The 243,793-nt window shown below is 41.9% G+C and overlaps 2 protein-coding genes across 4 annotated transcripts; one reads left to right on the top strand and one right to left on the bottom strand.

Moving 5' to 3' along the window:
- Positions 1–3,095: 3,095 nt before the first annotated feature.
- Positions 3,096–26,258, bottom strand: BOLL (boule homolog, RNA binding protein). 3 transcript variants are annotated; one of them, XM_040070442.2, is made up of 12 exons: positions 26,144–26,257; positions 23,955–24,098; positions 20,987–21,078; positions 18,821–18,875; positions 17,389–17,467; positions 16,340–16,506; positions 15,740–15,811; positions 15,018–15,065; positions 13,858–13,983; positions 12,325–12,399; positions 9,030–9,096; positions 3,096–7,194 (listed from the first exon to the last, which is right to left on the bottom strand). In XM_040070442.2, the coding sequence occupies exons 1-11, from the start codon at positions 26,159–26,161 to the stop codon at positions 9,079–9,081; spliced, it is 894 nt and encodes a 297-aa protein (XP_039926376.1). In that variant the 5' UTR covers positions 26,162–26,257; the 3' UTR covers positions 3,096–7,194; positions 9,030–9,078. The 3 variants fall into 3 exon arrangements, with proteins under 3 accessions (XP_039926376.1, XP_039926375.1, XP_039926374.1); XM_040070441.2 differs by lacking the exon at positions 9,030–9,096 and having other exon boundaries at positions 23,955–24,095; positions 26,144–26,258; XM_040070440.2 differs by lacking the exon at positions 9,030–9,096.
- Positions 26,259–36,844: 10,586 nt separating this feature from the next.
- Positions 36,845–221,049, top strand: PLCL1 (phospholipase C like 1 (inactive)). The gene is made up of 6 exons (XM_040070094.2): positions 36,845–37,328; positions 179,486–181,957; positions 184,125–184,328; positions 193,936–194,011; positions 197,101–197,210; positions 219,305–221,049. The coding sequence occupies exons 1-6, from the start codon at positions 37,056–37,058 to the stop codon at positions 219,485–219,487; spliced, it is 3,318 nt and encodes a 1,105-aa protein (XP_039926028.1). The 5' UTR covers positions 36,845–37,055; the 3' UTR covers positions 219,488–221,049.
- The last annotated feature ends 22,744 nt before the right edge of the window (positions 221,050–243,793 follow it).

Below are 243,793 nucleotides of genomic sequence, written 5' to 3'. Positions count from 1 at the left end.
TGCAAGCCTTCTCACATAGAAACTGCTCCCAAACAGTGCTTTTTTTTTCAGTAAAGGTTATCCCCAAACTGTTGCCATATCAGCCATACATGTAAACTGTCCACTCAACCTTGAGAACCCCGCTGCTTCATTCTACACCCCCCTTAAGAGTCTTTGTAGCTGCTTGTATGAAGCCATGGCATGAGTAAGATAGCTGCAAGTAAAAACTTTTTTTTGCAGCACTAGTCCACTTGTCAGTAAGCTGTGTTTTCATTTTTATTTAACGCAAAATAGCTACATTTTTAGTAGGCCATTTTGAGCATGTATTTTGAATTCTTCATGACAAGGATTGCACAATACCTCAACCCTCGCAGGAAGACAGGATTTTCCATAGTATAAACAAACTCTTACAACACCATGAAGAATCACAGCTACAGATAAAAGCAATGGTCCGTATTTTGTGCAATCCTAGATAAGTATAAGTAGTCACACGCTTCCAAGCTGGAAGTCAGTCAACACTTGTCACTGCAGACTTGACTCAAGTCACTAATGAAACCAAAGATTGCACGGACCAAAATAAAGAGAAAATAGAATCAGCAAGAACGAGCAGCAACCCCCACAGGAGTTCAAAACTGCATCAAAACACTCGAATGACTCAGGAGAGACACTGTATCACAAGATTCTTAAGATTCAAGAGCTGCTTAAAGAGCTGCAATTTCCTGTTGCAAAGTGGATACAAACTACAAAACAATCTACTTCCAGTGACCCAAAATGCAAAGGCTCTGGGAAGGGGTATCAGAGAAGAGCAAATCCCTAAAACTACACTGTGATTCACCAGCATGTTGTATTCACAGCACCCCCTCTGAAAGGGCATGTGACTCCTTCACTGAAGCTTGATATAACTTTTAGACTTGAAAGAAGGCAGAGACAGCCAGCCAAAGGACCAATGAGTCCAAAGGAACTTTGCCTCCATGGAAAGCTTTCAAGATTCCCCACTAGTTCTTATTCTGATTGAATGGCAAAATGATACAAAGACAGCAAGAGCAGCACATCAATAGGAATGTGTGTCCCGTGCTGGATTCCTGACTGCCTATTGGCGACACAGGATGAGAAGCAGCAGCAGCAGCCCTGCACAGCAGCTTTGACCAGACTGTGAGACAAACAAGCCCTGCTGTCTACCCACACCTCAAAGCTTTTCCTCCCCTTACTCATCATCTGCTTTGTTCCCTCTCGTCAGGAGGAGGCTTAAAAACTTTTGTGTGGAAGGCATTTTTGTTTTTCTTGTTACATTACCACACTTATTGAATCCCATGCTTGAAAGTGCAGTTTGGAAATAGATGTCCCCCGTTCCTGACTCTGTGCTAAGCTGCAATCAACATGAGAGCCAGGGCAGGCTCTATGGCCTTGGTGCCAAACAAGTGGTACTGGCATCCCTTTTCAATGAAATCTCTCAATAGAATTGTAAGACAACCCTTCCTGAGGTTTGGAACATCTATGACAAACCCACCTGAACAAAAAGCCTATTTACAGGAATAAAACAGTTCACTTCTCCAACACTCAGTATGATCTGCATAAGCCATTTAATAATGCAGTTTAAACATTTCCTCCATTACCTTTGGAGATCATGCCTGATCAGAGTTCCCTCTTGATTAAAGGCACGAAATGTAAGGAAAATTATGAAAACAATGCAGGTACACAAGAGATGTTCCTTGTCTGTATGAACAACATTTAACCCCAAACTCAGTAATTTAGGAAGATCCTAAATTACTAACTCTGCAGTTCAGTCAGCTACACCAGCATCCATCCCAAACATTACCTTAGAGACAACCCTGTCTCTTTCTGGTTAGGACACTGGCTTGTGAGTTAAAAGCAACAGGAATCATATTGCTTTAATGCTACATTAACTTCAAAAATAAGCAAAAGCAGAAGTACTGTAATTTTACATTTCAAAACATAAGTCACAGGCTTCATGCAAGGGCTATAGAATTTAAGGTTTATCACAACCAGGACACAACTCCTGCTCAGTCAGTCCCTGAGTTAGAACTGGATGATGATTCCAAGAGGAGAACAGCCTGTTAGGCCACCACTGGGACAAAACCATTAGTCTGGGCAGCTTGTATCAGTGAATTTATTCCAGGTAAGCTCATCAGTGAAACATTTTGAGTGAGTGACATTCCCACAGATGTACCACCAGTAAAGATCCATTCCTATTCCCAAGACTGATGTAGTGAGCAGCAGAAATGTAAATACCTTAAACCCCTATCAATTACCTAAAGTATTACTTATTAATAAAGATTTCACTAGGACCAAAACTGACTCAATGAAAAACAGAAGGGATAACTCCCTCTGACAAAGTCAAAATGCAAAATATTTGGACCATGCACATTTCCTATTTAGGCTGGAATGTCCGCATGCTTATAAAGGATACATTGAAAAAACCTCAAGAAATCAGTATTATTATTGGCTATAGATCAGCCATCACTGACAAAATGTAAAAAGGGGACACAGACACTAATAAGATATGAGACAGCAAATGACAAACACAAGAAATTAGTCAGATTTCTTCAGAACCCGAGGGTAGCTGAACAGCTAGTTTGAGGTCTCAAAAATATTTAAAACTCCCTAAATATTAAAAACCTCAAATTGCAACATTTTTGAACTTCAGTTCCTCTTTGAACCTTTTTTCAGGCTTACTTCCTTTGTTTTATGATTTAAAGCAAACGTAAAGTTTTTGCCTGAGAAAGGATAATGGCAGAAAAAGCAAAAAGCTTCCATCAGAAGAATTCAGCAACTCAGTAGTCAAGTATTTTTCACACCCCATTCCCAAGAGCAATTACTCTAACAAAAACACTGACATCGTTTTTCTCTAGAATGACTCAATTTAAAGACACTAACAAAGTAGCAGGGTTCCATTCTGAAGGCTCTGAGGTTTGGAAATTTGCTTTTTTTCTCCACCCCAAGTTTTTTTCCTTCAAAGGAAGAGTTCTGTAAATGTGACAGGAACAGTCTTGTTAAATATGTTAACCACGAAAAGCCAGCTTTTCTGCTGTAAGTTTGAACTTACACGTTCTAAAAATAATGAACAGAGATGACAACAATAGTTTGCTTTTGCAGTTATTAAAACATAGTTTAATGATCAAAGTTTAATTCCATTTTTCAAGTTTTTCTAAATCCACATTAAAACTCTGATACTACAATAAACAAAAGTTACAATCCAAACAGTAAATATAGTCCAGCTGGAATTAAACTTGGAGCTGTAACACTAAACTTCCCTAGAAATCCAAAACTACAGAAGCTCCTTTATAATTGCTGGATTACAAGCAGTTTCAATAGAAAGAGCTCTTCATTTCTAAAATCATTAGCAGTTCTCTAAAATGAGACCTGCAAATTTATTCAACTTTTCTCTGTGCATCCACAGTGTCTCACTTATCAAGGCAGTAGCAAGTGTATCATCTGTATCTCCAATACAGTATCAAACACTACAGCCATATGTTAGTCATCAACTAAACCCATGGATTCTAGAAGGAAACTGGATGGTCTAGATCTGGATTTTCTATATAACAGCTATATAAGGATTAGTGTGCAGGACTGCACACACAGCACTGTATTCTGGATCCTTAAAATAAAGATTTAAGCTCAGTATTTTTAAATTCAATAGGAAACTTAGAAAGCAGGTGAACTGAACCTACTGCAGTACTTTAACATTACAAAGGCACAAACCTATTTTACAACAACAACAAAAGATATCTTGCAGCCATACAACTTTTCACATTTTGTAACTATGTTAAACAGAGAAAAACACTTCAAGAGAGCCACGTGCTCTGCTAGTTTCTGCTCAGTTACTACTGGAATGCAGTTTACTCAATGACTTATTAGGAAAATTTGCTTCAGAATCTAAAGAATTGCCCATTTAAAATGAAAAATGCAAACCATTTTTCTGGGATAATAAATGAACTTCTGATGCATAAGAACTGAAGTAGCAGGAACTGAAAATGCAAGTGAACTAGAGAATTCTACATTTTACAAAAAAACAGCCAACCATCTATATAAAATTACATGAGAGACAACTGCAGTAACATTCTGCCTGTGCAAGGTGTTTATGCAGCATTAATCAAATAGAAAACGCTAGAACTAACCTTCTGCAATAGAAATGTAACATTAAGCAGACAGCAGTTGCTAGAAATTCTGTAACAGCTAGCTCAGGAGAAAACAGAAAATACCAACCGGTTCTCCTAAATTCTAAGGGGGGGAAGCCAGAAAATGAACTTAGTTTGCTAATCTGGGAAGGTGACAGCCAATGCATGAAGATGATTTGCTATCAGCTACTGCACGCCCTCAGGCACATGGGGATCCATTCCCTCCTAGCACGAGTGTGGAGCCTCACAATTATCAGTGGGAAACTGAGGAAGGCCAAAGAGAACATGGCCCTTTCTCCAACCCCCGAAATCCTCATCTGCAGTTAACTAGATGACTTCTGTTTAACAGCATGGGAATCTCCACATTCTGGAGAGCTGAACTAGCAGAAATGGACTGTGCAGAGTAAAGGAACAAGAAGTCATGAGTGCCAGAACATCAAAACAGCACACAGCTGTAGGCACTGAGGAAACGGAGTTTTCCTCAGCACACATTTAACTCAACTACAGGGATTCACAAAGGTAAGTCACTTGCATCTCAACAGTGCCTACAGAGATTCAACTCCTGAAGGGTCAGTTCAGTCACTGCTGTCATGCCATCACTCTTGGCAAGCATTCTGAAGAAAGATGAGCTACAATATAAATGAAAGGGCCTCAGTATTTTAACAGTGACTGCCAGTTCCTGGAGGAAAACCAATATTCAAAGCTACTTGGTTTCTTCTGGGTCTCTCAAATCAAAACAAAGCTTTGTTAAGACCTGAAGATACAATCCTGACCAACAGTACCTTCAGACTGATGCCACACACCCCACGGGGGAACACTGCAGGGATAGTTAAATGCTGACACTGAATATCCTTACAAACAATCAAGTTCACTTGCAAGTAAAAAGAAACTGAGTGATCTCTGAAACAAAGGCCATGGGATCAACTCATTATCAACAATCCAACATCTGCACCAATGAAGTGAAAATAAACTACATTTTGGGAGTGTCTGGAATAGAGCCACAATTTGATATGTGACTGCACAGTATTTGGACACGTTCAAGCAGTTAGTTCAACAGACTTCCCTGTAAGCACTCCTCTTAAGTTAGTACTCACTGTAAAATTTACTTTTTGAATCTCTGAAGCATTATTAAAAACAGGCAAGTCACATTTGGCAAAGTGCAGATTCCAAAAATAAGGGGTTGGGAGTAAATCTCCAGAATCCTGAAGAATCCTGGTGTGTTTCCTGACAAGAAGTAAGGCTCTAACAGAACACAATCTTTCTTTGGTACCTTCAGGGATAAAACTTCATTAAAAAATATATACTATGTAAAAATTTTTTCATGGAAATGAATTATGACTTTGAGCCAAGATTTTTTTGTGATATATTTGTATTGATGAGTTCTAAAATATGAAAATTAAACAGACCTGGACAGATGCTTTTAGTGGTACAGCCTTGCTCAGAAACACACGAACCTAAAACAAATGAATACTTTCCTCTTAAAAAAGCAGGCTGAGCTCTACATGTCTCCAAAAATTGGGTACTTCTTTTGATACTTACTGGTAAAACAATCCACTACAGCTGCTGCAGCAATAAATTGTTAAAAAGAGAAACTATTAAATTTATATTAGTGTAGCTTTTTCTACCTAGCAGAAGGTGCAAAGTCACTTGAGGAAACCAAGACCTAGTACATGGCATCTCCTTTCCTAACCATTTCAAAACAGCAGAAAACCAGAACTGGACTCCAACTCTTTTCCTGGACAACACCAAAAAGCACTACTGAACACCAGAACAATCTTTTAAAGAGATTCACATATCATACATGGATTATTCACTGACTACAATGTCCATTTGGCAAGATCTCTGAACAATTAAAAGGAAAAAAAGTACCAACAAAACAAATCCACACAAAAAGAAAACCCCCAAATCACTACAAAACTGATAAAATTGAACAGCTCAAGGATATTTTACATACAAAAAAATAAAGACTTCAGTGCTACAGAAGCAATAAGCCATACCTTGCACTCCTGTAAATACTGAGGCTCTATTTTCAACCTTTGGGGAACCTGACTTTTGTAATGAATAGAAGGAACCCTTGGAGGTGAGGGGAAGAAACAAAAACCAAACACACAAACAACCCACCACCACCAAAAACCAAAACTACTTTCCTGAAATCCAGGAAAAAAATACTACTTCATCTCAATTTGTGGTATTTCCAGGGAGTTCCTTATTTTCATACGGACAACAGAAAACACCAAAGAAGCAAATAGAAATCTTCAATGTTTTTTTCCAATTCAAGTAGTCAATTCTTGCCTTTTTCTATAGCTAAAAACATACTATAAAACCAAAAGCATATGCAAGAAAAATACTAGGATGAGAACAAATCATTATTAAACTAGGGGTCTGGTTTTTATTTTAAAAAGTTATTACTGCAAACACTAAAATGACACACAAGTAAAACACCTTATAAAAGCAGAGAATACTGATAGCAAGAAAAATTAAGCTAGACAAGTTGTTTTGGAATGGAAATGAAAGTCCCATAGATTGAAATAACCAGATTTTATCCGCAGTTCAAAAATGCTGTATGTGGCAAAATGGCTTCAGCTTTGTAACTAATGCATCTTTAAAGTTCATGTTACCCAGAAATTAAAAGTGACATTACGCCTTTAGCAAAAGTATGCTGGTTAGTAACTGGAACACATACAGCAGGTTGTCTTTCAGAAATCATCCTTTTGTCCTATAACAGGCTTTCTATTAAGAAAGGAAGTGCATGGATAAAAATATTATTTCACATGGTTTTACCTGACCAAATGACAGAATTTCATGTTATTAGTTGACAAAAAGTAGTGGTATTTTAACTGGGGAACCTGTGCAGGGAAATGTCAGAAGATAGGAAGAACATAGTATCCCTGAGTTAGGTACTTTAGCAAAATACACAGCTAAAAAACCCAGTGTTTTACAGCATCTGTAGAAGGTAGTGCAAAATTTTATCTTCTGTAGTCCTTTCAGGATGAAACTGATGACTTCATGCATATTGAGGTTTCAGACTCACAGACGAATGATGCAGAACATTTCTTCTCACAGAATGCGACCTCAATTCCTAAAGAGAGGGAAAAATGCTGTGTTGTTTCTTCCATGCCAAAGTGTGTCCCATTTACTGCATTAATAATGCTTCAATGAATAGTTACAGTCCTCTATTGCATCAGCTGGACACACTTGGTTCAAAAAGGAAAAAGAGATTTTCATTATGCACCTAGGTCATGAAGCCCACAGTGGCAGGAAACACCTTCCTTTATTTACAAGCACGGAATCTTAGAATGAGTTCAGAATTCTTTTACTAAAAAAATAACCCAGTTTTGTTTACTGATCATAGAGTCTTACTAAAGTATGTCAAAGTTATTAAAGCAGTTGTATCCTCTTTATAATTGGATGGGAAAGAATTATTTTTACAAAGTGTACAGTGCAAAACTATGTAACCAATTCTACTTTTTTTTTACTTCAGCATTCTCTGTAATGCAGATTAGAGCAATGCTTTACTATGGGGACTTATAATAATGGTTTACATTAAGTTTTTAGTCGCTGACACAAAACCTGAGCTAAAAACTGAAAGCTGTTTTATTTGTGAACTGAGAGGCAATGGACTGTGCTTACAGAATTTGTCAGTGGATGCCATTAGCTGCTGACAAAAGGATGGCAAGACGCAGAAAACAAGTTACCATTTTAGGTACTGGCACAAACAGATTTTTGAATACTTGTACTATTCTGTTTCTTCTTCCAAGGTTCAAATTCTCTTACAGTCCCCTTAGCTGTTTTATATCCCAAAGGTGCACTGTCCATCTATTTTACTCCTTACTTAACTATGTCATATTGACAGACTCAAACTGTCCTTTTTTTCTAACCTTATTTCTTTATCCCAGGCCTTTTTAGCACTAACTTTGTTTTGTTAAATTTAACTTTTTACCCTCCCTTCTGGCTCTGACACTTTCCTAATAGAACCAGCTGCAGCTCATACACCTCTATCCGGATATCCAACCCACTATAATCTCAAGATATCAGTCTCTTTCCATCATCTACTAACGCCCCCATCACACTGTGCACTGCTTTTCAAAACTTCCAAGGTTCCACACTCTTCAGTTTTCATATCAACTTTACAGGATTTCAACCCCAATGCATTTCTCTTTTTCTTTGGTTAGTTCAACTCCCCTTAGTATGGGTAGGACACAAACACATTCTCTTTGTTTACTGAAAAAATTATGCTCAGTTTTACACTGGTAGGCTTCTAATATTTATTTAAAAGCCACAGCTGGGGAGAAATCATACAGGCACATATGCAGACAACAAACCACAACATACAGCAAGGCCCTGCTATGAATCAGTGAGCCGTTTAAAGGCTATCAGGTAAGAAATTGACTCTAATTTTAAGATGTGCAAAACATGTATTCCTCCCTGAGCCTCCTTGCATCAAAACCCCAATTTTTAAAAAAAATGTAAGCAACAAGAGGCAGCATTTTCACAGTAAAAGCATGCTTAAGGCACCTACCAGAGTTTGGCCCTATAAACACAAGCTACTGTAAATTGCACAAAAATAGAGAGAAAAAGGGAAGAAGTTGTCAAAAGGGAATTAAAACAGTTTTCAGAAACAAAAATCATATATTGGAAGTACTGAAAATTTAATTCTTGTTGAAGGAAAACACTCCAAACCCATATAAAATTCAGGCAGTTAAAAATGATTATGGACTTTACATATACATTACCAGCCCAGGAATGAATGACACTGATATACAGTTTGTTTTATGAAAAGAATTATTAGCAAGTGTCAAACTGCAGGAAGTATTTGACACTTGCTAACTGCAGACTGAGCTAGACCTGAGCACAGATACACATTTTATTATTCACTAATCCATAAATAGCAAGCATTGCAATGAAACAACTGACCCCAAATTCCACAACTGGCAGCTGGTAGCTGTTATGTCAATGATGGAAATCAGCCACACAGGAAGGACTGGACACAAAAAAAAAACAAAAGAAAAAAAAATTAATCAGTAAAGACAGACTAGAGTGGCCCAAATGCTTTAACAGTGAATGCACCATCATCAAGTAAAGAGAAAGCAAAAAGAAAAAACCCCACTCAACTCAAGAGCAAGCTAAAAGAAAAGAAGTTTCTAAAGAGAACACAGAATGAAACAATATGAGAAAAAGCATGCACCCCCTGTACTCTCCATGTTAATATCAAATTAGCAAGTGGAGTTTAAAATAGACATTTTAGAGGCAACAGACCCAGCTGCAGCTGGCGACAAGTCTCTTGGCAATCCTAACTAGAAATTTAGATTCACATTTCTTAGCTAACATATCTATAAACAAAAGGCTTAGCCTCCTTCAATTTCACTTACCTATACAGAAAATATGCAGCAATGCTTTTTGCTGTTTTAGATGGAATATCAGACAATAACATGCAGTACAAGTACAAAACAACTAAACTTTTCCCCAAACGATTACACCAGAACTTAAGACACAATTGACAGAAATCTACACAAACATTTACAAGCACGTGTACATTTTTATGTATTATACACACTGAACACAAATCTCCCCTTAATACTCTTAACTGCAGAGAAAAACAGTGTGCTACGTTCAGTTAAATTTACAGAACACTCACAAACCAAAAGCCATCCTGCACCATTGTGATCTGAACACGAATAACCATGAACTATGGCACAAATGACACTTTACTGTCTGGTACTGTTGATGCCACCCAAAACCACTGCTTGACACAAACCATGGGAAAAGCAGTAACTGTGATAGATGAGACCCATGCCTACTCCTCAAAGGGGACACTACAGCTCAAAAAGGTAGATAAGGAAAAAAAAGCTAAAAGCATTAAATAAAACAAACCCTACCCCATCCACTCCATCCATGTGCCAGAACCTTTTACACTTTGCTCACTCTCTGTAGACTGCAATTGTGTGCTCAGCTCCTCAGGCCTCAGAGGTCCCCCTCATATACACCCAAAATATACAACAAACATTTACCAGGCCAGTGCCTCAGAACTTAAGACAACCACTTAACCAACCCAAAACTTAATTCACAGATATTTGTCCTGGGCCTGAAATCAAAGATGAAAAACTTCAATCCTTCCTCAGGTTTCCAATGTTGCTACAGCCCAGGTAACTTTTACTACCAGACACCTTTTAACATATATCCCTGGAAGCATCCAAACATTTATCTCCATATTAGAAGATGATATAGGATCTGAAACATCCAGTAGAGATGAGAAATCTTCTCACTTAAAAAAAGTGTCACCTGGCAGCCTTTGAGAATGAATGTTAGCCTTATCCATTTGTAAAGATGTAAATACTTGAAGTCACTTCCACATGTTCATCAACAGAACATGCTATTAATTGCCAAAAGAATTAAGCTTAAAGTAAATGTATTCAACATCATTAGCACACATAAACACAAGGAGGAGACTAGTATTTTTGATTCAAACTTGATCTTAAACACCAAATTTGGATCTCAAAATAATTCACAGCTGGAAGTTGGAGAATGTTGTCTAAGTTTCATTTAGCACTATTATAAACTTTGTACTAAAAAATAGCATTTTGTCAATATAACTCAATAGTTACTACTAGTTCTACTGATGGTAGAACAGAGAGAATGATGTGCTGTGAGCTGCACTTCAAAGCTGTAAGAAGTCTCCAACTGTCAAAAATATCGATACCAGCTGAAGCATCCTACTCTCACCACCTGACTTACAGCTCCGAGGACAAAGGCCAGGAATTGCACTAGGAATACACAGTGCAGTAGAGGCAATTAGCAGATTACCTGCAAGCTACAGTCACTACTTCAGGCACCTGCTTTCTCTTATGTGGCCACTGCTTGGCAGTTTTCAAGCAGCAGCTATATTTGTTGGGGTATTTTAAGAAGACTACAGCCACCCGGCAGTCTCCTTCTGCAGCTGGGCAGCAGGTGGTAATACCACAGCCATTTGCCTAACACATAGCAGTGTGCTGACAACATTTGGCTTTTTCAATCACTGATGAGAGCTCAGCCACACTGACGGACACAATACAAGCTGATCATATTCATTACCTGGGAAACATATTCAAACTCCAAGCGCATACGTGAAAAGGTAACACGAAATTTTAAAAGGGAGAGCTATACTTTAGAACTACTAATTGCTAGTAAATGAAGCTAACTAACTAAATAAAACTTAAAACCCAAAGACGATTCAGCATCAAGCTGTAACAAATAAAATTATCAGAATTCACTAAGCCTTTGGAAGGGTTTAACTCTCTGTGAATCTACCTGAGACCTGAACAGAGCAGGCTTCCAATTCTAGGTGACAAGGCTTCTGAGAAAACAGGAAAGAATGAGCAAGAAATACAGGGCACTTTATTCCAAGACAACTCTTGGGTTACAGCCCCCTCTGCTGGAAATACCTAGTACATACTGTAACATAACAGTCCGGGAAAATGCTAAGAAAAGTAAAATAAATTAAATATACGGGGAAAAGAGAGCTTCTAACATGGCTTTTATATTCACTCATGTTTAGTCTTCCACCTGCAGCTGAGTAAGCACCTTCCACAGAAGAGTAACTCCTGTAATATCAAGTATAATTACTGACAACTTTAGATCTCTGTCATCAGGCAAATCAGTTTTGACATTATTTCACGTATGGTGTCAACAGCCTTATTAATTTAGGCAAGAGTACCTTAAACTGGGAATCAAAAAAATTCAACAACTTGCATCAGGTGACATGTAATAATATTCAAACGGCCTTTCTAAACCAGAACTGCACAGGATACACCCAGAGGTGACTTACTGGGCCAGTTTTTCTTCTCCATGTTTCAAAATCTCACCTCTCCACAACATGAGGCGCTTTTCTAAGGCTGAAGGAACGAATACAAGGACCAAGACGCAGTGAAAGAAACAATGATTTGTAACCACCACATCGAAGACCAGAATGAGGTTCACCACTTTCTCTCAAAATGTTTCTTACTTGCAGCTTACTTTGTAGCTCAGTCTTAAAATAACTAGTCATGCTTTGACTTCTTAAGTTTCCCCAAATAGTTCCAAAATAACATTCCTCCCTCTCTAACAAAACTTCAAGATGAAAAAAATTTCAGTTTCTCTCTACCATTTCCCATTTCCTTATTTATAATTTCATTAATAAAAGACTTTCATCTATTCCCTTCTCATCTTGCTGTCACTATCTTGGTTTGATACTCACAGCTGCAGGCATGGCTATGTGACTCTGGACATAGGGCTGGTGATGTAGTGTTTGAACTCCATGATCAGAATACAGCTGGTATAAAAAAAAAGACAAAATTAGCACAAAGGCTTGTTGCACAATGTTAAGCTTTTAAGCCTTTCATATGAATTTAGAATCTGTAAAATTTCAAATTGTGGGCAATACTTATCTGAAGTCCTGACTTATTTAAAAACAGTTTCAATATTTAAATCTATGTTTTCCCCACTGATTAGTAAAGTTGAGTAAACTTTAAATCTTAAACCAGTGCCACAAATCATTTTCTTTGACAGAAGTAGCAGCTTCTCTATTACAAATCCACTTCACTCAGCTCTAATGGGGACAGTGTTTAAGTGTGTAGATTAGCACATTGAAAATGCAATTCCCAGCACTATCAGACTTATAAAATATTTACACACAAGTAATACAGACTGTTCTTGGAATTTTACACAGTTCTGAAATTTGACACACTGCTACCTTTAACATGAACAAACTGCCTACCTGTAAACCAAGAGCACATTATATCCAAATATTCATTAAATAATTTCATCTATTTTCTTAGTGCTCAGATATTTCAGATCTCTGTACACTTTTATGTCAAAATCATGAAATAGTAAAGATAAAATAGTACTGTTAATAAGATTATGATTATAAAATAAATACCAAGACTTATGCAATTTCAAAAAGGAAAAAAAAAAAAAACACAACACCATAACCCAAGGCTTGTATTATTCAGTTTCTTTGTAGGGAAATTAAATTACTTCAACATGTCAGAATTTTCCACTTCAGATGTCTGAAATACCAGTTTTGGGATTTTTTTTGTAGCAATAAAATACCCATTTAACTTTTGGAACAATACTTGATTACTGGTATTAATAATTAGATGTCCTAATTTAACATCTATTTTGGCCTCCTTGTTCATGAGGAATGAATATTAGAAAAGTGACAATTAATACCAAATTTAAAATGTGTAATCCAGTTTTTCTGTAACCATTTAGTATGATTTTTATATCCAGTTATGATGGGACTGGTTGAATGATTAAGTGTTTTTTGCTTACAGTTTTTTGATTCTATATCAGTAACGTTTCTAATGCTTAGGAGATTTTTAAAGTACAATAAAGCACTCCCAATTCAGATTATTAGATTATTTAGAAACAAGCTTCTACTCACAGAATTACTTCAGGACACTATAGTGGTTCAGGGATATTAAACCAAATGTCCCAAAGAATGAACTCCCATTTTATTTCAACATTACTTGCCAACAAAACCTATTGACAAGCCCTTCTACTGCTGTCTGCAATATATTTGTGACTCTCTAAAATATTCCAGATTCAAAGCATTCTCCTAGACAGGAAGAGAAATTCTAACTTGAGGACACATTATTATTTAACATCTACGTAAGTACTGGAACAGTTGACGTGTTTAACAGCCAGTGCTTAATAGAAGAGATTGTATTTTTCAATTACAAATAAGCACTTCAGTTTTCAGTACACTTCTTTATATTTTTAGAAGTACCTCAGGAACTGCAGCTTCCATTAGGAGAGGTGGAGATATACATCCACCTTCTTGGTTAATTCCTATTGGCTGATAAAAGACTTCAGATGGTTGCAGATACAGGAGTGGAGGTGAAGACGTAGGAGACTGAAACAGAACACATTATTCTAATAAATTTTATAATTTAAGCAAGATAAAGAGCTTATTTTACAGTCTTCTTTGCTACATATAAACAAAAAGCTTTAAAATAAAGTGTCAAATTAATCTTTGATAACCTAAAGAAACTAAACGAGAGGGAAGTGGATAGAAAGATCAGGTGGTAGGAGAAGAGTGTCCTTTAACTTTATCTGGTTTAGATTTTATTTACATTTTGGAGAGCACTGCAAAATCCTAAAGCTTGTAAAATTCACACTTAATCTCACGACCACAGAAACATACTACAGTTAAATTTTCCCTTGCTACACTGTTACATTAGCAAAACAAACTTTTTGTTTTAAAATAATTAAAGTATCTCTGTAACTCAGCACTCTGATTTCAGAGCAGTGGACTGATCCATTTGAGTGGAACAGACAAGGCTGGCTGCCATTAAAGTACTGAGGCTGCATTTTAACAGCTCAAGCTTAAGGGACTTGGTCCTCCTTTCAGGTTCAAACTCTGAGTTCCTCGAGTGTCAAGATTTCCACATTAAGCTGCTCTTCCACAAAACAGATCAAGTCTCCCTCCAAAATGCCCAAATTAACATTATCTTCTTCCTACTTCAAGGGTCTGGGCTAATTTCGCCCTGTGTGGGTCCACATGCTTCTGCTAAATCTACTCCTATGAAATGTCCGTTATCATCAGTTAATTTGTAAGTTAACACCCATTTCTTTAATCAGTCAAAATCTGGCAGTTTTCACCTGCTTCTAAAGAATTTGTTAGGTAATTCATATCAAATACTTTGCTGAAAGGGAGGGGAAGATATTTCTTTATGTCAGATTTATTATTTCATGTTTCAACAGATGCTATTTTATGGCTTCCACTGTAGCAGTAAATGTCATAAGTACATTGCTAAAATACAACAATTATTACTAATTACAACCAAGTTGTGAATAGTAGGAGATATCACTCTTAGATAAGCACAGCATATCTCCAAACTAGGTGAAAAGTAATGGTAAAATCCTGCAACTCTGAACTGTACTTACCTGTGGAACAGACCACTGCCACTGACTTGAAAGACACTGTGTTGGTGCCTAAAATTGAACAAGATGTCACTAATGTGGCGAACAACAAATACACATAGAATAGTATTATTCTAAAATCTGTAACTCACAACTAAAACCAGGAAATATGATTTGCATTAAGCCCCAATTCAGGAACATGGTTTTGTCTGTTCCCACTCAGCCTCCAACTTGACCATTTCATAAACTTCTAAAATTACTAAAGTCAGATTTTCAACACAGGTGCTCAGAGCCCAAGAATCAATGGACCCAAGCTGCACCACTGAAAAATGTTGTAGCTTTAAGGGAGAAGTCTTTCATGATGAGAAGGGTCAAGTATAGGAAGAGGCGCTCCAGAAATGTCGTGGGGAATCTTTATCACTGGAGCTATTTAAAACCCAGCTGGACAAGTATCCAAGAAACCTGATCTAACCAGCCCTACTCTGAGCAGACTTTGGCTTAGATAATAAGCCAGTTGTCCTGCTGCACAAAAGAAAATGTAATTTATTAAACTTTCATGTAGTTACACAAGCAAAACAAACTGTATTCTAGTGAAAAGTCTTCAATAAAGTTAAAGGATGTTTCAGACTACTATCATGAACAATCTTTTTGTTTCCTAAGAATAAACAGACCTGGGACAGCGCTGCAAATAGTACTGTATGGCTGGAGAATTAGTGATGGTCTGAAAATCATTTTCAAACAGATACCTGATAATGGTACGTAGGAGACTGATAAACAGGCGGAGCAACCATTACAGGTGAACTGGAAACAGAGCGAGACTTCAAAAGAAAAGAAGTTACAAATCTTAATACAGCAATTTCATAAACTGTCACTCCTATTACACACAGCTCTGGAGTACTGTAACACTGAACCACCCCTCTCATTCTAAAAATGATTCACAAAATTTTAACCTACACTTAAGCTGCTTCAAATCCAGTGTCTCTAACAGCTTATGTTATACCAAACAAGTACCTCTGGCATATTCACTTACTCCTTTCTAGAAAGCACTAGGCCACCATTACTTAGAGATAGTAAAACTTATTCCTGGGGCAAGGCCCAGACTGATTATGAATTATCCTGTTCAACAAGCCACACCAAAGGAAAAGTCCTCTGTAGAAGCAAAATAAACTGAGGTGTTATTTAAAAAACCACACACAATACAGCACAAAATAAATAGTCTAATATAAGGAAGTCATTTAAACACCTGGCATGAGGCATAGCTGAAGAAACTGAAGCAGAAGGGACTTGAAAACATTGCAGTTACCCTGGTCCATAGAAAAGCATAAATACCAAAAAAAATTCCTTACTGGCCATGGCTGCTGAACAGGAGAGACTTCAGATGTATGAAAATAAGCCACTCCATTATGGTAAACATAGGGATATCCACTCGAGGTGGTCAAGTACATTGTACCAGCTTCTGGTGATACAGCAGTAGTTGCATACATTGTACCTGCTTGTGGTGTCACAGCAGAACCTGGAATAAATATTTAAAAGCTTATTTGCAAGTAAATTTTTTCAGATGTGTACACCATGGGGAAAAAAAAAAGATCACTTCTGATCTTCACAGAAAGAAAACATTCAAAGGAAAGAACATAGAGCAGCAAGTCTAATGCCATCTCACCTCCCTCTAAAACACAATCATGAAAGCAGATGGCTACAGGATGTCTCCAGTGCTAGATGGGAAAGGCTGCAGAAGATGACATCCACATAAATTACTAAACACAACACATAATATAGGGAGATTTCCGGAGAGAAAAAGGGAAAATTAATTCTGAAGGTGAAATCACAAAATAGTAACAGTACAGAAAAAAAACCCCAGGAAGAACACAATGTAAACAATAGCACTAATAAGTTTTAGCTTTTCACCTTGCCTTGCAAAGGTAAAAGCCACCATGAAGTGCCATTTTATGAACAGACAGAACACTGCAGAGATCATCAAAATACTCAATGGAAGACCAAGAAGGGGCCCACAGGGACTCAAGAGCTCTTATTGATAGTAAGACATAAATAAATCAATGAATAACGATGCAACTAACCAGCAGAGCCTGCTTTATCCTCTAGAACCTGTGAGGACACACTAAATGTTCAGTTTTAAGGTTCTGCCAGACAACTTGAATTTCCATTCAGTTTGTTGTCTCTCCAATAAAGTAAAAGAAATAAAATATTGAGAGATAAAAGAACCAAGAGACCACAAATCTATTTATTTCAACATTTCCACTTGCATGCATTTGCTCCCACTGCAAACCATTCTGAGCACATGCCACACACAGCATCAGTGCAGTGCAACACCAGGTACATCTCAGTTAAAAACCTCTATTCATATGGACAATACACAAATGCAAGTAAAAATACGTACGAGTATTAGGACTCCGCACTTGTTTTCTTATTGCTGGTCCAATATTCAATTTCTTATCCTTATAGTTGAGTTTTTTAGCCTAGAATTAAAGAAAAAATATATTACTTTCTACACTGATCTAGACATCCGAGAAGTGAAAAATAACTTAGTAGGTTAGACACATTGAGCATGAGAGCAGTTACACTGAAACCAGACGGTAGGATATGTGTCTGGAACCTGGTGGGACCCCTAAAGGACTGTTTTTAATACTGACACATAGTAGACAACATAAAAGGAAGTTCTGGAGACATTACTCAAAACAGACAAGTAGGACAAAAAAAAAAGGATTATCAGGGTTTCATATAACAAAATTCAAGAGTATAAAACAAAAAAAACAATAATTTCATACATAAATTGAAGCCTAGAAACTCAGCTTAAGATGCAGAAAGACCTAGATGCTATGTGAGTATAAGATGAATATGAAATAGCAGAAATGTGCAAAGATGAAAAAGGTGACAGAATTGTAGGACATCTAAATTAAGGAACTTACAGCAAGCAAAGTAAGACATCAGTATGACTCCATATGGAGCAGCCTTTCAGTTACAAAAAAGGGCAAAATGGTATCATTTACAAAATAGTACTCGTACTATTGGTGCTTAGCTCACAGAAATCGAGCAATTTAAAAAAAGCCAGGGCAAGAATGCCAGCTGATTCAAGAAGTCGCTGCTTGCACATTTTTTTAGCTCCACTAACTTCAAACAAAGGTTTGGAACTTCCAACATTTTAACCAGCCTTCTAATTGTGAGAAGTCAATTTGCATGTCTCAGGTCATTTTGTTAGTTTTTTTCCCTGCACCTTGATTCCCTCATGTGAATGGGTAACTCTTGACTGACAGATGACTCCAATACGGTCCAAGCAAAATACAAGAGCACATATTTCATAAAACCAAATGAACTGAAGAGCTGACCACATCTTGAGGGAGGTTCCACAAGGAGCATCAAGACAGTAACAGCTAAGAAAAGGAAAAAGTACATGACTTGAGCTTCATCACTGAAGGCTTCAAGGGAACCCAGTTGTTACTAAAAAGAATTAAATCAGGTCTGACAAACAAACATAACAGAATAAACAGTTATCTTCCTAATTGCCACACAAAAATCCTGACAGCAGTGGAATGTGAAGGATATCATTTTCATAACTCTACATGTACTGTAGGCTAAGAAAATAAAGACCAATGTCAAAGTCAAAAACAGTACTACGAATTAGAACTTCCTTCCTTAGTGCGAGAATAGCTCAATATAAATCTTATCTTAGATCTCTTTAAACCATTTTATTAACTATCAGACCAAGCTTATCTTCAAATACAACTTGGCAAACAGAGGACCAGACTACTCAGGCCAAGCTGGAAATTAATTAATTCATTTAAGAGACAAACACATTGGGGACTGTCACTTACATCTTGTAAAATCTTCTGTGCCTCTTCTTGGGTTTCAAATGTAACAAAGCCATACCTAAACAAAAATGACAGAAGCTAAGCTCTAAAATTTGTATTTACCAACACAGCACATTGTTACTTATGTATTGTACAAGTGACATTACAAGGTAAAATGGGTAAAAAAACAACTGTAGGAGTAAAGACTACATTAACAACTGTATTCTTAGCATCTTCCTTATTACATTCAAGTATGCCATAATATATCACCATGAATGACCAGCTGTTCCTGTTACTCAGCCTATGCCTTAAACTCCTTCATTGCTATTAAACAAGGATTTTGATCCAAACCTTTCACTTGTTACAATAACCAAAGATGAGATACCTTGGATTTTTTTAAAATTAACATTCTACTGTAATTCACAGTACAGCTGCCACCTACATCAGCAACAACTGTGAATGCTCTACACTGCCAGAAGTACTATCCACTACTTTATTTCTGAGTTCTCAGAAAAAGCAGTGATACAGCCCCTATCTGTGAATTCTCATGTAATTCTTCACATGATTAGCATTAAAAAGAGTTCTGTGGAGATCAAGGATGAAGCAATTATCATACTTTGTGACACAACGTCTTTTACCATACCTCTTTTAACTGCTGCAATAAATCAAACAGGCTTTCCACTCAGAACTCCTGTTTTTCCAAACCCTCTCAATTCATTCCCAGAGTAACCTTGGTGGCACTGCCAGTGCAAAGGAAGTATCTGAATGTATACAACACATACATAAGAAAACCAAAAACCCTCCCTACCCCACTAGATCTGACTTTCTAAATTCGTATCTTGAAAACTTTTAGTATTTCCATACACATGCTTTGTTAGGGTCAGATTACAGAAGGCATGAGCCTCTGCCCCTCCTGCCAGCAGATCAGATTTTGCACTACAAGGTATCATCCTCTGTGAGCATTTGTATGCTAATTTAAACAGAGAGGTTCAGTAAATCTCTGATCAGCTGTACTTTCAAATTTATGGGCTTTTCTCGTATTGTCTTCTCCAAACAAACCTGGCAATATTCCCAAGTTCAAAGAAGACAAAGTATCATCTTATTTGGGACCTTACCTCCAGAGATTTTCATTCTGTAGACTGTCTGGACAATAAACTAATAGATGTAATCACAAACTTTTAAGTTTTTAAAATCACTTGTCAAGCAGAAGTAATTAAACCCGTGCTTGGAGTTCAATGGAAAATGTAACATGATAGAAAAGAATTCTTTTCCAACATATCTGCTGTAAGACATATGCCAGCAGTCACAAGTGCATAATTATATGGACACATGCACTGCAATTCTCAAGATACCTCTTGGTATTTACTCAAAGGGCAAGAGGTGACAGATCTGGGACCAAGTTTCTGCCGTCACGCAAGTGCACTCTCTGTGCTAAGAGCTGCAGCTCAGCACAAAACTTGCCGATACAAGTTAAGCTCTGACAGCATTAATATTGTCCTTACTGCTCAGGAGAGAACTTTAGAGGTGAACTCTCATGTACATTTCTTTTTGCTTCAGCGCTCTTCCCCCCTTCTCTGGCAGTGCACTTCCACACCCTATTTACATCACCATCCTTTGGGTTATAGCAATAATTTTACTAGGCAATTTTAATCTTTCACCATATTTGTTCTTTGTCATTTCTCCTACTGGTGACTTCCAGTCTCAGTCTCAATTTTATGTAATCATGATTTAGTATCAGATTTCTCCCCTATGCTGCTGTCCCAAAAATCTTCACACAAAAATCTGTTATTGCCATGCATTCCAGCACAATCAGGTGTATCTCAGCTCTTCCTCCACTTTAAGCTCCTTTCCATACTGGCTTTCAGTAATAGAAATAAATATATTTAATAACTAAATAACCTTGCTAGGATAATCTACTTCAGTAATAGTCACTAAGAAAACCTGAAAAAGGGGGAACTATTGATTTTATCCTAGCTGCACACAGCTTCATCTTATAACAACAATTTGCATTATTTGTGCAAATTGGAGACATCTATATAGAGATATTTAAGGGCAAGAACAGATTTTTGCATACACAGACTAACTGAAACATCAGTGATAAAATATTATGAGCTATAAAAAAAATCAAATTGACTATAGTCAACTTTGTTCTTTTCAATTTCCACAATAAACTTATTCTATTATACCAACCCCTTTGATACTCCAGCTCTGTCATTTATTATCTTCACTTCTGTCACACTGCCATACTGAGCAAAAAACTTCTTCAGGTCATTTTCATTAGTCTAGTAAATAAATCAAGAGGGAGGAAAAAAAGGAAAAAGTTGGTTTACTTAGTTATTCAATACATACGTTGGATGAAATTTGTTACAAACTAATCATAGCCCTGCATACAAAGGCAGAAGAATGAGCAAGAATGAGCATCAGTGCCCATTTAACTACTGCATTAATTATTCAGCCATAATTCTAGAAGCTTCTCATTAGCAGATTTATGTAACAACTGTCCTTTTATAGTTAAAATCACTGAAGCAGGTGTACTAGATCTGAATTTTAGTTTGTTAATTACATGCTAGAGCAGTTTACAGCATGAAAAAATCACTGCCATTCTCAACGGCAAAACAGCAAAGCATATAGATATACACAGGTCACATAAATGAAAAACATCCCCCTAATCCAGTGATTTAGTGGTCAAATCCACTGAATATATCATGAGCCTTCTTTCTGAAGTGGTTTTAACGTGAGAGTCTGCAAAAATATGTACAGGCACACTACAGGGACTCCCCACTGCAAGTAAGAAAATGTTATTTCAATGGAGAGTGGTCTGAGTCAACTTGGAAGGAACTGCCTCTTTCCAAGTATGCAGGGAATAAAACAATTTCCCAATGTAAATGTTCACCTAAGCTTTGTGAGCACCCCTCGGCCTTCTATGAATCTTTTTTTTACAATGTAAGCATGTAACACATGTGATACCCTAAGCACCACATTTGAGTTTAAGTTTTGCCCTTGGTTAATGCTGCACCTGACACTGGGAGAAGCATGGTTACATGCATCATTCATCTATACTCTTCCTTAATTTAAAGTATACCAAGTATAAAGTACTGTTTCACTTCTAAGTGAATGACTTGGATTGTTTGTATACAATTCAGAGAATCCTTTCCAGCACATCAAAGATTTATATGCTTAATACAAGCCTGACATTGATCTGCTGAATCAGAATACTGCTCACTGTATTACCCAAGGACATAAAGATTTAAATTTGGAAAGACAGAGGTTTATGTGCCGAGCAGTGCATTGATGGGGAGTAAGAAGGAAATGTTGTTCTAAGATGCACAGTGAAACGTGCAGGCATCTGTGCAAACATGATATTTAAAAACTTACAAGAAACACATGCAGGACTTGCATTTTCCCGGTTATGATAAAACAAAGGTCAGATTCTTTAAGGAAGGTAAAGGCTTAGCATTAGCCCATGTCAATGACACATGGCCTGCACCACTAAAGAAAGAGCTCTTCAGACCAAGATGAAAATGTTCCCAACTGTAACTTCCCTTCCTGAATAATTTCTCTAAATTTGAGAGACCAGGTGTTTCCTCTTACAAACAAGAATCACTGCCATGGTGATAGACAAAATGGCAAAATCATAAAAGAACTTGTTAGAAAGCAAATTCTTGTTGATTAACCATCTCCCTTTTTCACAAAAATAAAGTCAATAGCTTCTGCATCACCCCAGGTGACCTGAATAAGACCTTTGGCTTAAAAAAAAGTAACCCAAAAAAACCCAATGCTTTTTGCCATGAGATTGCCAACAGAAAGCAATTCAAGACTGACATATAAACCCTACAAGGGTTAGATCAGAAATTTAAGGCAGTATTTGATATAAAGATTCATACCAGATAGAAGAGCAACTAAAATTGCTATAGAGGCTTCATCCCTTCTATTTCCTCTCCCCTCTGCAAAAAAACCTCCATCCTCTTTATGATTACAAACATGCTTAAACTGCTGAAATTGAACACAATTTCATAATAAATTTTGAAATATCAGCAACTGAACCAAATTGAGACCCTTTAAAAAGAACAATAAGTATGATAACTAATAAAAATATTGATGTTAGACAGAAAAGTATTTTAACCTTTGAAATTGCAGTGAAGACAGAAGAGAGCAAGAGATCTTTTTATAGCTCCAGTAATTTGCTTACTATTGGTGCAAAAAGCTACTGTGCACTTTAATAAAGTCCAAATGCACTGAAGGTCTTGGATATTTAAAAATATGAACACCTCTATTTGAATTATCTCAGACAAATAAACTAGAAGATTCTGGAATTGCTTGCATTTGTTATGCAAAATAGCCTGAGTGAATTGTCAATTCTTGTTCCTCTTCCAATGAGTCAGTCCTCAGAAGGTCTCAGCCTAGGAGGATTAAGGCAGGGAAGATACTCTCAGTGGGAACAAAGCAACAGCTAAGCAGACCATGCATGTCTTACAGAAGTCAATGGCTTAATTAATTATCTAAAGCAGGAAAAGGGAAAAAAAACTTAATCTTAATCTTGTCACAAACGTTAAAAGCAACTGAACAAGGTAAGAGTGGTCCAACGTTCACTGCTGTTTAAAGATTTTAGGGAATACACAAAGGCACAAGCATTCTAAGCATTAAGATCAACACTGCAATTACCCAGAGAAGCTTACATACATCTTTTAAAAACAAACTCTTGCCTTTGAGAAGATTATTAGGTCGAGGAATATACAAACTGAAATTCTTTGTGTGAGCCAGAAGTGTCAGAGGAACAAAAGCCACTAATGCTTGCTCCACTGGCCATATGAAACATTGTGACAGTTTATTAAATTACATTAAGTGATATACATAAAACCTTCTACGTGTTTTTCTACCATCAATTCTGCTGATGACAAAAGCTGTCTTAGACAAAAAGAAAACTCTGAAGAATTGGTATGTCAAAAACTTCTAGCAGCTAGGTGTATATAGTCAACTTTGTAGGACAGTTTATGCAAATCAAGGCTTAAAGCTTTATTCTCTACTGTAGGTTTGGCGATTGAAGTGAAGAGGACTTATCAACTAACAAATACACATTCCTGTGTCTCCTTTTTTTCCCCCCTGTTGATTTTTTTACAGTTATAAATTATAATTTAGTAGCAAAAAGAGGGAAGAATACCTTAAAATCAATTCCTCCAACAAAGACACGATTTGGAGTAACTGTTCCAAACCTTGGCGAGCCGATCAGATTATTTAACCTCACCGGTGACACAGCGTTGGGACATGAAGGTAAAGATTCTGTTTGCATCTGATCAGTGGCCTGCTAATTGAAAGGAAACATTTTCAAAATCTTACACGTTATTTGTCAGTAAATGAAACAACTCTCAACAGACTATGCATACAGAATTTTTTGGAAGGCACAGCAGATATTGAACATTAACCATGTATTTTTATTTAGAATGTAGCTCAGCGTTTAAACACAAGCTGAATCTTAATCAATTCAGTAACCTGGTGAATACACACTGGTCTGAAGTCCAACGTTAAACACTCTTCCAAACTGGACACAAACCTTGGTTCAACTTGCAAAGCACCCTGCTGCATAAATTTCAGGTTATGAATTCTACTATACAAAAAATCATCTATCTACTAAAATCCCTTACTTCAAACCTATACAGAATGGACATTTTAAACTCAATCTGTGCTCTCACACACACATCTGCATAACTCTATTTTCTACAACAGCCTCTGGCTCATTTTCCAAATGCCAAGCACCCACAATTCCACCACACAAAATCAACAAGCTCAGCACACCTGATGAGAACACGTCTTGAAGAGTGGTGTTTTAATTCAACACCCTCTTGGCCTACAAACACAGCACACAGTGGTCTGAACAGAAATTCCCTCTGCAGAAGAACAAGCAGACTGCCCTTGCCCTAATAAAGGAGCATAACACAATGGGATATCACAGAAACCATTATCTGGTGACGCCTGCTTGATGTTTTAACTTCCAGCATGCTTACACTTGTGAACCGTGGAACAATTTTATTACAAACTCTTTTCAAAACAAAATAATACTGCCTTACAAAGTCAACCCTAACTGCGACGATGATAGCTGGAAAACAGCCACATAATATTGTCACTAACTTCTCCAACAGGATTATCTGATGCTTCTTTACCTACCAAAGAGTTACTCCTACTAATTCTAAGTAATGGGTTAATGCTATTATTGTGGATAACTTAAAGACAATAAATCCAGTTTAGTTCACACAACTTTAGTTTTAGAGAAGACAGAAGTCCTTTCTGAATGAACTAAACCACACAGACTTGGGACAGAGGAAAACCTGAGGTGGTTAACCCGATCTGTTCAAGAGAATCCAGGATGCATCTCTCCTAGAGGGAATACTACCCTAGAGTACTAACATGAAAAAACCCCACCTCTAGTAGACAAGGAGCCCACAGTAACTACAGGCCCCAAGAGGACTTGTTTTTCCAGCAAAAAAACCCTGAGGGACAAAACAGGTTACATCTCCATCTCTCACACCAAAGACAACACTCCAACTGCACAATCGTCTGGAAACTGCATTCGGCAGGAAAACTTCTGGATTCAGCTGTAACAATTAACAGGCGACAGTGCAGCCAAAATGTATTCCTTACCTCAAAAAGCCCTAATTGCATTTTCTCCAGACACGTTTTAAAAACTGATATATTAAAATTAGCCACAAATGCAAAAACCCCAATGGAAGAAATGAGGAATTAAACACACCACTTAGGAAGTCGCAATAGTAAATGCAGTAAGTCCCGGTGAGTTTTAAGTGTTACACGTTAAAATTTGTATTGTGATAACCACCTCTTTATCATCAGTGTGGTGGTAAGAAAACAGTACAAAAATCCAAATACGTGCCATCAGCACATCATTTGCCTAAATATTTATTTCTCCCATTTTTAAAGCTTCCTTTTTATCAGCTTCCCCAAATAACACGGATATATACATTCACCAATATTTTTATGGACTACTAAGCACCTCTGGCAACCGCTCATTAACGGGAATCGCTATTTTCATTTTTACGCTGAACACACCCACAGTCAGTCAACGTAACTCCACGAAGGCCAGGTGATCGAGCGCGCTTAGCTCCCTCAACACCCGTACTTTCCGCAGTCCGTGTGCCGTGAGGTCCGAGCCAGACCCGGTTGCCCCGGCACCGCGCCCGCCAGCGGCTTCTCCACAGCCTGAGGCCGCCGCAGACAAAATGGCGGCCCCGCGCGGCCGGGCGCGAGCCGGGGCGCCCCAGCGGGACGGCTCCGCTGCCCGCCCGCCCTCCCGCCCTCCGGGCCGGCTGCCCGGCCCCGCGGCCCCGCCGGGCTCCTCACCGCGCCCTCGGGATCCATCGGTCCTCGCAGCCGCCTCGGCCCCGGCACGTTCCCGGCACGCGTCGCGCTCCTCAGCTCCGCCTCGCGCCCAGCTGACGCGCGCCCGCGGGGACGGGCCTGCAACGGGCGGGGCAGGCTCAGCCTGGCGCCGGCGCTTCCTGGCGCCGGCGCTTCCTGGCCCCGGCGCCCTGCCAGGTGCTCTTCTCCCACGCTGCCTCAGCCCGCCTTCCCCGGAGAAATCACCCCTCTCGCAAATCCCTCTCCCCGCAGGCCTCGCGTACTTTCACGGGATCGCTGCGACGGGGCGGCCGGGCGTGCGTCTGCCCCGGCACCTCCCCGCCTCAAGGCCCTGGGGCTGCCGGTCCACCCGCGCCTCCCGGAGCGGGCAGCTCGCGGCGGGTACAGCCGCTTGTGCCGATGCCCTGGTGGGTGTCGGGCGGCCCGGCTGCTCGGCGCTCCCCTCCCCGCGGGTACCGTGGCACCGGCAGCCTCCGCTCAGCAACAACACCGGGGCGGGTGGTCCTGGCCGGCTCTCCGAGGTGTTAACTCTGAGGAGGGAGCCGGTACCACCCTTCGGAACCGTGCTTTGAAGCCCTGAGTCAGCCCAGGAACCTCCCTCCCAATTTCCCTATCACCTGGGGAGGCAGGAAGTAAATCCCAGCCGGGTTTTTGTCCTCCCAACTAGCGTGTGAAACAGGGACGAAAACAGGGTAATGTATTTCACCTGGCCTCTGTGGGAGACATATGAAAATGCCCAGGGAGGCAGTTGCCTGTGTGTGTCTTACCAGGCCATACTTGATGGGGGTCAAAACATAGTTTAGACTTAACAGCTATCAACGTGACGTAAAAGTCCTTATTTCAACTCAATCTTCCGAAGTTTCCCAAAAAACTCTTGAGTAGGCAGGCTATCTTGAGAACAGTGGTGGGTCTGGGATGACCTTAGAGATAAAATTTGGGGTCTGCTTGAGAGAGCTGGTAAATAACATTCATCTTTATGATCACTCCCTGAAACAGTCCAACTCAAAATATTCTTTTTTCTGCCCTTAGTGAACTGGAGGAGAAGCACCAATAGTAATGCTTGTGTTAGGTGTACTTCTGTGGTCATTTACTGAACAGCACTACAACCTGTTCTCCTGTTCCATAATTTCATCTTGTCTGCAAATGCATTTTGCCCTTAGATTATCTCTGGTATTAAACAGGTCTGGCAAAAGAGTGATTCAAATGCTAAACTCATAATCAATGTAGGTACGAAAGCACATCCTGACAAAAATCCTTGATCTGATGACAGCAGGAGCCGGCAAGCAGACAAGCGTGTGCTGAGAGAACCACGCCAGTGGGAAAATTCTTTCAAAGTGATCAAACACGCACAGGCTAAGTCACTGCAGCTCGACTCCGACACCCAATGTCGGTATCACTGCTATCGTTAGTACCTCTCACAGTTTACAGTTTTTTGGTGCTTTAAAATAAAGACTTCAAGGAAGAGTATTTTGACAATGTCTACATTATATTTTAGTTGAATTCAAATATTTTTATTTTGCTTTATGCAAATTATACCCATCCCACCTAAACCAAACAGCCCTTCACACCATTTAATTCTCCCTGAGGCACATCACAGACCTGCAGTCCTTATAGGACCCTACACCGCTCCTTAATTTTTTTGGTGTGCTTCAACACCTGTCAGCATCTGCAATATTACTCTTATCACACAGAATAAAACCCCACAATCTTAGAAAACTTTCTAATAATTCTGTGCCTGTAATATATAACAATATAATGCTTAACTCTTACTATTTTTTTTTTTTTTAGCTGAGAAAACGGTATAAAAGTAAAGGCAATTTTAGCAGAGCTGATAGGATTTTTTAGAAGTACTTATTTTATGAGATTACAGAACTCTGTTGAATTGCATTCATTGACTTTTATGAATATTTATCAGACAGCAACAAAGCTTATGCTGAGAACAGCACTACATTCTAATGGTGTGAAAGGCAGAATAGCCCAAGCCTTTCATGTGCTTCATATATTAATTTGGGGAATTTAAAGTGAGAACAGCTGAAAGAATAAACAAACACTCAGAGACATGAAAGTGTATTTTACATAGTTTTAATTGTTGAATCTTCTACATTATACCTCCTCCTTTAGTTAAGAAACCCAAATCTGGGACATTTACATTTAAAATAAGACAGCTGTGACAAAAATGGGACTTTTGCAAATAAATGAGAAAGATTGAGCTATTTTTTACTGTGATGATTTAAAACCTGAAAATTCAACACACCTGTAAATGTAGGAAGATTACGAGTAGAGCTGGTAAAAAGTACAGCCATGCATAGAAGAATATCACAACAAAGGCTGCTGGGCTGCTCTGGTACTGCATGGCTGCTTCATTAAGGGAATTGTTTCCTGGCTGAGGGAGCCACTCTCAAAGGAAGTCAGGAGTGCCACTGGTTTTCCTGATTCCACATGTCAGCAAGATACACAGCATGAAACGATCTGCCCTGCTGTTCTCTCCCACAAATTAAAAGGCAGTGCTGGACAGTAAAAAGGCAGTAAAAGAGTCTGACTATGTTGGTTCCTGTAGGCTTTTGCCTTTTGTCCTTTTTTTTTTTTTTAGCATCAGAGAAAGTCAGAGGTTAAGTGAGGAAAAATAAAAAGGGAAAAAAAAAACCCCAACAAACCCTAGAGAAAAATAGGGAGTAAAAATGAATTGGGAGGTGGAAAAGAATTATCTAGGCAGAAAAAGAAGTATATTTTATGCGTACTACATGGGCCTTACAACAAATTGCTGTTTCACTGATTCACTGACCTTGAAAAGACATGCTACCTTTTTTGCTTCTATTCTCTGTGAATAACAATGCTAGTTTTCCCACCAGCCTGTTAAGATCCTTTCATGGAAATATAAGCATTAATGTATCCTTGTCAGAAAGTGTACCTGATGAAAGATTACCTACTTCCTGCTCTGAAGTTCATAAAACATCTCTTAGGATGTTACTACAAGATTGGCTTCTGTCTCTGTTGCATTCACAACTGTATTAAAAGAAAGAACAAAAATCTGTATCTTATGAAGATGTGCACACTGATTTATCTTATGAGCTTGTGAATGGATTCTCTACATCCTGAGCCCAGACTGAAAAAGCCAAGAGCTCTTAGGTATTCAAGGACTTGGAGGAGACCCCCTGAGGGAGTTAACAGTGCTTAGAAGCACTGATGGTGGCCTCCTAAGAAGTTTCTCCGTGTGAAAGTTATGGTCAGTGCTGTGTGAAAAAATGCAGAAGGAAGTTACTCATTTCTGGTAAGTTTGCCATTTATTCAAATGGGTGTATTTCTCTAGTATGACGTTTCCATATGCAGGCCCTTTTCCCACAACATTCCCTTTCTTGGGTTGGGCACATCTCTCTTCTTTATGAGCTGCAACTTCTCACTCCATCCCAGTTTCCACCATTCTATCTAACCTTTGTCTCTGGATCCTGCTTTGTTTCTGGTTGCCCTAACAACACTCCTGCTCACCTCCTCTGTCCTCCTGATGTAAAAACGATCATTAGATACATAGGAAAAACAAGAACTCAAAGCATTGATTTTTAAAATGGATTGCTAATATTTCTCTACTTAACACTGAATTTAAAGAGGTTTTTCCATATTAATGTTTCAGTTAAAATCCAGCTTTATGAGCTCTCTTATCTTGCCTGTGTGAGCGATTACAGGATTTTAATGCTTTGTTTCTGTTTTATTTTGCTCAATTTTCAGCTCACTCTTTTTCCTGCATTTTGTAGAATATAGTCTCAGAGCATCTGTGAGCTCTGAAATGTTTTTTTACCTTTTGCTTTCCATTCAGATCAAGAGGGTTTAAGTATTTGGACAAATAGGTAATTTAAATTCAATTTGTTTTATTTGTAGTGGCTCATAGGAAATAACCCAGTGTAAGTTTTGGCCCACACTATGGACCTTGGGATTTATAAAACAAGAGACATCGTTCTTCCATTCTTAGTTTTTTCCTGTCCTCCCGCAAATCACAAGCCTTTGAAAAGTGCTATGTTCAAGTATGGCTCACTGAGGGTCATTGTGTATAATATCTGCTCACATAAAACCATTTTTTGGCATCTTTGAACATCAAACTTGCAGAGTATATATGAGAAAAGCTCTGCTGCCTTTCGACATCTGCATAGCCTGAAGAGTTAATACACCTGAATTTCCCAAATCTTGCTACCAAGTCTGACTGTACGTCTGAGATGAGATGAAAAGAGGGTAACTGGTTAGAATTAGAGGATTCTTCCAAACCACAAAGTAAACAGGTGACTTTCTAAGTTTGCCTAATACATTTTAATATTGATAAGTCTGTAAATCTCTGTATCTGTGAGTAAAACACTCCTGGCCTTGTGTTTGCAGAACGCTTCAGTTTTGCTAATCCTGCTGTAAGGTACAGTGGGAATTAGAATAGAGTATAGATTTTAACCAGCAGCTGATTTAACTCCACTCAGAAAAGACACAGACAAACAGTGGTTAACAATTCTTCCAATTTATGCATGTTATACTCCCACAGTGCCAAATTTCAGGAAAATAAGCTTACTTAGATTAGTCATTAGGTTGTTGGGTTTTTTTTTTTCACATCCTTCTAACTTGACATTAAGGAACATGAGATTTTGCAATAAAAGGTTAAATACACTTCATCCCTGATGGAAAATATTTTTAATCTTCTTAAAATCCTTTTCAATTAATACCAGAGGAATTTAAATTATTTTGAGGATTACATTGTGATCATGATCAGATTACCTTTTTTTTTTTTTTTTTTTCTTTTTAGGTGACTTTTTCTAATGAATTGAGAGAGGGGGGTCAAATTTTACACGCATGAAAAAGAACCAAACATAAATGTTTTTAGCAGTTTTCAAATTCATGTAACCCTGTGCTTGGGAGTGGTATCAAGGACTAGGCCAGCCTGTGTATAATTTTAGTTCCAGTTTAAAAGGAAGGCTTTAGATGGCATCTCTTCTCTATTTGCATATACTACCACTTTAATCAGTGGTCATCTGTCAGAAATATTGCTGAGAAACACTGTCTTAACTTTTTTTCATAGGAAACTGGCTTTTTTTGAAATGAGGCAAACGTGGGTATAGCTCTTTCCACTCTTTCCTTGTGAGGCCAGTCAGGCACAGGCGACCTAAAGAGAACAATCTACTTTTAACACTTGCTTCGGGTGCATCTGGTTTAGCATTTTTGTTTGGCTCCAGGGGCAGTTTTGAAGCAAATCTTATCATCCTAACTTCCCTACTTGGTTCACATCACAGAGTAGTTTCTGAGTGCAAACTTATCTCTCAGTTGAAACCATGAGCTATTGCTCTCTTCTCCAATGTGCATCCCTTCCATCCATGGCACTGGCTCTGTACCTCCAGCAGAACTTCCAATGGAATGGATTTCAGGCTCTCACCACCAACACTCTCCCCACACAGACCCACTCCTATTGGGTTATTTGATGCTTTCCCTCACATCCTTGTCAGGACCCCTCAGAAAAAATTTAAATGAATTCTTTTCTCCTGGTGGTTAGGCTACTGCAGAGCACCTCAGTGGTCCAGGAGGCTCATGATTAACTTCGGTCCAAAACTAGTTAAGCAATGCAAAGATCTTTCAGAAAGCACACGTTAGGAGGAAGGTTGTATGTCTGATTAACAGACCAAAGAATAGCCTAACTTCCATTCTTCATGTACTGAGCAGATTTTCTCCAAACTCTTTAACTACAAAGTAGATATGAATATCTGACTCCTGAGGACATTGGTAGCAATTTCCTTCTGAGGTGGCCATATTAGAGACTGTAAGAGTAGCTTTTGAACTAGAATATTACCACAATGCTTCCTCTCCTCAGTAAGAAAAATTCCTGGCTAATAGGTATAATTTAAAACTAATGCTGCTTCCCCAGAAACTGTGCAGTTTGTGATAAGCCAAATGATCCCAAAAAATGGCAGGTAAGTGTGTGGGAGCCATGGTGCCATGTACATTTCTAACACTTAATATATCCATTGAGCTAGCAAGGTACACGGTACACCTGAACCTACTCCTAAGTAATTACCAAAGAATGGAGGAAATGAAATACATCTATTGGATCATACTCTTCACAGTAGTTAACAAGTTCACATAGCCTGAAGGTTAGCAACAACTACAATTAAATTTCTATGTATGTGTCACACTGAAGAAATACTAAAAGCAATGATCAGAGGAGTTAAAAAGAACTCTGTGAAAGACAGACATTGGTAAATGTTCTCATTAAGTGGAATTACCACCTACCTTACACAAGAGTCATTATCATTAGACTTGGATAAGAATTCATCTTCAAGACTCCTTCAAATCCTCAGGACAATTTCTGTTATAATGTATATGACATGCCTTCCCTTCCTAAAAACTAAGCAGCTAGCAACTAAACACAGGCAACTTGAGAAAGCTTCACTGGTTGCACAAACGAATAAACTCTGTTTTACCTAGATTGTAGCATGACTTCTGGGATTATCTCAGGCTGTCCATTAAAAACTTTATTTTCAGTTACTTGTTAACTTCTCAAATTTCAATCACTTTGGCCAAAAATCTGAAGATGGGTGTGACTTAAGATGTGAATCTTTATGTAAGTGAAATGAATTCTTGGCAAACATCTGCCCTTGAAAATCAGATTGGAAAAAAAAAAAAAAAAAAGCTTAGTTATTTACAAAACTATATAACACTTTTTACCATTCTCCCTTAAAAAATTTCTTATGTCACTTTCTTCTTTATACCTGGTACCAAATTTGGTGGAAGAATCACTTTCTTATCAGGCATCTGCTCTCTCCTGTCTACAAAATTTGGTTCAACTGTTGCTACCTGCTATGACTATTTACTGAATCTATCTCAGATTTTACCCCCCTTTTCATTCCAGGCCTTACCTAACCTGGGCTCCACACAGGCTTGGGCCTGTGTCTATATAGTAAGCAGAGGCTGTGAAATAGGATTAAATATGATCTAATTTGAAGTCCTGATTTTACCCTTTCTCACATTGAATTGGCATCTCTGTTTAGGGAAAACAAGACTCCTAAAATAAAGGAGCTAGGAATTTGCAGGAATCTTCTATAACCACATTTAATTATTAAAAACACAGGATTTGCCTGAAAGTATCAGCAGACAGTGAAAAGAATTCATCGTCTTCAGTTAGAGCAAGAACATCATTAAGATAGAGGCATATCACAAAAGTCCCTCTTGTTAAGTTAGAGAAGACAAAACATTTATACTATCTAGAAAATACAACATGATGTGTAAGTGCAGCGAGGCTCCTTCAAAGACACAGGAGACAAGACAAAAGAAGAATTAAGAAAAAAAATGAGGCATTGAATCAATGTGTGTGTGTAAATATATTTAAAAAATAAAATTTGAAAACATATGCAGTATGTTTTAAAAGCAAGATTGAACTACATTTGCTTTACATGGATTTGAACTTGCATTTTTTTCCCAGCCTAAAAGCTTAATTATAAAGGCAAAATATGACTTGGGGTTGCTTTGCCAAAATGTGAGTGAAGCTTAGCAACAAGTATAATATTTGTACAAATAAAATATATCACTCTTTTTTATTGTTTTATAATATCATGTTCATGATGTAACAGCCCAGGTACAATAACCACTAAGACTTTAAAAAAATTCTTTAAGAATTACCTCACAAAACATTTTCTCATTGATAGCTTTGCCTAAATCTCATCAATGCTAGAATTAGTTATGATTTGTTATCAATGTGAATGCGTACTTGGAGAAATTAGAGCTTTTTTCCCATTGCTTTTCCTGCCTTGCGGATTAGGTGTTCATCACACAGGAAAATATGTCAGTTTTCACATTGCATCAGCCCTGTTCAATTGGTACAGGAGAACCACTTTTGGCTCCCATCAGAACAGTTAATTTTAAGAGCTTCCCAAAATGCAATGTCTAGGTGCCAGTACCGGCTTATTGAAGCTATGCTTCAGCACAGCTCCAAGACAACTGTATTTTCAGCCGGTTTATGATACAAACTACGCCCACTGAGGAACAATTGTGTGCCTTAACGATGGAGATGGAGTAAGATGAGTGTAAAAAAAATCCATATTAAAATAGATACTGCAGGCACTTGCTGACTTACATTCAGACAAGCACATAGATTTCTTAATCTATCTTATCTTTCTTAGTTTGAGTGAACTCCTTGGCTGTTCTCGAAAATCTGTTTCCATCTGAAGTAGGGGTACACAACACAGCATTTTTGTACAGGGGACTGCATCAGACCTTCTTAAAACGGAACAGAGAACCTGTTATATAAACTTATCACCAACCAATTTTGCTTTTTTTAAACTTTCTATGCAAGCACTTTTACTGTAAAGCTTCCTTTTGTCAACTCTTTTATTAGACATCAAGAAGGATCAACACCAATTGCTCTTTTCCTTTGTAATTCATGGTTCTCCACAAAGAAAAGCAGATAGATACAGATGCCTCAGAAACATCTAGAGATGCACAGTCAGAAAAATAGACAATCTTTTATTCTCTTCTAGAGAAGAATTTAACTAAACCCTCACTTAGCTGTACCAGACATAATTTTAGTACCTCTGCATCTTGCGGACAAACAGATCAAAAATAAAATTTGTTCAGTGTTACCTGTAGGTTTGATGTTTATGAGGCTTAAAATCTGTAGATTCCCCATAGACCTTTTCCAGTTAAAGACTTCAGGTGTCAAAGGCTGTAACATAAGAGGAGGATAAAAAAGGTTTTAAACCTTTGATGTCAGAAGACAATTCATTTGACAATAAATCCCTCTCTAATATTAAATGTGTAAAACATATCCTAGAAAGGATAAAGTGCTTTAATATGCTATATGCATCTGTCCGTGCAACACACTACAGAGTTTCTGCAGACTTCAGCTATGATATCGTTGTGTTGTTCCCAAATAATTAAAGTAATGATTAAGATTCATATGATTTCACATAATACAGGAAAGATCTGCAACATATTTCTACATGAAACAATAATTCCCTCTATTAAAACACTGTGTGGTAATTACCTTCTCTGTTGGTTTTAAATTAGTCTTCTAGGTCAGTCCGTGTGGCAGTCTGTGGATATGTAGTAAGTTTATTTAGTTGCTTTGGGGTTTTTTTTTCCCCTGTTTGTTGCAGTGACTTGGTATGATGCTCTGTCTCTTGTAGAATGCAAGCTGACGTTAAGTCCTTCATTCCCTCAGTCTCTTCTCGCCAGTATTGCTTAACATGAATGTTTCTTCATGTGAACATCTATCTTCTTTTAGTGTTACTTATTTTGTGACATTTTTCACTGAAACAAAGCAAAATAACTGTGGTAGACATGTATTTTGGCATTTTTAACGTAAAATTTAGAAGGAAGCTAATGAAAATAGTTCAGCGGTATCTAGATCTGTCCCTCAATTAGCATTTCTTTGTGTTGAATACGTTAAATGTCTCAAGACTCTTGACAGAAGTTCTAGACCTTTTTAAACATGGGATTTTAAAATTATATATTGTGTATGTATATACATATATAAATGTCACATCCTTAAATAGCAGTTATGCCCTGTAGCCAGGCATTTACTAGTACATAATGACAGGTTAAGGTAAGGAGGTTCTTTTATTTTCTTCCTTAATCAGTGACTGCCAACAGGTGCCAAACACATTCATTAGGGAATAGAAACCAGGGAGAAATTAATATTCCCACAGAGTCTGACTGCCTTTAAAGCTAGTAACTGTAATTTTGAAGAGCCTTACACCCCTAGGGACTACCAGTTTGCCCAGCCCTCTTTTCCATCTCACTGAATATAATCTCTTCATCACCTTTCCATTCACCCTTGCTACACTCCACCCCACCTTTCCTGAGGTCTCCACGTGGATAATCTCATTATAACTAAATACCCTCTGAGATATTGCAAGGGACAGCACCGCGCTGGCACGAACTCTTCCGGCGCGGCCGCCCACGGAGTCTGCCGCTGGAGCCCCGCACGGCACCGCCAGGGGGCGGTGTCGGCCCTGGCAGCGCCCGCCGGGACGGGGCTGTGAGGGGCAGGGCGGGAGCGGCAGCGCCCCGGGCCGAGAGCGGAGCGAGCGGGGCAGCCCCGCGCAACCTGCCTCGCTTTGGGCTCGTTTTTAAGGGGCGGAGGAATCTCAGCGTGAGTCTTCGTCGTCTTCTACGAGCTTTCCCTTACGTCTCGCACCCACTCTGCCGGCCCGCCGCCAGCAGCCTTAAGGTGCCCCTTACACCCCCAGCCCTCACGACCGGCGCTGGCAGCGTTCCTGTTCCTTCCACGGTGCGGCCACCTGAGGGCTGCGCGGGCTGCAGGGTGTTTAACCGGAGTCACCTCTTCCGCACGCTGCTTCTACTCTGGCACAGAGGCAGCCCAAACCCGCCTGAAACACGCGCGGGGAAGCATTCCTCGGGCCTCCCCGGCACACGAACGCTCTCGACAGGCGGCACGATCCTCCACGAGCCCGCTTCGTCAAGGTCGTGCGGAGCCGACCAGGTGTTACGAGTCCCCCTACACCGCCCGGCCGCCCCCCGCGCGCCGCCCCGACCGCCCGTCCAGGAGTCCCGCGGGCACGCCCCTCCCCGAGGCCATTGGCTGCCGCGGCGCCGCCGGGGGGCGGCAGCGCCGCCGATTGGCCGAGCGCGCCGTCAGTCAGCGCCGCCCGTCAACACAAGCCCGGCTCCTGTCACAACAGTGTGGGGCTGTGGCCGCACTTCCTGCGCGCTCTCCGCGTCCCCCGCCCCGCTCCTCTGGCACCGCGCAGTCCCGCGCGGGCGCCCTCCGCTCCGCGGGCGGACATGGCTCCTCCGGGGAAAGTTGGCGCTGCCGCCGTGCCGTGAGAGGAGCGCCGCGGGACGCCGTCCGTTCCTCCGTTCGTGTGACTCCCCCCGTCCTCTCAGCGCCCCGGGGAAGTTGACGCCGCTCGGCGGAGCGATGGCAGAGGCTGCCGGCGGCAGAGAGCAGCCGGCGGCGGGCCGTGCTCCTCCCGATGCCACATACCGTGCCGAAGAGGAGCCTGAGCCGGCATCGCTGGACGCTCCGGCGGCAGCCGGGGGCAGGAGGCGGGAGCGTCGCAGCGGCGTTTCGGCCGTGGGTACCGCGGAGCGCTTCCCGGGCGGCAGCCTGGGGCCGGGGGCAGCGCCCGACCCCGACGCCTGCCTGCTGGAGGCGGCCAAGGCCACCCCGCGGAGGAGCAGCATCATCAAGGTGAGGGTGCGCCGCGCCGCCGGGAAGTTTGCGCGGGTCCCGCCGCCGGCTTACCCAGGCTGAAGCCGCCCTCCGGTGCGCCCCTGCCCGCGGGAGGGGGCCGGAATGGGCAGAGGGGTGATGGGAGCCCTCCGGGGACGGGCTGCGCGCACCCTCCGCGCAGGTGGAGCGGCCGCTGCCCTGGCCGCGGCCGGCGAGGACGGCGGGGCCGCGGCGCTGCCTCCCGGAGCCCCCGGGGCGAGGTGCGTGCCCGGAGCCAGCGGCTCTCCGGGCTCTGTGATGGGGCGCTGCTCCCGCCGCCGCTGAGTGGGGTCGCGGTCCCCCCGCGGTCGTGCGTGACCCGTGGGGCCGCTTCCCGCCGAGTTGTAAAGTTTTTGTGTAGCAGCTCGTATCAGTTCTTACTACATATATATGAAACACTTGGAAAGCAGAATAAATAGCTTCTATAGCGCTGGCTTTCTTAGTTCTTGAGCAGCAAAATATGAAGTGTCACAAATTAACAGAAGGTGTGTGTGGAGACGGACTGTAGTACTGGTTGTTGAGGAGCAGCACCGGGTATTTAGCAGCTTTAATGTGAAATTAACAGGTTGGGCGTGATCTTAAAGCCTCCGCCTTTGTTATAGTCTGGTAAGGAAAATGGCTTTATGATTATGTTAATTCTTCTTCTTTTTTTTCCCCGGTTTATTTATTTATTTATTTTTTTTTTTTAATCAGCTCTGTGGTTTTGAATTAAATGCCATTTCCTTGCAAGTATGTAGGCTTAATCGCCAGTTTCTGGGGAACCGATGAATGAAATCTCCTGGGCGAATTTAATTTAGCATACGTTCACACGTGATCCTCTTGTCAGTGATTTGCACTTGGAAGGCATGGGAAGAGCAGCGGAAAATAAGACTTCTCATCTGTAAATGTGTGAAGGCACTGGGTAGAGCTCTACCTCAATGGAGGGAGCTCAGGACGCATGCTTAGCTCTTGCAGCTTAGTACGTCTATTCTAAGAACAGATACGCGAAGTACTTGCTTTTTACATTTTAAAGCATTAAACGTTCAGAGGGGACCGAGGCAGTTAAATGCAAAAGAGAGCCTCGAGGGCCCTTTGTGGGTTTCACGTTGAGATATTAACCCATTAAAGGCGTTAAGGTTGGCTTTAGTTTTCTAAAGACATCCACTGGATGTGATGGGAATGCTTCCAGTCTGAAGTTGCATAAATGTATAAATGCTTTACTAAAGGACCAGAGTTCTGTAACTGTACTGGTATGGAGATGATATTTTCTCTTAGAATTGTGTGAACGTTTCAGAAATTGAAAATATGCACTCTTGGATTTCAGTTAAAATGTATCATTATTTTTACAGACTATACCAGGTCCATGTGGTAGATACGTCATAAACGGTGTATAATTGTTAATGATTGAGTAGCATTTTCACTGCAGGTTCATAGTTAGATATTGATAATTTAGCACATCTGATAATGATCAGCACATTAGCAGACTGTGATAATGACCACTCTTCTAAGTGGAGGAAGTTTCTTGAGATCTATCCTGGGATGGTGTTTATAAGTAGCAAGATTCCTGAGACAGGTAAGAAAGTATTAAGGTTCTTGAACGAAGAACTGGCAAGGACTTATCTGAAATACTGAATAAACTTAGTTTTCTGTGCTTAGAAATGGTGCATTCAAACTGGAGCAGGTGCATGGAAGGATAGCTAGGATGGGCTGATGAAGTCTCTGGGTTGAATACTGTATGAGGGGAAGAATAGATTTCTTGGACAAAGGCAAAGGATTGCTATGTGTAGATCCAATCTGGAAACTAGATAGCTATTCCAGGCCCTGTAAGGGTTTGGAATGGTCTTACAATGGGAGTGGAGTGAAAAAATACCATTGTTAATCTTAAATTTAATTGTTAAATAGATGGATTAAGTTAGTAACATGGCTGTGTGTTATGGCAGGTGTCTGAACTTGAGAATTCACAGGCTGTGCATCTCTAAGGCACAGTGTTGGGACCCCATACAGAGCATTGCATTTCTTCTCCCACAAGGTTGTCTCAGTGGTGTATAAAGTGTTTTAAATCACAGTTTTCCTTTGGCATTATAGTAGGAAATACTATTAACTTGGGGTGGAAATTAAATAACGTATTTGTCTGCGTTTTCAGGTACTTATAATGTCCTAGGACGTATTCATTCTGTGTTAAATGCAAATTTTAATTGGACTTAAGATAAAACCTTTCAACTTACTTTATACTTTTTCTTTTCTCAGGACTTCAACATGCAGGATGAATTTTCTAATGATTTATTATATTTATTTTACTCCAAAAAGTCTGTATGTTCATATAAATCCATAGTCAAAATAGTATTCTATTGCTTCCTCTAAGCTGATCTTATCTCCTGAAAAATGTGACTTCAGAAAGCAAAGGAAGTTGAGCAGTAAGGGCAAGCTCTTACTCTGCAGGAGTTGAACACCCTTGCTCTGTTTTTCCCGTTTCTCTCCCAGCTGTTTAAAGGTGTACTTTAAACATGAGTGGTCTTGCTCAATTAGGCAAAAAGTTACAATTCCATAAGTTTAGATGGTCAAAGTACACTTCTAACAGCATTTTTCCCCCCCAGCTGTCTTTTGGAGCTCTGCAAGTCTGAAGGTTAGCATGGGAGAGTTCAGTTCCAGTGGTAGCCAGACTTGCTTACATTGGAGTGTTCTGGCACCCAGAGTATAACTGGGAAGTACAAAGACTGAACAGGGACTTCCTTTAAAAACCTTCCCTGCAGCAAATTCCACTTGGCATATAGTGCAAAATATGAGCCCTTCTAAATAATCTTCAGTGCGTTCATGTGCTCTGTATTTGGCTTCAGAAACAAGAGAACTCATTTATATAAAAATAATAAAGTGTAGCCACAATATTTTTAGTTCCATTGTGCTTTGCTGATATTCATGGCTTTGTAGATTAAGGTAAATTTAAAATAAGGTTAATGAGAAATAGTTGTAGTTCTTGTGCATTAGGTTGTTTCACTAATGTGCATTCGTTGTTTTTTTTTAAGGTTTTGTGTTTGTTGTTGGTTTTTTTTTTTTCTAATGCAAGGAAGAGGTGAATAGTCTTACTACAAGACTGGGAGTTTGCTGTGAGGAATCTGAAATCAGTGGACAAGAATGCTTGGAGATAAAACTAGAGAAATGGCAAGAGATCATAGAACTTGACCTGTTTTCTAGGAAGCCAAGAGATGGACTATGCAGTGATTGAATTGTTTGCCAAGTGCTTCCTTTTTTTTTTTTTTTTTTTGAGTAATCCAAGGCCAGTTGTTTGCAAACAAAGTAATAATTGCAACCACTTTTAGGCCAGGAAAGCAGAACACAGTGCTTGGAGAACTGGATTTCTGCTTTCTTTACATGTAATGCTTTGCAAGCCTTCCTGTGTGGGGGGCTCTGAACAGAGTTAACTGATGTTGTTTTCCTTCTGGCATGTTCCTTCTGCCACTGCCATGTATGAGCACTTTAATAAATGAGTAGGAAGGCTGTGTAATTTGTTATGTAATGCTACTGAAATACTTAATAACTTTCTACCAAAATATTTCTCTGTCAATTCTTATCAGGCTTCTCTCTCTGCTTTGTTTGCATGCAAGACAAACTTTTGGGATCATGTGTTTGTTTTCTTCCTGGATCTTTGTTTTAAGATACAGTAGCAGATAACGCAGCAGACTGTGCCCATGAAATGAACTTGAAGTAGCAGCTGCGGATTCTTTAGCTCGAGATACTAACTTCAGTCACAGTAGAGCTATGAGACCTTTTACTGAAGTTCTTCCAATTCATGCAGAGGTTTTTTTTTCTTTTAAAAGCCAATTGAGTTGTCCTTGCTCGTAATACACTACTAGCCTAAGAACTGCAAGTTTGAGAGTTTTGCAATTGAATTAATCAGTAGAAATGTATCAATACAGCCAGCTGTCTTATTTCAAGACTTGGATTTATGCTTGTGACATTTTTAGCTTTAAAAAACCAAACCTGCAATGAAAGCAATGAGTCTTAGATTCTTTCAGTTTGTGTTCTGATATGTGGTGACAGAATTTAAGTGTTTTGAATACATGTCACATCTGTCTATACAATGTAACTATTTAAAACTTTGTTTTCAGAAAAAGAGGACTTTTTCAGGACTGTAATGATTCTCCAGTAGCTTTGACATAGCTTTTTGTTGCATAAGCTTGCATTTAGGCACTTGCTGCTTAATCTAAAACTATGACTACGTAAGATTTATTAAAGCTGATTAACTACTTGATAGCCCACTGGTGATTTTATCATGCTTGTGTTCTTTGATATATATGTACCAGAGGAAAAAAGGAGAATATTAAAGGTAGGATTACATTAAATAATGTGGAAGAACCTAAAAAGGTATTTAGAAGGGCAAGAATGACATGTCTAGCCATGCAAAGACTGCCACAAAATGGGAAACTTACCAGATGGATCTGGAAGAAGGTAATTGGAGGGTGATATTTTTATGTATGTAAATTCCCAAACATTGTGGGAAACAGGGAACTGATATTTGCTCTGTTTCACAGGATGTGAAGTCAGGGAACAAACCAGTGGTAGTTCTTTAGCAGCAGGTTGAAAATAAATGACAAAATTTCCTGATGCAGCATGTGAGTAGATCATGCATTTTACAGCCCCAGAAATATGTGCAGTCAGATTGTAAATGGGCTTGAGCAGGTTTGAAATGACGAATTGATGAAGAGAGCTTCACAACACACCAAAAGCACCTGGCTTAGAAGGTTCCTAAACTACAAATGCTTGAATTCTGGGAAACCACAGCAGAGAATTGACCACTTTGTACTTCCTTGCCTCTTATGTGTCTCCCCAGGCATCTCCTTGTCTTGGGATACCAGCTAGGTTGATCCTTCTCTAACCCAGTATCTGTTTGTTAAAAAAACTTAAATGGATTGTTAAGAGAAACTGGTTTCCATTATTGCTAGTATAAAATTTACTGGGACACTGGTTTCCATTATTGCTCATGTAGGAAACACTAAAAGTAAAAAGGATTTTTAGGAACTGAAGAAGTAGACCTCTAACAGAAAAAGCTGAGAACTCAGAATTTGCTGCAACTGAAAAATCTGAAACTAGAGACAAATACAGTAGTATAACAAACGAGGACATGGGAAACAAAGGCTGGGTTTCTAGGTTTGGCTTGAATAAATCGTAACACTGCTGAAAATGTATAGACAAGATAGTAGAAGGTCTTAAGCTTAGTAAGGGTATTGTGTATTGTTAATAAAAAGCACACAAGCGAGTATTGCTTGAAGCAGGTATATGTGTGCTATAATTGATTGGCTAAAATAACTGTCTGGAAGCTTTAGCAGTATACTATTGGCTGGAAAGTTTTTAAGGTGCTCTGTAACAAAGAAATTTGAGGCTGCTGCCGGCAGGCTGTGAGCTGTTGTTTTTTTCTCTAAATTGTCTCTACCCCTGTAGTGAGTGAGACTACTTCATTGAAAAAGATTGAGAGCAGCTACCTTGGCAGGCCTTTCCTGTTCCTGCCCTGTTGTTGATACAAACTGGTGCCCCGTGTCCAACACAGCTAGTATACAATTTCCTTAGAAATTAAACAATCTTTTGTGTTAATTTAGTCATGTAGAATTAATGTTTGCCAGCTTTACAGAAGAGAAGCAGTTTGAAGATATTTTTTGGATTGCTGTGGCATAGCTGTTTGTTTTCCTAACACTGCACCTGTATTCCATACACTGCTGTTTTTCCTTAGGCATCTATTCGAGACAATTTTAGCCAGAACAAATACTGGTTGTAGATCTGCTTTTGTCATGAATTGTATCCAGTAGTTAGTGTCAGTGGAGATGGAGAGTTTTTCTTTGAATTGTTGCATTTATCACTGAGATATGTTCTAAAGGGGGGCAGTAGGCATTTCAGACTGGGGTTTAACTTCCATCTCTTTCCACTTTGTTCTTAAAGCAACATTGGTAGATCCAGTATATCTATTCCAGAGTTGGTAACACTGTAGTGAGAAAGATTTGTGTCTTGTGGTATTTTTTGTCAAGCAATCAATAATAATTATCATAGCAATGGAAACCACTTTATATAAAATGATTTGGGTGCAGGATTTGGGCATATGGGTCTTGTGAACCTGTCCTAAAGGCTCATCTAGCTGAAAGTCTCCTAAAACTTAATGGGTGCCTTTACACTGACTTGTGTAAACTTCACTACTTGAAAAATTTTAAGCAAACACAAACAGCCTACATCCAGGCCAAACTGCTTCTTTTGATGTTTATAACAAACGTGTCTGCTCACCACTCTAGAGTTAGTAGTCAGTATTTCTCATTGTTTGGTGCCACTTGGCACATAGTGTAACACTTGACCAACCAGTGATCTCAGGAAATGTGGGTACAGATGGATAAAGCATTGTGTTTGGGGTGTCTTTCATTGGCACTTCATAATAGTCAAGGTGATTTGAGTGTCTTGCACGGAGATTACTGAAAGGTGACCTTTCTGTAGGATAACAGCAAGTCCAGTGGTCTGCAAACACAAGTTACAGCAGGTCTTTTCAGGAAGTTCTTTGATAGGTTTGCTAGGTAAGAGGTAGGAGCTATTAAGGTTGGGAATAAGAGATGAAGTTGGTGATACTGATTGGTTTGTTTGTGCATAAGACTTTTGTGCAGAAGTATGTAAATAATGATTAAAAATATTCTGACAAAGTAGTGGGGCTGGTGCAGAGCAGTGGCAGAGGAGGAAAGCTTTCTATTGTTTCTACATTTGTTAAGCAGCTGTTAATAAAACAGTTTTCATACCTCTGTGGACATGCAAATCCTTTTTCTCATTCTAATATTTTTTTTCATTTTGTAGTTCCACTGAGATCATCACCATCTGTAACAAAAATGTTTTAGTTGAGTTAATGGTATATATTTTTTTCCTGTTGTTCCCTACAGTAGATGTGAAAATGCAGGCAGTTGCTTTAGAACCAATAATGCATCTGCTATGGTGAAACATTTAGCTGGTTGTTCATGTAAACTTAATAAACATATTTGGTTGGTAGATGTAATTTATGGTAGTACTGGGTGGTTTTTCTAAGATATGAGGAAGGATGATTAGTATTTTAATAACATGTGTATTCTAGTTTTTTTTTTTTTTAAGCTAATATGACTTGGAGCGCATGACAGTTTAGGAACTACTCAGGCTTGATTAAAAAAAATAAGTTCTACAAATGGCTAAATGCCTTTGCTAAACACTAACAAGTTCTGAATACTCATAAAGATCTTTGTATGGATAGGTTTGAAAATAGGTTTGTATTTGTTCTTAAATCTTTAAGTGGAGAGTTAGTCATAAATATTCTGGGGTTTGCAGCCTACTTATGTGGAATACTGTTTTCTGGAAGAGTTTTATGTCCGAAGTTTGCAGTTTTAAATTATTATTAATCCTCTTCCTAAAATGTGTTCAAATTGCTGAGATAATCGTAATATCTTCATTTAGTTGTGGTTCATTGTTTAATGTCTATTTATTAAGTTGAAAGTCTCTGACCCTTGAGACTTTGTATAGGCCCTAACTGAAACAAACTGGAATCAAACTGAGGTAAAATATTCCTTTTCTTTCAGAGCCATTTACATCAACAAAATTAGTCTTAGGATTATTACTTGAGGCAGCATGCATCAGGTAGTGTTATTGTGGCATGCCTATTTAAAGGTGTATCCCCGTCTAAAAGCTAACTGGCACCGAAGTATTACTGCACTGAAGGGATTAAAAAAAATATATGTTCTGGCTGTAAATGTATACTGTGAATATTTGATTCTTCTCCTGAGTTGTTTGCTCAGTAGAGTACTGATACACCATGTCTTAGATAATCCCAGATGAAACAGCTACAGAAAGCATTCATTAGAGTCAGATTGATTTTTCCCCAGAGACTCTCCATCCTGCTGGATCCTGGTTGACCTCCAGGTTGACCTATGTTATGCTGCTTTGGTACTTCTTGAAGGGGTAAAAGGAGCATGTATTTGCTGCCCAGTTCCTTGTTCAGAGATTTTTCAAAGTGGAAGTGTGTTTGAATGCTTCAAAGTTGTCATACATTAATTTGTGTGGGGTGTAAATGGCAGAAGCAGAGTGGTCAGTGATTCGGACTCAAATCATCACTGTTTGCTGGATGCTTGTTTTGGTAACTGGGATACAACTGCTGAATTGTAAGAATAAGAATCTATTGGAAAGGGCAGTAAGAATCTGTTGGAAATCTCGTCAGTATGAAGGTGCCTACTCAATTGCATGCCTTTCAAATAAGTCTAGAATCAGGTAAAGTGCAGTGCTCAGCATTTTATGCACCCAAAACCTAATGTTGAGTGATCATTCTCCCAGAGTAATTTGGACCTAATTACCTGTATTGTACTATAGGTGGACAATGTCTTTAATTCATTAGATGGGTTTGTTAGATTACTAATTTGTTTTAATTGTAGGCAATGAAAACTTTTTATGCTATTTCACTCTTTGAGATGTTTGGAGGCTGAATACAGCAAAAAAGGGGGGCTTCTTAAGTAAAATGCACGGTGCACCTATGGTATGAGGTGCCTGCTGCTCATGGAAATGTGTCAATATCCATCTTGCCTTTGTGTATACTGGAGTTTTCTCCATTTTGTGTTGATACCTCTCCTAGAGAGTGTCTGCTTAAAATCCAAACCAGTAGAACAAGCAGCTAGACAAAGACAAAAACTTCTGCCAGGAGCATTGAGGAAGAAGATTCCATGAATTTAAGAAATTCTGTAATATTAGATCCTGTTGCAGTCAGTGCCTTTTGAGGAATAACTGTACTTTGGAGTCTGCCTGAGAATGACAGCTACACCGTGCTAGCAAGAAAAAAGCAGGAAGTAAATAGCAATAGGAGGTAGAACTCTTTCATCAGGAATCAGATGCTAGTGCTTGAGTACACCAGGAAAGCCACAGGACAGAGCAGGGTGAGAGCATGTCTAGGAGCTCAAGTGAAATTCAGAAAATTTGATTATATGTAATCAGAGTGCTGCTGGGAGCAGAGGCTGTCACAGGGAGCAGGCAAGGATGAAATGAAACCAGGGAGCCTGGCTGGGATGTTGGGCACTGGAGTCAGGAGTCAGCCAAGACTGCACAAGCAGGGCAGGGGTGAGGTAAAGGACCAGGACCTGGGGAAGAATTTTGAGCACAGCCATGGGGATCACATTTGCAGATGCAGCACTGAGCTCCCCTGCAGGGAAAGTCCCCTGCGGGACAGAAAAATAACTTCATTGCCTGAGCTGGTTTGCCCTGGTTTTGTGGTCTTTTGGGTATGCGCCGTGCTAGAGGTGTGTAGGTGTTTAAGGGGTCTGGCAGCTGAATGATGTCACATTTGGGGATGGAGTGGGGAGCCTGGGAAAGGGCACAAGGTGGCTGCCAAAAGGCCAGAGGGGTTTTTTGCCACAAACTTTTATGGCAGCTCTGGTGGAGAGAACAACTGGAGGATAACTGAGGGCTGCCTTGGTCCTGCTCTTGTCAGCTTGGTGATTCCTTGCATCTCTCTTCTTAAGTGAAGATTGCTGCCTGTTTGGGTATCACCCATTAAGCTTTCCATGCCCTGTAGTGTTTAGGCAAGTTTACCATTGTATATTAGTATCACAGTGATGTTTTACTTTGGTTTTCATTGTTGGGATGGTTTTTTGAAAAAGTACATATTCTTGGGGGATTCTGTCAGTTTTAGCCTATTTGCATAGAAGAGTGAAAAGCGTAATTTTTAAAGTTTTCTCTTAGGACACAAAATACATTATGGGCAACACTTAGCATAAATGTAGATAAGTTCTGGGTTCTCATATTTAATTTTCTACAAGCTGTAGTTTTGCCTGGAAGACCCACATGAATTTCTTGTGGTGTTGTTCTTTTAATTTGACTTGATAACAACTTCCATGAATATCTGATTAGAAGTTGAATTTGCTCACCTAGAGGGACTGCTGAACTCTTTAAGTGAGAGCTATCAGGAGAGAGCACTGTGAATGGATTACTGTAAGATCCTTCCTCTTTTTCCAAATGAGATTATGTAGGAGGTTATTACATTGATTTAGCAAATGTAGTAGTTTAATAAAAGTACTGTGTTCCATTGGAGTATGACACACCTCCAGGCTACCTCATGTAAATACTGTAATAAAAAATTCTCTGAGCACTGGCTAAAAAATGGATGTTGGAATTTGTGAAACATAGGAAAAAAGACTTTCTGCAAACATTTTGTGTTCAGTGGTAGATGGAGCCCAGTCCCCCAGACTACCTGGAAGCTGCACAGCCTTCATTGGGAATAAAGCCTTCATCTGCTGGGGCCAGCCTTACTCTGTGGGTGACACCCAAGCCTTGGCATAGGAGTAGGGACAGGCTTGTTCTGGGACAAACGTGGATGTATCCTGAAGGAAGGCTTGTCTTCTAGTGTTATGTAAAATGGGTTGTATTTGTGTGTAATTTGGAAATGCAAGTCATGGTATTCACGTAGCTTGTGAATTTCTTGCTCAGTGTTATGATTCAGACTGGCAGTTGCTCCCTAAAGCAATGCAGATTTTCAGTATAAACAGTTTCTGCAGTCTGAAATCAGTGGCAATTTTCCCATTGCCATCAATGGAGGAGGGATTGGATTGAACACAAATACCCAATCACGAAACCCTGTTATTTACCTCACAATTTTCTTTTTCAGACTCTTAAAATGTGGTTAATTATGTTATGCTGATTCTAGTTAGAGCTAGGCACGGTTTGTTTGGCAAAACTGTATGACTTTAAATATCAGCACTAATACTGCTGAAGAATGAAATTTGGGAGATTATTTCCAGATAAGTTGTTTTTATTAGAAGCATGAAAAATAGTAAGTTCTTATTAGAACTGAGAAAAAATTAGAGATGACTTAACTCACAGCAAGTACATTTGTTTATTGTTTGCTTGGCAGTGCTGCTGTGGCATCTGTGTGCTGAATGCAGATTTATGATTCTGTTCATACCCGATACTTCTTTTTGTTACATCTTTATGGATGAAAGGGAGGCACTCTCATATGTAGTAGTGAGATCCACTACTCTGATGGACAAGGGCTAGTGCTTAGAAGTGAGAGATTTCAATGGACTGATCCAAATCTGTTTGATCTTGAGATCAAATTGGAGCCTATTTGTGGACTTCAGAACATTCTCCTGGTACCCCTGGTTGCCAAAGAGGAGTGTTCCCTGCAGCAATAACTTCCAGCTTTGAAGACTTTTTTGTTTGTTTGTTTTAACCATTATAACTGCTTAAATTATTTTACGTTCTCATGCTGAGCATAGACTACATAGACTGGTCCAAGGACCATGGTATCTTTCTACAGGAGAAGTTGGATTGCAGCAGTAGATGGGGGAGGAAAAGTAAATTGTTTGGCTTAGGAGAGTGAAATGTGAGTTAAGCATGTGCTTTGCCTAGGTTCAGCAGCTCTGCTGTTGTGGGGAGCAGGTAAAGCTTAAGTGATAGGAAAAAAGGTTGATTTAATGAGATGAGGTTAACATCCTCATTTGCATTGACCATTGTAAAGGACTGTAAGGAGGTCTCACGAGCTGTGAAATTCTGACATACAAGCACTTGCGATAAAATCTTGCGACTTTGCCCCAAGAGCTCACCTTCCCAGGGCTAATGGCCAGTATCATGTTTAGATGTGAGCTGGGGCTGGATGGGTGATCCCGTTTACCGAGAAGAGGTGATACCGAGAGGAACAGGGAGCATGTTAAACAGGGCAATGCAGAGCAGAGAACTGACATGTTGGGAAGCTGCGCCTTGTACCTGCCTGTGGCAGTGCCTGTGATATCTGGGGAAGAGAGCAGTTTTGTTCCTTCTGAAGTTATTGAGACTTAAATCCTGACAAATAAAAACCCCTGGAGCTTAAGAGTGCACTCTTACCTTGTATAGCAGTACCTTGCCTTCTAAACATGGAGGACCACACATTTTTCTTAGCTTACTTAAGAAAATTGGCATAAGGCTGGTGCCTGTCTTCCACATAGCCCTGCTCTGCAAAGAGGAAATTGTATCTCACTTCAGACCAGCTTTTTACTTCTCCAATGATCTACGGCTCCCAGCTTGAATAAACAGCCAGCTATATCCTACTGCAAGTGCATTTGGCATAGTTTTTAGAAATTTGAGGATTTGAAAGGAACAGTGTGGGCACAGTGTTCTCTTCACCAGGAGAAGACAGATCAGCTTTCTAACCTAAGAATGTTGCAGCATTTTCTGTCTACTTTGAACAGTTGTGAGGCAAAAGATACAACCCTGCTAAAATCCACCATTGGTGGGGTATGGTCTAGAAGTTTATATTTCATTTGAAATACCGTTTAGTTTATTTATCTGTACACCTACTCAGGGATTGCAGAATGTCTCTAGCTTGTGTTGTGGTGTGTTGCAGCCAGGAGCGCATATTGTGCAGTTCTCCAAATACCGCTCAAGGAAAACACTGAAGTGTTTGTGTCTGGAAATCTGTATTCTAAAGAACATAGTTCCCACTTGCTCAGTTCATCTTCCCCTTCATCTATGTCTATAAGTATTGTATATACTTTGCATGATAATAGAAATTCACAGAGCATGTTAAATTGACTTATTATGTACTACATTTTGTGTTATTGCATAATTTTAGCAGTGGGAAATTATAGTGGTTTTTCCTTGCATGAATCCTAGAGCTGAATGTGGTAGTTATTGGAAGATACAACTTCCTTACAAAAGGAAGAAAAGGCTATTTTAATTCAGTATAGCAGCAGAAGTATGTGAATAAGAAGGTCAAGTATGGTTTATACTGCTAAATGACTTGCATATATTGGAATTATTTCTTTCCATCTCCTGTTCTTTTTGGTATACTGTAAATACAAGTTGGCATGGACAAATTGAAAGGGTTTTTCTTAAAAAATTGTTTATGGATAAGTCTCTCATTTTGAACTGATGGTCATCAGGAGGTAGCTAAAACTAAAGCTAGTACTAGAGTACCTATATAGTGATTTGCATAAGTACTTATTTAAACAAGTTGCTGTGTGGACAAAGGCCACAGGCCCGTTTCTTGTAAGATGGAGATGAAAATAAGAATGAGAGCAACCAGAGAATGTAGAAGAGCAAACATTGCATCCATAGATTGATGTGCATGCTGCAAAACTGATGTGCTCACCTACAGCCTGAGCTGGTGCTTTCTGCAAAAAGCTGCTGTGGGAGGAAGAGAGGTGCAGACTGACTTGTGCTGCTGTGCAGACTGAGACACAAATCACTCCTCATGCCAACAGAATTGCTTGAAGAGGTGTTGCAGGCTGGAGGTTCTGTGTGTTCATCAGGCCCGCTACACCAAAGTGGGATTTGATCTGAACGGTACTTAGGTAGGAAAGACCGACGGGGAGCCTTTGGTAAAGAGCTTGGTATCCCAAGTGGTGAATGTTATCTTGGTGAGTGCTGGATAGTGGGAGTTAGAAATGAATGCCACCTTTCAGGGTAGGACCAATGAAAAATAGCAGTTACTTGTAGTTTGCGCAGGGGAAATTGTTCTTTGATCTTCCTGGCTGTGTATATAAAAGGTCAGCTATACAGTTGATTTAATAGTTTGTGTGGTGGGGTTTTTTTTGTTGTTGGTTGGTTGTTTTGTAGCTGGTTGTCATGCCAGCTGTATTTTAGTCGTTGTTCAAAATGCATTTTCTCTTCATGAACTTCGTATTAGGAGTTGATATATGAATCCATGGAGAGCATTTGGGTATCACCTTGTATTGCCCTGTTGGGTTCATTATGATCCAATAAAGTAATTAATGGATGAAGGCAAATATGAAATTAAATTATATGAAAGAGTAATGTTGTAGAAAAGTTGTAAACTTGCTGTGTGTTTGTATAACTCGATACCATCAGTTGCTTGTCAGGTGACTCGGCTACTCATTAATCTCTACAGCAGATTTTGTTGAGGTACAAAACTTGAAGATTTCCTCTCTTTCATGAAGTTTTTGAAAATACAGTGGGTTTTGTTTTTCATTTGGTTTGGTGCTGTTTTGTTTTGGTTGGTTATGATTTTATTTATTTAATTTTCTAAGCTTAACTTTTTTGGTTTTACTGTTTTACGGCTGCGTATATGATATGTGTTTTGGTTTCTTTATAAAAGATTTCACTACATCAAGAAGGTGTTCGGGGCGACTGTAATGCCTGGCTGTATGGGTAGTGGCAGTTCCATTGCCAATATAACTTTAAATCCCCTTTAGAAAAGGCTGGAGTGGCTAACTTCAGGAACATTCAAAACTCAAGACATCAGGGAGGTATTTAGCATCCTTCTGTAAAGACCTGAGATGGCTGGACACATAACAGCTGTTAAATGAACTTCTAATGGTGTCAGATGAGCCACTAAGAACTAAAGAATGCCAGACTTCTCTCTTTTCTGTGATGATTTAGTGCTCAGCAGCAGTAAAATAATCCAGACAATGCACCGGGGAGAATTGCTGCTTTTCTCAAGTGGTTCTTTAACCTTTAAGATAAGCTTCATGGTGTTTCCACTGATAATAATGATTAATGCTTCCTTTGCTGTTGACTGCTCTAGGGTTTGTTTCTTGGTAGTTTATGTACTATACGAGAAGTTTAGCACTGTCTCTCCCAGCAGGTCACTTCCAGCCATGCCTAACTGCTTAATTAATTGAGTCATTATGATAATGGATTCGTAGTTGGTTTTGCAAATCTGTCTGAGCGCCTTCTTCCCTGAGGACACCACTGTACTTTGTTCTGAGAGGTGTGAAAAGCAAGAAGGAAAGCTCAACTGCCAAGTAAGTGCACGTAGGTGCACTCAGAGACTTGGAAGAGAACAGCTCAGGAAATGATTCCATGCTCCTGCTCACTTTAAAGTATGTTCTGAGTTGTGAAATGGTTGCTTTTAGGGGAAGGACTATTTGGCCAAAAGAGAAAGCAGGGCTTGCAGAATGTTAGCGGCAGCACCTTTTCCATGTAATCTCATTTAAATAATCTGCCAGAGAAATTGTTACTTGCATTAATTACTGTATGCATAGAGCCGAAACTCAGGGATATTCAGGATGGTAATGGAGTATCTATTACTGGTAAAGTACAGGGAGATAGAGGATAGTATGGAAGTATGTGTTCATACAGACAACAAAGACTGTGGTTGACCTACAAAATCCTTCCCTTGCACTGGGGCAGCGAAGGAGGGAAAATGTCTCATGAATCCAGTTAAATTTTTTCTGTAACATTTCTCCTGTGGGTTGTTTTTTTTTTTTTGTTTTGTTTTGTTTTCCTGTAAGAGAGAGTAGTTTGTGTGCAAGCTTCATCCTGGCTAGCTGTACTTTGTCCATCCTTTGAAATCACTGCCTGGTGTTGAAAGTCAGGAACCTTGCATGTCTGAATGTCTGGCAGCTTGGGGGAATAGGCTGCATGTGTAGAACAGGGGAGCAGTGCAGAATGCTTGCACTGGGACCTAATGTGGTCTTGGCTTAAGTATTTCTAGCTGTTGCCAGAAACTGCTAGCTGTTTTTAAATAGCTGCTTTACCTTGTTTTATGGCCAAATACCTCTTTCCTGTATGGTTTTTTCTCCTATCTTATCTTGCCACTTAAAAATAGAACATTCTATTTTACTCCAAAGCAAATTGCCATCAGTTAATGGTGAAGATCATTAATTACATTGTTAAGTTAAAAACTGTACATCTGCAATATTTTTTCCACATAATCATGTTATTTGCTCTGTATGTTGGATTTAAATGTATTCTGCTTTGAAACTATTTGCAGTGTGATCACCGTTTTCCACATGGCTGAAAAAGCTACAACGATGGTGCTCAACCTCTGAATATTTGCTCGGATTTCTGTTTTTGCCTCCAGTCAATCTCCACCATAACCATGTTACTGTTAACTCAAAATCTGCTCCTTGATCTTGGTCTGTGACCTTGCCTATATTGGGAAATGGAAGACTACTTGACTAAAGATGTAAAAACTACACATAGAAGTTCAGATTATCAGAAAAAAAGTGCTTTAGTCCACTGTCATGGTGATTCTCTGCTAAGTGTGGGTTCAGCTCTGAGATGTGTTTTGACTTGATGCATTTATCTAGTCACTTTTGTGTCTGTGCTGTCCTTGAGCAGATCAAAGCTAAATATTGACCCAGTTCTTGCAGTGTGTTTGGGGCTCTGCCCAAGATCACCTTGCAGCACCTTTACAACAGTAGGGTTTGCCAAGACCTGGCAGGAGTGCTGAGCTGTGATGCCAGTGCTGAGCTACTGAGAGTGACAATATTATGTTGTCAGCAGTCTTGTTGATCCCAGTGAGTTTGGGGGGGGGGTGGGGTGGTTTGTGTGTGTTTATAATGCTTTTTAAAGCTTTTGCTATATTTAATAAAAGTGTGATGCTGTGACTATTCCTCTTTTTGTAAGAGACCCTTCCAGTGTCCCAAGACTTCAGAATATGGAATAAGATAGATAGTTTTTGCTTGAAAACTAACTTTGGATCATGTAGGAGTTACTGTGTTTATTTCTTTTACCTCCATAGTAGTGCTGAAAGCTTTATTATTTTTGTTGCCATGATAACATAGCGGTGAGTCTTTAGTTCATGTGCATAACTATAGTTTGAGTTGAAAACCCCATCCTTCACGTGTGTTTAACTTCAAAATTGATGGTAAGAGAAAGAAAGGCAGATACTCCCTAAGGACACCATGCAGCACAATAAAAGGTTGTTTTTTTAAAATAAGTTTCTTCCCCAAAAAGCTTACAATACTGATTAAAAAGAGTATGCTGGAGAGACAGATGAGAAAACACAGCAAAGAGATCATTTTATTGAGTATGAGAGGAGTGTCTGATTGCTCTGTAGAAGGATGAAACTTTTAAACCACTGTATGAGAACAGAAGTGAATTTATTTTCTTCATTGGGCTTTGAGGATGTGATACCTCTTTTGTGTTTGCTGTCAGTGGGGTTGAAGAGCACACGATGTCTCTCGTGCTGGGCTGTTTGCCTGCAGCCCCAGCCTGCACAGCCAGTCTCCCTGCTGACCACAGCTGTACAGGTGGGGAAATCACTGTTCCTTTGGAACAGCTTTTACTAAAGCAGACACCTTTGTCTCAAAGTACAAATAACGCTTTGTGTGACAAGCTGTTGGGTACTCTTCCTGCAGCAGTTGGCTGCTTTAAACCTTAGTGTGTTTGTCATGTTCTCTTTCTGCAAGTGATTCTTCCTTTTTGCATAGAAGGGTGGAGGTTGTGTGCATTATTCTCCCAAGCAATGTGAAAAGCTGAAGATTCTTGGAGGCTGGTCCTAGTTAGTATTCAGCATTCACCTTTTGTTGGAAGGTGTCCTGAAGCTATTTAGGCTTTTTTTTTTTTTTTTTTTTTTTTTTTTTTTTTTTTTTTTTTTTTTTCCCCAGTCTTAGGGAGTCTCTTTAGCCCCAGAGTTTTTCTTTTCAGTGCAGTGATGGACACTCTCTGGGCTTCATTGTTCTCTACCATTTCTCTGAATTTTGCGATGCTCGAGGCAATTTCACCTTGGTATTTGATTGTTCTCTTGGAGCCTTGTGTTCTCACCAGGTTGGATACATTGCCTTTGGACTTGCTCTCCCCTCCTGGAGCTGCTGTGGCAGTGTGGTGGTCTGGTAATTCAGGCAGGTCATAAATAACTCTTGATAGAAGCCTTGCTATAAATTTCTTGACTATTTGGGAATCATTCAGACAGAGAACCAATCCTTGATTGGTTTCTAGTTCCTGAAATCAAGACCTCCTGCTGCAGTGTAGGGTATCAGAACTGTTTGATATTCCATTCTTTCCTGCTCTGCCCTGTAGAGTTATCTTAAAGATGACTTCAGTTTTCTTCCTGCATGGCCTTTTGAATTTGCCAGCACTGGTACAACATTTGGGGGCTTCTTTCCAAAATAATGGAGTTTTTATATTCTATGTGTCCTATAAATGACAAGTTCTTACTATGAGGAAAAATACTGCCTTGAAAATATTTTCAGAATGAAATTATCTGTACTTCAGTGGATGAAGAAAATAACTGAAGGATACAAGTAGTATTATGCTAATCAGGTACATAGGAAACATTGGTAAGTGCTGCAGCAATGGAACAATGTAATGAGTTACTTTAATCATGTGTTTGAGAGGGGATAAAATAATCTCAACCTGGAGTTTTTAGGAGGGGAAATAAACTTTCCTAAGACGTTTATTTTGGATACAAACTGAAAGGTATTTCAGAATGATTGCTTCTGTAGCCAAGCAAAACTAGAGGCTACTGTTACCAGAAGTCAGCAGTTATTATTTTACTTAAGATCTCTGTAGTTCTGCTATATTTTTCAAATATATCTTGCTTTTTAAGGTTACAACCATGCAAATGGAAATTTGCTGTCTATGAAATATCTACTTCTGCTGCTTTTGCAAAATACTTTGACATGTGTTTCTATAGAAAAGGTCAATTGCTTTCTCAAAACTCTTTAGACTTTCAGGGTGGCGAAACCACCTTCTCCCATAAGAGAGACTGCCAGGAGAAATATGCTTGGTGTTAGGCACCAAATAGCTGTTCATCTGGATACTGCACATTATATATTGGATATAAATATATAGATACTGCCAGAATATACAGATTCTGAACTAGTAACCAGCTTATTCTTCAAAGATTCTTTCATCCATGAGAGGGTCTGCTTAACAGAAAAACCTTTATTTTAGTGGGTCAAATCTAAGTAAGGTCTTATTGAAAAATCAGCTCAATAAAAGGTGTAATTGCAAAGTATATGAAAAGCACTGGGAAGAATCTGCGTTACTGTAGCCATGTCTAGAAGGTATCGTTTAGTTATATAGTTTACTGTGGGTATTAGTGGTAGTTGAAAATTCTGCAATTGAGTCTGGTTTATTTTCTTCCTGATGCATGTCCTTCTGAATGTTTTTGCATATAAAAGCTCTGTGTTTTTTTTTTTTTTCCCAAAGATGGAGAAATATCAGCTAAAACACCTCCCTCCACAGAAAAGTCCTTCCAAGTCTATTCTACTAATGACACATAACTAGTAAAAATAAAAATAGAGATCTCAGTTCTTTCTTCCTTTGAAGAGGCAAGTGGTGGAGGTCTGAGTTTTAGAGCATATTAAAAAACCTTTTGACTCTTACTTTGATTTGACTGACAGAAACATAACTATGGTACTTCTTATGAAAATGTGTTATTCATAATTAACTTCCTATTCCTAATTTTTGCTACCAGAATGTTATTTAAGGCCATGAAATTCTCAGGTCCTATCTGCAATTTTTGGTAACCAACTGATTTATTATTATTATATCTTTTTAATTAAGTGGCCATTACAACTATTCAGGTCATCTATGGGGTGCATTTTCTGGAGGAACTGTTTTCTGGTTTCTAATTACTGCACTTGGTTTGTGTAAGGAAAAGCTCTGCAAGATGTATATTGCAAAATATTCTAAGCAATATTTTCTCGCTAAGCTCCAGTTGCTAAGGCTGTTTGTGACCATCCTTTTGAACCTGCTGACAGTGCTGCTAGGGAGGTAGGTGCTGTGGAGTTTGTAACTTCTGGCAGAGTCCCTGCAGCTCCCTGCTTGGGTGGGGAGACTGTCTAGGCTGCGGAGACTGAGGATGTTGCTGTGCAGCTGAGGGGATATGGGACAATGCATATAGATCACTATTCTGCCTCTAATTTTCAGAGGATGTTTGTTCAGTAGTGTAGTTTCTTACCCTTCTCGTGTTAATTTATTTTGCAGTGGCTTATGACGACCATCCCAACTGCCTTGATTTTTCTCCTCTCTGGAGTTGCTATGTTTGGCCTTGCCACAGAGTTCATGTACTGAAGTGTCCTTTTGCTCACTGTTCCTCCAGATGCTTTGTTTTATGATAGCTATTTTCTGATGATCCAAGCCTTGTAATAGTTGAATCTGTAAATATTTTTATTTCGTCTTTGTTGAGCAACATTACTGCAGAGCGTGTTATGACAGTCCTTCAGTTCCAAGGAAAGGAAGCTAACATGCTTTCCTTTTTTTCCCTGGGAGCTACAAAATTTTGGATGTTCCTACGTTAAAGCAGCATGGTAAACCAATGCACTGACTAACGTGACCATTAAACTAACAAAATGATGGTTTAGATCAAACACCTTCCCTTGGGTTAGTTTACTGCTAATTTTTTGTCCTATATAAACAATTGGGTCAAAATAGGTCTAGATGCAATTAACTTAACTGTGTAAGAGCTACATTACATTTATGATTTGTGCAAGATGCATTTTAACTTACTTCATATTGAGATACTTCAAAGATCCAATTAACTGAAAACATGAAGAAAATGTTTTATTTCTTGGTTTCCCTTATAATTATAAATGGAAACTGATTGTTTTGGGGTTTTTAGTTCTGTTTTTAGAGAGTTTGACGAGGCCAGCTTTTCTTGTGCTGGGGTGGGACTTTCTTCTAAATACTGTCTTGGTGATTCTTCCAAGGCCTAGAAAAGTTTCAAAGCTGATGGATGAATTATTATTTCTTCTTCCTGTCTTCATTTTTTTCAATTTTGTTGTGAAAGTAGGAAGTGGAGAACTGCAGACTTGGTTATAAATTAAATCCTTCAGGCTTTTCATGGATTTTTTTTTTTTTTGTACTAATGTGTTCTTATTTAGCAAAACCTTGGGGTTTGGCTGTTAATCCAGGGAAGATCTTTAAATGATTAGTTAGGCCTTGTGAGAGTGTTTTTACAAAATGTTTATGTATGTTGATTGAGACGAATTAGGGATTATGTTTAAAGGATGAGTTTTTCTGGCATCAGTGAGAGATAATTGCTGCTGTGCTGAAGCAACATCAGGAAGCCTCACTGCTTAAACTGCTGCATGTGCTCATTGTGAAATGCTTCTGATTGACTTCTGGTCTGCTTAGCAGCCTCTTGATAATGATAAGGCTGACAGCTTTACAAATGTGTGAAACAAAATAATCCAGGGTAGCAAAGTCCTCATTGCTTTGGCAGATGACTGTAGGACCTACTGCAGTAGCAGTGTCTACCCTTGGAAAGAAAACTAAGCTCGGGCTATTAAATTGTGTTGCTCTTATGTAAGTTCTTATAGAAGTAAATTTAAAAGATTAATTTGTCTCAGACAAACCTTTTTGAGGAGAGAACCATGTTAGAAAAAGGAGGTGATACAATTCTCCCAATTGATACTCTGGTCTGCTGAAAAATGTTGATACTACATAGGTTCAGAATTTGTCACAGCTGTGCATCAGAGATAGGTGAAGAAACAAAAATGGTCACTGAGACAGAGGTGTTAGTCTAAATACTAAAGTAACTTGTAGGTATTTTTATTCCTACCCCAGCAATTCATGCAATGTAAACAGAAGCTTTCTGTGTTGTGCTGCAGAGTGCTACAGTACAAACTAGAGTACTTTGAGAAATGAGAGGTTTATCTCTTGGATTATTCATTTTAATCATGGCAATGGACTTGTAAAGCACCCCTTATATATGCCTGGCTGTGTTCTTTTTTGCCCTCTGCATCAACCAGATGACCTCCCACTGAATTTGTGATGTAAATCACTACAAAAGTAGACTAAGCCAGATAGTGCCTTTTTTAATCCACTGCGTACTTTTGGATGGGGCTTGGTGGATAATGTGAAATAATGGAGGCATTTTTTAAAATAAGGCTAAGGGCATTGGAACAATTTGCCCACGTCCACACTAAATATCACTTTCAGTTTGCTTCCATCTCAAGTGTCTTTGGGCAGTTTTACTGACAATTCTAATGTTGGATTAAAAGCATCTGGTATGCTTGTGGCTCACGAATGATGGTTGATGTTAAGAGTGATTGTCTCAGTGTCCTGGTGAATGTCTGAAGCAGATACGTCTTTGCAGTCTTCACACTCAACATTTGGATACAGATCTTATTCTTGAGTACTGCATCTTCTGTAATATGTGAAAATATCCTGGTTTGGATATGTAAGCTTTGTTAAATCTTGTCATTTACCTCTTGTAGAAGCAAGTAAAATCAGCTCTGATGTTTGTCATGAGCAACATATGAATCTGTGGATTCAGTAAAATCTCTCTGTTGCTGGTCCATAGGGGTGTTCCCTGTGATCTAAAGCCTTTGTATATACAGGCAAGGAGTAAAAGGACACCCAACTTTGTGTGCAGTTCCTTTCAGAATCAGAAAGAAAGCTGAGGTGGAGTAAGGTTTTCTATTTGTCCACAGTTAGAATGATCAATTTATAAAAAAAGCATAAACATTTATATTGTAATGCCAATGTGTTATTTTAGTTTGACTTGATGGTATTTTCCAACCTAAATAACTCTGGTTCTACTCAGATCTCTCTTTCTGACATTCATTTTGAGTTGGCAATTTTCTTAATTGTTGAAAAAAGTCATTGTATGTGGACAAATATATCCAGAGAACACCATGTAGGGTATAAAAATTGTGCACACTTCCTCACCACTTTATAATCTTAATCTTGCATTTATTTGGCCTGTTTTTCTAGAGTTCAGAAGTGAGTGCTCTAGTCCAAACTGATATGAGTAAGTTAATACTGTCAGGATAAACTCCACAACACTGAGTTTAGCTACATGTAGCACATACTCAACAGTAAAGCCGTTCTTATGCATGTGATGACTTTTTGAGATGTGCAAGAAGTAAAGAAAGGCTTTGAGACTGATTTGCCTGACACAGACATTAAATTAAAACTAACTGTATATAGATTTAAAAACAAACAGTTGTATTTGGTTATCCCTTTTCTGATATCAACATGAACAAGGGATTTAGCAGAAACTAGAAATATGAATTGTTGTATAATCTGAAGGGGTCTTTGACATGATGTGGGTCAGGACTTTGCTTGGAACCTGTCCATTGTGAGCCATGTGTAGCAGATCATGTTTATGACTCTTCACACATTCAAAGTCCAGTGGCTCGGGATGAGACTGAATGAGTGTGAAGAGTACAGGCTTCATCAGCAAGGTCCATAAACAGAGTTTACTGGTACTGTGAGTTCACAGGCTGCATAAGCACCTTCTGCCCAGCTCCAAGGTGTACTTTGGCTTCTCACTCTTCTACTGAACAAAAAGATAAGCAAAACATGTTGAATGTCACTTGGGGTGGATCTTCTGTAGGGCGTGTGTGTTGTCCTTAAAATTTTAATGAGGTTTTTTTAACAGACAGAAGTAACTTTTTCTTTACAAATAATAATAAATTGAATATTTGCTTCAGTCTTTGCTGTTTTCCAGTGTCCTAAATGGCTTTAAGTGTCACAGTGGTCTTAAGTGGATTGGAAAGGAAATTTAGGCTTATGCAAAGTTACTTTGGTCTTTTAAAAAAGCCTTCTAAATTTGTTTCACTGTGTTCTGTGGAGCCTGCAGACAAGTGTTAAGCTCACAATTTAGTATTGCATTTGAAAAATTCAGGGTAATTTATGGCAAAGTAGTGTAACTTTTGTGGCTCTGTGGGCAATAACTTGATTTTGTGATTAAGTGGCATAGCTTTTAGGAATAAGCAGCAGGGTAGAATTTGAATTCTAGAAAATCTATTTGGGGACTGAACTATTTGACTTCTCTCCGTACTAACTGCTGTTGCATGTCTTCTTTGTCCAATATTTGTACAAACAGGATAAAAAGGGTGAAGTACTGCAAGAGGAGCAGTTTTGCAGCTCATAAGGAAATGGAGTGCTAGGCAGATGGCAATGTTTTCACAAAGAATATTCTTCAGCCTCAAATCAGAGGGTTCATCACATACAGAAGTTGTACTGGGTTCATGATTCAGCTGATCCTTGACCTGCAATTTTTGAGGTCATTGACTGGTATAGGTATGGAAATTTCCTGAATGGGAAACCACCATAACAGATGCACTGCTAGTAAAGATGTTGGAAATACTTGGAGAAAATAATTTTAATCAATGTAAATTATTAAAGTATAATACTTGAATAACTGAAGTGGAGTTTAGCAGCAGCTGTCAGCAAACAGGATTTGGAGATCCCTCTCCCACATATGTTGTACAGCTAGGGAGGAATGCCCATAAAATTCTTGATTATGGAGCACCCGGTTAATACTAAGAGTTCTGTTCCTCAGGCTGTGCTCCAGCCTTACCAGCAGAGAAGTGAATCATCCTTGTCTTGATGGGCAGGGAGGAAAACAGGCTGTCAGTGAAAAAAATTGCAGCTTTTCTTTCTGTTACTATTCAACTCGGTCTATAGTGCTCTGAAAGAAAAGTCAGTGAAGCCGAAGACTCCCCAAAGAGAGCCATGTCTTGAAGGTAGGAAGAATCCTGGACTTTGCTCATGAAGTTTTTGTCAGCCCCTGTTCCTTTTGCTGGACTTTGCAGTTCAGGTGATCCTTATGCTCTCCTAACGCAGAACTGCTTCTGCCGCAGTACATGCTTGACCTAGAACAGGATCTGAAGGCCTGACCACAGTATTGATATTGAGTAGCTTTGCCTGCCTGCTTCATGTACATTTTCAAATGCACCACTTCTGCAGCAGTATTTGGATAGGCACAAAGGGAGACTGTGTTTTTAAGAATGTAAATACAAGGGGTTTAACGTTTTTTTGCAATTATTGAAGCTTTAAGTCTGCAGTTAATTATTTAGTATTTATTTGCCATTTTTTATCACACTTCCAAAGCAATGACAATTATGTGTACAGTGTATCCTGCTCTATGACAAGCTTGCAGAATTCTACTTTCCTATTCAGCTAGAGTGAATAATGGGTTTTAATGGTGTGCAATGTGTCATTAGGGATTTTCTCCCCCTTTACTAGCTATGTAGAGATGTGTTCTGAGCTTGGATCAGTAAGTTTTCCTACCTTACCAAAATGTTGCTTTACTGATAGTTACAATTCCAACTTCTGAGAACCTGCTTTTTATTCTCTCCCTCTGGTTCTGTCAGTACAGGTGGTGCACAGATGAGAACAATCTACTTAGTGCTTCATCCTGAAGTGTTGGGGAACTGTGTCTTTACCTACCTACGAGATGAAAGGAGTTCATTGACTGCCACACCAGCCTGAACTTCCTGAGGTTTAGTAGAAGCAAATGCCTACCATACTGGATTTTTGCAGGGGTTCTGCTGCAGTGGGTGTGCTTCTATGGCTGTAGGCAGATAGTTACGGTTTGCAGATGTAGGACAAGACTGCAGCAGGCACCCTTGACTACAGTGCTATCTGTTCTTGTGGGAAGCCTTCTGAGGTGGGTACCAGGCTGGCAGGGGCTCAGTTTGGCAAACGCCTTTGCTGTGGTCGTTCACTGGGGACCATATGCCATGAGCTGCCCTCCTTTTTGCTTCTCTCCCGCTCACTTGGGTATGGATATTTTCTCACACTTGACCCCTTTCTCTCTGATTAAACTACTTGTTCCATGTTGCTGAAGTAACCAGGAGTAGGGTGGGTGAGACTCTGCCATGGCAGGGGGCAGAGAGGAGAGGGCTTTTACCAATGCTCTCATTCCTCCTGGGCCTATGGCAGGTGATTTTTCATCTGTCTGTTACAATAAGGAGCCCTTCTTCTGCGTTCTGCATGTTACAATGAAGCTATCTTGAGAACTGCATTTTCATTAATTCTACTGCATTTACAGGGCATCCCAAAGGTTAAATAACTGGAGTGATGGAATGTGGTTATTCCAACACAGTGCTATGCTTTAATGAGGAGCCAGAAGGATATTGTTATGATAGAGGCTACAGTTGTGATTAAGAGCCTACAGAAACCTTTTTAATTACACTCTCAGCAGTCTGCTGCTGGTGTTGGAGGAATGCTTAGTGCAGACTGCATTGTGAAGGAAAGATGGTAGGGGGTTGCTTCTCATTTATCTTTAGCTCCATCCAGCCAAGAAACCTTTTACCATTTTTTAGGTCTGGAAGTAAACGTAGCTGCAACAGATTTCATACAAAGGCCTTTTCTGTCATTATGGTTTTGTGCAATATTTCCTTTTACATGTGTATGTACAGACTGTTTCATTGAACAGCATGGTAAGAGTTTGGAAATCAAAATTTATAGTACAAATTAAATACATTTTGGGAAGCTGACACTTAAAATGGAAATAGTGGAGGAAAATGAGCATATTGAACCACCCACCCGATTGCTTACTCATTCTGTTTTTTGGCACACTCAGCTTCTGCTGCGTTTGCTACAGCACAGACATGACCCTTCATTTCCTTGTCCCTTGCATTGCTGTTCATGCTTGATCTGAAAATTGTTACATGATCCTGATGATCTTGGAAGGCTGCAGGGAAGAGCAGACATCAGAGATGGACTCTGTTTCCTGGTTGAGGGTAGGTATCAGCTGTGTAGTGTAGCTAACTTAGGAGTTCTTTAACTCGTTGGCTATATGTGCAATATTTTTTTTTTTAAATAGCAACAGTTTCCAGAAAGCAAAGACAAGTGTTCCAGGGCCTGATTCTTACAAGCTTTCTACAAGTGATTGCCCTGTCTCTGCCTTCTTGGGAAAACACAACTTCCAACAACAGCGTCGTATGGTTTTCACTACATATGCTTTAAACTATAGGTTGAGGTGAGCTCAACTGGTGCATGACTCCCCATCTAATAGTGCATGACTCACAAAAAGCTCTTTCATATGGTCTTAGAGTAAGATCACAAAGTCAGGTGTTCTAAGTGTGAGTGCTTGTGTGCAGTTATGGCTTTGAAACTTTCTCCTGACCTTTCTCCAGACACTGGAGAGGCAACTTATTTTTCCTAGCTTTCCTGCTGAATTATTTTGGTGTTAATTTTTGTTGTTGTTGTTCTTTAAGGGCAGTACCTCATAGGGAATTTCAGCTCAGAGTTGAAAGCTGGCAAATGTAACAGGAACTGAAAAAGGCAAGCTTTTGCTAGTGAGCAAAACTATCAATAGATGGTTTCATTGGCTTGGCCTTCACTCTAAATGACTTCTGAACATACGGCTCAAAGAGAGCTAAAAATATTTCTTCAACACTGTTTAGTCAGAGTTTACGTAACAGCAGTCTAATCTGCTAAAAAAAATCTTGAAGACAATCATAAGAAAGTCATCATCAGTTTTGCTTTTCCAGTTTGCTCACAGGCTGTGTAGGTCACACTGATATCCTCGGTTCTCACTTTCACAGGTAATGGGGTTGCATTAACGTTATAGAGCTTTTATGGGGTGTAAAGAAGGTAAAATAAAAAGCATCTACAATCAAACACAAGAAGTCCCTCCCATCTTCTCAGCATTAGGAGAGTATTTGTGGCTCCATTTGATCCTGTTGTCTCTGAAAAATACTTCTGTTTTCTACTGAAGTTTTTTGGGTGAGCAGGACTGCAATTTTGCTTACATGCACACAAAGCTTTGCTATTTGATTCTTATTCTTTAGGCAGCAAACTGCAGACAAGTCTCAACTGTGAAAAATTCAAAGAAAGCCTTCTGCTGAGCTGGTAAAGTCATCTTGGTCTTCCATCCCTTTTCTGGGATCCATGGCTCTGTCACAAACGAGCTGAGGGACTGGATCAAAGGAATGTAGTCCCTCAAAGGTAGCATCTCTGGGGTAAGCTGGGCAGCTCTGGTGGCAGGGTATTGGGAATCAGATGATGCGTTAAGGAGCAGCTCAGTTCTTTGTCCACAGCAGAGAACGTTTTCATGCTGTAAATGTGCCTATCTTTCCCTTAAAGGGGAAACGACTGTAGAGCTGTTTATTTTTAGTTGTTTGTGAGAAAAAAAATGGCATGTACACTACCTTGTCGTTACTCACTTAGCACACCCCAGGGGCAGTGTGTTTCCACAAGCATGCATTGGTTAGGTAAAATAGAGGTGTTCTTCATTCTTACAGAATTTTCCATAGTTTGTGGCCAAGATAATTAACACAGAGATGATGTCTTCTTAGTGCTCATGCCTTGTTATGAATACAAGCAAATGGATTGAGAAATGAGGGAGAATGCATTTACTTCTTCCCCAAGTCTTAATGGTTTGGTTAAACCCCCTGACAACCGGTCAATAATTCTTCACATAGATGTTCTCAGTTTGTTGCACTTTTGTGAAACAATTAACAGTCTCTTCTGGGCTCATTTGTCTCAGCATTTCAGCTGAGAATAAGAGAGACTGTGCCCTGTTCGAGCCCCTGCCCTGATCCTGAGCCTTGGATCTCACTGCAGCGGGGACTGGGGGTGAGCATGGGTGTTCTCTGTGGAGAACAGGGCCATGAGGATGCTGTGCTTCCTATGGAGTGTCCAGCCTGGGGCCAGGGTCCATGGAAGAGGGACAGTGCAAGGCTGCAATGCCAACTGTTTTGTACTTCCAGTCGGGCCATGCTGCTTTGATGGACAGGCAGCTTGTGTTCGCATGTTGAAAGGTTTTAAAGGTGGGCAGAACCAAGATGGTGTTGTGTAATACATAGAGCAAAATCTTCAAATGGTGTTTGTGCTAGGGTTTTGATCATTTGTGCATGACTACTTGCCAGAGGCTATTTTTATTTGTTAGTTTAGATACTCAGTAACAATCACTGGCATTTAAAAAATTAAATCTCACTTTTTGCTTGCTGTGAAAATCTGAGACAATTCTGAGTGCTGCTGGACAGCCCATTTTTCAAACTGAGTCACTTGAGTGTAATTTCTTCAAGTTTTTTGAGGTAACCTAAGTTACACAACGTTTAAAGTGGTGTTAGTTAATAGATTTGTTTGCTCTTTTTGGCTTAATACAATGGATCAAACAGTTTTTAAGCTGCTAATAGAAAACAAAATTATCCTGGAGTGCAGTATTGCTTGAGGAGATCTTGGACAAGCCATATATATGAAGTTAAGGATACCTCGGGGACTCTGGTGCTTTACAGGGTGTGGCTGTTGTGTGTTAGTATCTTAAAATAAAGAAACACAAGAAACAAAATACTGGTCAGTAGGGAAAGGACAATCAAATGCTCAACTTTACTGGTCTGGGTTTTGATCTCTGGGTCCTGGACAGTCACCAAGGTCTGAATTTGAGCAACTGGGTGAGCTGAGCTTGACAACAAGTGTTTACACATTGAAAGTGTGATCTTATTTACTGTTCTCACTGCTGGGGCTCTGGGGGAAATGAGTGCAACCTCCTCCTCTGCTGAGGTATAATAGGATTTTGCATAGTCAGTTGTGACAATATTGGGCTGTCTTGCTGAAAGTGAGGCTGGGTATGCCAAAACATGCTGAGTCAGCACTTCAGCTGTTGGTCCTGCTCCTGAACTGTGCCAGGCCAGGCACCTGGGAGCACTGAGAGCCTCCCTTTTTGTAGCTCTGCCTGCCCCAGTGAGTCCAGAAGACAGGAAGAGGAATAGGGTATCAGAGTGTTGTCATGGCTGAGTGCCCCTTCTCTCCTTGATTTTTCTTTCCTTATAAAAAGGAAAATCCAGTTCTGCTCTTCCGCTGCTTTTTCTTTTGACGCCTCGTTGTAGTCCCACCTCTGCTACCCTGCATCTTTGGACTTTATTTTGAGGAGTGGCTAGTTAACTGATGAGGAGATTCATCTAGTGGCTGCAATAATCTGTTTTGTGATCTGTAAATAAAATTTCCATGTCAGGAAAATGTGAACTCCTGCAGATACCTTGAGTCATTTTGCCAAAGAGAGCAAAGAAATGGATGGTGGAGTGAGCAAAACTATCCCGAAGCTGTAACGAGGAGAACTTTATTTTGTCATGCATAAGGGGAGAAGATAGCTCACTGCTGTGATGTGGGTATCAGTTAGTCTATTACGTACATGTATTTTCTGTGATGCTTCACAATCACAGGAGAATTGAAATAAAAATTTCTTGTAGTGGGTTAAACAGTAATGTGGCATAAAGGCCAACTCTTCTGTTATTTGTACTGTACATATGGCAAAGTGAGTGATTCAGTCAAGTCCTTTCAGAGTATCCTTGATGGAAAAAAGCCTTTAAAAGATCTTTGAAATAATACTTTGATTATTCTTGGCCTGTTTTACAACTTTTTTATCCTTTAAAAGTGCTAGGATAGAAGCCAATCGGTATATAGTAATATATTTTCAGGGATTTCTTTACTAATACTAGGCAAAAAAACAAAGGCAAGACATCTAAGTCATTCTCTTTGGTTTTTGTAGGTTTTCTTGCAATCACTTCATCTCACTTGAAAATATTTTTTCTCCCTCCAATCTATGTGAAAAATACATATGCTGCAAAGGATATCGATTAATGCTCCTCAGGGGAGTAGTTCTGGCTATGAATAAAGTGTTGTCAAATGTAGAATGTAACCAAGTTAGTATTTCCACCTGCCTTATCATGTTTTGATGATAACATTGGAAGAAAACCTATGTAACAGCAAGTGAGAGCTCTCCCCAAAGAGGCGGGAATTTAAAGCCAATACAGCATTATCTCCTATCAGTGCTGAACTAGCATCCTTTTATTTTCTTACTCTTCCAGCCCCTACCTTAAGGTTGGTGGGAGGCAGCATGATCTGGGAGAATTTACTCAGGAAGTGGGGCTGCTTTCCCCTCTGGACAGCAGAGTTCAACTCTTCCTGCCTGATAACAGCAGTTTCTTTTGTATGACGAGAGTGTTCTCCTATCTCCATAAGGCTTTGGTTGTGGTTAGTAGGCTGGGCATGGGCCAGGGATCCAGAATGTTGTTTAGGCAGACTATAGGGATTTTTTTTTCCCCTCTTTTTTCTTTTTTTGGTGGTTTCCTTTTTCAAGGTAGGAGGAGACAATTATGCTGAAGAGAGGCTGAGATTTTTGCTCCTTACAGCCATGGGGAGTTGTGGCCACCACAAGTCTGTGGAAATATGTTCCTCTGCCCTCAGTGCTGGCTTCTGCCAGCTTTTGGGACCTGGTGAGACCCTCCTGTCAGAGCAGCACACATGCTGTGTTTTGGTTTTTGGACCCTTCTTGGCTCTGGAGGCTGTGGTATTAGTATTTTATTTGTTTGTACTCTGGCAGAGGGAGTTTGTATATCGAAGTATTGTGGCTTAGGACTGCCTCCAAAACTGAGTGCAGTAACTATGCTAAATATTTGTTGTGGCTCTGCTCAGGATAATATGAGGTAAGACCATAATTTAAACCCAGCTGAAGCTCATAGAAAGCATCTCCTGCATTGTTTCTTAGATCAGTCCTATTCCTTTACAGTTCTAGTGGGTTTTTTTCCCCCTTGCCTGAGGGCACCAAATATGACAAAGCCATTGACCAAATGGCTGATATTTGTGGATGTACCTTGGAGCCACCAAGGCTTGGGAAGTTTAGGCAGCTGTGAGATCATGGCTTCTGTTCTACTTCTGCCTACCTGGCTGGGTGCCCAGGCTGCACATTAGTGTCAGCACAAAGATTCACCTTGGAGTGGATACTGTTGGTGGAAGCACCACAGCATTTGCAGGTGCCAGATGAAGACCCAGAAAATGCTTCTGGGGTGCCCACTGTGTGAACCTGTATGGTCATAGTCAACCTGTTTACTACAATAGGTCTTAAAGTAAGTCTTAAGATCACGTCTCTTGTAAAGAAGCATCATCTGTGGCTATCACATATTGATATTCTTAAGGAGAAGAGCAATCACTGGATAGCTGCTGTTTGTTTCTCCAATTTAACTTGAATTGTGATGGACAGAAAATGCTTTTTGGGGGTTGTTTTGTACTTTTTTTTTTTAATCTTGTGTAAAGAAAACAGCATTTGTAAACACTTTTTCTTTCTTGTCTGTGGCTTTCAGTGAAACAAATCACATGGTACTGTCACCTCTGCAATCCCTGCGGTCCTTCATCCTGTGCATACAAGGGACAATATTCAAACCTGTACTGTGCTGTAAATTGCTGAGGATGCAGTCAGCGGGCACTGACCCCGATGGTTCCTGGTGGTGAGGGAGATGAATGGAAAACTGAGAATCCTTTTGTGATTGTGTTGTTTGCTTCTTGAAATTGGAGGGACTGTTTGAATACTGCATGCTTCCTGATTTCTACCCTCCCTCCCCTTCCCCCATTTAAAATATTTAACTTGCTAAAAGCCTTTGGTTTGAAATCCCCTAAGTGGGAAAGCACTGGTTGTTGGCAAGTTCAAGTGTAAAATTGGTTGCAAGCACTTGTGGGGGAGCAGTGCAATGGAGCTGAACAGTACACTGAAAATGAGAGTACTCTAAATCAAAACATGTTCGTTAATTAATGTTCATTGCTGGTTTCTGAGAGCGCAGCTAGTAAACAGGCAATCCAAAGTCCATTTAAGTCAATCAGCAAAATCATACTGGAATTAATTTGGGCTGGGTTTTTAATTAATTCCAAGATACTTTACCTTAAATTTCTGTTACAAGGTGTAGATCTCTTCCTAGGATGTTTCATGAACATGATTATATAGTGCTTTTGTATGATTGAGGTGAACCAGATAAATATCTTAGCCATAAATTAATATGGAAATCTATAATTAAACAATTTTGATTCTCAGGGAGGAACAGATAAATGTGGTTTCTTTTATTATTTTCTTAAATATGTATTTAAAATAGCCAAAGCATTAAAAAAGAGAAATTAAAAGCAGTATTTAGGGAAAGCTTAAAGTAAGTTAATATTGCTGCTTAAGGCTTGCTTTTGCCTCGTCAGAATTGCTAGATGCTCAGAATAATTTCATTTATTTTCTAAGCTTAGTCTGATCCCTCTGTAGAGATGAAGGTTAATCCACAGAAAAATTGCTCTGTTCTGCATTGTGTGCTGTTAAACCTTGCAGAACAGGTTTGGTTGTTGATTATATTCCATGATTCTTGTAGTGGTCTGTAGGTCTGATGCTGTGCCCTGACATCAGAGTATTGAGGCATTCTTCTATTTACCCACAGCTGTGTTGGTATTGCTGTCTTGCACTACTGGAAGCTTGCGCCAGAGCTGTTTGGCATTTTTCTTTCCAGCTCTCCACACAGTACAATTTCTCTGGCTCTTCTCCCACTTGTTTTGGAAGAACATGCTGGATATTTCTCCCCTCGCTATTTCTATGTAATTTCTGTTTGCTTTGTGAGGGCTGGGGAAGGAGTGCTGCTGTTCAGCTAGCCTTTGAGCAGCCCCACTCGTAGCCTCTGGGCTCCTCCAGGGTTGCTCTCTGTTTGGAGCCAGCTGATTTGTAGCTCCTGTTTGCTGGAGGAGGCAGTACGCAGCCTTGTGAGGGCTTGGACATGGAGAATTTTGCTACGTGTGGTATTTTTCTTTTAAACTCACCTAAATAATTGAGCTGGGGTGTGTTTTTCTTTATCTCCCATAAACAAGCTGCTCTTCCTACATTAAAAGATCATCAGTGTGGTGGTGGTCAGCTCTTGGGAGGAAGAATATGGCAGATTATTGCCTGGGTGGTCATGCCGTGGTTTATCACATTTATGTTTTAATGCTGTCCTTCATGGTTACATTGTCCACACAGAATGTTTTCTCTGGGAGTCCTCTTTAACCGGCGCACAGGAGTGGCTCTTTACCTAATGATCATCTCTTACTTGTTTCTGTCATTGTTGTGTGTCCCCCAGGCTGTATTTCCGATGTGCTGTTGAAGTGATGCTTTCAGGATAGGATTATTAACTAACTTCATGAGCTTTCCCTTGGTTCTCATTAGTATAATAGCTTAGTGTTGCTCAGGCAATAATTACTTGTGGCCACAAACTGAGGGCATATCTTTAATTTTATCAGCATAGTAACTGAGACATGGAGAAAAAGAGCGTGACTTAGAACCTGATTTTAAAAGGCTTTTGTTTTGAAGAGTCCTTGGTATCATATATTTGAAAGAATGGATCAAAGAGGGGGGGTCATCATGTTTTTCTGACACATGAAGACAAGGAAGAAGAGATGGATTTTTCCCCCTCTAATGTCCTTCTTGTAAATTGCAGATCTGTCTGATTTGAAATTCAGCTAGTGAAAGACAACACTTAATTTGCACAAGGTGGAGAGTGCTAAATAACCTTAGGAGTAATCAGGCCCATCAACAATTAAGTCTCTGTTTTATGAGGAAGATGCCTGCTCTTTCCCTGCTGTTTGTCTGCTCTGAGCCTGTGAGGTTCTGCACGCTCACTTGTGGCAGTGGCAGATGGTTGCTGCCTCCTCCATACCAGCTACAATCCTTGCAGCCCTGAAGTCGAACAGGTGGCATCAGGATGCTGCCCCCTTTTCCTCCTCTGAATGTTGTTTGCTGGAGCTGCCAGGGCTTTTTGGATGCGTTGTACCAAGCGAGGCTGGCTAACCCATGCTGTGGGAGCGGGTGCCCAGGGCAGCTCTTGGGCAGCCTTGGGAGTCCCTGCATGTGATGCAGGATGGCACCATGGCCTGGTGTTCCTGTGAACTGCATTGCAGGAGAAATCCACTTACAGTCATAATCTATGGGATCTGGTACTAACTTCTCAGTTCAGTCAAGCAATCAGCATTTTTGCATTGTTTTCCTGGGACCCGAAGTAAAATAGTAATAATTACATTTAGCTGTGGGCTTTTTTCTTATGAGGTTGGTTGTTTTGCTTTTTCTTGTAGAACAGCCTAGGGACTCAGTGGAGGGTTGTGTCTCAGTCCAGCTTTGTGGCTGTGACAGTGTGAAAATGGATGTTTGCATATTAATATAAAGCAGTTAAATGGGGTCCAGTTCAGGTTTATTGTTGCTTTAATTTTTTTTGGCTTTTGATGACAGAAGAATGTAAAGGGCTTTAGTGTAAGGAGAGTGATGGCTGGAGTGATCTAGCTCATCTGGTTGTGAATGCTTTCTGACTACAATATAAACTGCATCCAGTGCAGAAGCGTAAGTCACAGTTCACAGTGAATCATGTTGTGAAGGTCAGTGGAAATTGCATGGCTGTATTAGCATGTGTTCTTGGGAGTAAGTTGAGATGTGTGTTGCAGTAATAGAAAGAATGTGGGGTTTTGGGGGGGTTTTGTATGTATGTGTTAATTTTTCATGTAGGCTGGGCAGGTAAGGAAGACTCTACAGAGCAAAAGAAATTAAGTGTATGTGTTTTGTTTCATCACTTTCCTTGCTTTATAAGCTTTCAAAGCACCCGTGCCTGTGTAACAATGTTGGATGTGTACTTAGTGTATATTTATTCAGTACCAATTTTTGTAACTCATTGACATTTATTCTTTCTATTCCTTTGTCAGCTCCCTGTTGGGTGCAGCATGGCATAACTTCTCTTAGCAGGCAGGACTGAAACCCTTCTGAGTCAAACCACTCATTTGCATGTACACATTTCTTCTTGCCAATCGCGAGATACATAAATATGGAACAAAATGAACCAAAACACATAAACAGACTCCTGCAGCTACTGATGTTAATAATAATTTACAATTATTTTTATTCTAACTCCCCATTCTACCTGCTCAATCATCAGGGTTACGGTTCCCTCCTGGCCTCAGTTCAAGAAAGCACTTTAATATTAATCTTAAGGATATTGTTATTCCAGACAAGCCTTTTAATACTTTCCTGGTGTTAAACCCTGTAAGAGCTGGATTTAATCCCTTGTTTGAATTTCAGCATGTCCTTTTTCTATTCTGCATGTGGATGCTTTTTAATTCGAAGCCTGATGGGTAACTGTGTGGGGAAAGAATACTTCTTTAGACCTCATTTGATATTTTGTTACATAAAGAGGGAAAGAATAACGCTTACCAAGGAGCTGCTTTTTCCCATTCCCAGTTTTACTTTTTACTGCTTATTGTGTTGTTGTTAAGGATACCCAGAGATCTCTGCACTATAGGTGGTGGTTCCAGTGTTAGAACAGCACACACAGATGAGTGCTTTGTCCTTTGCCCAGGTAATCCCTTCTGAAATGTGGTGTCCTGGGAAGGGTGGGGAGGTGGCAGGGCTGGCTGGGTGGGCACAGCAGGGAGCCAGGCACCAGGAGCTGCTGCCCTGCGCCCAGCCAGTGCTTGCTTCTGCCGAGCTCCTCAGGGCTGCTGTCCTTTCAGGGGGAAGGCTGCTGGAGGGCAAAATGACCTTGCTTCCCACTGCCTTTACATCTACTCTACCCTGTTGGTGTTGAAGTCACTAAATGTTCTGACTGTTTTTCTGATTTAGATCAAAACCCTCTGGGAATTAAGTGGAGACCCCTGGTTTCCAGTGTGGCTTGAGCTGGACTTGTTTTTCAAATGTCCTCTGCTGGTACATGGGAAGGATGCTCAGTTGTACCAACTGGTTCTTAAATAACTGTGTTAAATAAGTGAGTCAACAGTTTGTCCTGTTGCTGGCTGTTCTGGTGTTGTTTTTCAAATAAAGATAGATGTATTTGCAGTAATTTTTCTCTTCTGAAATTATTTTTTATGCAGTAGGGATGCCGACTGTTCTGGTTTAGTTTTTTTAGTAAGAAATAATACACCACAAGTTTTTAGTGTGTTGTGCACCCAGTCAAGTGATCCAAAAAGCATGTAGCTGTGCCATTTATTACCCTCTTTCATTGCTCTATTACCCTTGTTCATTGCTCTTAGGGTTTGTAGATGTTGCGTGCAGGTAAGTGGTTGCTGTGGAGTTATATTTTTATTAATGTTGTTATCTGGCTGGAGTGATTTTGCTTCCTTGTTTTTGCACTGCTTCCCTTTTATTTTAGACTCAGATACCTAAATCACGAAAGATACAGTGTGGTGCAGAAACCTGAAATTCCTGAGACTGCTGTGACATGTGTCATGTTTTCAGTGTGGGAAAGCAGTGAGGATGGGCAGTGTGTTTTGCCCTACTGCTGTCACCCACCCAGGCATGCTGTGTGGGTACAAGGAAACTGCCTTCACAAATTTTAGAGCACCCTCATGTTTAATTTTGCCTTTTTTTTTTTTTTTTTTTCAAAAGAAGAGGCAAAAAAGGAAAGGAAGGGGTGAGAGAGGGTGTTGGAGAAGCAGGGGAATGGAGGCAAACTGCCCAAGGGTTTGTCTCATTAATGTACTGAGAAGCTCAACTAGAGTGGCACATAGAACTTTTGGAGAACTTGGTGTCTTACTGTAAATATTTGTCTTCTAAAATATTGAGGTGCTCAGCTGGAAGGGAAAAGCTACTTGCCATATGGAATCAGTGTGACAGGAGATTCAGAGAGAGATCTGAGTACTAGGGGGGAAAAAGGCAAAATACTGAAAAATAGGTGCTGCTGCAAAAAAAGAAGAGACTCTACCTAGAAAGGGGTATGCAGGAGGATACATAGTAAGAAAGTCTGGAGAGATGGAGCTAACAGGAGGAAACTACAGGAGTGAGGGCTCTCTCTGGTTTGGAATGTAGGAGAAGGAAAGCACTACAGAACGAAGAAGTTTGAATCCCAAGTTTTTGCCTTTTGTCCCTCTAAGTTATACAAATCTTGCAAAATGGAAATCCAGAGGGAAATTTACTCATAAGGAAGAGCATAAATGAATGCATGTCACATTCTCTAAACAATTTTCTCTTCAGGGGGACAAATGCAAGATGCATTTGGTTTATAATCTACAAAGAAGATAACTGTCAGTGAAGACCCTGATAATGCCTCACTAGTGTAATAGGGAAAATATGTATTCATCATCTAGGGAATCAGTGCCTAATAATAGCAACATCAATGTGTGTATATATAAAATAAGTTCATTGCTGTGTTAGAATTTACTGGCTGAAGAGAAAATTGGTTGCTTCCTGTTAAATACTAAGTTACTGCCACTTTAGTCAGAGTTGTATTTGTAAGCAGGCAGCACTGTTTACTTATGAAATCAACATGACTTTAATTTTATGAAATGCCTTTATGGCAGTTTCTCAAAGCTAGATAAATAGAGCTGAAAGAGAACCTGGAATTTTTTTATTGTCTCCTTTAATTATCTGTAAGTGAATTCAGTTTGTACAAATACTTTTCTTAGCCTTATCGTGACTTCAAGAAAATGAGCATGCAGAAAGTTCAAGAAGAGGGAAAACTGCTTTTAAGTCACATTCCCAAGTGTTTTGCTGATCTGTAGTGGAGAAAGACAACACTCTGATCTGTGTTTTGTTGGCCCTTGCAATAGCACGTTATTTTCTTTTATGTAACCTAAACTCTGGGTTTCCTACTTTTTTATTTGACTGTGCGACACAAAATTAATGAAGTTGTACATGTTTTGAGCTGATACTCTAAAGCTGTCATTTCAATAATCAAAATTATGTTGCTCTTCAAGGGACCCTGAGTTTTTATTTAAATGAAATTACTTAAGGAGCATAGCTCTATGCAAGAGAAGGAAGTGCCTTGATGAATACAATGTGATGTTTGGATGTTAGATTCTCAAAACACCCTCTGATGGCCAAAGAAGTGTCTCCAGGCATGTCTGCCTGGTTTAGCTTGGAAGGTCAGGGTTGATACTACAGGCACACTGAAAACAGATAAATCACCCTTTTTGTTGTTTAGGTTTAAGAGTTCGGGTGAGATTTAACCATCTAGGACTTGAGCGTTACGATGGGTTTGAGGCTGCCGGGGAAGCTGCTGTAGGTACCGAGACCATTCTCAGTTGTAGTTACTTTTCTGAGCTGTGTAAGAAGGCATCCTGGCACTTCCTGGCATTGCTCCCCCTTGCTGCAAGTCCCATGGTAGCAGTGCTGGTGGAGGGAGACTACTGACTTATTTTTCTCTAAATTTCTTGTATATAGTTTTTGTATCTGGGGTGTTTCTTCCTGAGCAGCTTCCCAGAGAAGGAGTTTTGGCTCAGAATGAGCTGGTGCATGGGAAGCACAACACACAGGCTTTATCCTAGGCTCTTCTCTTCCAGTGAGTTCAGGTGACCTTGAGTGAGTTTAATATCTTCATGCTTTTGTTTCCTCTCCTACTCTTTGCCCTTGTCTTTTGTCAGTTGGGATGGTATCTTTTACTGAGCACAATGGAAAGCTTGTGTTAGATGCGTCATACAAGTATTATTGTAATCCAATTGAAAAAGAGGGATTTTTTTTTTTTTCCCCCCTCTACTTGAAGAACTTTGACCGTGAAAAACACTAACATTGTGTTTCCGCTGTTACTGTACTACTGGTACTCTTCTTGTTCAGCTTTTTTCTTTATGTTTTGGATCAGAAAAACATCTACTTTATACAAAGGCCTGATGCTTCCAGTTGTTGATCACATTGGGAGGATGGAGGAAAAAAGAACTAATTCAAAGGTTATTTTTACTGAAATAAAGGAAAACTGAATTTTTAATTTTGGGTCAAAGGCAGTGTTTTTGATGTGTCAAAATAATTGATTCAGAGATATGTGAAGCTAATTGTGTTGTCATTTTCCAGAAGTGTGTTGGTTTCCCTTTGCAAGGGAAAGTGAAGTTCTCAAATCGGGGCCAGGAGTTGCATTCCCCCTTTGTGCAAGCTTGAACTAAGGACAGCGTGCAGGGTTTTCATTCTTGTTGGAGGGGCTGTGGAGCTAATTCCCATCACTCCAATAGCAGGCCATGAACAGCCACCATCCTTTAGCAGGTTCAGAGTGGAAATGGAAACTGGCATTTCCATGATTTCTCAGGTAGGACAAGAGTAGTACAAACAGGGTCATGTAGATCCCTCACAGCTGAAAGGGAACAGTTGTTTACAAATCTACATTAATTTGTTAGTGTTAGGTGTTTATTACAAGAACTTGAAAGTTTAATGTTGTGGAAATATTTATCGTTTATTCTGGAACTGCTGGAATAAACTGTAAAGAGGTTTTTTGGGGTTTTTTTGATGTACTGTTTTGCTGAATCTGAACTGAATAAGCCCAACATTTTCAAAACATTTTTACTTTTGTTGTGGCCAGAGTGTTTGGGAAAATTCACCCTGTTATTTCAGTTACTCTGAAGTACAGATTTTGACAAAGTGAACTGTCTAAAACAAAAGCTGAAAAAGATTAAGTCTCGTTCTCATTTTATAGAGAAATACCAACTGTCTTTTCTACTGGGTATACATTTTATAAGTTCAATGGTTACATGAATTAAAAGTAAGACTGTCTGCTAGCATAAAACTTCATGATAATATAAAAAACACTTTTCATTTCCAATGCATTTCCTTGTTTTTGGTACATGCAGCACAATAGTCATAGAACAGTAACAGTAGTGAAGTGATAATCATTCACAAAGTAGCTGAGACTGGGGAGGTAGAAATATGGGCTGGGAATGACATTTATAGCGTTGGCTGTGAAATACTCATGGAAATCTACTTCTTCCATAAATATTAATTTGACATTGGTTTAGGATTTAATAAGTGGAATTACTCAAGATGATAAAAATGCTTTATTACATCTGGATAGCCTTAGGAAATATTTCTGTCTGCCATTAAAAAAAAGGTACGAAACAGATATTGAAAAGATTTTAAGTTATGAAAAGTAAAAGAGGGTAGAATGTAAAGGTAATTGGTATTTAGAGCATGAAAAGTAGGGTCACATTTTTCTTTTTAGTTTATGTAAATGGAGTCAAAGCCTATTCTGAATGGCAAGGGAATACGTCTTGATTTCTTTCCCTATTTGTCACACGTTCTCAAGGCACCTGTTTAAAAATGCGCATGTGCAAAGTACAGGCTTTGTTCCACTGTAGCACATGTAAAAATGCTTTAGCTGAGGAACCAAAATAACTCGGAGGTGACCTTTTGCTTTGAGACCTGACTGCTTTAAAGGCAATTTATAGAATCATAGAATCCTTTAGGTTGGAAAAGACCTTTAAGATCATTGAGTCCAACCGTTAACCCAACACTGCTAAGCCCACCATTAAACCATGCCCCTAAGTGCCACATCTCTACATTTTAAATACCTCCAGGAATGGCAACTCCACCCCTTCCTTGGGTGTAGCCTGTTCCAGTAATTGACAACCCTTTTGGTGAAGATATGTTTCCTAATATCCAATCTAAAACTCCTCTGACATAACTTGGCCTATCACTTCTTACTTGGGAGAAGAGAGCATTGCTTGTGAAGTGGACCTGCAGATTTCCTGGAGTAAGTTTGTTCCAAAATGGACATTCCCAGAGAGAGGCATGCTTCCAAAACTGTTGCTTTTGTTGGGCTTTTTTTTTTTTTGCCATGTTATTTCATGGCATTCTCCAGGTCATAGGTTTGTTGTGATATTGATGATACTCATCTTTGTAAAATAATAAAATTTAATTTTTTGACAACAGGAAGAGCAAGTAGATTAAGTTGTTGATAGGCAGTATCATAATCATTCTTCTTGGCAGGAAACTTGTACACATGATAAGTCTTTAAACAAAAACTAGACTTTTTTCTTAGGGAGATTTTAATTGAGTTTTTGATAAAAAGAGGTTAAGACTGTTTCAAGCTGTTGTTTACTTTTCTATTCTACAGCCATGAGTACTTTTTTTTAAAGGCACATGGTAATACGTGTCCTTTAAGAGGAAAAGAAGGAAAAAAAACCAACCCCAAAAACCTAAGCCAACCCAAACCCTTAAAAAGATGAAGTTAAAATGTTCCTGCAGTGTTCCTTGGTAGCTATTTTGGTTTGACATTTTAATTATAGTCCAAAGGCCTCAACATCCCTTTAAACCTGGTATTTATATGAAGTAGAGGATTGTCTTCATTCTCAAGAGCTTATAGTCAAAGAGAACAGACAAAGCAGATGTCCAAAGCAAGCCTGGGGAGTGGGGTCACTTCAGCTGAACCCACACACCCAGTGCTGCCAGTACTGGCTTATAACCATAACATCTTACTAGTGCAAGGTGCAGTTGATCCTGTTGCCATAGATGAGTGGTTTGAACTTGTTTCCATGTGAGGAGTGTGTTCATTGTAAGGGCAGGCAGAGCTGGTTCCATCAGGACCTCAGTTTGTCTGAAAATTCACTGCTTGCTTATTGTGCTTTCGTTGTATGGATTTTATTTTTTATTTCTGGAATTCAGTCCCTGGGGTTCAATTTCTTCTTGCTGGGCCAAAGACATTTAAGACAAGATTTTATTGCAAGTCCAAACTAAAATAGTTCAATCTTGTGAGAATGTGGAAGCAAGGTAACAGCTGCAAGATTGTTCCATGAGAAAGATCCTTCCAGCTATCCAAGGACAATTCTAGTATGATGGGAATGCCTGGAAGGGTATTCTACAAAGACAATCCTTTTTAGCTGGTGAATTTATAATTTTTGACATCTGATATGTAACAATTGGGTAAAGTTGGTTTTCTTCAAAACCCTGGGGGAGTTTCCTCTAAAAAGGTAAGAAATGCAATGATGGACTTCACTGTAAAAATGCAATTGAAGGCAAACCATTTATATACTATTGAAGGCAGATAATGAGCTAGTTCTGAACATTCCCCTTATTTAGTTTACTTTGAAATCAAGCTAATGTGACTGATCTACACAAACACCAGCTTCCGGGGAAACATCCCTTTGTTGCAAGTGAAGAGCAGGGGTCAGTTCCTCTGCTGCAGTGTCCAGGTCATTGTAGTTCCAGGTGCTGCTGCCCCTTTGCCCCTGAGGGTGGTATCTTTTGTTACCAGTGTGGGAGAAGGGCTTAGATGGTTTCCATTTTATTATGAAATTTAATGATGTTTTCATTTAGGGGAGGAAAAAGTTTTTAGAAGTAGCTTAGTTGTGTTTTGAGGAAAAAAATGGGCTTGACACATGCTCCTCTCAGCTGTGAGATGGAGTTTGCTAGTCCCCTTTGCATATCCTAGCAGTGAGAGCTGATGATGTCTGAAAATACTAAGGAGCAAAAGTTACTGCAGGATCAGAAATTCCAGCAATGCCTACTTTGGTCCTTGACTGGTCGTTGCAAAAAACAGCTTTGTAGAAATGTGAAAAGGCTCTGCTCCAGCAAACCATTTGTTGTATTTCTTTATCACATGCTTTGAATGAGTGCTGAACTTGATATATTTCTGTTTAGCATATAAGGGTTTTTTTCTGGTTTTGCTCCCCCTTCTACCTCCACTGAAATCTGGATGCAGATATATTTGAATATAGTTGTTTAGATAACTTATTTCTCTCAGAACACCATCTTAGAATGAAAATGGAAGCCAGGTAGAGGTAAATGTGCATAAACTGTAGTGGACAGATGGGTAATTCCTAGTTTGGACAAGGTATGAAAGTAGCCATAACTGTTTGTTCTTTTGTTTAATACACAGTTAAATGATTTCATGATCCACTTATGATATGCATGACTGAATTATTTTAAAGAGGAAAACCCTCGGGACAATGTAGCTTGGAAGTGAGCCTTTTATATCTAGGCTGAAATTTCAAAGCTGTTTTTGCATTTGGTGAACTGGATAGTCAATGCTACCATTTGGCTAAAGCTTAGACTTATATCAGGGTTCTCAGGCATCCAGGAGAAGGCTGAGGATGGATGGGGCACTGGACACTTTGCTCCGCTTTCTGTTTGGGGTATGTTACCTTGGGAATGGGACCAGGGTAGTATTTTGAACCATTCCTGCAGCTATAGCAGTGTGATTTGACTATAAATTCAGTCAGAGCACAGCAGCTGGAGGAGAAAGAGGCTCTGTCATCACATACACCAATCCTAGTTTTGATCAAGTAGGAAAATGGTATTTTAAATATAACAGAAGTTAGCTTTTACCTTTGCAGTTATACTGCTCTACTTTTCAGCTTGCAGATTAATTTTAGGTTTTTAAAAGTATTTGTCAGGTAAAGTCTGAATATGAAATCTTCTTTTAAGGGCCTCTTTCTTCAACTAAATTGGCCAAGTATGATGTTCATATATGATTGTGGACGTAGGATGTGGATTTAGTTAGCATAGTCAGTTTGATAACCAAGTTGCCTTGGCAAGAACAAGCAGAGCTTTGAGGATTACGAGAAGATTGGGTCGAGATTGGTGACAGGAACAGAAGATTAATTCAAACTTCTGCAAGCAAGAGATGTTGTAAATATATGTTTGTCTGTGTGATGTTTAACCTAATCATTGTAGTAAAAAAATTACTAGCCGTCCACTAGCCTTCCAACGATAGTATATAAGCATTTGGAAATCACAGTAAAAATGAGTTCTGATGGTGGATCAGTCTTCCCTCTTTCTACCAATCGTTGATACATGATGCTTTTAGTTTTTCCCCAGATGAGGCTTTAGTGTGTGTGTGTGGCGGTCATACTCATATTTGGGGGTTTTGGTACCAATTTATATATTAATCCTTGTGGAAGCAAAAAGTATATTTAGAGGTGGCAGAAAAATCACTGTTAGTATTATATTAATCTTCTGGTTAATAGTTAAAACAGTGGAGAGAGCTGTTGGAAATAAACACTTTTTTTCTTTCAAATTATGACAAAACTTTCAGCAGTATCAAGCCGTGGAGAAGACTACAGTATTCAGACCTTAGCAGCGGTCAGGAGAAGGCTTTGTTGTTCCTCAGAATGATTTCCTGTCTGGTAGATTTTAATCTAGGTCTCTCATATATGAGAGCCATCAAAAATTTGGTGATACACTTGTCATTGCAGGGTTCTGTATCTTTTTTTTTTTTCCCCACTTGTAAATGATCTTCAAAATAAAACCTAATTAAAGTAATGCTGGGATACCAGTCTAATAATGTCCTGTGTCACTTCACTACCAGTTTGAAGTGTAGCAATGAATTAATTAAAATCTACATATTTTATAGCTAATCCAGCACATACTTGTTTCCATTCATGAATGCTTTATGCATGTGATGCTATGGGTATTAATGAGTTCATCCTATTGTATATCTTGTTGAAATCAGGCATGCTAGGATTTACTGTGTTACAGAACTGCTTTAAAAGACCCCCAAATCAATAATTTTGTTAAAAAGACAAAACAAAAACAACCCCCTCCCCCCCCAAAAAAAAACAAAGCACAAAAACTCCCCAAACAAAACAACCAAAACCACAAAAAGACCACCCCAAAACCAAACACATTATACTTGTATTTATATTAAATTTTCAAAGTGTGAAATGCCAGATTCATAGAAAGTGTTCATTCTTCTTGTCCTACTTTTATAGAAAATAGGCAAGACAGACTACAACATTCACTAAACACCCCAAAATGAGGAAAAACTCCAAAAAGCTTCTGGAACATACGGCTGTTTATGGGTGGAGACCAGAGAAAAGGAAAGCAGTTAGTAGCACTCTAAGAAGACCCATATCTTGAACATGAAATGAAAATGTTAACCTTACATCTTGTGCTTTTTTAAAATCAGATTAGTGGAAAGAAGATGTGGCTTGAGCCGTACGTGCAGTTTGTAGGCTTGGATGCTTTAGAATTGCATGTCCCTATTAAAATAACTGAGGCTGAAGAAGGCAGGGATTTACACAGATCAAGAAGCTTGTTAAGTAGAAAAGCTCTATGGCTTTCTGTATTGTAGAAAAGAAAAATGGCAGTGTTGAGATAAAAGGAGTTTACCTACTGCTGGTTTTGCAATGAAAGTTTTATTGACTTTTCACAGACATCAAATAAGTGTTCACTTACTTTTTAATTTATTGCCCCGCTGATGAGCTTCTGAAGGGGCCTCTGTGTCAGCACAGAGCCCAGGCAAGTTGTCCAAGTGCTAGTCTCAGTCAGCAGCCCCCCACAGCCTGGCACAGAGCCTGATTATTCAAAGTACAGCAAAGGGTCTGGGCCATCAGCATCCCTTGGATAAGTCTGCTTTAGCAAAAAGTCATATTAGGAATGTACTGTTTCTGAGAATTCCTTTGAAAGGAAGCAAGTGGAAGCAAAGGCAGTCAAGTCTACTTTGCAGGATGACATCCTTGCTTTTGCAGCTACAGCTCCCTGGCCCCATGAGCTGCCTCTTCGGGAGAAGGTGCATGCCCTGCTGATGCTGCCCCAGCACTGCGAAATACTGTGAACCACACCTAGGAGAGGGCCTTAGAACACAAGTGTTATAAAGAATCCTGTTGCTGCTCTTCATCTGACAACTTGTCATGTGTGAGGCTGGCCCTGCTGGTTCTGGGAGAAGATAAAACTGAGACATTTTTCAGAAATATGTGTGCATTCATTTGTGTATACAGAGACCTGCATCAAATGGTTTTTCCAGGTTAGGTGATGGAGTTTCTGCCAGACCATTTGGCACACATTTGATCAGGACTAAAAGAGAAAGGAAATGTCCTTGTAAAAACTTCAGCAGTAGGAAAGACTTTGAAGTTCCATTGCTGTTGCTTTCTTCTTTGATCTCCAGATGTACCAGTCATTTTAATTCCCACATCTGTGCTTATTAATTGCCTTTATATTTAATGTTTTAAGAGGGAACACTGTTTTACCTTTAATTAGCAGTGAAGGTGCTGTGAACCCATAAGCCCGCTCCAGAGCAATAGAACTTACTTGGGAAATATGATAGCAAGTTTTAGATTTTTTTTCTTTGAGAATACTGGCATTGTAGCTGTTGCTTGAAATAGTGAATTCACAGCTTACATCCAATTCCTTCTCCAAGGTTTTAACCTTGAGATGGTTCATTACAGTACCTCGCTGTAAAGTATTACAATTTGTATTTATTTTGTCAGTGACAGGGACTTCCCCACAGTGGGAGAGCTATGGAAATATTCAAATTTCTCATGTTTGGTCAAAAAGAAGTGGGGGAGGAAGATGTTACTAATGCCTTCTGCTACAGTGGTTTGTTTCCTGGATCTGTCACACTTGCAGTGTAGTTCTGAAACACTTGCAGTGTAAAAGGGTTTATACAAGTTAACACAAAGGCCCAACTTTATTACCAGGTGTAGAAACCAGAACAGAAGAGAAGGAAAATTTTGGCTTATTAAAAAAAAAAAAGCGCTCATATTTTTTGAGACTGCCCTCATTGTCACCAGGACTACTGACTTAAACAAAAACAAATACACAATGGCCTTCATTCTATTTGGAACAACTTCAGAGTGACTGTGGACTTGGACTAATAATTGCATAGAGATTTCACATAGTTCACACTTTCAAATCTTCCAGTTTGAGGGCTACAATGTTATTTTTCTAACTAAACCTTGAGATTATAAGGGTGGTAAGGCACTGAAACAAGCTGCCCAGAGAAGTTGTGGATGCCCCATCCCCGAAGTTTTCAAGGCCAGGTTGGATGGTGCTTTAAGCAACCTGGTCTAGTGGGAGGTGTCTCTGTTTGTGGCAGGGAGGTTGGGATTAGGGCATTTTTAAGGTCTCTTTCAGATCAAACCCTTCTGTGACTCTATGATTAATTCTTTAAAATCACTGCATCATTTAATGAGCTGTGCTTAGATCTGGTCCTCCTACTCTGAATTTGTATTTCTTTGAGGTGACTTTCCTATTTGGAATAAAAGGGCAGTAGTTTAAGAATATTTCTGTAACATTTTTCATGCCAGCAATGCAGTTGACTTTGTGGTGCTTGAAAGCCAATAAATAGTCCTGGCTTTTCTTTGCCACAGCAGCATGCAGCAGCTGGGGCTGTTTGCTCTGAATTATAACACAGACTGCAGGACTTGATAAGAAGACACTATGTGGGAGCAAGATAAAATTATATCCTTGGGATTATACTAGAATACATGCGTGAAAAGGATGTTTTCATGGCACAGTTTGCTTTAACCTGTCCTTGAAGATACCACACCTCTTCTAGCCTGGTACTTTTTTATCTGGCCTCACAGATGACATATGGGGAAAATAAAGCACAGTGATAATGGCCAGTGTCCTGTATATCTGTAGCTTTGTGAGCAGCAGTTGCACACTGTTTATAACCTGGGGCACTGCATGATTTTTGTACTTATCCCTGCTTGTCAGATGATGATTCCCACTGGGCCTAAGAGCTTGTTGGACCTTCTTTCTTAGGATCAATAGAGAAAATGTTTGGTTTTCAGAGCACATTGCTGGAGTTATTGCCTCTATACCTGTGTTCTACCGACTCTGTTCAGTTGGCTCAAAGTTGAGATAATGTCATGCAAACAAATAGGCACAGGAACACTCCAAAATAAACATAGATTTTGTTTTGCACTTAAAAAAAAAAAAAAAATTGCTGCTTGGAGATTGGTGTATAAAAATCAGTATGAAGTTAGAAAAGGTTCACTCCTCATCATAAATCAACATGTACAGGTTGTTTACTCTCTTGTAACCACCATAATGCTTAGAGTCCTATGTATCTTAAGCCTTTCCTAGAGTATTGGGACATGTGTGAATTTTCTTATAAAGACTGGGCTGTCACCTAGGATCCATTTAGTCTGGGAGAGGGAGGAGAAATCTGCATGGCTCAGAATGGCTTTACATGTCTGGCATGTCTCGTATATCCACGTTACATTGGTTGTTTTGGTTAAAAATGAATAGTCACACTTTTTAGGGTAAGGACTACTTAAATCAGCTCCAAGAATCAAAGAATATGCTGAATCGGAAGGGACCCATTCTTAAAGAACTTTTAAGCAATCTGACTATATTCTTTCACTTTATTTCTTTTTTGCCCTTCCTGTAAGGGAAGCTCTGTTTCTGTTTAAATACCAATAGGAAAGAGTAGGATTTGCTGGCATATCTCTTTTCCAGTTTGATTTTGAGTTACTCCCTATTCCTCTTCTCATTCTCCTTCTTTCTCTGCCATAACCACAAAACAGTCAGTCTGCTGTGAAACAAAAATCAAAGATTATAAAGATTAGAAGGCAGCAATTATTCAAAGCCCTTCTATGAGAGCTATAATAAAAATTGAAATCCTTTATGTAATGCACTGTATCCACTAAAGTTATTCTTTTAAATAAGGAAACAGGCTTTTGTTGTCAGCATTTGTTTTGCATGGTGAGATGCTGTGAATTTGGATGGGTCCAAAGGGGTCAGGTCAGTGATGCAGCACTCCCAAGGCTATAAAAACTCATGAGAACTATATAGAACATGTTTCTAAACATTGTCCCAGAGTGAGTAGAGCACATATTCATTAGATGGAGATGGATTAGGCATTTCAATTTTCTCATTTCATCCCTGAGCTATTTTAGTTTGTCCTAGGCAGTGGTTTTCTTGCATCCTGTGGGCAAGAAGTGCTAGAGGAGGGTCTGGTGGAAGTCTGGGGTGAATTTCCTGAAATTAAGGTGGGGAGCAAGTGCTTGTTGGGCTTGACTGTTTAAAAACATGGTAAATGTATTTCAGGAGAGAAACAGTCAAATGCTACCTGTTTAGGATAAAGTGAATCTTCCTGGCTTTACCACCTCCAAAACAGCCTGGGCTGCAGGTTGTGTGGTGGCAGTAGCCCCATGGGACAAAAGGGAAACTGAGGGGTTGGCAGTGGTTGGAGCAGGGCAGGTAGCTGGAGAACAAAGACCTGATTTCAGCCTGGGCAGCATGTGGACGCAGACACCCAGCTCATGGACTTTTATGGGATTTATTGAAAGGAAAGCAAATTTTTTTGTTAGACTTACATGTCAGACTGCCACTAGAAAAAATGCAGGAGCCTAGTTGTTAAAAGAAGTTTGAAAACCATTATGTATGCACAGCTATTTCACTATCACCATCCAAAAAAAATAATCCTTTTTTGCTCCCATGAGACGTTCATCTGTGGGAGAGGAGTGGATATGCCATTTCTGCTGCCCTCTCCTGCTTATCATCTGAATAAATCTCTTCTGAGGGTTGAGTGGGGCAAAGGCCAAGATGCAATCAGGTTTCGCTTAAGGAATAAGCAATCAGTCTGACTCAGCATTTTTGTTTCTAATGATGTGCTTGCATTCTCCATCCTCTTCAGGCACCTGGTTTATGCTCTAAGCAATGTGATAGCTTGCATTTAGACTTAATTTCTGTGCTATTTAATTCACCATTCAGGATGTTTTTGAAGGCCTATGACAAGCATTAACTTGTTCCCCAGGCTAAGAATGACTGGATTGGGGATGTGGTTGTAGCTGCTGGTACTGCCTTTGCTTCCCTGCAGAACAGGAGAGGTCATTCAAATGCTGCAGTAAATGCTGAAAAACCTGAAGCTTAATTCCTGTCCCTCTCCCACATTCCGTGCCCTTTGAGATTCCAGTTTTGCTAGGAGCCATAATTATTTGCCAGCTACTTTCAGAGCTCTCTTGATCCTCGTGAGACAGATTCTGGCACAGCTTGTCACGCTGGAGGTAGTGCCTGGTTTCTTACGCTGGCAGGTGGAAATTATCCAGTAGCTCTTAAGTAAGCAGTATTCCTGAGAGGCAGCTTGTTTGTCTGGAATTCTACTTCAAGTTTTTGAAATACCCTGTTGTCATCCTGAATAATGTTATTGAATCCCAAGGTGAAGTTCAATTTTCTTTAGTGCCCTGTCTGCATAGTACCGGAATAGTTGAAGGCATCTATAGCTGACCAGCGGTTTTGTCTTTTGCTTTTGGGGTGTTTTGCTTTTGCTTTTTTCAGGGATGGGGAGGTGATAAGTAGAACCTTTTCAGAGAAGGATCAAAATTAAATTAATTGAGGTGGTTAGTTTATAGTACAGCTTGCAACTTTTACTTTCTACTTATTTGTTTGACCTCATCGTCTTGCCGGTTTGGCTGCAGTCTTGATTTTGCAGTTTCAAAATACATTGGAATGTACTGCGTTATCCCATGCAACGTTTACTTGGTTATAACAAGTTTGTCTTTGATTCTAACATCCCCATTGTACCATACAATGCAATAATGTCTGCAGAAGAATTAATCATGTGAAGGAGGAGGCAAAACCCAAAAACCATGGAGGATGCAATAGGCCAAATCAATTCATGTTTTGTGTTTGCTAATTTTTTTCTGTGTTTATTTCATCTTTCCTTTATTGTTGTCTCTTTGTGGTTTGACAGAAGATGCTAGGATGGGAAGGATTCAATTTTGACAGAGGTTTGTCAGCCTCCTCTAAATTGTTGCAAAGTTGTAAGTGTAGTGTGGCCAGCACTTGTGGTGTATTTTATACAAACTGAGTGCCCACCATTTCTTTGTTAGTTTTAGTGGTTTTTGGAAGTTTGCCTCATTTCCTGGCACTGCTGATTTAATTTCACTGATGTAATTTGCTGTATTAAATCCCTTTTTTGTTTAAGAATATCTTAAGGGATTAAAATATTAATTTGTTATAATTCTGTTAGACATCTGAATAATGCATCTATGACACAGGTTTATCCAGGTTTGCCTACAGAAGCATTCAAAACCCCACATTTCTTCCTAAGGGCTGTTGTAGTCTAGTGCAAATGCAGTATGTAGCAATTTGGCATTTCACTGAATTATATGCAATCATGTAGGTGCAGCTGTATCTCTTGTGTGTATTTTCTGCAGACCTCTGGATTTCTTTTGCTTAGAAAATCTGCCTCACTGTTAATTTGCAATTGCAAATAGCTCCACTGCAATTGCACCCAGAGGTGCTTCAACAGAGCAAGTAGAACTTACTAAAAGATGACCATAAATTAGTAAGTCTCCGGAGTAGATTTAGTGGTTTGGCTATATTCCAACTGAAATTAAAATCATAGGATTGCCATTAAGTTTATTAAAAAAGTATGTTGTGGAGATAAGAAGCAAAAACGAAATTACATAAAATGTAGCCAAGATACGAGAAACCACTGTTATTAAAATATAAATGTTTTACGTCCTACATTGGGAAGTAATTTTTGCCAAAACCAGAAGTTTCGGAGGCTTCCACCAATACATTAGGGACTTCCCTAGCATTGATTTTTATAGGAAGATATTCAGCTACTGCAGGAAGGCACGATGGTAGATAAGAGGGAGGAAAAGTAATGCAGGTTATGTTGTGTGACACATGGGCAATTATTTAGAGCATGCGGGGGTGTGGTTGGGATTTCTGGCCATGCTGAAAGAAGGAGAGTGATGGTGGCAGACACAAGATTAGCGTTCAGCGAGAGATGCTGAGCAAAGGCTGTGGAGACCTCTGCGGCTTAGCAGGGAGTACATGTGGGCTCTCTCCTTGAAGGTGTGAGCAAACACACCTGTACTGAGCAGCAGTGAATTCCAGGTGTCAGATCTTCTTCCCTGGGGCTCACTTGCAATGGCAGAGCTACAGAGTGATGGGTGCTGAGTGTGGGCTGAGATTCTCAACACCGGTAAATGAGGAAGTCTGGAAAAGCACAGCAAGTGACTGTGGGGGACTTAATGATTTCTGGGTAATGGTGGTGTGAAGAATTCATCTGCTTGCACTTGTGCAGAGCTCTCTGTAGTAATACAAGGGCCTCATGGTGACGGTAGATGAATCCCAATTGTTGGAATACAACTGTTCCTTTGTAAATCATACAGATGGCATTGAGGAGGTGTTACTGTTGTACAGGACTTGTGCAAAAGTCAGTCAGTCTGGACTGGGGGTGACCTGCTAGAGGGGATAACAAGACAAATGTTTTGAGCGGAGAATGGCTGTCAGCCTTCAAATGTGATGCTTGGTCTGTGTTGGAAGGAAATACAGACAACTGGAATGGGAGGGAGCTGTTGTCTACCTTGCCCAGGTCCTCAATCTTGCTGAAGTTTCCAGAGTCCCATGCAAGCATGGAGATCTGGATTCCAGGCTGGTGCAAAACAACTTGCAGATCATAGCATATTGACAGGAATTGCAAGTGCATTTAGAGATGGGGAAAATATGGCAGCTTGAGACATGAAGAATGTGAATAAGAGACAATGAAATTCAGCTTTGTATGTAATCAAGTGTATTGTGTGGCTCTCTATAGAAGAAAGCTGAAGGAGACATTTCTGTGGGGCGAGGCATTTGACAAGCAACAGTGGTGAAGGAGACTTGGGTCAAAGTTAAATGAGAGCCTGCTTGTAACTTACAGGCCTGGTTTATGAAGCTGTGGTATCTGCATTTAAAATGCTGGTTTATTTCTGTGCTTTTTCAGTGTCAGAATGACACAGATTAACTGGAAGGAGTTTAGATAAGAAAGCAATAAATAATTAAATGTTGTAGGAGAGTCTGAAGAATGAAGCAAATACAGATTAGGTTTGGCAAAGTGTAGACTGTGGAAAGCTATAAATCTACACCCATTTGAGTGTAATAGCAAGGAAGGGAGCGCAGCATTGCTGCTGGGGTATGTGTGAGGACGTTGTTCTGGCCATTGGTTGTGACAGAGGTCTGTAGGCCTGGCTCTGCACGGCTCTGCCTAAAGAAGTCAGACTGCAGGAGCAGGGCCTGCACGAAGGCAGAGTGCAAACAGTCATAAAAGCAACAAACAAGATGCAAAGCTCAGGGAATGAATACCAGATGCTAAAGACTGAAGTGAGAGTAATTTTGCTGTTTAAAATCGTTTTGCTTTAGAATTGGGCTAGAGGGGCATGATAAAGTACCGAATACAGAGACAAATCACATGGAGAAGATGAGGATTAAAAACCCTTCAAAAGCAGAAACTGGGAAACACAAGAGATTAGACTTTAGCCTTTCCTTTTAGTCTTTTGCATGAAGACATTAGCAGGTATAGTTCATGATACTGTAGAAACTATTACTTGGTGTTGTTTTAATTTTTCAAAGTTTTGGGGGTTTTTTTGTCTTTTTTTTCCCCCTTTTTTTCTTTTTTGTTGTTTCTTTACAAGCTGAAGAATGGACAGGGTTAGATTGGAAGTACAGAGCTGCAATTTCATTAGTGAACTGAGCTGTGCTCTTATAGATTGAATGGGCTTTTCCTTAGGAAAGTAAGGAATGAAGCAGACTTGATAAAATAGCACAGTGATTTAAATCTCTGGTTTTTTAAGTTTTATGTTGCAGTGTATCTTGATTTAAATTAACAGTGTAAGTAATCTTGATGTTCAAACTCCTTCTGCTGTGGAGACTGTGAGTCTTGAGGCAGTCCAAGAGGCTTCCTCTGTTTTGCATCGTTTGCCATTGGTAAGGTTTTATTTGTTTCCTAACAAAACAAATTAAGAAATCCAACTCCAGAGCAAACAAGCTTTTCTGCTGGCTCCAAAGACTGTGAGTTGGCTGCACTAATGTTTATCTAGGACACAGCCAAGGGCTCCTGGTGCTGCACTGGGGAATCCTTCAGGGCTCTGCCTGCACCCACCCAGTGGTCCCCCAAGACTGCCTGCCTTTCGTGGGGCTGGGTTACAGCAACATCCTCTATCCTTCCTCGAGGCACAGGGCTGGCAGAGCCCCTAACATTGCACCCACATGGCAAAGGCACCTGCAGCTTCAGGAGGAGAAAGAGGAAGCAAGATCTCCACAATCCTCAGATAACCTGTGGTTTGTGGTACGCTAGGCTCTTACTGATTATCTGATTGTACAGAGAAACTAAACCAGTGCAGTAGTCTTTGGTCTGCTGACGCTGGACAGGACTTGAGTAATGCTGCCTCACATGGAGACTCCTGTGATCCCCATCCCTGTGCTGCTCCCCAGAAGGATATTTGAAGCTCTGAGAAGTCATCTCTTGCCTGCAGTTGAGGTCATGACAATGAGCTGCTTGGTTGATTGAAAAAGTCTTTTAGGACAGCTGGAATGGAGCTGATGAAAGCAGAGCCTGAAGTGTGTTTTCCTACCAAAAGCAATGAAGCTGAGCTACTCTACAAGATAAGATTGAATCAAAGCCATTCTGTATTTGGAGCAAACTGCAGCACCTGTCTGTCTGTCTGCAACAGCCCCTGCAGTGTTGTCATGTATAAAGAATAAAGGGAAACAGGGAAAAAGGCACTTTGGAAAAGCAGAGAGAAGCACTGTAATCTGAACACCCATAGTGGGTATTCAGCTGCACAGCCTGAGATTCTGTATGCACTTGCTGTCAGATTTATATAGAAATGAGATCTTATACAGTATATTTACCAGTTCAACTAAATGCAGTGCAATCTACCACTGCCTGGACTTCCCTGGATATTTGGCTGGGGGAGGAAAGGGGCAGAGTTGCTGACTTTGATCAGTCATCTGTTCCATTGCTGTGGTCATGAAGGAGATGTTGGTTCTAGTCTTGTGGAAAAGCTGACCTATACAAACTAAGTAGTGTTACCACTGGAAACAGGATAACAGCAGTTTTGGGATCAATCTGGGGACAGTGCAAATTGGATCTTTAAAATTTATGGTGCCTCAAGACCCACTGTCTTTGAAAGGCTTCCTAGTGATGGTCATGATCTAAAATGCCCCCTCTTCAGATTGTAAAAGTGGGGCTGCCCTGAGAACTCTGCATTGTTTTAAATGACATTAGCTACTGAGGACAGCTGACTGTGGTTTGGATCTGGAAGATGTTTGGTGGGGAGCCACCTGTGGGTAACCTGTGAATGGGATCTGTGTCTCTGAGTATAGTGAAGAGAAGGGCACCTTGAGGATATTGAGATGGAGCTGCTATCAGTCTCATGCATCTCCAGTCTACTCATGGAAGCGCCAGCAAAATCTTAGGAATGTGGCATTTACTGCCAGCATCTGATGATTCACAACAGAGGCAGTGCTTCTGAGTTAGGCCGGATTAGGTCCTTATAAACCAACAGATCTCTCACATGTCACACGACATTGTAGATCTGGTAGTCCATAAAGTTCACTGGGGTGTTACCTGGCCTTCATGTAGAGAGGAGAGCTCAGTAGGCCTTTTTTGCAAGTTGCTTGTTTTCCTGACCTCAAGATCTAACACTTCTTTGGGTTGTTTATTTTGAAGTAACAGTTGCAGTCATGGTTATGTACACAGAGATTCAACAACTAGGAGCTTGTAGAGCTGAGTATCATTTATGCTGATAAAAGATGAATCATTAATGGCTCCAGCTAAAGGAGTTTATATTGGAGGTACAATTGGTTTGGGTTGGGTTCTCCCCTCCCCCATGCTTCTTTATTTTTAAGACAAGTAACATATGTGTGCTGTATAGAAGTATGCCTGTTGTTTGTTCATACGTTTCCTCACATTCCTCAAAAATGGAGCAGTTAGATGACCTCAGGATGCTGTTTTACCCTGAAAGACTCTGTTAAAGACTTCCAGTGTGTGTTGCTAATTGGCAATCTCTAACTTGTTTAGTGGGTGTAAAAAGTTCATAGTGATGAAATTGCTGAGAATAAACTCAACAACCTGAATGTTTTTGTTTCTGCAGCTTCCCATGCTAGGATCAGCTTAGTTCAATTTGGTTTGGTGCATATTGCCAAGGGGGAAATCTATGGATGTTGGAGTGTGTGAGGTGTGTCTTTTGAGGACTCTAGAAAGCTTGGGTATTTATAATAGATGTGTGTATTTTGGAACACAAAAAAAATAGTGTGCTTTTCATTTAAATGTTTTGTGTAGTGGAACCAAAATAGAAAAGGAAGATAATGTTGGCAGAGACCAGAAGTAAACAGGATTGTATCACATCAAAATTATACCAAATCGGGATAGGCTGCTGAAACAAATATTTATCATGGAAAAACCCCAAACTTGTGCCTGTTGGAACAGACTGTGTTCAAGCCTTTTTTGGACTTTCAAGGTGATTGAAGGGAAGGAGGAAATAATGGTTTATGTACTCTATTTCACAGTTGCTTTTACTGTTTTTGGACAGTGCAGGAAAAAAAAACCTTCAATGCCAAAGCTTAGGAATTTTGCCCAAAACCAAGTCCCACAGGCATAGATACTCATGCCTTGATCCAGTAAACTAAGCATGTCCATAATTTAAATTGTTGTAGTGTGTTTTAAAATTATGCATATGCCGAGGGAATCTGCTGGACTGGGGATTGCTGCCAACCCAGGAGATTTGAACATGGCCACATGGAGTGTAGCCCACCCACCACTCTGCATTTGTATAGGAGGATCCATGGGTCCAAATGTTGGTATTTAAGGGTACAGACCTCCCAGACAGTGAACAAGTTTGCCATGGCATTTGCAGGATCCAAGTACATTGCACCCTGTCAGGGCTTTCACTGTGGCTAAATGCCACTAAATGCTCTGGAGCTCCTGGAAGCAGCCAAGACAACTCCAACATTTGCTTAAGGATTAGCCCTTCCCATCCTTCAGCTAAGGCTGTTAGCATTAAAAATCACAAAAACTCTCTTGCTTGCAGTGCCAGAAAGGCTAATTTATTAGTTTTTTTTTTTTTTTTAAAAGAAGGGAATTTGTTATTTCACATTTTGGATTTAAATAATTCAAACTATGCTTGTTGCTGAGATGTTTCTTACAATGTAGGTTTGCTTTAGTTAATGGTATGAAGTCAGAGCTCAGTGGCCTGCAGGCATAAGCAGTTGCCTCATATATTTATTGTTTTGAAAGTGCCAAGCAGAAATGATAACTGTTTAACTTTGTGAGTGATTTTTTTGTTTTCCTCTTCCTGAAGCAATAAAATAGTTGTTGTAGGAATTTGCAGGGATACATATGATTTCCTGTGAGTCCTGTTAGAAGAGAGAGATTACCAGATATTTTTCTTCTATACAGGCAGGCTGTCTCTTATGATGGGAAGAACTTTTTATGAATATAGTAGTCATGGTGTTATTAGGCTACTGGTAAATGAACAGTGATGTATTATTAAAAGACACTCAAGTGTTACTTTCTCAGTGCAGATACAATTAGTTAACTGTGAGCCACTGCTTGAGTTACTTAGTGCTGAAAATGTAATCAAGATGCTCATCAGCACTGATGAGCCTTTAAAAAACTTTAGTCACTCAAAGTGAATGCCTCTGGGATGGTTTACAGAGGTATTCATCTCTGGTTGAGCCTTGAGAAAGTTGTGCAGGGGATAGGAAAGCTGTTCCAGGCATTAGAGTTTGTGTGGTCAGGTGGCTCCTTCCACAAGATGGATATGAAATACAAAGTTATTACTGGAAAGGAAATGTGATTTCAGTCACATAAAGGATTGGTGCTAAATAGATAGTATGGCTGAAAACTCACTCAGCTGACGGAGAGTAAACTCAGCAAATGTCCCTTTTCCTCCATGGTATTGCTATGGGTAGATGTTACTTCCTTAATGCCATCATGAAAATTAACCCCTGTCTTGGAGAAATCCCATCTTTGTAAGAAGAGGCTTATTTTTGTAGCCTGCTTGCAATTCTAAACAAGCTGTGGCACAGTGATGGAGTAGCTGCTTCAAAGTGGAAGGAGGTGCAGCTGAACCCATTTGAGAGCTGCAGTTGTGTTGCTGAAGCTGTGCAGGGGAGCTGCAGTGCTGCACCCCAGGAGTGCTGGGCCCCTGACACTGCTGCTTATCCTCCAGGTGCCCCTTGCTCCCTTAGCAGAGAAAATCCAGTTGGGCTGCCTTCAGCATGGAAGATGATGTGCTAACCAGTTTTACAGCCACAAAATCAGCATGAAAGAGAGCAATGCATGGCAATGAAACAATTTTTTTCTTAACCGCACAGGTCTGAGAGAGCGTTTGACAGTTTCTATTGCAATTTGCTCTGACATGTTTTCAAATGTTAGGGTATGCCGATAGAAAAAAAGTTAACAGTGCTGAGGCTTTAAGTCAGGTTGCAACTTCTGTGTTTAAATAAGTCACTTAAATTGTATTTGCTTTTACATAAACACCGGTATGAAAAGAAAACCCCCCTTGCATCCTGCTACTTAATATTGCTCTTGACTATAGTAGAAAATCCTAGACATACACATTTGCCACATAGCCTAAAAATGGTGCTAGAAAATGTCTGTTTCCCTTGTGGCACAATTCTCTTATGTGGCGACTTAACTAGCGTGAAAGAAAGAAACGTGTGCTTACTACCCAGAAGGTGGTGGGAATGAGGAACAGCAACAACTTTACAGGCTAAAAAAGTATAAGATGGGAACGAGTCTTCTTGTGGCGTTCTGATTCTCTAAGCCAAACACAGCCTTTCCCATCATATTTAATATCTTTTGGTAGATACTTCTTCCATAAACTTGTCTGATCACTTTTGAACCCTTTTATGCTTAGGGATCTCTATCCAGGCAGCGTTACAGAAAAGCAATTAGAAAGAAGAGCTTGCTCCCTCTTTTCCAACAGGAGGCAGTTACAAGAAATAATGCCACTGACTGGCAACTATCACTCTGGGTTGGTGTTTTAGTTCTAAGACAGGAATGAGTGAAAAATACAAGCCTACAAAAAGGAAGAAGGTAATGCTGAGATCCATCCGAGGTGAGACCTCTGAAATACGGGGTAATAGATGACTTGGCTTACGTTTTTCCTTTGGAAAGGAGAATTTTTCTAGGTTGTTTAGATAAAAGGTGGAATGTTACCTTACTCTTATTTCCAAGGGTGTGGCTACTGTTAAAAACAGCGGACAGTGGATCAGATTTTAGGATTTTTTTTTTTTCCCCCTCCTTCCTACCAGGGCAACCCAAAAGTGGTGGGAGTGGTGGGGGAGTTTCTGCTGGAAAGTGATGGTGTTTAAGTTTAGCTTTCTTCAATGTCTTCTAAAAAGACTTAAGTTATAAATGTGATTTTCAGAAACGTACGAGAATATTTAAAACCAATGTGTACTAAATGAACTTCATGTTGAAGTGCAAAGCTACTGTGGTGCTACCTAACATGTAAGGAGCTCATCAAATTTTGAGAAACTTTATGTATGTTCACAACTGTCTTGTTGGTAGAATATTCCCTAATAAATTCCCAGCTATGCATACCTGATTGTTAGAAAGTCTTTCTTTGCACATTTTCAGATAATTTTAAACACCTAAGCAACTCCATCCAGGTCGTTATGTTTGTTGAAGTTTATACAAGCTATGCTGTTGCTCTTCATAGATGGTAAATCCTGGGCAGGGCTTAAATTACCAGTGAGTTCAAGTCCTTGTGTGGCTGCTGTCCCCAGAGCCCCTGGCATTGCCTCATGGTGCCTGCAGAGGAGTTGCAGAGTGTTGAGTGGGGGGACGTCTCCTCTCTGCCCAGCAGAGATGTACCTGTGCACCAGAACCCTCACCATGCTGCTGCCCTGGCCCAGAGATCAAGCTCGGATGGCTGGGCTGCATTCCCTGGATTTGGCAGGGTTAGCAAGCCTTCCTCTCTCTAATGCCCTGTTCTTTTTTATTGGGCTCTCTGGGGGATGAGGAGTAAAAAGCATGAGACGTCATGAATGACTAAGAGACACGCTGTCGGTGCTGTTGCTTGCTGGACTCAAAAGCAAATTAATAAGTACAATAAGCAGGGCTGATAAGATCACCAAATATTTTCTACCCAGTTTATCTGACAAATGCAGTTTGAAGTGTTTGTCTAGTTATTCTTCCTAAGCAGTTATTTATGGTGTCCCACATAGTGCCATAATAAAGACAAACTCACTCTTTGTTTCTGCTTTATTGAAGCTACCAGACTGTGAGAGCTTATCAAAGCTGTGGGTGCAGAGAAGTGTCTGCTGACTCCATTTAGATGAATCCTAGAACAGAAAGCTCTGAGGAGCAAGGCCCCTGTGAAGTATTTTGGGGTCTTCTCCTTCCCTTATTTCTTCTTTACCCCAGATCCCTTTGCTTTCTTTTCAGGCTGTTGCTTCCTCTTCCTGCATTGCAGCTGGCTGTGACCTTTGTGGGAAGCCCATCACAAAAAATAGCATATTGTGATAAAGGAAACACAATAATTCAGGGTGGGGCCATGACTTTAGCACTTCACCATGTGGACTATCTGACTTGAGTCTCTCTAAGTTTGGGCATCCCCTGTAGATTTACTAAGTGAGAGCCTCTAAACTAGCAAAGCACAGGTTAATGCAACAGCAGTCCCTGAAATTCCCCTCCAAGCACCAAGCCATGGCTCTTGCTGAGGTTCTCCAAGCACATAAAAGTAGTTGGCTGTTCTTGCTCAGGACCTTATTTTATTCTCCTTTGAGTGAGTATTACATAAAACATATAAAAAAGATGCTTACCTGTGGAGTGGTTTTCTGAACAGTGTTTGAATTGAAATGCCCTGAAGGCAAAATGATCGAGTTTGGAGGAGAAAATCCAGGTCAGCATATGTGTGCTGCATGCATTGCTGTAGCAGATTTGGCAGGGACTTGTATGGTGCACTAGACACTGTAAGCATAGACTGTTCATCCAGTGCTGTTTCTGTATTTAAAATAAGAGAAAAAAGAATACTGTTGTAGTGCCATTAATAGCTTCTACATCTTCTCTTGGGTTTTCATATAGTTAGCCTTTAAAAAAAAAATTGTATTCATGTTGACAGTATTCAGAGGTGCACTTGAAACAGAGCCTAACAACTTACGTATTTTTTACTTTGACCTTTGTGGTCCTTGCAGATACTTGTGAATTTCTTCTCTGTGCTCCCAATGATTTTGATTAATGCGTGAGACTGCAATTAAATACTTACATGAGTGCTTGGCAGAGGAGAGCTTGGCTTAGAGGAGAAGTACAAATATTAGCTCAATTTTATTTTTAAAGGCTTTCAGGATCATTTTTTCTTCAGGTCTCATACATATTAAGAATGGAATGCAGTCACTGGAAAAAGAACAATAGTTTCTTCTAGCTACAAAAATGAGGCATGGGTTTTGGTTGTCCTGCCTTTACCCCACAGATTTTGCTTGTAAACTCTCATTTATCCACTTGATGTATGGTATTTCATTTCAGTGATATTGTTTAAAAACGTGAATTCTTGTTTATGGCATATTTCATTTTGACAGAAGTTTACAGAGACTTCTGTAGATATTCGTTAGAAAATATTGACATATATAGATGCAATAGCTTTTGTCAGCGGTTCTTTGCTCCCCTGGGTGTTATGCATAGCTCTAATTGTTCCTTATAAAATTGCACGCTCTGCTGTATCAGAAAGCACAATGCATTTCTCAGGGCTGTCAGTTTGTGACTGTTCCCCTTCTTTTTGCCACATTATGTCAGGCTGCGTTGAGAGGGCTGAATTGGGGATGAGAGGCTCTCCCCCACCCACGTGGCCCTTTCTTTTTCCCTTGTCTCCTGTGAAGATTACCCTGGCCCCTCTGGTGCGCTAACAGCTAATGACAAGCCCTGATGCTGACAGGAGTAATGTGATCGCCAGACTGCAGTGCCAGCTGCTTTGGAGTTGGGAAAAGATCCAACATGCTCAGAACAGCCTCTTTTGCAACAGCAGCACTAGTATTGGATTGTTTTGGGGTCTGTGTGTGAGGGAAGCTCTGCTGTGTTACTTGTTTAATTGTAGATGCCTAGAGATAACAGGCAAAACATGTCCATTCTCCTGTTTGCCAGCAGTTGCTTGAATGTAGAAGGTGGTCTTCAGATAACTGCAGTTTGATAAAATCAAGTTTTTCACATTCTAGTTTTTAATTCTGAGCATTCAGAGTTTTCAATTCCCTAACCCCTGAAGAGATGATTCTACCTGGCATACAGTCTTTATGGGGGGAAGGAGATTCCCTGCTCAAGAAACAATTTTCTTCTCTCAGCACCATTTCCATGCTTATTTTTGTTTGCTTTGGAAACATTTGGTTTGCCAGAAGCCACTGACTTACTTGAAGCAAGAACCTGCTGTGTATCTTCTGTGAAAGACTACCTGTGTTCAGGCATCTGGAAGATCTAGTTACGTCTTTATTTCTGGAGTAAGAACTGCTCAGTAGGGTTGTCAGGTGGTGGGGTGATGACAAATTCTGCTTTGTTACCTTGTGCTGACTCTTGTCACGCGTATCACACCAAACTGCGGTAGTGAAGAGCATGGAAAAGGAGGCTGTACATCGTTGCTTTGTCTTGTGCACTGAGCTGGATGCCAGTTCACCTTTGGCTGTCCAAAAAGGTTCTCTGAAAATGGGACCAAATGTGCCCTTTTTTGTTGGGGGGGGGCGGTGAGTAACAGTGATTGGAGTGTAGCTCCATATGTGTTTGATAACTGTGATGGGATGATGTGGCTTATTAGTGAAAAACAGAGATCACAGGTATACGTGTGGAGATCTTGGAATTTCAGGTTGGATGTGATTTTAGGCATTGTGTACCCCTGAAACTGTCCTCTGGCTTTTCTTTTTTTCCAAGAGTTGACATCATTTTATAACTCACCTTTCTGCCAAGTGAAACAGTGGAGACTAACGAAACGATTGCACAATGCCACTGAGAATGTGCTGAAAAATACTCAGAAGACATGCCAAAAAATGAGCAGTCCATTGTGACTAACTCTTGGAGCCAAGAGCATTAGTTATTTTAAAAAAATACCAATAAAACAAAAACCAACCCCAGAGAATTTTCCTTTGAAAAGAAACACAAAAGAATACAGAAACTAAACAAGTAAAAAATATGGGAGGGCTTTTGATAGTTGTGCAACTTAGGCAGCCTGCAGAAGTGTGGAATAATTGGAAAAGTGATGGTTGTAGCTCTGCTGAGAAGAGTATATACAACATTAGACTTAAATCTATTTAAAAGCAAATATAATTGCCCTGGGATTGGTTTTGAGGTGAAGAGGCTGTATCCAGCTCATATTCGACTGGCTGAACTGCAAACAACGCACTTAACTTGTTCAAGAGCTTCTGTTTGCTACCAGAACCTGCATGCTTCTGTGGAGATGAATCTAGATTGTGTATGTCAGCGTGTGTTTGGAAGGGCAGCCAGCGGCGCTGAACGCTTCCGGAGCGAGTCAGAGGGGCAGAACCTGGCAGCACCCGGTTAGTGTAGGACGGGGTGTGCTTGGCCCCCTCGCAGTGCTTTGTGAGCAGACACAAATACTGCCTCAGGCTTGCATCTGTCCAAGTGGGTTTTATCTTCTAGCAGAGCTGTGGGAAAGTTTAAAGAAGATCGCAAAGTGTTTGAATGGGAAACAGCAGAAGAGCAGATAGTTGTTAGCTGCCTTGTCTGCTTCATCCACTCTGTCCGGTAGAAGCTGGGGAGGAGCTGCTCAGAATTGCAGGTGACTTCTGCTTCCCTGCTCTGGAGGAACCAAGCTCCTGCTGCCTCCTCTGAGCCATGGAAAAGGAAAAAGAAGTTGCAAAGGGCAAAGAGTGGCTCAGAGGCTGAAAAGTGGAAAAAGAGTTAAGGGGTGGGGACGGAAAGGAAACACACAATAACTTAAGCTGCTGTGCATGTGGCCATTGCATGTGGCCACACGCTTATTTGGAGTGATGTTTGATGTTGGGACAGGCATCTATGACAGCAGATTAAAAGATTTATTTTGGGTTTGCCTCTGTAGTTGCACTTATCCCTCAGGGCAAAGGCGTATTGTTTGGTTTGGTTCCTTCCTTTTAAAAGCTGTTCTTGCTCCCTTGTCAGTGAGCTTGCCTGACAAGTTAAACAGATAGTAGGTGGAATGAATTTACGGATGGTTTACTGAGCATCTAAAAAGAGTAACAAGTCATGAGATCATTAGTAATTATACTGGCTTTGCTGAAATAATTCCTTTCCAAGTAACTGCTACCAGCAGGCATAAATTGTGAGGTGGAATCTTGTGATTCACGTAAGTGTGTATTAAAAAAAGTTAATGTTCTAGGGAAAAGATGGGAACAGCTGTATTTATACGGAAGGTGCAACATTTCACGTGACCCCCTTCACTGTATTGTGTAAGCCAAGAAATGCAGTTTTCACACATTTTTAGAAAGAAAATTACCCTCACAGCTGCTGAGAAAAAGCAACATGATCAATAGGGCTATGGGAGAGGATTGAGGAAATAGTTGGGAGATGTGATTCTTTTTAACAGTTGTAATGCATTTGTTCATCCTGTTTCTGGGATGATTAATCCAAAACAATACACTGACAAATGACACATACAGCACAGCTAATGTGGGAATACTGGTTGGAGTAAAGCTGTATAGCTCCATTGGCTTTTACTGGGAAGATGCCAATTTTCTGCACTGGAGTATGTTGCCAATAATTTCAGAAATAAAGCAGAGCTCCTTATGACTATTTTATAAAGAAAATACACATTCTGTACTAATTTTTGTCTTGAAAGCTGCTACAACATGCAAAGCAGTTCCAGATATTTGTTGAAATATTCCAGCTACTAGTTCAAATAACTTTTGTTTGAAATTACATTATAGTTTACTTAAACTGATAAATGAGTCTTGGCAAGAGGACACATTCAGGGCTGAGCTCAGACACATTCAAATGGTCCTTGTTGTCAACAGAGCTGCAACCGACAAGGAAAGAATGGGCTGGTGCTTCTGTGGTTAACACAAAGTATTACTGACATGGAACAGTCTTTCTCTTTGTTAGTCAGGAAAAATAAAAATGTGACATAAATATCATACTAACCTGACACTCAGAATGAGACACAATTAGTGCTAAAGTTGTATATTTTGTGGCATAACTCCTTAGTAACTATCCTTAGCAGTATTCTTAATTTCTTTATTGGCTTAGTGTCCTTTTTTATAAGAGCGCTTTTAACCCTCTAAACAAGACAACTTTTCCCTTAAATATGTGGGAAAAAAGTCATCATCAGAAGGATTTATGTGCACAGAGAGAACAGAGTTTATATAGTGTAAAAGTTTGCATTTTAGTGTCTTTAAAAAAAAAATCTCCAGTGTAGTGGAAGGTAGTGAAAGTTATCACTGTTGCCACAGCTACACTGTGAACTGATCTCAGAAAAATGCCAGGAAAAACTTGATCTGTACCAGAAAATCTCCTTTTGCCAATGGTGTGTGAGTCTGTTTATAAAGGATGCCCACTATTGGGAAGAAAGCTCTGGACTGTTTCACTGGTGGTTCTACAGAAATTTAGCCTAGCTGTGGAAAAATTCCTACAAAAGCCATTAGCTGCCCCAGGAGCCAGCAGCAGCTCACAGTGTTGCCCTGCGGGAGGCACAGGGATGTGGTGGGGGAGGCAGGGCTGGGCTCACTGCTTCCTTCTGGAGGGTTTGGTGGACATACTCCCCATCCTTCACCCTGTGGGCACCTTTTACAGGCCCCCACTGGGGTTGAAGGGTAGTCCTGGAAGTGGGGCATGGCCTGGCAATGGCTTGGTATAGGTAGCTCGAATGAGCTCTATTTATAATAACCTGCATTTCCTCACTTCACACATGCCAAGGTCCGTTTTGTCCCTTAAATGCAGGAGCTGCATAGCAGCTGTTAACAGGCCCTTGAATGATCTATAATCCGATAATGCTAACAGACTAGGAAACACCTCCTTTCAGAAATCTGAAAAAAAATTGCTTTATGCAGCCAAATTGCAAAAATAAGTATAGACTACACTTAATATATATATAGCCAGATGAGCTGTGTAAACTCATAGCCTTCTTTTCTGGGTGGGAAGAAGGAAGAGGTGCCCTACAAAGGAGGGTTTTGGGGGGAAAAATAAAATCTACAGGCTTCAAAGTCGGAAAATTTTGTATAGCTGTGTAGCAAATGAGGCAGTTTCTTGGCTCTGATGTAGGAAGGGAAGTCTGGAGAAGATCAAGGAGTAATAAACAACATCAGGTTATAAAGGACAAATTGTGCCAGGCAGATTTGATCAAAACTTTAGATCAAATTACAGAAGTAGGTGATGAAGTGCTTGCTCTATCTAGGAAAGGATGAAACTGCTTTGTAATGAAGGGATTAGTGTTGCAGAAGCTTCTTGCTGAGCTGTGGGATGAATAGGCCAGCTCAGGGATGGAGTGAGGAAACAGTAGTATGCAGTCCTGGGAGGAGTATCCAGGGATCAGGTTTTCCATAAGGACTCAGCTGAGGAGAATAAAAGCAGATTTTTCGCTGAGGCTGTCAGACATGTAGACTTGGGTCTTCTTCCCAGCTTGACTAAGCTGGTGTTGTGTGCAGTCCTGACCCAGACTGAGGGTGATTTCATAAAATGGCATGTGCTGTTTAGCACTGTTTCTCTATAAAGGCAGAAGTGAGTTGCAGAGGTGCTTGAACTCGACAGTGAAATTTATTTGCTCATGCTGCTTGGCAAGTTAGAGAAATAATGTAAATGGGAGAAAGTTTCTGGAAGCTTAAAAACATACTCAAGAAGTACAATGAGGTTTAAAGTGGAAAAATGCAAATTGGCATATTTTTGGGGAAATAATTAAAAATGCAGATACTCCGTGAAGGAAGGAAGACCCATGGAAAACAGTAGTGCTGGAAAGAACCTGGGGTTGATCATGGGAAGGGAGAGCAGCAGGAGCTTGGTGTGCAGCAGAAAAGGCATGCCACCATCCCTGTCACATTGACTACAAGACTCTGGGTGACCCTGCTGTCAGCCAGACATTAAAACATCAGGAACTGAAGAGCTTATGTGCTAAAACTAGGCTGACTCAGGCAACTGGAAATGTAATCTTGAGGAAGCTCTCTTTGGTATGTACTTGGTGCATGGTCAAGTAAGTAGGTTTGAGGAGCTGTGTGGTTAAGGTCTTTAAAGTTCAGACACTGATGCATTAGCAAACTAAGTACAGAACACTTTCTAGGTTTTTATTTTTAAACGAGATCTTATTTCTTTTGGAGAGATGTATGGTTTACAGTGTTCAGATGTCTTAGGAGAGAACCTTAGGAGAGGTCTCAGCTAGGTTAAAAAGTAAATACTTGTGGTTTTGCACTCAAATTGCATACTATATGATTAGCGTGAAACAGGCATTAAAATAAAAGCATGGAGAGTTAAAAGCATCAGAAGTTTATGCTTGAAAGACATTTGTTACTTTAGAGCTGTAGCATTCTAATTAGCAGACTTCCCCTTCACAGAGAAGAATATATCCAAAGGGCATGGCTGCAATCCAGCTGTAATTGTGCATGTTTCTGTTCAGGGAAGGACTATTTTTGTGAACCCAGTCCTTTAATGAGCAGCTCACTATGTAAGTAACGTTACTACCCAGTGTTAAGCAAACATGCATTTCCAAGGATCAGGTGCTTAGCAGCAGGAGGCAGGGGTGGTGCTGATCTCTCAGCATCTCTGCAGAAAACACTGTTCTGCCTCAGTAGTCTCCTGAAGTCTCATTCAGCTTATGAAGCAGGTTGTGTCACAGGAGAATGGCTGATACCTGTACTTCATTCATGTTTTTGATGGTGTTTGGGAAGACTTCCTTCTCAATGTGCTGGTATGATTGGTTCAAGTTTGAAGTTGGTACTGATGAGGGCTTCTGTTCAGGAGCCTAAAGTCAAATATTTGCAGCAGCAGCTGCCCGGTGCTCTACTGGAGGGAGCAGGAGGGGATCTTCCTCGCAGAGGCAATGCTTCCTGAGCACCTTCATTTGGGAATAGAGAGGGATAGATAATCCTCCCCCATATTGCTTTCTCACAAGAAAGAATCTGTCTACTCCCCATGATCTGTTTTTGGGAAAAAAAAAAAAAGGTTCAGCCCAAGCAGGATAATATCTCTGCATTTTCTTGAATTGTCACTTAAAACAGTTTCATGTTCTGACAGCTTTTAAAAATGAGTACGCAGTCTGAGCGCATTTTAGGGAAATGTTATGCAAACATTCAAGTCAAGGTATAAAACAAATTCAGGCTGGATTTCTAGATAAAGCAATAATTAAAGAAATAAATATTTTTTCTTTTTTTGTGTATGGGGGGGTAAAGCAGACTTGAGAAGACAGAAAACGTTTATTATATTAGAGGGAGACTGACAATTCCCATAAGCATGGAATAATCCTGTCCAAGGCAACTGAATGACTCAAACTTCTACTAAGGCAAGGTCTGTAGGAGCTTCTCAAAATGTAGAGGAAATACCTCAGGTTATTAGAATGAAATAAGAGAAAATCCCCATACTTCTTTCCTACTCTAAAATCTCAGTCAGTGAATTATAGGAAAACATGTTTTACAAGTGATTCTTTTGAGAGAAATGTTTTACATCTGTTGTCTCAGGCTGGCAGCCTAAATGACGTGAAAGGGAGAAATAGTAACTCCATCTATTGACTGTGCAGCATTTTATCAGACTTATTGGAACTAAATTCACCATCTATGCCTTTCTCTTGGGGTCAGTAGTAGCTTTTCCCCTAAGCATTTTTGTGCCAATGTACATTTTGAACAAAATCATGGGGTGGTTACTACGTTTTTTAAACGGCAGGTTTGTAAGAAACGTAATTTTTTCAATGAGCAAATCTAGCCATCTTTTCTTTGCTTCTGTGCTGAGAGATTATTCCCAGAGCACCTTGTGCATTGTGAGTCTTTTTAAATCAGACTTTATTAAAGCTGGTAAACCAGAAATGTCACTTAAGTCATATTATGAGCTAGAGACACCTCTAATTGGAGCACCATGTCCCATGTTTACGCTGGAAATAGGATACAGCTCCCTTGTGGAGTACTAGAAAAAACAACCTCACATTGTATTGTGCATGGATTTTCCCGAGCTTGAATTTGTCAGCCTTAACAAAAAGTTGGTTTGATCCCTTCCAAAATATCTCCCTGTGGTTTGAGCAGTGGGGGTTAGCATTTAGCCCTGGGTGCACCTGACAATGTTTCACTCAGCCTCCTTTTAAAACTCTTCTTATTTTAATATCTTTGCACTTTCTCAGTGCTCCTTTTCCCAGTTATGATAAAGTTCTGGATCTCCTTGAGCAGCAGGTGCTTCTGATGAACTTCAGGAAAAAAGAATCTCTGCAGTCACAATACTGCTTCCCAGCTCCAGGCAGATCTGGCTGCTGCGTTTGCTCATTAGAGTGAGGACGCAAACAGCAGCAGATGCCTGTTGGTGGTAATTAGATAAAAGAGTACTGCAAATGCTGCACTGAGAGGGGAGGTGCTTCCCAGACAGGTTGGAGAGGGATCATTCCTATTTTGAAGGGCTGCTCTTAGATTTCCCATAGCCCAGCTTTTCTGACTGTTTTGCTAATCAAGGAAGTGCACCTCCTCTCCTGTGTCCTAGTTTCTTTCTCTTTCTGGCTCTTACACGTCCCTCATTTTCCTATTTTCATGACACATGACTCTATTAGTTGTTAGTTGGTTATGGTTAATCTGCACCCCTGTGTAGGGAGGATCGTTTGGAAACACTGGTCTCTTTCTGCCTTGCATTTTGCAGTGTGGCCCCAGCTGCCTGGGGACACAGAGCAGAAAGTGACTTTATTGCAGCTTGGGCTCTGGTTGCTGTGTTTCAGGGCAGTTCAGTGCTCAGCTTGTCGGCTGGCTCTGGCTTTTGAGACAGGTCATCTTCTCCTGTGCTAGAAAGAGGTGGAAGGCTGCTGCACAGAGCAGTGTGGGGTAGAGAGACAGGGAGGAAAAGTTCTTGGTTGAGAAGGATGAGCTGCTTTATGATAGCTGCTGTGTTGAGCTCAGTACCTCTTTACATCCTCAGCCACCCAAGTTATTCTTACATGCAGAGAGGCTGGGGGCAAATGAACCTGGAAAGAGCAAGGATGTGATGACATCTTCCTTTTTCAGGCCAGTGCTTTGACTCACCTGGCAGCTTTAAAATAGAAGAGGCAGGAAGACTGTTAGAGCAGAACTGCAGGAGAGGGATGCTACACACACTGGGGAACATCAAGAGCATCCAGCTTAGTCTGTTGGCAAGTTTAAAGCCTGCTGCATTCCTATCTCAGGATGAAATATGAATAGTTTGAATTTAATATGTGGAGGGTTTTTTTTTAACATAAGCTATGAGTAAGTGCTCTGTTGTAAACTAATAGTCACAGTTCTTTGAAAACTGTGAATGTGGTGCAAGCTATCTCACATTTAGAGGCAGTGTACAAAGTTCACTCCAGCCCGCTGGCTTTGTGTTTTCTAATGCCTATGTGTAGTCTTTAGATGTGAAGTGGACTTTATCAGCAGCTACGTGTGATTGCAGTGCTTCAATCCAGGTGTGGCAAGCTCTCATAAAGTGCATTTTTGTGCGGCGTTCAATCTGTGCTTTACCTCTTGTGGTCTTGCTGTACAGATTGGCAGTTCCTCATCTACATGACCAGTCTCCTGTTTCATTTGCCTGTTTAAAATGCCTGCTCAGGGTGCCAGCACTCCCCTTCCCTCTGTGCTGTATCAGGGTGTGCCCAGCCAAAGCAGCTCACCTGAGACCGTGCCTGTAAAGGCTGGGAGCCAGTGTCACTCTGCTGGCAAGTGCAGCTTAGCTGAGGGTGTGAGCAGCACTTCAGAGAACTTGTGAACTTTGGATACTGAGAGGATACTTCAGCCCCAGTTTTAACTTTTACAAAGGCAGGGATAAACAGAAATGAGAGAGTCTGCACAAAGATCCTGTTACCTACCTTTTCTTTCTGTTTGGGTTATCTTCAGGGACTCCTCATCTCACAGCATGGGGGATGCTTCATGGTGGAGGCTTTTATGTTCCTTATTTTCTTTCGGGTGTTGTGCTCGCAGGAGGTGATCTGGACTTGGGGGATTGCGCCTCCCCTCTAGGCTTCCAACACAGCTGGGGGTTTTGCAGATCCAAAACATCCCCTTGGGAATTTCTTAATCCTTACTTTGATTGAGAAAATATTTTTTGTTGATTGGCAGGGTATTTTTGCTTTGAAGCATTATGAGGTCCCTTGGATGTAAGGAGACTCTTCCTAGGCAGTTCAGTCGAGCCCATTCAGGTTTTAGCCAAGCAGAAGAGCCCTCCTTAGCAAATGCAGCAGAATGACAATAATTCTTTCTTTCCAGCCTAAATGGTGACCCACTCTCAGGGCATTTAGTTTTTGTGTTAGGAATCCTATGGCCTCTATAGACCCTTAAGTTGTTAATATTTTAGGCAGTTATGTAGCTCAGCTATATGAAGGCAGCTTGCTTTGGGCTCTTATCTGAGGGAAAGAAGTACAAATTATTGTTGTGAGCCAGAGTTCTCAAAAGATCAGTTACATCTTTCAAGGAGACTAATCTAGGAACACTGTTAGGTAACTGATTGCTCTGATGTATTTGATGTAAAGTTAAGTGAATAAAGATGCTAAGTAGGATGGTGTATCATTCTACAGTGATGGTAATAAACCAGTCCTGGGGATTCTTTTTGTGTCTAATGCCATACTTAGTTTGCAATACCCTCCCATTACATTCTTGCTTTTCACAATAAGCCGTAAGTGCTAGTAGTAAGAGAAGAGTTAGATCTTCCCATAAATTGGCTTAAGGGAATGTTTTAATGTGTCTGTGCCTGTATCCTTGATTGTCTCTCCTGATCCTATAATTCAAAAGCAGATGACAGCTGCAGATAAAATGTATGACACGGCTCACAATTCGCATAGGAATTGAAGAGGAACCTCTGAGAAACGTGCTCCCTTTGCAGAGAGAAACATCAGCGTGTACAGTTGAGTATGGCACTTAATGAGCTTCCTTAGTCTGCAGGTCTGACCTGACGTTAACCAAAATGACTTGGAATAATTGTGATCGGATGGCTTAAAAGGTCATACGTAAATTGAATTTTGAGGTTGCAGATGACTTTCTAATGGATTACAGGCTTTGATCATGAAAGCATCAGGTACAATTGGTTTATACTTGTGAGGGGCTCTGACTAAGACTGATTAGGAGAAATTGAAAAAAAAAATGGAAAGCCAAGTTGAATTTCTCTTAGGGTTCATGGAGCTTAATTTCTTCTTAGACACTGAGATCCCTTCAGTTTGGGGATTATCTCCCAAGTAAAATAATCACATTCCATTTAGGGGCATCTGAAACGAAACTGGATGAAGTACTGGAAAAACCCTGTCACGAGTGTCCAGCACTAGTAGTGAAATGGACTGAATAACCTCAGACTGTTTGAAAAGGCCATGTTTGCTGTGTCAGCAGAGAGCACACTGCAAAGTCTGGCATATTGTAATTACTTTGCTCCTAGTGTACAAAAATACTTCAATACCTCAGATATGCCCTGATAAAAGCTGCTATGACTGTGCTGTAATTTCTCCCTTTTACCTCATACTAAAATACAGGGAGACCATTTTCACCCAGTGTTTTTGCCTTCTCGCTGCCTTAGGACTGAACTATTCTCTCCAGCTTTACAGCTGATCAGGATATGGGGGCTTGTTTTCTTGCCTCAGAAAGCAAGATTCCCTTTTGCATGATACCTATCTTACGAGGAGATGTATGAACCTTTTCCTTTCTTGCCACTATTAAAATGAAAAAAAAAAAAAAAAGTGTTGAGACAGATGAATGCTGTATCAGTGTAGTACAGAACATGGAGTAAAATGCTGTGGAAGGTTTGCAAAATCTGTTTAATGGTCATAAGTACTTTACACAGTGTTAATCCCGCAGATGCTGATGGCTGGTTAGCTGCCCACATCTTTAAAACTGGGTGTTTGGAGGGACTTGCTGTGATGTATTTGTGGGCAGTTGTTTTATGGAAGTTCATTTGTGGGAATGTGGCTGCTCTTGAGGATCCAGTCTATGTATTCTCACAGAGCAGGGAATGAAAGTAGCATCAACTGGGGTGAAGAACTGTGTTCTTGAAAGTCAAACCTGAGTCTGGTTTCCTTTGAAGCTGTTTTAAATTTGGATTTTCAGATTCCAAGGTTGACAGTCCTTGTTCAGTAGCCTTATTGAGCCTGTAGCTCCTTCAGGGTTGGCAGGCTATATAAAACCACAGATGTTCATTCAGTGTTTAGTCTGCAATTGCTGAAATAATTGCACAATCTATGAACTTCATGTAATTATTCAAATAAGGTGAAGTTTTTTTTAAATTTACTATTTACAGTACTCGAACCTTTTATATTTCAATTTAAATGATTTTATAACTGCTTTGTGCTACTAGGTAATGATGAGAAGTGGAAATAGCGATATTTCAATCTAGAGGATATTAAGAGTAACATTAGTTTAGGAGCAAACAATTTGCCATCTTTCACTTTTTGGAGCAAAAGAGCTAATTCATGTTCAATTGACAGCAATTTTCATTTATAATGGTAGGTCATGCTGGAGAGTGTATGGCAGTATGACTCAAGTTTTTTAAAATGACATCAATATGGTTGGCTTGCTTTGAAAAGCAGTTTGAAAAATAATATGGGCCAAAACATAAATCGCTGCTGTTCCTTTTCCCAGCTTAGTATAGAGAGGACAGCACTTGTTGTCGGAATGCCTTAAGTTAATTGTTGTTTGAAATCAAAAGTGCAACATGTCGCATGTTGTTTAGATGCTGTAGTTTTAGGGGGCTTTTTGTTTATTTCTTATGAGTGGCACTGAGAGGAATGAACCAAGACACAGAAAGCAGGCTGTTTCTGTAGAGGCTGAAAATGTCTGCTGAGCCATTCAACTAGAGATTAATTATGGGGTAGTAAGCAAATGTTCTAGGGAGAGCTGTCCATGGCGAGTACTTGTAGCTCTGGCTAGTAGATACTTACTAGTAGACATTAAGGATAATAAAGCATAGTAAATGAGATGATTAATTAGGCAGAGGATACAATGAAACTGTAAAAAATTACCATGAAAGAGCAAACCTCTTTCTAGTAAGCTATTTAAACTCAACACATGCCTGGCTTTGACTCAGTAAACCACTGCTCTTGCCGAACTGAAGATCTGCAAAGCTGTCTGGGGCACAGACTAAGAGGGTTTGGCAGTCTTCGAGTGAACATTTTTAGAAGACAACCTTTTGTTTGAGTAGATGTTCATGGGAGAAAACTTCCATCTGTTACAAAGTATTGGGAATGTTGGTGTTCCCCCCACCTCCCCTTCCCCGTGGTTTGTTTTAAAAAGATTAAATCTTGAAATGTTTATATCCTTTTACATGTTCGTGAAGCCTCCCAGGCCTTGGGAGCGCCAGCCCTGTCTTCCCGGGGCACAGTGAAGGTCTGGACCCTTGGCATGCTGTAATGTAAAGTATGGGTCTTATCAAACTAACTGCTCTGGGCTTTAATTTAGAGGTGAAATGTGGAACTGTCTAGCACATTTCTGTTGCATGCAACCCTTAAAAGCAGGTTTTAAAATTTGTTTCCAATTTTCTGTTAAAAATAGAGGAGGTTGCAACAGATATAAAGAATACAGTGGTGCCAGATGCGAGAACATTGCTACAGGCAAAAATGTTTGCTGCTCTGACCTTCATATACAGGATTCATTTATCACTTTGGTGGAAGGGCGGGTGTCAGGTCATCTTGTGGGATCCTTCACATTCATCTTGCTGCGGGGTGTGCAGATCATACCAAATGCTTCTGGATTGCAGGTCCCATAATAATTGGTCATGGCCTGCAAATGGCATGAAACTCCAGATGTCTTTCTGAGCTGACAAGAAGGGAGAAAAGAAACAGGGGGAGAGTGGCAAAGAGAGGTTGAATAGTCAGCGAGCACAAGGCGCAGGTCTGTGCAGGTGACTCCCCTGCCGGGCTCCATGGCCACTTGGTGTCTTTTAGGGATGGATCACAAGAGCATACGGAGAACTGGTAGCCCTTCTTAGGCTGCAGTGCTGCCCATCTCCTACTCTAGGAGCGCCCTCTGGGAAAGAGACAACTCAGAAACAGCAGGGATCTAATGGAAAGGCTATAAAGATTGACAAGCAGACTTTGTCACCTTAGAGTCGCCTCTCTTACACACTTTAGTTTGTCCATCCATTGCCCCTGAGTTAGTTGTGTGAGATCCATGGTCTGTTAGACTGGAGTCTGTGGAAATTGAAATCTGTGTTTATTACACAGAACAGCTGGAACAGACTGATAAGGTATAGGCTAACTCCAATAAAGCCTGCAACTTAATTTGATGACAGTGAGCAGTGAAAAACATTTTCACTTTAATTACAAACTAAAGAAATACATATTTCTGGTTTTTGAATAATGTAAAACAGTTTCCAGATTTTCTGTGGCTTTAAATACTAAAATGAAGATGTGTTCAGTGGAAGCTTTCACAAATGTGACATAATGTGGAAACTTGGAATATTTTATGCATATAACAAGGCTGTTTTGTTTTTTATGTGGAAAGAATACTGCTTCTGCAGTGGTGCTTTATATTCCTGCAAGACTGCTGTCTAGATGAAGAGTCACAGTTTTGCTTGCAAGTGGAAGCAGGGACTTAAATGCTTGGGCCATCTTATTTGTACTACTCTTACATTTAATTTATTTGTAATACCACTTGTAGTGATTTAGGCGCAGGGTAGATCTGTCAAGCATTTAATTAAGAATGTGGAGTTTAATCTGTTAAGAGTTCCAATAAGGCATTCTCGATATTTATGGTGTATCCATATGTAATGAGCAGAGAGGGATGAGCAAGTCCTTGTCTGGTCACTGGGCAGCTCAGTTATTTTCTGTCCTGCAGTGAGGCTCCACATCTTCAGTGCATGTCTGTCTGCCAAGCCTGGAGGTGTCCGGGGAGAGAATGGATGTTGTTCTTCCTCCATCTCATTCCTCCCTGGAAAACAGGCAGGGCTCAGCCTCCTTTAAATGCCTCTGCCTCTCTCACAGCTGGGCTGAGGAATGGTTGCTGGAGGGCTGGCTGACTTTTCTGCCTGGAAGGGTGAGGGACAGGTTAATGCCAATGTTACTCCTTAAAAGGAGGGATGGGCTTCTACAAGCAGAGTCTGCCCTGTGCTGTCCTGTCCTGAGGTAGTGCAAGCTGGCTGTCTCCTGTAGTGCATTTGCTAAGATTTTAAAGGATGCTATTTCCCTTCCAAAATGCAATTACAAAAAACCCAAAACCAAACCAAAAACCAACCAAACAAAAAAACCCAACTCCACACTCACCAAAAAAACCAACCAACCAAACAAAACCCCCACCAAACAAACAAACAAACCCCCAAGCCAACATGATAAGAGGAAGAGGGACCCAAACTGCCTTTGCAGGAATTACTCACTGACCCTTATAAAGCTTGATGTTCTGTGCTGTCTCCCAACGACTGAATTTAGTATGAACTGAGAGAAAAGATGGTCTCTAATTTACTGTATTTCACCAAGACTGAGGAGTAAAGTGGAGCTGATTTACAGTGGTGAGTTGTGCAAAGAAATCTTGCGCTGTATATAAAATAATGCTATGTGTGCAGAGGAGGTCTAAACATCTATTAGTGTGGTTAAGAGCCAAATGTGATGGAAACATTTTGAAGCTGGAAGTTGTGTGCTGGAGGTTTCCATCAGGATCATGGATGAAGACAATCTCCCTCGAAACAAGTGTTGCTTTCTCCTTCAGTTCCAAAGTGTTATCTGCTGAAGACACTGCCACCAGCAAAGATGCTTTTCTCTCAAATAACTGTTTCCCTTTAATGTTAGAGGATCTCCTTTCTGTTTGGTGTGTGTGGTGGTTTTTTTTTTTTCCCCTCTAGCTGTGCAATGGATTGCACAGATGGCCTAGCATAAGGAAGAAGGAAAATAAGGATGATGCTTTTTGATGGATTTATTTGTATACAAGTCCCAGTGGACCTAAGTATTAAATAGCTTCTGTTTTTTAAGGTTGGCATGCATATACAGAAGACTGGGCACACGTCGCAGGAGCTGGATTTTTTTTTTTTAGCAGATAAAGTGGATTTTAGTCTAAGAGTGGATTTTTAGTAGAAGCTTGTAAATGACTGGACTTGCGTTTCTGAAAAGTATAACATAGTGGGGGAGAAACACAAATGGTGATTAGAAGGAAATAATATTTTATAAGAAACCTTGAAGCTGTTGTTGGGACTAGCAGATACAAATTGCCTCTGTTAGTTTTTACATGCAGAAATGTTTAAATGTTTAAATCATGTTTAAAGATGATATAAAGTACAATTGTGTGTAAAAAACCTTCTTGTCTGTCTTGCGAGATAGTGATGAAAGTTGATGTGCCAGAACCCAGTTGGTCAGTACCTGCTGAAAAGCTGTTTTCCACTAATCCTCTATTAAAAGCTTTGGCTTCCTATAAAATGTCAGAAGGAAGGGACTGGTCAGACAGAGGTTTAAGAGCTCATCTCTGTAATAACATACGTTACTGCACTTTGATTTTTTCATTGCTTTTTTCTTTTCATTGGTGGCAGCTGCTCAGTTATCTCAGGGAAAGAGGGAGGTATCTCCAGCTGCTTACTGCTCCTTTTAAAATGCAATCACTGCTTTATATGCATTGTAGTGCAAAGGAGTCTTGACTGAAAACTCAGCTGAAAGCAGGATGTTTGCATGCAAAGCATTGAATATCTGAACCTTTAAATGTAAAGGGCTAGTCAATATTTTTGGCGTTGTTAGGGTTGATGAATAACCCCTGCTCATGAGTGGCAGTGCTTAGGATGCTTTGGAATTACAGATCTAGGGAGAAATGGCATGTGTTAGCCAAGTGTGAACACCCTGGGATTGCACTTGAGGCATTTCAACTTCCTCCTTCAGCTACTGGAGAGGAGGAGGAAATGATCCCTTTTTCTTCTGCTCTTACTCATCGACCTTGGAGACTCCATCCATAGTTAGTTATTGTGTACTTGAGTTATTTCTGGCTCATTGTACAGTTACATAAATGCTTGTGCTGGAAGAGTGCAGGGGGTGGGAATATTCTGCTAGGGAGCTGGAGGCAAAGCAGAGATACTTTGCTTCTTCCCCTCGCGACACTGACAGCAGTGCCAATTTCAGTGGGAGTGGGTTTAGAGTCCTAGGGTTTGGTAGAATGTGCTCTTCCTGCTCTTCCTACTTCTTTTTTTTCATGTGTCTGCCCTCAGCTACTGCTCTGTGTTCTTACGAGTTGATGTGGTTCTTGTTTATTTCTGTGTGTCCTGTCCTCCTGCAGCATTGCTGGATCCTGCTGGATTGAGTTGTAGACATTCCAATTTTGCTTTATTGACAGGGTGATTAGCAGTGCTTGGAGGTACCAGAGATACCAGCAGTTTCTGGAAAAAGACCCATATTTGATATCATTTGAAAACTGCCTGTTTTTTCATCCACCCAAGATTATTAGCTCATGTTTTGCAGGCAGAGTTTAAATTCTGCAGGAATAAAAAAAGAATTGGGCTTGCCAAGGGGAAACTTCCCAGGCATAGGTAACTGAGAAAGAGGGTTTTGTTTGGTTGGGGTTTTTTTCATGCCAAAGGAATGCTTCTATTCAAGTGGAGCTTTCTTGAAGACATGCCTTTCTTTGTAGTGCGCTTGTGTGTTTTTCAGTGGGAGATGTATTTGCAGTTTAACTGCAAACTGTTGCTTGGCAGTAAGAGTTACAGTAATTGAAATCACCTATCAATAGCTATATTGATTGGCCTTGTCTTTCTGTGCATCTTCATGAACTGAAGCAAGAAAGCATGATCTAGTGGTGCCTAAAGAAGAAAATAATTTCTTTAGAACTGCAAATACTGATAACCTCTAGAGATGTGCCTGCTTGTTGTCAAATTTTTCTGTGCATGTATGAGCATGTAGGCAACCCGGTTTCTGTATAGCAACAACAGTATTCTCTCATATCCTCCTAGCTGTAGACAAGTATACAGACAAAGCTGGAGACAGGGGTAGAGGGATGTTTTGCCTTCCAGTTGCAGAAAAGTGGTCTGATTTGGAGCAGGGAGAGTGAAGAGGCATAATGAAAAAATCAGTAGGTAGTACAGTATAGTATGTGTGGGAAATTAAGTTTTTGAGCACAGAAGGGCAATTTTTAAATGCCTAGTGACTCCCAGATGAAATGGAATTCACCCCACAGCTTTGCAAATGGATCAGCATCTTTGGATATCAAGGCAAAGAGTCTGGTCAACCCTTTAAGAAATGGGGAATAAGCAATCTATTTGGTGGGGCTGAAGGTGGAGTGTGCAAGAGACAATCAAACAAGCCCAGTTCTGGGATCAGTGCCTGTGAGAATGAAGGGAGTTTTTGTGGTTGCCCTAATAATGAACTGTTAAATAAACCGCGAAGGCCATTAAAGGATGGAAATAGTTGTAAAGGACGTGTTAGCTTTTAATTACAAAGTACATTCTATTCAACCTTTAAGAAATGCTAATAAAAGTGAATCATACGTGGAAAATATACTTATCTGTGACTGAGTCTCCTCTTTATTATATGTGTATTTCCATATGTGTGCATCACACATACTGAGAAATGGGATCTGTTTGCACAGATACACGATGACATTTTAAATCACAGCAACAAAAGATTTAATGAAAATAATACGGAAGGTGTGATTTGCTACATAAATGAGTTATATTTACATAAATAACCCTTTTGTCTTGGTAGCTACTTTTTTCAAGTTTAAAAGGGTCGGTTTTTTTAATAGAACATCTCAAATCAGATAAGGTATAAATGTATGCATAAACCTTGGCTAGTAATTAGTTTATTATCTGATGGATAACTTACCTGGGGACCTGAGACAGTAAACTGCCATAATTGCCTTGTGATATGGAGATGGCTGTTTGTTTTTACATAGACTTACCTTTGGTGTTGTTGAACATAGATTATTGTTCCATTTCCAAAGAGAGAACAGTAGAAAGAGCAGAAAATCAGGCAGTATGAGGCTTTACCAACAGATAAAAAAAATGCTCAGGTCAAAGAGTTTGAGTTCTAAATAGTGTTTCTTTTCATTCACTACCAGGGTCACAATGCAAGGCGGTGACGGGGGAAATGCGGAATTGCAGGGATATGTTTGCATTTCATGCAAGCAGTTGAAGTGAGCAGGGCTGCAAAACTTCAGTGTGTGGCCATTATGTTTTACTGAGAGATGCCAAGCAGTGCTCTGGTGCAGAAGACGGTGAAGTGATTAAAATTCTCACGTGGTGGTTAATATGCTTCTTATCAGTATCCTTATTTGAGATTCATGACTGTACATTACAGAAGGCTGAGTCGTGATTAAACCCACTGCACTGGTTTTCTCTTCTGCATCAAACAGGTGGAGACAAAAAGGCATGAAAGGTCAGCTGGGTGGAAAACATAGCTGGCAAAGGGATGAGATGATATAGTTGAAGAGTCAAACTCTTGGTTGATCTAAGCAGGCACAGAATTAGACTGTAGCTCTGAAAAAAGTCAAGTAGATTGTTAGCATGGCTGACTGCCAAACTTTCTATTCTCCATGTTTCAAAAATCATGGTGAAGTTGGAAACATGAGTGAAATGTTAAGACCTGTTAGTAAAATGTCATTCTGTCAGCCACTGTATAGCTGGTATTTCCCTTCTGGAATCAGAATGAATGGGTGAATGGTTATTAATATGTAATGAGATCTTATAGGAACAATAGCATTGCAAGCAAAGGAAAAAGGATTTAGAGAAGGGAATCACTCATGTGAAAGTTAGGCTTGCCATGCTGGCATGTTCGTGCTAGTAGGGCATGGTTCTGAAGGCTTGTGCCAGTGTTTTAAAAGCTAGAAACAGCAGAATGCTTGAACCATGAAAGCAGGTGCCCTTCTGACACTATGCTGTATCAAGTCTCTTGTTCCAGTTCCCTGCCTTTTACCATGTTTTTCTCTATCCAGTGAAAACTGCTGGAGGCAGAGGTCATGCCTTTTATTTGTCTCTAAAGTGCTGCTACTTGTGAGGAACATATTTTGTTGGTTGCCAGAGGAACAAGAGCATTGGTAACAGACCCTTGCATAAAAAATTCTTTAGTTCTCTATAAAGATGCATATTTTCCAATCTGTGTGGGAGCCTGTAACTCCTGGATTTCTGAAAACTGAAAGAGTACGCTAGAGAAAGGCTCAGTCTGTACTCAGACCAAGCTCTGTGCTGCTGGCTGTCCACTGTCTGAGCTGGATGGGCGTTGTCTGACCCATGCACTGCCCTGCTGCTGTGTCACATGGACAGAGCAACCCCAGTAGAGCTTGTGTTCCTCCTGGGCAAGGGAAATACCAGAAAACCTCCTCCCTCCATGGGATTTCCCTTGTTTAGTGACTACAGAGTGTTCAGTACAAGCTTTGTTATGCTGTACTTTTTTTTTTAAACAGCTTCATGGCTTGGGCTTAATCACCAAAGAATTTTGAGGTTTGTAATTTCTGATGGAGCTCACCCTTACTGCAGTAATATGCACCTTGCACTCCAGTGCACAAATAACCACATATTGTGGCTTTGTGTATTGGAAGATGGAGAATGAATAGATTTTTAATACCGTTTAACACAATGTTTTCCAAGCTTTTATTACCCAAGGACTGTATCATGATGGAACATAAACATGCTGTTCCAAGACTTGAAATGAAAGTGTCACTTATTAGCTAGGTATTAGGCATAGGATATAAACTGGATAGGACTATTTTTTCAATTTGGGCAGTCTTGCTCAGATGACTTTGCTATAAAGCTTTTCTGGTGCTGTTTCACCAGCAGCATCTGGGTTATTTGCAGATGCTTGTGTTAAGTTAGTTTCCCAAACAACCTCCATTGATCCATCATGGACACAAATAGACAGCTAAATATGTACCTAGGAGGAGATGCTCATGGTGTTCTTAATCATCTCTTGCAATAGGTTGCTGCAATACTTAGTGATATCTAATTCTTCCAGCACCTTTGTGGGTGTCTGCCCTATTCCTCGTCTGAAAGGTGGCATTTCCCTTGCATGGCTGAACCTCTCTGTGTGAGAGAAAGGGCACTGGAGGCTGAGCAGAGCTGAAGGGAGACAGGTGCTCTAAATCCATGTCCAAATAGAAAGAGTATACAACAGGTACAACTGCTCATTTAAAAAGTTACTATTTTGGTATAACTCTCAGATTTCAACTTCTCTGCCCTCCATCCTTCGATGTGTTTGTTGCTTTTCAAGTTTGTGTGAGCTTCAAGGGTAATTTCTTCTTCTAAGATCAAAAGGCTTTTCGCAGTTGTACAGGTGAAACTATGATGGATTTCAGATATTTCAGAAGAGCTTTATGGAAAGGAATTTCAAGAGCTGCATCATGAATATAACTGAGCAAAACAAACACTAAAGGTGGTAGGCTGGCATTTCGGTGCTGAAGTGTGTCTCACACCCAAACCAGCTTGAACAAACTTGAACATATTCAAGAATAAAAACGCACAATGTATACTCAGAAGCAGAGGAAATACAGATTCATAGCTGTGTAATGAGGACTGCTTCTTGTAAACAGAGTGGCAGGAGGGCATAGACGCTAATTAAGCGTGCAAATTGAATTTGCAAGGATTTCCGAGCAGGGAAGACATCTAAAAGCAGGCTTGATTTTTCTAGAGGATAGCATGAAGGATTTGCCTTTATTGTTCCTCAGGATACCTCTAGGAGCTTAGATTTAGTAGTGTTTGGAGCTTTTTAGAATGAGGAAGGGACGTGCCAGGGACGAAGTGACAGGCTCCTCATCCTTTCAGAATCGGCAGATCTATCCTTCTGGCTCAAGAGATAAAAAAAGGAAAAATTAAAAACGAGTTTTTAAAAAACTGTTTAAACTTTTTCAAATTTAAATGAATTGACCTTTTAGCTCTCTCACCCTGATCAGTGCTTCGGTAGACTGCTGAAGGATCTTTTCTCAGCTGAGAGTTACCTGCATGAAGCTGTAAATTGTGGGTTTTAACTGGAGCCAGGTTTGCTGACACACCTTCCCCGCGGGTTAAAGAAATCATGGCATTTTAGAGCTTTCCGGAGGCCGGCGGCAGCTGAAAGAGTCTGAGCCACAGAGATCTGTCACTGTCGTTATCTTCCCTTTCACAGACTGTGAGAGAGGGCTAATAATCATACTGCCTCAGCCCCGGGAGCGTGTGGAAGCGCACAGAGAACTTGACATGGCTTCTGAACAGTCAGCACGGCAGGATCCCTTAGCTGCTGCCTGCTTTAGGTCTGAAATACTGACAGATTCATCAAAGTCTCTGTGAGGACCCCTTTTTCCTTCTGGGCTGGTGTCAGAGCTGCCACCTTATCTCCCCTAGAGAAGGCAACAGCTGGTTTCTTGCTGAATCCCCTCCAGGAGCAGTTAGTGTGGCAGGGAGTGGGTTTTGACAGGAGGGACTAGGGTTTAGGTTTTGTTGTAGGTGTGGGCACTGAGGCAGCGGTTGTGTGGAAAGAGTGAGAAAAGGAGTCCCTTTCTGTATCTTGAAGGAACCACTGAGGTGGGATGAGAGCTGGTGTTGGGGGGTGGATGCACCAGTCTATCGTCAACATAAGTTCTGGTGATCTGAGTGTTTTCAGGTTAAAGTTTGGTTAAGGTCAAGTTTTGAAAACACATCAGTGAGATTTTGTTTCTTGCTAAATATTCTGTAGTTCTCAACTTCAGGTTACAGGCTGAATTGAGAAGAAGAGTTGTGCTAAACTTTGCTGTGAAGTCAGCCACAATTAGCGGTTTGCGCATTTATTACATTGGTGTTACTGTTAGGGTTTTGAAGAAACCCCTCTATTACAATTACGTCTGCTGACTTTCTGCACAGATGTTACTATCTCCCATACAGTACAACTTCTTATTTGCAAGCACTGCTCCTTCCTTTCTTCTTCCTACAGTCCTCTGTAGAATTTTCCAAGTAGTTCTCCAGTAGCCTCAGGGTGAAATTTTGCCTCCACCATCATCACTGGGGAATCTGCTGCTGCCTCCAATGGGATCATTATTTCATCTTGTTTTGGGAGGAATCTTTGCCTGAGTGAATGCTTGGTCCAGCAAGCACTAGTGCTCTCCTGTCAGCAGCACAACCCCTCCCCTTACCTAATTTCCATAATAACTTGGAGACAGCAAGGCTTTTTTATTTTTTTTCTTTCCCTATTAAATCAAACCATAATGGATGCCCAGTGGATGCTGAACATTACATCTGCAAAACAATCTCTGCAGTAACTGCAGAATTTAATGGCTTTACATTCCCCAAATAGGCTGTGTGTACAACAGGCAGTACTGCCAGCCCAGAAGTTGTTGGTATTCTGCGTTCTCTGGACAGAAATTCCAATTACCTTCACTTTTCCCAGTTAAAAGCTTCTCTTTGGATAAAGGAACAGCTGATCAAAAAGGGCAGCTCTAGTCAACAGTCTTATTAATACTGACAACCCTAATATCACCATCACCTCCATATGGTTTCCATCTCAGTGACTTCACACACTTCCACTCAATAAGCTTTCGTTTACCTGGGTAGTCAGTAAAATATCGATTATCTCCTCTACTTCATTTTGTTGTTTATAATGTAGGAAATAATAGCAAAATTAGGTGACTTTCCTGCACCAAAGCAGAATTCAGAACTCACACATTTTTACCTTCTGTAGTGTTCAGGCTCCTTCCAATCTCTAGTCACACAGCTGTTTACCTCATTTAAGCCATCTCTTGATGTATCTTAAAATGATACTGTAATTTAGGTAAAATACAATTCAGGAACACCTATAATAACTGTTTCCATCAGTACTGATACCAGCTGAAGAAATTAATACAGCACAAGCACAATTAGTACAGTCACAAGCCCAGCATTTGCAACGCTGTAAGGGAATTTCAGTCCTTCAAATGGTTCTTGTGCTCACGGTTTGCCTGCTAAATTTATTAGGAAAATGTTAATCACTGTTGGTTGTCAAATTCAAACAGACAATTGAAGCCAAATCTTCTACACCAGCCCCAGAAGACTGCTCAAATTTATAATTTGTACAGAAGGCTGAAAATTTCAATTATTATGACAAAGACCTTCCCAAGCTGAGCATGACATGTCATTCCAATACCTCTGGCGTTCTATAGTCATTCCCATTTTTAAGCGATGTAACTCTCTTTTTATGGCCTCCAACACACTTTTCTTTTAAGAAGCCAGATGCAACAGTCAGATATGCCAGTAGCTCATCTTACCTCTGAGAAGCAGACATCACTCGGGCACCGTAAATTTCAAAATCCACAACCCTCTTTAAAAATAACCCCAAAACATACACACAGTAGGAGAGCAGAGTTTCTTCAGGAAGATACCATACCCCCCCAGCTTTACAAAATGAACTTGTGAATATAGCAGCTGAGCCACTCTGTGGAAGAGGACTTGGAATCAAAGAAAAGCTTAGAAAGAAGCATCAGTTCACACTGTGCTGTGTTAATGTGATCCCCAAATCCTAGACTGGTTTAACAGGAGAAGAAATGCTATTGCCTACTTTATAGAACAAAAGGACCTTCCAAAGCTTCCTTTTCAAAAATTCTGACTACCAATTACTGTTTTGGAGACTAATGACGAGCAAAAATGTGTTAGTGCTTCTCTGTAATTGAGGCACAGGCATTCCAGAAAAGCGCTGGGTCTGTGTGCACAGGGATGAATACCTAACACCTTCCACCACAGAAGGCTGAAGCCTCTTTGAGAAAGCACATACCTCTAGCTCTCTTCCTCGCTTCATGCTGACCTTCAAGAGCTGCTGAATGATCAGGAGATGTTCATTTCCTGTCAGTGCCTCAGCAGTGGCAGAGGAGTATGGAGGGTCATGCTGGAGTTCACTCTGCCCAGCAGATTCTCCAACAGTGAAATCCAACATCTTTGTTAGAAAAATGTTCTTCTGCCTTGGTTGTGACAAGAGCAGAAACTCCTTTGGTTCTTTCATCTCACCTAAGACAAAAATTGGAACATGTCAACCAAAAATCCTGTGAAAGAAGATCTGCGAGCAAGAGAATAGAATAGATTGCTTCATGGAAGGTGCAAAGTAATCTGGTTTACTGCTCTGCAGTCCTGATCTAATCTGCTGTACTAGCACATGTACACACCCACCTTTCCTGCTCTGCTGTTGCTGTACAGACCAAGTTGAATATACAAGAGAACCCATATGCCTGAGCATAAACCTTTGGCACTATATTTGCACTCTGCGTGAACACGTGAACTTTCAACTCTACAGCTGGAATCAGCCACAAAGTCTAGGGCTTCACACGTTTTGTGAAGAGAAGTTGTAATAATCTTTCTGCATTTTCAGCCAGCACTTGCATATCCCTTCACAATGAAGGTGCCAAAAGGCATGGCTCAGAGCCAGAGGAAGAACTGCCATCATTCTTAGCAGTTTTCAGATTCAGTGCATAGATTTTGTTACATTATAAAAAAGGTGCCAAAGGCTCTGTAGAGACAGAGTCCCCCTTATTCTGCACTGTGCTGTGTATCGTGCTCTAAGGCTGGAATGCTGAAAGGCCATTTCACATATTTACATTGTAAAGCAGACCAAGGTCTTGAATCTTACAAAACCACTTTGTGTGAGGGAAGGAAGGGAAAGAAAACTGTTGTTCTGCCAACCTCAAGTGAGACAAATGTTGTCCCTCCCTGTAGGAAAATGGCATGAGAATGCATAGGCATGTGCCACAGGCAGGTTTCACTGCAGCTTAGCTCAAGTAGGGTTTCTCATCATCTGTGGGTTTCAGAACAAGTTCTTGAGCACCCTGAGGAAGCGTGGGTGCTGCAGCTGCGTTCACCGTAATGCAAAGAATTCCCCAAATTGAGAGAAGACTGCAACTCCCAGCTCATCAGGTTGGTAAGACATTTTTGAAACACTTGCCAAAGTGAATGTTTCTAGTATTTTAAGTTTAACTCGTTTGCAACAAATCAATGTGAATTTTTCAAAAAAACTGGAGAAGGAGACTAGTTGTCACTGAAGGAGAGTTTCTGAAGGACATAAAAGGTATGGGGAAGGTCCGACTTTTGTTTCTGAAACCCTCCGACACAATAGATATTGAATACTCTAGATGTTAAAGAAAGGGCCTGTTAAGTTGGTCAGCTGGTACCTGCTGGAAATAAGATACCATGTGAACATAAATACCACATCTACATAAACAGAGCACAAGTCATTGCGCAATAATGCTAAAAAAATCCGCTGTTTAAAAAACCCAGGATGAGTACTACGTTTAATACTGGTGTAAAAGCAACCCACAGTATTGCACTTAAAACACATTCATTAAAGTTCCAAGGTGTTTCTCAAGCTTTCATAAAAGCGAAAATAATGGATGCTGCTAAAACAACAGTGTGATTTGATTTTTATAATAATAGCTAAAAAGCCTTGTAAAACACAAGAGCAAGCAGCAATGAGGCTGGGAACTAGAGAGCTCAGGCTTTCTTTTACACTTAATTAAATAGTTAATCATGTAATGCGCTCACTTTTTAATCACTCTAAACCAATACAGCAGTATAAGTAATAACTTTGTTTCTATGAGAAAACTTCTGTTTTATCGTTAGTTGCTAGGAGTGAGAACTGTTTATGAAAAAGTAATTCATAGCAAAAGTTTATGTGAAATGTAGAGCTTCATGCATATCACATTGTTTGAACAATTCAGAACTGACAGAAACATCAATATGCTAAAGCTTAATATTAAATTCCTCATACTTCTGGGACCTTTAATCTACAGTTTGTAAAGCTTATGTGACACTTGCTATTTTTTCATAGAAGCTTGTATCTTTTCAGCTCTTCTAAAACTGATGAAATCCCGTTCATAATGTGCAATGAACGATGAGATTGGTACAGTTTAAAAATTGGGAACTTCATTATGGGTTCTGTTGCTTTCCCATTAAATAGGTGAAAGAGAATGCAGAAGAAAATGAATAATATAATTTGCATGGCTTTCATGCAATCTTCTCCTAATCCTAAGCCTTACCCCAGCTGTCTGTTCAGTGCACAGCTCACACCCAGCATAAGGTCTGTGCACAAGCAAATGCACCACTGCCAGCAGCACCCTCAAACCCGGCCCCGCAACCTGTGAAATTTTCTCCAAAAGCACAAACTTCACCTCACTTCTTTTATGGCATCATTTCTGTTATTTGAATCTTTCCTTCTGTATAGGTGCCACTAGCTTTAATTCACTCCAAGTGTACTTTGATATACTCCAGGGTTTATTTGTATTAATTGCAGCACATTTATTGCCCTGCAAGAGCTCTCATAAAGCTTCGGTTTTGTGCAGGCCAATGGGCTGGAATAACTTCCCATTGCTCTTGCTTGTGCTTTAGTTTAGTTTATTTCAAGTGCAGCTTTTCTCTGGAAAACATCTCTGTCCAAGTGACATGGTAGCATACCAGGGCTGTGTCCTTGCTGCCAGCTGGATTCAAGTACGCTGTACAGACAGGTCACCTGCAACCTCTGCAGAATTCTAAGTCAGATCAACCTCATGTAATTAATTTGATACAAGTAAGTCTCCGCACAACTTTTTTTCTGTCATGTGGAAGGATAAAAAATTGTGTTATGTGGCTGTCCTTCCAGTAGCAGCAGTCTGCTTTGCTGTGTCCTTTTTTAGGACTGACAACATGGGGAGTTAATTTTCTGGAGATACTTGGCACCTTGCACTGTTGGCATCTTTGGCTCGTGTCCTGTAACAGTCAGGACTTTTTTACCTCCTGCACAGGACAAACTGTATGTTTTGGCTGTTTACCTTTAGGGATAGAGCTACCACTCCTGCAGATCCCTTTAGGTCATCTGGCAGCTGTTTATACAGCTGGGACCACAAAGAGCAGTGGATCGCATTCAAAAGGATGGCAGAATGAAAACAGATATTCCCAAAGGTTAAGGTCTGTTTTCTTTGCTGAAAGAAAGGGGCAGTTTTCTGTGTTTCGTGACACCAGGTTATTCTTTGGAGTCATGTTCCTAATGCTTGTTCTCGCTTGCCCCGCAGAGCTCGGCAGTGACCCCATGCATTTCATACAAGTTGATAAAGACCCAGATCAGTCCTTCTTTTTCCCATAGGTGTCTTGTTCTCTTGTCAGTGTCATGCACATCACACAGTTCCTGATAAAACTGACTAAACTCTTGATTTTCATGAGAATGTGATTACACCCAGATGATGGAAGTCCTTGTTCCAGATTAATATAGCAGAACTCCAGGTATCTGGACCACTCCCATCATCCTGAATATGATCTCTGAAATGAGGAAGGCTATTATCATGCATATATTTTTGTAAATTGGCATCTTGGTGTAGATTTGGGGTTTTTTTTAACCCAGCAAAAACAAACATCCCAGTAAATTCAAATGCATGGGGAATTAGTGGGTGATGCTGAAGGAGGCTGGGACTCCACACTGGGGAGGTGATGGGGTGGTGGTGCTCAGTTCCCCATGGTCAGGCTGTAACTGAGCTGTAAACAGAATACATTGCTCGTGTCAGTAGGAGTTTCTGTTTTAAGCATAGTTGAGAGGGGTTTGCTTATGGAAATGAAATAGTCTTCTAAAAACCTGCTTAAAAACTATTTGATGGAGAGCCTTGCTCTTTCAGCTGCTGAATACAGTGATGTAGAGCTTTGCCTTTCTGGCTTAGGTTTTCTTTAAACTTTTTTTTTAGAAGGGTTATTATGCACTGTTAAATTCTGCAGGATTTTCTCCTTATGGGAGGACTGCAGATTTTGATCCAGCCTTCATTAAAAGAAGGCATGTTAGTTCATGACTTGGAACTGCTTATAAATTTTTATAGAAATAAAAGGATCTAAACAGCATACAACTGAAATTAAAAGCCATGGAAGGACAATTTCAACCAATGTATTTTCATGAACATATTTGGAAAACAAAGAGAGAGGATCTGTGAATTTATAAATATGAGGCAATATAAAAAGAACCTTGAACTTTCAATCAAAGAGGCATGTAATTAAATTTCTCCCTGCTCCATAATTTTCTATTGTATCCTTGTTACCTTTTTTGTCACATCTATTTGCAGCTTCACAAATCCAAAATAATCTTAATTTGAATAAAACAAAAGCCTATTCATGCTTGTGCTATTCACGCGGTTTAATTGGTTTACAAAATACAATGTTCTTTGAAAGAAACTGATTTGATTTCAAAAGGCTGGTAGCTGTCCATCATACGTGGTCCTTCTGCTCGCAAAAGGCAAAGGAATAGAACTAGACATAAATGGGCTTGCTTCAGCTTGCTTTGCTTTTGCTCCTGTTTGGGCTGAGCTCTTGCTGTTGCTCAGTGAATTCAGTAGGAAAACATTAGGGTTGGAGCTTATTGCACAAACAAAAATAGTTTTCCGCATGTGAAGTTTAAATGGAGAGCTGAAAAAACTTTTCAAATGCTCCCCTCTCCTTTTCTAGGCAGATATCAGACTGCAAAATTCATTATTGCCCTTGGAACACCTAGGCAGATGGTATTATGTGGTAGAGGTAATAGTGGTGCATACCAGTGTCAGCTGGGGTTAGAAGGAGATTCCAGATTAGTGTGATATTCTTTCTCTCAGTCTCTGCTCCCAGATGAGCACTTCCTTTTTGGGGTACCCAGAAAAGAGAGGAAGGAGATGCAGCCCTGCAAGCTTGTTCATCAACCCTCCTGCAGTAGCTTTAGAGTAGCAAATAGGCACTAACAGCCCAGGCTAAACACCTCAGCTGCAGGATGTCTGGTATAATTCAATACAGAAGAAGGAGTTAATGTAGGAAACTGTCAATCAACTAATTAAATTGATGCATGTGTGTATCTGGAGAATTATCCATTTTGCAGGAAGAACTGCATTTTATGGTATGACTAGTTAGTAGTTTATTTAAATTTTTCAATATGTTCCCTAATGCAACCATGCGGGGACCATCAGCTGAATAATATTCATGTTGTCTTTGGGGTCCATCTGAGACTGGGAGAGGATATGCAGGGTATTTCAGGGAGGCTGCCTGCCACTGAGGCATCTTCAGTGATGTCAGCCCCTCATCTCTGTGCCTTCGTGAGACCATACCCAGCATGTCTGGGTTAAACTCTGGAAGGGAAACACACAGAGCTGTCAGTCAAGTCTCTCTAGCTGTCAATATAGTTTATGTATGAGCACAGACCAAAGGGCACAAGAAGATGCATAACTGACAAAGTAAATCAAATCACAGTTGACAACAGGTTGCAGATGCTGGAGAGAACTGACAATGGACGGGCAATGGAATTATAAAGCAGAGGGATGTCTCTGAAGGATATGGAGATCATAAAAATGGAAAACACTGGTTACTGGCAGCAATAATCTAAACCCACACTGTGTTACCTCAATGGGAAAGTATTTGCATGTTAAAAGAGAGCTTTATGCACAGCCGAATGTGGTGGTAATAGGAAAAAAGAAAAATCTGTTTGTACTGTCATTTGTTGCTCTGCATCTCCCTGAGTTCTGAGGCCACTTTAAAGAAATTATTAACTGTACTGAACTGCAGATTAATTAGTCAATCTAATGAATAATTCAAATCTTGAATTTACCCAAAGCATCTCTTTTAAGTTTATCTGCTTTGCTAATAGGAAAAGAGAAGACCAGCTTCCTGTTGCAATTTTTTTAAAAGCAGAAGCTTGGGTTTATCCTTTGCTAAAATGAATTGGATCAGGAGTTCACAGTAATAGCTTTAGCAACCTGCTGAATAGGCAACTGTTAACCACGGAGTGCTTTTGTTGTACGAGAGATTCATTAACTGAATGTTTCAGGTGTTCATCTCTTGACTTTCACAGATAAAAAAAAGATGTAACGACAGTTATTTTTTTACTTTTTATTTGCCGCGTGAAGCATCATGCTTTGCTTTTTCTGTGCAAAGCAAAAATCAGCCTGGAATATGTGATCAGTATAGTCTAAAGAAGTATTTTACAGTGATGGAAGTAGAGTTGCTTACTTGATGTTTACTGATGGTAGGAAGAGTCAGTCACATACAGTAATTTGTACGAGTGTCATAGGTGCTGCATTTTCCTGTGGGAAAACTGGAAGGGAGCAGGTCTGTGCCCAGCCCAGTGTTGCTGCGAAGCCTCTGCATTATGCAGCTGCTGTCACCCTCTGGTCATCTCTGAGCCCCTTTGTCCTTTTTCCCTTTGTACACTGCTAACTCACATGAGCAGGAGTGGCAGGGCCCAGCATTTCTGCCCCCTGACCTTGGGCCAGGTGCCTCCTCTTGACCCCAGCACACTGCAGTGGTTGCTGAAGAGCGAGCTCTAGCAGGGTTGTATTCTTGCAGTTGTGTGTGCGGCTGCTGTGCCTTTTGGGGACAACTTGGTAGGAAAAAGGTCAGATTTGGCTCAAATGCTGTGACTGCTGAAGAGGAGCCAATACCATGTCTAGGATTTTGTTGAGCCATGGAGACTTTGATGACCAGAACCCCTGGTGGTACTTTGGGTACAATTACTTTCTGAGAGAGGTCATGAGTATAATTAGTGATTCATTTAATCAAAAGGTGCTGTCCCTAGACTGCTTCTGTGCTGTCTTGTCTGCCGAATGAGAACCCTCAGAGCCCGCTGTGTGGTTGGAGCCAGTGCTGCGCAAGTTTGTGCTGCCAAGTGACAGAGCAACAGAGATGGCTGGCACACACTGGATGACTTGAGTTTTAAGTACTGATCTGGAAAGCTGAGTCCTGCTTCTGAAAAGCTGGTAACCAGCCTGAGTTCATTGATAACTTTTGGTGAGCGCTGCCTTTCTGAGCAGGAGGGAAGGGGATTATGTTGGTTGGAGTGGGCTGCTGAAAAGCTGTTTTTCTCTTCTCTGAATGTGGCGCATACAGAGCAGTGCTCTGCAGAGAATAGTAGGCTTTGCCCATCTGAATTTGATTTGACCACTGCCAATGAAGAATGGATAATAATTGCCACTGTTACTATTCACTCTTTTAAAATAAGATATTCAGAGCCAGCTTTCAGACACTTTCTAAAAGTGCTTTTCTGGTGTAGGCAGATTTGCAGGGACATAATATAATCTAGTTCCCCAAAGGTTTTCCTCCACCTGCTTAGGTATAGTCCTCTGATGTTATACAGTTGCTGTGGAAACAAATGACATCACTGTCTGGGGAACATGGCTTCATATGAGAAATCAATAAAGCACAGCAAATGAATTGTCAGGCAGCTATGTTGCCTCCTTGTCTTACTAATATGGAAGAAAAAGGCATGGATTAGAAAGTGATAAATAATATTTTTTCCCAAGGAAATATGTGTTTTCTGAGCCAAATGTCTAGTCAGTTTTTAGACTTCAGTAGAACTACTTGTAATCCCCTTGAAGATGTACAGGGAATTCCAGTCAGTGAGTTGGTAACTTCCCACTAGCAGCATCATATCTTGTGTTCCAGAATATTTCCATTTCATTTTCTGGTTTTGGTACCAGCTGGACAGTAGAATGCCATAAAAGGAGCTGGGAGAGATGTAGTCAACTGATTGCAGAGATAATTGGAACTCCTGCACCTCCCTCATTAGGTGCCTGGGTGCTGCCTCTGCCTTCAGGCTGGAGGCAGCGTGGGCAGGCATGCAGAGTCCACCTGCCTGTGGAAAGCTGGGTGCCACCACTGCTCCCCTTGTCCAGGGAATTCGGTGCAGCCCGGCAGGTGGAGGTATGTGACACTTGGCAGCCCCACTAGAGCCCAGCCCGCTTCTTGTGGTGATTTTACACATTAAGTATCTCTTCCTAGGAGTGAATGGAAGGGTTTTCCCTGTTCCTCCAGGGGTTATTATGGGTGGATTGCTGAAGGTGTATGTGTATAAAAGGTAAAAGATGCTGCTGCTGCAGCATCTTTTAAGTAGTGTCAGTGCAATAGTCCCTGGGGGAACACAACCAAATTACGGTCCTAAGGTAAAGAATGTGTTTATAAAATAACTCTTTCTGACACAGTTCATCAGTTAAGGAAACTAAATTGAAAATGCTTTTACTACCAGAAAAAAAAGGACTCTAGAGTAAATGTTAGCTCCTATACTTTAAAGAAAACTCTAATTGGTTTAAAATCCTAGATAAGGTCTAATTTGTGTGTCATATATGGAAGCAGCTATTATTTTCAGAAATAAAGCAGCTAATACTTTGCAGATTACAACATTTTTCAGTGTAAGGACACTGGTCCTTACTAGTCAATGTGTGATGGATAGTCTTAAAAGGATTAGCAACAGATTCACTCCTTCACAGCAAGGCAGAGCACGGGTCTGTGCTATTTAGTGGATTTGCTGTCACTTGGTAAGGAGTTAGCCAGCTCTCTTTGTGACTAGAGCACACTCGAATCCTGGGATAATTTCTGGATGAATCATCCATGCAAGAAAAGCACTGTCAGAGGTGAAATACATATGTTGTATGGACCTGTATAGGCAGTAGTGGGTTGTTTTGCAAAAGTTCTTTAAACAAAAAAGCAGGCTTAGACATAAAATATACATAGAAAGGAGTCCAGCTCTGACAGGATGTGTCATTACAGCTGAGATGTCAATGTAGGACTGCTGTGGTTAATGACTGAATGGAGCAGTTCAGCACTGCATACTGTGTGGTTAATGTCTTTGTTCCTAAGCCTTACATTTATCACTTACCACTTGCAGAAATGCAAAGGAAGCAGTAACAGTGTCGCCCAAGCATGTCCATTGCAGCAGCTGCCTGTAGGAAGATGTTGTATATGTGTAGCTTTAAACTGAGATATTTCAAAAATTGCCAGGTGTTACTTTTATGTATGAAGTCATATATCTGTGCATGGCACAATGGCAGGAGGATTTAGTATCATACCTGGTTTTTGTAACAGCCTTCAAGACACTGCAGATTTGCCAGCTGGGGTGATTGGGCTCACCTTAGTTTCCCCTTTGCAGTAACTTTCCACTCCATGTCCCAGCACATCGATGACTAATTCACTAATCCCCACACTGGTATCAGAAACCCCACACAAGAGGGTTGAGTTTGTAGCATTTTCCTATTTTAAGCACTGAGGACAAAAACATTATTGGGAGAAATTTATCTACATGAAGCAGACACTGAAATGTGATAGAAACATTTTGGTAAGAAAAAGGTCTTACACTTTATTGTCTTCTCAATTTTTCAGAGTTGAATATGATAGCAGGAAATTGTTTTCTTTAATGTCTTCCTGTTTAAACTGCTGGTACTTTAAGACTTTGGGGTGTGAGATCACCGAAGTATCAGGAGCAACCTTCAGGGACGTGGCACATAGTTGCATAGTTCTTGGCAGAGGTCAGTCCTGTTTGCTTTGCACACGTAGTTCTACTGAAGTTGATAAAACTATTTGTGTAGCCAAGGAAAGCAAGATTTGACTCTCTTGGGAGATAGCTTTTAATAGCAGATCTTCACTAAGAAGCCCTGATCTTGTACAGAAATGTCCTTCACAATAAAGAAGAAGATAATAGAAACAGGAAAGGTCTCTAGGAGCAGAATGGCTCATAAAGTGTATGCTTTTAATGAAATATCAGTTTTTATGAGGGTTTTTACTACAGCATCGAGCTAGTCAAGATGAGGAGCACTCGTGCAAATACAACCAGTGAGTTCACAGAAGTTGCCTAAATAAATAAAACTGGCACAGTTTTGCTTGTTAAATAGTGACTGTTTTTCAGCTTTACTTTAGCACATCAGGGAGTTTCAGTGTGCCTCTTAAGTCCGAGGAAGGAAAATAGAGAAGATGGAAAGTGAGAAGTAGTAGAAGACACAGATTTATCTAATGATAGCAGTAGGGACAGACTGCTTGCCTCTTGGAAATGACGTACAAACACCCTGAAGTTTGTGCTGCAACTCTTCAAATTTATTGTAGACTCCTTGCTATTTAGGAGCACAGAAGAGGGACTGAAAGTTCTCTGGAGCCAAAAAGGAGTCTTGATGTTTGCATAATGCAAAAGATGGGTCTGGAATGTGATACATTATTTACTATTTATTCTCATTCCTCTGTAGAACTAACAAATGTCTGTTGCCCCTTCTAGCTGCCTTTAAATTTTTTTTAGACCACAAATGACCATTAAAGGCATCAGGCAGCAACATGTGTGAGCATAGATTGCAGTAGCTGGTGCAGCCATACCCAGGGGAGGAGGCATAATCAGCTCAAAATAGTTGACCAGACAGCTTCCACTTGGCAGGGCAAGGTCACCTGTCACACAGGGCAGATCAGTCCCCTGCCCACGCTGGGTCAGCTCTGCTCTGTGGGACCCAAGCCAAGCACCTGGCAAGCCAGCACAAAGGGACCACAGCTATGGGAGAGATCATCAAAGTGCAGGCCTCACTGTCATTTATCAAGCTCCTGGATAATGCATGCAAATTCTGCAGGATGTGTGTGCAAACAACACACACTCGAAGGTTAAAGCTCGCTTATGCAGGGAGCAGCTTTCCTGTGTGGTGGCAAGAGGACGTGATGCATGGAAGCAACGTTAATTAAATGTCACATTTTGAAAAGATTAGGTGCCAGGTCATTGGGTTAAAATAGTGGTGCTGTGTAAAAGAGAAAACATGAGTCTTGCAGTAACTTCTAGAAACATTATCTTTATAATTTGCTTACATTCTGGTTGTTGCTGGAAGCCCCAGTCAGCAAACTGCATTATGCTAACTGTGCTCATGAAGTACTTCAAAGCAGTCCCTTCCTTAACGAGCGCTGGGTTTCTCTCTTCTTCCAAATCCGTATGTGAGAAGCCACAATTGCCTGTTCATTTATGCACTGTGCCTACACATGAAGATAATGTGCCAGTCCACAAAGTGGCTGCATCTTGAGGTAGCATTTATAAAAATTACATATTGAAAATTAGTTTGTCTGCTGTGTAATTAAGTAAATACAAGATGGAGGTGGGAATTTGTTACAAGCCATTCCGTCTCAGGAGAGAATGGGCTGAGTGGCACTTTCCAGAGAGCTAATTACTGTGTAAGGGGAGATGCTTGGTGTAAGCACCAGCCGGGCTGAAGGGCAGGATGTCTCCCCTTGTGCTGTGGGGTGTGTGGAAGGGGATTCTATGTGGGAGCAGAGGTGACAATGCAGTGTCTGCTCAGGTGTTTTGAAATATCTCAGTGCTGAGAAGTAATACCCATGAGAGTTTGGGAGGCTGGTTTCAGCAGTCTCTGAAACAATATTGATTCTTAACAAATATGCAATAACTTGGAAGATTCCAAAGGCCTGTGGGACTCTTAGGCCCTTCTGGTGTTGAAAAGGGGCTGAAAAGTGTGACCCTTGAGTGCAGATCAGGTAGGCTTGATAATAGCTACAGGCTGACAAGGGCCAGCTTTTTGGGGACTCTGCATTAAATTAATACTCCAAAGTATTAAAGGCTGAAAATGTAATTTCTACTTACTATGGTTTAACCACCAGCAGATTTGTCAGCTCGTTTTTTCTTTTGACAGAGTTATATGCTTTAATGATAAAAAACAGCTTTTATACAATACGCTTGGATTTCTCAAAATCATTTGAACTATTCTTATGTGCCTTTTTGATTAAGAGCAAAATCCAGAGACCCCATATCATATTAAATTAACCTTCTTAAATGCATTTAAAACTTGAGATTTTTGAAATGAACTTACTATGTTCATATGAACAGTGAGACCTGTCCATGTCTTCCCATAGCTATTGCTGACAGTGCAGGTTTTGTTGGTAGAGTTTGCAAGTGGAAGTGCAAGCAAGTAGTGAGGACATCAACTTACAGAATGATCTAAGTCACTTTTGTTTTCATTCAGCCAAAAGTAAGGTAATATAGCAAGGAGCTTACGGGCTCCACTTAATGCAAATAAGGTAAGAAATTACGTATTTGTTAAATGATAATATTAACCAAGCCTGTTTTAGCTCTTATTACCAAGCCTAGCTTGAGCTGTTATGAAAAAATCTGCTCTAAGCAATCCAGCAAGTGAAGCCTGAAGGGCAACCTGAAATGCAGGGAGAGAGGTGCTGAGCTCGAAAAGGGATCACATCTCTACCACAGAGAAATGAAATAGTGTAGAGAACCTTGAAAGTCAATTGTAATGCGCAGATGGCTCCATCTGCATTCCCTTCTCAGAGCAGCCACTGAATTGCACAGGCAGCGGGGTCTCACAGTGGGCAGAAGTTAATGGCTGGCAGTGCAATAGTGGCTGATGAGGTCAGTATTGCTTCACAACCCCACCACGGCTCCAAAGGCATGCTGACTAATATGTACATGTTTTGTGAATAAAACAGATATGTGGGAGTGCAGAATTGTTATTATACTGTTATTTAGCTCAACAGATTCAGTGCCCATGAGTTGAACAGCTTCTTTTTCTGCACAAACTCTGGGGTAGGTGTTTTAAAAAGCATTTCTCTTTTAAATGGCCATTTCTGAGGCCCTGATAGCTGTACTCAGCTTCTTGGAAGAGCAGCATCCTTTTGTGCCAGCTTTAATTCAACGTTTTCCCTCTTCCCCCATTTTCTCCCTCTCTTATGTGAGGAGTTTTCAGCTTGCTGCCCTGGAACAAAATGGTCACAATTGTCTTGGATGTTTTCTTTTTTATTTTTTGTAAATCTGCTCTCCTCATTTGCTGGGGACATTTGTGAAGGGCCCATGTCAGTATCTGCTCCACAACAGCTCCATGTGCCAGTCAGCAGGGCAGTGGGGAGATGTTTGGCAGAGTTCTCCATCCCGCCCGCCTCCTTTGGCAGCTGGATGCCACCAGCAACAGCAATGGACCTTCATCATCTTTAACACTGCACAGCCCTGCATGGATGCAGTTGCAGCTCAGTGGCTGCCTCAGTGGTAGATTAAATTTTCCATTCCTGGACTCTGTGACTCTGTACAGACATAAAAATTAAAAAAAAAAAAAAAAAAAAAGAGCAAATTAAAAGAAGGATAATTTCACTCTTTTGTGATACCTGCATTGGGCACCAAGTGTCGAGATGTGCAAATGCTCTGAGTGCACGCTGTTTGCAGGAATGAAGCTTTAGTCAATACCCTTCTATGAAATCATTAGAAAGAACAAGTCAGGCTGTCAGGGATGTGTCTTTATTAATTGAGTTGGAACTTTAGATTGGTAGAGAATGTGGCCAGGTGCTGGTGGATGCTGATTGCCTTCAGCTATTAGTAATAACCCCAAGGCATTTGCTAAATGTTGCTTTGAGATATGTTAAGTGAGTTGTCAGCTCTCACTGTGCTTTAAAATCTACTGAAGCAGTGACTCAGTGAGCAGAGCTGCTCATCTCAGCCAGGTTGGACAAGTCTAAATGGTACTGGAAGGGCAAGGTGTGGGGTGACAGAAATGGTCCCAGGTATGGGTTGTCTTCTAAATGGCTACAGACTTTCAAGGTGAAGGTTCTTCATCCCAGAAAAAGACTATGGGAAGGGGATACAGACTCCACAAACTTGGAGCAGTATAAATAAAATAGATTGGATACAAATGCTGATTTTTGCTCATAATAAAGTGAAGATACCTCAAGTGAAACTGACAAGTGGCACTTTCAGGCCCAAGGAGTATATACTTCTTTTCATACAACAAATATCTAAGCTTAACTGCTGTGTCAGATGTATTTTGGTGGGAACGTTAAAAGCAGAGCTGGTTTCAAAAAGGCAAAATCATAATGAAAAATATTAGGAGTTATTAAAAATGTCACTGCTGGCCCAGGAAGTCTCTTAGTGTTGGGCATCTAAAATTTGTCCAGGATCTGTACTAGAAAAGTGTCACCACCTGATGCTCTCCTCTGTCTCCTATTCACAACTGTCGAAGAAAGCATAGCAGGTTTTGGTTCAGCTTTTTCAGCTGTTGTGTTGTGATCATTCAGAGATTTCTGAATGCTTGAGAGGTTGGATTGGATTGGTTTTCTTTGGTATTGACTTTCCCCTCCTGGATATGCACTGTCATTAGAGAAGGACGTAGCCTATTTGCTTGTGTAGGCCTATGTGGATTAAAAAAATGAAATTTATCTTGAGCAAGCATCCTGCCCTCAGGAGGAAGCAAGCACTCCTCTTGTGAGGCCTCCCATCCACTTCAGTGAGATGGTCGTCATGACTAATGACTTTTAAGCAAACTAGGTGATGCACAGATACTGGAGGTTGAAGAGGATGCGTGTAAACAAAACACATTTATGTATTTGTCTTGCTGACTGGGCTAGTAAAAATGTTTTGGTTGCTACAGGTGGCCTGAGAAAAAGCCCTCATCTAGGAGATGAGCATTTGACCTTTGAAGGAAGAAGAGTGTGACACCAGAGAAAGTTGGTATGGTGGTTCTTTTTTTAATATTAACTTTTATTTTTGTTCTGGCTGCACACTCTTGAGAGGAATATTTTCTCCCCTGTTGTGGAGCTGTATTAGTTTTTCAACAAAAGGCACAAGGGGCCTGACAGTGCACAGATAAAATCATACTGAGCTGTGCTTCCTGGAATGTGGCACATCAAACAGGCCTTTGTTGGGTGGTTAAAGAGCCTGTTTCGTTTAGATGCTATTGAGACAGAACACATTGTTTTCACAGACCCTGGGAATTATGCCCATAAAATGCGTTCAGCAGTTACATTTATGAGGCTCAATTCAGCACCGCTACGGTGTTGTCTGGGGGCCTTTAAAGACCAGACATGAAAGCAGAGCCGTAATCCTCACGTTGAACCTCATCTATTGTGCTGGGCTGTCTCTTGGTGCAGTGCATCAGAAGCTGGGAGGGTCCAAGAAGCCCCTTTGCCCCTTGCTGCTCGAGGGAGGTGGCTTGTGCTCTTGGGGCTTCTATGGGCGGTGGGTTGTGCTGGTCCATCCATCCAGGGGAGAGGCTGCTGTGGTGAAGGGTGGAAGCTGTGGCTCCCTGAACGGGGCACGTTAATGTGCAAGGCACCAGCCAAGATTGCAGCCCCCTGCTAGGGCTGATGCTTCAGGCACAGTGCCCGGGACCTGTGGCTAAAAACAGCAAGGTCCTCTGGAAAGCTGCCAGCCTGGCAGGGCTCAGCACTGCTGCCTCCAAGGCTTCTCTTGAGCTGCCTGTGTCTTCTGGGGTGGTTGGTGGGTGATCTGACCAGCAAGGCCAGTTCTTGGGCAGGAGAGAGAGGAGGAAAGAGATCAATCATTTATATAATTCAGAGCAGAATTTTTCTCCATTGGAAGGCATTTTACACATAAATTCTCCTTGTCTTCCCTGCCTTCTTCCCTAACCTGTGGTGGGGTGTGGTTGAGGGTACCAATTATGTAATATTTCTATATAACATTATATAGCAATATCTAATATATTATTATGCAATAGTCGTGGAGTGGGACATAAGCATTTTCTAGTGTCACACATATTCTGTGTAATATTCTAAGTCCTTCCCCCTGCACTTTTTCTACTGGCTCTGCTGAAATGAGAGCCGCAGCTCAGAGTGCTATGCAGAATTGCTTTTATATGCTAATTCCTAAGAAATGACAATAACAATACTTGGTAGTTTTAGGGAAGGACTGTCTAATTTGTTGATAAATACTGACAAGATGTTTTGTGAGTATTAATATGTAGGAAGATAACTTAAATACAGATGAACAATTTCTGAAACTTCTAGAGAAATTCTGTGCATTTTGGGGGGCAAAATGTCCCCTGATACTTCTTCAGGGATGTTGCTGACTTTTAGGTACGGGTATACACCATCCATAATTACATATATTTTAGCACACACCTGGATCAGTTTCCTGCATTACTGTGTGGTTTTAGGATTGCACTGCTGACACAAGAGAGTGAATGTGTGGAAATGTTTGATTTGGGGCTTACAACATGCTCTGTGGGAGGAGTTTGGGTTTGGACACAATTTAAACCACGCATGGAATTGCACCTTCTGCCTTTACAGTGTGACCACTTCTGTCAAGCACCACCAGCTGTTCAGAGCCTGGGGAGAGCCTAGAGCAGCTTTGGAGCTGAGAGCACCACAGGCCTCTGAAATTAATTGCCTTGGCTCCTAGGTTAGGAGCGAAATAGAAAACTGGTAGTATGTGCTGGTGTATTTCTTATGTGAGTTTGATTACATGAGTCTGGTTCTATAAGATATAGATGTACAAACCTGGGGTGTATTGATTTGCTGTATTGCAGTTGTTGGTGCCATGTGATTATTTTAGTTTTAGTTTGGATATTTTTTGACTGGCAAATCTGTCTAAAGAAAAAAAAAACAAAAACGGGTTAGCTGTAATGGAGCTATACTTTCCAAGAAAAAAATAGAGTTGTCTGGCTCCTGGCATAGCTTTCTCCATTACCTGAACTGGTACAATGTACTCTACTTGTTTGGAGCTGTACACTGTATCTTCAGCCAGCACTGTTTATGGTGCCACTACCCAGACCTACTTCCCTACTGTACATAAGATGTAGGCTTTCCTTGTCTCTCTGTGGTCTGTACTGTCTGCCCACGTGATTTGACTAAAGTTCATGTCTTCCTGCTTTACACTATGTTTCTTTCTTGGGACTATTTTTTGCTTTGTGGGGATATTTTTCTTTGTGGGAATATTTTTTTTTTCCCTTAGCCAATTGATTTAGCATAAAGCCTTAGGGTTTCAAACTTATGCAGCCAATTCCTTTAGAAGCATTCACTCTTGGCTGAGTGTTCTTTGGGCTGGAGTTGTGACACACGGAGATGTGCTGTGTCAGGGCATGGTTTTTCTACAAGGGTACAGGCCATAAAGGGCTGCAGCCTGGAAACAGAATGTCCTCTTGTGAACACTGAGGATGTAGTGTCAGTGCTCCAGCAAAAAGCAGAGACCACTCTAAATGCCACACTCTGGAGCACAAGGTGTATGCGTTACATGGTACAGAGATTCAGCCTCCGTGCTCTGGAGCAGACACTTGAGAAGAAAACGAGCTGTCCAGGATTTGAAGATGCATCTTGGATCAATGCAGTGTTTGGCACAGTTCACCCTGTGCTCTCCAGCATGACCTGCCGTTGTGGCTGGCTCTTGTGAGTCAGCGCAGGAAGGGATCTCCTGGAGAGAGGGTGAGTAGTACTTCATGAAAATCAGCTCCACCCCCCCCAGGGTGTGGCAGGGACGCTGTCTTGAAATAAAAGGCCCAAACTTGCCCATCACTTTTGAAGTTAAAGAATTTAATCAGTTTATATTAATGTGGACCCACTTCTTAAAATGTTTAAACATGTGCATAAATATATTGTTACGAGAAGCCTTAAAGCTAAAACTAGGCACAATGTTTGTAGTGCTAATTGGTGAATGATAGCCTGGAAGGGCTGTGCCTTGTCACCAGGGGACAATCTTAATTCTGGTTTTACAGCAGAGTCACCTTCCTTTCCTGCTGGTCAACTTACTTTCTTCAGATAGTAAGAGAAAAATACTTTCTTTCCACAACTGATGTCAAAGTCTGATGGACGACCTTCTTGACACAGAAATTCCGTAAAACAACCAGCTCCAAAATACTTTGAAATTTTGCAGTATCTTCACTTCCTGTGGCTACTACCAGTGCTTTTGTCTGTGTGCTTGTTTTGAGCTGGGAAGTAAAAGGCTATTTAGTAAGATGGGATCTTTTGATCTATAACAAATAACTGTTAGGGAAAAGGAATGATAAAGTCTATAAAATTCCTGGATGAGAACAGTGACAGAGTATATTTACCACTGAAGCTCTACTGGATGAAAGAGATTAAAAACCTGGTTAGTAACTTGCTTTCTAAAGGACCTTGCTTGCAGAATTCTTGCTTGTTCATGGTTTTTGTTCAGTACTGTACTCAGATTGAGTGTTGTTTCATGTTGAGTGTGTAATTCTAGATCTGCTCAGCTGTTTGTCGTGTCCTTTCGGCTAATAGAAACAAAATGAATCATCTTTATTTTAGCAATGTTTTCTGTGTCTTAGCTAATGAGATTTCCAGGTAGATAATTCATGGATTAGTTACCAGTGTTTGCAAACCCCAGGGATGGACTGGGTACTTGAGAAGGTGATGAGAGCAAAGTGGAAAAACAATGTACTAAAAGGTACATTAAACAGTGCAGTGTGTTTTGCAACGCGTGCATAAAATGGTCTGGAAAAATGTTGGCACTGCCCAGCAAAGCTTCCTATGGGTAAGGAAGGCCTGGAACTCACCACCTCTGCAGTTATGCAATAACTTTTTCTTTCAGAAGAAAACTCACTTTTTTGGTTTTTTTACCTTATATTTTAACCTTATATTTATGTTGATTCCTGTTGCTGTAATACTTTACTGTCTGCTATGATACTAATGATAGTGCATGCATTAATCTGGTGGCTTTGGATAAACAAATCAACTTGTCTCTGGCTCAGTTGATTTATCTGTGGAAGTTAATCATGTTTCTCTGTGATGAGATGTAGCCTACTTGAAAGAGCTCTCTTGGAGGGATTACCTGAAGTCACCTGTGAGTGGAGCGTGGACATTTGGAGCAGGATGAGGCACCAACCTGTGCACAGAACCTCCCAGGTTTGTTGGGGGAAAGTGAGAGGTACACCACATTCTGATTTGTTTTGCTAGAGGATCTGGAATTGCTTAAGTAGATGATGACGCCTGGTGCCTGCATGCAAGAGACTTTTTTAATTAAAAGAAGAATCTATTAGCATAGGGATGCCAGGAGAAAGCAAAGTTATTTTTAAAGCTTCCTTTCGTACAGAAACTATTTTTGAAATGCTAATGGTGATATGTTTGCCTTGTGCTGCTGTATCATAAGCGAAATTTGCAAATGTGTAAATGCTGTCCTATTTTGACGCTTGGCAACGTCCGCTCAAATTCTGCTGACATGTTTTTACAGCTTGTTACTACAGGCATAGAAGCTCCAGCCTGGAGAAATATTTTGCATTGTGAATGCACAGGTATTTAGTATATGCAGTGTCTCTTCAGAGCTCAACAGCAGGGTTCAGTGGTCACTGATGGAAGGTGTCTGTGGTCTGCAGTTGGAGTTTTAGCTGAGGACCATTGGACTTTGCCCTGTGGCATTTGTTCAGAGAGCAATTCAAATGCCTTAGGTTGTATTTTAGCCTGGAAGAAGACTTTTAAAAATATGCAGTGATTATTTTAAGGGGTTTTTGTACTTAGCTGTTTCTGAGCAGAGTACAGAAACTACAGTGAACCAGAACCACCTAAGTCCCTGGGGACTTACGCATGTCCTGCAGTGGGTCATTCTGCGCTGTGGTGACTTCTGCCCCAGGGCATAAGAAGTCCTCAAAAAGGATTTTTTTGTTGCTTTTTTTACTGTCTTTATTGGAGAGTCGTCTTCTGGCAAAACCAGGAAGATTTTGGCCTCTGTGGAGCCGAGCAGACAGATTTTCTCCCCCTTTACTTTGTAAGTTAGAGGCTATTTCTGGGGAAGCACTAACTTTCAGGCGAGCAAGCAGCCAACTGCATCTCAAAATGCTGAGTGCACAAGTAGTTTATTGAGTTAGAATTGAAATAGCCCTGACTTGGAGACCAAGGTACATTGACTCTTATCTGTAGTTGCTGCAGTCTGCTGATTTTGAATTTGCACAGCTGAGGCTTCCATTTGAATGGCAAGAAAATTGTGAGACCTTTCAGCATCCTATCAGCCTCTGAACACTAGCACAGAAATATGTCTTTCCTTCTGAACTGCCCTGGTAATTTTTTGATGTTACAGCTAGCATTTAAGACTTTCTCAGTGTGAAGATGTACAGACAGATGTGTCATAAGGTACTTCGTGTTCTCTCAGCTCTCACAGCCTTCTCCTGTACTAAGGAGATGAAGTTTCGGGAAGAGGATAAGGGGAAGTGTAGCTAAAAATAAAGATAATTGGATGATAACTGTAAGGCAGTCTCTAGTTCAGTCTCACTTTGCAGTGCAGAGTTACCCTAAGGAGGAATCTGGCCTAATCTAATATCAATGGGAAGCTTTGCCTTGAGGTCAGAGACCTTGGGGACCAATTTCACTGCGCATGTTTATCATGAATGGTGCAAGCACTTCCAGTGAACAGATATCTACCTGGGCTACAGTTCCACATTTGCTGACGACTCAGGTGTCTGCCATCTTTGGCTGTTGTTGGGCTGTGCCACTTCATTCAATAACAGAACTTCAGAAAAGCTTGTGTGTGGAGCTGAGGAATGATGTGGTGATGGGGAACATGAGTGGCTTTTGAAGAACCCTCATGGCTCAGCCGATAGAGCAGTGCTGTAGTTACAGGGGCTTTTATTGTATAGACCACTTGGGTTGTCTTCATACCCTTTAAGGAGCAGCTGGTGAATGCATCTTGTATCTGCCCCGGGGGTCTGGGCTGCAAGGGGTCTGTATCCAATCCATGGGTTTTTCCAGCTCCCCTTTCACCGGTAGCGCCTTAAAACTCTGATGTGTTTTCCTGGGCAGTTCTTCTGGATATAAGCAGTTGCTGAGCATTTTGCAGACATGGAAAACTCAAGCAGGTGAGGAGAATGGTCTGAGCATTCATTGTTTGAGGCTGACAAGGACCCACAGGAGATTTTGTATGTTAAGCTGTGGTCCCTTCTGTGAAATCCTGGGAGAGCCAGGCTGTGTATCTGTAGGCCAATGGATGTGGGAAAGGCAGGGGAGTACTGAGAGGCATGGATAGAAGAACAAAGGGAATTGAGTGCTTGCTGGTGTGTATCTCCTAATGATCTAGTGTAAGATCTAAGGAAAAGGGTGGTACAAATCATGTGATGGGGAGGAGAGGAAGATAAAAAAACCTATTAAGCGTTTGTTGTAATGATAGTGCTCTGTGGAAAATGAAAAGTTTCTTATCTTCATACTTAGTTAAAATATGTAATTGTTCAAAATTCACACCATCACTGGAAGGTGAATCAGAAGATAATTGCAGCTGATCCGCAGGATAGCTAACATTTTAATAGAAACAAAGGATCCTGACATCCTTTAAAAATGCTGCTTTCAGAATACTGAAATGTACAACGCGTGCAGTCTGGCTGGCTTTCCACATGTAGTACGGATTATGTGCTTTTCATATAAACATGTGTGGACCATCAAAAGGCAGCTGTCCTTTGGCACTGCATCTCCCCATGAGGGCTCCCTGCTGTGAACCCGAGTAGTGCTGTTCTCCCAAAGAGCAAGGGGCAGGGAGCAGCAAAACAAACAAAAAAAGGACCAGCAATTTCACTTGTCTGCTTGTTCTGAGAAGCTTTTACTATGCTCATGCTAAAATAAAAATAGCTTCCTCTAGTTCTACTGAGCACAGTAGCATCTGCCTGCCGCAGGCAGACAGTGCCAGTGTCCAAATTGTTGAGAACGCTCATTTGTTGGGCTGGAAGAATAACTGAGAATGTTCTTAATGTACATAACATAAATATGGAGTAATGTGGGAGATCAGGAGAGCGGCAGGACAGCTTGGGGTTACAGTTTGAAAAATGTGGCTTTGTGTGTGGGGGGGTAGTTACTGAGGTTCTGGAGCCAAGCTCTGTTTGTAATAAACTGCAAAATGAAAAGCTCAGGAAAAGATGAATGTGAAGGATTTAGCATCAGGACACTTTGTCAGTGATGAATGGAACCTGGCTACTTTTGCTGCTTGGCAGTTTTACCTCTGCACGGTGCCTGTTACCCTCTGGGACATCTATAATCACACTGGCTGTTTGGACCCAGGGCACAAACCAGGACAGGGCAAACAGTTCTGATGTCCTGCTGATGGCTCAGCTTTTTAATCAAGTACATTACATATCCACTGTGACAAAGAAGCAGATGTTTTAATTTTTTTTTTTTTAAATACCTTTAAAAGGGCTAATATCCTTTGGACTGTTATAAATTACTGTTGTTACCTTGGATGAAGTGATTTTTGGAGTTCAACTTCATCCCCCTGGACACCATTTATTTGTTGTTGTTCTGAAGCTACCTTCAATTATTTAGCCTGGTGTCAGTCCTAATGTAAATAAAGGGAGCTGCAGTGGCTTTGTTGCAGATGGACAAACCTCCAGGCTGGGCTGTTGGGAGGGTGCAGGCTCACTGTGCCACAGGACAGCTTTCCCTTGCTTCTGGAAGGAGACGAGCAGCTGGCTGTGAGCTGACTAGGGAGGCTTAGGATGGAGCTGCAACAGGGTTGTCCTGTGCTTCACAGCCCTGCTTGCTCCTAAGTTTCTTTATTCTCATTTAGGAGTTGGGTTTCGAGGATCCATATGCATCCCTTCCAACTCAGATATCCTATGATTAGTCTTTGCCAGACATGACTCTTACGTACAGATGAAGCCTGATTTTGTCATCACTTCTTGACAAACATTTCTAGGTTAAAAAAAAAAAAAAATCATTCTTTTCTTGAAATTTCTGGCCTTGGTTATCCACAGTGGCCTCATGTGCAAGACCAGTCAGATTTTGCACTCCCACCTGGAATGAAGCAGTGTGCTTGAAGGCATGCATCTGTGGAAACAGCTGTTATTTATGCTAGGAGAGAGCACTTCCCCTTGCCGGCTCCTCCCAGCAGAGCTCTCTGCAGCCCTGCCAGCCTTTTGTGGAACAGGAGTGGCGGCTGCCGGCAGGCTGCCAGGCAGACTCCCCGTGCTGCTTCCAGAGCCTGTCTGGGGATGCTCCTGCTGCCCCGGCAGAGCAGGAGGGTGGCTGGCAACCAAATCAATCGCTGATGATTGTTCATGATACGTGCCAGAGTAAGTCTCCCTGAAGGTTTGGGGCTGCATGATTTCCATGGCTTTCAAACCTTAGCAGTTCCTCCAGACTGCAGAAAATGTGTGCAATAAGGAAAACCAGAGGAGAAAAACTAACTGCCTGCCATGCTACCTTACAAGATGGCTCATCAGTCATGCTTTCTTCAAGAGAGCACCTGGAATTGGAGAGATCAGGCAGCCACATCTGCCAAAATCCCTCACCCTCATCTGGGAGACCAAAACAATCAGGATTTCATTGTCCCTGCCACACACCTGAGTTCTCTCCAGATGGTGCACATAGACAGCTGGTGTCATGGGCACTTCAGTCCTTTAGGGGAAGTTTGTCTTGTATACACATCCTGTGTCTCTCCTACTTGCCTGGGAGCTGCATCTTTGCATTCTCCTTATTTGAGATGTATAACGACAGGCTTTAAACAGTCCATCACATAATTAGCTCTGAATGCATAATTTAACTCCACTGCTACAAGTATGGGAAAGTGCCTTGTCCTTGCTTAATGTAACAGGTGAAATGCAATGTATTAAACTCAGCATGGTAAAACAGATGTCTTTGTCTTACAGCAGGTCCATATGACTGTTCCTCAGAGCTTGCTTTGCTGTCACTTGGCAGTTTATACCATACTGGTTGGAACAGATTTTGCTAGAAAAGTTTCTGTACAAAAAGAATAGCAGATCGAAGTTCTGGTTAGGGCTCAGTGGTTCCAGTTTTGCTGCCTGCAGTGGTTTGCATGGCAGTAATGGCATTCACAGATGTTGCAGTTTATGTTCCATAAATTACAAAGAAGCATCATGCAATATTGAGTGGTTTGTTCAGCAGTGGGCTCTGGCATAGTGTGAATGCGTGCTGTGTATCTGCCTGGGGCACTGGTGTGATGGAGCCCAAATGTGATGCTACAGGCTCTACGGATAGAGTAAGGAGCAGCTTAGCAATATTTTCTTTCCATCACCCTGGTGAGCAGCTTCCTGTAGTATCATTTGTTTTGGGATGAAGGTGTTACTGTTCAGTGATATGAGATGTTAAGAAAACACTCCTGATTAAAAACGTGCTGGAGAGGATATTCCCTTCTGGGTCTGGCAGTTCCAGAAATAACAATGATTGAAATCTGCATGACTTTCCTGCTGTCTCTGAGGTTTGGTTGGTTCAAGCAATTGAGAGCAATAAAAATGGTGCCAGGCTTATAAGTTTGTCTGAATTCATAGCTGTGCTTTTCAGCCACGGTGGCACACGTCTCCTATCTGTGCTTTTGCACAATATAGTGATTCACTCAAGCTTTTTCAAGCCACGTTGATTTATCTTTGCTCCTAAATCTCTGGATGTGATAGGTCCTTTTGACTGGTCTACCAGCTTAGTGGTGCTAGATTTTAATTTGCTTCCAGTTAAACTAAAAGCTTTCCTCAGTGAGAAGAGGATCCTGCTCAATACAGCTTTGCACTTCAGTGGAGTAAGTTCAGGCCCTTGCAGACCATACAAATCCCATCACTTTTCTTTGGGAATAAACAATATGCTGGCTCTTTTATTCAGGGCCACATTAGCTGAAATAGCATTTACTGTATTTACAAAGGAGCTCTGCTGTCTTCGGCAGGAATAATAAGTTACCATTAACTGCTCTAAGCAGCAATTTTCTCATTAGGTGTTTTAATAAACACAGAAAGGTTTGAGTTTCTTCTTATTTCCACCTTCCTTGTGGTAAACACAGCTCCTAGATGTACAGGAACCATGGCTTCCAGAGCAGGTTTTGGTTCTGAATGTAAACTGCATTAATGAGTGTAGGAATTACAATATCAAACTTACCAGTTTGACTAAAATACTATGTAGTTAAAGGGAAAAGGTCTTTATTTCTGAAGGTGTGGGTTTTTGTTTGTGGTGGTGGGTTTTGTTTTGTTTTGTTTTTCCTTTCCTTACCCCCCAAAAAGAGAGCTTATGTAGCAAAGAGTTGCCATAGGGATTTTTGGTTAGCAGAGTAATTATGCTATTAGAACAGACTGGGCAGCAGCTTGGCTGCCATGCTGGAAAACATACCGTTGCTTCACTTTGCCTATGGAAGAGGTCTTTTGGGGGATGTGCCTTGGGTCACATGAAAGACCCCTTCGTGTTATTTTCATAAATTAAGCTCCTTAGCTGTCTCTGATTTTTATATATATATATATATATATACACACACATAATCTTATTTTCAAAATTAAGTTTTTCCTCATCTTCCATATTGAAGGTGAAAACAAAGGAGAAATTTTTGTGGGACAAATTAATAGAAATACTGTAAATTTTGAGCTTTTGGGAGAACTGAAATAATTAAACATCACTAATCCCATCCTACTAATCCCTGCTGTTTTCCAACCCCTTGATATTTTCCATGTCTCTGCTACTGACACAGGTGTCAGGCTTCCCCAAGTGACATCCTCAGATGGAGTTATGAGGGGAACCTCCACAGCGTTGTTCCTTCACCTCCAGTTTACTTTTTGGTAACCTGGAGATTCTTGTTTTTTTTTTTTTTTAAATTCACTTAGTGGCTGGTTGTCCTTTCCCCTTGCTCACTTTCCTTTTCCTGCAGCCCTTCAGTGGCTCTCTGGTGTCACTGTCATTCTCCTTCCAGTTCTGCCTTCACTTGTCTCCCTGCTGTTCCTTCACTCCCTCCCACCACTGTAGGCCCTGGGTGCTGCTGGGGTGGATGTGGGGGAGTGGAGGTACAGTGTTAGGTACCTCATATGCTGTAACAGGGAATGGAATATCATGAGCCAATGGAACCTGCTGAGATACTGTGTTTTTAACTTAATCCAATGTGTATGGAAAAATGCTCAAGGAAGTGCCCTGAAGGTTATTTTCTTCAACCTGTACACAGTATCTGTTAATCTGTTTTTTCAGGGAAAAAAATTAAGCTGTATTGTGTTTCCCAGAAAGGAATTCTTACTTTCTGTGCCAGATGGTCCTAGTACAGTCTCCATTTGTGGCCTGATGTTCCAGCACTGCTCTCTACCCTGCACCCCACAATGGGATTAGCAATGTTTAATTATTTCAGTTCTCCCAACTGAAACACATGTACTCCTTCTTAATCTTTGTTTAAACACCTCAGTTCCTAATGCAATTCACTCCTAATCAGCCAGCTTCTTTCAGTCACTCTTAATCCAACTCAAGTGCTTTTGTACACTGCAATGTCACATAATTTCTGCAGGAGATGAACAGTTTGCCCTTATTACTTGTCAGCTAGGTAAACGGAAAAGATAGATCACATTGACTCTCTGAGCTCCACTGAGGGCTTCCCTTGCCTTTGGTTTAGCATCCAGCTTGTCATGGTTTGCAGGCAAATGTGTGACCTTTTTGCTGCTGCTGTCTGTGAATATGAAGCACGGTAGCTATTCATTTTCAGAGGATTTCTAGGTTAGATTCAATTTTCAGTCACTTACATGCTCAGTGTATCTGAACTAGCATATTTGTTGGCTCTTCTCAAAGGTTTGGTTCAGGTGTTCTTCAAGACACTCAGAATTCTTTTTGATATCTCTGGATTTTTGCCCTATTTTAAGATGTCTATGCTCTGCTTTTAACCTGAAGAGAAAACAATTTTCCCATCTTCTGCTATGTAGCAGTTTTGGTATCAGAGAGGCTTGGGGGATGCTGTACTGTGAGGGATGACTACTTCAAAATGATGACAGGGAAAATTTAGGAATGCTGAAAGAAGCAGACATATTGGTAGTCTTTCCTATGGCAAAAATTAGAAACCAGTCCACTGGCATTTCAGGAATGTCAGCTTCATGTTCCAAACAGAACACTTTTCTCCCCCCTTTTGTGCATGCTGAAAATCAGGTATTTAACCTCAAATGGAATTTGGAAGGACTTCTTTACTCTAGCATCAGTCACCATGTTATCTCAGATAAGGATTATAAATTAGAAGAAATGTTTTACCCTAGAGTGTAATAATTCCAGGTTTGTGGGTGGATTGGCCATGGGATGCACAAATTTTGAATCGTTCTGTAGACTTAGTTATGGGAGCAGATTCCAAAGTCAAATCTAATCTTGGCTAAAACAAGCGGGTTTTTTAAAAACAAAATCTCAAGTGTCATGTGAGTTTGGTAAATGACTTTAAAAGGGGACATAGAACATGAACATTTGAATAAGTGACCTGATTTTTTAAGGCTTCAAGTATTTGCAGCACCAGCTGTAGTCTGTGTTTTTAATATGGGGTTATAACATGGACTAAGATGTATGGGTTTGGCTTTCCAAATATGAAAATGTCTGTTAACTCCCCCCCTGCCCCGCATTTGTGTAAAACCAAAGCAAAACTGAACTAATCCTGATGTTTGTTTTATTTGGGGTTGGTTTTTACCCCCAAAGCTGCAATATTCTGCATAACAAGCTACCAATTTACCTACATAAAAGTTCTTCAGAAGCAGAGTCAGGCAAGTCATTGTGGTCCATGCTGTGGCTTTTCTTGTTAACTGAAACATGGGGTTAATTCCTTCCTACTTTTAAATGGATGGGGTTGAGAGTTTAATTTCCTGTCAGAAGGTCACATGAATGAGCATGGCAGAAAAAGCTTCAAGTTGTCTTCTTTTCCTGTGTCTGTGGGTTAATTTGTTTCAGAAGCAGCCCAATAATAGACTGTTTTCTCCTCATCTGCTGAAGATATAAGCTGTAGCTGTCCAGGAGGTCCCATCTGTGTTAGGAGGGTATGACTGGCAGGACATTGGTTGGTGTTCCTGAAGACACTTTTTGCTCAGCTTTGCACTTCCCTCCTTTTCCATTCCATTTGCTGCCATGTCATGTTTGCCTGCATCCATCCCTGGCAGCTGGTGCTTATGCCGATTTGTCTATATTTCATAGCAAATGCGTGGCTCTTTTTACGCAAATCTTTCCTATCCATCCATTAGCCTCTCAGGATGTTCCTAAGGATCCAAACTAGGAAGAAAAAAAAAAAAAAAAGAGACTATGCAAAATGAGTAGCATTTGGCTAATGAACACCTCCGTGCAAGATTTTACACCAAGCACATTTTCCTGAAAATAGTATATTTGGCAAGCAGTGAAATTCTTGGAAAGAAATGCTAATGATGTACTGAGCAGGGGAAGGCTCTGTGTGTGCTTGTGATTCGTAAAAGTGAGAACAGTCTGTCTAAATCTTCATTTCCTGGGAAATTAAAAACATTTTAATGCTTCACAACTTGCGCTCAAGCAGAATTTAAGTAGGGGAATGTGTCTCAGTCAGCAATGGTATAAGGAATAGGAGAGCAAGAGAGCTGAATCTGTGAAGTGTAGCTGTGAGCAAGTGGTGGCATGCAGAGTAGATGCCAACCCTGTTAGCACAAAGAAAAGCTTCTGTCTCTCGCTTCTACAGACATGTCCTGGAAGGCACTTGCCAGAAGGCACCTGCAGCATTAATAGCATGGAGAGAGACTGTTCTGGCACATAGAAAGCACTGGGTGGTTGTTGTTTGCTGAAAAAACTAAAAGAGAGGGAGAACATGCTAGAGGAGTAGGGAGGACAAAGCCCAAACTAAGTTCAACTGAAGCGTACTCCCCCGGTAAAGAAGGAGGCTAGTGGGGCAACTTCACTTTAATCACTGAACACTTGAACAATGATCCTGTGGATTGGCAGTAGTATGGTGACATCTTGCAGAGTAAATGTTGACAAGAATTAGGTAAAATAACTCTAATAGTTTACACTGCTTGGTGGAGAAGGTTCTGACTGATGTGGTATCTCTGTTGTCTGCCATATGGGTGTGCAGTGGCAGGGACATGAACATCGTGGAAGATCCAGGTGTCTGGGTGACCTTTGCCTGCATCCTGCTGAGCCAGCATCACGAGAGGAAGGGGAGCAGCAGCACTCTGCTGAGTGGAAGCTCCAGGGTCAGGACATGGTGCTTCCTGCTGAGAGAGTGGGAAAAGAGATCACTAAATGCAGCTGGAGGAGCAATGTGAGCGAGCTGAGCTCCAGAGAGAACTGTGGTTTCTTCTCTTTCTGGCTCCTAAGGTTTCTTTGACCTGAGGGCTGAAGATACACATAGGAGAAGAAAATGTGATCCTAAGGAGAAATCCCTTGTATCTTTATTTTCCGTGAGATATTGAGGAAGGGTCAGAGGTTCTGGGAAGAAACGTCCGGCATTTTGATCAGCGAATGAAATACAATTTATTTGTAAATTTATTTTGGGCTTTTGTTTCATTTCCTGTTCTCGAGATTACTAAGGGATTTGCAATAAGGAGATGGATATTCCAGCTCAGTTTGTGACTTCAGACCTTTGGTGCTGGAGGTATACTCTGTTTACAGAACTGCAGTTGACCTTCTTTAAATAAACTAAAAGCACTGGAAATGTATTTCTGGCTTGCAGAGTTCAGGATGTCCCATCTAGAACATGCAGTTGCTTGAATAACCTAACAGTCACAGTAACTGCTGTCGGTTTTCAGTGGTAGGGACGTTCTTTTTTGAAGAGTTTTTGAGGGAAGCTGGACCTACAGAACCTGCTGTTGCAACAAAAAACCCAGCCAAAGAATCAGCAAACCAGTACTTGCAAAGTTGATGCATCGCACCTAAGTGTCCCAGTTTTGAAGCGGTTGGGGCCGAGCGCTAGTTTTGCATCCACCCTGTTCAGGTGTCCAGGACAGGACCTGCAGCTCTCAGCTGTGAGCCAAGACCACTCTCTTTCTCACAAGGCTGTCATGGTCTTTTCCAAGTAAACGCAGTGGGCTGGACACAGTCCGGAGCATCCGCGTGAGGCAGAAGCAGCTGATGGTCCTGCTAACCTAAGTAGACCCTTGGGCAGGGTGGGCAATGGCCCGTGGGAAGCTGCAGAGTCACGGTGGGGTGCGAGTGGCTCCTGCCTGGCAGTGAGTTCTGCCCTGGCAGTAGGAGAAATGCACTGGGCAGTGCTCTTTCCACGAGCCCTGGTTCACTGAGTGCCTTCAGGGCTTCCTTTCCCCAGTCCCAGGTGGAGCGTGAGGTAGCACGCTCATGTTTGATGTTGGAGCCTTGGTTTTCTTTTCTCTTTCAGTGAAGTCCTACTAATCAAATTTGTCAGTGAAGTGTCTTCCTACTTCGTACCCTTTTCTTTTACAGCCTATGTCAGAAACTTGTCTGTGGTAAAGAAAACTTCCTGTTTTGCTTGATCTTGTCTTGCTGAGTCTTGTGTTCCCTCTGTGATGGCAGATGTGCATAAAACTGTCCAGTTTGAAAAGCGTTCAGAAAGTGAACTTTCAGTTTCTGTAACTGGTTGAAATGATCTCTTTAGCAGATTACCAAGAAATGGAAGTTTGTTGATACAACTTTTGAGTGTCTCATCCTTTAAGTTTCCAGATGAAAAAATAAATTGGTACTGAGTTATAGAAACATCAGTAAGTAACCTGACCAGAATTATTTGTTAGAAGAATGAGTGATTGATTGTATTTTGATAGAGTCAAAACAGACAATTCTGATGAAATTTGACTGTCTTTGGCTTTCTGAAGCTGGTGCTGCCCTTATGTCTCAGTTTGGTTTTGGGGGTTTTTTGTTTGTTTATTTGCTTTTTTAGCAAAAACTCCTGAGAGATAGGTGTGAGAAGAGAAATTCTCCCTCAGCTTTGAAATAAAGGACTTGAACGTATATTTTGAACTGATTTTTTCCACTTAAAAATATTTTTGTTGTACTCCAGTGTGTTGAAATCAGCAGAACCATGCAGATTTGCATCAGCTTAGAGACAGAACATTTTCTTGATGCATTTCTAATTCCAAGCTCTTAAAAGTATATGTACTTTTTTAATAGAAAGAAACCTTTCATTTCAAGGTATATGCAAAGACTTTTCCTGGACAGTTAAATAATCTAAAGTCACCTGGAATTTCTTTCCTTGTGACATTTTACTTAAGTTTCCACATTTTGGAGAAAGATGTTGTTGCCTTCAGATGAACAATGTCTTTTTACTCCCCTTAAATTCTCTGTGGAGGTGTTAAGGTGTGAATATATATATAATTAGAGACTTGGGGACAGGCTGTGAAATAGAAAATGAGAGGGCAAGACTTCTCCATTTCTGAAATCATCTCAGTGTCATCCACTAATAAAAGTGACCTTCCTGTACGCGGGATATTGTGGGGCTGTGAGAGCACTGCAGTATCTCCAGACCAGCATGGGGCAGAGGGAGCTTAAGATAAAGTTTTTGGCTCTCACTGGAACTCTCACTGGAGTCCTGAAACGCCATTTGGGAAGTGCTATGGCTGGTTTCAATGAGTCTAAAGCAAATAAAGTATATTTAAAATGCCTAAAACCATGGCTCTTTGCAGATGGTGCAGCTGAATGAAGTGCATGCCAGAAGACCATGGTGTTAGGCGGAGGTTAGTGTAAAGCAGACCATTATTATTGTGGGATGAGTCCAAATGTATTGGCACACCTGTGCAGCTCAACAGGAATTATTTTTTTATAAAAGTATGTTTGTCTGCAAATTGTGTTGATCTTAAACTTCAAAGCAGCATGTTTGCATACAATATGCTTAACAGACTAAGTAAGATGTGAATAGTCACTTGACAGATGAGAAAGGCTCTTTTGTCTCTGTATTTGTTCACATGGGCGCCTACTAAAAGCTGATGCTTTCTGTTATACAGAATTTTGAAATAGCTTTTAATAATCGGACCTTAAGCCTCAGATGCTGTACTTAACGGTCAATTAGTAGAAGCCTGAATCAGATTGGAAGATTAACATTTCTATACAGGGAGCAGAGTTCAGATTTGTAAAGAGCTTACAGTAAATGCAACCCCAGGTGTCGGAATGTTGAGGCACTGTGCGGGTGTGGTAAGCAGCAGTTACAGCAGAGATGTTGTAGATAGGACAATGTAGATTCTTTATCTTGCTCTTCTCTTGAGACTCTTGGTGCGGTAAAAGAAACCTCAGCCTGTTCTAATAGGAGCAGGGGTTCTTGGGGACTATGCAGCAGATATTTTCTGTGCATTAGAGGTATTAACCTGTCCGTCAGCTTGGAAGAACAAACTGAATGCTTTTGAAGATAATTTCGTAACGCTGTTTTTCAGGAGTACACTGTATTTTCTGAGAAATGGCAACTAACACCCACAAAACTGATTTATTAAGCAATCGGTAACCTGGGGTGTTGGTGTTTGTCCTGCTGTAATTAGTTACCTGGAATGAAGTGCTATATAAGTGTTAGGCACACGGAGGTGAAAGTACGTGTATATATTCCTTTGTAGACCTTCATCTTTTAAAAATGCTTGTGCGGGTCCGTACCTGAGATTTGGTCAGTGAGTTCCCTTCACCAGAGGGCCAAGACCTTTTTGTTGATACAGTCTTCAGTTGGGTGCTGTTCTGCAAATTTTATGGAAAAGAACAGCTCATATGGACTTCATGTACATTCATTATTTGGTTTTTTTCTCTTTTGTCTCTTCTGATGGAGCGGTTTAAGGGATATTGAGCCTTGGGGAGCTAGATGTGCCCTTTTTGGGGAAGGTGGCAATGCTGACATGATACATGGCCGTCCCCAGAGCTTGGGGCTAGGTCATGGCAGTCCTTGGAGGAAAGCAGTGTTGCTTTGGCAGAATATCCATCTGTTGTTTGCATACCTTAGCTGTGTATTCTGGTTTCCTTGTTGCATTGCTGGTGGTGTTTAACAAGGCATATAGCTAATGCTTGTCCTGTGATCCCTCATCAGTTAAAGCCACATTTGCAAGGAGCAGAGAGTACATCCCAGTCTGATGGACCATCCCAGACCAGTCAGTCTGGATGCGCTTTCTAATGCCATGGAAATAGTTATTTAATTGTGTGACAACTTAAATGCTTTTAGAATTATTTTTGTAATGGCTTACTTATATTTGCATTGCAGCTTATGTGTCTGTGTCGCTGCCACGGCACGAAGCACACTCATCCCATAGGACTGGTCCACTGCTGGGAGAGTAAATGGAGAGGAGGAACACAGGGCCTCCCTCCTGGCTGTGCCCCTCTCTATTCTGGTGTGCCTTTCCCCTGCCTCCCACCTGTGCACCCTGGTGCCTCCACTGAGTGGAGGAAGGCAGAAATTAAACCGGAGGGGAAACTGTTCTGCCTGAGTGGGCGAATAGAAGGAAACTGTCTTGTTGACTGTGATGCTTTAATCTTTTTTTATGAGCTACCTGCAGTGCAGAGCCCTTTATTTGACCCACCATCAGAGCTGGCAGGGGCACAGCAGGATCTCTGCTAGTTTGAGCTGAAGGATTTACTGGCTTTTGCCAGCTGCCTTCCCCTGGCAAATCTCCCCGTGAGGCAGAAGCAAGAGTAGGGTGTCTTGGTGTGTGCAGCTGGACGCAGCCGCCGGGAAGCCCAGCAGCAGCTGTTACCGAGTGCTGCACTGTGGCAGGGCTGGGCTCCTGCTTCCCCTTCTGCTCCTGGAAGGGCCTGTGCACTCCACGGCAGATGGGTGGGAGCTGTGCCCGTGTTTCCCCAAGGTTCAATCCCACAGGCCCTCGTGTGGGCCCAGGGCTGCCTTCCCCTCACTGCACGCTGGCGGCGTGCCTGGTGAAACTCTGCTTTGCACGTGGGCTGCATTTAATCTGTGTGGAAGGAAATGGTGCATCTTTATCTTCACCTTCCTATGTCCTCCTGCAGTTGCTCCCTCATCCCTGTTGAAGTGCAGCCCTCAGGCAGGGACTTTCATCGGCTTGGCAGGGTGTTCCTGCTGCAGCATGGTGAGCTCCCAAGGACATTTCCTTCCTTAGCCTCGCTTGATCCATAGACTCCCTTCTCCTTCCCTTGTCTCCTCCAGCCAGGGGAAGAGGCTTAGATCTCCTGCCTTTAAATAGTCACCTTGTTGACCTTGACTATGACCACTTACTTATAGCGAGTGCCTAAGCCGTGCTGTTTGACCTCCCTATGTGGCTGGGGGAAAACTCTGTCTGCCTGAGAGGCTGACTCTGGGCACACTCAGCTTACTCAAGAAACTGAGTTTTAGTCCACAATGTAAAAGGTGCACAAAAGCTTAAATGGAAAATCAATGTCAGGCTGATGATCATAGCCAGATTAATGGTTTTAAACCCCTCTTTTTCATATCTTGCAAATGAATATCAAAACTTGCTGTTTCAAAGGAGATCCTGAACAAGTGTTAAATTTAGCATGCATTGGGGGAGAATGGGGAGAGAGCTGCCTTTGGTCACGTTAAACACAGGAGCTGTGAGTGAGACAGGCCACTGTATTCCCACAGCCACAGCACTGAGAACAGAGAGGGATTCCTGGGAAAATGCACCCTTGAAATCCTGGTGTGGTTTGTTACTCATTCCACAGACAACTTGAACTTTTTGTTTAAAGTAAGCTGCTCACATCAGTGGGAAGCTTAACAGCACTTGAAACAGCTCCCCACCCACTTTCCATTTTTCTTGAGGGTGAAATACACAGATGAATGGAGCCTGATAGGGTCAGTTCATTTAATGCAAGTCTTGAGTCTGTTTTGCTATTTAATATAATTTCATTTTTCACAAACTCTTTTCCACTTCAATTTTAAAATTACTCTTGTATAACATGGGAAATGTCTTAAACCCACCACCCTATAGAACATATGTCATAATATAGAGAAGAAAATAACTGCTCTTCTTGGGCTTTATCTCACATGGTATAATTTATTGTTACTGCTCTGTGTAATTTCTCTTTATTGTTAATGCAGTATTTATTTTTAATTATTATTAACACACTTATTCTGTTTTAATAGCCTGACTGATGAGCCAGTGTATTTTCTGAGTGTCTTTTAAATTAAATGTCCTTCTAAGATTTTTTTTTTAAGATATTAGAATAATGCAAGCAACATTAAGTCAGCCCTTTGAGCCAACTGTTGCCTCTTTTTTCCACACACCTATCAGTGCTGTGCAACGTCCCGTTGCAACATCTGGTTGCTGCCATCACACAGCTGCTTACTAACCACTAATTACAGCACTCGACAATAGAAAAGAAAATGTTGAGCATGCTGCGTTGGTATTTTTAAGGGTAACTAGCTGGTTTTATTTCCTACTTCTCTTGTAGTTGCATGTTAGCTAACTTGCACCCCAGTGTGTTCTGGTGAAGGTTGTTTATATCACCCATGCTGAGGTCTTGTCAGGCTGTGGTTGTTGTTATTTTTCTGATGACAGGACTATAAATTAATTTTGGATTAGATAGCTCTGGGAGACAAAACTCTCACATGTGAAAAATGGTCCCTAAACAGATGAAAATTTGTGTTTGAATGCCAACCATTGTTTGTGACTTTGTTTTTAATAAAAATATTTTTTCATTTAATAAGAAAAGACGGAATAGGATTGTGCTTCGCACTGCTCGAAGGAAGCCAAGTTTCAGCATAGGTGAATTACTTGAGGCACTGGAGGTTCATGACCTGTGTAAGCAAAATCTCTCGGACAATCCTAAAACCATCTGGGCTGGCAGCGCATAGCTGGAAGGGGTATTGCAGCCTGGGTATCTCAAGAGCGCATCTGTGCTAACCGAAGTTGCTGGGTTTTGCTGTGTCTCTCTTTCATCTTTCTTAATGTATTTATAGAAGAGAAGTACTTCCAGACACATCTTCCTACAAAGAGGACTTGTGAGAAACATTATGTGCTTTCAAATAAGGAATAAAATGTACTTGCTGATCAATTTTCTGTCCTCATTAAGTCTCTCAGAGGTGAGTTCAAGGGAAGAAATAAAGATGGGAAGAATTTGGAAATGAAGTCTATTTACAATGAAAAAAGATAACTCAGGAATACTGCAAAAAGGCTGAAACTCAATGGTTGGAGAGATGGAGAACAGGCTCAATTATCCTAATGTTGTGCAGCTGCACTACCACATGTATTATTTTCACTTTACTATCATATATTTAATGCATGTGGGTAGCCAATGTTCTCTTTTTGTTTGTTCTAAATATTTCCTATGTGTAATGCAGTAAAAGATGTTGTTCTCAGTTGTTAGAACAATTTGGTAAAGAAACACTCATCAGTGTTTGCACACGCTACATATTTAATGACAGAAACAGACCAATAATAGAAAGTTGTTCCTGTAATAAAGGAAAGGTAAATAAAAAATAGCAAGCAAACTCATACTTTGAATCTGGAATCTCAGTTTGAGGAAAGAATCTTATAGTAATCCACTTCTAGTAATCAGCTGTGTGCACTCTTAGGCCAAATTTGCATAGTGTGTGCAAGGTGAATCGTTCCCTCCTGTTCCTGGATCCACAAGTGAGATTACTTCTGTGTTGTGTTCCTGGAAATTCCAAAGGTGCACAAAAGAGCATCTTCTAGCTTCTACCAAGCAGGAATGTGTCTGTGGCCAGCAAGATTCCAGAGGTTCAGATCCAAAGCTCTAAAACCCAGTTTTTCACTATGTAGGCTACTTTGTTGGGGGAGGTGGAGCGGGGGAGAAGGGGCAAGATGAGTTTTTTGGGTCTTGAAGGGAAGTTAAATTAAATTGTTCCCTGTTTGAAGTGAGGCTTGTTTCTTGGATTTGAGCTCATGGTGAGACAGGCAAAAATAGTATTAATACACAGCTATATATTACCGGTATTTTCCATTTATCTGACAGATGAAACAACACTGGTGAAATATAATGAACAAATGAAGTAATTGTGCATTATCTTGTGTAGTCCTTACAAAAAAGACAAGTATATAAATCTAAAGTCTGCATAAATTAGGGAAGATGAGGAAAACACTAGATAATTCTGCTGGTTTTCAACAATGTTGCATGATTTGCTATTTTATTCTTCTTATTTTATATTTATTGTTTTATTCTTCTCATTCTGGTTAAATTTCGAGGTGTGAACTTCATTAAAACAATCCTTCTCCTATCACCAGTTTTTTATGCTTGCTGGTGTTTCAGAAGGCATGTGAGGTAATAATGTTGAATTTAGGGAAGACCAGTTTGCTTTCTCCCCATACATTATATTTTGACAGACATAATGTGCATTCCTTCCACTCTTTCTTCTTGCTTCCAATTTTTGTAGAGTGAGAGAGAAAGGGCTAAACATGTGAAGGGAGGAAAAAAAATTGATAAATACCCTTTATAATGTTTGCTGTTGGGGAGGATAAAAAGAGGATTCAGCATAGAAGGTCCCAATTAGGTACACACTAGTGAACGCACAGTTTTAGCTGGCTGTTTCCACCAGGAGGAGGTACCTTCAGAGTGAAGAGACATCTCAGGGAAGAGACTTCTCAGGTTTTGCAGCAACCCTAGAAGAAGAAGGTGAGGGTCGTGCCTGGCTTTCCACCTTCTCTGGTGAGTGTGTGCAGGCATTTGGAGTCGAGTTAAGGTTTCACATGACCCTGAGATTGTCTCAATCATATAAGGGATGAGAACAAGTCCTGACCGCCTCCAGGGCCCAGCGGAAGATTGAAGAAAATGTGCTGTCATGTTTATTTTTTTTCCTTGCTCTTCATCGAGCTAGGTCTCCCTAATCTTGGCAATGGCACCTCGAAATACAGGTTGCAAATTTGGTTTGTTCAGTGGCAATACTTTTTCTTTGTCAGTCAGGACCAGGAAGGTAAGGGGCAATTGGACTAATCTGGAGTCTCTACATGCAGTGGAAGTCTACAACTTCCCTTTTCTTCCTTGTTTTAGTAGACTGTGGAGGGAGATCAGTGTCAGTATCAAGGAGGAAGGGAATTTCAGTAAGAGGAGAGTGGGAAGGTGAATGCCGTATTGTGACTAGCTCCTTGCTGCACGTCCTTCAGAGTCAGCAGTTTGGTGCGTGGGATATTTGCATGCAACTTACACTTTGGAATATGCATGTCAGAAGCCATTTGCATTGGGAAGACAATTATAGGTCAAACACATTCCACAGTTTTCCATATGCTTCATTGTGAATATGTACAGAGTAACATTGCTTTTATATAGACCGCTTTTGGACTACAGTAAGTGTCTCGATGTTGGTCAGAGCTCAGGAATTAAGTTGTTTTAAACAAGGTTCAAAATCAGAGATAACTGAAGCTATTTTTAACATGTAGGTTGTGATTTGGCTCTCCACAGTCTGTCTTCTCAGTTTTATCCATTGTAGCACGGCTGATAAAGAGCTGTTGTTGTGTGCTGTGCGTTCTTTGTCTCAGTCATGAGGATGCTGACTTCCTCCCTTTTATTTCAGGAGGTCATTAGTGCTGATGAGATTAGAGGTTTGTAACTTCAGGTCCAAGTCATTATTCCTAATTTAATCAATGCATTTGAAAATGTTTCCTCTAATAAAATTGTAATAACTTTACACGATTTGTCATGCTTATCAAAAACATAGTTTAAACATTTTTGTATTTTGAGACACTGAGCTTCTGGAAAAAGTAGACATTAGTACATCATTGCTGGGCCAATTTCCTGCCTCTCTGTCTGTCTCTGCTGTAAATCAGAATAACCTAGTCAATGTAATCACAATGATGTACAGCCAGCATGGCACTGGAGTCAGGCCTTCGCAAACAGCATAAAACCCTGGGAGAGATCCCTTGCGCGAGCGTGATTGCTTCTCTGCCGCCACCTTCATCATCCAGCTGGGTGCTTTGCCTCCCTATGAAAGAGGCTATCAGCGGGCTCATGATAAAGGAAAAAATAACCATCTGTAATGTAGAGGCTTGACTGGAGAAATGGCTTTTATGTTGCAAGGGGAATGAGATAAATAGCCTCCCACAGTTACTAAGGTAAGGGGAAAGCAGCAGCGTTGCAGCAGAGCTGGGTGTTTGTTTAGAACCTTTTGAAGAAAATGCTTGTTTTTCAGGAATGGTCATGGAATGTGCTAGGACTATTTAATTGAAACTGCCTCTCTCTTAAACAGTGTACTATATATTTGGGTTCAGGCAAGTGAGGAAGGAACAGGGGATGTGAATTTACTGTATGCCAGATGGATGAGTCCCCTGTTTGAACAGACAACTGCTGCTGCTCCGTGTGCTGGTCCTCCAGGTCAGCTTCTGTGGGTTGGAGCAGGAATGGAGATCATGTGAAATCACGTGAGTGATTTTGATCTTATAGGTGATGAACTGATGGAAGGGGGGAGGATTTGACTGTCTAAGGTCGAATGAGGGGTCTGTGGGAGGGCTGACAATTTTATTAGCTCTTGGCATTGCTTAGTGTCCAAAAAGCAGGGTGGTGGAGTTGTAGAGGTGGGTGCAGTTGTGATGGTGGGGCTGCTGTCAGGCAGTGCACTGGCAGCAGAGGTGTGTCAGCTCACTGGATTCCCTGCATGGACTTTGGCAGTGGTACTGCTTCTCTCTTCTTCTGGAGAGGAAAAGCCTCCCTGTAGGGCAGTGATTGTGGTATAAATGACCAAGTTCTTCTGCCCTCTGCCTCTAATCCTAAGCCACTTGCTCCTTCTCAGGCAGCAGTCTAAAAGCAGCGTGTGGGTAAGAACTCCAAGAGGTTTTTGCCTGCATGTTTTAGCAGCGTGGTGGCTGTGGGTACAGCAGCGTAACTGGCAAATCACAGTAGGCAGATGGCAGGTCTCGCACTAGGAGAGGATGTGTAAACGACCAAAGATAGGTTTTAACAGTCTTTTTCAAAGCCAGAAGTTTGTCACTGTATAAGCTCTCAGTCTAAACATCCCTGAGAAATTTCAAGCCTCAAGTCTACTAGTAGTTTATTAAACAGTTTTGGCAACTGAAATGGATGCTGTGAGTCACCATGTGCATGCCTGAATGTGGGGCGTTTTGCATGTCTTGGGCATTTGCTGACCCTGTGCTGGCTGATGGGCTTACCCAATTGCCCAACCTGCCCCGGGTCTGCAGAGGACGAGCAGAAGGAAAACCAACCCTTGGAAACAGTCATGCACAAAATGCTTGTGCTTGTTGACAGGTCAGGGCCAAGCCACTGCTGGTAAAGCGGTGGCAGGTTGGGTATCTCTGGCTGCTGCGGTTCATCTCTGCCTCTGGGCATTCACTGGAAGCAGTGCCTCTGCTGCCACGGGAGGGTTGGATCAGTTTGACCTTTCATCTCAAGGATGAGAACTGCTCATTGCCTTCTGCATCCCCAGTCTTTGCCGTGCAGGGTTGCGTGGGGGTGTGCTGGTGCTCTGCAGGCAGCTGAAAAGATCAGGCTGGCTTTTCTGCCATTCTAACCTCTATTATTTCTTTTTTTCCAGACTCATCTGTTCTAACAGCAAGACTCAGTTAAGGAGCAGAGTATTTCCTGTACAAATTGCCCTGTGCAAATATGTAATATAATTCAGCTCTCTGGAACTGCCATATTTTCCTCAAACACTGGCGCTGTATAATCCATTTTCTTTTTTCAGCTATTTTAATACTGCAGAGAAATCATACTCAGTTCCCAGGACCTGACAGGTAGAGTGATGGTAGATACCTCAGCAGTAAGGAACCTAAGGATAATACAGTCAGATTACCACAAATTAGGCTCAAACCATTAGCAGCTTGAGCAGCAGATCATCAGCAAAAACTAGCTCTGGTGATTAAACCTACCCTCATTTTATTGACGTCAATAGTGCAACTCTCAGTGACATTTGTTGAGAAGGAAATGTGTTCCCAGGAGAACCAAGGTTTTCTTTTTCAGATGCTTTTTTAATGAGGAAAGCTGAACTGAGCAAGGTGTCAAAAGCTCTAGCTTGTCCTCTTCTGAAGTGTGCTGCTGATGCTTGACAGCCACTTCTACATGGGCCCCTGTTTATTACTTCTGTCCTTTGTTTGTCATGTTTTCACCCTCTTTGTGTATTGCTAATCTCACTGGTCTTTTCCCCTTTTTTCCTTTGGCTTGAACTCTATGACTTATGCCTTAATTTTTGTTTATGTTCCCACTCTCCTTAAGAGCTCCCCACTCACTGTAAGAGTACATTGCAATATGCAACATTTCATTATCTCTCTTATTTATTTCATAGCTAGAAAATGAAATTGAGCCATGGAATGGGCTTTATTTGTGGAATCAGAGAAAGTGTTCCAGCAAATGACCAGCAGCATCAGCAGAGCCTGGTTGTGTACAGTGCTGGGCCCAAAACACGAGTGCACTTAGAAATTCAGGCTGAGGCTAGTTACTAGTGTGAGGAGGACAGAGTTTATTATTTTGACTTCTTTGAACCAAACAGATGAACCTCTGGAAACATCAGAAACCCTAGCTTTGGAGGGAAAAGCTGCAGGTCTCACTTCATGATAGTGATCCTGTGGATCTTGGACGTAGATTGAACAGTCTGCTTAAAATCATTGTGAGTTTGAAGTTAGGAGTAGGTACAAAATGGACCTTGGGGAGCACCTCTGGGAGCTGTTGGTGGGTGAGTGCTCTGTCAGACCACATTGGGTCACTTGAAGCAATTAGTAGTGGGAAGAAGTGGGGCTAGGCTTCACTAGAGCAGTGGCTCTGGAAAATGGGTGTTGAACTGCATGGCTTCCCTGTCAGTGCTTCTCCCCTGGTTTTTGGAGAGGTGGAAGGTGGTGTTCAGCCACTGCACTTGAGTCCCACCTAAATGGAGGGGAAGCTGAGGCAGATGAGCGCACAGTGTATGTGTTTGTGTGGGGTGCTAGTGGAGTTCAAGCTGTTTTGCTAAGGGGCCATTTTTTACCTGGTGAGCATAAAAGATGTTTGGAGTTTCCTAAGTCATGTATTATTACTGCCATACAGCATTTAGGAGCTATTTGCTTTTGTTTCCCTGCTATCTGATGACTAGAGTTCAGCTGGGCAGTCCCTGATCCTGCTGGCATGTTACTGGAAGTGAAAGGTAATTTAGAAAGAAAATAGACCTCTGAAACTTGATTCAGTGGTGCCAGTCCCTGCCACTGGCTGAGCAGACTATTGCTTGAAACTCTTCCTCTTAGGTGTTTCTTCTTATTTTTTGTTTTATTTGCGTTAGGGAGAAGATAACTCTTTCAGCAGCATCTGTGCATCACCACTGACATTTTAATTTTCCGTTAAAAGATTTTAATTAAAATCCAACATAATTTGGTATGAAAAATGAGATTGAATTGGTATTATACATGCAGGCTGAACTAATGTCAATTTATGTATCAGTTTCAGGAATGGCTCTGTCTGATTAATCCAGGCAGTAGCAATGTTTGCTGGAAGGGACTATAGTTGTTCTTTTTGTATAATTCTGCCATTATTCTACCAAGATAATTATAGAGAGAGAAGGTTTATGCGGGTTTTCCCAGTTTCTCTCTGATGGAGTTATTTTCTTGTTCTACTTCTCTATCTCCTTCTGGATACTGTGTTATCATCCCTTCAAGACATGATTGCTCTCTAGGCTTTAAAGGAGAGCTTTGTGTGGAGAAAATGTTTGCTCTTGCAACGCCTCAGAATGTACCAAGTTTTTTTATTACTATGCAGGTTGCATTTGGAAAGGTGTTGGTGGAATCCCTTCGTGGCTCTGTCCTAGCTGTGTGTCAGTGTGTGATGTGTTCTTCACACAGCTTCACGCTGGTGCTTGTGTTCTCATGCCCATGTGTTCTGTCTCAAGCCACAGGACGTAGCACAGCTTTACTCTCAGTTCCTTGCGTTAGTCACAAATGGATTATAAACATGTCCAGGATGTGTATTTAAAATATATCTATTTGCCAAACACTGTCTCTTTGCAAAGGCTTAAATAGAAAACACAAGATGATTTTCCAGGCCCGAAGTCCCATTTTTCCCTGTAGAATAAACACCTGCATCTAATCAACTTAAGAGACACATTCTCTGAAAATTCAGATTAAGCTATGGGCAGCATGTAATTTTCTTGGTGAGGCTGTGCATATGGACTGCTTTGGAACCTGGTTTTGGGTTTTTGTGGGAGCAGCTCTATGCAAGGGCTGCTGAAACAAAGATTTTTTTCATGTCATCACTGTAAAAGTCTATAAAAAGGAAATGGCAGAGGTAGTGGGACGCTTCTGTGTATATTTTCTGGTATTACATGAATAAGAGCTCTCAAATACAAGAAGGAAAAGCAATTACAATGAAACTTTTAAGAAACCAGCATATGGTATTATCCAAACTGAGCTATTTACTATACCTTAATTATTGGGGAACTCATGGTGAAAGGGTTTAAACTCATGGTTTAGGTTAAGAGGCTTCAAGTCCATGTCTCCTGCCTGCCCTCAGGTTATGTTTATGGTCAGAAATGAAAAGGGTTGTTTTACAGGTATGTAGTCTGTTTTTTTTCCGGAAGATATTCCGAGCAATCATGTTGAAAAAACACTTGGGAATGATGTGTGGTGTCTTTTCTGCACTTGCAAAGAAACACTTTATTTTACCAAGACAACTGTTTGACTTATTTCTGCTGCATGCTGGTACATTCCTACCATGAAGATATGATTCACAAAACATGTAGGTTTGATGCAGAGCTCGAGCAGTCTCTGAAAACAGAGGGGTGGTTTTGTAGCTTGGTATTACAACCTGTCAGCAGCATTCACAGCACGTCTGCCTTCTGTTTCCTGCATGATTGTGGGTGCCTCAGAGATCAGCAAAGCACTAAAATATCTCTTAAGTTTCACTGAATACAGTAGATCTGTGTTTCAAGGCTTCATTGACTCAGCAAGAGCTGGGGATGTATCATCAGATCTGTGCTTCATGCAAAACAAAGTAATGGAACTTGTTCTTATGTGGATATTACTCTGGAGTCAGATCTGTGGCTTCAGGGGTTGACAGGTAAGGGCCTCTGACTGTGTACAACGTATGGGACATCTGTACTTGAGTTTTTCAGAAACAGGATGCAAGGAAAACTTGCTTCATACACAGTCTTGTATATTTGCCTATAGGATTTCAGAATTCAATTTCAAGCCCTCATTTTCAGGCAGCAGAGAAGGAGGAAGCTCCAAGCTTAGCATAAAGGTATCCGGAATAAGCTTGTTGCCAAAAGTGGGCTCTAAACTGTGGAAGGTAACAGCCCAGCACAGTTAATACTCTAAAATTGTTCTACCCTTCAGTTCTTCACAGGTTTAGTTACATCACTTCTCCCGCTTCTGATAGCCATGTTGACTCTGAAATCAAAGGATGTATTCAGACCCCTTCAAAATTTGTCTTTTGTAATTTAGTATATTGGGTGATTTCTGGATGGTGTAGTTTTCCTTGTTTCATACACTTTCCCAGTGTGAGTGTATTCTGGGGCATGTTCTTTTTGATAAGAGAAAACAATTTTCTGTGAGAGTTTAGGAAGGAACCTCAGATTGAGGTTGGTTTATGCCAGCTGTACAACCAAAATTTGTCTTGGTGTGGTGGTGCACAGTGCAGCATTTGTTGAGCTACCACGTTTCACCTGGAGCTCTGAAATCAGTGTTTGAGTTTTAAAATACCAGCAAATGGTTGCAGGATGAAGCATTCATGTTTCCTGAGGGCAGTAATGCAATTTCAGTTTGCTGAGCTACAAGAGTGTGCTTTGATCAACGGAGTGATTTAGCAATTACAGAGTATCTGCTGTGCCTCAATTTACCTAGTAGCTGAGGAGCTCAGTGGCAGGTAATGTGTCATTTTTAATTGTCCTTGGAAAATGTGTTAGAAATGTATTATTTCCCAAAGTACATAGTTAAAAAACGGTTGCCACCTTACTGCCCACGAAGAGTTGATTATTTTACTCCAAGTTGCTAATGATCCCAAATGAAATCACCCTATGGGAAAAAAAAGAAATTGATTTGGCTTATGTTTAGGCATAAGGAGGAACATATTTTAATAAGCTTCAATATTGATTCAAAGTGAGAAAAGAGCAGAGACAAAACTCACTGAAATGAATAAGGTATGGAGTTTAGTGTCTATGGTAGTTCTAAAAAAAATGCATTTTTTTAAAATCTGTGTGTAGAATATCTGGTACTGTCACAGTGTTTTGTACTATTCTCCTGACTCCAAACATGCCTTAAAATAGTATATCCAGAAAATATGGTACAGTTAAGAATGGAATTTCCACAAATCTCATACGTTGCTCCTATGGGCTAGATTCTGCGTTCATTAAATTGAGCTAAGAACAATTGCCTTGTGTGAACTAAGGGAATTCAGTGTGGTTGGGATCAATGTGAGCATTAGGGCATTCATAGTTTACTGCAGCCTCTGCTGCTGAACTACAAGACAGAAGCATGTGCATTTACCATATCCCAGGACATTGTCTAGACTGTTTTCTATATTTTCTGTATTTTTGCTTTAGGAAACATGATGGTAGTGTTAGAAACTGCGCTGCAAACAATGCATGCTGTACGCAGCAAGTCGGGCTGTTCTGTAATTACATAAGGTAGTTCAGATGAAAGAGCCTCTGTGTTCTGTGTCTGGGAGAGGAGACTTAATTAAGACAGACAAATTCTCTTGGGTATAACAAAGCAGTTCTCTGGTTACAGCCCTGATTAGACTGTAGTTCTTGTAAATGCATTACCAAAGTCTTCATTACTGTAATTAAACAGATATAAAATATGTTGGCCCTTGATTGCATAAAGCTTTGCTTTAGGGTTAAAATGAGAAATTTCATCAAGAGCTTTGAAATGGAAAGCTGACAAGCAAAGCAAATTATTTCTATAATTTTCTAACACTTTTTAAATTTTTGTCCTTTTTAGTCTTCCGTTTAAAGACAGACACTTAAAAAAAAATATTGAGCGGTCTGTTTCCAGCAATATTATTTTCCTAAGGCAAACAGTTGGGAAAAACTAGTGTCATGTGTAAAACTGGAGCTCAGACACTGGCCTCTCCCAGGTATGCTGGGTTCGGAGCAGTCCAGCCTGAGAATGGGAGTGCTCCCCCGTGTCTGGGGCACTCACTGCTGCTGGCTTCTGCCAGGATGCTTTCTTGCTTACCTCTGGCCTCTTCTTTCCAAAAGTTAGCAAGTCCTTCAGCTGAGTGGAGACGTTGCTCCGAGGTGAATAAAGGGGAAAAGTGTGTGTGTTTGGGAGCATTCATTGCTCATACATCCAATTAAAGGAATTGTAGTGAAATAACAAGAAAGAAGAAAGGAGGGAGTTGATGTTTCTAGAAGAACAGACTTTTTGTCAACATTTCTTTTCACTGTATCTGGTTATGTAAAAAACACACCATTAAATTTAGAATATGTTTCCCTGGTAGAAGGGATTACCTTTAAAAGTTTCAAAAAGTCAGAGCACTGGGATTTAAAAAGGACTTCAGGAGCTGTTGGATGAACAAATGCACAGTCACATCTATTTTAATCTAAATAGATTATTAACAAATGAACAGTGTGACCGTGGGGACTAAATGTGTCTAAGTGTCTGTAAGATTAAAACTTAAAATGTGCAACACCTGAATCACACAGTTGTTGCAAAGCATAATCTATTTTAAAGGGCCCATTGAATGCACTGCGAGTTCGAGGTGATTTTTGTCCATGCAGAAGTGGTTCCCAGTGCTCACTAATGTCACTCTTCTGCTACCACTTGTTCACACTTGCAAAACTAAACGTGGCCAGTATTTAATGGTCCTTTAGTACCCTCTCGAATTGCTCTGGCAGAGCGTTGGTGTTAGTGACAACTGTGGTGATGACAACTGTGCAAGATAAGGGAAACTTGTAGTTTAGCAATGGGGCCTGTGGCTTTCTGTCCTCCAGAAGGCAAATAGCAAACTTGGACTTCTTAAAACCAAAGGCTTCCCCAGCCCCCTGGCCCAGCTGCTCCTGCCCACCCTGTTAGACACCCCCTCTTCTGCCTTATGTCCCCCCAGGTGAGGGGATAGATGAAGACTCTGGCAGAATCTGCCTTTTCTCCCAAGATACTGAGATTTGTATGTCAGAAACATTTTGGAGTCTTGGGGAAACCATAAGACAAATCCAGAGTAGATGGTGTTTTCTCAGGGTCTTCCTGGGCTTCTGAGCTGAGCTAGAAGCCAGGAGGTTCCCACTCTTCTGGCTGCAAATCCAACATTTTTCTTCTTGCTCAACATTTTCTAAATTTTGCAAGTATACAAAACTATTGGAGATTTGAGGTGTTACTTTCTTTACATGAATGCTAAGTTATGTTGCAGCTGAAGTGTAGTTACACTGTGGTTAGAGTTCAAATTTTTTCTAAAACCCCTGTAACCACTGATTCAAAATGTTAAATATTAACTGGATGGAGGCAATTACACCAGGTTGGTGATACACTTAAACTGTAAAAATGCATGTGTAAAACCCAAGGGATTGTAATACTCAGGCATGCACATAGTTTAATTCTAAGATAAAAAAATTATGATTACTTAGCAAGTATATATATATGTATGACCAGGATAAAACGACATTATAATTGCATTCCTTTATTCATTTAAAAAAAAAACAAACAAAAAAAACCAACCAAAACCAAATTTGCAGCTGGGTTTTTTTCTCCCTAAAATATGATCTCTGGGAAATAGGAGAGTTTTGCCCTTCAAGGTTGCTAATTTTGATGGAATGCGATTAAAAACTGTAGCACATCTCCATAGCAAATCAATTATTCGTTAAATAAATTGGATGTTTACGATGCTGCAGTTTGCAGCTTATCAAGGTGCTTGTAACCTGCCTGATTTACTGCTTATTTTGATGAGTAATGAAAACATTCTGTGTCTGCATCGGTAAAAATTTGGAATATGCCTGCTGATGAGAGTCACATAATAAGATTTAATGAGGCTACCACAGCTGTTTCTTGAATACCTCTTTCCTTTCTATTAATGGAGAAATCTGTGTTTTGCTTGTAAGGGAGATGCTTAATTTGTCATACCGTTGCTAAGTGCACCGCTGAAATCATTGTTTCACTTGTACGCTGTTTTCAGCCCTGCCAACTCCTTTAGCAGTGTAGGAGCACGTTGAAACGGCTCTGATACCAGCAGGCATGATTTATGTGTAAACCTTGCTTTTCAGCCCAAGGATGCTGAAGGAGGATGTCTGGTATGCACTGTGCCCACAGTTGCAAAGCTGAAAAGCTGTAGATGAGAGTAAAATAAAAGTAAAAAATACTTGAGGAATTTTTGAGTCTGCGGTTAAGTATGGCCACATTTCGGTGCCCATATTGTAGAGGAGCAATCAGAAAGCTTTCCCTAATCCTTGTTTTGTGATGGAGCTTGCTGACAAGGTTGTCAACACAAGGGTTATGAAATCACAACCAGGAGAGGCGTGCCACGTGTGCAGGGAGGTGGATCACACCTCCACCCACAGCGGGTGAGCTGCGGAGCTCCGGGGCTGCCACGGGGATCTGTCCTGTGGGCTCCCGTGGAGGCGATGCCTGTGCCCCCACGGAGAGCCTGCACACCAGCTGTACTAACTCCTACACCCCAAGGGCACTCTCCTCAGCTGATAAACGGTTTCCTCACAGGAGCTGATGCATTTGATGCTGAAAGTTGCTTTTCTCTCTCAAAGAAAATGAGGGCCTTTAGATAGCACGAAGCAAAATTTCACCCCCAAGTGCATTATAGGTCAGATAAAACACTGCCCTGTCTTGCACATATACTTCATATTTGGCTGTATGTATTTTATCTCAACCTATTTAATAATTCAATTGTGACTGACAATTGAATTTTTTTAAAAAAATCCCATTAAACCAGTTTCATTACCTAATTTTATTGATTTTCATAACTTCATTGCTAACTTTAGGTCTAGGGGCTGATCTGAATCGGTGTAAATGTGATTAATGAAGAAATAATTTAAGTTGATTAAAAAGGGTTTAAAATAATGTGATTAGCCTATTGAGATTTGTGTGGCTTATTGGATTACACATTTTATTCCTGGAGGACTGCTGTAAGATTCAGAATGCAATTACATTGGTCACCCTATTTTGGGCCCGGTGCTTGGTAATCTCCAGTGCCATGATAGCAGACCAGAAGGCACAGTCCCATTCAACCATTTCCTTTTGGAAAAACACAGGATTTAATTTTTGAGTTAATACCTGAATAATCAGGCCAAAACATTGCACTGAAGTCTGGTCTGCTCTCCATTAAATAGGGCTTAAATGAAATCATGTTTGATCTCATGAGACATCCTTTTGAAAGGAATCAGGTGCTGATGAAAAAGTGATGAAGACTCTCCTTGGGAGATTGTGATCATTGTCAGTTTTGCTTTTCTTGTTTAAAATTTTGACTTGATCTTGAATGTGTCGATTTCCAGGACTTGAAAGAACGTATCACCGGATAGTACTGATCTTCAGGTAATCATTATATAATCATCTTCATAATCAATGTTCCTTGTGGATCCCTTCTACCTCAGAATATTCTGTGATCTAAAATCTGTGACAACATTAGTCCACTTTTTGAGTTTCTAGGTGATCCATAAAGAAATGTAATTTGAAGGACTTCTTAAAGTACATTGATTAAGAATTTAATTAAACTACTCAGTTGAAAGCATTACATTCTGAATTAAAGTGCCCAGATATCCCTTAATTGGGGCATGGTTGTCTGTTAAGTTTTTCCTTATAGTAATGCACATTTTTATTAAAACTAATATAATATTTATACAGACAATATGTCTGTTAAACTAAAAGAATCTGTAATCCCTTACTTAAATGTGTTTTCCAGAATCTTCCTGATTCTTGTGGCACTTGTGAACTTTCCAGTTTTCAAGGTAGTTTCTAAACTGAGAGCATCACATGATGAACAAATACCACAATATTGGAGCTTTTCTAGCCTGAGTAGATACTATGTCTATACAACCAAAGTATAGTGTTTTGTGTGTGATCTTTTTGTTACCTTCTGTGCTGATCATCTGTGATAACAAAGTTGACTTTTTTTACCCAAAATTATTCTCCTGCTTCAGAATCCTGTAAATAAGGACTGGCCCTTGTGTTTTTAGAATTATGACCTTGTCTTTGCTCCTTATTGGGAGATACTTAGTTTTTTATGTATTGCCTGTCAAGCAGTCTTTTGACTGCTGACTCACATTCTGTTATCCATCACTGTTGAAACTTGGCTTTGTATCATCTCCAGACTCCATGTGTATTGATTTTATACTTTCTACCAGGTCACTCTAAAAATGCTAAATAGGGCTAAAGAATGGGTCCCTGCAGGATCCCATTTGAAGCATTTCTTTGTGACAAGTGTTTCACATTTACGGTTGCATTTGAAAGCTATAGTTTATCTTGTGTTTGATCCATTTAATGCTTCTGAGTTTATTTTTATTGCTGTATATTCTTAATCAAAATGTCATTCACTACCAAATCAAATACATTGCAGAGACCATCATACATTAGAGTCTATTACAATGACTTTATGTGTATCAACCAAACTTTTAATATCATAAAAGCACAGCTATCATGTTAGTCTGACAAGCTCTGTTTTCCATGATGTTGGAAATAGGTAATGCTAATCATCTTTTTATTCTTCATCAAATCTTTTTATCAGCTTTTCCATTATTTTGACAGTGAAAATTACCCACTCAGAGATGCAGTTCCAGTCAAGTATTTAGAGGTGTCATGAAGGGGAGTACCAGTTGGGCATGTTTTTCCTTAGCCAGGTCTTTCTAAACTTATTTGGCTTTTCCTTCTGAGTTGCTACTGGCATTCTCTTATTCTCTTAATGTTTGTTTCAAATGAGCTCAGAGGAGGTTCTGTAACAGAATGAGGATTTGAACAATGGAGTTCTCCTGGGAATGCTGCAGCTGAGATCTCCTTTATCCAGACCTTGCTGCTACAATTTCTGCTTGAAGACAGAAAGTGTCTTTCTGTCTGTCTTGGGTTTATATTCCCTGCAGGATGATGAGTTCAATCCATGTCCAAGGTGCCCTTGCAGACTGAGAAGGATTAGAGCCTGTGAGCAACCCAAGCACTTGAAAATAACAGAATATTTGGGAGTAGTAGAGGTTGGAGACCTTATATCCAATGACCTGGTTCAGTCCCTTACAAACTATAAGCCTCCGTCCAGCTGGAAGTAGATCTGGCACTTGGGGTGTCCTTAGGGAAGGGCTTTTTTCCTCAGGAAGAATGGACAGTATCCATGAAAAATCTTCCTCAGGTGGTGTCTTTTGTAGGCTGATATGGAGACACTGTGTGTAAGTACTGGAAGGTCATGCAGGAATCTGTTTCTCACTGTAGATGCTGCTTAATGCATAAAGGGATAGGTACTTGCACTTTTGGAAACCAGTTGGATGAAACTTTAACAACAATGGCAGAAAGCTGTGTGAAGTGGTAGCCTCATTATAGGCTCTCATGTTCTTGTGCTCTTGGAAGCTTTTCAATCTTGGCTTCATGGCTCTACTTACAAAAAAGAAGGGAGAAGTAGTAACTTCAGCATGGTATCATGCCAGAAAAGAAACCCTTCTTGCATTTTGTGCTTTTTATTTCCAAAAAGCATTTCCAGATGGAACCTTTATGTGTGGCTGTTTTTTTCTTTTGCTCTGATTTGTCATTTAAACAGCAAAGGTAAATCTTCTTCACGGTAAAATGGAATAAATTTGGTAGTGCTAATCATTTAAAAAAGAAAAGGAAAAAAGAAAGTACACAACAAAGCATTTCTTAAACAGCAAATCACTTTGGTTTGGGTTTTTTTTTTCCTGTAGATCTGCTCCAGGCATTCTTTTGTATCTCCTTCCAGCCTTACACAACAGTACTGGAAAGTGTTTTTTAGTAATGGAGCAAAAGAGGAAATTAGACAAGCCATTATAGTCTTGCCTCCTCTTGAGCTTCTCCAGTGGGGACTATTCAGCATCCCAGAATAGTTAAGCTATTGTCTTCATTCAGTTTTCCTGCCCTTGCAGTGCCCATTTTGCTGGGTGACTTTAATAATGAGAAGCTGATGGTAGATATTATTCTAGGTCTTGGTGATAGTCCAGTGCCCATACCCAGTGTCCTGGTAATCCTGGGGAGTTGAGGAAAGCCTGCTGAACATACAGATATTACTCACTGTTCCCCAGGACACTTCCTTCCTGTGTCTGAGCTCCATTAGTCCTTGCTCTCTGTGAATTGTGATTGTGCTGAGGCTTCTGTGTGGAGCTTGTGCTCAAGTTAAACTGCTGGTTACTGACGACTCGCTGATTTTGCAGACATGCCAGTGGGACTGTTTTGGTATTTGGAGAATTGTTGGACACTTTGTTCTGAAGCTGTTTCTCATGTATGTGTCCATGTTGTATTTTTGGTCGGCCTTAAGTTTTCTGTTTATTCCATTACGTGTGTAGCTCTGTTTTTAACAGTGTGTATGTTAAATTTTGGATCTGGTCTTTGTTCCCCATGTGCACAAATCCCTGAATTAGCAGGAATTTTGCCTTGAAGAGGCTACCAAGGTTGATCTCACAGCAGTAATATCTGCTCTTGCAATCTTCTTGACTGTGCATTAGCCCTAGTGTGACTGGCAGCATCTCCATAGCTGCCTGCCCCAGGGCAGGTGGTTTGGCTGTTCAGCCCCTGTGCAAAGGTAGCTGCTTCGTGCCAAGAGTTGTCAGCCTGGACGAATTTTGAGTAGGCAACCTTTTCTTTGTTCACATGTGAGTTGTCACAGTGGGTAACTGTCTGATACTTAGACCCTACAGGCCTTGCCAAGAAAGATTAGAGGGAGTTTAGCTCCTTAATTTGGTATGATAGCAGGGGCTATGAGGAGAGTTGATAAAATCTGTGGAATGGGCAGTCCAAGGATACTCTCTGAGGATGGCCAGAACATGGCTGAGATTTACAGAAGAATGCTTGGTGTGCTAATGATGAACACTGGCTTCCAGTGATCATTGCTACCTGTTCTAATTATGTGCTGGAACTGTGGGTTCAAGCTTTGATAAACATCTGATCAAATGGACTGAGCCTCACCTGTGTATGAGATCCAGTTGTAGCCCTAGCCCAGGCTTTGACTTCGTGTTTTTCTGGATGGTTTATATAAGTCTTGCCTGTTCTGGCTCACTTCATTATAGAAAAATTACACTGTCATTTGTCAACCTGCTGCACAGTGCATTGAGTGCCATTAGTGACTCACTGACTTCTTTACTTTCTGTTTAAAGGTACGTTTCCCCACCACAAGTACAGTAAAGCCTTAAGATTTTCAGGGACTTGGATTCTGTCTTTGTATAACTGAAATATCTAGAAGTATCACCCCAAAATTTATCCTGTGGAGCTAATTAGTTTCTCTTGGAAAACAAAACATCAGGTAATCAGTTGGCCAGTTAACTGGATCATAGGGAGTTTCCAGATAGCAGGTAGCTTTTAGGACTGTTTATTACAGTCTTTGTGAGGGCAGACTAAGCTGTCTATTACTGATTTCTTAGCGCTGGGTTCAGGAGATTAGATTAGAATTCAAAGATGAGAATCAAGCTGGTGAAAATGTGAATTGTTTTTTGGGGAAATAGCTCTTAATCACACTTGAAGAGTTTATCTCTCAGGATTATTACTGAATTTCACATCCTTTCACAGGGGCCCTGCAGGTCTTTAAGGGTTTTTGGTATCTTTGGTAAGTGATGGTTTTTGCCTTTCTTATGCTCTTTAGAATCCTGGAAGACTGTCAGTGCTTTAGAGAGCCTTCAGGTAACTTAATTTCAGACAAATAAATAAGTCATGAGCTTGACCTTTGCATGCAGGTTTGCTATCTATTTCTTATTACTGCCTGGTTCCTAACTTTATATGGGTGATTTATGTCCTATAGTTTTGACAAAGAGGGTGAGATGAGGTAGAGAGCATATTTATTTATTTATTTATTTATTTAAAAATCCCACTTATTTATTTCTGTTAGCTCTTTGATTTAAACTGCAGAAGTTTGAGCAGTCAAAGGTCAGGGTGAATGGGTTGGAGTTTTCCCACAACTGCTAATGGCTTAGTGATCCTGCTGTTTATGTATCCAGTCCCTCTGACAAGGATGATGTGTTCAGCAGGAGAGCTTCTCCTATTTTGGGAGTGTGCTTAGACTGGTGTTCTGAATCCCTCCTTTAGAAACATTTAGAAAATGTTAGGATGCAGTGAGGCCAGCACACAGATATGTGTCCTTGGTCAGAGCAGCGGTGTGTACGCTGAAATCTAAGTGCATATTGGTCTTGTGCTTGAGGTCTTGAGGTATTTTATACAATTGTTATTATGCAGGCTCATGAGCAGGAGGGAGATGGAGTCATCCTGTTAGGTCACCTTATGGGGGTAACCAAAGAACTGAAGGAAACCCTAGTTTTGAGTCACTTTGGAAAAAAGTGTCTTGCCTTGGAATCAAGGTTTCCCATGTAAGTGGGGATTTCCTTTTTGTACTTGCACATTGCACACAAACTGGTCAAGAGCTTGGTTGTCGCTGGTAGGAAAGATCTTAGAGCAGAAAATCTACAAGTTAGTTCCTCATTTTCGCATCGATGTAGACTTCTCTTTTTTAGCAAATATCATCCTTCCTTTTTTCATCTTTCACTGCCACAATAAGTTCAGGTCCATCAGTACAAGTGACTGAGAGTAAAGGGCAGTCCTAGGCCAGTTACTGTCCTGTTGCCTAGGCAAGATCAATTTTGATGACCTTAGCAACTTGGAGAAAGACTTTACAGCTCCAAGATTCAGGGCCGCGTCTCATTGTGCTTTCTGATTGCTTTGGTTAATGAAGAGGAACAAGTGCTCTTGCATGGATGAACATTGAGGAGAGGTTTTTTGATAACTTGCAGTGGGAATCTTCTTGGCAGGTAGCACAAGAGAGCAGGTTTCATATTTATCCATGTGAGATGTTGGCAGCTTTTAGTTTGCTAGGCGACTGTACTTGTTCCTGTTCTTAGTGTCCAATAAAATGGAGCAGCAGTTTAGCCACTGGAGACACTGCAGCACAGTATTCTTAGCTGGATGTCTTGTTTTAGAAGATCGATTTGTTGAAATTGGATTAAGGTAGAGATTTAAAGAAAGCAATAGCTACACTAAAATTAGAAGACAAAATCTGGAGTGTCAGTTGAACAAGCATAAGATCAGTGGGGAGGTACAGGGTATTGAAATTGTCCTCTCCAGGCATTGATGTGAGTGCGGCTCAGTGGTGGGAAGACACTTCTTGAAGCAAACACTCCTCTGCTCCCCAGGGTGGTGGCTGGGGATCTGGAGGTGTGTGGCTTGGCTAAACCATGGTGTCAGGATCCAGAGTTGCTTGTTCAAGCATTAGGAGTGTGGTAATGCAAAGGCAAGTGCCTGGGCTGTCAGGCTGAGAAGACAGCACTGGAGCTTACAGAAACACCTTTTGACTTTTTGCAAGACTGAAATAATTAACTTTGTGATAATTATGGATGAAAACTTCCACATTATATTTAAAGTAACAGCTCTCACTTTGAAAGATTGAGTATGCTCCTAGTCTGGAGAGACCAAGAGGAGAATAGCCAATGCAGTAATAATTAGCTCAGTTAGCAGTTGCAGTGTTGTGGGGTTTGTATGTATTATGCATTAGATGGAGAACATTGTTAATATCAGTTAAAATAATCCCATCAGTGTCAATAAGACTTAAATCTTATTAATTGTAGGCAGTTAGTCAGTGGATTAGGCTTGAGTTCTGTTCAATCGATTGAAAGATACAGGGAAGTCCTACCCTGACATGAAGTGCTGTTGTACAGTTCTGATGTTCCTTGCATACCACTTAGTACAAAACAGAAGTATCCATCAAAAATAAAAGCAGATAAAGATGACAGAGGATAATCTAATCCCCACCAAAATCCCTGAGGGGTTAAGACTGAATGTTAAAAGGAAACTTTTGTTGTTTGTCCATGAGGTTAATTAGGGTTTTTTTCCCCCACCTGAATACCTTAAAATGGCCGATTAATTCTCTGATTTACTTTGATCAAAAGGCACAGGTATCTTGGAACTAAAAAGAAATGTTTTATTTTTTGCAGAAAAAATTTACATAACATTCGTGCCTCCCTAGTTAAGACAAAATGTTGGACCCGTAGATAAATCAGATAGGCTGCTCTGATGAGATTTCCAGGTCTGGCCTTAAGGAACCTCTGTCAAGGAATGAATCACTGCAGATTCCAAGGCCATTAATACATCTAACTATACGACAAAAATAATCCTAATTAATCATCAATCTTAAATCTAAATATTGCTCCTCTGAACATAAGAAAACAAAAAAAGAAGAGGCTCTTTTAAAACCCATGGAGTAATCTGCTACATTCATTTGTATTTATTAGCATCTACTGCCTGAAGATTTTCATAGCCAAAGCTGTGTATTAAAACACAGTATGTTAATGCAGGAACAGAATATTTTTGCATAAAACTGTAATTTAAAAAGTAACTGACCTGAGGCATTCGCTTTGTTAACTTTCTTCCTGTTTCTTTGAGACCCATTCTCATAATAAATACTAAATAAATGGTAAGAGTAATTATTCTTGTCAGTAGAAGTCTCTGTACTAGTTTAATGATAAATCTTTGTCATAAGAAGTTTAGAGGTCTTAATTTGGTCCCCAGTAGATCCCATGCATTTAAATTCAGTAGTTAGGGGCCTGGGGGTGTCTGGAAATATTTTGGATGTTATTCAGTGAAGTGAGCAAATGACAACAGCTATTTTGTAGAGACATTCATACTGATTAATGTGTCTATATAGACATGCAAATGAAGAGTGGAGAGATTCCTGTGGGCACCAAAACTGATGCTCTGTGGCTTGGGGAGCTACACAAGGTCCTGCTCAGACGGTGCAGGGCATCAAAGGACAGAGATGGGTGGATGGAGGGCCCTGCTGGAGCAGGGCTTCTATGTAGGATTTGCAGGGGATATGACCTGAGCGAGGTTGAATGACACAGCAGATAAACTGCAGCTGAGAGGAACCAGCTGCTGGGGTAGGGAAGGGAAGTCCGGGCTGCAGAGGGTTCGGGAGTCAGGGATTTGGCATCTCAAAGGAGATCCCTGGGGCTGTTGGGAAGCTGGTGCCTGGTGCGCATCTCATATCTGGGCCCGAGGCAGCAGGGTGGAGGGCTGAGTGCATCAACAGCATCAACATTTCCTTGCCTTGGGGCTCCTTTTCTATTCAAAATCCAGGCAGCTGAGGTCTCTTCAACAACAGAAGGCAGAGAAATAAGGAAGTATTGCTAGTGGCTAGGGAAATAGGCGGGAAGGCAATTTTAACAAGTCTTTCACAATTAATTGCAGTCTTGAGTGATGTTTTAAAAATATTTTGGTAGCTGTTGGATAGTTTACATACTAATGGGGTGGATGGAAATCGTGCAGAGAAAAGAATGATTTATACTTCATAATTATTGTGATATGTTTTGAATTGATAATATGCAGGGAAATGTTAAAATTTAGTTGCTGCGATAACATTACAGACAGCTTTGCAGGCAGCTGGGTTTATATCCAGCAGCAAGAAGTAGTTGGTACTGAAAGGACAGTCACATGTCTGGCTGAGTATTTTCTCAAGAGGAGTTAGAATATATATCCTAAAGACAAAGGCTTTGGATTTCTTGTCTGTCTGTCCATTTTCCTGCAGTGCTTTGTAGCTGTTGTGCACAGAAATGACCAGAATAACTACTTTTCCAAACAAGTGGGAAGACAAGAGAGTGTGATATATCTGATTTGAAACTGGACATAACATAGACAACTGGATACTGCCTCCTCACAGCTGCAGCAAATTGCTGAGATCTGGAAGACAGTTTAATAGCTGCAAATGTCACTCATGAAAACTTGCTCTCTCTAATGCCACAGTCAATCAAATTACTTTATAGCTCATATATTTTATAGCTCAGTAGGGAACTGAATCATGGGAAAGAATAAGATGTTGTGTTTTGAGGTTCAGAAGAACATTAATTATCTTTACATAAATGTGTCTTTTCTATTATTTATGCACTCGTGGAATAGCCAAAGGAAACCTGCTAATTTTTTTCTTTTTTTTAATGTAATTATTCCACAGGATCCTTCAAACCAAAAATGTGGAAGAAAGAAAACCGTGTCCTTCAGCAGCATGCCATCAGAGAAGAAAATAAGCAGTGCCAGCGACTGTATCAGCTTTATGCAGGCTGGGTGTGAATTGAAGAAAGTTCGTCCAAATTCCCGGATTTATAACCGTTTTTTTACTCTGGATCCTGACCTGCAAGCTCTTCGCTGGGAGCCTTCCAAGAAGGATCTGGACAAAGCCAAGCTTGATATTTCTGCTATAAAAGAAATCAGATTAGGGAAGAACACAGAGACATTCAGGAATAATGGACTTGCAGATCAGATTTCTGAAGACTGTGCGTTGTCAGTAATTCACGGTGAAAACTATGAGTCCCTTGACTTGGTTGCCAATTCAGCTGATGTGGCCAATATTTGGGTATCAGGATTAAGGTACTTAGTTTCTCGTAGCAAACAACCCCTGGACTTGATGGAAAACAGCCATAATACCCCACGTTTTGCCTGGTTAAAAACTGTATTCGAAGCAGCAGACGTTGATGGCAATGGCATAATGTTAGAAGATACAGCTGTGGAGCTAATAAAGAAGCTTAACCCCACTTTAAAGGAGTCAAAGATTAGATTAAAATTTAAGGAAATTCAGAAGAGCAAGGAGAAACTGACAACACGAGTAACAAAAGAAGAGTTTTGTGAAGCGTTCAGTGAACTTTGCACAAGGCCTGAAGTGTACTTCTTACTTGTGCAGATATCCAAAAACAAAGAGTACCTGGATGCCAATGACCTCATGCTGTTTTTAGAGGCTGAGCAAGGAGTGACCCACATAACAGAAGAAATGTGTCTAGATATTATACGGAGGTACGAGCTTTCTGAAGAAGGGCGGTTGAAAGGTTTTCTTGCGATTGATGGATTTACTCAATACTTACTGTCCTCAGAATGTGATATTTTTGACCCAGAGCACAAAAAAATTGTCCAAGACATGACACAACCTTTGTCACATTACTACATCAACTCATCCCACAATACATATCTAATAGAAGACCAGCTCAGAGGGCCGGCTGATATCAATGGTTATGTCAGAGCTTTAAAGATGAGCTGCCGGAGTATTGAACTGGACGTCTGTGATGGCCCAGATAATGAACCCATTATCTGTAACCGCAACAACATGACATCGCCACTTGCCTTTCGAAATGTCATCGAAGTAATAAACAAATTGGCCTTCTTTGCCTCAGAATACCCACTTATTCTATGCTTGGGGAACCACTGCTCTGTACAGCAGCAGAAGGTGGTGGTGCAACACATGAAAAGAATCTTTGGAAACAAACTGTACACAGAGGCACCTTTATCCTCAGAAGCCTACCTCCCATCACCTGAGAAACTGAAAATGAAGATCATTGTAAAGGGGAAGAAACTGCCCTGTGACCAGGATGTATTAGAAGGAGAGGTCACAGATGAAGATGAAGAGGCTGAAATATCCCGAAGACTGTCAGAGGACTTCTCAAGGGAACCGAAGCTGATCTGGCTCTGCAGGGAGTTGTCTGACTTGGTGTCCCTATGCAAATCTGTCCAGTACAAAGACTTTGAGACATCCATGAAGTCTCAAAATTATTGGGAAATGTGCTCCTTCAGCGAGGCAGAAGCCAGTCGGATTGCAAATGAATACCCTGAAGATTTTGTTAACTACAACAAAAAGTTTCTGTCCAGGGTGTACCCGAGTGCTATGAGGATAGACTCCAGTAACTTAAATCCTCAAGATTTTTGGAACTGTGGTTGCCAGATAGTGGCAATGAACTATCAGACCCCAGGGCCCATGATGGACCTACACACTGGTTGGTTTCTACAGAACGGGGGATGCGGGTACGTTCTCAGGCCTTCAGTGATGCGTGATGAAGTGTCTTACTTCAGCGCAAATACCAAGGGTATTGTTCCGGGGGTCTCCCCCCAGGTCCTACATGTCAAAATTATCAGTGGTCAGAATTTTCCAAAGCCCAAGGGTGCATGTGCAAAAGGGGATGTCATAGACCCCTATGTCTGTATTGAGATACATGGGATTCCTGCAGACTGCACTGAACAAAGAACTAAAACTGTGCAGCAAAACAGTGATAACCCTATTTTTGATGAAAGCTTTGAGTTCCAGATCAATCTGCCGGAGCTGGCCATGATCCGCTTTGTTGTTTTGGATGATGACTACATTGGGGATGAGTTCATAGGACAGTACACCATCCCACTGGAGTGCTTACAGCCCGGATACAGGCACATCCCGCTGCGCTCCTTTGTTGGTGATATCATGGAGCACGTTACCCTCTTTGTTCACATTGCAATAACCAACCGCAGTGGAGGCGGGAAGGCACAAAAGCGGAGCCTCTCCGTGAGGATAGGGAAGAAAGCAAGGGAGTACACCATGCTGAGGAACACTGGTCTCAAGATTATCGATGACATCTTTAAGCTGGCAGTGCATCCATTGCGAGAGGCCACTGACATGAGAGAAAATATGCAGGTATGAGACTTCTGTTGTGTGTGTTGGTGTGTCCTGAATGTGGAAGTGAAAGTCCTGGTGTAAGCTGCTTCTAGGGCAGGCTTGCTGAGGCTTGTGGAAACTAGTGAAGCTTCAGACCCACAGCTCTTGTCAGCCTTTAAATGGACATTGGCAGGCTGATAGTTACAGGTACTAACTAACAAGCAACATAGGATTAGACAGAAATGTTTTAAAAATCAGTATGCCCTCTCCAAGCATGTTTTACTGGCTGATTTTTTTTTTTCTCCTGAGAAAGCAGAATTGAGGGTACTTTTGTGTGCCCCGCCTCTGGTCCCAAATACTATATTTCCTCGTTGGTTCTAGAGAACATCAACAAGCTTTTGGTTTGCTAATTGAATGAGCATTATGCTCTTAATTTTTCTTTGGTTGAGTATAAGAAGCAGTCAGTGGATGTGTCATTAAGGTCTTGTGTACACCAAAGAAACCCACTGTGCAATGAGCAGCATGTTTTCCTGAGTGTGTGTTGCCACTGTTTGCCTCAGGGCTGCAGATGTTCAACACAGGCACTGAATGCCACTTGGATTGCAGTTTCCTCCCTGCTGAATAGCTGTGTTGTCTCGGCTGGTTGAGGGCTGGCACAGACACCAGTGCCACATCTTGGCTCAGAGGGTCCCCTGGCACATGCAGCAGAGCCTGCTGTGGCCAGCAGCATCAGGGCCCAGGTGCACAGCACTGTCACAGGTGCTTGGGTTAGACCTTGGTGGCTGGCAGGATGTGGAGTGGCAGCCAAGCCAAACAAGAATGTCCCCAGTGCTCTCTTCTGTAGTGGGAGCGACTGGAGGTTGATTAAAGGACAGCTTAATTCAGAGCTTCAAACACTACCTAGAAACAAAACTGAGTAGCATTAAACAATGACTTTTCCTTAATAAATAGCAAGAATCAGCTGTAGCTATCTCCTTGGTAAAGATACAGAAACAGTTAATTTTTTTTCTCTTGAAAACAGGACAAAAACATGTAGCACTTCATTGACCCCACTCTTCTGGATGGAGTCTAAAGCAAATGAAATGTTGACAGCTGGAAAAGTTTACAAAATGACATAAGCTTTAAATCACTCTCAAAGGAATAGTCTCAGCATATTTTTAAGAATGGGAAACTCTTCCCAGCCTTTTCCTTTTCTTCAGGCCTTGAAAGTAACCAGTTTGAACTGCTGACTCCACCTTCTGTCTAGGTCAGGCACTATGTATGAACTATATAAATGAAAATACTCTGAATTTGACTCAGAAACAGTATTAATGTGCCTTCCAAGCAAAAGTTCAGTAAAAGATCATGTTCTGGGGAATGCTGTGTAAAGACACAGTTTTGGATTTAACTGCATGGGCTCATATTTAATCAATGATAAAAATTTAGCCAGGCATTGTCTGATTATTGGGTTTTTTCAGCAAGTTTTGGGAGAAACATTTGTAAGGTGTGGGTTGTTAAAAAATACTCTTACCTGGGTTTTGTGCATCCTGGTCACTCCTTGTACAACTCAAGAGGCTAAATGATGGGTGCATGTCAGCAGTATATCCTCTGACCTGATAAATAAGTAAGTCCTGGCATGTCACTTTGGTTTGACCTGTATATCCAGTATTGATTTTCTTACCTGTGACCTATGAAGGGGAAAAAGCGTTTGTATCTTTATGATGTGATAATGTAAGGCAAAGCAAAGTGAGTTTTTCCTGCTTGCCTTCCCTATGGGAAATGCAAGGTCTGTCAAACTTGTTCTTGCTGGAGGATGATAATGATGGGAGAACAAAGTGATTACAGCATCAAAAGTGATTGGAGTATAAGCAGTTGGGAAGAGAAATAGCATTTTAGGCTGATGGTTTAATATGCTGGGGATCAGAACTTGTCCCTGTTAGGGCTGGATTTGCAGTGCACAGTAGCTGAGGAGCTGGCAGTCGGGGTGCCTCAGCCTGGGAGAAAGCTGGAGCTGGCACTAGACCTCAGGACAGAGAATGGGGCTGGCAGGGAATTCCTGTGTGAGATGGGATCCCATGGTCCATGGAGGGCCCGGGGATGGTGAACAGCGGGATAGCACCGCCTCCCATCAGAGGGGAGAAGAAGAAAGGGCTGTCAAGGTAATGGCAGGCAGGGTGGACTGAGTGGTGAGTGGCAACACGTGCTGAAGCGTTTGTCCCTTCCCCAGAACGCCATGGTGTCGGTGAAGGAGCTGTGTGGGTTGCCGCCCATCGCCAGCCTCAAGCAGTGCATCCTGACCCTGTCCTCGCGCCTCGTCAGCAGCGACAACGCGCCCTCGGTGGCCCTCTGCATGAGGGACACCTTTCCTTATCTCGAGCCTCTGGGGACCGTGCCCGACGTGCAGAAAAAGGTCCTGGCAGCCTACGACCTGGTAAGCACTTCAGCACCCCTGCCTCTGCCTTTCCCCACTGTCCTGGTTGGGGCAGGCTGGCGTTCACACGCCCAAATGTTCCAGTTAAATAAACAAAGCCCTTCAAATGACTCGGGCCCTGCAAAGCTGGCCATTAATCACCACAATGCCACACTGGGCTTTTTGTTGTTGTTCCTTTTTTTAAATGTGGCTGTAGCTAGCACAGGTTGGCATTTGGAAAGGACTTTATTTACAAAACTAGTGTCAGTTCAGCCCGTGCTGGCGCTGTTAGTCCTTGTCCTTGGGAAGCAGAAAGATTTGCGTGCTGCCCTTTGCTGGCCTCCCCGCAGCAGAGCACAAGGCCAATAGATGGGGAGCTGCAGCAGGGGAGCTCCCAGGCAAAGCTGAGCCCTTCCTTTCCCTACACTTCGCAGCAGCACTGCTAAGGGCTGCCCCTGTCGGATAGGTCAATGTTGCTCGTGGGGAGGGCTTGGCAGAGTTGGAAGGGAAGGTTAAAACGCCCATTCTCTTGCATGGGGAAGGAGAGGTCAGTATGGTACAGGAATGCTCACACAAATGTAGAGACACGAACTGGAATCGTTCCAGATGGGCGCCGCTGCTCGTTGTATGACATATGTCACTGCTGTGGGTGACTGAGCAGCAGCTGTGCGTGACTTCCAGCAGCAGAAGTTGCTGTCACACTGTGCCTCTTGGGCCGTGGGGGTGCCCCACTGCTTCCCGACCTTTTTGGCGGTCTGCAGCAACCGATAGCAAGATGCACAGTTCTGCCAAGCCTGACTTAAATACTGCGCTGTGGCAGCCAGGCTGAATCACGACTCATGATCAGAGCACAGCAGTTTTTTCTGCAGCTCGCGTTCATAAGGAATAAAATGATGAATAATGCTGGGAGTATCGGATTGCTTCCAGAGACCCTGATGTGTTGCAAAGTGATTGCAGCTTTGACCAACTGTTCAATGTGCCAAATGCCCTCCTCCTTCGCATAGAATTTTTTGCCTCTGTAACACACTTTTCAAGGGAAAATCGGGGTGTGGGGGAAGACACTGATGTTGATTAAAACAGAAATACTAAAAGTACTCTGAAATAACCCCTGGGTTCCTTCCAGAAAAATTTCTATTACTCGGAAGTGATTACGTTATGGTAATAAATTGCCAGCTGTAACAATATCAGAACAAGGATTTGCAAATCCAGTTGATTGCCTTATTTTAGATGGAACTTTTCTGGGGTAGATTTGTTACATAGTCTCATGTCTTTCTGAAAGAGCAAATACCACGTAAGTAAGAGATATTTCTATCTTTGGAGGCCTGCTTAATGGAGTCTTACCAAAATGAATGTGTCATCTCTTATCTTTGTAATTATAAACTGAAGAGTACACATGGGACTTTTCAAGGCCTCCTTGTACTTTGGAAACAGATTTTCGATTTAAATAGGTGAAAGGCCTCTTTTGGATGTAGACAGAAACACTTGTATAACTGTTTTAAATAATTATTGTTCTCACATTTGTCTCCGATGGGAGAAGATGTAACTTGAATGTCAAGAGAGCATGAAAACAGTTTAAAATCAGAGAGAGAGAGAAGGGAGTTGTGCCTTGCCTAGGTAAGGATTGATTTGAGATATAATTCTATTATGGAGAACATGATTTTTTTTTTTTACTCACTTTGGCTGTGACTGCCTCTTCCTTTGCTAAAACTATTCACTTCTGAAAAAGAAGGCTGGATTTTATAAAGTGATTTTGCTACATTTTGGATGTTTGCCTTTTGAGACAATGCCAGCAGTAGAATATTGAAATCTATTTAGCCTTTTCTGTGTTGGAGTAAATGAACTGTCTCTATCAATCTTGATATTTGAAATCACAGTGTGGGAAGGGATTTGCATTTTGAATGTTGACAAGGGGCTTCTCCTTGCTGTATAATGACTTCATATAATCTAGAGTGTATTTATTTTTAATTTTTTTTTTGTGCAAATGAGAGCACAAGGAGCTTTTGGTGGAAAGCAATATAAAATACTTTAGCTTTTTTGTTGATTTTTATTCAAGGTATACTACAGTTCACCCTCTTATATGGTTGATAAATACCGCTTCAAGGAACTGGATCCACAAGGACTTGCTGCACGTCTCTTCACTTCAAAGCACTTTTTGAGTGAAAAGGCCTAAGAGCATTTTTAGATGCATAAAATAAAATCTATTTATATTGGCCTGTCTCTTGTATGAACAGGTTATACTACTTAATTCCTTTTACAGTAAAATGGAAAAAAGTTAGACCCTAAATCCCATAATGTGACTGCAGGTCTGTCTCACTCACTGGGCCCCACAGCACAGGGAGCTTGAGTGCTGGGCAAACACTTCCTCACCACCTCTGAAAACACTACATGTGCCACATTCTTTAAAAAGCCTGCTTTGAAAATAATTTCTGATAAAAACAGCCTGAATGTGTTAGAATTTTTTCCCCCTTACAGAAAATTGCCAGCTGAATATACCTTGTTTTACCACGGAAAGTATAGACTCTGCTTAATGGGGCATAAACAGGGCTGAGGGTCCAGGGAAACGGAGGTGCAAATGCTCAGAAACCTGCCACAATGATCTGGAAAACAATTAACTGCCTGTTCCCTCCTGCTTGGCCTTTGTCAGCTGTGAGACAGACAAAGAGCCGTTTGTGCAGTTTATTTGTTTTTTTCCTGGGCAATTAATTTTACCATTGTGCTCTGCATTAAATATTTTCTTTTGAGAGAGACCTTATTAGAATAAAATTTAATGTGCTTTGTTTAAGGGACCGGAACAGTTTGTCAGGACTGTGCTTCTCACATTTTTTGGTGGCATTGCAGAGATTTAGTGGAGCTGTCCTGTTGGCCGTGTCTCACGTAGGAAGAGGCTTCATTGATAATACTGGGTTGTACAGGAGTTTCCACAGAGGAGAGAGAGAATAGGATTTGCCAAAATCAAGAAAATAAGGTGGACTGTTGACAATACACATTTTTGAAAAGCGTGTCAATGATCAGAAATACAGTGTCGAATGGCTAATTTCCATTTACAGCTTTAGTTGACTCCATACGTAGAGCGTGATGAATGGATTCTGGTCATGCTGTCATTGCTTCCCAACACACATCCTAGGATAGCGTCCCCTGTCGCTTTCAGAGTTACTCTTCGGGGCTTTCCTTTCCTGTGAGGAAGGGCTCTCACTCTGCCTCTCTACCTGCGTGGAAGGTGGTTGTCACTGGTTGCTCAGGTGGGCAGCATGTGCAGTGTGCCTCACAACCTGTCAAATTAATGCTGGTGTTCTTTGATCACACCTAAAAGAGGAGTCACTCTATGTGAAGAGAAGGAAATGGGGCCCAGCTGGACCTGACAGATGGTTGAATTATTCATTGCAAACAGTTATCCTGTGAAGTTAGGATTTTTTTTGGTTGAGAATTGTTTGGAAACAGATTGTGGTTACTGTGTCTGTATGATATATCATGTGCTGATGCAAGCATGCATGAACTCAGGGGCACTTGTGCACTTTGCATTTCAGTTATTGGTTAAGCATTATTTTCCTCCAAGATCAAATGATTGAATCATTTGAAAATCAAAAGCAATAAACAAGTGATAATAAATGTTCTTGGTTTTACCCAATCTCCTGGCTCATGTGCATACAGAAATTTTTTTAAGAAAAATGAGATGTCCAAGTTATCTTTGTGTTTTCAAATGGTAAATAACAAGAAGTGTAAAAAAGATTGAACAACGAAGCAATTTGTGATATAAACTCACGTTGACACTAATGTTCTTCTCTGTATTGAAGCCTGATCTTGCTGTGTTGAAGCAGACAGTTATGGAAGGACAGAATGGCTACAGACACTGCTGAGAGATGGCAGGGTAGTTAACATCTTGGCCACCATGGAGATGGATTGGGGATTTTTGAGAGTAGAAGCAGCATCTGTGGGGTTGCTGGGAAATAAGTAGAGGTGTTTAATGGCAGTAGTTTTGTTGATGTGGGTATCGGTCCATGCATGCTAGCAGAGGTCTGCTGACATGTGTGTGAGGTGAACTGTTCTTTGTCTGCTGTTCTTTCATATTCAGTCTTTTTGGGCTTGTCTTGGTGCAGGCATGACTACATTCCCCAGAAGAAAGTCCTTTTCCCCAGTTATTATGTAAATGCAAAATGACTAAGTAGATTTTTGTGAGCTTTTTCACTGAAATTCATACCTCAGCTGGGATAGAGTCTTCCCCAGAGGAACATTTTTCACAATTCTCTAAGCAGCTGAAGACAAGGGATATTGCAGAGCAGAGCATCCACTGCCAAAGAAGTGTCATAATGCACTGACGTCAAATGCAGTCCAGCACATGGACATTGTCTTGAATTTATATTTGTTTTAAAGAATTTTCCATCCAAAATTGGACATAGACTTGGAAAGTCGGTTTCTTTTTCCACTTCTTATTAAGGAAGGTCCTGTTTCTTTCTTCTTACAATCCTCTCACCCATTGCTCTCAAAGTTTCTTGCTCTGATTGCCCATGTCCATTAGTCACTTTTAAAACAGAACCTGAAAAGAGTCAAATCAGAACTTCCCTTAGAGAGGGAAATTCCAGTTCGGTACTTCAGATACACTGTTTTAGAACAAGCATGTTGAAAACTGGCCTCTCTCTCTTCCTCCATTGCTCCTCTTGTTCTGAAGAGGACTGGTCTTCACGCACAGATCACATCCTGCAACAATGGTTCCATATTTTCCCAGAAATAGTTCCACCTGAAAACATGAAGCTGGAATCTAAGGTGAATTTTATGCAGTTTTTTCTCCAGTTTGTGTCAGTAAGGTATTATAGATGTTTCCAGCTCACGTAGCCATCCTTGACAGCTGTTTCTCATGCTGGGCTGTTGCAGGAAAAGACTTGGATACTGAAATCTGGCTTGAACTATGTTAGGACAGAGACAAGGCGAGGGACAGAATGGTGGCCAGCAGCATTCTTTCCCGTGTCCTGGCACTGCATACCCGTCTCCCTTTTCTTGCAAAACTTGCTGACACACAATTGATGGCCTGGTTATTTCTTGTCCCAGAAGTGTACAGAGAAATGCTCAATGCTAAAGGGAATTCTCTTCAAATTTTCATGAGCTCAGTTTGCTCTTTGGCTGTTTTTTAAATGGTTTGTGTTTCTGTAACCTCTCTTATTTTTGATTGATGGTGGGTTTAGTTTATTTTTGAGGGTTTTTTGTGGTTTTGTTTTTGTAACCAGGCAAACCTCTTCATTGTCAATGAAAGGCATAGAAGAGATTGGGACAGTCACCATGAGGAGACACATAAGAGAAAGCTTCATTTCAGTCTGATGTTCAGTCAGTTTCTGTTCTAAACTTAGGAATATTTATGAGAGGTTTCATTGAACCGTCCCTTTTTTCCTCATTTATCTTTCCAGCAGGAGCAGTACTTTAATTTGCCACCAGGAGCTGTTTCTCTCTTCTTTTTTTGTCTTTTTTTTTTTTTTTTTTTTTGGTGAGACTACTGTGTTAATTTCCTCTTTCCTTTTCAGTTTATAGAATAATTCACAATGAAAAGAAGAAATTGGTCTTTAGCACAAGAGTTCATTAAAGTAAAAAGAACATTCTTTTGTTCAGTCTGTACTGATCCTGTGATTAAACTGCCCTTAGTACAGTCAATAAATAACCCTGTTAATTTAATGTGCGTAATATGATGCCCTCAGTATTAAGATATTTTTAATTTCACTTAAAATTTATTTAGTTTAACAGAAGTGACAAAGTAAAGCATTGTTCTTTGTGTGAAGCACTGGGATTTTAAATTTGATATTCCCTGCCCTTCTTAGATGCTGAAGTGAGACAGATCAGTTTTGTTTTCAGCCCTTGGCCTGTTTCACTTTCTGGGTCTCATATACCAGATAAGGAGAGAACTTCTGGGTTTATGCCAGCTCCTACTTCCTATGCTTTTTTTGAGAATCCACCATGGTTGTTACAGAGAGCTTCAGGTGGATTGAGATGAATCCAGTTCATACTTCTTCTCTATACCGGAATCAGATTTCGTGTGCTTTCATTCTCATTTTTGTCCAATTTCCCCCTCACCCCTCCAGTTATGTTAAACACATCGATCAATAAAGTTTATCACCTTCTTTCTGACCTGGGAAATGCAAGATGTCCCAAGTAATCCTGCCAGCTTCAGCAGCTGACAGAATTTTCCTCCCTCCGAGTGGACCCAGATTCCAACATCCATCCTCTAAAGGTTGCTTTTCAGTAAATGTCACTTGGACATTAATCCCTTGAAACTCAGCATTCAGGAGTTAACACACTCCGGTGGAACACAGGAGTCCTGAGGGAGCAGGAAATCTCTTGCTGCGTGAGAGTCGCTCACGGAAGTGAGCTGCCATTTGGGAGCTGACATTAAACAGATCCTGATGGGCTCCAGCCAGATGCCTGGGACTGCACAGCTGCCTGGAGGGCTGCTCAGTGCTGATCTGAGCAGAGGAAAGGTGCGTGGAAATTCACACTACAAACATCAGAAAGCTCACTCTTGGCTTTTGAGACAGGTTGGTGGGTTTCAATATATTACTGGCAAAAGTGGGCTTGAAAATCTCAGGCTGTCCTGTGATTTATGGGGTTACCTTCCCAACAGAAAAATCTCAGTCTTCCGTGTTGTGTTTTTAGGGCTTCTGGTGCTTGTCGCTTTTAGAAGTAGGTGACATCATCGAGCAGGGTTTCAGATGTTATGGCAGCTGGGAAAGCAGGGAATGATTCAGACTGGGAGACTGTGGACTCATTTCAAAACTAGTGACAGGAAAGAAAAAGTGTATCTAGATGCCATGACCCTATGCTGTAACTTTATTCCTGGAGAGCAGTTACTTGCCTGTTGTACTCTTGTCTGAATCTGTCTGTTCTTCCAGGTGAACGCCCAGGCTTTGTTCTTGTCCTGTCCTGTTGTTGCCATCTTTTACAGCAGCATTAAGAAGCAGGATCTCATGTGCTCTGAAACTACATGCAGCTCTTGTTGGGGGCAGAGTCTGGCTTGTTGTGTAGGGGTACAGGGTCTGTGTTATCAGAGGTGGTGCCATAGGTAAAGGTGCCATAGGCCAACCAAAATCTTATTCCTGGCTTGGGTCCCATTATTTCTACCTAGCGCATTAATTCCTGGAAGAACATGTAGGGGAGGATGCCAGGTGATGAACTGAGGTTGTTCATTAACCCCAGTCACTGAGCTGTGGAACTCTGAAACCACTCTCAGGATTTGTCATGAGACAAAAGTTGATTATTTTTGTCAAGATTACTGCTGAGCCAGAAGATGGGAACAGGTTAAATTCTTCTACATGATCTGTTTTTAATTGTTTGTTCTTGCTGAGCTGAGAGCAGCGAGTCTTTGATGTCAGCATCAAAGGAGTGGAGCGTTGCTCTACCTACTCTGCAGTAAGGGAAAATTGACATCCTAGTGCTACTTTCCTTTTAAAAAATGGATGGAATACCCTCATGTCTGAGAATCCTTAAACAGGCATACCAGAAACTCCTGGGATTGGGTCCAGTAGTTGCATGATTCTCGAGCCTGCTGTTTTTGTGCGTGGTAGGTTGATTTCCTGTGGCTGTGTATATGTACATGTGTGCATGTATGCATGTTTCTATAGAAAAACCTCTCAAGTCACGTTCTGCTTGAAGGACCTGAGCCCAGGAGGGTCTGACACATTGGCTGTCCTGTACCAGCTCAGCTGCAGCTGACCTCACGGGGCAAGCCTTGCTGCTGGGTAGGAGGCACAGAGCCAGTGAGGCCCCAAGCCCAGGCTGATGGCTACATGGGCTGCAGGAGCCAAGGAGATGCTGGGAACACCTGGCTGGACTGGCACTGCCTCACAGGCCCCAGCTCTGCATGTGCAAGAGGTGCATGTGCGGCCTCTGGCTGCCTCTTTAGTGACTTGCAAGATTTTTGTACTGTCTTCACTGCTCAGACCAACCTTTGGCATTTGTAGTTGTCAGCTGAAGGGCTCCTTCAGCACAAAAGAATTATGTGCTGTGGTACAGGAGAGCCTGAGAGTGGGTAGAAATTGTCATTTCTTTTGAGATGACAAGTGAAAATATCAAAGAGGAAAAAATCAATGTGATGCATGAACAAGTAAGTAATAAGAATGAAAGGCAGAGGATACTATTGAAAGTAATTTAAATCTCAGGCGTATCCACTGGGCTTGTTCTGTTAAAAAACAATTTTGCACTCTCTGGGTATATCAGGCTTTTTTCACTCTGCCTGTGAAGCTGATAATGGATTTTGTTTTCCATGTATTGTTCTTTATATTAATGGAAAGACATAGGTATTTTTATTAAATACAGCCTTAGTACATTTAATTAGAAATAAAGATGGGATGAGGAGCAAAATTTGGATCGAAATTCCTCCGGAATTTGGAAGTTTGAGTGTGACAAGTGGAAGCGTCTTTCATTCCTTGTGTCTAATTAAAACAGTAAGATGTGCTCATTTGCAAGTGTTAATTTATTACTGTTACGCTGTCTTCCACTAAAATCATCGAAACCTACTACTTGGGTTTTCGTATTTAGCATATTTGAAAGTAGAGAGGCTCTTAGCAGTTGCAACCTTTTGGCAAAGCTTTCAGGTGGTGGCTTCTGTAATTTCAGGGTGTAACATTGGGCAGTCACTCTTCAGTTTCCTTCATTTCTAATTGGCACTGCTCTCGTGCTGTTCAGGTTTGGTTGAGTTTGTGGTGAACATCCCAGAACAGTGAGGTTATTCTCAGGCACAGTTTGTTGTACAGCATGTTCTTGCCTTCTGTAACAGATGTATGTACCACCTTTTGCAATTTCACAAAACAGAACAATGGAACACTATTCTTGTTTGCCTGGGCTTCTGAAAGGTTTTGGAGGCTTGTTGCCATCAAAGGAGAATAGTATTTGCATGTAGTGGGGGCGCTCAGGAAACTTGTCAGGTAATGGACCCTTCATTTGTAGGCTGTTAATGGGCTGTTCCAGGAAGACGTCCAAGCAGGGAGATCTCTTGAAACTTGTGAGTAGTAGGCTTGTTGAAATGGCTGCTTTTGGGTTGTTTGGTTACAGGTGTAATTTTTTTGTGTGTGTGTGCGTGTGTTGCCTTTTCTATTAAGCTTCAACAGAAATATTAAGGGTAGGATAGGATTTGGATCTCAGTTTCTCAGAGGAGAAACTCAAGAACTACTATAGGTGTTTGAGCTGTTGTATAGAATAAAATCCAGCACAGGCTTAAATACCTCTGGAAATCAGCTCTATTCATGACTTGGTAACATTTTTAATAACCACCTATGTCGAGGACTATACTTACTTCTCCTTTGAAGAAAATACCAGTTAGAAAGGGCTTAGTTGAACATAGAATGAAGTTTGCCTGCTAAATCTGTTTTCTTCTGAAATCACTTGTTGTTTGCAATGGTGTCTCATGGATGTAAAACATCTGTTCATTAACTTTTGGAGCAAAACATTTTCAGAGCAACTGATGCTTAGCTTAATACAGATCTGGGAGCCTTGCATAGAAAGGAAGGATCCAACATCTATCATACTGCTGTCAGAGCAGACCTCTCCAGTTTCAACCTATGTACTTTCTGTGTGTCAGATGTTGCAGAAAACCCTAGTAATGCTGATTTTTACCTGATTTTTACCCCCTCCTTTTTTTTTTTTTTTTTTTTTACAGATGATTCAAGAGAGCAGGGTTCTTATTGAGACGGCAGATTCCACTCATGACAAGATTGTTCAGTGCCAGAAAGCAGGTAATCCATCTATATTGAGCAGTTCTGGGTGCAAGATGGGAAATAATGTGTCATAATTTGCTTATAGTTTGTGACTAATTGTAGCATTTTTCACCTGGATGTAAGTGAGCATTCGAGTCTTTCTCTGGTGTGCTCTGCCCTCCTGAAGGCTCATCTTCCAATAGCAATGCAGGTGTGGGGTCAGAAAAAAATACTCAGCTTTCACCTTAGAAGCTATTTCTCCATCTGCTCTACAGCTCTGAACTGTCTGACAGCATTTAAATTAGCCAAATGAACCAAAAAGGCAATAATAAGAGGGGGGTGAGAAGGCATGGTGCCTTTACTGAGTGCATCCTCTAGCTCAGTTGTTCCTTTGGGCACAGAGCAGGCAAGAGGTTTCTGTACCCACAAGACTACAATTATAAATATTATTGTTTCTAATAGGCATTTTTGGATTTGGCAAGTGATGCAGCCTAGAGCCATTTGCTTCCATTAAATGTAAATAATGAATGAAACTGCTGTTTTGTAGTTAATACTTTAATTTGTTTTTTTTTAATTAGGAGAAACTGGAAGTTGTTTCAACAGTAGCATTTAACTGATTTCCTGTGGTGCAAGAGCAGGATGGAACCTAGTCTCTGCTCTTTAGCCATGCTGGCATTGTGGTAACAAAGGGACGAGAGGCAAGTGGCCATGTCTGGCTGGAGGTCGTGGGCCTCGTCATCGTGACATGCCCTGGGTTCTGTGTATCTGCATACACAGCATAAAATTCCTCTGCCCAAAGCCTTCATCGTGTGGCAGAGGGTTTAGGAAAGGGACAGTAACAAGGAAATGCAACACCAGGAGGGTCTCTGGAAGGTATCATTTAAGAGCAACACTTGGCACTAAACTGTGTAGACTCTTGGCAGCTTGGTCTGTGCAGAGAGAAGAGCCCATGACATTTGCCTGAGCACTGGAGTCTTTGTGAGCAGGAAATGTGTATGGAAAATACCCTGCAGTACCATGACACCACACTGATGTCCAGAGTTTTGTGCAGTACCCCTCTTCTTCCTTCCCCCTGGAAAAAGAAATTTTTCAAGTGTTCAGTTTGCTGCTGCATCTTCTTGTATTTTCATTTTTGCTTGCTTTATTAGTCTTAAAATTTCTGATTGAGAAGGCAACACAATCAGAAAAGATATGGGGTATCAGAAAGCCATGGGATTTAGAGAGAGGAAAGGACTAAGAGAGAGATCCCTTCCCTGTGCCCATTTGCAAATTAGTTTGTTGCAAATGTTACCCAGGCAAATATTTATGTAACACTTTTAATGTGGCCAGAAGAAGCTCTCAAAATTAAGAGGTGTCAGAGGTACAATAGCCTGTGACATTGTCCTTTACCTCACCCCAGTGCTGCTTCTTTTGAACGTGCGTTCTGCCAGACCTCTGCTTCATAGCCTGTTTTGGTGCAGGTTCTGTTGCCTCAGGGTCCTGCAGACTCTCCCAGACTGGTTCTTCTTGTGTGACTGGTGGTGGTGGTGTGTTTTTTTTAAAGCGTGCAGGCTGAGCCCAATGCACAGTGGTCAGCAGTAGCTTGGAGGACTGACCCTGCTAAATGCTTTCACTGGTGTTGCTGCCTGCAGCTTAACAAGTGGTTGTGGCTCCCTCTGTTCTGGGGCAGTGCTATATCCGAGTTACAGATGGAGAAGTGAGGTCCAGAGGGGAAAATAATTAAAAGGATGCTGCATGAAGGCAGGGCTGTCCACAGAGAGCTAAGATCCTTTAGCTTTCTAATTTTTTTCCAGGCCAAAGCAAGTAATTTGAAGATTTTCTTGTACTAACTGAAGTGAAATGATTTGTAAGTCAGTTGGCATGAAGCACATCTGCAAGGAGCTCTTGCTTGGGGTGAAGTTATTTAGACAGTTTTCCAAAGGATGTACTGCAGGAACTCCATTAACCTTGACAAGCAAAGCCTGTGAGTGGGTGACATTTTGGAATGTAAACAGTAGGGAGAGAAATACTGCATTTTGTGGGGTTGAACAGCCTCAGTGCTATTGAGCTCCTGGAGTTGGTGCACGGGAAGGAAAACCAATGTTAGTCTTCCAGGAGTGCTTTGGGTGAGCTGTGCTGAGTGCAAGCCTGCCTTGGACTGTCTACAGCAACCTGCCAAGCAGCCTCTGCATCCATACTGTGCAGATGTTCTCTCCACTGGCATTTCTTTGGTGTCACTTCAACAAACCTCCAGTTTCTGGGTGACATTTGCCCTAAAGTGTTAAGGGAGGGAGAGCTACGAAGCAACTGGAGATGGAGCTTGGTTTGTTCAGCCAGGACAGGCTTCAGATGCTTTGGAGTTATTTAGTGCCAGTTTGGCCTTTGTAAGATACAAATTAAGGGAACACAAGCAGCTCTTTTCCATTTTGTCTCTCAATCCACACCAGACTCCGAGAATGGTTGTATACACTGCACAGAGCTTGTGAAATTGGTGAACTAATTGGATACTTTAAGATTTTTAATCTGCTCCCAGATTTCCTGAATTTTTGTATCCAGCAACAGATCTGCAAACATTTGCCACAGTAACTAGCAATGAAAGGCAACAGGGCTGTGGTTGGAGGTCTCAGTTCTCCATGCTGCAGGAGTCACAGTCCTGTGATTAGAATTACATGGTTCTGATGTAATTTATCATTGTGGAGTGCAAAGGCTTTTCTGTATGCCTGATGAAGAACGATGAGGAGATGAGCATTGGAGCCTGCCTTTGCTGTGCTGAACAGCTTGTCATGTGTCCACATGTGTCAGCCAGCCTTCCAAGGTGCAGAGCCATCAGCTCAAGGAGAGTGACGAACGATTGCATTTTGTTGCAGTACTGGCAGCGGTGCTGGAGGAGGGTCTGTGCAGAGACCAGTGGTACCCCAGCACTGGCAAGCAGTGCCACAAACCAAGTGGAAGCACAGCCCCAAAACTGTACATGGCACCTTTATTCTGGAAAATGTTCTCCCAGGATGGAGCCATGAAAAGAAAAGGAAGGGGGGAAAGCACAGAAGAAGGTTGTAGGAAGTCCCAGCTGCAAGACTGAACATGCTCCCTCAACATTTTTATAGGTAAAATCAATTGTGCATTGAGTGATGTGGCAATCTGTGTTTTAGGAATGGAATTCCATGAAGAGCTTCATAACCTTGGGACAAAAGAAGGTTTGAAAGGAAGAAAATTAAGCAAAGCCATTGAGAGTTTTGCATGGAATATCACAGTGCTGAAGGTAAGCACAGAAAGTACCACCTCCTGTCTCATATTAACTTTATAAGTAATTCTTTGCTCCTTTAGCTCCTCTGTTTGTGCATCTTACTAATTTTGAAGAAACATGTTGTTCCTTTTTTTAATGGGATGTATCAATTACCCCCACTTATTTATCAAATATATCAATTACTCCTCTGATTTGGAAGCTGTGAAGGGGATTTATTTTAGCCTGAACAGAAGAGGAAAGATGGCTTGTGGTTTGTATGATTAAGGACATGGGTTTGTTTCTCTGTTCTGCCCCAGGCACCCTGCAAGTGACCTGTTTGTGGTCGCTGTGTCTCAAATACTTGGTTGTAAAATGAGAACCAGAGCTTCTCTTTGGGAAGGGACAGGGGCAGGAGGGGCTGTCAAGGAAACGCATGAGGAATATTCTAGATCCTGCAGGACTATGTTTCCAAAGTGGAGTGCTGTCCAAACAGCTAAAAGGGAATTTTCACCCTTTCCTAGAGTCTGTGCAGAGACATACCACAGGGTGAAGTTGTTACTCACTGGGCTTTGCCTGCTGCCTTAGCATCAACCTGCCACAGATTGTCATGGGAGCTGTGTGACTGAGCAGGGGTGAAAACAGCTACGAACAACCAGGGATGGAAAGGGGAGAGGATTTGGTGGAGCCACAGCAGAAGACAAGGAGAGGGCCTGAGCCAAGCATTCAGGTTGATAGCATTCAGCTCACACCTTTCACAGCCTCATTTCCCCCCTTGCTCTGATAGATCACACTTCCCTCTGCTCTGTCCCAGCTGCTGCCTTGCTCCAGCTCCCAGGTTGCTCTGTCTGGCAGCATTTCCCTGTGACCTCCCAGTGCCCTTCCCTTTGCTGAAATCCCAGAGCAAGCTGGTGGATGAAAAGGAATTTTTACTAAGTTCCTTATCAAATATACCCCTAAATATGGCATGCAACAGCTGTAAGACAGGTATGTGTCAGCACTGTGGTGCTGGAAAAAGCACTTAACGTGTCTTGAGCAGGAGAAGGAAAGAGGAGTTGGGAACAGAGAGGCTGAGGGGCAGGAGTGTGTGCGAGAGGCCATTGGTGGTAAAGAAGGGTTAGAGAAGACCTGGGACACCTGTGGTTTCCTGCATACCTTGATTCACCATGAAAGAGCAGAAAAGCGAGGAATGGAGTCAGTGTCAGCGCAGGTAATGGGGCCTCTGATGAAGAGAAAAGTCAACCAGTTCAAACTTACAGAATTAAATAGATGACCTATTCCACACAGAGCAATTGAGGTTAGTAGCTAAAGTCCAGTCCCACCCCCCCAAAGCACACTAGGCAGTTCTGAACATTAATCTGAATACCTTTAGCTGTGTTCAGTAAAATAAATGTCTAATGATCAGGGTCACTCTAAATGTTTTGATTTTTTTTTTAGATGTTTGTCAAAATGAAGTTTGCACCTCTGAGGCTGACCTATGATTAATGACCATACAAGTAGGGTATCAAAGGAACATTTTCCATGGAAAATCATTGCTGCCTAGCGCATGTTGTCAACATACTGATTTTAAAAAATCTAGTCAAGGTCAAGGAATAATTTACTTGTTTCATTTGTAAACCACAACTTCTTTTCTAACTTTCTCGCACACTAAAATATTAACAGAGTTTGTGACTATCCATGAAACGCACATAAACCATCTTTTCGTTCTGACTGAAGTCCAACTCAGGAACGACCTTAGAAAACCAGGAATGAAGTTGTGCCTTGGGTGTGTGATATGAAACCATCAGTAATTGTTCTAATTTGTCATCTTTTATTCTCTTTTTTCCCCTTAAAAAGGGGTGATCCTTTCGGTGACCCTGCCCATAACAAACCTGCATCTCCTCTTTGGCTCTGACTCCTCTCAGTGCTGGTGAGAGCTACTCAGGAGGATTTGGTGGGAGGAGACTGACAACCCCACCCAAGCCATAGGTGTCCTCCCTGTGTCCAGTGGTGGGGCAGGCACTACAAATATATTTCACTGGATGTTGTTAAAGTGTTGTAAGAAAAGGAAACTATATCCCATATCATCTCCCAAATGCATCAGCTGCTTTACGTGAGGTGAGTGAATGGCTGATGAGAGAAAGCCTCTTTGTGTGCTCAGCCCTGTTGGAGGCAATTACATCATGAGGCAGGAGTCAGTGTGTGTGAGGTGCCCGTGAGCAATTGCAGGTATTATGTTGTTTTTGTGCTGTGAAATGATTAATAGTCTTTTCCAAGGCTAGTGAAGCCAAGGCATATTTAATTAATGTGTTTCTTTATAAAAAACTCATTGCAGTAGGTAAGCTTTGAATAAAAGAGGAGATGCAGTAAGAAATTGCTACTGGCAAAATCATTAAATAGCTACAGAGTGCAAGATTAAGGTATGTTTTATAAAAATCCTAACTGTGGACATTCTTCATGTTTGAAAATGCCCTGGGGTACTTTTAAGAGGTGAATCAAAATAGTATGTAATTTACTTCCTTAGTTTATATAAACTTAATTACATATTAGTAATACCCACTATAAGGACAAACTGTTTGCCAGAAGGTAAAAATGTCACTAAGAACATGGATGTTATAACTTGGTGACAGTGTAACACTTGGTGAAGTCAGCTTTGACATCAATATTTATAAAATGTCACATCTTCCTCTTTGGTTCCATGTTGTGTAGAACACTGTCAGGTTCACAGTCAGTAATACTGAGAGGCGTAACTTAAGTACACCAGACAGAAAAATCATGCTCTCACAGCAATATTACAGGAATGGTTATGATCCCAAATTCAATTTCACTTCCATTTTTATTTCCGTGCAGCACCAGCTCTGTGTCTTTGTTTCCCTCTCTGTATTTAATTGAGTGCCAGTAGAATGCACTACTAGGTAGGTGGTGAAATATATGTTGTGTTAACCCCCTCACAGGGGCCACGGTGTCAGGAACCCTTAATTTCACCCTACCAGGCACGCAGAGCTGCTCAGCTCAGCTGAGACAATTGTTCTGGTGTGACCCTCCCTTGTCACACGAGGTCGTGATTCATTTTCATGATGTATTTCTTGTTTTTAAAGCGGGTGACTCCCCATTTCCCAGAGCAGAGGCTTTTATGGAGTTGCGTGGGCTCGTGCCTGTTTCTCCCCAGGTGCTGGTGCTTCTCCCGCCAGGCTGGCCAGGCCACCCCTGCTCTGCTTCCTGTGGCCGCTTCTGCAGTGAGCTCCTCCTGCCTGCCCTGGGGAGAGGGGAGCCCCAGAGCCTGGGAAGCCTCCTTGGGGCAGCTCTGACCTCGAGGTGCTGCAAGCTGGGGCACAGCCCCTGCCCTCAGTGCCGCTGTAGAGCACCGGGTGGTTTTCAGGTCAGGTGTGCTCACGTGTGGGTCAGGTCATGCTCAGGTCTGCTCTGGCCTTCTCGGCCCAGGACAGAGCCAGCTGCCACCTCTCCAGGGGTTCTTCAGCCCACTCCATCTGCCTCTCCCGTGGGACCTTGTACCAAGCATTTTGCAGTAAATGAGGCACCCTTAGCATCTGTCATATGTGCAAACCGCCGATTCAATGACTGCTATATAAGTTTTTGAGAATGTTTGAGGGGGAAAAAGTTGTTGCCTGCTGTCTTGGTTTTAAAAGACAGGTGTCTGCTAAGGAGAGGCAGGCCTCTCTAGGAATGAGGACTTAAATCCTTCCCTCAGTGTTATTATAATTTGGAAGACTAAAAAAAAACCCTTTTCGGTCAGAGCTATGGGGAAAGGAATAACAGTCCTTTACTAGTAAATATAACAGGACAGACAAACAACAACAGCAATAATAATAATAGTAAAACAGAACCAAGAACCCCAAGGGCAAACGGTGGAAACTCCAGCGCTGATGGCTGGAAGCGGTGGATTGTCCTCGGCAGGCAGGGGGGTGTCCTGGCAGACAGAGTGGGCAGTGCCGGAGAACCCACAGTGGCTGGACCTGGGCTGACCCAAAATCCAGCAGGACAGCGAAGAAACTCTGAATTCCTGGGCGCTCCAACAGATGATAGAATTCCCAGGACCAGACTCCGTTATCCGTGGACTCCAGGCAGCTACCAGCAGCCCGACCATGCTCCCCGGAAAACCAAGAGCAGCGAGCCCTCCACCCTCTGCTCCCGGGAGCTTTTTCCCTCCCCCAAAACTAAGTGATCAACTTCCTTTGTCCGGGGTGAGCACCCTTTAACTATCAGTATTTAGTCTCCTAGCAACTTATGGGGGGGAAAAATTCTACAGGAAACTTAACCCTCAACACCTGCAAAACTGCTCTCCTTGCTGAGGAAAAACTGTCACAGACGGCCAGGAGGTGTTTACTCGAGCAAAGAAGTTGGGATCTGCCTGAGTCCCAAGAGCCTGGCAAGTAAGTTGAACAAAGTTTGAGTATGTTGACTGTGATTCAGATTTATTGCTCTCACGTGAGCACTCTTTGACAATCTGTAGACAGATTTTTCTGGGCTATTTGTGCTTTGGTGGGTCAGCACACATGAAGTCTACAAACATTACCAAGAAGTACTTGTATTTTGATGGTAAATATCCGGAGAGTTAATATGCCGACATGCTGGCTTATTTATAGACAAAACATAGGAAAAAGAGGATAGAAGTGGTATTTACTGTTTTGGTCTTCTGCTGAAGGGCAAAACACTCAAATGTTTGGTGCTAGCCTGCTCTGAAATGTGCATGTGTTTTTAAATCTTTTTTTGCTGCCCGTGATAAGATTTTGCCTCTGCTGCCCTACGTCTGTCTGTTCTGGCTTAGTAGGACTCCAGCTACTAGAGCATGCCACAAGACATCAAGTGGTTACATTTTCAGGGATCATTTCAGCTCTCATCCGTGAGTGTATCTGTTAGTTATCCTGCATTTAAATGAATGCTGATTAGATATATCAAGAGAAGTTTGCTGAATGCAGAAGGCATACCATTATTAAATTGGTAATGCAGTTCTGTCTTTGGGGGAGGCATCCACAATTTTATGATGTGGTTGTGATCAGTGGGCATAATGTTAGCTCTGGTGTAGGTGATTTTATGCAGCAAAACCGTGCAGAAGTAGCGCTTTTGCAGGATGATGTCCACAAATGACCCCTTTCTTCACCACAGTCATTTGTGACAATCAGCCTTCAGTTGCTTGGGAAACCTTAAGCATCCAGACCCCTCACTTGGGTGGCAGAGCCCCAAATGCACACTTAATTGCTACTTGCAGAGGTAAAAGCGAGATTTCTGACAGATGTACATACAGACTACCTGCTGTCACCTAAAGCGAGATGAATTTATCATCACTCTAAGGTATCACTTTTCTTTATGAAGAAAAACTACCTGTCAGACAGTGATTGATATTCTAAAGCACCTTAAACACAGAGTTTCTGATGATCTTTGGAAGAGCTAGGTCCATTCCCAGCCTTAATTTAAGGATTATTATAGTGCACTATGGAAGTGTTTTTGGATGGATACTCTACAGTATTGTAAAATCTTGGGACGTTTATATGGGTCTTTTCATATCAGTCCTTTTTCCTGCAGTTAGGTAAGAGCCATGGCTTTGTTCCTTGGCACGCTGAGTGGACAACAGAGCAGCACAGCAGAATCTTAGGAACTTTACATGTAGTTAAGCACAATGACAACAATATATTCTGCCACATATTATTTAATTGTTGCCTAAGGATTTGCATGACAGTTTATGCTGTCTAGATCTCAAGTGAGAGCATGATGGATTCATGAGTCCCCACAAAGTTGCTGTATTCTATCTACCATATATTTTATTCACTGTAAGTGTCATTTAGGCTTTCCTCTGACCCCCCAAAATTCCCGGTACCGTATCTCCCTCCTTTTCCCAGCATACCTCTGTGGACATAAGCACACTGGTGCTCAATTTGTGAAACTTCAGAAAGAGATGGAATATAAGCCATAGTGTCTTAGAAACAAATTCTTCTGATTTGCTGTCATATTCTGACGGTGATAGTCCAGCAAGAGCAGTAGGCAGGAGTGGTTTGTGTGGCTTGGAATTTTCCTGCCTGCCTTTAAATGCAGGGCTCACTGTGCTATTCCGTATCAACTCACCTCATGTCTACTCATACCCAGATCTAGATAAATGTATTTTGAATGTGATTACCCCAAAGGCTCTGTTTCCAGAGAGACCAAATATCTTTCCTGCTCTCTAATCCCCACATTGTTTGCATTTGCTTTGCTGATGCAGTTCTAACTTTTGAACTAAGAGCAGTGTTTCAGACTTCTAAGCTTCTCCAGACTGTGTGCCCTGAAATGCCCAGGACGTGCTCGGCTGCAGCAGAGAATGTCTGAGGCAGTCAGTCTGTGATTGAGTGGCAGATTTTACAGACATGTGAGGAAATGCAGAGCTGTTCTAGTGATTCACGTAGTGACTAGATCAGCTTGTTCTCTTACACATGAGCTGAAGGACAAAAAGGAGAAGATTAATAAAAAACAGCTGGCTTTCTGAGAGTGCTAGAGACAAGGTGAAGAGGGCCATCAAGGTCAACATCCATTTAGTCCTGTAAATACCAACCTGTTTACTTTGAAGCAGTTAATTTAAAAGTAGAGGCAAAGATAAAGGAGGAGATAGATGGATTGAGGTTTTTCTTTCTTGAATCTGAGAAAGAGTCTGGAGGAGCCACATGGGAGCACAGCTTGTTCCCAGACCCTTTGTGTACCCTGAATGCTGTGGTGAGTGCAGTGGAGGCTCCTGGCTTCAGGGCTGGTTCCAGGGCAAAGCCTGTGCTCCTGGCTCTCAGGACAGGCTCCAGGGCTTTTCTGTATGTGGAGGTGTTGCAAGATTTTTCGGAATAGGGGATTTAGAGTCCTTTGAATGATCTTGAGTTACAAGATCACGAAGTAAATGTAAGTGTTGTTCTTCTCATGCCAAGCTGTTATGATCAGTGTATTTTGTAAACCAAGGGAACCAAACCGCGTGATTATTAGGCAGGATAGGCAGATGTTTCTTGTACCTAGCACAGTGCTGTTCTCTACTGATTTGATTGATAAAGGTCTCCTCCATAAACAGTGAATGCACTGGTTTTTGTTTGTTTTACTCAAGCCCAAGGGCAGGAACCAGTGTCTTTAAGACACAGTCTCCATTTTGTCAGTTGTATCTGGTGATGAAAACTTCTCAAGTTGCTTCAACGCTGTGTATTAGGGTAAAAGGAGTAATCCCAGTCCATCAGGAGTACTGGCTAGTCAGCTGGAATATCCTGTTATTCTTGGCCCTCAGCCACGCTACCAGAGCATTGCTCCAGGGAGGATGTAGGGAGCAGGCTCAACAAGTACAGCATGACCTCTCTGGGTACCTGGCTGTTCTCTGAGAGCTTTTGAAGCCCTAATGGTGTTTCTGACAAGGTCTGTTTTCTTGGCCAAGGAGAATTCCGAGGCACGAGTTGGATTTAGAACAAGCTAAATATTTGTCTGTGTTTAAAATATATGTGAAGGCCACCCAGGCAATCTCAAATCAAGTACCAACTGTTGGCAATAGCAGGGACTAAGTAGAGAGCAAAGATTGCCAGGTTTCACAGCTCTTGATCTCCTTCATGATCCTGTGAGTTTCTGTAGAGCATGAAGTCCCAGGATAGCCTGACAAAGAGAAGAGACTTTGTCCCGTGTTAATCAGTTATTGCTGGGGTTTTGGTGAATAATGTCACAGCAGGACTGTTTCACTGACTGGCAAAGAATGATTGTCCGCAGTCTGTGTTTATCTGTCCGGGCACAGGGACCCACATGGGCCTGCACTCACCTGGCTGCAGTGCTGGTGCCTGTGAGGAGCAGCACTCACCTCCGTGCGACACACAGCCCCTGCAGAACCAAAGCAAATTCATAGTTGCTGTTCTTCCAGGGAGCACACACAGTCTCTTCTCTTTTCTCCGGCCTTTACCACCCATTTGGGTAAAAAAAACAGGACTGGAAAGGCCAGTGAGAAGCTGTGTAGTTGCTCCAATGAATATTTAGCTGCTGTGGATGTAAGCTCTGCTCAGATATTTGGCATGGAGGGTGCTCGGTATGAGGCTGTGCTGTTTTCCATGGTGATACCCAGTACCTGGCAGATCCAGGGACCCATCTGGATGCTGGGGAAAGAGCTGATGGCCAGAATCATCTAAGCAGAAATGTGTGTTTCAACCAATTTTCTCACTTTGCTCATCTTCCTTCAGTGCCAGGGCTCTACTCGTACAGGTGTTTCACAATGGCGGGTCTGGAACAAGACCCTCGTGCTGTCAGTGTGGATCCATGTGTGACAGACCAAAAACGGAGGGTCACCGAAGTTCATCCAGAAAACAAGCACTGTGAGGTTGCCTTCCTGTGATATAAACATGGTTGGGGTTTTGGTTTGTTTTTTGTTTTTTTTAACTGCAATACAAAGTTCTGCAATTCAGGTCTAAATATTACTCTCTCGGTTCCATTGGGGTGGGTTTGTACGTGTGCAAACACACGTGCATGTAAGTATACAGGAGGTGAGACAGGCCATCAAATATATGTGCAAAACAACAGTAACTTTGACACAAAAGGAAGAGATTAGAAAAATGAAAGGTGGTGTGAAAAGCCCTGAGTGATACCTTTCTGAGTTCTTGAATTTGACTAAAATAAGCCAGAGATGGATCACGAGCAATCTTGTGATGTCTTTTATTTTGAGCGATGTGACAAATTGCCAAAAGCCATGGATCTGATGCCAAGCTGCTGGCTGTGCATGCAGGGTGAGATGCATTGTTTTGTGGTGGGAGACCAGGCACAGTGACCCCACAGTGACCCCCATGTGGAGTCACTGTGCCTGGTACCCCTTGTGCTAGGGCCACCTGAGCAGCATGGGCTTTGAGCCCACCCAAGGGTTGGTGCACTGAGGTGCTGTGCATAGAAAACCACTTTTAGTGTCACTTCACAAGTGGAGGCTTGTCAGGATGTTTGAAAGGCAGAGTAGATGCCCAGCTCTCTCTCTTGTATAGGCTGGCAGCTCAGTGAAGCCCTCTGCCTGGTTGTCTGTCCTAACTCCATTACCTCTCTGTGCCTCACTGTCATCTCAGTCTTTACTGTTTCTTCTCCTCAGCCTCAAATCCCATTCCCTCTGCATTGCTCCAGTTGTATCATCTAAATCATGCCACTGTGGGGTGCAAACCACCTGTGACCTGCACCCTTGATTTAGACTAAGCTCTGCATGGCTACAATGCTGTCCCTCACCAAGATGCAGTTCCTGTGAGTTATTCCTTCGTATTTTGTGCCACCTTTGCCCTGGGGTGGCTGTGTGGGACCTGGCACTGCTGTGCTTGTGCCTTTGGGGCAGACCTATCACAGCCTGAGCCCCATCTGTGCTGCTCATGCCAGTCTTCTCTGCCAGCCTGGCAGGGATTTTGTCACCTGGATGTGAAGGCCATCTTCTCATGAGGGGGTGTGTAATTCAGTCCAAAGACTCTGCAACTGGAAAAGTAAATTAATAATGTTCAGGTGGAATACAAGGAGAGTTTGTTCTCTGAATGTTGTTTTGTGCAGCAACAAGATTACCACCTATGAAGAGGTTATTTGAAAAATCAGCAGGTAGGGTTACAAGTTTCTTGAAGATCCTCATCTTTTGAGGAGAAGTAGCTACTCCTGCACATATGTGCTTGGGCAGAACTGCAAAATTGTGCTGGAAAGTTGGTACTATGAAGGGGAAGCAGTGGGAGGAGGAGAGGTGGTGTGAAGAAAAGGTGGACGAATGTAGGTGGTTCCCCACCAGAGGAGGATTGCTTGGGTATAAAAACTGGGTCAGTTTTTACTGACCACTCTCTGGAAGAGACAGTGCAGGCAGAAACTGCAGGTGGCACAGGAACTCAGGCAGCTTCTGCCACCACCCCCTCCTCCCCTGCAACAGTGATGTTTTTATCTGAGACATGGATATCAAAGCCTGCTGTACTTGCAGCGGAGTTAATTAACACAACCTGAAGACAAGGAAATCGGGAATCTAGTTTGTGCCGATCTGACAACGTGGCCTTGTTCAGAGGAATTAAAAAGACGGTAATGAAAGTACGAGTTTCTGCAGAAATGCACACATTTCTAGTGTCCATCTGTCAATGGCTGTTCTAACAAAGAGCAAGAGAAAAGGATCAGCTGCCTCTGTCAGGTGTTCTGGATTGCAGTGTAACCCAAGCCAGGCTGCCAGCCCTGCCCACACGGCTCAGGCAGTGCTGCAGGGCTGGGAGCCTTTGCTCTGAGCCCTCAGGTGGCACTGGGTGAGTGCCCCAGGCAGGGCCACTGCCCCAAAGCCTGGCACTCACCGAGGGGCTCGGAGAGGCCTTTTCCTTCCTGGGTTGGCAGTGACCCACACTACCTTTCCTGGATGTTTATTCATGCCACTGAAGGCCTCTGCCAGGGGGCAGAGGGCTCTGCTTCTCAGGCATCCATGGTAAGTCTCCATGAGGGAGCCTCCGCCCACAGCTACTTCCTGAATTTGCTGAGTATCAGGGAGAGACCAGGGCACTGATTTGTACATGGCGGGGACATTACGAGAGAATTGCTTGTACATTGCTTTTTTCCAGCATTTGCTTATTGTTAAGTCTGTGCTATGCCATTCCCAGGGAGCTGTAACTGGTACTCACCTGAAACAGTTGAGTTTGAATGGTGTGTGCTAAGAGGTTTAACGTCTTCTAAAAATTACTCTTGTGGTATATTTGGAGCTCCTTACAGCTCCTGTCAGCGGATCACATACAGTTTCCCAGAGCTTGCAAATGATGACAAGCTGCCTGCCCCTTTTGTTGTGTGAATTATGTGCCAGCATCTACAAAACCTGCTCCCTGTGGGGGAATGGATATCTAAATTAGGGTAGTTCCTCGGGGGAGCTCAAGAGGCGATGAAAGCTGCTGGTTGGATTGAAACTTCCTCCTGAGCAGTTGCTAAGATGGTGTTTGGGCTTTCCCTGGCACAGTCAGTGGCCTCAGTGAACTCCAGCAGTGTATTTTATAAAGGAGCAGTACCTGGCCCTAGTGCTTGGCTGGAGCTGAGGGCTGGCACATCTGTGTGAATGCCGAGTCCTCACCTTCTCCCTCCTGAGCATTGGCAGAAATCCTCTCTCCACCTGTCAGGATGTGCATAATGCAGTTGTTGGCCAGGACCTTTGACTTCTTCTGTACCTGTGTGAGTATATGAGTCATGGGAGCTGGGCTCTGAATCCAGCAGGGAGTGATTGCACAACCTTCCTCCTTTCATTGTGTCAGTCTAGATTCCATTGCTGCCTCCTGACACTGAAAAGTGTTCATCCACATCACTACATATTCTGAGGGTTGTGGTTAAAGTAAAATGCTCTTTACCTCAATGGTGGTTGATTCATTTTTCTTGTCTGGAGCCACTAGGAGTAGAAGGCTGTGGCTTAAAGACTTCTGTGTTTACATGTGTGATTATTGGAAATATGGGTCTGCAGGGAGGGCTGGAGCAGTGAAAAGCCACAAACTGCATAAAGTGAAGGTTGTGGGTGTTCAGTGAGACCAGGCATTTGCCTTGCAGTTATTCTCCCCTAGATCTTATGGTAGACCCCGTAAGCCCTAAATGTGGCAGGCATTTCAAAAACCTTGCACAGGAGCTGGGGAAATCAGAGTCCCAAGTACTTGTGGGTAGAAGTAAGCTTTACTATAGGAACAATGGGTTGGGAAACTGCAATTTTGTATTTTTGACAGCTGCACTCTTCTTTTACCTGTGTCAGATGACTTCAAGTGTCAGGTGATGAAACCTGTGGGAGATATAGGACACTTTCTTATGGGTCATTTCCCCAGGTACAGGTGGGATCAATTTGTGGAGAAAAGCAGAGACAAAACCAGTGATTCATGTGCTGAGGCAGCTGCTATTTATTTTTAGATCACAAAAAGAAATAGATGGCATTTCTGATGTCAGAAAGGCTATTACATGAGAGCAGTCAGATTTAGAGGAGTAAGTTAAAAATGCCTGTTTAGCAGCTCTTTTCTCCAATATCCTCTGTGTTACAGATGAGACACAGGTCTGGATTTGGCAGGAAGAGCCTGACGGAGAGACTGTGATTGCTCTGAATAGCAATAATGGAAGTGATAATTGCAATTAAGTTCTCACTCTGTTCCCTGGGTTCTTGCTCCATGGGGTGGTGACCTAGGGATGCTGGTGCATGTAGCAGAGGGGAGGAGCTGAGCCATAGAAAAGCCCTCCAAAAAGTGTTTTTACCTTTTTGGGCATTGGTGGTGGTGGTAGTTGGACAATGTGAGCAGCCTTATTCAGCAGTCTGGGATAAACAGGCTGGGACTGGAGGCTGCCAGCAGCAACAGGACAGATTCCTTCCGGAGGTAGTTCAGTGGCTGGATGCTGGGTAGTCTAAACTCATCTTCTCCAACCCTCCCCACTAACTGTAGAGATATTATTACAGCCCTCTGTAACAATGGCTTAAAAATTCAGTTCAGTTTAGCTGAAAAACCTCATATTTTTTGTGGCATAGTATTGTAATGGATTGTAAACTATGCTTGTTCGGTTTCCCTCATTGACATTTTGGAGCAATGGATTTGTAAATTAATACTACCCCTATCCTGCATCACAAATTTTTGTGCTTGGCTCACTCAGTTTGCTGTGTGTTTCCATTCCCATCCTTCTAAAAAACAGAGACAGAAATTTTTCACTTCCACCCAGGCCTGTTTCTGACCCCTGCTGATTTTCTCCTCCCCTCTCAGTCGCTTCCTTTCAGTAGCTCTCTGCCTGCTGGGTCAGTCAGTGTTCTGCTTACAAAAATAACCCTATCTGCTGCTGTTTGTACTTGATTTCACATCTGCACTGGGAAGGCAGGGTTGGGATTCTCTCAGGAGAAACAAGCCCTGTTACTGCGTGAGGCCCGTGGCTTCTGTGCCCCCAGGAGCCTCTCTAGCCAGTGGCTGGCAGAACACGAGCAGAGAGGGTGGCTCAGCTCTGCTTTTACTGACCTCACTGTCCAGTCTCACCACAGAACCTGCCTTTGACTGCGGGCCACCAGAATGACAGGGCTGATCCCTGGACAGGGGTGAGGTGAATCAGAGCATTTGCTCAGGGATCCTATTCCCTGAGCACCTGTTCCCTCCTAGGTTTGTGCTGTTTTTTTCCTTTGGCACTTAACCCTTTGTGTGATTTGGAGGCTTTGGTCTCAGCTTAAAGCTTTCTGCCTCAGCATAAAGTTGTTTGTGGCCTGTGCTGCTTGTGAACAGGTTAGAAACCGGCTGCTCACAGCTCCTAGCATGAAGGGAGCAGAGGGGCATCTTGTTCCATCTGGGGGTGTAGGAATAGGGAGCTTGGATGGCTTCTGCAAATTCCCATGGCCCAGTCAGCTGGTGGTGTTGGCCAGCAGCCACTGCAGCAGCAGGATTTGCAAACCACGTAGTTGCTAAGGCACTCGTGCTTGTGGCAGGCAGAAAGGAGCAGAGCCTTAGGAGCTAGCTGCATGTGGGAGCACTGCTGAGGGTGCTCTGGCCACAAACACTCTTCTCTGACTGGCACAATTGTATTTCCTCTTGATTAGATTATTTCAAGTCAGCACTAAGCACAGCTTGTAGGTAGGTTTTTAGCTGGTATCTCCAGCAATTCAGAGAGGAGCAGTGACTGTGTGACGTGGCTGCAACACTCCCTCCCTCCAAAAAACCCCAAACCAGCACAGATGCTTGTTGTCTTCAGCTAAAACAGAGTCAGCTCAGAGTTGGCCACTAAACCCTTTCCAGGTTCTGATGAACTTAAGGGACATTTTTCTGGCTGCACTGCTGTGAAGGACATGATTTTGATGTTAACTGTGCTTGCAGCCTGTGCATCTGAGAGTCAGCACAGAGGGCACCAGGGAGCAAGGGGTGCCAGCCAAATGTTTTGCTTGGGGGTTGCCTTTCACAGGTCTTTCATTAGCTGCAAAACGTCTCTTTTCCTGCAGCTGGTCCTTTTACTCAAAAAAAATCAAATGAAAAAAAAAAATGCACTTTCTGCCTCGTCTTTCTTCCCCTTGTTTTGTTTTTCTGGGACTCTCTGGACCTTACTGGAGTTACCAATTAGTGCTGGCACTGGTACCTGTGAGAAATAGGGTTTTGTGATGAAAGGAGGACTGAAAAATAAGTGCCTGGACATACAGCTTCAATTTTCATTTCATGGCTGTGTATCAAAAATAAACAGTACCCACATTTCTTCAGAGATGTGGGGTTTTCTTAGTATTAGTTGTGCATTCCTTGGCTTCCAGCCAACCCTGTGATTTTAAGCTTACACCAGAAAAAAAGGTGGGTTCCTAGCATGGAGGGGTTGACAGCCGGAGTCCATACATTTGTGGCTGTGCTTGCAAACTGTCTGCCTGATGTAGTACCTGAGAGAGACACAGGCAGCTGAACTGCTCAGCACATGGCTAACATCACAATAATGGCATTATTTCTGAAAGCAAATTCCTGCTGCAGCACAGTTACAGTCAGTGTTCGCGTTCATTGCTTTTGACAGCCTGATATAACATAATTTAATTTAAATGCCCGTGTGAGATAGAAGCATAGGCATTTATTTAAAAAATAAAAATAAAAGCCCACTCTTTTTATACATAAAAATGCCTGCTCGAAGGAATAAATTAGTAGCCGTACAGTGCAATCGATTTGCAAGAACGCCTGGATTTCAGTGAAGAGCTCTTTTTAAAAGATCAATAGGGAAGGCTATAGGATGAGTGCTTTTGCCACTTAGGTGTTCAAACAAATTCTCGGTGTTAATTCCTTGCAAGGCTTTGATCGAGGGTTTGGGGGGCACTCAACTGAGTCTGAGAGCAAGCTGGCCATATATGTCTTTGTTAGGCAAATCCTGTAAGAGAATTACAAGTACAGACCCTCGCTCCTAAGTTGCCATGGCTGCACAAAGCAGTGATATCCTCGTGCTGGCAAGGCCAGCAGCCAGAATCAGAAGGTTTTCTAAGTATTTGCTTCTTTGGTAATTGCCTGACTGTTCTCATTGAGGTTCTCTTTGTTCATTTCCTCCTCCCAGGCTGCTCTCAGGGTTGTGTTTGCCTATGTCACATAATTTGGGAGTATACAAGCGGAGGATTGGCAGTTCTGTAATAAATGGGGAGCCTTGCCCAGTGTGGTGGAGTGGGGGCTGTCTCTTGGTATCCAGCACAGCCAGTTGGATTTTAACTGCACCTTTCCAACAGCTGGAAAAGAAGGCAAGAAATGGTATGGGTGTTTTTCAAGGGAGTGCCGTACCAGCAGAGACAGTGCTCCCTCTTCCCAGCCATTTATGTCATGCCACATGCTTTGGGATTGACTGCTTGGCTGTGCAATGAACTGTCACCAGCCTCCTAGAAAACTAACTGGGCTCATGCAGAACAGCTCTGTAAATCCCTTTAGGTCATCCTCTCTAATGCAGACCTTTGGGGTGAGAGGCAAATGGCAAGTGGAATCAATGTAAAAGCTTTGGTTTTGCATGGGACAGCCTAATACTGAACAACTGTCAGATTGCTTGGGAGTTTAAATAAAAGTAATTAAAATCAGATGGAACTGGTTTTCAGGTAATACAAATATTGTTTTTAACACACCACATTTACATGGTTAGCTTCAGGCTCCATCCCTGGGTCAGACTACCCACCTGCAGTCACACATCCCCTGGCTGTGTACAGCCCATGGTGTGTAATGGCATTCGAGCCAGCAGCGAGGTGAACGTTTGGGCTGTGTTACCAGTTGGGCCCATTCTAATTTCTGCTTACTTTGCTCCTTATTTATTGATTGATTCATTCTCTTTATTGTGATATATTTAATAATTTTTATTAACGTCCTCCGTGTCCCTTTGCTATGGTATCTGAACACCTAGAGAGATCTGTGTCTCGAAGAGGATCAGGCTGATCCACTGGAACCTGCTGGGTGCTTAGGGCAAGGCATGGCTGAATGAACTTGCACCTTGTGCAAGTGCCTTAACCCAGATTCCTACCCGCTTTCCCTTGAACTACTAAGAGACCTTTCTGCTTTTATATGTTTTGGCATTGCCTTGTGAATTTTCCCGGCCGCCTGGAATAATGCTGGTGTTGTCCTCTCTCCCTTACAACTAGCTGCACTGAAAAAGGCACTGTGCTTTGTAAATGGTGTTTGCAGAGGCTGTTGCTCCTTAGCTCTTGTCCCAGCAGTTGTCCTTAGGTGCTTGCTGGCAGGAGGCTGCTGCCTGGGATGTGTCACCTTAGGGCTGAGTGTCTTGGCGAGGCAGTGAGTGTCCCCAGGCCTTGAGTGCTTCTTGCAGGTGTGGTTTTGTTTTTGAGGCTCGTGCAAATATCTGGTGCAAACAGGATTTTTTTCCCTGGGTAAGGATTAAAACAGTTGGGACATACAGAGCAGTCAGGGCTGGTTCTGTGCTTCCCGGTGCTTTTCCTGGGAAAAGGAGCTTGCGTTTCTACCTGCTTAGCCCCCTGTGCAATGAGAGACAGGCAGGAAAGCCTGGAGCCAGCATCCATATGGTTGATTCATGAACTAAATGGAGAGGGGGAAAAAAAAAAAAAAAATGACATGAATAATTTGGGTTAGACACAGAATTAGTAGGAGATTCTTCCTGTTAACTATCCATCTCCTCCTCTTTGTCACCATCCTCAGCCTTGTTCTCCTGGGTGTCCCAGCTGCTGCCTACAGTGCATTGAGCGGATCAGCCCTACAGCTCTGATCTTGTTACTTGGCACAACCTTAGATCATTTAATTTGGTTTTATCATGTAACCTTGTGTCGAAACTGCGCACGATCATCTATTCCACAGTAGTTATGCTTTGCTGCTCTTGCTTACAGAGATTTAGCACTTTATATATATATATTGGTGACTTCCTTTCCCTAGGTGGATGTTTTCTTTTCCATACATCTCAGATCTGTTCTCTGTGTGATATAATTGATTCTCCGTTGTTTCCTTGCAAATTTTTGCTAGGCCCTACTTTGGGAAATGGGAGGGAAGGTCTCTGGTTGTCAGTAACATGCTGATAAACCAAAATGAGGTGCTGGGTTTGATGTCTGAAATCACCAGCACATCCTGCAAAATGTGATGACTCAGGTCCCAGTGAGCACTCGGTCGGATCACCCGATGTACTCGGTGTCAAAGCTGTTGCTGGTTTCAGCTAGAAACAAGCTCTTGCGTTTGGTTTACAATGGGTAAGTGAGACGCTGTGGCCAAAACCCAGACCTCAAATGATACACCAGTAGCACAAGGAATGCCGTTTAAGTGCCATCTTTTATATTTGTGGCCTTTTTATTTTCCTGGCAGGAAGTGAATTTCTGCAAGGGTTTAAAGATAAATTGGCAAGTAACATTTGTACCCTGCTTTTCCTGTGGTGTAACTCATTTTTGCAATCCTTTATTTTTCAGTGTGTGAGAAGTGATTATAGCTTTGTGTCTAATGTTTGTGTACAGTAATTTTTCATGCCAACATGTGCATTATGATCTCTGTCAAAGACAATGAAGCAAAGCTGTTGACAAACTGTCTGTGGTAATAATGAAAAGGATGGGTTTTTTACAGTCTGCATTGATTCAGCAACACTATGTTTTTGGAGTAGTCTGTTCGGAAATGTGAATGTATCATAATCAAATTCAAATCAATTGTTCCCAAATTTAACTTTGAAGGAGGCATGGAAAGATATCTGCTTTTTTTAAAATAAGTTTAACATAACAGTCTAATCTTTTCATTAATGGTTTCCTACCCAATATTACATTTCCAAAGCCATATGCAATGATTTAATTGTGTGCCTCCTTATTAATATTAAACACAATTAGTCCTACTCTGACACTTTGAAAATGCATCCCTTGCAGTAAATGCTGCCTCCACACAGAGCATCCCGATGTGAGAGCAGCTCTCCAGCATTTGGAGTCCCTTGGCACAGATTTTCAGTGCTGTTTCCCTGCCTGTGTTGCCTCTGAAATGTGGAGTGGCGCGGTGCTTGCGGCTGTTTTATTTGACTGTGTCTGGCTTTTTCAGCCACCCGCTGGCATCCACTGGAAGCCTCTGGAGATTTTATTTTGTGATTAAATAGTAATGAAAGAGCTTGATTCTTTGAGAATAAATTAAAAAATGACAGTAATATCATGAACATGATGTGGGATGGGTGTTAAGACCTCCGTTATTTGTTTGTATTTACTCAGCCCTCGAGGATTGGAGAGAAAAGCTCCCATAATATGCTGTCAGAGAATGTGTCTGCTCAGGAGATAAGCAACTGTCTGCTTTAGCAAGCAGCAGATTAGAAAATGGCTTTCACAGCTACTGCTTCAGCCTCCCTGGAAACACGGCCAGTTTGGAAGGCCAGGAAAGCCCCATTGCTCAGCGTGGGATTTTGTGCTTCACCAGGAGCAGTGCAAGGCACTCCTGTGGGGCACTGGCAGTGCAGTTCACTCCTGCCTGGGCTCAGTCTTGGCCGGCAGGGTCCTGCTGCAGCCCCTGGTGCTGCTGTGGGAGCTGCCAGCGCCATGACTGGGGGCCCCAGTGCTGGGGGTGCCCACTACCTGGCCTGTGTGTTGTAGGGTGTTCCCTGCAAAGCAGAGAAACAGGAATTATTAGTGTACATGCCCATATATTTATATTTATGTAGAAACACACATGCAACATGTATATAAGAAATAATATTGTGAAGTTGAACAGAGAATGCTGCCACTAACTTAACCCAGCTTTTATTTTCCCCAGCCCCAGAGTTGGCTATTGGCTATAGAGCTCTCATCTTGACTCATAAAAACTTTGGTATTTGATTTGGAAAAAAACAACTGAACCTATTACTACACGGAATTTGTCCCATCTGCAGCCGTTGCCAGTGTCTAGAGCCACTTGTGCTTCTCAAAACCTTTCATGGCTTGTCATGGGAACTGAACAATATTTTAAACCATGTCAGATTATGGGTTTTCTAAGCAGTATTAACCTGTCAAGGTAAAGGCTTATAATCTTGCTCGACAAGATGCATTATTTGTCCTCTTACATTAATTTGTGCTGAGGCTCTGCCATTAGCTGTAGTTAGGTGTATGAAACCTGACTTTTAATGTTCCCTAAGGCTAAATGAAAATGGACCCCTTGATCAGTTCTTGTTAAAACACTTGATTAGTCTCTTCTGGCTTAATTCACTGTCCTGTCAACTGCTGAGTTTAAACTTTCTCACGAGTATTTATTTTCAGAAAGGCTGGTGATTCCAGTAGCAGAAGGGAGATAGATGGATAGATGCTGAAGTGGACTGTCATGGTCTCTCCTTGTCTGAGAGAGAGATGCTTTGTTTGTAAGGGCAAGCAGGAGGGTTCTGTGCACAGAGATGATCACAATGACTGGTTTGTGAAGGTTGTTTCAATGCAATCATGCTTGTAAAGTTTACTCTAGCTTCTATCCAGTATTTAGTTTGTTAAAGTGTTGACACAATTTTGCTGACATTCTTCTTAAGTGGATTATGCTCACAGCCAGTTTTTCAAGGCAAACAGATGGCTTTTCAAACAGAGCATGCACACAGATTTTTTTTTTAACGGTGTCTCTAGAATTATGACAGCTCTGTCAGAGAGGGCTAGTTTGTCGTTAATTTTCTCATGACAGATGATTCAAAATAAGTTTTGCTTCTTCATCTTGCTCAAATGAACCAGCTGTTTAAAAATAAAAAACACAAGGAGACTAAGGCATAAATCAATTGGTCTGTACATGAATGGAATTGCACTATTTTGGTAAGTCCACTTCTGTTTTTAGATCACTGTAAAATAAGAATGTCTTCAAAATACTGGGAGTATGCTCAGGAGGCGTGTGTTTCTTCTTGGAACCTGAAGACATGTTGTGCATTGCCTCAGACAAAATCTGTAGTCTGAATTGCCTGGTTATCTGAATTGCCTGCTTACTCAAATGTGAAATCAGAATATGTATAAGGGAGGGTGAGTGGCTTGGCATTTAACGTGGGGTGTGAAGTCCCTTGGCTTCTGGGAGCTTGGGATGTGAGTTTTGGCAGGGCAGACTCAGGCTGTCCAAGCAGTTCATCTAATCCCAAATAGCATCCATCCATGCGTGTCTCAGTCCCTGGACAAACACAGTTTGTGGGCTGCCCTGAGAAACATTTCCAAGCTTTGCCCTCACCCTAGAGAGGGGTCACTTCTTGCACTAAGGGGATTTTTCTGTTCTTGGACATGAACACACGATGCCAGGTTTTGGCTTGGAGAAGTTAAGGCTGCAAAGCATGATCACACTGATTTTTCTTTTTTTCCCTGTTTGATGGTGAAGTCTTTAGTGTCTTTGGTCCTGTGTGTGTAAGAAGTAGCAGCTGGGGTATTTCATCCTAAACCCAAACTATTTAAAACTGCATTTGTGCAGTTTGAAGAGATGGAAGATGTATTGAGGAGATGCACCCTTTCTGATAACATTACCCTGTCGTTAATGGTATGTACTTTGTTTATGTGGCGGTGTTGTCCCTGTCACTACAGCACTGGCACTATTCCTGTGCCATTTGCAGACAGGGAGGGACATCAAAGTAGGCCGGGTGCATCAGGCAGCTCTGGGGCTCTTGAATTCCTGCTGGCTGTCTTTAACCATGAGCAAAACCTCTGATATAAAAGCAAGCTCACAGCTACAAGTAATATCTGCTGCATAAATTATTCTTGTTTTGTTTTTCCACACCGTGCCTGCTGAGTGGATCCCAAGCTCTTTGTCTGTGTATTCCCTAACTGTCATGCTGCCGAGACACAAATCCCTTCAAAAGAGCTTCATAGCAAATAGCACAGAGCTGCTCATGCAGTCCCAGTGCTTTTTGTTATTCTCACACTGAGTTGTATTCCCAGCATCTGGATGGTGATTTGCATCATTCAGCAGGGACAAATTCGTGGCACCGGGAGATGAAGCAATCACGTTCTCAGGCACAGGCTGCTGTCCCGGGGTGACGTGGTGTCCCACGTGGTGTTTACCAGTGCTGCAGCCTTGCAAGCCACCATTGTTTCTTGGTTGTGAACACTGTGTACAAGGGTTCAGGCCCTGGGAGTCCAGTGCCAGGCACTGGCAAAAATGGAGCTGTGCTCATCGGTGTAGGATAAATCCTTCCTCTTGGCTCTGGGGAAAGGGAGAGCAGAGACTCTCCCACTGCTGGAAGGTGTCACACTGACTCATCCAACGCATCTGATTTGTTTTGAGAACACAAGGAGGGGCAAGTGATCAGTCACCCCTCCAGTGAGCCCAGGGTCCTGCTGGAGTGTCTGTCGTGGGAGGCCCATCAAAGTACCTGGGATTTGCAGATCAGGTTGGGTGGCAGAGATCTAGATGTGACATTTCAGTCAGTGGAGGCACTCCTTACGAAAATGAGTGTAACCAGCTGCAGCGTGTGCTGTACTTCAAGCTGTACTTGGGGTGACATTAGGAGAAGAGGAGCTCAGGTTCCTACTGGTACTGAATTTTAAAAACCAGATGCATCTCCTGGCTTTTATTTATTTGTATCCTGTAGCTCCAGAATCTGGTCGCTTCATGGCACTTGAGATACCAATTTTGCATAAATATTCATTTTGGCACGTCTGAACCCCAACTTCTTAATACAAATTTCATATAACGCATTTTTCCCGATTGTTACAAATTGCATTGACATGCTGTTAGTCGCCTCACGTTTACATGCTCTGAGAAGATACAGAAGCAGCACGTTGTTCATGAAGTCTCATTCCCGTTTGCCTTCTCGAAGGTCCCAAACAAAATGGTTCAGGATCCACTGGAGTGCTCTGGGATGATGTGTTTCGTATGGGCACAGCTGGGCCTGCTCTGCTCGAGGAGGGCCAAGGCGGGGTATCAAATCCAGGTGCAAGGAGGGGTGGGTTATCAGGGTCTCTCAGCTCCCAAGGGGTCCCTGGCTGGGAACACGCAGTCATTGCCATGTGGGAGCTGATGCCAGGGAGCAGGGAGGGAGCAGTGGCGTGGGGAGAGGGGTGCCGTGTGCCATCACTGCCTTGGCCGTGGCAGGAGCTTGCTTTTGACTGTGGAAGAGGAAATGCCTTCTCCCACAGCTTCCTTCAGTTCTTCAGGCTGAAATTACCTCCCAAAGACGGTGACATGGAAGTGGGGGAGGTCTGGTGCCTGTCCCACCCTGTCCAGTGCTGGCACCGAGCCGCAGGATGGGCTTCGGTCCCATTTCCGGGGGGCAGAGATGATTTGAGATGGGACTGGGACCTGTAGGGACACAGGAGCAGCATTGCTGCTTTTGGTCCTGAGCGATGTGTGCAATCCCTGACTCTCTGCTTCATGTCTGTGCATCCCCAGGGCCAAGGAGATCTCCTGAAGAACGCCAAGAACGAAGCCCTGGAGAACATGAAGCAGATCCAGCTGGCGTGCCTGTCGTGCGGACTGAGCAAACCTGGGAGCGCGCAGGCGGATGCCAAGGCAAAACGGTGCCTGGAGGCAATACAGGAGAAGGACACTGGAGATGAGAATGGGAGGCTGTGAGGAGAGGCAGAGCTGGTGCATTTGTCACAGATTTCAGTAACTCTAAACTATTTTTTTAAAGCATTTAAAAATTCACGCAGGAGTGCCCTCTACAGGGCGTGATAGTATTAAAATCCTCACAATGTCAGTATTTTAATGCAGTTAATTTATCCAAGTTAAACTCTGGTAGTGAGATTTCTAATGAAGCCGAGCTGTCTGTATGCAAGTGCGTGTGTGTGCGCACATGCAAATCCTGTAGCACCCTTTCATGCATTACATTAGCCATTTGCTAATTTATTCCTTTGTCATCTTTGAATAGGCCTGTTCATTCTGAAGATCAAAACAAATTGAGAGCACTTGTATCAGTTTTGGGCTTTATTTTACTCTCCAGCTTTTATAATTTTACTTATAGGTTACATTACTGTTAAGCTGTTTAAACAAACAAACAAACCACAGCAAATATCACTGACAGCTGTTTTTGTGAGGACAAAACTGGTGGTTTGCTGCAGACCCTGAAGGTGATTTTTAGTGAACAATTACAGCCAAGTAAACGGGATATTAAATGGTCAAAGTTGCTAGGTAGATTATCTGTAGATTTGAGGTGTATTTTTGCTGAATTTAGCAAACTGCTCTTCAGGGTACACCCAGACAACACATACTAACCTAAGAACTAGCTAATTTAGTTTATTCCAACAAAGCATTGCTACCCTGTAGATCTGCAAGGCAGCTACAGTCTTTGCTGATAGGTGTTAACCTGAGTAGTAATGATCATAGCTAGTCAGCCCTGTAATTACGGGGAGAGCTGTGAATACCCTTTGGTGATCATGAACTCTGAAGGTGACCTTCAGGCCGTTCTGAAACACCCGGTGGTGCCAGTATTAAAAGGAAGGTTTTCCAGATTTCACAAAATGTGAGCTTTAGTGCAAGGTGTGTGAGAGGTCAGACCTTGCTTGCCACCTTCTGCACAGATGCTGGAGTCAGCTGAATGAAGCAAGCAGGCTCTGGCCTTATGTTTTTGTGGTTATCATGCTGTACTAGAGAATTAAAAGCAGGGCTGAAGAACTGCTACAGGTGTAGTGTAGAGAAACAGCTTGGGGAAAAACAGGATGCCAGCATCTTTGTGCAGCAGCTACAAATATCCTGACACATACCACGTGTTTGGGGTAGTTGTGAGAATTGGCTGCCTCGTTGTGCCACTGTAGAAAGGACAGAGAGAATGTCCCGAAGCGATGCATCCTCTTCCCTCCCGGTGTCCGGCCCACGTGTGCTCACAGCATTCATTTCAATCGTTTAAGTACTGTGCTTGAGTGGAGTATTTGTGTTACCTTTAACAGGACTAAGTGTTTTATGGTTGTAAAAAAGACTATATTTATTTAAAGCATTGCTTTTATTTTTAAAAGCTACTTTTTAAATTAATTTGATTAACAAATACGCTAATTTTCTGAACTTAACAAAAAGTAATTGCGGAAAGTTTGATCATCGGAAAATCTTATATAGCTATTGTGTTAAGTTATTTTTGACTTCTTAATAACACTATTATGTTCATGTTGCACATTACTGAGAGAGTAAAGCTATGAAACAACTTTGACCCATGGTTTTGCAGTGATTTAACACATGATCCTGGATAAAGCTGGGTTAGAGTGGGTACATTGGTTGAGAGAAGGTCCTGCTCTAACAGCAGCTGTGTTATTGCAAAGGTTATAACTCAGGTGCCTTCAATACCATTTCAGTAAAATTTGCCACACTTGTTCAGATCCAGCCCTAAATGCTCTGTTTATCTCTCCATTGGCTTATGAGTGTGTTTTCAGACTGAGGTCTGGAGAAGTGCCTTTCATGTTTCAGGCAAGGCATACAGCCCACATCAATGGTGTGAGTGTGCATGTTCACGTTTTGCCCTCTTGGGTTATGTTTGTACGAAAACAACACTTGGCCTTCGCTACTTACAGTTAGGGATGATGGAAACGGTTACCCCAGCACCACCAGTTGCGAAGGATCAGCCTTTGGAAAGCATCCCTCTCAGAAGAGAGAGGTTGCTTCAGGAAGGGTGAGTGGCTTGCCTCTTGGTGCTTCATTTAAATCTAGAAATATCTTGATTTTCTCAATCTAAAAGGCTGTTCTAATAGCTGTACAGGAACTCCTGACAAAATACCTTCTCTGATGTTAGGAACAAACAAACATGAAATTACAGAGAGAAGGCCTTTCTTTCTGTGCTCACATGTCTGAGGGTACTACACAGCTCCCACTCTGGATGCATAGAAAAACCCCATGGAAATGGATGGAGATCCCATAGCATGCACACACACCTTTCATGCCACGTTTAGCATTCGTGTCATGTCCTGTGCCACAGTCATGTATTCTGTGCCAAAATACAGGAGTAGAGAATTTGGGGCACCCTGGATTGCCTCAGGCAGTTGGGACTGTTCCTGGTGCTGGCACCCAGAACCCTGCAGCTGGAGCAGCTCCACCCTTCCTGCTGCACCAAGAGGGGCTGGCAGCAAAAGCTCACCTCACCTTCCCCTGAGCTCTTCTGAGGTCACCAGGGGTGGAAGTGTATGATGAAGTGGCAGTTAGTGTAATAAAAAATTAGCCTTTAGGGGGAACACATGGAAAAATCACATCCAGCATCAGCAACAAACACACACAGGGGATTGAGTGCCTGGCCTTTTTGGGAAGTGTTTCATGGCATGCCTGGCTTCTTGCAGTGGAACAACAGCCTTCTCTGGGCCCTCTGCTGGTACGATTTGGTGTCCCACATGAATGGGTGGCTATTATCTGTATCACTTCTATGGAAGTCATGTCAGGAAGGTGTTGCAGACATTTGCAGTTGTTTGCAGCCCAGTGGAACAGCTAGAAATTGGAGAAGCTCTCAGGGACTGGTGTGGGGAGCTGTCTGTCAGAAGGGAGCACAGAAGTGAATCTACCTGGGCTCTCTCTGCCACTGAGTCCTCCGTCCTTACAGTATTTGTTTTCTCTCTGTCATTCTCTCAACTGTAAGATAAGACTGGTGATGTTTTCCTTCCCAGGTACAGATCAGTTACACATTTCTAGAAAACGTTTGAGTTTCCTCTTGCCCTCAGGAGAATAACCAGGCACTGTAACACCAGTCTCTGCCAAATCCTTCCACTGCTGGTGAGCACAGGTGAGGCAGCACACAATCACCACTCCCAAGGGCCTCGGTTCCTCCAGGGATCAGGGATGTCTTGTCCACGTGCTTGTGTGTCTGACCTCTACCAAACTGCACCTTCCATCAAGTGTGGCAGAGGGGCAGGCACCTCAAAGGTGTTAAATTTCTGCACGTTTCCCAAGCAAGGATGGCGTAGGCAGCTCAGAGAGGCCCCAGCAGCATTTTCCATGGGGCACGGGACTACAGTGTAAGGGGGACACTGGGGGCCATCAGAAAAGATGGATGCAGAGGTTTCACTTGGATTTTGCTGCTTATGTACGTGCATGAAGGAATCCAGCCACGAAGCATGGGAAGAGGCTGAATTACTCCAGCTGTTCACAGACCTGATTAGTCTTAAATCAGCAAGAATAGTTTTTACCAAATTTCATGTGCTGGCATGACCAGCAGGACTTGATCCCTTTCCCCTCCCTTTCCTGAACTGGGCATGACTTTGCTGTTCTGCTGCTTTCTGTATAATTTTTCATGTATTTAGTTCCCTGTTTTTAAAGGGATAATGCAGCTTCCCAGTGCAAAGAAGATGAAAGTTTGTTCCTCTTTCTGTGATTTGTCTCCCAAAATAGATTATCAGATAACTGCATGCATAGAGTGCTTTCCTGTATGATATTCCATCTCTTCCATATCTCTGTTCAGACTAAAACATTAGGTCATAGTCTTCTTGGAGTCGGTCCCACTCCTACAGGAACAGGCAGCAGCCTCAGGAAGGGGATGAACTCAGGAAGCTTCAGGAAAAAAAGGTGAGGGGGTCACAGGAGCAGTGTCTTCAAGTGTCCACCACTTGCTGTGGGGCTGAGCATGGTGCCTCTGGCTCGTATCTCAGCAGCAGTAGGTGAAGTACACTTCCAATAAAACCAGGATTTGGTTCATTTTGGCCCCTCCCTGCCCTAGGTAGCCATGAAAAGCCGTTGGTTTCCATAACATTGTACCGGTGGAGCTGTCTCCAAATTGCCACACCAGGCAAAAGGCAGCTGGGGAGCACCGCTGGGATGCGTTTCATGGGTCCAAAGTGACCTTTGGACATCTCTTTGAGACTGTTCTGGCACGGTCCCGGCAGGTTGCTTTTGCACAGTCTCAGGCTGAGCAGTCTTGCATTTGCTCTCCACAGCAAGTCCCTGAAAAAATGTTTCCTTTTCGAAATGATGTTGAGGGCTTTGTGAGTTCAGTAACCAAGATGTGACTAACCCGGCCAGAAATGTGATGCAAGTGCTGTCTCACCAGCTGTTCCTCTGCAACGGAGAGTACTGTGTGAACGTGCCCCTGATCAAAGAGGTCATGTTTTAAATGAGGATGTTACACTCTTTTTGATTATTTGAAATGCTTTATGAATAAATTGCTTTCACAGAAAATATTCATGGAGTAATTCCAAGAAAACATGCAGACATCAAATTCTCAGCAGGCAAATCTTGAGCAGGAGACAGTGTTGTGTTTGACAGCTGTTTGCTGTGCACAGTCCACACCACCCTCCTCTGGGAACTGGAGGAAAAATGAATTACTCCAAAGGCAAGTTTGAGTTATTGATGACGTTAGAACTTCTTTCCCTGTTAAGTTTCACAGCAGGGATTCATTCATTTAAAAATACATGAATATAATAGAATTGGGAAGCAAATGTGATACTTGAGGCCAAAAGTGTGCTTGGTGAGGAGGTGGCATGTTGAGTGCAGGGCTGTGCATGGGGGAGCACTGGGTGAGAGCCCAGAAGGAGCCAGCATCCCCCCTGCAGTGGCAGGAAAGAGCTGTTTAGCCAGGGAGCAGTTTGGTGACCTGTGGGTCGGTTTGCACAGACCTCAGTGAGGGCTGGAGGTGCAATGGCAGTTTCTCCCATCCCTGACCCACGGTTTGCTGAGGCGGGAGAAAGGATTACTCTGGCTTGTTTGGAAGCACGTATGGGGAGAATTATTTGTATCTTTCCTCATAGAGTGTCTGGTGAACCAGTTACACATAATGCAATTAAAAACAAGATAGAAATTATGGTTCAGGCAGCAGGAGCTGCTGTGATTATTTTTGATGCTGATGGATGCAGAGGGGAGCTTTGGAGTTGCAGCATTAGTGTGCTCTGTGTGGAGGAGAAGCCAAGTGCTGCTGCTGCCTCCTGCCCCTGGCAAACAGGGTTTGTATGGGTTGCTGCTCTGCTTCATTGCTGGGTCCTCCCGAGGTGCAGAGTGAGCCTGCTGGAGGGGCAGAAACAAAGCGTTGAAGAACATCCCAGGATTGGCAAGGTCCTTGCTTGCTGGTGTTGATGTGCTCTGCCTTCAGGATTCACCAGCCCTGACTCAGCCATACTTTGCTGGTTTGCAGCACCCTTCCTGCACAAGGTGTTTCCAAAGCCAGGGCAGTACAGCTCGAGCTGAGCTGTGCCACCAGCTCCCCCTTGGACATCTGCTTTGCTCCTTTTCTCTGTGCTCCTTGACGAACTCTAGGTTTTATGGAGTCTGAGCAGCAATGAAGAAATGCTTTTGCGTAGGGTCAGTAGGCACCCAGCCCGTGGGTACAGGGACCGTTCTCTGGGGTGTGGGGCTGCTCCCTCAGAGACTGCCTGGTGAGGCTCAGACCAACCACAGCATGAAGGGGCTCAGCTCCTGCCAAAGCCAAGCTGTAATTTCACCTGCTGATGCTGTGACTACATTTTGCTGGTATCTTGTCTGTAAGTAGTTGGTTGTCCACACAAACTGCTCTGCTGATTCCTGACGAGACCCATCCCAGCTTCCCACTGCCTTGCCAAGACAAGCAGTGTGATGTCCCAGCTCCTCAGAGAGGGGATGGCAGCACTGTCTTGGGACTGCCATTAGACTGTGGTGTGGAAACAGAGTTACTCTGAAGGATTTGGTGCACTGGGCAAGAAAACCATCTAGAGGTGGACAGCAGCAGGCAGCTGATTATGTGGCAGAGTACCCCTTTGTCAGATCAGCGGAAACATTTTGGAAGCAATTGAGTGCAGGACTGAATTGTCATCAGAGTAGACCAAAAATGCTCACTCCATGAGACTGGGTCAGGGTTGCAAGCTATTTGAGGTTGTCTTGGACTTGCTTTGAGGCACATGCTCCTTCTGGCAAGCAGAAAATGTGTTTCTGGAAAGCCTGCTTTGCTATTCAGGGTCTGAGCAGAGGCAGGATGTGTGCAAGTGACTGCCTGCAATCCAGCAGGCTGGGGGAATCAGCAAACCCAGGTGTGTCTTTTTTGGTTACTGATTCTAACTTGATATTTCTTAACAAGGTGACTGCAATTAACCAGTAGCTGTGATTCAGTTGGAATTGCCTCCTCCAGGTCTTGAGGAGATATGGGAAAACGTGGTCTGTCACAGGCTTTGTGCATGGAGGCTGTTGCCTGGGGATTTTTTTTTTTTTTTTTGCTAATGCTTAAAGGTCATAATTACCATCAAATGAATGCAAATATCCACAGGAGAAATGTTTCTGTCAGGCATCAAATTAAGGATAGATGAAAGTCTCAGTGTGGAGTCAGATGACAGCATTAATGAAGACAGAATGGTATCAGTTTTGATTTCTCTCATTATTTGTGTGAATTTGGATGTGAAAATTGACTGAATAGTATTTATTAATGATGTGTATAGGAAAGAGGCTTAGGCCTAAGTGAGGAATTTTTATGGGGTAGCTTTACACCTTGGGGCCTCTGGATGCCAGCTGTCCAGCAAGGAGAATACAGCTCATGTGTCCCTAGTTCCTAAGGGAGCGGATAACTCTGAGACGTGCCCTTTTTTCTGGGAGGTGAGCAGAGCACCGACAATCCTCTGAGCCATATCCTGGAGTGTGGTGCCCTCCAACCACTGGGAGCTCCTCAAGAGCAGGGCCAAGGGGCTCCTGCTCGGAGAAACTGCACAAACAGCAGCATCTCAGGCTGATGGGGAGAGCAGAGGTCACCTGAGCACTGCCTGGAGCAGCACTTCTGGGCGTGGGGCTGCCAGCCTTGTGCAAAGCGTGTTTTGCTGGGCAGCTGAACCCTCTCTACTGTCAGAGCTGAATAGGTATCTTTAGGCAGCCATTTGTCCCACCTGTTTTAGCTGTGCACTTCAGGAGAGGAACAGTTTTATCCCAACAGTGCCTGTTTCACGTTTCATGCTGTATCGTACAAGTATTTATAGTGGAAACCAAACTTTGATCAGCATAAAAGACAGCTGGCTGTGACAGCTCACCACAAGGTGTACACTTGTACGAGGTCACGTGATGCATCTCTGGGGTCATTTGTCAGGTTCTTAGAAAAAGAAAATCCAGGGAAGCTGGTGGGGATTCAGGTTACCCTGCAGACAGAGGGGCAGATGTTTGCACGTGGCTGCTGCTTGCAAAGAAGGGTTTTGTCATAACAAATGATTGAATCATGAAGTGAATTTGCACATCTGCAAAACCGAAGGACGGGGAGAATGAGTGAATGAGTGGCTTTCAGTGCCACAGCCCTTGTGCTCACTGCCTCAGGCACTGGGGCCCGGGCTGGACTGTGTTTCTGCCATCGGTGACCAGCTGAGAGAACCCCCTGTAGCAAGTGCCTTATACTCCTGTCCCGAGCAGGAGTCACAGGGAAAGTCACAGGGTGGAAATGGAGACCTGTCAGGAAGCTGAAGTGCCACGTCTTGTTTTGTGTGGTGCTAACAGTGCAGCCTGGCCTGATGGGAACATAATGGTAATCTGCAAGATACTGCAGTAGGCACAAGGACAGTTTCCTGAAATTTGGGATGTCAGCACTGGGGATCCTAGGGTGTCTCTGCTTTCCCACCTAACATGTCTCAGCCCCCACAGTGAGGAAAATTAACCTTTTCCCTTGGACTGGCTATGCTTTTATAGCATATCATGAATCCTCTATTTCCTACTTCACTGAAAACAGTTGCAGTTTCTCCTGGGAAAGGGAAATTGATTGTAAGGAGTTCAAAGAACAAAAGCTGAGCAGGTGGCATTCTAGATTATACACTTTTCTTGGCAAGAGCTGCTTCTCCGAGCAATGTGCCTGCCGGCAAAAGAGAAACACCAAGAGCACTCCAATTCCCTGGGACAGGAGCAGCAGCAGCTGGAGAGTGAAGGCTCTGCAGAGTGAAGCTGAAAGGATGAATCTGTTTAGCTGCACATCCCATTAAAACCGTCGGCTGGACAGAAAATTGCCTCTAACGGCATCCAGAATGGCTGAGACGTCAGACGGGGATTTAGGGCCGTTGCCTGTGTGATTATGTCTGACAGAGAGAGTCGGTGTGGAGCACAGCCCAGCCTCTGCCTCCTGCCAGGGCGCAGGGTCAGCCCTGGGGCACGGACAGAGCGGGGCAGTGGGGCCTGGCTCACGCCCTGCTCAGCGCTGGGGACGATGCACGGGCACAGGGGGGATGCCAGAGGGGGGTGAGCAGCCTCTGACCTGGCGCTGTGCTTTGGCAAGTGAATGTCTTCTTGGAAAAGGCACCTCAATCTGGTGAGGTCCCTGCTGCATGCTTGGTTTGTGCCAGATGGCAGTGGAATAGGCTATAAAAGCACCATTTTTGTAGTGCCCGTTCAAGGAAGGGAGAGTTTTGTCCTCTTTTCCTGGAAGAGCTCCCGTGGGACTTCTGGACTCCTGTGGATGGAACTGTCATTATTTTAACATCATTGTACCCTGTAATGTTTCTGCTTCCCGCATCCATCAGGTGGGGCAGCGTGCGCTCCCTGGGCACACGGGGGACATGGAGACGCTGTAAAGTTTGGCTGATGGGGACCTGAGGTCTGTGGCAGAGCAGGGAACCGAACTTCTCCCCAGGAATGCAGTGCAGCTCTTTGCCTTTCCCATGCAGCCCTGTACTCTGTGAACTACCAAGACAAACTTTTAAGCGCAGGGTTAAGCTTTTCTTTAAGACAGATGACAGAGAGATGATGAGGGATCAAGGTAATTAATGACATCATTCTGTCTTTCAAATACAGGTTGTTTTGTGAGTGATTGGACAGAAACTTCTGAAAGCAGAATTTAAGCAGACATAAGATTAGTAAGGATTTCTGCCTGGTAGCCTAAATCTAATATGTTTCAGTTAGTAATCCTTCTTTCGGGTCAATGAACCTTCTTTTAAGAAGGAAAAAATATAGGTTATACAAGAGAGTTCAAGAGTTCCACTTGTCATGTGAAAAGGATTTAGATTTGTTTCCAGCACCTAAATTGCTTCCACCATTTGAGGGGACCTATATTGTTATCTCAGAGGAAGGCAGAGAGACATCTCCTCTTGTGCTGTGCCGATGCTCATATGGAGACTTGCCCAAAAAAGTTCAGTTACAGAATTTTCCTGGTCCTTTCATATAATTGTATCTGAGCTCATCCTTTAGGACAAGATTACATACTTTTTTCTCCTTAAGAGATTGTTCTGCAGGGAAACCCCAGTCTGCATAGCCTGAGCACAGGCTGCAGGTCAGCAGAGTCTGTGTGGATCAGTGACTACACTTGGCTTCAGTGAAATGGCCCATGTATCACACTGATGGTGGGAGTTTTGTGCTGAGGGGAGCACAGAAGACTGAAGGTTTCCGGCAACTGAAGCACATTCCCATCATGGGTAGGACATCCCTGCAGAGGGCTCTGCACTGGCAGTGGTGTGCTGTGAGCTGGGCTACACCTGTGAGCCTGTGGGAGGATGGCAAATGGCCTTCATGATTGTGTTGCACTTTCCAGTGGAGGAGGTGAACCAGAGTGGGGTGCCACATGGATCTCTCACTTCATGGAAAAGAAAAGCAGCTTCTTTAACTGTAGATGAACTGATGGTCTTCAGCTGACTTTGCTTGACTGGGACAAGTGTCCTTTCCACAGAGCATACGTGTCATTTTTGCCATAGGCAAATATTTACTGGGGTCATTTCTCTATCCATCCTGCAGGCTTGATCACGTTCTGTTTATATCCAAGAGCTGAGCTAATGCTGTGGGTACTCTCACCCTGCAGCAGCCATGAGGCAAGGCCTTCATTTAAACTTTACGGGGAGATATTTGTGTTAATGTGTTGGAAGTCATGTTTGTGAAGGGTCACAGTGTGAGCACAAGCACTGCCTGTGACTCAGCTGCTGTGCTGTAACTTGATTGCCTGTTTGTACACCAAGAAGAAACCTAAATTCCATGGCTGAATGGTGTTCAACATACATGGACAACTAAAATAGCCTAGATTTGAAAGTTAATTAAGATCAACATAATTAAGGCTAAAGTACTTGTGAATGTGAGTGTCTCCGACAGCACTTGATGCAGTTTAGCAAATTTCCTTTCAGTTCCAGACTTTAGTTAATGGAGACTAAACTTCTTGTTTGACAAGTGCTGAGCTGGTTTCCGGGCAGCTTCCTTTGGGTTAATGCATGGCTTCTGCTCAGCAATGGAAAACTGGCAGCAAGGTAAGAGAACTGGGCAGTTAACTGAAATAAAGAAATCTTAATCTGAGAGACACTGATTTGTCGGTACAGCCCCTCACGCAGCACTTTGGCTGAGCTGTACGGCAGTGGTTCCTTTCCCAGCTTTTCCCGAGGTACAGAGAATGTCAGTCCTCCACGGGAAAGTCAGCTGGTGCACTGCTGAACTGGAGGGCAGTGTAAGCACAGCAGGGTATTGCAGAATTAGTCCCCAGCTGTAAATGTGGTATTGTGCTTTCATCACTCAAGTCTTGCCAAAAGGAAGAGAGGAGCACAGAGATGCTGGCTGGTGGTCAGGGCCCTCTCAGTTCACCACCCACCATCCTCCCTGTTCCAACCTCTGGAGCAGCTGAGGCCCTGCCAGCCTGTCCATCATTGAAAGGTAACATCTCTCCCTCGCTGAAAAGCAACCACTGAGGAGGCTGCAGCAGCAAGAACACAGCTTGGGGACCTGAACCAGCCCATCTTCACATTGAGGGATGTGACCTCCTTAGTGCCTCTCCTCTGGCACCAAGGTGAGAGCAGTACCTCCTATGCCTCTGTCAGGTGAACTTGGCTGCTTCCCTTGGCCTCTGGAGAACAGCTTTTCTTGCCTTCATCTTGGAGGGATGTTGGGGATAGCATAGATGCACCTCAGCCTTACTCTAGGTTTCATGGGGAAGCACATTGTTCAGCCTGGAGTTTCTGGTTTTGTACATTGTTCAGCCTGACCCACTGCTGAGCTGGCAGCCTGTCCTCTGTTTGCATGAGCAGCTGAGAGATTTTCTGTGCTAACAGAATGCCCTCCCAGCTCTGAAGGGGCTGTTCATTCCTCTGCATGGTAAGGCTTTTTGCCCTTGTGTTTTCTTCCAAATCAGAGTTTGGTGATGCAAACGACTGTCACTGCTCCTGAAATTCTGGGAAGCTGGAGAGCCTGTACCCATACACAGGTAAGGTGGTAAAATGAGCCTTTTCTGTGACCTGTGTCAAGAGAAGTCACAGGAATCGGTTTCCACTCCCTCAAATCAAGAGGGCATGTGAATGACTGCTGACTAAGAGGGGAGCAAACACAGTATGATTTCATTCTGTGGAGATTAACTCGTGCTGTGACTGTGTGGGAAATAAGAAGTGAATTTTTCATCTTGACTTCCAGATTGTACTGCTGAAGCCTTCCTGGATGGGGCGAAGTTGAACAAATGCGATTAGTTTGAATCCAACCTACCTTTTCATTGTACTCTGCTGCAAACATGAAACAAATTGTAGAGTGCTGGCATGATCTTCAGCCTGCTAATTTTTTTCAATATTTATTTTACATTGTTTCAGATGCATTTAAGGGAATATAATTTATTCACCACCCATCTGGCATCTTTATCTGAGTTTAATATTCCTCTGCAGTTTGAGTAAAATGAATATTTCACGCTTTAAATTATGCATGTACATTATCTATGATGCCAACACTGCTGGCATCTCAGGCTCAAAGACCTGTGCAGTTACCTGAGTCTCACACATGTTTTTGGTGTCTCCAAGTAGATGATGGGGAGCATTTGCTGGCCTGCCAGAAAGCCATGCTTGGCTGCAGCAGACCATGTCCTGTAGGATGCAGAGAGGGCAAGGCTGACAGAGCTGATCTGTGCTGGAAACTTAAGAGCCTTCTCCTTGAAAACCCATGAGCCCTTTGCTGTCCCCTTCAGAACAGTGGGCTTTGCTGCTCCTCTTCCACCTCCATTTTCCTCTGGTTAGCAATTTCCTGACTGTGCTTTCTGGGTTTTATTCTCCCCTCTCCCTTTCTGCCCTTCTCCCCTGGTGAGCACGGTGCTGCTCCCTGGCAGTAGCCGTAGAGATAACACCCTTATCTCTGCCTCTGCTTTTCTCTTCTGTCCCTCTGGCAGAGCCAGTTGCATCATCCCAAACGTGTCAGCCCTACCACATGAGCAGGCTGTCCTGCAGAATGATGAGCTGAGTACCCCTGTCCTGAATGTGGCTCCTAGGAAGTTGCACTGATTGGTGCAGTGTGGTGAAGGACACCAAATTGCCAGTTAGGATTATGGCAGGACTGGACCCAGGGTTCTGGCTCTTCCCCGCTCTGTGCCTTGAAAATTCATACAACCATCAGCCACATGCAACTGGACCTGAATGGTGGCCATTTTCCATGGGGAGAAAAGCTTATTCCCCCAGTGTCTCAGGGTCAGCTCAGAGGTGGCACCTGGTGCTCCAAGGGCAGCCAGAGTCCTAGCAGTTTAGTCTGGGTGAAATCCTGTGACATTAGTGATTTTAGGAGACACCCACTGTCAGCCATGTGTGACTGGATGCACGCGGTGGCCATTTTCCATGGGGGAAAAAAAACCTCAATCCACCTTCTGCCTTCGAGCTGCCGGGGCCCCGATCTCCTTGTGTGCAATGGGCAGAGCAGAGCGCCAGTGTCTGTGAACAACGGAGTGCCATAAACCCCTGTTGGGAGGGGCATGCAGGAGACAGGCAAAGAAGGAACAAGGGACTTCATCAGGGTCAGTCCTTCCACTTCCCTCTCGCGGGGCCCTGGCTGTGACTTCAGGTTGCTGCAATCTGTAGCTGACTCATAGCAGCACTGAGAGATTCAGTGCTGATGACTGGCTGAAAGAGGAGAGGTAACTGGTTTTTCTTCCAACCCAATCTCACACCCCAGGGAGGAGAGATCACGTGGAAACAAAGCAAAGTGCTGAGAGTTAGTGTCCTCTGCTGACCTCATGAATATCATTATCTGAAAGGATAACTTTTACTCGGCAGCTTTGTGCATGCTGTTCTGGGTTCAAAATTATCAATATGCCTTCAAGAAGCTTATCCTAAATCCTTCTGAAAAATTACTAATAGAAGTAATTTGAGCAGTCAAACTATACAGAAAACTTAGACTTTTTCCTGTTCAAAAGCTTGGCTGCTGGGAATGCAGTATGCAAGATAATAATTTTGCCTTACACTTTCTCAAGATGATTTTCTGACAGAAGAGATGCTTTGTTCTTTTGAAGTGCAGTAGAAATAGCAACACAGCCACCCCAAACTGAGTCTAGATTTGATCAGATGCAGATAGATGTATGGAAGAGCCTGTATTTTCCTCCTGTGTTCACAGACATTTAGAGGAAACGTGTCTTTATATGACAAAAATGAACAGAACAGCAGAGAACCTTGAAAAACTCAGACAAAGGAGTGTATTTGAACAGTTTCTCAAGCACTGCAGGACAAAACCTGCCCTGCTTCCACCTACTTTGGAATAACAGAGGGAGATTAGGAACTGAGTGATACTCCTAATGTCCAGTACCAGTTAATGGTTGGATGTTACAGAAAATATTCTTTGTCGCCTTCAATAGGGCACAGGGGATTTGACTAGAGGTGGTATCACAGAGAGATGACTCTTCCCTGCAGAGACTCAGATGGAAGAGACTTTGGCAGGGTAAATTAGATGCAGGACAAAGAACTTCTGATTGCAGCTGGTTTCAATGGGCTCATTTGAATGGAAAAACTCTGAGCTGAGGGCAAACTCTGCTGATGACTCAGAGTTGTGTATTGCAGTAAAGGAATTGTAGGGGTTTTATTTTCAGTACTTCTGAGATTTCCTATTCCCTACTGACGCCGCTACTAAAATGTTAGAAGATCTGAAGGGATGGAGAACAGCCCACTTGTGATGTTTGCTTTCCTGCTGAGCAGCCCCTAGCAGGGCAATTTTACCAATCGGTCAGAACCCTAAGAAAATTTTGCTGCAACTTTGTAAAATCTGACTCTGTCCTTCAAAAGAGGAAGCATTGCCTGTAGAGAACACACTGCCTAGGCCCTCTGAAGCCTAAAGCTGAATTTGAGATATCTCACCTTGTTTTGGGGAAGTGCCTAGTCCTTGTCCATTTCTTTAAAAAGTCTGAATGATGCTTTTCTAGTGAGGCTGGGCTGTTGCAAGTACTTCCTGGCAGTGACAGTACTGTATGTTTGAGGTCCTGCCGCCACAGCATCTCGATATTGTCTGGAGAATTCTTCCTTTGACTCTAGAATACCTATAAAAATTGAAATGTGGGATGTGGAAAGTATAACACTAGTTCATATAAAAATGGCTTCTGACATCAAGTTACTCTTGGGGACATTGGATTGCGGGTCAAGGCTATTCAGCTATGTGACAACTGTTGCTGCCTCGGGATTTCAGGCTCTTATTGCTTTTGAAGATTGCTGCTTGTCCTGTGGCTGATGGATGAGTGCTTTGGGCCTCAAAGCTGTCCCAGCGGCACTTCTGAGCCATAGCATTTTAACTATGAAATAGTAAAAAAAAAAAGTCACAACTTTTTCCCCCTGCTGACTAGAGAAAATAGATCCAACAGATAAGAGCTTTGAGATGAGCCAGATGCTGATATGTGTTCCCCAGAACCAGAGCCTCAAACCCTGTGTTTATGGTCCCAGCAGCTGTACGTGTGCACGTCCCCTCTGGTGCGGCTGCCCTGTTCTCCCCTGGAAGCAGCCACTGACTCCAGAGCCTGCCTGGTTCCCTGGGTGGCTGCAGCAGCACCGTGGTGGGAGTGACAGGTTCGATGTTGTTACAGCGCTGCTGAACGACGTTGCTGGAGCTGAAATAAAACGGAAGTGGCTGAAGCCAGCGGCTGTACTGGCTGGGTGGAAGATGTTCCAGATGTCCTGATCACTGTGTAATTTCCAGAAATACATCTGCATTTCTTCTCCCACACTATTCTGAAAAAAGCTGCAGGGCAGCAACAAGAGACACAGGTGGCCAGAGGCTCCAGCACACACCAGTCCTAAGGGGAAATCTAGTCAAAGCACATAAAAGTCTGTCTGTGTGCATCTGTGTCAGGAGCAGACACAGAATTTTTCACTTCTTTCTCATGCCAGAGGGGATGCCTGCTCACCATGAGCGTTAGGAAGTCTCTGGGGCAGCTTGAGCACCAGCTTGTTGAGGGCTTGTTTTGGGAAAATCATCGTGGCTTCACCTTTGTAAGTTGTCATGCCTGAGGCTTCACTGCCCTGACTGTGTGGTGCTTATGGACAGGACCCAGCACAGCCCTGTGGTACTGTTACCCTGGCTGGATTGGCATGCACAGCGCCTGCTTCTTCCAGAGACAGATCAGAAAGCAAATTAGATGAATATGTCCCATTTTAACACATTATCAGTAACCAACCATATGAAAGAAGAAGGTGGTGACTTCTGTGGAAGTCATCTCAGTGAAGCCAAAGGTGCTTACAAATGTCAATTTCTTCAAAAAATTGCATTTTTAGCATAAACTCGACCTTGCTTTAGGGTTGGAGAATCCCAGAAGTTTTTGTGTTTGTTTGTTTGTTCTTTCTTGCACTGATTTCCTGGCTTTTCCTGCTTGAAAGCTTTACTGGACAATGACTGAATACTTTTGTCTTCCCTGCCAGAAAGCAGATCATCACATTTGGATGCTTCCCTTCCCCTGAGCTTGCTCCCAGATCTCAGAGGCCATTTTATTCAAGCAATGTGGCAAAAGCCTGTGTTAGTGACTTCAAAGTGATCAGTCTTTATTAAAGGTAGGGCCAAACACCAAGGAGAGTGAGTGCTGTCTTGGGCACAAAAGTTGTGATGCTTCTGTATCATGTAAGGTCCCCTAAAGTGTGACAAGGTGTGCAAGGCTCAGCACTGATGTTAAATGGACCCTTTGTACAAAATGTTTTATGCCCCGAAAGACAGTGTATTCAAATGCTTTCGTAACAATAACCTGTTTCCTGCAACAAAGATACTGAACAAGATGCTGGATCAAAGTCATCTCTTGAACCTGATTACAGCTTTCCTTAATTTGAGACCACTGAGTCAGAAATGAGCTCTTCCTGAGCGTGCTGCACACTCAGCAGCTGGATGTCCACCATGTAAGTAAAGATGCTGCTGCTGTTTCAGGAACTCCGCTCAGTGCTTGTTTCCCAGAAGTAGTCTGAAGGGAAGGTGTTGGGTACCTTGAGGTGTGACCTAACTGCAAAAGCTGAGATCTTTGGATTAGCAGTTTCTAATAGAATTTTGCAGTGAGGTACCCAGAAATGAACCTGTTTTAATTGCAGTGATCCATAAAATCTTGGTATCTGATGCTAGGCTTTGCAATGCCGTTTGTTGGTCACTGCAATGTCTAAGCCTGCTCTCTCAGGCAGACTTCCTCACTAGAGCAAGGAGTAGTCTTGTAGGTTTGGACCTCTCTGGAGGCCTGAGAGTATTTGCCCTCAGCCTGCTGGGTGGCTGGGCAGAGGTGTGGCCTCGGAGGCCACAGTTGTGAAGGGCAGGTTGCACCCGCCTCCCCACTCAGGGCTGGGTAGTCTCAGTCTTGACACCACTGGGATTTGAGTATGAGGCTGATTCTTCAGAGGCAGTATCTGTTCTTAGCTCTGTCTCAAAGTTTTGTGTAAATTCTCTAGCAAAAGTAAAGTTTCATGAGGAAAGTCTAATCACAAATCAGCAGAGGTGGTAAAAGGGAGTGGGTCGGAAAGAAACCTGCTCACCTCCAGTCGATTTTAATTATATGTTGTGAAGGGGCCTTAACTATGCCAGTCAAGCATTCTCAGAAGAATAGAACTATCTGCGTGTTTTATCTTCAATAACAGTGGGGGTTTTTCACTTTGCTATAGGGAATCAAGCTGCTCCTTCGTGAGGCAGATCTGGGGCAGCGTGTGCCTGTGTCCTGAATTCCTGGTAAGGGGAGAGGAGTTATGTAACTGGCACAAGGAGATCAAAACCCCTGCTATGCTGGGCTCACTCAATAAAAATGGTATCATGGGAAAAGACACGCCAAAGTAAGCTTAAATAAACAGCACAGAGGCAACGGACCTGAATGACATATGGAGGGGTTACAGGGAAGACAGTCATTTCAGTTGTGATTTAAGAGTTTAAAGGAGTGATGGGAGATTAGGGATAAATCCAGAGTTCATTTGTATGTTGCAAACAGCTGATTACTTTCATTAGAAAGTTTTTTCTTTTACTTTGGTTTTTCTCTATCCAGTCTTAGCTGTCTGGTGTGAAATCTGGCAGTGTATCTTGGATCAGAGCACGTTCCCACTGAAACCCAGCATAAAGGCTTCCACAAGCTTGTCAGTTTTCCAAGGTCTATCAAACTTCACAAATATTTATCAAGTAGATAAGCTTTTACCACGACTCGTTCTAAACCATTGAAGTTATTTATTGGAAAAGATAAAATTCGTTAAGAAAAGTAACCCTGTTAAAATTTCCTAGCAGATAGCACTCCAATGACAGCTAGCCCAGCATAAAAGGAAAGAATACCATGGTATTTGATTTCCTGAGTGCTAAGAAACGAGTGAAGAACAACAAATACTGTCCCTGTTTGATCTGAAATGGAGCCATGCACAGGCTGGCGCTCCTGTGCAGTCCTTGCAGTTCTGCAGTGTTTTCCCACCACGCTTGGAGCCTTCACACAGGCACTGTGTGTGTGTGTGGGATACTTGGAGCTACCCAACGAGGTTCACACTGCTCACCTGTCCCAAATTCCTGATGTAAATAGAGATGGGCTGTATCTGCCTTCTAAAATCTGCTTGGTTTTACCAGGTTTTTAAAGAGTTATTTTGTTGTGTCTGAAGAACAAGAGGAAGACTATAACCTATCTTATATTATTCATGTGCATGCCACGTTTTGGCTTTCTCAGAACTCGGTGTAACAGAGGTACATTTCCACTACTCAGATCCCGTCTCTTCCTCAAGCCTAATAAAAACCAGCTATAAATCAGCCGTGTAGTCCTTTCACAATGTTGGGGCACACACAACAGGGGGTCTGATGGACAAATGTTCTTGGTAAAAGGCCAGACTAACTTGAAGGAATTCCAAGTTAAACAGAGACCCTTTAACAAATTTCCATTGGGCCCTGACGAGGTTAGAGCAGGATGTGTGAAGGGCAAAATAATCTCTCAGCACTCAACAGGAGCCGAAGGTCTATAAACCTTGCAGAACCATTGGTATTTCTTTCTCTTTGCCTCCCACTTCTGGTCTGAAAACTGTCAGGACCCCAGCCTCTTCAGAGCCTCATCACTGCAAAAAGGCATCCCTAGTGGCCTCTGGAACAGCAGGATCCACTGGGAATGCCCCTGGTGTCCCTCAGTGGTGATATGCTATTACACACTGATTGCAGAGTCTTAATGTTCCCTGTGAAAATGAGAATATGCCCACCTTTGTTAAATGTCAATGTTTTCAGAGATGTGGAAAGAGATATCAAAGGATGTGGGGAGAGAGGAAAGATAATGTTACTTGTGCTTTTCCCTTTAGGACTGGGATAGATGAGTTTCACAGAGGTGTTCCAAGTCCTACCACCGCTTGGAAATGAAAACCAGGGCCGGAGACAAAGCTTAGCTATAGCAACAGTGCAGCTGGGAATGCTCATTACAAACAGCGTGTGTCATTATGGGGTGTGGAAAAACTCTGCAGAACCTCTGCTACCTTTCAAGAACTCCTACCTTCCTTCCCTCCTCTTGGCACGCTCTTGCTGTCTGCTGCTAGGAGGCCTTGTGCATCCTGCTTTGTGTTCGTTCTCCTACTCCTGGCCTTTGGTTCTTCCATCAGCTGTTTTCAAACAACTTTTTTTGCCAACCTAATACACACTAGACATCTAATTTTAGAGAAGAAATGATCCCAGGTGCTTTTCTGACTTGCATTCTAATACATTTTTCTTAAAGAGCAGCTTGATTTTCAATCTTCCAAAAGTGATGCAGCACTTGGAAAATCAGCCTCATTTGTCCCTCTCTTTCCTGGCGTTTCACATTTCTGTGATGAAAATTATAGTTATAATCATATTTTAAAGTCTTTAATCATAGTCTGAAGGGGTCACCCTCTGCATTTCCCTCAGGTCTTAGGAGGAGTACTTGGTTCCTGCGCATGTCACAATTCCTGTGCCATGCCAGCTGTTGCCTGGTTGTTACTGAAATCACAATAGAGAATCTCTTGGTTGGAGGTAAAGCTGAGCTGTGATATGTGTTGTTTGATCTTATCAGACACAAGTGTGACGTTAAGATCCAACAAGAGTGATGATTTCATCCTTTAGATACCAAAGATAAATATTCCAATTTTGAGAAGAGGAAAAAAAAAGATACAATTTTGTATCTGTGTGGGATGTTTTGGTACTTTTTCTGTCTCCTACCTGAACTCAAGCACCTAAGGATTAAATTTTTCTTGTTGATTCCTTTTCTTGTTGACTTCTCAGCTGAATTTACAGCATCTATGCTGAACACTTATGGCTTGATCCAAACTCTGCAAAAGGGATAAAATATTTTTAGAAGACTTCTTTCTAACGTTAATGCCTGTGGTGTCTTTTCATACAGAATTTGCTGTGATTTATCAGTATGACTACCTATATAACATGCTATAACTAGCGTGATCTACCTAGCTTTGTCGAGAGATGGATGGTCCTGGGAAAAAGAAAGAAGAATACACAAGAAGGCTGAGAAAACTTTGTTTCTTCTCCTTAATATCAGCTGGTTTATTAAGAAACATAAATTCTCTAAAACCTCAGCCTTGGATAGATTCACTGCAACCTTACAGAACAAGACACCCAGTAGGCTGTCTTGAAACACATTTTTCTTTGTTTATATGTAGTATCCCTGGGAAGAAAGAAACGTGACCTTCATTTACAAATGAGGCATTGAGCAACGGTTAAAAAGGAAATAGCAAAAAGAAAGAAAAAGGCACAGTAGATATTTTGATGACTAGTCAAACAGCGGAGAGCAGTCTCTCTTGCCAGGTGTGTGTCATTCCAATGTCACTCTGTTGTTCCCCCGAAGGATCCGTGTGGTTTGTAAATGTGCACAAATATTGGGGAGGGGCAGACTCTCTTACAAATACAGCCTCTCTCACCTCTTTGCTCTTAGTACATGCCAGCCACCATCAGCCCTTTCAATAACAAGCCCTATAAATACCTTCATTTTTCTCTTCCATTTTAGGGTCGTCTTTTTAAGCCTTCTTTTGGTTTTGCTGTAATGTGATGCTAATTCTATTAAAGTCAAAATGTTGACAGGCGTATGCTTCCTCTGTAGGTTTAGAGCTTGTGGGTGAATAACATGTCTGTGTGCCACATTTAGCTCTGTGCTTTGCTGGAACAGTCTGTTCCAACACACCATTTTTTTTCTCCTAGACCTCACCTTTCTGCTCATATGAAATACAAGCTGCTTGCTATTTCATATCTTGCTCCTTTATAATGAGCTAATTCTTTTCCTACATTGTATTCCTCCTACTGTCCCACCTTTTCTACGTCTCAGTAGAATTTGTTAAGCAGGAAATGGATCTCCCCAAGCCAAGAGCTGTGCTTGATTGCTGCTGTGTATTTAGGGTAACTATTGTGCTCTAGTGGCCCAGAGTCCCTGCAGAAGGCCAAGGGGATGGTCATGGTTCCCATGGAACTGAGAGCCATTGAATTTGCATCCTATGTTTTGACACCAAAATCTGGAAGGAGAGCTTAGGCATTTCTTAATGTCTGTTCTCTTGCAAGCAAGAGCTGCAGTTGCCATGGATATGTATAAAGATCTTAAATGGAAGGGGAAGAGGTTGAGAAGGCACGTGCCATGGTGCAGCCCATGTGTTTAGACTACAGTCTCTTCAGGAGCTGCAGCCAAGTAGACCCAAACTCAGCAATGTGAAGTCCAAACTCATCTACTGAATGGACAGAAGGAACCTGGACAACCAGCAAAGAAGGAGTGGTTGAATGTGATTTGTGAGTACCAACCAGCAGCGAATGCTGCTGAAGAATCAAGCGTCAGTGGACCTGCTGCTCAGCCACAACACGCAAAGCTGCTCCTATATCAATCCTGTGTTGGGAGCAGACCCCAGTCCTTGGGCCACACCCACTGTGTGCTGCTACTGGAGCAGAGAGCACAGTCATGTAAAAAGAAACTGCACATCTGAATTTCCTCTCCCTATTTATAGTTCTGTTCAAGGGAACAAAACATTTTTCCTGGAAAGGAACCATTGGGTGGAAAAGTGCATGGGTGCTTTCCAAGCCATCTCCAGATTCAAGTGTTGGTGCAGGAATAGATTTGGGCTAAAAATACCCATTGATTTAATTTTTGGCAGGCAAAAGGCAGCTACGTGAGGGGCAACATAGGTAATTGGGGCTATTGAAGAAGTGCCTGCAGACTTGATCTGGGATTTGTGCAGCTGGCTAGACCATTAAAGGTGTACATATTACTGCATTTTTCCCAGTAACACCAGACTTTTTGGTGCTTAGTGCTCTTCTGTAACCATGTTTAAACTTAATGTAAAATAAAAAATGCCCCAAGTGCCAGTGATGACTCCTTGCTTTGGAGGGTGTTGCCTGTCAGCTCAGGCAACTGGTTTCAGATGAGCCTGGAGGATTTTGGTTTGAATTCAGAGTTGTGCCTCCTTTGGCACAAATCACAAGAAGACATTTTTTTTGTTGGAGAAACACACAGTATCCCCTAAAACTACGCTTACGCTGATCTTCCTTCTTTTCTTCCAATACCATGCGTATTAGACAGGCCCTTGAAATGCCTGAGCTCACATTCATCAGCCTAGCCTGGAATCTTCTAGGACTGTGGTGCTTTGGGAAGAATCAAATCACTTAGAGGTCCTATAGATCCCATGTGTCCCTGTGTTCCTCTCTCTCCCCATCTCCCCAGAGTCCTTCATGATATGCTCGAGCCCTTGCTGCAGCATCACCTGGTGCCCCAATGCTGCCATCTCCCTGTGCCCCACTTGGCTGTGCAGTGATGACATCGGGGCTGGGTTTGTCCTGCAGCTGTAACTGCAGCCACAGCTGGGGCAGCATCTCCAGCATCACCACCACATCCCAAAGGCAAGCACCAAGGAAAAAAATCATCTTAGTTATTATTTATGTGTGTGTCACATACAGTATTACAATTGTCTCACTGTGTTCAGTAACAGGGTTTGCCAGCAAATGGACAGGCTTCTGTGTTAAATAGTTCAGTTTTAATAAGTAAGGATCTGTCAGATTTCCACCAGATGAATAGTTATTTAATTAAGTGAGGATATGTGTCCTGTACTATTTAATACATAATAAAATTCTTTTAATGAATATGTGAGCTAAGATTAAGGCTGCTAATTTAATCACTGACACCAGAGTCTCTCTGTGTGGAAAATAATGCTTTTTGCTTTGACACATTAATTGTTGCTAATTTTTTCATGCAGTTATTTTATATGCAGAGGTCCAAACCCCACCATTTCGCTGGAGGCAGGAATAAAACTGCAAAAGCTTCAGAGGAAGCTGGGCAGGGAGCTGTGGTTCTGACTTTGACAGAAGAAAAGTAATTTTGGAGGGGAGCAGAGTCTGTGACTTTTTATTGGAAAAATCGGTCAGGTGGAAAATTCTTGATCAGTCATCCCAGTTGCCTCAACTGGTTCTGAACACCTTATTTCCCAATACCCAGCACCAGTTCCAGGTGTTTGGGGGAGAACTGTGGCTTCTTGCTGGCCAGTCCTGCACTCCCATTACACTGATTTCTCCAAAACAGATTGTATGATTTTGTGTGAGTGCTGCATGTTAAATTAATATTGTGTGTACTGGTGTCAGGAGACAGAAAGAATAAATAGCCTCTAAGCAGAGAGAAGGCCATATTTAGGTCTAGGCTGAGTATGCCCTCTGCCTGTGAAATGCAAAAAATCCAAATCCTAACGCCTCTTCATTTCCCACTGGGGACTTACCGTTTTTTCCTCCTTGTGTTTTAAAACTTTCAAGCATGGTTACAGCCTTGTGTCAGGCAGCTGCTCTGTGACAGCCCCAAGAGCACATGGTGTGGCTTCCACGCTGCCAGGACCATGGGCACTATCATGGCACCTCCCTGTCCCTGCTCAGCCTCCCCTGGGGCCTTTCCTCAGCCCAGCCATGGGCCAGAACCCCACTTGAGTCCGTGCACTGGTGCTCCATGGGAAGCTGATCGCAGCTCAGAGCAGCCGTGGCTCTGCCAAGCCCAGTTCCATCCCCAATGCCCTGCCCAGCCATTCTGGGACTGGGACTGATCCTGGTTTCCTGCAGCAAGCCTGAACCTGACTCCCACCCCTGGGGTCCATCCTGGCCTGGCCTTGCCCTATCCCCATGCCCAGGGAGTTGCTGGAGCTGCTCCCAGGCTTTCCTGGTCTTTGGCTGGGGTCCCCCTGGGGATACCCACCGCCTCTGTCATTCACAGTGCCCTGACACACGTGGTGTCCAACCTTCCAAACACCACCACGGAAAAACCCCTTCCACGATTTCAGCTAAGAAAGATTAGTCCAGAAAGGACTTGGGCTGAACTGTACACAAAGGGCTTCTATGGTTCCTGCTTTATGATTTTTCACCAGGAGCACAGGACTCCCCTTTCAAGAAGCCACGTGTCTCTGGAAAGCAGCCTCTGTCATGGTGGAATATAGAGGTTCCTGAGTTAGATTTAAATGAAATGCAGTGGATATCACAGAGGAATCCAGCTGTGAGACTCAGCATGGGCTAAATTTATCCTGTTCTCTGCACTCTGCTGTACTCTGGTTTAGAGGTTTGACAAATGGTCTGCAGGTCTGAATATTTCAGAAACAGCCTGGCATTATTCCCAGGTTCAAATAGGAGGTAAAGACTGCCAAAATACATTGGGAAAAGAAGAGCTGCTTGCCACCAGCATTTAGAGGACTTCAGCCTTTCAAGAGGAGATTCTGAGCTCCTGATGAGAGCAGATTTTCATAAACTGCATTCTAGTTTTACAATTGTATAGCCAGGCTGGATCTTTTGTTCCCAGATCTTTTGAAGCTGCTAAAAAATGTTAATTATTGAAAGCCTCTTTTTTTCTTCCCTTTTGCCAAGACTGATTCTCCTCAGTAATGCTGAACCTGTGCATATTGCTCTATTAGGGAAGCTGCAAGTTATCACGAAATGGAGATCTGAGCA

The sequence above is a fragment of the Hirundo rustica genome, chromosome 7 (assembly GCF_015227805.2).
Source record: "Hirundo rustica isolate bHirRus1 chromosome 7, bHirRus1.pri.v3, whole genome shotgun sequence".
NCBI lineage: Eukaryota > Metazoa > Chordata > Aves > Passeriformes > Hirundinidae > Hirundo > Hirundo rustica.
Note: the sequence above shows the minus strand (reverse complement) of the source record. Positions and strands in the feature narration are given on the sequence as shown.

Bases quoted from the DNA above. Each gene is read 5' to 3' on its own strand.
- BOLL (XM_040070440.2), bottom strand. The intron at 18,876-20,986 runs GTTGGTATAATA...ATTTTTGTTTAG, and splicing joins AGAGCTGGAGTATCAAAGGG to GTATGGCTTTGTTACATTTG. The intron at 17,468-18,820 runs GTAAGTGACAGT...CTTTAATTCTAG, and splicing joins CACAGAAGATTTTACAAGAT to GCTAAAAAACTCAACTATAA.
- PLCL1 (XM_040070094.2), top strand. From the start codon at position 37,056: ATGGCAGAGGCTGCCGGCGGCAGAGAGCAGCCGGCGGCGGGCCGTGCT. The intron at 37,329-179,485 runs GTGAGGGTGCGC...ATTATTCCACAG, and splicing joins GGAGGAGCAGCATCATCAAG to GATCCTTCAAACCAAAAATG. The intron at 181,958-184,124 runs GTATGAGACTTC...TCCCTTCCCCAG, and splicing joins ACATGAGAGAAAATATGCAG to AACGCCATGGTGTCGGTGAA.